Source organism: Rhipicephalus sanguineus, chromosome 5, assembly GCF_013339695.2.
Source record: "Rhipicephalus sanguineus isolate Rsan-2018 chromosome 5, BIME_Rsan_1.4, whole genome shotgun sequence".
Classification (NCBI taxonomy): domain Eukaryota; kingdom Metazoa; phylum Arthropoda; class Arachnida; order Ixodida; family Ixodidae; genus Rhipicephalus; species Rhipicephalus sanguineus.
The window spans coordinates 43,520,446-43,808,803 of record NC_051180.1 but is presented as its reverse complement, the minus strand read 5'-3'; the positions used below and the strand labels follow the sequence as shown (position 1 = coordinate 43,808,803).

The 288,358-nt window shown below is 45.6% G+C and overlaps 3 protein-coding genes and 2 long non-coding RNA genes across 11 annotated transcripts; 4 read left to right on the top strand and 1 right to left on the bottom strand.

Annotated features, from left to right (window-relative positions):
• Window positions 1-56,452: 56,452 nt before the first annotated feature.
• Window positions 56,453-68,187, top strand: LOC125758541 (uncharacterized). Its single transcript, XR_007416200.1, has 4 exons — window positions 56,453-56,559; window positions 56,722-56,832; window positions 67,831-67,920; window positions 68,104-68,187. It is a non-coding gene; the product is annotated as an uncharacterized LOC125758541 (long non-coding RNA).
• Window positions 68,188-72,483: 4,296 nt separating this feature from the next.
• LOC125758542 (uncharacterized) lies at window positions 72,484-73,126 on the top strand. Its single transcript, XR_007416201.1, has 3 exons — window positions 72,484-72,585; window positions 72,749-72,859; window positions 73,022-73,126. It is a non-coding gene; the product is annotated as an uncharacterized LOC125758542 (long non-coding RNA).
• Window positions 73,127-101,830: 28,704 nt separating this feature from the next.
• LOC119393564 (uncharacterized) lies at window positions 101,831-222,146 on the top strand. Its single transcript, XM_037660665.2, has 13 exons — window positions 101,831-101,917; window positions 174,393-174,491; window positions 188,692-188,820; window positions 191,745-191,851; window positions 199,859-199,905; window positions 205,363-205,490; window positions 211,087-211,251; window positions 213,828-213,938; window positions 215,677-215,758; window positions 216,936-216,991; window positions 218,199-218,286; window positions 219,908-219,947; window positions 221,534-222,146. The coding sequence occupies exons 2-13, from the start codon at window positions 174,452-174,454 to the stop codon at window positions 221,627-221,629; spliced, it is 1,089 nt and encodes a 362-aa protein (XP_037516593.2). The 5' UTR covers window positions 101,831-101,917; window positions 174,393-174,451; the 3' UTR covers window positions 221,630-222,146.
• An 8,850-nt stretch (window positions 222,147-230,996) lies between these two features.
• On the bottom strand, window positions 230,997-250,807 carry LOC119393563 (max-like protein X). Of its 3 annotated transcripts, none has more exons than XM_037660663.2 (7): window positions 250,659-250,807; window positions 250,262-250,325; window positions 250,036-250,155; window positions 246,491-246,682; window positions 244,204-244,303; window positions 244,020-244,104; window positions 230,997-234,232 (listed from the first exon to the last, which is right to left on the bottom strand). In XM_037660663.2, the coding sequence occupies exons 2-7, from the start codon at window positions 250,299-250,301 to the stop codon at window positions 234,047-234,049; spliced, it is 723 nt and encodes a 240-aa protein (XP_037516591.1). In that variant the 5' UTR covers window positions 250,302-250,325; window positions 250,659-250,807; the 3' UTR covers window positions 230,997-234,046. The 3 variants fall into 3 exon arrangements, with proteins under 3 accessions (XP_037516591.1, XP_049272237.1, XP_049272236.1); XM_049416280.1 differs by having other exon boundaries at window positions 250,676-250,802; XM_049416279.1 differs by lacking the exon at window positions 250,659-250,807 and adding an exon at window positions 250,572-250,590.
• Window positions 250,808-251,207: 400 nt separating this feature from the next.
• Window positions 251,208-279,181, top strand: LOC119393562 (abl interactor 2). Of its 5 annotated transcripts, none has more exons than XM_037660660.1 (10): window positions 251,470-251,491; window positions 251,904-252,043; window positions 256,605-256,767; window positions 263,073-263,311; window positions 266,013-266,199; window positions 268,251-268,397; window positions 269,977-270,393; window positions 273,827-273,889; window positions 275,479-275,619; window positions 277,976-279,181. In XM_037660660.1, the coding sequence occupies exons 1-9, from the start codon at window positions 251,485-251,487 to the stop codon at window positions 275,616-275,618; spliced, it is 1,503 nt and encodes a 500-aa protein (XP_037516588.1). In that variant the 5' UTR covers window positions 251,470-251,484; the 3' UTR covers window position 275,619; window positions 277,976-279,181. The 5 variants fall into 5 exon arrangements, with proteins under 5 accessions (XP_037516583.1, XP_037516588.1, XP_037516585.1 ...); XM_037660657.1 differs by having other exon boundaries at window positions 273,752-273,889; XM_037660655.2 differs by lacking the exons at window positions 251,470-251,491; window positions 275,479-275,619 and adding an exon at window positions 251,208-251,400 and having other exon boundaries at window positions 273,752-273,889.
• Window positions 279,182-288,358: the final 9,177 nt, after the last annotated feature.

Sequence of the window (288,358 nt, the reverse complement as noted above, 5' to 3'; positions counted from 1 at the left end):
AGTCGTCTGTACAACATCAGTCGTCCGTACAACTATAGGGACATCAACATTACAACAAAAGTTAGTGGCATATTACCGCTATTTACACTATTTCCTACACTACACGAAACCATGATCCAACAAAGATGCGAACGTTTACAGCGTATTAAAGAAATATTACGATTTCTCATATCTCTCTTACAGCGAAAGCTGTTATGAGATCACAACAAGGGCCGTTTTTGGCGCCGTGGTTGCTCGCTATAGCCGCCGGTGTCCTTAATCGCTATCGCGCTAAATAACAAAAAAAAACGAAATCAGAAAAAAAAAGATATCCAGGACAGAACGGGGTTCAAAACTGGGCCATCTGCGTGGGAGCCCAGAATTCTACCACAGAGCCCTGCCGGTGCTTGCACCTCCGTTGCAAAAAGACCCTATACAGGCTTCATGTCGTGAAAGAACGACATTACCGTGTGTAATATCGCGCGGTAGATGAGCAAAACAACAACCAGACGTCACACAACGCGTACTCTGTAACCAGGCGTCACGAGTTGGTCGTTGAATACTTCCAACCCATTACAAAGGGCTCAGCCATAATTCTTCATCATCATCATCAGGCACATAATCAACAAAGTCCACATAATGCCTTACAGATGTGTAGCGGGTACCACGGTTCTCCGCACAATGACGACAAATGGCATAGCGGCTGCTTCCCTACTTCCAAAAATTATGATTTATAGTGTAATGGGTGCCTTGCAAGTGTACTTGTATTAGTAGCCCCAAGAGAGAGAGAGAGAGTTTATTTTATTAAAGGTCCTGAAGGGGCGTGGGCACAACGGGCTCCAGAAATGCCATTCTTCTAGCTTTTGCTGTGACTGTGCTGCGCTTTCCCCGCAGGCCTGGCATTTTCCTCTGTGCAAATAAGTTCTGCGGAATCCCGCAAGGTTACGGAAGCTAGAAGCTTTCTTTTTTGAGAAATCCGTACGGATTTTCTTGAGGATTTGACTACAAATCGGTGGTTGTTAATTATCCCTTTCATAATTTTTTATCTGTACTGCATAAAGAATTCACAAAGTCTCTTATGCATCCGCCTCAGTCGACTCAAAGGCGAAACCCATCTCCTTTTTGTTCGAACTAGGTGTATTCAACCTCCCGCACACCCCTCCGAAAGCTTTCTGCGACATTTTAGAATAACAGAGAGCTGAGCTAGTTGGTAAGTATTCATTCTAAAAAGACAGGGCGTGCAAACAAGGACACAAGAAAGAAGTCAGGACACCACAAACGCCGACTAACAACTGAGGAGACTCACAACGGCTGAAAAGAAAGAAGGCACGAAAACTTATCTGCGCATGACCATGCAACAGGCGAACCTATCAATCCTGCACGCGTGGCGGTCTACGTTGAAGATAACTGTTAAGGCATTTGATTTCATCTTTATGCAAGTTAATCGACGGTTGGCTCACGCATGCGTTACCACTATTCTCGATATGCCATGCTTCTATCATCAGGCGCGTTTCTTCATTTCTATGACGGTACAACACTGCGCATTCATCGAATTTTGGCGTGCACTTACAATCTCGGCAATGTAAAGATAGATTAGAAGGTGAGCCTCCTGTTAGCGATCTCTTATGTTCCAACAATCTCTGGTTTATGCACCGGCCCGTTTGTCCTACGTAGAAGCGACCGCAGCTGAAAGGGATCTTATACACCACACTCGTACGGCAATCAGTGAATTTGTTGGTGTGTTTTACGAAACAAATATCGGTCCGCTTCTTGTCTTTTACTCGCTCATTCTTCCTCTGCACAGCGGCGCAAATCTTACCTAGCTTATTGGCAGCCGTGAAAACAACATTAACGCCGTATCTACTTCCTACTTTCTTTAGCCTGTGAGACACGCAATGAATGTACGGTATACCTACGACACGTTTCTTCTTATCGCTTTCTGCAACCATGCTCGGACTTAACACAATAGACTTCTTTAAACGTTCAGCGACCGTGGCCACTGCATCACGAGGATACCCTACATCTAAAAGACGCGTAACCTGTGCGTTAAAGCTATCACTCATTTTGTGCTCACACGACTTGGTGAGGGCTGATTTAAGGCAAGACATGGCGATACCGTTTTTTACAACCTTCGAGTGCTTCGACGAAAAATTTAACAGCGGTTTCGAAGATCTAGGAGAATACTGCCAGCACACGTGGTTCTTCTGGAACGTTAAGGAAATGTCTAGAAATTGTATTCCATTATTCTGTGGCACCTCTTTAGTAAAGCTCAGCCCACCTCCATTAATTTCAAATTTTTCGCTCACGGAAGTTACCACCTTTTCAAAGTCCTCACCACTACAAAAGATCAAGTAATCGTCAACATAACGAAAAACCTTAATAACCGAATTACCTAAGGCGCCCTCCAAAAGATTGTCAATCTTGCTAAGGTATAAATCACTAAGAACCGGAGCAACCTTAGAACCAATACATATCCCTGATTTCTGCACATAAACGCCTTCCTTCCAACCTACAAGCGTCGACTTTAAATACATGGAAAGGATTTCTAGAAATGCCCCGGTAGGTTGGAAGGAAGGCGTTTATGTGCAGAAATCAGGGATATGTATTGGTTCTAAGGTTGCTCCGGTTCTTAGTGATTTATACCTTAGCAAGATTGACAATCTTTTGGAGGGCGCCTTAGGTAATTCGGTTATTAAGGTTTTTCGTTATGTTGACGATTACTTGATCTTTTGTAGTGGTGAGGACTTTGAAAAGGTGGTAACTTCCGTGAGCGAAAAATTTGAAATTAATGGAGGTGGGCTGAGCTTTACTAAAGAGGTGCCACAGAATAATGGAATACAATTTCTAGACATTTCCTTAACGTTCCAGAAGAACCACGTGTGCTGGCAGTATTCTCCTAGATCTTCGAAACCGCTGTTAAATTTTTCGTCGAAGCACTCGAAGGTTGTAAAAAACGGTATCGCCATGTCTTGCCTTAAATCAGCCCTCACCAAGTCGTGTGAGCACAAAATGAGTGACAGCTTTAACGCACAGGTTACGCGTCTTTTAGATGTAGGGTATCCTCGTGATGCAGTGGCCATGGTCGCTGAACGTTTAAAGAAGTCTATTGTGTTAAGTCCGAGCATGGTTGCAGAAAGCGATAAGAAGAAACGTGTCGTAGGTATACCGTACATTCATTGCGTGTCTCACAGGCTAAAGAAAGTAGGAAGTAGATACGGCGTTAAATGTTGTTTTCACGGCTGCCAATAAGCTAGGTAAGATTTGCGCCGCTGTGCAGAGGAAGAATGAGCGAGTAAAAGACAAGAAGCGGACCGATATTTGTTTCGTAAAACACACCAACAAATTCACTGATTGCCGTACGAGTGTGGTGTATAAGATCCCTTTCAGCTGCGGTCGCTTCTACGTAGGACAAACGGGCCGGTGCATAAACCAGAGATTGTTGGAACATAAGAGATCGCTAACAGGAGGCTCACCTTCTAATCTATCTTTACATTGCCGAGATTGTAAGTGCACGCCAAAATTCGATGAATGCGCAGTGTTGTACCGTCATAGAAATGAAGAAACGCGCCTGATGATAGAAGCATGGCATATCGAGAATAGTGGTAACGCATGCGTGAGCCAACCGTCGATTAACTTGCATAAAGATGAAATCAAATGCCTTATCAGTTATCTTCAACGTAGACCGCCACGCGTGCAGGATTGATAGGTTCGCCTGTTGCATGGGCATGCGCAGATAAGTTTTCGTGCCTTCTTTCTTTTCAGCCGTTGTGCGTCTCCTCAGTTGTTAGTCGGCGTTTGTGGTGTCCTGACTTCTTTCTTGTGTCCTTGTTTGCACGCCCTGTCTTTTTAGAATTTCTGCGACAAACGCGGTTTTGCCATGCCCCCGGGATCGGTCCACCTTTGACCAAGCAATGATGTCAGTGATGTCATGTGAAGCAATGATGCTACGTCACCATGTGATGTCCTGTTAGGCGATGACATAGTGACGTCATGATCACGCAATGATGACGGCACACACTTTGGCGATCTGTGATGTCATGACGACGTCAGATGATGGCGTCATCACGTGATGATGATTTCTCGCATCACTCGTGCTGACGGCGCCGACATGGGACGTCGACGCGGGACGCCGGTCAATTTTCGCGTTTTAAAATATGGTTATGAAATTCATAGTTTTCACTAAGCTTTTTCGATGATGTGCAACATATATCTAAAGCATTCTATAGCAATGGCTACATCGGCTTCTATCAATTTCAAGCAAGGTACATAATGCAACCTATCTTGATTTTATCAATAAATAACTATAAAAGCTGCGTCAACATGCTGATCTTCATACATTCTATTCAAGTACTTCAATTTTTAGCACAAGAACAGTAATGTTTGAGTTTTTATGCCCCATATTTGAAGCTACTCAGTGAGAAACGTTTGCTTCAATTTCTACGTCACCAACGAAACAAAAACGTTTTCTTGCTTTATTCCAGAAGATGTGATTTTATTTCTACTGGGGTGAATACAGGCTATGGCTATGTCAATGACAGCTGCAACGACACATTTTACTGAACTTTATTTCAGATAAACTGAATGAACTTATATCTGATAAATCAGTGCTGCGCGATTAGCACACAACTTTTTCTTTCTGAGATCGAGTTGATCTTACTCAGTTCGATCAAAAAATTTCTTCTGCTTTGCGAAAAAAGTAATTCACATCATTTTTACGAGTTTCTTCGCGGCTGTCTTTTCCTTTACATTCACTGCAATAGTGTTCTACTGTAAGAGCGTCCTTGCAAAGCTTTCTTTATTTTTTCGGCAGAGAGCCTGTCCAGATGAAATATTTTCCAGGGTTATCATTTGTGGCTTGAGTTCATATCTTCCGCTGCATCCTTAACACCGTATCTTACAATACCTGCACACGTACTCTTTTTGAAGTTCGTACATCATGATTTCTTGAATTTATGCACTTGAGCTAATTGCGCTTTGCATTGCGTTCTCCCGAGGAAAATAAGAGGGAGATTTACAGGCTTTCTCCTTGTGCTAAGTCCGCTGTCCATACATACGCAGCATATCGATTGCATACCGTAGTGTAACTGACCTTAGGATGAACGTCACATTTGCCTTATCACCTGTGTTTGCCTGTTGGAGCCCATCCCATGCTTCAGATAAGCCGACTACATGCTTTCTGGCGCCAGGTATCATGCACGCCTGTATTTTTCTCAGGGTTATCTCTCTTTTATTCAAAAACTGCGCAGTACATGCATATTCGTCACTGTAGAGTGGTTCCGTTTTTTTTTTTCATATTGGTCCACAAGGCTTTAACTTTCCGCTTGAGAAATCGTCCTTCATTCGCCGTCGTTATTCTGTACAATTATATAGGTTTGTAATATCCATGTACACCATGACTCATCCAAAATGTACGCATCCGATCGTACATTTGCCTGTTCCACAGTTTATGGAGCGCCAAATAATTGCATCAGCCCGAATCGCACATAACTTTGCGGACATGTTTTAGACTCCACAGTCTTGCACATGACATAAAAATCACAGTTTCGCCTAAGGGCAAAGCAATGAGTACGATCGCAACAAATTGTAATTTCATATGAAGCAAGGCTAGCAACTAACTCTTCTATAGCCGATCACGCGTGACTTTACAAAACGCTTGTGTAAGGGAATACGGCCGCTCCAGGGAGAGAATAGGATTTCGTGCAGCCCGTAGTCTTAACCCGAAGCGGTGGGAGCACAGCAAAAGAAGGCTATACGAGCCGTTTGTGGATGTCTGCCAAAACAGCGCGCGCCAGCGATCGTAGCCGCACCCTTATGTTCAAAGTCCGAAAAAAAAACTAGCAACGACTCACCTTTTTCATAGCATCACATTTTTGTCGCCTTAAGGCTTGAAGCTGTGTCGGTGTCCGCTTTTCTCAGGGCGAAATTAGCTGGCATACTGTGATGCAATGCTTAATAATCTCGACACAACGCTCCAACTGAGTCAGAGCCAAGTTCTGTTCAAATACAATTCTCCCAACATTTTAAATATCATTGTTTAGCACATTCACCAATGGAAAAACGTAATACAACAGCTTCTTCTTAGTTATGCACTTCGTACTCTACGGTAAAATTCTATCCTCCAAAATGCACGAACCACCTGTGCAAGTATATATCGTTTAGCTAACATCGCATTTATGCTGAATTAATGGTTGATCTATATTTTTCTAATATTATGCGTGAAACCGACATGTCGAAGTGATATTCGAAGTTCGCGCGTTCCTAAATTCACAGACGCCAGACCTGCGCGGAACGCGCAGCAATTACAGCGAAACCTAGAAGAGAGGCCTTTCTGGAGCCATTTCCAAACAATCTAGGGCCAACTAATACAAGTACACATGCAAGGTATCCAATACGCCGTAAATACTCATTTTTGTGAAGTAGGGAAGCACCCACTAAACAATTATTCGTCTTTCTGCGGATAAGCGAGGTACCCGCTAGACATTTGTAAGGCATTATGTGCATTTTGTGTGTGGTATGGCTGATGACGATGAAGAATTATGGCTCGGCACTTTGTAGTGGGTGGGGAGCTTTAAACGACACACTTTAGCAGTTAGCATTACGTGATTATGTTATGTGAGCATCATGTGATCATTATGCTATTTTACTCTTCTGCCACGCTACATTACTTGTGTTAACGCGATTTTTTGCCTGACGCTTGTATAGCGTCTTTTTGGAACGGAGTTTCAAGCACCAGCGTGGCTCTGTCGGCACACATCTACTGTGCCTACATGTTTCTGGTGTCTTGTAACATAATTCTGTTGTCCCCGTTTGTGTGATGTACAACCGAAAATAAAAAAAATCACAGCATATCCACGGAGTGAATGATGATGAGTGGGCGAAGCTGCGGAGGTTCATCGGTAAACCGTGAATCTTCCGTGAATTCTGTCCAGTACATCATCACCGACGTGAGATAGGGCGCGTTTATACTAAAGGTTCGATGAGAGTTATGACGACTTGCAGCTCACTTTAATTTTACATGTACGCTGTGAATTTTCAGTGTTTAGAAAACCATTGCTTTAGAAAACATCTGGCGTCTTTCGTTAAGCAGCTGGCGTCTTTTCGTTTTGCTTTTAGAAAACATCTGGCGTCTTTCGTTGGTTTATTTCATCAATGAACGGCATTCTGAACAAAATTGTTATTGTTTAATCACGCACTGGAGAAATCTCACCAGGCACTACCTTGGAGGTAAACAATGGCTACTAATGGGAATGAGAGACAGAAGAAGTCGACTTTTAGCTAACACTTACACTTCTACTTCTACTAAGGTTTCCTCCTGGAACATGCCAATGGCTGCTAATGGGGAATGAGAGACAGAAAAATTCGGCTTTTAGTTAACGCGCACGCTGAGAATTTTTTATTGTTCAACAACGCACAGGAGAAATCTCCCACCGGCACCACCTCGGAGGTCAAGATCTGGTACTAGCGTTAAGACTGGTTACGCACTACGAGGGACGAACGGGTGCCGCCTTAAGGAGCTTCGCCCCTAAATCCAGCGTGGCTCTGTGGTAGAAAGCTCAACTGCCACGCAGATGTGCCGCGTTCAAATCCCACCCGATTATGGATATTTTGCTCATTTCATTTTTCTTATTTCGCGCGATCGCGTTCACAGACACCGGCGGCTTCGGACAAGTACAGCGCTGTTCTGCTCTCATAACAGCTTTTGCTGTAAAACAAGCTGGCGTCATGCTGCTATTGGTTAAATGTTTTGCAATTTTCTGTGCCGGACAAGACATTAACAGCACGAAAATGTCTGTGTCCCCTCACTTTGTTCTTCGCTGAATGTCACGTGATGAAGTCATCACATGATTATTTTTTGCATGACTCGTCCCCGACGCCGCGGGACGCCGACGCCACCCACGCGGAACATCGACGCCGACGGTCACATTTTGCGTTTGAAGCATGTAAGGCTATCGCCTTAATATATGTGCTCTAGACAGCAAATGTTGGTTTCTCTTGTCGCTAACCACGGCCCACATGCTGTTCATCCAACAAAAATGTCCATGACCACGAATGCGAGCAGCGGCATGAAAGGTCCGTGACTATGTGTACTCCCTCTGTGATGTATCTGTCCTGTCTTCTTTGCTTTATTAAGCGCCAATCAACCTTAGACATTGCAGTTCGTTGATGTAAAAAATGTAAAAAAAAGTAACAATAACAGCACGCACGCACGTATTGTTTTGCGCTGTTCCACTAATAAGGAACAAAGCTGTTTTCAAAACCATTCTTGGTGTTTGGGCGAAGAATTGGGATAACGTGAAATGGAATGACAACATTTATCACTGTGGCTGCCACTGTCAGAGGATAAGCTTATTTATAGAAAGTGCTATCATGGTCCCTCAGTACTTTTACTGGTTATGAAACTCCCTCGTAACTCAATGGGAGATCTTCAGGTACCGCCCGCACTTTCCGTGGCGCGGCGCTGGCGTAGCTAGAAGGGTGATGAGGAAGCCGGCTGCTGCTGGCCGCCATTAGCGGAGTGTGGGCACGGAGTGGTATTTGTGCTGGTTGCACCCCTTATTTCTTAACACCTTCTGTGTGTCGAGCTGTCGCTAGGGATACAAGGGCACCGTCGAAAAAGTGTCCCTGTTCTGTTTACCAGCCGACGCAGAAAACGCGACAGGTGGAAACGTGCAATCCCGCGACAGGACACTATCGGATCTTCGTTCGACTCCAAGTACGTTCGCGTGTGCGAAAACATTTCGATGGAAGTGACATTGCACGTGCCGACGTATGCACAGTGAATGGAAACATCGTTTCACTGCCTCGAGATCGACCAAGACTTGTGGAAGACGCCGTGCCTAGAATTGTGTGTGTAGTGTGTGTGAGTGCTTGGAGTTTTATGTGAAGTGCGGTGTTCGGAGTGTGTGCGTTTGCTTTCTGTATAATGACAGAAACAAAAATGTAATACTCTGGGCCAAAATGCAATATTTTGTTTTACTTTGATAGTGCTGTTTGCTGGTGCTGTCGCTGAATCGAGAAAATATCTAGAAAGGTTCAAAGATAGTAATGCAGGTTTATGTATAATTGATCAGTTTAAGCTAAATAACTGCATGGGTTGATGGAAGCACCGGGTTGATTTCGATTCGCGCTGGTGTTTACATAGAAGGAACAGGGTGGCTAACTGGAACGCCACCTTAGAACTCGTGGTCATTGCGATAGTATATAGGAATGGATAAAAAGAAAAGAGCCGCGTATATTGGAACTCGGCAGTGTTATGAAAACTGCATGCGTGAAATCAAAACCTTTCTCTTGAAAATCACACATAGTGCCTGTATTGTCACGGGGTCGTGACGTCGACGAAGGCAGCAGTCAGTATCCGAGACGAAACTCTAATTGGCCGAACTTGTGGCCGGCAAACTGAAAGTTAATTTACAGCAATACACACGGTATGCACTGATAGCGGCGGACAGAGCGTCGACCGTCGAAACACTGGTAAGCGGTGAAGCGCGTCGGCATTTATACACGTGCCGTCGAATATTCCAGCGTTATCGCTGGTTGTCGCGCAAACTCTGGAATAAGCTCGAGTGTTCGCGTCTTACGCGAAATCTTAACAAAACGATCTACAATAATCGCGAAGCTTCTCGAACAATAAGGCGCGGCCCGCGCCGAGTGCTGCTGACAGTCCCTGTGGGCGAAAACCGAATGCAGCAAGAGTGATGATAAGAAAGGCACGTGACAATATCTAGCAAAAGCAGCTCACAGCAGTCCCCCCCCCCCCACTTCATTATTTTTTTAAATCTCCAAAATCAAAAGCGCAAATTATGACACCAGAGAAAAAAAAATAGAAAACAACACGAGCATCCCTCTTCGTTTTGTGGTATCTCAATCTGCGCTTTTGATTTTTAAAGCTATGTTTCACTAACGATATCCCTCAAGAGGTACTTCAAAGCTATTAATGCCAAATTAGCCTGATATACAGGCTTGTTTATTGGTACGCGAACTTCTATTTGCAGCTTCGTGATGCCCTGTAAAATAAAGGGACAATTAGTCCGAAATTAAGCGTTACGTGCAGCCAGAGCACGGCTACTCCGCAACCTCTAGCGCAAAATATGTTAACCTGCCAGTCATCTGGAACCAGTCACAGTGTACGGTTTAAGCCCGAAAGCGACTATGCAGGAATCGAGAAATGTAGGAACGTCACGAACACACGCGTCCCTTGACAGACACCCTCAGTCAGAACATTGCCAGCAGTCAATGACTTAGGCAATTTGACAACGCGCATCATGTACCCTATTGACAATACTAATCACTGCTATGATTTGCTAGCGAGAACACGGAGAAGGAAAATATCTGAAGAAGTGTACTCGTATTTGACGGAAAACGCTTCCGCAAACGCGCAACTGCCCTACCAAGCGCGGCAGATCAATGCCCTTCTGCTTACAGTGGCGCCTCTGGTGGCCACTTTTGTCTCTATATGAAACTTTCGCGGGAGTTTCATGACCAGTAAAAAGTATTAAGGGACCATGGTGTTATCAACTTATATTCGGGCATCTTGGCATGTACAACAGAGCAATAGATTAAGAAAGGTGGCAATGCGGACACTACTTTATGCTCACAAAGGCGCTAGTTCTGTACGCTTTAGGTTCCAGCAGCAATTGCCACTTCTAACTAAATCCTGCTACAGAATGTGGATTGAAGTGACCTAAGAATGCATCGTCTTCAAAGGCAGTTACGACTCCGGAACAAGAAAATGTTCTCGCCAGTTTGATTACTGCCTTACTATAGCAATTCGTTATTTCTCCCCGTGTAATCAGCAATGCATAGGGTCGCCTTAATACTACTGTCAGCCGTTACATACTAATGCGAATAACACAATTCAACAGACACATTTCGTCAAATGTTCAACAGAAGCTTGATTAGGCAAACGTCACCGATATAAAATGTGCTTTGGAATGACAGTTCTCCTTAACCTTAACACGTTATAAGAGTGGCAGTAGCGTGAAGTTGCTATTCGCCGCAGTAAATGGTAATTTTTATTGAGATCTCGTCACACAGATGGCGCTACATATCAAGCATAAAGCGCTGATCAATAACCAAGCTTTAAAGGTGTACCTTTAGGGAAGCTGCCACTCCTACGCTTACTTTGAGCCTTTGAGCTTATTTGCTTTTAACTTATCTGATAATGCCAACAAGTGCAACGGACGAAGGACACGTATCACAAACGAAGCCTTAGCACTGCTTCCGCTTCGCCGAACAAAGGCAACGTTTCAAATGCAAAAAAAAAGTGCTGACATATATGACGAGCAAACGTGTGGGCGTGCGCGTGTGCTTCCTCTTCTCGGAAAGCAACGCCGCGAACACCCACCTACCGGCTGTCCTACATTCCCGGAGATAGCGCCACAGGCCTCGTCAAAATCCAGGTCTCCACGATATCTTTATCTTGAAGCCGCACACTCAAGAAATTGACCTTTGAGTGCAACTGCGCCTGACAAAAGGGCTTCGAGACACATACCATATCGATAGCGTCATCATGAGCTCGTACTGCACTCTGAAAACCGTGCGTGATACGCATACGTGCGAGGTACGCAGTCTTACTTGCACGGTGAAGTTGGCACGCGCAATATTGCACTTTTAAGGAGAAGCATTCTACGTACCCGCACATTAGCGGCAGCCATTATAGGAATGATGGCAACGCGCAATTATGTTGATTTATCAGGTGACTTTGGAAAAGAAGCTTTGGCACATGTCCCACTTTAACCACTTAATGCTAAAATATATGGCGCACACTCCACGCTGATTCGTTTCCGTTATGGACATTAAGGTCGACAACAGGGCCGGTGAAGATCCCAACATATTCTGACCGGAATCATCTGATTTTAGAAAATACACGCCTAGCTCACGTTATTCGCATAATGTGGCCGATTGTTCTCAACAAACTAGTCCTTCATCCTGTCCAACAGTATAGACTGATCTTAAATACAAGAAATATGCAGTTAGTGTGATCGACCTCTTCATTTTTTATAAATGCGCTCGATCATTTCCTATAAGATGATAGTACGTTTCAATGTAAATTACGGCAGCGTCATATGTCAACGCGCACACATGAGGGGAATCTTACATACTACAACATAGGTGCATTAAACAAAGTGCTTTCTGTGTTTGTGCTCACTGCTTTCTTTCTCGTTGCCCTCCTGGCTCACCTTGAGGCACAGCGCTGAGAGCTTGTTTCTTGCGCTAAACAAAACGCGTCTACTGCTGTTTGTTCGCGTCTTAATTATGCACCAACCAGACCACTTAGGTGCATTCCTGCAGTAAGACTGCACCAATTCATTACTCTCTTTCTTCCCGGTTCCCCTCCCTCGGTGTAGTGTAGCAGGCTAGAGCATACTATCGCTCAGGTCGACCTTTCTGCCTTTCTGTGAACGAACCTTTCTCTCTTGCTCTTTCCACTAACTGATTATATTTTGAGCCTCTAATAACTTATACTTCTTTGAACATGTGTTTTTGCTCATTGTACCCGCACTCTTTATTACACCTTTCCGGACTCTGACGGTAGTGTAAATAAATAGATAAATACATAAATAAATAAACAAAAGTTGAAGCACCTTTTTCAGAGGTCATCTTACTACGTTTTCCTCCTGAGAAGTGGAGTTGGTTGTAGCCAAACGACAGTGACCACCAGTTAGCTGGCTAACTGGTGGTCAGATACAAAAACCAAGCATCCTCTGGACGCCAGGACACCAGTCTCTCGGAGAGAACAAGGCGGCGACCGCCACGGCTCGAGAACATCCGCGCCCATGAAGAGTAAGTAAGCGCGACTAGACAGGGACGAAAAAAGAAAACAGACAGCGCTGTGTCCTTGTCTCTTTTCTTTCTTCGTCCCTGTCTAGTCGCGCTTACTCACTCTTCATGGATGCTAACCAACTGGCCCACCAAAGTGTTTTAGCCAAATCCACGCCCAGCCACCTCCGACATGTAGTAAACACGTACCAACGGCTGTCACGAAGATGATTAGCGGATACACAATAAGTAGTCGCATATCTTGGCACGCTACGGGAAGCAGAGGAGCGGCAGGAGACTTAGGAGAAAACTGGTGGTTACCTGGAGAAGACCAAGCTGGAGCTCAGCAGCAAGGAACACTGCTGCGATCTACGTTGCTGGAAATTTGTGGGTGAAAATAAATATACGTGGTGCTGGGGTGTACAAACAACCTGAACGCACCACCGTCATCACTACCACCAGGCGACAAGAGCAGAAAGAAGGGGAGCCAGAGGAAGAATCAGAAGACCAGTGTGAGGCTCTGCTGGTGACGCGAGGCCCTGAAATCACCGTCAGTGAACGAAGCTCGAATGTGGCCGCGATCCACAGTTACCTTGACCGAGGCAACCACCCACTTTTATGCTCAAGTCGAGAAAGCTTGATCAGTTGTTGAAGTCTGCTCGTTTTAGATGGCTGGCGCTTTCCATTTCGAGGCTGCTTGCTAAGAATCTCGTCGGTAGAGTGCCATGATTAGGCATGAACTGATCCATTTTTTTTTTGCTCCTTCGCACCTTGCTGGTTCCTACCGGCTCCCCTTCTTGCATGCAACAATTACGGCACATTCTTTCAGGATTCTTCAGAAGGACGCTGTTATACTCCTGGTTGATTCCAAATGCCTCTCTACAGTAGCGAGCAGGTTTATACTCCGGCTACATATGTAATCGTAGCCAGCGTGCTGTAACCGCTTTTGCAGAGCACAGCAACTAATAGTAAATTTAACAGACTTAGCTTACACAACTCGCGACGTCATCGCTTATTCACACCTTATAATTCGTACCTACGTTGCAAGGTTTCGCCATGCACAAATCGCAATACTGAATCGTCACCGCGACGGGGTGCGACGACAGAAGACACCGGCAGCCCGAGCGCATAAGGTACTTTACACCTAAAACAGCGTACTCATGTACCTTTAAAAAATAACGAAGTTAAACAGCAGATCAGCATTTGCATGTGCTCGTATTCGACGAAGGCTATATGTCAGCATCGATTATAACGTACGCTTCCCGCAAAGATAGAACCACAAGTGTCTAATAAATCTGTAAATCAATGAAAATGAAAACTATTTGAAAACTTATTATTTACATTGGCAGTATTATTCATAATAAAATATTCTTGCTCACATTGTTCAATAAACTCACGAGTTTGTTGAACGCGATGTTCGTCTAAATTTGTAATCCCATTATAGTTTACCTAATCGGGACGTGCAACCTCTAGTCTTAAGTATTCAACCGGTGACCTATAAGCGGTGAACCATTAAAGCTATTCTGCAAGGGCCAGCGCAGCGCCATTCCTAAATGACGTCAAGCACTGGGTCACATGAGTGTGCATGACTCGCGTTTGTGGAAAAAGAAACGAATGCGAAGTGTATTTGCACAGCTCTTTGATAGTCCTATTCGAAAGCCATTTGTCCTTGGCAATGAGTACATGTTTGATAACGCCAACGCGTTATCAAACGGTTGAACAAATAACAACCGTATTTTTTGTTCGGCCTCTTGTAGATTACGTTCTTCCAGGAAGCCATCGCTGCGCAACTAATATTAAACACGGATGAATGGCGTAAAAACATAGCAGCAGATTTCTGCAATTCCTCCAGAATTATAACCCTATTGCCGGTAAGGCACTTTCATTTAAATACTTGGATTGAAAAGGTCAGGGTCGTTATCACCGTATATGGGCGAACAAGGCTCAGTATGGCCTTTGCACAAAAATGTTATTTCTGTACGTGTCTCAAATCGCAACTACGATTGAAAACTGCTGCTTCTAAGCTCCTCCTACTGAAAGGAATCGCGGCTTCAATGCCTACAGTCTATAAGGTAGATTGTAAGACACTCTTACTCGGGTATTCTAAATGTTCTCTACACTCAGCATTCAACCTCCACTTAAAGAAAATGAGAAGCAGTGCGCCCTCTACACAATCCGTCGTTGTGCGAAAAAAATAAGAAAGATCAATTCTCGAGTTTCACGCGCTGACATCACGAAATGCTCATGAGGCGCGCTGTAGCGGGTGACTACGGGCTGTTTTTAACCACCTCGGGGTCTTTAACGTGCGTCGAAGTCCAGACACACTGAGGTATTTGCATTTCACCCTCATTGAAATGCTGCCACCGAGCTCGAAAAGGTCGCTGGAGCTTCACAGCGTAACAGCTAAACCATTATGCAACCACGGCGGGTCGTCACCGCGCTCTTACAGATCTTATGCAAGGGTACCAATGCACAAGGCTAGAGAAATTTTACCGTCTTCTTCAGTCGAGGGATGGTGCCGATTTCAACACAGAAATGAAGGAACGCCATATGGGTTTTACACTGAAATGGCATATTTCAATACGGCAAATCTTCCTCCAATAGGTGACGTGCATACGCATACAATTTATGCAAGCTCGTCGGAGGGAAATGCATTGTTATCTGTCTACGACAAGGTTCGAAACCTTTCCCATGAAGAGGAAACCGCCGATGGAAGGCGGCATATGGACGAGCAGATAAAAGCCCCTATAGATATGATCCCGGCGCTCGGCAGGTACGCTGACGGAGATCATTGCTTCTCGTCGTTGAAAGAGCCGGTTACTTGAGTTCATGAGGACACGCTGGAATGCAGTTCGTAGACGCTCCGGGATTGTGGGTGCTCTCCGGCGTCCAGTGAACATTCTTTGTACGGAATGAGAGCATGTGTTTTCATACCCAAGTCTTACGTTTGAACCCGTAATTTCATTCAAGGTAATGTTTCTTATTAGATTCTTAACCGTTAACCGTAGCATACCGACCCGTAATAGATAAAGAGTATCAGTGAACACCCTTGCAATTTTTCGATAATATCGTGCGAGTTCGAAGGCGCTACCAAAATCACACCTCGTGCGTCATCAATGGTAGATGAGAAGAGTAACACACATAACGGGCATGTGGTAGCACCAACAAATTAATTTCTAAATGGTATTACATCAGTGCGTGAGCATCTGGTCCTGTCGCAGCTAATACGAGCGCATTTAGCCCATCAATAAATTTCGTTCTGTGCAATCACTTAAGACTGGGTTGTACAGGAATGATTTATACAAAGCGAATTCAATAAATATTTGCCTTAGTGGACACGACTGAATGCAGAGTAATCACCAGACTTGGTCATGCCAAGTCAGGCGCTTACTTTTAGTGGCTTTGCTTCCTTCATTTACACAATAAGGAAAGACATAACTTCCGCCAATAAGGAAGCATATTCCGAGACATAAGTCCGTCGGAATTCCTCGCGCAGATGCTGCCTGTATATTAGCTGTGCTAGCGGCGTTGGTACTAAGCGAACAGCAACAGTAAGCAAGAGCTTGTAACAAGTGATATTCAGGTTTCCAAAAATAAAAAAGCGTCATCTTACCTTGACATGCTCTCGAAATTCAGTCGTTTGTGCACGGTCACAGGATTTGCGTGCACACGTCCTCAACAACCACGGGAAGTGGGAGTAAACGACGCCCACCACATTTCTTGATTCAAACGGCAGTAAAAAAAAATGCGTTTTGGGACACGGTCAAGCCACACGTTTCGAGAGTGCAGTAAACACTGGCTCAAATCTGGACTCGCCTTGTCTCCGCTTGCAAGCGCCGCTTTCTATGGCTTCATATTAATAAAAGCAGTAATCCTCGGCTGCATTTCTTTGATATTTTCAAAAACTTTGAGCAACAGAAACATTGTAAGACTTGTCGTAAGTAGCAACACTGAATTGTTTTCGCGTCGCCTTGAAACGGGGCGACGACAAGTAGTCACCAAACCTGTTTGAAGTAATCAGGCCTTGTTGCATCTATCACTGTCAAGAATATTGGCTCTTCATTCTATATGTTTTGTTTCTTCAGGCATGAGAAGACAGGAAAAGGAAAACTTCTGTTCCTATACATGTATTGTATATTCGCGAAAACAGAAGCTTGTGTTTTCATGCTAGTTCATTACTTTACTGGTTCAGAGCACCGTCGGCAACAATATTTTGCCTGGTATGCAATTGTGACACGAAAAGCGAACGTCATGGAGTCCCAAGCTTTACCTTTTATTCAGCTACATGTTCTCGGCAAGAGGCAACTGGAGTGATTATACAGAAAACGAGAGTGGCAGCAATTTACATGTGCACTCTCTGCAACACTTGAAGGGTAAAGCCCGCGGCACACTTCGTAATGCATTAAGTTATATAATCGGAGTCGAGACTTTCTGCAAAACACAATGACCCACAGTGTAAGAAACACCCAATAAAATTGACGTTCTCAATCGATTCCAAGGTTCCTGTTCCCTCCACTGTAGCTCTATTCACTTCACGCGGTGTTGTACTGCCTCCGAGATCGGCCCACCCTTGACCGATCGACGGTGTCATTCGGTGACGCAGTAACGTTTCAGTAATGCTTTCATTTGGGCCAGTTGGTGCAAATTTGTAACTTGATTCATGGCTGCGGTAAAAACACGGACAACAGAAGAGACGTACACAGGACGGGCGTTTGGTTGTTAATTGTTTGACCATATCATGATCATGCTTCAAAGAAAGATAGCCCCAGGGGGGTGTGTTGCTAATCTGTCACGAAGGGGCGTAACAGAGAGCACGTGATGAGATTCGTGCATATATATAGGTTTACTTTGGCGTTCGTAATAATAAAGTTGGTAGTTTTCGCCCGTCCTGTGCACGTCTCTTCTGTTGTCCGTGTTTTTAGCGCAGCCATGAATCAAGTTACAAGTAACGTTTCGTTTGGGCTAGTTGGTGTATACTTGTAACATAATGCATGGCTGCGCCATCTTCCTTATCCGTGTTTTTTAGAGCAGCCATGCATTATGCTCATTTGATGACGTCATCATGTGACGTCATGCAGAAATTTCATCGTGTTACGTAAGGATGCCTTCATGATGGCGTCGCAAATTTCAGCAATCTGTGACACCATGTTGACGTCACGTGACAACGTACGATGTGACGTCATGGTGCGCTCGGAGAGGGCCACGTGGATTACTGAACAAAGGCTTTGAGATCTTGCGAGACATGACGAGACTGTAAGGTCTCGCAATGAGGAACTTGTGAGGAACGACGAAAGAAAACAGCAGTTGTCCTATCTACTGGTGCAAACAAAGCCACGAGTAGAGGAAATGGGTCATAAAAAAAGCATGCGCGCTGGTTCGCTTTAGATACGCTATAGACAAGCACTATCAGCATGCACGTCATCGTTTATCAAGGTAAAGCGTGCATGGCCAACACACAATTCTTACTCACATGAGTGAGTAACCCGACAGAAAGGTAGCAACCCACCCGTTGCTACCTTTCTGCCGAACTGTCTGCCGCCCGGCACATCCGCACAAAAAAAAAGAAGCAAGAAAGCGATAAACCATGAGCATTGCACTGCGCTGGCTCGGTCTCCATGGTGTTCCACTGTTAAACACAAAATTTCACGTGTCAGATATCTCGTAGTGGTGTCAATAGATCAGAATGCGGAAAATCCAGTTCGCCTAGATTTCTGCGTACTCTAACAGTCTGAACCTGACTACATTGGCCCAAGATAATTCACTACAGTGTCTATCGTGGCTACTGTAATGTCTTGAGACGCAGAACGCCTGAACTATTCAATCAAATAAATTTACCGCTCAAGACTCCGGAATCCATCACGCGTTATTGAGAACGCGTTACATCGTCTTGGTGCCGTTATGGTTGTTTGTACTATGATCTACAAGGAGGAAGCAAGGTTTCGAAGGATGTAGTCGCGTGAGCAGCGTGTTGTTCTCGACGTGATGATTAATTATGTACTGGATATTTCGTAATACAGGATGAGAATAATAAAATCCCCTCTGTTTTTCGAAGTGACCAATCTTACGGCACTCAGAGGAGCCTAAAGTCGTTTTTCTTCTTAGACTTTAGTGCAGATATCCCAAGTGGTCATCGGGATTTCATACAGTATACATAAGCAAGCCAATATAATGTCCGTCGCTTTTGGCAGGTTTAACAAAGTTCGTTCCCCGCTTCCTTCTTAACCTTCGCGTTTCATGTCTGTCATGCAGCGTAAGATCAATGTTGTTGATACTCGATCGCATTCACAATAATCCTTTAGCATCATGGGTTTCGTTCTTGAGTGAAAAGGCAGGTCGCCATTTCAACTCCCGGTCGGCAACATGCTGCAGGGTGCTTAAGAGGACTGCTGTGAGACTGCGGTGCATGTTGAATAAACATTTGCTGTTCATTAACAAAAGCATCTACACTGCATGCTGTGTGGGACACTTTCAATTACTATAATTGTCAAATAAATATGCAAAGCCTTTTCGTTGCATGTGTAAGGCAGGTCGTGATTAGCACTACTTCACTGTTCACGATATTGTGCTGATACACAATTACGAGGTCGCTGGTTCGATTGCAGGCTGCAGCTCGAGCGCCTCGATAGCGCCGAGGAATGCAAGAGCGCTTGTGTCTGGTGCCCTAGGTGCGTGTTAAAGAACCGTAAGCGGTTGAAATAGATCCACAATCCATCGAGGTATCTTTCTGAATCCTCATAGCATTAGGATCCTCAGCTTATTATTGCAGCGAAAGCTGTTGTGAGATCCCAACAAGAGCCGATTTTGGTGCCGTAGTTGCCGCCGTCGCCGCCGCCGGTGACCGTAACAGCCATCGCGCTAAATAATAAAAAAATGAAATCAGAAAAAAAATGCCCATGATAGGATCGCATTTGCATACCCAGGAATTTGGGACATCGCTTTTAGTTCACCTTTTTTCACACCACGTGGCGTACGGACCTTCAACGTTCAAAATTCGCGCGATGACGCTTGCCGTAGTCGCGCGAATCGAGAAAACCACAATACATAAAAAAAAAGCACGACGACGATATCCGCTACAAGCAGCGAGCGCCAACCTAAATCGACGACTGATAACCGCAGCGCATGCAACGAGCGGCCGGTTGGGCTGCTCGACCGTGAATCAGCAGTTCTGTTGCAATGAAAGGACGCTTACATGTGGCTTGGCTGCGCTTGATAAAGACGAACTCTCGAAAGAGCGTGCTGCCCTTCTTCGCATCCCCTGCCTCTTCAATATATTTCGTCCGATTATATTGTTGTTGGCTCCCACGGGTTTCTTAAAAGTTCTAAAGCAAGAACGTCCTTTAGCACTGCTGTTTTTGTAGTGTGAAAAAACCTAACTTCCAGAAAATAATACAAGCTTGTGAGGCGGTGACGGCGATCGCGGGTTTCAAAATGTGTAGGCAGACGCTTGCCGTCCCTAATTTCAGTTGGTCTCAGCTTTTACAAGACGTCTTGCCGTGTTATATTCGCTGCCCACAGACATTTTCTTTAAAGCTCAATTACCAGCAGAGGTAAAGCAACAATACCTTTGCAAGCACAATATTGTTCAATGATCTTCTTAAAAAGAATCATTTTAATAAAGTCACCTTAGTTTCAACAGCGCCCCTAACAAGCCCTCGCGGCTATGCGCCCGTGTGTCTGAGAAAAACAATAAGGCCGCCTCTGACATACAGCATGTAAAACCGTATTGCCCATGCGTAGTTGGGGTGGTTTACGAAATACCCCTCAGCTGTGGTAGGACATACATCGGCCACACTGGTCGATGTTTAAATATCCCATTAATGGAACATGAAGCCTCCCTTAGCAATGTATCTGGTTTACACTTGCCTTCGCACTGCAAGTCCTGCGCATGCGCGCCCCAGTTTTTCGAAACCAGGGTGCTTAGGAAAATTCGAAACCAGGTGGCCAGAGAATTGCTGGAGGCTTTTTGCATAAATAAGAAGGGTGTCCAATGTGTTAGTGTGCCTTCCTTGAATTTATATCGCAACGAATTGCACTTTTTAGACAAGTCTTGATAACTCAAAGTAGGTTGTCATTCTGTTAGCGTGATTCTCAATGTGACTCGCCCATGCGCGTGAAGCTACCTGGAATGCAATGTTCTTTCCAATAAAACAGTTTTTAGTTTGGCACCAGTCCTGTCATTTCTTGTCCTCGTTCCTTTGTGCCTCCAAATTTTTGTCAGACGATGCACCAACTAGCCCAAGAACGCGTTTTAGTCGATAACTAAAGACGCCGGAAATCACCGACTTAATTATGCTCATGACATGCTACCCAGGCCGCGTTTTCCTCTCCGCTAAGGGTTGGTGAAAGAGGGATGAAACAGATTAGACTGATATAAAGTATATCGTGAAACCCGCCTTCTTGTTTGCCTATGCTGATCTGCAACCCTTCAGGGTGGTCTAGTGAGTAAGGTCTAGTGACTGCTGACCCGCAGGTCGCGGGATCGAATACCGGCCGCGGCGGTCATATTTTCGATGGAGACGAAAACGCTAGAGGCCCGTGTACTTAGATTTAGGTGTATGTTAAAGAACCCCAGGTTGTCGAAATTTCCGGAGCCCTCCACTACGGCGTCTCTCATAATCATATCGGGGTTTTGGGACACTAAACCCCAACAATTATTATTATTATATTATGCTGATCCGTAGAATTGCAGGAGGTCGCGGCTTGAAACCCGGTTCTTGCGGCCAGTTTTATTCTGGACAAAATAGCTTGTTTCTATTTTTACATGGTAAAGTTCGTTAAAAAGTCTCTCGTCAGGACACATTTAATATTTTCATTACGAGTTGAAATCTTTTGCTTATGTTAGCAAGTGACGTGGAAGGTTCTCGAAAAGCCATTTTATGTTTATTCTCTGTGTCGTGCCTTTTTTTACCGATAGACAACGCAGGCGTTGTTTCTCAAATAGTGGATTACACTGAAAGTTGTTAAAGGCAAGCTGAGCAACCTTCCACGAATATCTTTTTTTTAGTCAATTAGTTCACTGTTGAGCGTGAAAAAGCGCGCCGAGAGGGGACAGAAAACGAAAAGAAGCACACATACACATCGCTAGTGTGTGTGCAACTCTTACAATAGCGGGGTGTACCCACTATTATAACAGTTGCAAGGCATTGAACTGCCCTGTTACCGTGCTGCCAGAAGGTAAGCGTTGCTGTCAACGCAGGCCTTGTCCGCCTCGGTGGAGCAGTATATATGGTGCTCGGCTGCTAACCGGAAGGTCGCGAGTTCGATCCTGGCCGCGGCGGTCGCATTTTGATGAGTGCGAAATGCTAGGGGCCTGTGTATTGTGCGATGTTAGTGCACGTTAAAGAACACCGAATGGTCAAGTATTCCGGAGCACTCCACTACGGCGTCTCTCATAATCATATCGTGGTTTTGGGACGTTAAATCCCGGATATTATTAACGCAGGCCTTACCTATACCACTGCGATGGTCTGCAAGTCTGCAAGCGGAGTTCTTTCCCTGCATTTCGTTACGTACCGTGGGCAATGTACATACTCTGTTTTTCTTACGTGATGAGCCCCACTTTTTTTCTGTGTTGGTTCGTGGCGCTTCTAGAGTGGCCGCATTGAGCTTCTCGCAATGGGAGCTTAACTGAAGCCACGTGCTGCAGTCAATGACGCTGAAATCAGTGTGTTGCAGTGCGCGACTCACATCTCGCAGAAAGTGTGACCCCCTTCTTAAAGACATGGCCTACTTTTTGGTTATTTTCATACTTAGACACGATATTCGCCTGCTAAGTGACGGACCGAATTTGTCAGAAATCTTATATGATGAAATTCTTCGGTTTCCTCGCACCACTCATTACCATCGTCTCAATCGTACAGTAACGCCAATAAACACTAGAGGGTGCTAAGTAATATCATTAATTAAGAGGGCAGTGTTGTATGGCTTGTGATTTTCAAAGCTCCTAGTGACCCGGTGAGCTTGGAAGCGTGGGCTCGTGCCATGCCAAGGAAAGATCGAAAGCGCACGCCTCGTGACTACGTTTGCGAGAAGAACTTCTCGTAGACTAAGGCCTATCATTCGTATAAAAAAAAAACGCACTGGGCCCCTTATGCATTAGACTAAGACGACTCGAAGGTGAAAGTTTTCTTCTTGCCGTCATTCGATGTGTCTGTTCTGCCCCACCCTCGTGCAAAAGCTTTCTGCAACGTGGTTTTGCACTGCCTCTGTAATTGGCCAACCGATTACAGACCCAGTGCAATGCGACAAGGTCCTGTGATGAAGTCACGTTATGTGACGTCATCATGCCGTCATAATTACGTGATCTTCGGAATGTGTGACGTCATAATAACGTCCCATCGTGATGTCATCACCTGATGATTTTTGTTGACGCCGCCAACGCCGTGGAAGCAATTGGCTGATAAAGTGTGACGCTGCTGAGTAGCGAGGTCGCGTGTTCTATTCCCTGCCACGGCGGTCGTATTCCGGCGGGGACGAAATGCAACAGCACATACTTACTTAGGTCTGCTAGATGCACGTTCTAGACCCCCGGGTGTTTAAACCTATCACAGAATCTCCCACTGCGGCTTGGCGATAATGACAATGGGGTTATGGCACATAAAGACCCTTAAAGTATTATTGTTTACGTAGGCCGCTTGGGGGCAACAAAAATAATGCATGAAAAACAACCTCGTACACACGCGTCATCATTAATGCGGGAGTGTCACGCACAGAGTTCTGCCTAAATTAATATTTTGCATGTCCCATCACAAGCGTCTGCTTATCAATAATTCGGAAGTATCCATGTGAATGCGCACATGGATACTTCGGAATTACGCATGTTCTTGCCGCAGGATAAAAAAAAATCGAGATATAAAGGTCTTGCTTGCTTTATTCGCTAGGCCATCTTCTGGGGCTGCTGTCGCATCCCAAAAGCTACAGCGCAGTGTGTCCGTATTTTGGCGGTGTCTGTATTTTGGCGGTGTAGAAGTAAAGAAATGGCTCCACCAGGTCTCTGTATATATATATATATTTTTGCAGTGAGATTACAAGTTGTGATATCCACAACCCGACTAGACGCTTAATACGAGTGCGGTTTAAACCGATGCACCATGGAGAAAACAATAAAACAGGTTGAATATAAATGCTTCAAGCTTTCATTTCTGGTAATTCAATTTACATAAACCAACACTCTACCAGTTTCACGCCTTAGTAACACTACTACTACTACTACTAATAATAATAATAATAACCAATCAATCAATCAATCAATCAATCAATCAATCAATCAATCAATGATTTATTTAACGTGCCCAGGAACAACCGTAAGGTCTTTGTGCTGGCGCAAGCAAAAAAAAACAATAAAAATAAACAATACAATACAGACAGTTTTCAGAAATAAAAAGAGCAAAAACACGTAGACAAGGAGAAATGAACACAAAAGGGGAGGAGTAAAATAAGACAACACGAGAAATATTGACGGGGCATAAAAAATTAGATTGCATATATACAACTATGTGGAAAGACTGAGGAGGGAAGACTTTGTACATTGTGCCACACTATGTCAAAACAGTGCAAAGCTCGGATAAAAACAATGATTGTGGGCTATGAAAAACGTCAAGATCAAGAAAATTAACATTATAGAGACTTTGTATTCTGTGAACGGTAGAGTGTGGGAAGAAGCAGGCGGGTACATTAAACGGTCTGTTCTCTCTGGTTAACTTACGCGGAATTCGAAAATTTACACAATTGAGAAGTACAGGGCAGGATATGATACCATGGACTAGCTTGTAAAGAAATAAGAGATCAGAGCGATTTCGTCGGCAGTGAAGTGATGGCAGTCATAATAATTCAGCAGTATTTGAACGAGATCCAGAGTCATTTTTAGCGAAGCGATGGTTATATATGCTGAGGAATTTTTTCTGGACTCGTTCAATGGTGTTACCGCTGGATTGAGCAATGCCATTCCATATCACGGACGCATACTCAAGTTGCGGAAGACATATTGCTGTGTACAGTTTGTGTAGGGCCATGGGAGACTGAATTCTCGAGATATTCTACAAACACATCCGAGAGAACGAAGGCCCCGCATAGCAGCACGCTTAACGTGAGAAGAAAAGTTTAACGCGCTGTCAACAACACCAAGATCACTGATCTCATAAACCTTGCATAGGGACACAGAATTGACAGAGTATTGAAATGACACGCTAGATGTTTTGCGAGTGATAGACATGAATTTTGTCTTCGAGGTATTCAGAGAAAGGTTATTACCGTTGCACCATTCGGAAAAAGAGCGCAAGTCTGACTGCAGCAAGCGACAGTCGTTAACTGAATGAATTTCCTTAAAAATCTTGATGTCATCGGCATACATGAGGAAAGAAGAATTACGAATGGCTAAAGAAACATCATTAATGTAAATTAAAAATAGGAGTGGGCCTCATACCGACCCTTGAGGGACCCCACTAATCACTTTATACAAAGAAGACGTTTGGCCATTTACGGCTACATAACAATATCTATTGAGCAGATAGCTCTGCAGGAGATTCACAACTGACAGGTCAACATCAAAGTGCGCAAGTTTAACCATAATCAGTGTGTGGCTGACTACGTCAAAAGCCTTGCTCAGGTCACAGTAAATTACGTCAACCTGTCCTCTCTGAGAAGTAGGTGTGGAGATCTGCGTCATGAAACTAGCAAGATTTGTGGTAGTTGAGCGGCCAGCGAGAAAACCATGTTGATTAGGAATCAATGAGTTTTTCACACTAAAAGACAATATGTTGTGAAGAGCCAGCTCGAAGATCTTTGATGTGGCACATAGTAGAGAAATCGGGCGATAATTAGAAGCATCTGTTTTAGAGCCCGACTTAAATACTGGAAAAACACGAGCAGTTTTCCACATGCTAGGAAATGTGGAAGTGTCCAGGCAGTTATTAAATATCGTAGTCAGTACTGGGACAAATATACTACCATAAGCTTTTAGTATGGCGGAGGGGATGCCATCTGGCCCACATGATAAGGATGGTTTTAAGCGCTTAATGCATTCGCAGATAAGATTTTCATCCAGCGACAAAGCACTGGATGAGCTAACCGCCTTGGGCTGTTGTCTGATATCAGTGCTAGAGTCTGAGGCCTTATAAACGGATGAGAAATGCGTGGCAAAACAGTCAGCGATGGCATGCACTTCTACAAAGTTAGAAATTGGGCTAGTTGGTTGTGCATGTTGGGAGGGAATTGCGCTACAGTTAACTGGGACTTAACAAAGCTAGAGGACGGACGAACGGAATGTCCATTCCGTTCGTCCGTCCTCTAGCTTTGTTAAGTCCCAGTTAACTGTAGCGCAATTCCCTCCCAACATGCACTTCTACCCCATTTGAGTCCAGTAGTCTGAAGGACTCTCCGCTTTTGCTAGACCGTTTACGTACATACTTCCAAAACTCAGCCGGCCTGTCAGAGGCGCTTTTTTCTAAGAATTCAATATACGAACTATGATCCCGTTTATATAGGCGTTAAGAGAGAGTTCGAAGGAAGCTGAACTCTTCCTTCCAGTCGCTGGATGGAGAACATTTAGATTTCCTGTGTGCGTGATCTTTGTGCTTGAGTGCACTGATAAGTTCAAATGAGAACCAGTGGGGATATTTACGTTGTTTAGGTGTATATTGGGGAATAAAGTTACGCATGCTGCTCAGTACAAGCTCCGTAAACCGATCAACCTGGTCATCAACATTTGGTTTGTCAGTAACCTGTGACCACTCAACGGTGGACAAGTGATGATAGAGGCCCGTGTAATCACCTCGCTTGAAGGCAAATCTTGGAGATTTGTTTACGTAACTGCTGAAGCTCGTTGTTTCGGCTGATGCGGATAATCTTACGTTAAGTGGTGGGTGGAATTTGTCCGGACGTACAAGAGAGATGTCGGAGCGGGAAACTTCAAGGGGTTGATCGTCTGACACACACAGGTCTAAGACGTTGCCACTGTAATTGACGACTGAGTTATGTTGCAGTAATAATAATGTTGCAGTATGTTGCAGTAATAATAATAATCAATCATTTATTTATTTAACGTGCCCAGGAACAACCGTGAGGTCTTTGTGCAGGCGCACGCAAAAAAAAAATCAATAAAAATAAACAATACAATACAGACAGTCTTCAGAAATAAAAAGAGCAAAAACACGTAGACAAAGAGAAATGAACACAAAAGGGGAGGAGTAAAATTAGACAATATGAGAAATATTGAAGGGGAATAAAAAATTAGATTGCACATATACAACTATGCGGAAAGACGGAGAAGGGAAGACTTTGTACATTGTGCCATACTATGTCAAAACAGTGCAAAGCTCGGATAAAAACAATGATTGTGGACTATGAAAAACGTCAAGATCAAGAAAGTTAATATTATAAAGACTTTGTATTCTGTGAATGGTAGAGTGTTGGAAGAAGCAGGCGGGTACATGAAACGGTCTGTTCTCTCTGGTTAACTTACGCGGTATTCGAAAATTAACACAATTGAGAAGTACAGGGCAGGATATGATACCGTGGACTATCTTGTAGAGAAATAAGAGATCAGAACGATTTCGTCGGCAGTGAAGTGATGGCAGTGATAATGATTCAGCAGTACTCGAACGAGATCCAGAGTCATTTTTAGCAAAGCGATGGTTATATATGCTGAGGAATTTTTTCTGGACTCGTTCAATGGTGTTACCGCTGGATTGAGCAATGCCATTCCATATCACGGACGCATACTCAAGTTGCGGAAGACATATTGCCGTGTACAATTTGTGTAGGGCCATGGGAGACCTGAATTCTCGAGATATTCTACAAACACATCCGAGAGAACGAAGGCCCCGCATAGCAGCACGCTTAACGTGAGAAGAAAAGTTTAACGCGCTGTCAACAACAAGACCAAGATCACTGATTTCATAAACCTTGCATAACGGCACAGAATTGACAAAGTATTGAAATGACACGCTAGATGTTTTGCGAGTGATAGACATGAATTTTGTCTTTGAGGTATTTAGAGAAAGGTTATTGCCGTTGCACCATTCGGAAAAAGAACACAAATCTGACTGCAGCAAGCGACAGTCGTTAACTGAATGAATTTCCTTAAATATCTTGATGTCATCGGCATACAAGAGGAAAGAAGAATTACGAATGGCAAAAGAAACATCATTAACGTAAATTAAAAATAGGAGTGGGCCTAATACCGACCCTTGAGGGACCCCACTAGTCACTTTATACAAAGAAGAGGTTTGGCCATTTACGGCAACATAACAAGATCTATTGAGCAGATAGCTGTGCAAGAGATTCACAATCGACAAGTCAACGTCAAAGTTCGCAAGTTTAACCATAATCAGTGTGTGGCTGACTACGTCAAAAGCCTTGCTCAGGTCACAGTAGATTACGTCAACCTGTCCTCTCTGAGAAATAGGTGTGGAGATCTGCGTCATGAAACTAGCAAGATTTGTGGTAGTTGAGCGGCCAGCAAGAAAACCATGTTGATTTGGAATCAATGAGTTTTTCACACTAAAAGACAATATTTTGTGAAGAGCCAGTTCGAAGATCTTTGATGTGGCACACAGTAGAGAAATCGGGCGATAATTAGAAACATCTGTCTTAGAGCCCGACTTAAATACTGGGAAAACACGAGCAGTTTTCCACATCGTAGGAAATGTGGAAGTGTCCAGGCAGTTATTAAATATCGTAGTCAGTACTGGGACAAATATAGTACCATATGCTTTTAGTATGGCGGAGGGGATGCCATCTGGGCCACATGATAAGGATGGTTTTAAGCGCTTAATGCATTCGCTGATCAGATTTTCATCCAGCGACAAAGCACTGGATGAGCTAACTGCCTTGGGCTGTTGTCTGATATCAGTGCTGGAGTCTGAGGCCTTATAAACGGATGAGAAATGTGTGGCAAAACAGTCAGCGACGGCATGCACTTCTACCCCATTTGAGTCTAGTAGTCTGAAGGACTCTCCGCTTTTGCTAGACCGTTTACGTACATACTTCCAAAACTCAGCCGGCCTGTCAGAGGCGCTTTTTCTAAGAATTCAATGTACGAACTATGATCCCGTTTATATAGGCGTTTAGAGAGAGTTCGAAAAAAGCTGAACTCTTCCTTCCACTCGCTGGATGGAGAACATTTAGATTTCCTGTGTGCGTGATCTTTATGCTTCAGTGCACTGATAAGTTCAGATGAGAACCAGTGGGGATATTTACGTTGTTTAGGTGTATACTGGGGAATAAAATTAAGCATGCTGCTCAGTACAAGCTCCGTAAACCGATCAATTTGGTCATCAACATTAGGTTTGTCAGTAACCTGTGACCACTCAACGGTGGACAAGTGATGATAGAGGCCCGTGTAATCACCTCGCTTGAACGCAAATCTTGGAGATTTGTTTAAGTAACTGCTGTAGCTCGTTGTTTCGGCTGATGCAGATAATCTTACGTTAAGTGGTGGGTGGAATTTGTCCGGACGTACAAGAGAGATGTTGGAGCGGGAAACTTGAAGGGGTTGATCGTTTGACACACACAGGTCTAAGACGTTGCCACTGGAATTGACGACTGAATTATGTTGCACTAGGGAATTAAACGCCAGAAAGTCCAAAAGCAGGCTGCACTTTTTCTCTGTGAAATGAATAATAATAATAATAATAATAATAATAATAATAATAATAATAATAATAATAATAATAATATAATAATAATAATAATAATAATAATAATAATCAATCAATGATTTATTTAACGTGCCCAGGAACAACCGTAAGGTCTTTATGCTAGCGCACGCAAAAAAAAACAATAAAAATACAATAATACAATAAAATACAAAATACAAAATACAATAAAAAATAATACAATACAGACAGTTTTCAGAAATAAAAAGAGCAAAAACACGTAGACAAAGAGAAATGAACACAAAAGGGGAGGAGTAAAATGAGACAACACGAGAAATATTGACGGGGCATAAAAAATTAGATTGCATATATACAACTATGTGGAAAGACTGAGAAGGGAAGACTTTGTACATTGTGCCACACTATGTCAAAACAGTGCAAAGCTCGGATAAAAACAATGATTGTGGGCTATGAAAAACGTCAAGATAAACGTCAAGGTAATAATAATAATAATAATAATAATAATAATAATAATAATAATAATAATAATAATAATAATAATAATAATAATAATAATAATAATAATAATCATAATAATAATAATAATTGTTGAGCTTTAACGTCCCGAAACCACGATATGATTATGAGGGACGCCGTCGTGGAGGGCTCCAGAATTATTGACCACCTGAGGCTCTTTAACGTGCGCCTAAACCTAAGGTTTATTTCAGTATTTTTAAATATGGTTCGTCGACGCCCTGATTCCGTAGCGCCTGCGTAACTGCTGATACTAGAGCGAATCAAATGCCTTCTCGTAATCTATGAAGGCTATATATAGGGGTTGGTTATATTCCGCGCATTTCTCTATCGCCTGATTGAAAATGTCAATGTGGTCTATGGTCGAGTAGCCTGTACGGAATCCTGCTTGGTCCTTTGGTTGACTGAATTCTAACGTTCTCCTAATTGTATTAGCTACTATCTTTGTACGTAGCTTGTAGACAACGGACAGTAAGCTGATCGGTCTGCAATTTTTCATGTTCTTGACGTCCCCTTTTTTATGGATTAAGATGATCTTAGTATTCTTCCAAGACTCGGGTACCCTCACCGTTAAGAGACATTTTGTATACAGGGTGGCTAGTTTTATAACACAGTCTGTCCACTCTTTCAACAGATCTGATGTTACATGATCCTCACCAGGGGCTTTGTCTCTTTTTCCCTCCAAGGCATTCTTTATTTTCCATGTCGTTACCGGTGGGATGTCCAATTCCTCTGGGCTACTACTACTTCTTACATTATCTTCCTGGTTGCTCCGGCTAGTGTACAGATCTCCGTAAAACTTCTCAGCTATTTAAGCTATCCTACCCTTGTGTTAGTGCCTTTGGCTTCCTTGCCCCTTAGTACATACATCTGGTTTTTGCCTGTGCCCAGTTTTCTCTTCACCGCTTTGAGGCTTCGTCCGTTCTAGAGATGACTAATAGAAACATGGGAAGAAGTTAGTCACGTGCGAGCCGGGCCGTGTCCCCTGCCCCTAGAGCATAAATTACATAAAGCAATACAATTGGGCTTCCTAGATGAAGTTCAGAAGCGGTCTATGCGATCGACACTGTCGACCCGCTCAAAGTGAGGTTATGATATTCAAAGAGTACTTCAGAGAGTATAGTCGGCGTTTACTAAAATGAAGTATTCATTGAAGTATAATGTATACTGAAATAAAGTATAGACAGACCGCGTGTGCGTCGCTTGCACCATATATGCATCAAACGATAAGCGTTTAGCACCCTTCGTTCATACTAACTACAGTTGTTGGATTTTAGAAACGCTGGTTGTGCTTTCGCGTATTGGCTAGCAGGTGAATGTATACCGCAGATATGTATAGTCGTGAGCAAGGTGACCTGCAACTCTGAAATTACCTTTGAAATAGGCCATAGCGGCTAAACGCAGCGAGCAAGCGCAAAGGTGTTCACGACACCAAATGCTCAAACGGAAATGTGTCTGTGGCGATTCAGTGCGTTACATTTACATTAGTACATTACAAGTATTCGTACATCAAACATTAATTCGGTGTTCGGCTCATATTGATGACAACAGAACGTCTTGGCGGCATATATATATATCTATAGGCACGCGGTGACACACATGCCGTTTAAGTGCTACGTCCGATATACAAACATACGCTCGGTAATACCTACACTGACTGCGTTATTCCTTTCACATTTCATGCGTAGAGACACATGGAGATGCGTTCGGATATGGGAATTGTTTTACGATGTAAGAATATTCAACGTGTTCTTTTCGTTTCGCGCTCCCACGGCGACAACGAGCAGCGGGCGACCGAACGGCTGGCTCGCTCGATGTACACACTTTTTCCATAGTGCTTCACGCTCCCGCGGGGCGTTCTGGGATTGCTTGAAAAAGGTTTATTAGCAAGAATCTCCCAATGCATTCACCCTCTGTCTTTAGGCTATCATCTGATGCTTTGCAATCATATCCCTCAATTAATTTTTCCTATATATCTGCACTTAATTGTTACTTGCCTGTAGCTATCAATTTAATTATTTACTCCTTTAAATTGCAGAAGGGTCTCTTGAAGGGCCAGTTGGTATACCTGTTACTGCGTTGAAAACAGCGCGAACACGGGACGGAGGGTAACAAACAACACAAGCGCTGTTGTTATGTTTTCTTATCATTCGGGCCTTTTTCGCTCTGTTTTCAACGCAGTAACATGTAGCAACTGGCCCTTCAACACAGCGCAATTTGTTTCTCTTGTATCAGGCTCTTTCGCACCCAGTGCTTTGTATAACTCATCAATGTACCAGCAATTGTATTGTTTTAAATGCGAAGCATTTCTTAGCGAACACTTGACGCTTTGGGCATATCTATCTGTCTATCCGCCTACGTCTGGGTGCTCTCTTGATCGCCTCCTTAACTTGGTGTAGACCGAAATTGGCAGGGAAGGGTAAGAAGATTTGACGAATATGACTGTCGGGCATTGACGTGAATAACGTGAAAATCCTGTCGCGTACGTCGTCAAACACTTTCCTCCAGACACGTGTGGCACATACCCGTGTACTACAGGCCATGCGCCACAGGTGATAGATAGTTTATATCTACCCATGAACGGCGAAACAGACATTGAAGGAAAGCTATGATTTTTCAAGGGCTCGTTTATCTTTGTTAGACACAATATTAATGAGAACTAACAGACAATAACGCCAAGGAAAGTACAGGGGGTGTTATCTGTAGTATTTAGAATGTAAATGTGAAGAAAGTAAAGTGGACGAAAAGACGACTTGCCGCCGGCAGGGAAGGTCGCAGGTTCGGTCCCTGCCGGCGGCAAGTCATCTTTTCGTCCACTTTACTTTCTTCACATTTACAAACAGACATTGGTAATTTAAATGAGAGAGCGTTAAGAGAAACCGATATCGGCGCCGTTGACCTGACAAATGGAGAGAATAAAGAATAGGAACCCAGCAGAAGTCGAACCCAAGCACAATTCTGCGTGGCAGTCAGGCACTCTACCACAGAGCCACGCCAAGACTACGAACTGGTTTGGAAAAACGGACTATGCAGGCGTAATGTCGGTGCAGCATCCATTGTGGTTTTGGTGCTGGGTATTAATTTTACAAGAAAGCAATAAACACTACATATGCATCCCTACGATAGAGGCGTCATATCGGATTAATTTATGTGGTTTCATTGTTGGCTCCACTTTTATAGCAGTCTAATAAACCTTACATTTGTATTCCTATGATTCAGTAAGCTATATTGAAGCATTTCTTGACCCCGGCGGAACACATTAACGAAAGTTACGTATGATATTCACATGAATACAGCATAAAGTGCACTTAGTTTCGATAATACTGACTTATGTGCTCGTGTGCTCTAACGTGAGGGCTGACGTTACGTCGCACCATAAGTTACCCTTTAAACGCTAGTATTGCCTACGTGCCTGGTAAGCCCACAATGTGCACACAGCTACTACACTTACAAAAGCACGTCGATCCACCTCGTAACGCTTGGCTCAAAGCCATAAAATACAGCATAAAAGTACTCGATGACTGTGAAACCGATTCCCACAATGCGTGAGATCTGCCGAATTTTTTTCCTTAGCCTTTGTCCAGTTTTCGCGCTGTTTTCAAAGCAGTGCTCCTTTAAATCGTGATCTCTCGTAAATGTTTCTTGTGGCACATGTCAGTGATTAATTTCACCTATATTAGACGAATAATTATAATTCGTCTAATATAGGTATTAGACGAATTATAATGATATTTATCGCTGCTAATAATTAACAATATTCTATTTATTTTCCGCCATCGTACTATAACTGCATAGATTCATACTGCCACGAGCGTTCCTTATCACTTTTGCTGTATTCGGTTTTCGCCCACAAAGACTGTCAGCAACGCTCAGCGCAAACCGCGCCTCATTGTTCGAGAAACTTCGCGATTATTGTAGATCGTTTTGTTAAGATTGCGCGCAAGTCGCGAACACTCGAGCTTATTCTAGAGCTTGCGCGAAAGCCAGCAATAACGCTGGAATATTCAACGGCACATGTATAAATACCGACGCGCTTGTCAGTTGATCGAGGGTCGACGCTCTGTTCGCCGCAATCAGTGTATACCGTGTGTATTGCTGTAAATTACGTTCCGTTTCTCAGCCTCAAGTACGGGCAAATAAAAAGTTTCATCTTGGACACGTCGCCTGCGGTTGTCGTCGACGTCACGACTACGTGACAATATACTATCTATCTTAATTATGTCCTACACTGACAGCTTTCACCCCTACATTTAAAATATGTTGAATTCATCGTCGCCATTCATTAGCTTTTAGCCCCGGAGGACGTTTCTAATCTGTAACTAGAAGAATAAAATGTTGAAGTATAATGTAGATCAACATTATAGTAAGTCATTCCTAATGTGAATTCTGGGCTAACCTAATTTTGAAAATTCCCGCAGCTTGCACTCAGTCGCGTAAGGCTGGGCTAGAGGGGAGCTGGTCAACACTTGGCTGGTCCTGGCTTGACCAGCCAAGTGTCGACACGTGCATTCACACGCCGATGCACGACGTGTTCACAGGATCACATTGTAAATCACGAGTATAGACTAGGTGTTGATAGGGTTCGATTGGGTATCGCTTGGCAATCGCAACACCAAGTCGGTCACAACACCAGTAAATCAAAACACCAAATTAATCACAAGTACCAATCACAAGTAAATCACAGCACCAAATGAATCTGCTTAAGCAGATTGATTATAATAATTAGTTTAATAGCATTGTAACGGAAAAACAGCGCGAGAAGACAGGGACGAAAGGGGCATACACACAACGCTCGTGTGTGTACCCCTTCCGTCCCTGTATTCATCCGCTGTTTTTTCGTTACAATGCTACCAAACCAACGAGCCCACCCAACTGCAATAGCTTAATAGGTCTTAGTGGCACATTGGAGAATTGGTCTCGATTAACTTGCATCCCAAGTCAGACTCGCCTTAATTATAACTTAATTAGTTTAATTAACCTTTTTTAGTTTAATTAGTTTAATTAGTCGAGGCTCCGCCTCGACTAACTTGCATTCGAAGTCAATATAAGCCTAATGAACTAATTAGCATAATGAACGCTATTTAGCCCAGTATTATTTAGTCTTAATTAGCATTTGCCGAGCGTGGCATGACTATGCAACAAGAATCTCAACTCGTGCTAATTATGGTTAATTAGCATTTGAGTAATTATGCCTGGCTAATTAGACTTTGCCCTGCTCAACTAGGCTTAATTAGCATTGGCTATGATTCACTTGGCTTAACTAGGCACATTTATGCTGACCACGCCGACATGATGATGATTGTTTGTGTACATTGCGAGTCAGAGGGTCGGATAACAGCTCTGCTGTAAAAATAAATATTTTAATTTTGCTGCAGAGTGCTTAATTGCCAATTAGCAAAACATTCTAAATGTATTTAGCCTCTCCCTCTATGATTTCATTTGATTCATTACAATGATATCGTCCTATTAATTTATTGACCATCTACCCACACTTGATAATTGCCTACAATGATCACAAATAAACGATAAAATATGTTTCCCTTGCATAAAATTTCATTTGTCACCTTTAATCACTCGGTTCCATAGATTTCCCCCAAAATCATCCCTGACTACTAACCGTCGATCACTACCACTGAAGATAATTGCCTGCTATTATCTATCCCTGATTGTAATTTCATACATTGAATACCGTATACATTTCATGTACGTATGCTTCTATACTGAAAGCCTTCTATTGTGAGCTTAAAATTGATGATTTCATCGTTACAAGTGATGACTTATATGGTCAGGGTGCAAATGTGCATAATGTTGCCGAGTAAACCTTAGTCAGTGTGAATACTTGCGGGTACGTCATTGTCAATTGTGTTAATTATCCATAATAATTAGGCTAAAAGACCCCTAATGACGAATTAGCAACTTGAGATTCTTACATCTAATTAAGCTAAAATACTCTTAATCACTAACTAGCAACTTAAGATTCTTATATCTTTCATCCTCTTCGTCTCCCCTCCATGTGATACATCACAACGCGATCCTCCGATTAGTTGATTTTTATTTACCCCTTTCCTATTTAACACTAAGTGTAAGTATTAATAATTCCAGAGTACGATTACCATCTCTTTTATATCTTTTATTAGTAATTAGCTATAACAGTAGCTACTGCTAGTTACAAGCGATAGTCATCTAGTATCAATGGTGTACGTTGCAATACCACCTATACATATATATATGATACATGTCCTTCTGTACTGACCGCTTTCACCAATGAGCTTTAAATAAATTGGTAAATTCATTAGTACCTTTGATTACATATACTCAATAGAGGAAAATTCGCATGCGTATTAATGTCTCTTGTTAATTATTACTTGCTTTGAATTACGAGGAACTATTATCGCTTTTGATCATCTGCTCTAATTAACCTACGATTGATTATCAACGGAGCTAATTATCAACGGAAGAACGCCACAGTATTCATACCCTAGATATCTTGAGCAGCTTCAAGAAAAACAAACTTGTATAAAAACACTGACATTTTCCCGTGTTTTCGGGCCACCGAAAACACTATGAAGCGCATGCACCCCTATAAGGTGGTTTCGCTGCAATGCACCTTTTTACAAAAGTTCCCGTCGAACCTCGGAAACTTCGCCAACATCAGGCAAACTTCGCAGGTACGAAGACTGAATCGTCTAGATTGGATCACTTTAGTGATTTAAGCAGGTGAGGGCGCATTGTTTTTATATAATTTTTTTAATTCTCTCCTATGGAGTTTCACATAGCACATAAAAAATGGTTCTCGAACCCAGGAAGTTTATGGGAATAAAACAAAACTTCTCACACTGTGAGATGATGACTCCCAGATTATATGGACGAAGTGATTTAAGCTTATATTGAGGCGTTGCACTACAATAAATGTTTAAAGGTCGTTTCCCATTCAGTGACGCTTCCACTCAGCAGCCAACGCAACAGATGGCGCTAGTTGTCGATGTCCCGAATTCCTGGACATGAACCCGTCCCCTCTGCGTGGCAGTCGAGTATTTTAACACAGAACCACGCCGGTGCTTGGAATGCGTTCGCAAAAAGACCCTATAGAGGCGTCATGTCAGGCAAGGAATTGAGTTAACACATGTAATATAGCGTGGTAGAAAAGTAAAATAGCATCCCGGCGTCACACAATGCGAATTGCGCAACGAGCGGGTGATTGAAGAGACAGAGGAAATAGAGAATGAAAGGCAGGGAGGTTAACCAGTTTAGGACAACCGGCTTGCTACCCTACACATGGGAACAGGGTGGGGGAGATTTAAAGATGGAGAGAAAAGAGAAAGAGAGAAAGACAGTACATGATACAGCACACACAGTCAGTCACAGTTGGTCACTCTTGCGTGGTACGCGACATTACTGTCACAGCCGTTTGTACAAGTCCGTTTCTTTTAAAAACCTCAGAAGTGCCTTCGTCGTCTTCAGCTGCGATGTCTTCTGTCGACGACATGCAAGAATAATTTCAACAGACATTTGTCTACTCTCAAGGTGCGCTGAATGCTTCCAACCCATTACAAAGGGCTCAGTCATAATTCTTCATCGTCATCAGTCAGAGCACAATGTGCACACAATGCCTTAGAGATGTGTAGCGGGTACCACGCTTCTCCGCATAATAAGGAATAACGGCGTAGTGGGTGCTCCCCTACTTCACAAAAATTATTGTGATTTATGGCGTAGTGTGACCTTGCAAGTGTGCTTATACGTATTAGTTGTCTCAAGAGTGTTTGCAACGGGCACTAGAAAGGCCGCTCTTCGAGTTTCGCTGTCGGCTGCGTGTTCCGCGCCGGCCTGGTCATTTTTCTTTCTTTTTCACTTCCGCAAACCGCGAGTTCCAGCCAGCTGTATGCAGAACTGAGTAGTGCTCTGCATATCCCGAGTGCATATTCCAAGCCCTTGAGTGTCGAAGAGCAGCTAAAGCATCTCTGGATATTGAGACGTCTTCAATCGTTCTCACTGCCGGATTCCTTGTTCTGCTTTTTTTTCGGCCTGTCGGTGCAGCCCTGTCACCATAGATAAATACGCCATTTACTCCTACATACCAATGAAGTTACATGCACCTTGCTTTGCTGCATGAGTATGAAAACCTTAGTTACCTACGACGCAGAAGACAAATAGATGTATGCGCGACAAATGCGCCGACTTGATAGAATTGTCTGCTGTTATCGGTGATGCCTGATGCACTGCGGTTAGCTTGTCGTTCGCTATCTCTAGACACTACTTGAGGACGTCGGGCCCGAGGTCAGGGCAAAAAAGCTTCGAAACACTTGACAACGGGCACGCTTGCTTGCGTGCCTTGAGAACTAGCATTGTATCCCTGGCGCGGCAGTATCCTATAGAGGGAGAGAGAGAGAATTTATTTACAGAAAGGCAGAGAGGTCGGCATAAACGACTGAATATTCTCAATAGACCAATACTGTATAATTAAATAGTTCGATACTGCCCAATGACAGGAAAGAAGTATTAGTGACCCGATGCTACGCCCCGCTTGAATTCTCAAGTCAAACACCCATTTTCCCAATAATCGCAGATCTTAAAAATTCAGCGCAAGATTGCACGATTTCAGCCTGGAATCGGGTGTCTTTCCTGAAAATAACCGCGCGCTGTTGTCGAGCGACATTAGTCTTGATGTTCATTTTAAGACGTCAACGTCAGTTTTTTCATGTATAATTGTAAACGCAAATGTAAAGAAACATATAAATTCCAGAAGGTCAGAATTCTCTCGTGTACAAGAAACGCACGAGCATTTGCTAATCTCGGTCAAAGGATTCCTGCAGTAGCTTCATCGACTGAAACCTGCACAAGTTGAGCCATTTTTCGCGCATTCACCTACATGCAGGTACTCAGACATTGGATTCGTGGCAACTACCGCTTAACCCACGGAGTTGTACGGCATTGGCGAGCCAGTGATTATCATTACCAAAGAACTTCAGCCACCTTTCGCAAACGTTCGAGCTCTCTTGATATGAAGTTAATGTGATGAAAAGGGATTTCTGTCCATAGGCGTTGAAAGAGCACATCGGAATGAGTGCCACGCTTCAGTTGGCATCCATCCAGACAGCTCGTGGCGTCAACCCTTTCTCAGCCATACCAGTTCTTTATGCATGCAGCGTTATCGCAGTGGAGAAGGATGGCGCTCTGCCAAGAAATACGGAGAACTCGCTATATCACGAGCGTTGTTCCGACCTTTTTCCTCGCAGCTGCAGCTTCTTTTCTAACCCATCATCAACTGGAAACATTACTACTTGAGCTAGAAAATTCGGGTATATGGTGTAGGGCGTAATCGAGTCGCAGTAGGCTGCGCCCGTCCTTCTCCAACCTGCCCAAGTTCTGTTCTCTGCGCTGCGGTAAGACTCGCGGGCAAAATATCAGCGTCGTTATCGGCACAGCCGCTACAGAGAATGTCTCGTAGGCCGCGATCGGATACCGGCGAGAGGCGTCACCCAGGATCCCTTATCTCAACGTTGCGTTCGAGGGCTCTTTACGGCGGCCGCGTCCTTTGCACTGGCGATCCTCCATCTCGACCACTTACGCAGCCGCAGCTAAAAGCATCACCCGTAAGCCTGATGGAAATTGTGGCATTACAAACATACAACACCTGGATCATGTAACGAAGAGTCGTTTGAACTGAAAATGCGGACAGTTTCCACTACATTTCAACTGTCTAAGGTAAACACAGCGGCCCGTGCGAATAAATGAGCGAGCTTCATATGACCCTTCATTTATTAGTCCTACGTTAAAACATTGATTGCCTTTCTCTCGCGCCATTGTCAAGCCGATGGGAACACGCTAATTAAGGCCTAGTTAACACAGAATCCCACATCGCACTACACTTCTGTTTTCACCATGGGGAACCTTCTAGAGAGTTAAATCTAAGAATGCCTGGCCCGCTGACTGTCCCGCTGATTTTTGATTATTGTAGTGCAACCCACACGTGCGCGTCAGCGCATTTATTGCTAGTTTCCTTCTTCGCTTTCCTCCTCTCTTTCCCATCTTTATATTTCCCTTTTCCATTCCCCCAGCGCAAGGTATACAACCGGACACGTTTCCGGTTAACTTCCCTGCCTGCTGCCTTTCTGTTTCCTTCCTGAAAGTACCCGGAAGAAATACGTGGTCGGAATTCGACGGTACCTTAGTTCTTCTGCAATTCGAAAATTGAGGGCACCTTTGCGTGCTTTGAGCCAGAGAGTCATGTGCCGATTGAACCAGACGAATGCGCTGCAAACCCTCCCCCCTTCGACCGGCCGAACTTGAATTGCACTGTCAGATTCCTCCAGAGAGCTCGACAGCGACCAGTCGAATGTACCATGTTTAGTAATCTAAAAATGTTGTCGGCTTTAACTCAAGTGACTGATTTCTTTTTCTCTCTCTCTCTCTTTCTCTTTCTCTCTCTTTAGTGGCACGCCATTCGTCCACGTAGTATCATTTTTTTTTTTGAAGTAGACCCACTAAACCACTAGAATGTCCTTCCCTATCTCTTGCAGCAGACCCGTTTTAGAGCGCCTATCACACCAAACATCCTTCCCTCATTATTTACACAAACAATTAAATAACTATCGTGGTATTGCTCCCTTTCATTCGAGATCTTACGCAACAAAGATCCCGCGCACGAGTCGTTAATACGTCAGAGATATCGCCGCATGTTTTTCACTTCGCAAATAGTTCACTTCATTTCACGCATTCGATTATTTGTACATAGCAAGGTGATGAAAATTCCATAACATTTTCAAGAAAAAAAAAAAGAACAAGAATAGTATAGTAGGCAAATCAATAGAAAATCACTGTGACCAGCTGGTGCTTCTTACGCAAGGATTACGAAGGGAATGTGTCGATTTTCTGGTGATTCGGGGCACGTATATTTACCAGATATCAATATACGATAGAAAGCATTATAGATCGGTCGATGTCCGATATTCTTACCCGAGAAAACGCGATATACAACAAGCTCTCTCGTGGAAATCATGCATTGGGCCAGCTTGACAGAGATGCGTTGAAATTCAGAGGGCAAAAGAGTCAGTGCAGATTAAGCAGCAAATTCGAGAGGAATGTGTTAGCATTCGGTTGGGGTATGTAGCACCGGAGGGTTCGAGAATTGCTAGATTATAATAGGAATGACAGACAGTGGTGCCAGTGCTGGCGCAGGCCGCACACTACTATCCTTATGCACAAGACGAGAGTGACGGCAAATCGTCAGCATTGTGCAAGCGGCTAGGCGCATCATCAGGATGGCTTGCAACAGGCACATTTTTAAATGTTCTCTATTTCCCCATACGAGGCACACTACTGTGGCGCAGTGGTTAGTGCATCGGGGTTTGGTACTGAAGGCCCAGAACAGGAAGCCAGCTGTCGGAATTCCTTTACTAATGTTTATTAAAGGGTCCTGCAGCACTCTTCCGAGTAACCACTGAATGGTTTCATTAACGGAGCTTATTGCCTCACGAATCGACCACCGCTATTTTTTTAGAATCCGCCAAGTACGAGCAGAGCTACAGAGATATGTCGCAAGCTTAGCTGGAAGCTAAGCAGGGAGGGACGGCGCAGGGGAGAAAGAAGTTACGTAACGGGTGCGTTGTGACCTTGAGCACTTTTTTATTCTTTTTTTCTTCGAACACTCGGCTTACTTTCAATTGATCGTGAGCGCGCACGCGGGCACGTGGCGGCCTCCCGTGTTATCCTATGGCCGTGAAATTCTGGTATAAGGCGCAGTCACTTGGGTTCATTTGCAGAAAGAATAGGGTACGATTCCTAGGTGAATTTGAGAATTAATTCTAAAGTGCTGCGCTATCATGTTCGGTTCGCTTGTTTTCAGGAGCCTCGAATACCGATCGCCAGCGTTTTCTGACCATGGTTAAAAAGTGTTTCAGGACGCCTTTAAGGCGAAAAACTTGCCTGCCTCATCAAACGCGGAAATTTACCGTCGGCTTCTCGCGGCGTCGGCGTCAAAACGATTGATGCAAAAAATCATCACGCTATACGTCACCATGTCACGTCACTGATCACCAAAATTCGTAACGCTATCATGGCATAACTATGGCGTATCATGGCCGTCATAACGTCATTTAACGGGACGTAACATGACGACTTCATCAAATGACATCGTCGCTTGGTCAAAAGTGGATAGATCACGGAGGCAGTGCAGAACCAGGTGATGTGCCGAAATCTAGTAATACCTCCGACCCTGGAGGCAGTGCAAACAAACGTTAGGTCCAGAAAGCTTTCATAGGGGGGACGGGGCAGGATCAATACATCGAGTGAGAAGAAAAAAAAAGATGGCTTTCGCCTTCGAGTTGTAAAAACTAGGGTCGTAAAAAACTCACAGGGACGCTGTGAGTATTTTATCCACTACCAGCCTTTCCGCCATGCCTCATTCGCAGCTGTGCACACGCTGTTGGCTTCAGATCGACTCAACGGACAGTTTTTTTTTACAAACTGACATACCTAACCTAACGCAATAAGGTATCCGCGTTGTTCTCCAACTTCGTGCCGCATTTCCGGCTCGGCATGCGGCTCGCCTTATATCAGGTTAGGTTATGGTGTACGTGGTGGTTGATGATGGCGATCCATTGGATCAACAGTAATAATAACAATTAATAGTAATAAATAATAATAATAATAATAATAATAATAATAATAATAATAATAATAATAATAATAATAATAATAATAATAATAATAATAAATTTTACTTCCTTCGCGTCCCAGTGAGCGCTCCAACGACACAGCTAGAGCTGAGACGAACTTTATAAAAGGGCATATTCTTGGCCATGTTGGTAATACAAAACAACTTTTCAGCCCACAAAAAAGTTATCACTTCATGGGTTTACCACGTGCCTAATGCTTCATCTCACTGCGCACACATCGTTCAAAGGGAACGTTATGTTGTCCGGACAACTCCACGGAATTACCATGAGTTTGAACTTTTTGTAGAAAAGAATTACTATTACCCAATACGGTACGTTTGCTTCGGAGGTCTCTGCGAGAAACTGAGCGTAGAAAAAAAAGAGAAACACGAAACATTATGCGGACACTATGAGACGTGACGCAGGTGCGAAGGTGGAGCCTAATCATTGATACGAAAACCTTTTTTTTTTATGACGTTGTGAGCTGTGGACACGTAAAACACCGGCCTGATAAGGCTCTCTCGCTGATATCCCGTCGCCATCGAGTGCACGTTCGCACAGCAGCGGGCAGTCGCTCGTTCGAAGTTCCAGCCATGGGGCCACGTTTCAAGCGTGTGCTACTTTGTGCGTTCGTGCTGCTAGCTATCGTGGAAAACTTCAATGGTGCAACTGCCGAAGGTGGTCATGGCAAGAATCCTGGTAGGTTTCTCTCTACAGTCATGTATTTTCCATTACACCTCGAGCCAGTTCACGAACGTGTATATAAATAATGATTTTTATCGATGCAGCGCGTAAAGGCATCATCTTTCTTTAAAACCTAATGAGAGAAAAAGGACGAAGAAGAAAACCGCCGTTTGCAATTACAGCAACTGAGCTAGGCATCCGCTTGTCGAAGCGTTACTACAGTAGGCACTTATCGAAAAAAGGAAAAAAGAAACTCATATACTGCTAGGTACTTGCTTAGACTACTGGTTGCAATTCGACATATTATAAGAAATATCGAGTGGAACATTTATCTCCTGAGGCCTGCAACGTCCCCGCCTATCTTACATTGAAAGTATTTCTCGCACAGGAACAGCTGCCAGCCCCGCCACGGTGGTCTAGTGGTTATGGCGCTCGACTGCTGACCCGAAGGTTGCGGGATTGAATCCCGGCCGCGGCGGCTGCATTTTCGATGGAGGCGAAAATGTTTGAGGCCCGTGTACTTAGATTTAGGTGCACGTTAAAGAACCCCAGGTGGTCTAAATTTCCGGAGCCCTCCACTACGGCGTCTCTCACAATCATATGGTGGTTTTGGGACGTTAAACCCCAGATATTATTATTAGGAACAGCTGCAATTTCTATGCTAATATTTGCCGCAGCCGTTAGAAAAATTATTTATGCTTTGCAGAACAAGCGCGTACCGCTCGATGTAAAACAGCTCAAGTGGAACGTTCTCTCTCTCTCTTTATCTCTCAATCTTTCTTTACAAACTATTAATGCCCGAAACTCAAGACATCACATTGTGCAGCCATTGATTCATGCTACCTCACTGGCTTTCAAATGTGGTCATTTTATACGAGAGCAGACTGACCGAAACCTCTTGAGCTACACCAATATATCTCAATGCGCGTAAATACATCCGGGATGATAGAATAAAACTTATATTGATTGAATTTTAATTTTAAATTGATTCGAACACATGACTATTGCTATCTTATAACCTGTAACTCATTACGCCGAGAAAGTTACACACAATATTATCATTAAATCTGAATCCCCTTGCTTTCAGCAGGCGCAGTCTTTTGTCGCCCGGACACTTTTCGTTACCTCAATCGGCACTATAATTCAGCCAAAATCATTTACGAGCAACACGCTCGCAAACGCAATTTTACCTTCTACGTTTACTTGTGGCCGAATGTTACGGTGATCTGTTAGAAATAATTCACTCTTTCTCATTCTGTAAGTAGCGGTTGTGATCAGAATAATGAGACAATAGTAGTTTAAGCATATCTAGCAGAGGTCCTCTTTCCCCCTCGCAATTCTACAGTTGCATAATGATCAGCCATGAAGTGGATCCAACCTTTAAGAAATTTAACCTGTGGCTCTGACAATTTTGCCTCCACACGTGACTAAATTCCACGTCACTGTTAAAACGCGCTTTCGACGTCGTGGAGTGCTTGCGTAAGCAATTGATTCCTAAAAATGTAATTAAGCTACACACTTTTATCTTTTATCCCTCTTTTTTTTTCAATGCGTCTAAGGCGCGTCATTTGTCTGCAAGGACATCAGGGGATGTATATACCGCAAGTTTTTGGAAGTGTGAAGAAAACGAGTATTCAGTAATCACTTCGGAATATAGCAGCTTAGTCTGAGAGGTATGCACTTCCATTTACATTACACTTAAGTTTGCCTTAATTTGTACAGATGTAATCGAGAGAGAGAGAGAGAACACAACTTTATTGTCAGAATTTATGGAGGCAGGTGATCCGCCAGGCTGAATCGAAAGAGTTGTGGCACAGTGTTATCTCGGTACATTAGAAAATGTTCCAGAAAGAGCCTTTATATAAATTCTTCAAGAACGCGTTGAAGAGGTTTTCAGAAGACTGTACATATATTCGCACATGTTCCCTTTCACAAGCAATTCAGCGATATTATTTGTTCGTCCATTTTAACTAAACTTGATATTAGTCAATGTATTTGTTCTTATATAACAGCGGGCTATATTGTGTGTCATTTGTAAAGCACAACTATAACGCTGCGGTATCATTGAATGCATAAGTTATTGCAAACGCGAAATTAACGCGCAAACTTTAAACCTCGACTACCCGTAATCAGTGAAATGACACATAATGCCACTGCATATGAACAAATTACGTTGTTTATTTCACCTAGAACACCGGTAAAGCCTATTTCATGCCTCGTAGACGCATAGAGATATGTTTTAAGAACTGTATTTTAAAAAGTTGGCAACTAATTCAGAAACATTAAATCTTCTAAGCGAATCCTTCCAAACACTGCCGTTAGATCAACTTAATGTGAATTCATTGCAACTTAAAAGCCTTTGCGGGAGCTTTGGCAAACAAGGTGAATAACAGCGACGCAATGTTTTAGAGCACTTCATTAAGAAAGTTTGGAAAGCCTGTAATTACCGGACGTTCTTTTTAACAGCGTATGAATAACATATGCTCTTACCGCACATGATCCATGTCAGTATGTTCTAAGTCAATCGTTCACTGGCGGTGGGTCCACATGGTTTACTGTGGCGTGCTTGCTAACATAACGTATGATATCCTCGTACCCGATGCTTTTCTGATGTGGATGCGTCCATACCCAAAGCCGGGCACAAGTAAAGACAGATGACGACGATATGTCTCACCATTAACCCTTTGCGGCACGGCGTCCTCGTTTGAGGACGCGAACTTCGGAGGCGCGTCCCATGCCGCGTGTTTCTTCAAATGGCCTGAAACTCAGTGTGCACATTCGTACGCGCTTCCTGATTGGACAACTAGCAGTCATTTAACTACAGTGCCCTGCGTATTGCTGCAGAGGATCACTTTGCTGGAGACACTACCATTTTAGACGATCGTTCGACGTGCCGCGTTCCAGGACCAACGTCAAGAGTATTTTTTTTCTCCGCTCGAAACAAATACAACCAAAAAAGAAGGTGTACATGCTTTTCGGGCCAAATAGTTGATTCTTTTTATGCAAGTACTGAAGCTGACTGATGGCAGAATAATTAGATAATTAGTAACACGCTAATAACGATTAATTACTGAAACTCACAAAAAACAACACATTTCTTCGTTTTCTTTCTTGATATGTAATACTGAGTCTCTTCGAATCATGCCATGCGTTTTTGACGCATTTGCAGACAGTGCATCATAATGCGTGTCTGAAGGGGTTAACTTGATTGTTTTTAGGGGCGAAGCTCCTTAAAGCGGCACCTGTTCGTCCCTCGTAGTAGTGCGTAACCAATCGTAACGCTAGTACCAGATCTTGACCTCCAAGGTGGTGCCGGTGGGAGATTTTTCTGTGCGTTGTTGAACAATAAAAAATTCGCAGCGTGCGCGTTAACTAAAAGCCGAATTCTTCTGTCTCTCATTCCCCATTAGCAGCCATTGGCATGTTCCAGTAGGAAACGTTAGTAGAAGTAGAAGTGTAAGTGTTAGCTAAAAGCCGACTTCTTCTGTCTCTCATTCCCATTAGCAGCCATTGTTTACCTCCAAGGTAGTGCCTGGTGAGATTTCTCCTGTGCGTGATTAAACAATAAAAATTTTGTTCAAAACGCCGTTGATTGATGAAATAAACCAACGAAAGACGCCAGATGTTTTCTAAAAGCAAAACGAAAGAACGCCAGATGTTTCTAAAGCAAAACGAAAAGACGCCAGCTGCTTAACGAAAGACGCCAGATGTTTTCTAAAGCAATGGTTTTCTAAACAATGAAAATTCACAGCGTACATGTAAAATTAAAGTGAGCTGCAAGTCGTCATAACTCTCATCGAACCTTTAGTAAAACGCGCCCGATCTCACGTCGGTGATGATGTACTGGGCAGAATTCACGGAAGATTCACGGTTTACCGATGAACCTCCGCAGCTTCGCCCACTCATCATCATTCACTCCGTGGATATGCTGTGATTTTTTTTTTCTGTAAAGAAGCGCTTCTACTCGGTTACAATTAAGAATAAATACAATGTCCACGCCAAAACTGCGCCGCGCCTGTCACTCGTCTGTGCAAGAGAGTTGCGCTACGTGGTTTGCGTTCTCAACTTATGTACGTTTTCGCTGCTAATGTAAATATCACGCATATTATGAATAAAAAGTTCGTCATCCTGTGTTAACATGTTATGTTTAGCTGAGCGGTGAAGTCGGCATCTGTGCTGAAATTTGCCAGGAAGTTCAAGCTTTCGACGGAAAACTAGGACAAAACTTAGAGGTGATAGGAAAGGCAAAATGTACCAATCATAGTCTAATGAGGACAGCACAATCGCGCTCAACCTCAGAAGAATAATAGCAAAGATCGCCAATAAAAAAATTGGCCGCGTATGTGCGTGCTTCGCTGCAAATGTCGTCTAAAGACGATAGAAGAGGCGCTGCGTGATATATGGATGCCATATGGCAATACGTCGGGAAACATGAGTGCTGTGTTGCGGGCTGGTAGTCCCGGCGCAGCAGCAGGCGGAGACCGGCGGTGACCAACGCCACCGGCAGGGACGCCAGCCAGCCCGAACACGCGGTTTGGCGCGAAGCGCTGAAGCAGAAGAAACGTCCGCACTCTACGAGTACTCTCCACACACTCTTTTATTTACACGTCGCTCGGGTAAAACAGGAATGCCAGAGCGGCGCCCCATGGCATTCGTACAGTGCAATACAGAACCTAAACCGAAACACAACAATGAGCTCGTGCAGAGGGCACGGAGTAAGGCAAGTTTCAGCGCAGTCGCATTTTCAGCGCATCTTAAGAAACTAGGGTCTTTAGAATTACGTATGTATGCATTTTCTATTAAAGGAACACACCACCTAATACTTACCTAGTGATCTTGCGCCTCAGATATGCGTGATATTTACTTTTTGATCGACAACGTTCACAAGTATGAACAGCCGTACCAGTTCAAGATGACTGGCCCTTGGGCAAGTGGTTCAACTTTGGCCGAGTGGCTGAATCGAGTGACGTGCCGACAAACAGAAAGACAGACAGACCAAAATTTCTCCGTTTAAGTATCCCAAGAAAGCCTATCGTCTTTAAAAGAATAGCGCAACCTTGATATAGTCAAAGTAAGGAAACTCCACGCCTGTGCGAAGCCAGCAGCACACTCACAGCGCAAGCTGGACGACCGACTTTCCAAGGCCCGGTTTAAGCACTCTTTGGACATTTACTGCAAGTACAAAGTATAGAGTAAGGTATCCCGTGATCAAAGACGTACAGTGCTCGGCGATTGAGACGCGATCCTCGAAGTTCATGACTGCTTGCATTGAGGTGACGGCAAGGATGAGAGCATTCGTAGCATCCCGTAGACAGCCGTAGAGCATCCCGTAGACAGCCGTTCAGTCTGGGGTTCTTCGTGGCGCCGGCAGAGCGCTGCGCGCCATAGCTTCAAAACACTGCGGCGCGCCCGCTTGCCGAGCATCTAGAAGCGGCTGGAGCTAGCGGGTGCCCGTTACGAAGTATTGCAGCGCTCCGCAGGCACAACCAAGAACTACAGACTGAAAGTCTGTCTGCCGGATGCAGTCAGCATGCGTCACGAACGCTCTCACTTTCACCGTCACTCTCACACCCAGCAGCCACGCGCTCCGAGCGTGCGCGTCGGCACGGGGGCTCTTGCCCCCCTGAAGCAACACCAGCAGTTGCCCAGTACCCAAGCTACGACAGCGCCATCACCGTCTTCCCCCAGCCACGATGCAACACGGGTTTGCACCCTGTTACGACCAGGGGTTAGCGGCATCCCAACGCTTTTATCAGACTGGTGCGACTCGGTTCCGGCGGGTCACATCAATGGTAGCTGGCCATCGCGCCGGAGTGCCCGTTAGACCATCTTTTGCAGAGAGGAAGGCGCGTTCGTACTTGAGAGAACAGAGGTTTATTTAAGGAGGCATGATGAGAGGTATCAAGAGAGAGAGATTTTTACACCAAGTCTCCGGCTTATATACCCCCAGGCCGACAGCCGTGAGGCACTCAAAACCGGTGTCCGTAGCTCCCACCAATACGGCGACTTGCCATCCCGGTGTCCGGCCTCCAGAACGGAGGCAATGAGTCACACAATACACACGCCACGCCCCAACGACCACAAGGCGAGGATGAGAGTCCGAAAGGGTAGAAGGGGGGGGGGGAGTGTCGCTGCCCTCGAGGACGGGAGACAGACGGCTTCCCTGAACTAGCACACTCCCTCATGTTCGCGATAGCGAAAGGAATCCAGAGGTTTGGTTGGAAACTCGAGGTAGGCGCTGTCCCATGCCTACTACACCCGGTAGAAAGAGTTGTCCAAGGCCTCCCCTTTGTTCCAGTGAGAACCCGTCTGCGGCTGCATTCTATGCTTGCCTGCCCCCACGGGCATAAGTTCCCGAAAAATGCCGCGCTCCGCGCCTTCCTTCAAGCGCCGGCCTCAGGGGAAACCTTATGAGTGACAAGCGGTGACTGACATCAGCGCGCATCATGGCGCCGGCCAAGTCACACCCCAAAGCCGATCGTAACGACCCCCAAGAAGTATCCTGCCGAAGCCCATGGCTCCGAGTATCGCGCTTCACTCACCAAGCTTTGTAAAGTACGTTGCGAAGTACCGACTACGCCATAACTCGTCCTCGTTTTGTACGGTGTGGCTTATGCTGAGCTGCTGATAATGATGGTATGATCATAATGATTAATTTTGACTAAGCCCATTGTGATTGTGAGAAAGCTTCGTTCTTCCTCCTTCCTTCAAACTATCCACTCCTTCGTGCGACGCCTGGTGCGATTTTACGCTTCTACGGTGCAAAAATTACGTAGCTGCTAACTGGGCTCCTCGCACGACAAGACGCCTCTATAGCACTTTTTCTAAGCAGTTTCAAAATTTCACTTGCTTCGATGCTTGTTACTTGGTTAATGACGTGAACCCACGGCGGCGGGCGGGCGAAGAAGCCGATGGTTTATGTAAAAGGGAAACTTAAAAAAATAAAAATATCTTTTAAAGGGGCCCTGCAACACCTTTCTTAGTTATATTGGAATAGTCTCATTATTGACGTATGACTCTTCACGAGTCATATGCCGCAAAAATTTTTCGAATCCGTCAAGTCTAAGTGGTGTTACCAAATTATAGAGATCACGTTCCGCAGCTTTCTCCCTCAACTCAACGCCGCGAGCGCGCGGAAAGCTAGGCAGCGAGTCGACGGAGGGAGCGCAGAGGAGCGAGGCTCCGCCCAAGAGCGCCGGCGGTTTTTTTTTTTTTCTTCATTTTTTTCTCTCTGACGTCTGGGCGCAACCACGTGGTCTGTGCCGCCACTTCCGGTCGGCTTGCGTCGTTCTCGTCGAGCGGAGTCGATCGCACTGTGTATCGCGCATGCTTGAAACCTGCGCGTCGGTTTGGTAATGTTGGGTGTGCACCTCGAACGCCGTAGTGTTTTCATCGCTCTGCCAACCATGGAAGCAAACCTGCGCGCTCGTTTGGAACGAATGACAGCTGAGATCGGTTTCGGCCCATACTCCGATACACCGCCTCGTAAGACGGCACTGGCAGACGACCCCGAAGCGCCGCCATTACCGGACGCCAGCATTGTTATCGGAGACATGCTGCACGGCTGCCTCGGTCGGTCGTGAGAACGTGCCGACGATGCAGTTCCCAGCTGACGAGGCAACACTCGAACGGCTGCCACTCTCAACGGCAACCGGCGATGGTCAAAAGCACAGAAATATTCACGTTTTCGGCACTGCGCATGGCGAAGAAAACGGAACCACGCAACTACGAGCAGACGAGCTGTCGGTGAGACCGGAAGTGCTAATATTAATGTTTGTTCGGTGTTTTTAACGCGATAACATAATATAAACATACATATTATCTACTTATTGAACTCAAAATTAAGAACGAAAGTAATAATGAGGGTGTTATTGTGATTATAACATCAGCCAATAGTGGAACTGCCGACAATCGCGTCATATTTTGCGAACTAATACATCATTTGTCGAGAGAAGAGGGAGCGATTTTCAGCTGACTGAGAATTTATTGTAAATTCCAGGCCGTGCGCACCGCTATAATATTTGGCTCGCGTGTTCTCGGGAGCCTCGACTACCGATCGGCAGCGCTTTTTGAGCATGCTCGAAAAGTGTTGCAGGGCCCCTTTAAGGAAAAAGAAAAAAATGTCCGCATGCTTTTGTGGCTCAGTGCTGGAATATTTGACTATTGAGGAGAATACCGGATTAGATCGCTTCTCCAAGTCTTTTTCTTCTTTTGTTTCTGTTTTTTTCTGTGTAATATATATATACACATATATATATATATATATATATATATATATATATATATATATATATATATATATATATATATATATATATATATATATATATATGTGTGTGTGTGTGTGTGTGTGTGTGTGTGTGTGTGTGTGTGTGTGTGTGTGTGTGTGTGTGTAAGCTGTTTATTGAAGACAATGCGCTATGGCTACAGTCAAGGCCAAAAGCACGGGCTCCGAGCGCGAGCGGCGTTCAGAAGAGGACGACACACACTACGAGCCGCTGGAGAGCGCAACCGTTAAACAATGGCATAGCGAGGGTAGCAAAAGACTTCTACAAGGAGAAGATTTTTAACATTGCTACTCCATTACATTGTGATAATTATATCCTACACACAACAAGCTTATTTAGCTATCATCTTGCAATTTTTGTCATACATTACTAACTAAACGCCTCTCATACGAATTCAGTTATTCTAACACATTAATAGAAATATTAGCAGACTTGCACACAACTCTAATCCGCATTTGTCCAATGTTCATTCTAATTTTGATAAAATGACATTGATATTCACACTTATGAGAATATTGAATGGTTAGCCCCACACTATCAAATTTTTACCATCATGTTATGCAACAAAACATGCCCTTATGCTTCGTTACTAATATTACTAAACTTACCAGGCTCATTGAACTGTCTCATATTTGTTATTTGTTCATGTTTATAATTATTACACGACTTCATTGGTTAACCTTATTTCTTTGCTAAGTTTATCATTTATCAAAGAGTACCTGAAGCTTATATAAATACGTTATTCAACATCCACGAAGTCTCCCTGCTTACCTGGTTTTTCCGCAAAAAAAAAAAAAAACAATAGCATGCCGATACGGAAGGAGAGGAGCACGGCAAGCAGATTTGCTCTCTGAAATACTCTTGACAACAATCTTCCCAGTAGTATTTAAATGAACGGATTCGGAAAAATTGGAAATAAGGACTAACTGAATATTGTCTAGCATAAGAGTACATTTGTACGACGCGTAACACCATGTGAACTGCGTACCGGCTGAGTGATGAAAACCTTCCCAGCCATTACAAATGATCCATTCATCATTCATCCACATCAACCAAAGCAACAACAACGTGTGATGCTTCGCAGGCACTCACGCGTAATCTCTACTTCGCTAATGTTTTTTGTAACACGATATTAGTGGGGGAAACGTGCCAAGAAATCGAAGAGAAGTGCAACGTGCAGAATAGCTGTTTCTGCGATGACAAACAAGGAAAACTGGCTGTAAAACGTGTATTACATAGCAAAAAATATTCGGCTTATTGTTGGTAATCTCGTCACTAGCCAATTATATAAAACTGGGAATATCAGTATTCCTGAAGATGCTCAAATAATACATTTACACATCGCAGTGAACTCCACCTGATTTTTAGCTTTTTTGTGATTTCTCTTTATTTATACAACACCACTAGTGCCGAAATCCTGTGACGACATAAAGGACAAGTGCAAAAAGGTGGATGGCTGTTTCTGCAATGACAAACCAAGAAAACTCGTTGTCAAAGGTGAGTATTTTTTCGCAAAAATGTTTGGTAGCGCGTTGCTATTCTCGTCATCACCAGAAGATATAACGAGTATTCCATCTAAAAACAACCAAGATATTTGAGGAAAAAACAAGCAGCACTGGAAGAGCTTTACCAACTGCGTTGTAGCGGTACCTACATACAGTATTCTTTTTCGCCGCTATGTATGAAATATATTTCATTTGACCAATTTGTTAATGACTTTTTAGATCTCTCACATGCCACTCATAATCATGTACGCCGCCGCAAGTAAGCTTGGCATCAAACATTTATTTGATGCTGAAATACACGTTTTTCAAGCAATACCAGAACGCCCCTCGGGCGCGCGGAACACTATGTGAAAAGTGTGTATGCTGAGTGAGCCGGCTGTTCGGTCGCCTGCTGCTCGTTGGTGCCGTGATATCGGTGGGACCACGAAATGGAAAGAACACGTCGCTGCTTCTTCACTATTCTTATATCGTTAATACTGCACACATCCGGACAAATGTGCATGTATCTCTACGCATGAAATGCGAAATGATTAACACAGTGCAGTGTCGGTATTACCGAGCGGATATGTATCGGATATAGCAGTTAAGCAGCAGGCGTATTCTTACATGCTGATAACATGAAGATGTATCAAATATGAGCTGGAACACCGTATTCATTCTGAAAGACAGGGCGCACAGACATGAACACAAAGAAGAAGTCAAGGCACCACAGACGCCGACTTACAACTGAAGGCGCACAACGGAGAAAAAAAAAGGCACGAAAAAGTATCTGCGCATGTCCGTGCAATAGGCGAACCTATCGATCCGGCACGCGTGGGGGTCTACGTGACAGATAACTCACGCATGCTCTATCACTATTACCGATATGACATGCCTCAATCGTTGAGCGCGTATATTCATTCCTATGCTTGTACAAAACTGCGCATTCATCGCACTTCGACGTGCACTTACACTCTCGGCAATGTAAAGAAAGATTTGCAGGTGAGCCTCCAGTTAGCGATCCCTTATGTTCCAATAATCTCTAACACACCGGCCCGTCTGTCCTATGTGGAAGCGGCCGCAGCTGAAAGGAACCTTCTACACCACACTTGTGCGGCAATCAGTGAAATTGTTGGTGTGTTTTGCGAAACAAATGTCGGTCCGCTGTTTGCCTATTACTCGATAATTCTTTCGCTGCACAGCGGCACTAACCTTACCTACCCTGTGAGATACGCAATGAATGTAAGGAATACTTATAAAACACGTTTATTCCTATCGCTTCCTGCGAGACGCATCGTATTGCCAGAGATAGTTTTCCGCTTGAACATTGATGAACACTCATGAGCTTGCCAACTGCACATGGCCGCTATGCCCTAATCTCGTGTTGGTCCCGAGTACGACTACACATATCCAGAGAGCGGTCACCTGTGATGCGGCATGCGAAAACACAACCGGCGTTTGTAAAATATAACATTTGCACTTAGATTTAGGTGCACGTTAAAGAACCCCGGGTGGTCGAAATTTCCGGAGCCCTCCACTACGGCGTCCCTCATAATCATATCGTGGTTTTGGGACGTTAAACCCCAGATATTATCATTATTAAAATATAACATTTGCCGTAAGTGTCAACGAATGGCGACAAACGCGTATCTTTTGTTACCTGCGGTGCGAGCGACGCGCACGCTGTCTAATCAATGTATCGTGCTTTGCTAAATACATAATATATCGGGCAATCTTTAAATATTAGAGCCTGACCATGTGCTCGTCAACAGTGTCGGTGGGCGTCGATTTCGAATGGATCCACGTTCACGAATTGTAATGACCGCTCGAGAAATTCGGTCAAGAAACCGAGTTGTATATTTTTGCTTAATTTAGGCCCTACGGCATGCATTAGCCAAAAAAATAATAATAATGGCGCTTCGCAACCGCTTAGGTGATCCCACAGTGGCCCGCGGTAACACTAGGCAGATGGAAATGGTAGAGAGGCCTTGGCAGCTAAACACAGAAGTTCACGACTGATTTACGCAGTAATATGTTACACCTTGTCGCATTCACTTTACCTTGCAAATGCTGGCACGACGTAAGCGGAACGCCAAAGCGTGGGGCCTCCGCGCTCGGCGCGCCGACTGCTGCGGCGTACACACTTTTCCCATGAGCGCTTGCGCACCTGTCGGTGGTGCTCGTGCACTTGAAAAAGGTCTATTTTCTTAGTAAACGTTCTTCGATAAAAGAGCCAAATCCCACGAAATACGTGAGATATGAAATAGATCAGCGCTCGCACGCCGCTCCTCAATCGCTACCAAGCGAACTGTCACCGATGATAGTGAAATGCAAAATAGCACACCTTTGCTTTGATCTTGCTGCACGTTAAAGAACTCCAGGTGGTCCAAATTTATCCGTTGACCCCACTTCAACGCGCCTCACAAGCACAGCGATGTTTTGGAACCTTGAACATCACCAACAATTATTATTACTAATGGGGAAAAACATTCCAGGCACTCCTATCTACAAAACTAGAGGAGTGTTCCAAATACTAGTCCTAACTGAGCCGTCAAATTATCCCTGTTTAGAAACTTACAAGATTACAAGATTAAAAGACCCCAACCCACCTCCTCACCCTACTGTGACACGTTTGTAAATGTGTCAGAGGCGTCTTCTCATGCCGCGACCATTGAAAACAGTGAAGCCCTGTACCGAGCCATCTTGGCTAATAAACAGACCCAGCCGTGAATCCATCACGGTTCACTTGGAAGCTCATGAGTAGCGGTGCGCGAGAGCGTATCTAATTATTTATTCGCGTGCATTGTCGCACTTTTATTTTTCTCGTGACAAACAACATGATAATCAACAGCACGAGATAATTGCTTGATTCCGTGGTTACTTCAGGCGGCCCACAAATAACAGCTCATATATTAGCGATTAACCTATATTTGAAAACTTCGCCTAACATAGAAAATGATGTATTCATATATAGTGACAGGAAACTAACACTGGTTCCAATTACACACCACTACCGCTAATATGCAGTTGGTATCATTTTTTCAAGAGATCTCGATGTTCTTCAATCATGGTTCAAGGTAGCTAGCCCAACCAGCACAACTCACAATTTCACCATTCCTCCAACTCACCCAAATAATATTTGTTTTGTCCTCGCGATGAAATGGCACTGACATACATTTCTTTCATCCTTTCCAATAACTCCTATAGCAATAAAGGAGAGAGGAACCTGTCCTCAGGAGATAATCCAGGATTGCAAGGAAGAGGAAGGCTGTTTCTGCGACGATAAACAAAGAAAACTCACTCTAACAGGTGTGTATTTCTTTGTTACATTGATTTCGTAGCTCGTTGGTATCCTCGTAATTTAGGGACGCTGGATGAATAAAAATTTTGCGATTCCTGAAAATACCCAAATGATATAAATAATCATCACGATAACCTTTCACTAACACTTACTTTTTTTCATTCTTTCTAGTTATCCGTAACACTACCCTAGACGACGAGCACTGTGAAAACCTACAGGAGGAGTGCAAAGAGGAGAATGGCTGTTTCTGCGACGACACACAAGCAAAGGCCATTAGAACAGGTACGCACTTCTTTGTGAAAAGCATTCGGTAGCTTGTTCATATGCTCCTAATCATGAGAAATTACGTTCATGAGAATTTCATAATTACTGAAAATCCCCGAATAATGTGTTACGGCATTGCCATGAAGTTGAACTTGTAATTATGTCTTTCGTTCTTTCTAGAATATTATAATATAACAATAGATGGAAAGAACTCTGAGGACATCGAGAGCAAGTGCAAAATGGAGGACGGCTGTTTTTTCGACGACAAAAAAACTGAATTCGTAATAACAGGTACGTATTCATTCGGCGCACACTGATTTGCTTCTGAATTATTCTCTGCGAGGCCGCTTTGCTGACTAGCACCGCCTCGTCGAGACGCGCAGTAAGCCATTCGAAAGTATATCAGTATTTAAAACGAGAGAAGGCCAGTGACCTATACGAGTGGTTTTCGCTAGGTTTTCGCGAATGCCTCTCACAATCAGACGGGCATACCTGGCGGAATCACGTGCACAAACAGCACAGGCAGCTTCGACAAGCAAGCATAGCCTTCCTACCAATGCATGTCGGCTGAACAGTGTGTCATTCATTTCATACCAAAGTGAGAATTACGACAGCTTCACTAGTTGATGACGTGTCAACATCGATCCCTCCAAAGCCACCTACTCTCGGCTTGAGCGTAGCGCTGTAGCAGAAATTTTGAGCGACCATTAATTTGATCATTTTTTTTTCTCTAAAGAAGCAACCTCTAGTCGGTTACAGTCTAAAAATACATACAATGTCCACGCCACAACTGCGGCGCGCCTGTCATTTGTTTGTGCAAGAGAGTTGCGCTACGTGGTTTCTGTTCTAAACATAAGTTCGTTTTCGCTGCTAATGTACATACCACGCATATTATGAATAAAAAGTTCATCATCCGTGTTAACATGTTAAGTTAACTGAGCGGTGAAGTCGGAATCTGCGCTGAAATTTGCCAGGAAGTCCAAGCTTTGGATGGAAAACTAGAACAGGACTTAGAAGTGAGAGGATAGGCAAAATGTAGCAATCATAGCCTAATGAGGACAACAATCGCGCTCAACCTCAGAAGAATAATAGCCCAACGTTGATATAGTCAAAGTAATGAAACTGCACGCCTGTGCGGAGCCAGCAGCCCACTCACAGCACAAGCTGGGGGATCGACCTTCCAAGGGCCTGTTTTGAACACTTCTTGGACATTTACTGCAAGTACAAAGTACAGAGTGAGGTATCCCAATATGCAAAGTCGTATTCAATGCTTCGTGATCCCAGGCGTACAGTTCTCGGCGATTCAGACACGATCCTCGAAGTTCGTGGCCCCTGGTATTGAGGTGATGGCAAAGATGAGAGCGTTCGTGACACACGCCGACTCCGTCCGGTAGACAGCCGTTCAGACTGGGGTTCTTGGTGGCGCCGGCACAGCGCTGAGCGCCATGGCTTAAAAACACTGCGCCGCGCCCGCTTGCCGAGCCTCGAGAAGCGGCTTGAGCTGGCGGGCGCACGTTACAAACTATTGCAGCGCTTGTCAGGCGCAACCAGGAACCACAGACTGAAAATCTGTCTGCCGGATGCAATCAGCATGTGTCACGAGCGCTCTCACTTTCACCATCACCTTCACCCCCAGCAGCCACAAGCTCCGAGCATGCGCGTCGGCAGGGGGGCACTTACCCCCTTAAGCAACACCAGCAGTTGCCCAGTACCCATTAAACGACAGCGCCCTCACCCTCTTCCCCGAGCTACGATGCAACACGGGTTTGTACCCCTAAGAAATATCCTGCCGAAGCCCATGGCTCTGAGTATCGCGCTTCACACACCAAGCATTGTATGTTGCAAAGCGCCGACTCCGCCATAACTCGTCCTCTCTTTTTTTTTATTATTGACATAATGTAAAAGGAGTTGTTGGCGCTCAAATAAAGCGTCGACTACTCCTTAGCCCCTCAGTGTAGCTCCAGCATGCAACATAAAAATAGCATACAAACAGCAGTACATGTTAAGTTTTGTACGGTGTGGCTTATGCTGAGTTGCTGGTAATGATCGTATGATCATAATAACGAATTATGACTGAGCCCATTGTGATTGTGGGAGAGCTTTAAACTACCCACTCCTTCGTGTGACGCAAGGCGCGATTTTACGCTTCTACGATGCAATAACTACATAGCTGCTAACTGGACTCCTCGCACGACAAGACGCCTCTATACCGCTTTTTCGAACCAGTTTCAAAATTTCGCTTACTTCGCCGCTTCTTTCTCGGTTAATAAAGCGAACCCAAGGTGGCAGGCTGGCTAAGAAGCCAGTGGTTAATGTGAATGGGAAACATTAAATAAAAATAAAAAGACCATTTAAGAAAAACAAATAAATATCCGAACTATTTTGTGGCTCTGCGCTGGAATATTTGACTATTAAGAAGAATGCCAGATTAAATTCCTTCTGGAACTCTGTTTCTTCTTTTGTTTAATTTTCTTGTTATATATATATATATATATATATATATATATATATATATATATATATATATATATATATGTAGTGCGTGATAAATACAACAGGCGACGGCGTGCAACAACGCCATCAAAATCCGCTTTTGAATTGACCTTATAACAGCTTACGCTCTAAACAAAAGTCTTTAGGATGGCCCTTACGAAAAAAATCGGCAGATCCCACGTACCGTGGGAGTCGATGTTATGCGAAGCATGCGGCGGGTAGGTGACTGTGGCGTAACTTTTTTGCTGAGCGGCACGGTACAAAATGGCGCTAAAGATTTGTATAAATTTTATACGCACACTTATATATGTTGAAGAGCCGCATATGTGTTATATAACCAGTTGTTTACGGTCGGGTAACGCTGCCAATGGCAACGTGGGTATTACCAACACCAGAAGCGGTAACCTGATATGTAGAGTACGTGTCCCGAGAACGCACGCACGTTTCACGAACCCGTGTGCATGTGGGCAAGACGTTCTTGACAGTTCTTGAACAAGGGCATCATCACCGTGATCAGTGAGCACAAGCAGCTGGCCATGACTTGTTATCGGATCCCGTCGTGATCGCGGAGACGAGGGGTTCATGTGCAGTGAAGTATGAGGTATAGTACAGCTGTTGGAAATGGTGGATGCCTAGGTCACTTCGTCGACAAATCGTCTGTCGATAGAGCCGGCGACATGTCGGAACCTGAAGTCACCCTTCGCGTTGGTGAGGTATAGGCCGTCGAGGCTGGTAGGCCTGGATACTGCTACGTAGACCAACATCAGTGGATGGAGTTTGTCGTATTCGTATACTACCTGGGCGTATGTGCCCTACGTAGCCTAGTCTACAAAGCGGCTGTCAATCAATCTGGCATCATCCTCGGTCAGCATGAGGCCATCGCCCAGCCTCGTAAGAAATGAAGAGGACACTGCGTCGTTCTGGTGGACGAAGTGCACTGTACGGTGCGGTTATTAGGATATCATATGTAACTTTCGTTAATGTATTCCTCCGGGGTCGAGCAATGTTTGAATATAGCTTGCTGAATCATAGGGATACAAATGTAATGTTTATTAAACTGCTATAAAGTCGGAGCCAACACAGGAACTACAGATGTTAATCTGATATGACGCCTGTATCGTAGGAGTAGACATCGTAGGAGTATCATGCAGTGTTTATTGCTTTCTTGTAAAATTAGATAGCCAGCACCACAACCACAATTGACGTTGCACTGTTATTACGCCTGCGTAGGCTGTTTTTACAAACCAATTTATGGACCTGGCGTGGCTCAGTGGTAGAATAGCTGATTGCCACGCAGAATGCTTGGGTTCGACTCCTGCTGGGATCCTAATTTTCATTCTTTCCATTCGTTGAGTCAACGCTGCCGATGTTGGTTTTCCGTAACGCTCTAGCATTTAAGTTAACAATGTCTGTTCTCGCCGTTCCTGGGTAGATATAAACTGTCAATCACCTGTGGCGCATACCCGTACACCGCGGCCCGTGGTAAACGGGTATGTGCCACACGTGTCTAGTGGAAAGGGTTTGACGACGTACGCGACAAGATTTTAACGTTATTCATGTCATGACCGGGCAGTCATATTCGTGAAATCCTGTTACCCTCCCATGCAAATTTTGGTCTACACCAAGTTAAGGAGGTGATCATGAGAGCACCCAGACGTAGGCGGCTAGATAGATAGATAGATAGATAGATAGATAGATAGATAGATAGATAGATACGTAGATAGAAACGCTCAAAGTGCCAGAGGTTCGCTAAGAAATGCTTCGCATTTAAAATGCGATACTTTAAGACAAGAAGAACATAACAACATAGAAAAGATGAACGAAACTGCAACTAGACCAATTTTCTAAGCACCAATTGACATTTGAAGCAAAGCAGCAAGGAAAGATTGTAAGCATATTTCTCAGACCACGGAGGGCGTAATAAAGAGGTTACAAGGGACAAATGTGATTAACTCATGATTTAAAATAGAATTTACTGAGCTAAGTGAGCTTGTCAGCAAAAAATTTTGACGTCAAGGAAATACAGGCATCAGTAAAAAAAGGAGGCAGCATTGACCAAACTAAAAGAAAACCTTTAAGAAGCGCCACAATTCACACACAGCATAAGAGGACAATATTATTAGCCACATCAGCGGCATATCGAAGGTGGCTGAAGACTTCTACAAGGAGAAGTTTTTTAACATTCCTACTCCACTACATTGCGATAACAACATTCTACACACACAAGCTTATTTAGCTATCATTTTGCAATTTTTTCATACATTACTCACTAAACGCCTCTCATACGAATTCAGCTATTCTAATTAACTCGTTAATAGAAGTATTAGCAGACTTGCACAGAACTCTATATCTCATTTGTCCAATGTTCATTCTACGTTTGATGAAATGACGTTGACATTCACACTTATGACAATATAGAATGGTTAGTTGCACACTATCAAATCTTTACCATGATGTCATGCAATAAAATATGCCCTAAGCTTCGTTACTAATATCACTAAGCTTACCAGGTTCATTTAACTGTCTCAGATTTCTTTATTTTTCATGTTTATAATTATTACACGACTAAATTGGTAAACTTTATTCCTTTGCTATGTTTATCATTTGGATTCGTACATTTCCGCCGTTTTTCTCTATGCACTGCAATATGGGCTGTTCATAAGTGTACTTCATTTCTCTAGAACTTCTTCGGTGTATTTTGACCGGTTGTGTTTTTTTAAACTCATGTTCCATATGTTTATTTTTTCATATGCCTCCAAGAGTACCCTTACTAAGCCATGGTCCCACTGCAGTTTTTCACTATGGGACCCTCGACTGTATATTCCCACCAGCTAACTCAATGTATTCAAACAAGACTAGCACTCAAAAAAACTATCCATTTAGCACATCAGTAACCCCATCTTCGAGTGAATTGAATGTCGAACAATGCGAGTGAAACTCCATATATAACTTCAGATCAGGTTACAAAGGACAGACGAGATGTACCGCGCCGAAAAGCGGCCACAGAAAACAGCACAAGCGTCAACTTGATCAGATATGGAGCAGGTTATATTTCAAAAACTTGCGACCTCCTACACTCAATGACTCATAAAGAGAGAGAGAAAGATAAAAGGAAGACAGGGAGGTTAACCTGAGAATGTCTCCCGTTTGCTACCCTGTACTTGAGAAAGAGAAAAGGGGGTGTAAAAGAATGAAGGAGAAGACCAGGAGCCGCCACTAGGCCAGCTGGACAACCGCCTACTCAGAGAGGACAAAATCCTTAGGCACTGGCCTACCCGGTCATCAACGCGAGCCGCTCTGTGGGCGTTGTTACGGTTTCTTCGAGAAACCGGACTGCATGACAAATTATCACTGTTCATAGATGATGCAGGCGTGTAGTATGCGGACGGTGCTATCGTCAAAGTTTACAAACTTTGAATGTACCAGCCAGCTTAGAAAATGTCAGGATTATAACCGTACAAAACAAGGCAAATTAAAAATACAAAACTATCTAGAACCATCAGCTTATATTCGGTATTATACAAAACATTTACTCATCTCAAATAGGATAACAGAAACACCTGACTTCCACTAAGCTAGAGAGAGAGCCGCCTTTAGGATGGGGTAATCTGGACTGCACTATAGCGGCATTATCAATCACGTAATTGGTAAATCACTAAAGTACAACTAACCTTTTCTTAGAATAACAGAGAGCTGAGCTAGTTGGTAAGCATTCATTCTAAAAAAACACACAGGGCGTGCAAACACGGACACAAGAAAGAAGTCAGGACACCACAAACGCCCACTAACAACTGAGGAGACGGACAACGGCGGAAAACAAAGAAGGCACGAAAACTTATCTGCGCATGCCCATGCAACAGGCGAACCTATCAATCCGGCACGCGTTGTGGTCTACGTGGAAGATAACTGTTAAGGCATTTGATTTCATCTATATGCAAGTTAACCGACGGTTGGCTCACGCCGGATATATAGGTTCGCCTGTTGCATGGGCATACGCAGATATGTTGTCGTGCCTACGTTCTTTTCCGCCCTTGTGCGTCTATTGAGTTGTTAGTCAACGTTTGTAGGGTCCTGACCTTTCTTGTATCCCTGTTTGCACGCCCTGTGTGTTTTTTTAGAATGAACCTTTTCTACCAGACAACGAAAGAGCATTCGACTCCGTGAGCGATATCAACAGTTTTGAAACAATTCCACAAGCAAAGAGTACCTGAGCATACAGGGCGTTTCACTTCATGCAGAACACCGGCCTAACGGCGCATATTTAACACAAATATACACAACAAATATTATGCCTTAGGGCAAGTCTATGTCGCAAAAAAAAAGTATTAAAAAATTAAACATAGGTGCTACACATCTCCAATTAGTGCAGTATTGTTCTGAGCCATATAGAGCACGTCAGCATATTTTTTTCCAATCTACCAAGCTCGGTAATTAACAAAGATTGCTTAATGAACTTTTTTAATAGTAACTCTAGAGAAAAGTTTTCACTACAAATGTTGTAGCGCTTGTTCAGAAACATCGAATCTATGCTAAGGTAACTCCCCTGCTTAATTTGTTTCCGGCCTTTCTTTAAAGCGCGCGAATTTTAAAAAATAGCACGTGACTGCCGCCTAACGCGCGGCGCTTTTAATGCCCTCAAATGTAAGTTGAACGAAGTATCAAAGGCTGCTCCGCGCACGGAGGTCGATTGAGCAGGCTGCCGGTGACTGCGATGGACGGTAAATGATGATAGAGGCGTACCACCCAAAAACGATCTACGAAAGAGCAGCCGTCACGTGTGAGTGCACCTTTTATCTCAGTTCTGCACCACGCTTTCATCCTCGCCCCTTCCAATGTGTTTCTTCTGTGGTGCGAAAAAAAGAAAAAAAATGCCTACCCTACATAAAATTCTACCTACGGTCTCATGTAGCATTTGCTCCGTGGCTGCCGCTTACTTGTTGAAGAATTTTTATTTCTTGTTGAAACGGTATGCTCATTTTGTCGCCTAACGTCTATCGCAGTCACCGATAAACCGTTACACCGATCTTCGTGCACAAAGCAGCCTTTGATAATTCGTTCAACTTACATTTGAGGGCACTAAAAGCACCGCGCGTTAGGCGGCAGTCACGTGCTATTTTTTAAAATTCGCGCGCTTTAAAGAAAGGCCGGAAACAAATTAATCAGGGGAGTTACCTTAGCATAGATTCGATGTTTCTGAACAAGCGCTACAACTTTTGTAGTGAAAACTTTTCTCTAGAGTTACTATTGAAAAAGTTCATTAAGCAATCTTTCTTAATTACCGAGCTTGGCGGATTGAAAAAAAATATTCTGACGTGCTCTATATGGCTCAGAACAATATTGCGCGAATTGCAGACGCGTAGCGCCTATGCTTAATTTTTGATTACTTGGTGCTTTTTAGCTGAAACACCCTGCATATAAATACGTTATCCAACATCTATTCTCCCTGCTTACCCGAGTTTCCGAAAAAAAAGAAAAAGAAAAGAATAGCATGGCGATACGAAAAGAGAGCAGCACGGCAAGCAGATTTTATCTCCCAAATGCTATTGGCATCAATCTTACAAGAAGTATTCAAATGAACGGATTGGAAAAATTGGAAATAAGGACCAATGGAAACAACAGCCTGCCAATTGCGGATTACCTAGTGCCCTTCACACAAATGAAGCCGACGAATTGCATGAGACTGTTGAAGATCTAAACCAAGAAAGCGTCAAAGCAGGGCTACATACGTATATGCTGAAGGCAAAGGTAACGCTCAATAGCCTGCCAACAACCTGTGATGAATGCACAAATCTACGAAAAAGTTTGCGACTAATTCCCAAAAACAGAGCGTACCCATGAAAAAGTCATAGTTTCGCCGCAAGGGCGAAGCAATGAATGCGATAGCAAGAAATCGAAATGTCATACGAAAAACCAGAAGCAGCTCGATACTTGCAGCGTGCCGCTGAAGCACGAAGAAAGACGCCCTAAATGAACGCACAGGCCTGCACAGGGCAAGCGTGAACTAACAACTGTCGCAGTTGTTACGCCTATGTGCTTAAGGAGGACGCTGCAAGTTTCGACAATGGACAATCAGACGCTTGCTTGCTTGCTTGCTTGCTTGCTTGCTTGACCCTTAATTCTTGGCTCTGACCCACTACAAGGGATTGGCCATGGAACCTGCGGTTAATATAAGTGGGGAAATTTAGAATTCATACTCTTAGATATTTCTTATTCTTTTAAACTGCGGCGCGTGGAGTGACCCTCTGCGTCTCCTACCACAGGGGGCGTCTGATGCAAGGTGTGCCCGGTGTTCTTTGTCTTTTTTTTCGTTCCACATCCCGAGTGGGTACAGCAAATTGCCACTTTGTCGTGCGTATTCGAAATGAAAGAAAATTAGGAGCGCTGCTTCTGCAAGTGTCGACAATGGAGAATCAGACGCTCTTAGATATTTCTTTTTCTTTTATACTGCGGCGCGTGGAGTGAGCTTCTGCGTCGCCAGCCACACGAGTGCGTCTGATGCAAGGTGTTCCCGGTGTTCTGTTTTTTTTCCTTCCGTATCACCAGTGGGTACAGAAAAGGGCCACTTTGTCGTGTGCGACTCAAGGGCAGTTTTCAAAGTGAAAGAAAATTAGGAGCGTTGCGTGATAGATTACACGCTCACGCTCGTCCGAGATTTGCTTACCACCAGCGGTACATGGTGCATATAAATAGCTCGCCGTTATTTCGCCGGCGCACACATGGCGTGTGGCTGAGTTGTCCAACGCAGCGCGCTGGGGAGCGAGGGATTGCTTGTTCGAATCCGCGGTCCGGTACTTCAGAATTTTATTCTTCTGCTATATTTTTCTTTGTGCCTTTTATATATATATACATATACATATCCGGGACATGACGGCGTCGACAGACGGCGACGGCGACGGCAAAAATTAGCCGAGAGTGTCCATATAATTGCTATCGCAATAAAAGAAATTCACCGACAAATAACGATTGCCTGGAATGCATCAGGCAGGCATTCCCAAATAATGACCGTTAATTTTCCCGTGACCCTAAAAAATATGCAATCATTCCGTACTACCAGTTCCAATAAATGGGGCAGAAACTTGGAGGATAAAATAAAACCTCTAAAAATCTTAAAAGACCACGCAGATTGCAATCACAATGGAAATTATAGGCTTAAAAGCATGTGATCGAAACACAGCAGAACAACCCTACTGAAACGTTCCGTAAGCCATTCCAATAATTCCATATGTTTTCATACAGAATCCATATGTTCTCCGTATATGTTCCATGTATTTTCCATTTCCGTAAAGTTCTTACGGAAACATACGGAATTATTGGAATGGCATACGGAACGTGTCAGTAGGGAAGTTAGAGAATTAAACAGAAGTAGCCGATATTCTACTTCTTATTAAACGAAATAAGTGTGTCTCTACAGGCCAAGTAACGCCTATACGAAAGACAACCGGTGGTCAGTTCGGCCAAAGGAATGCATAGCAAGGGATCTGAAATGCAGCCTAACACGGCATGCGATTTAAATGGAGTGAGAAAATTAACAAGTTCACAGCGAGCAAGCGAACTCAACGGTCACGAAATGGAGTACATTGGCGAGTATTCGTATAACACTTCGTCCCTAATACGGCAATCTATACGTAAAAATATACTGATCATGAGGGATGATGATAATTTTTTTTTAATATGCGTTGCGTAGCTCGATGGTGTTTCCGTACCCAACGGAAGATACATATCGCGGAATCATTCGTGATCTTCCCCAAATAATATATCTAGGCACCACCCCAAGGTTACAGCGACAATTATTAAAGCTAAGGCCTGTGGGGTCCGCCGTCTACTCCAAGGAATGGGCGCTCAGCGGGAATAACTAAAAAACATTTATTAGTAGCAAGAAGGCAATAAATAAAACGTTACAGCGGCAAGGGCAAACATAAAACAAACAAGACCAAGCTCGATGCAAAACTTCCGCGCCGGGCCAGCTAACCCTGGCCCCGGCGGACAGCACGCCGCGCACACGCGCACACTTGACGACAGTTCGCCGGCAACTCCCGTTTGGCCGCTCGCCGTGCTTGGTTATAAAGAATGACTACATCCGGGAGCATGCGCAGTGGTCCCCGTTGTCGCTTGGTATCAGCGATGGTGTGGAGGAGGGGGAGGTTTATCAGCAGTCCCCACAGGCCTTAAGTGTCTCATCAGACGCTGAGCTTGAAAAATTCGGCGCGCGGTACAGAAACTCACGACACCTCTTAAGCATGCCCTTGAAGCACGGAGTTCGATCCGTCATCCAACCGAGGCATTCTTCGCGGCAGTCAAATGTTCTAGCACAGATCAACAGCACTGCTTGAAACCGCTTTGAGGAACCACCCTTTAGGGACGTCGTTTGTGGTGGGGAGCCACATTAACAGATGTAATATTGCGTAGCATACGAGTAGAATTGTATGACGCGTAACACTATGTGCACTGCGTACCGGCTGAATGATGAAAACCTTCCCAGCCATTACAAATGATTCATTCATCATTCATCCGCATCAACCAGAGCAACAACAACGTGTGATACTTGGCAGGAACTTACGCGTAATGTCTACTTCGCTAATGTCAGTACACCATTGAAAAAGTCACGCAAATACAAGACTCCTCGCATGAGGCGCTCAAAGGGCTCATTTCATTTAAATTTCACAAATTAAATGGTCATGCAAGTTGTGTTTCACTTGGCTTACATGAGTGGAGCCAGGTTTTTGCCATCCTGTGTAACAACAGTCCAACATCTAATTTTTTTATTTTCCTTGTCGTTTTTTTATAACACGATATTAGTGGGGAAAACGTGCCAAGAAATCGAAGAGAAGTGCAACGTACAGAATGGCTGTTTCTGCGATGTCAAACAAGGAAAACTGGCTGTAAAACGTAAGTATTACATAGCGAAAAATATTCGGCTTATTTTTGGCAAACTCGTCACTAGCCAATTATATAAAACTGGAAATATCAGTATTCCTGAAGATGCTCAAATAATACATTTACACATCGCAGTGAACTCCACATGATTTTTAGCTTTTTCGTGATTTCTCTTTATTTATACAACACCACTAGTGGCGAAATCCTGTGAGGACATAAAGGACAAGTGCAAGAAGGTGGATGGCTGTTTCTGCAATGACAAACCAAGAAAACTCGTTGTCAAAGGTGAGTATTTTTTAGAGGCGAAGCTCCTTAAAGCGGCACCCGTTCGTCCCTCGTAGTCGTAGTGCGTAACCAGTCGTAACGCTAGTACCAGATCTTGACCTCCAAGGTGGTGCCGGTGGGAGATTTTTCCTGTGCGTTGTTGAACAATAAAAAATTCGCAGCGTGCGCGTTAACTAAAAGCCGAATTCTTCTGCATCTCATTCCCCATTAGCAGCCATTGGCATGTTCCAGTAGGAAACGTTAGTAGAAGTAGAAGTGTAAGTGTTAGCTAAAAGCCGACTTCTGTCTCTCATTCCCATTAGCAGCCATTTACCTCCAAGGTAGTGCCTGGTGAGATTTCTCCTGTGCGTGAATAAACAATAAAAATTTTGTTCAAAACGCCGTTGATTGATGAAATAAACCAACGAAAGACGCCAGATGTTTTCTAAAAGCAAAACGAAAGAACGCCAGATGTTTCTAAAGCAAAACGAAACGACGCCAGCTGCTTAACGAAAGACGCCAAATGTTTTCTAAAGCCATGGTTTTCTAAACAATAAAAAGTCACAGCGTACACGCAAAATTAAAGTGAGCTGCAAGTCGTCATAACTCTCATCGCACCTTTAGTATAAACGCGCCCGATCTCACGTCGGTGATGATGTACTGGGCAGAATTCACGGAAGATTCACGGTTTACCGATGAACCTCCGCAGCTTCGCCCACTCATCATCATTCACTCCGTGGATATGCTGTGACTTTTTTCGCAAAAATGTTTGGTAGCGCGTTGCTATTCTCGTCATCACCAAAAGATATACCGAGTATTCCAGCTAAAAGGAACGAAGATATTTAAGGAAAAAAACGAGGAGCACTGGAAAAGCTTTACCAACTGCGTTATAGCGGTACCTACATACAGTATTCTTTTTCACCGCTATGTATGAAATATATTTCATTTGACCAATTTGTTAATGGCTTTTTAGATCTCTCACATGCCACTCATAATCCTGTACGCCGCCGCAAGTAAGCTTGGCATCAAACATTTATTTGATGCTGAAATACACGTTTTTCAAGCAATACCAGAACGCCCCTCGGGCGCGCGGAACACCATGTGAAAAGTGTGTAGGCTGAGTGAGCCGGCTGTTCGGTCGCCTGCTGCTCGTTGGTGCCGTGATATCGGTGGGACCACGAAACGAAAAGAACACGTCGCTGCTTCTTCACTATTCTTATATCGTTAATACTGCACACATCCGGACAAATGTGCATGTATCTCTGCGTATGAAATGCGAAATGATTAACACAGTGCAGTGTCGGTATTACCGAGCGGATATGCATCCGATATAGCAGTTGAGCAGCAGGCGTATTCTCACATGCTAATAACATGAAGATGAATCAAATATGAGTTGGAACACCGTATTCATTCTGAAAGACAGGGCGCACAGACACGGACACAAGGAAGAAGTCAAGGCACCACAGACGCCGACTTACAACTGAAGGCGCACAACGGAGAAAAAAAAAGGCACGAAAAAGTATCTGCGCATGTCCGTGCAATAGGCGAACCTATCGATCCGGCACGCGTGGGGGTCTACGTGACAGATAACTCACGCATGCTCTATCACTATTAGCGATATGACATGCCTCAATCGTTGAGCGCGTATATTCATTCCTATGCTTGTACAAAACTGCGCATTCATCGTACTTCGACGTGCACTTACACTCTCGGCAATGTAAAGAAAGATTTGCAGGTGAGCCTCCAGTTAGCGATCCCTTATGTTCCAATAATCTCTAACACACCGGCCCGTCTGTCCTATGTGGAAGCGGCCGCAGCTAAAACGAACCTTCTACACCACAGTTGTACGGCAATCAGTGAATTTGTTGGTGTGTTTTACGAAACAAATGTCGGTCCGCTCTTTGCCTATCACTCGATAATTCTTTCTCTGCACAGAGGCACTAACCTTACCTACCCTGTGAGATACGCAATGAATGTAAGGAATACTTATAGGACACGTTTATTCTAATACTTTTCTGCGAGACGCATCGTATTACCAGAGATAACTTTCCGCTTGAGCATTTATGAATACTCTGGCGCTTGTCAACTGCACTTAGCCGCTATGGCGTTAAAAAGTTAATCTCGCATTGCTCCCGAGAACCACTACTCGTATCCACATGGTCACATGTAATGCAGCACGCGGAAACACAACAGGCTTTTGTAAAGTATAACATTTGTCGTAAGTGCCAACGAATGTTGGTTAAAGATGTATCTTTTGTTACCTGCGGTGCGAGGAACGCGCACTCTATCTAATCAGTGTATCTTGCTTTGCTAAATGCATACTCTCTCGCGCAATCTTTAAATATTAGAGTCTGAGCATGTGCTCGTCAACAGTGTCGGTGGGCGTTGATTTCGAATGGATCCACGATTCACGAATTGTAATGACCGCTCGCGGAATTCGTCCAGAAAACCGAGTTGTAAATTTTTGTTTAATTTATGCCGTACAGTATGCTTGCGCCAATAATAATAATAATAATAATAATAATAATAATAATAATAATAATAATAATAATAATAATAATAATAATAATAATAATAATAATAATAATAACAATAATAATAATAATAATAATAATAATAATAATAATGACGTTTCGCAACCGCTCAGGTGGTCCAACAGTGGCACGCGGGCACACTAGGCAGATGGAAATCGTATAGAGGCCGTCGTAGCTAAACACAGAAGAAGTTCACGACTGATTTACGCAGTAATATCTTACACCTTGTCATATTCACTTGATCTGACAAATGCTGGCATGACGTAAGCGGAAAGCTAAAGCGTGAGTCCCGCGCGCTCGGCTCGGCGACTGCTGCGGCGTACACACTTTTCCCATGAGCGCTTGCGCGCCTGTTGGTGGCGCTCGTGGGCTTGAAAAAGCTCTATTTGCTTGGTAAACGTTTTTCGAGAAAAGAGCCAAATCCCACGAAATACGCGAGATATGAAATAGATCAGCGCTCGCACGCCGCTGCTCAATCGCTTCCAAGCGAACTGTCATGAATAAACGGCTGCATTCATTTATAGCCGCCTTGTAGAGCTGCGCTATCTGGGCTCACTCAACAGCTTCCGCGATCTACACTGTGGTGAGATAAGCGAGAGCTTCTGCTGATGCAACAGTGTTGTCTCACCAGGCACTCAGCTTGGCTGAGTGCCACATTCGACGTCGGATGGGTAAACTGCATCATTCATAGCCGACAACAGCATGCGCTGGTCGTATGCGCTGCATGCTCTGAACGCCAAAACGCATGGAAGGGGCGCATGCGCTCGCGCAAAGTTGCAGTCTCTATTCAGAACAGGAACCCGCAGTGATAGGTTAGTAAGTGTGGTGTCACGCTGCTAAGTTCCAGGGTGCGGGTTCGACTCCACGCCACGGCGGCGAATTTCGATGATAGTGAAATGCAAAATAGCACCCCTTTGCTTTGATTTTGCTGCACGTTAAAGAACTCCAGGTGGTCCAAATTTATCCGTTGTCCCCCACTTCAACGCGCCTCATAATCACAGCGAGGTTTTGGAACCTTGAACATCACCAACAATTATTATTTCTAATGGGGAAAAACATTCCAGGCACTCCTATCTACAAAACTAGAGGAGCGTTCCAAATACTAGTCCGAACTGAGCCGTCAAATTATCCCTGTTTAGAAACATACAAGATTACAAGATTAAAAGACCCCAACCCACCTCCTCACCCTACTGCGACACGTTTGTAAATGTGCCAGAGGAGTCTTCTCATGCCGCGACCATTCAAAACAGTGAAGCCCTGTACCGAGCCATCTTGGCTAATAAACAGACCCAGCCGTGAATCCATCACGGTTCACTTGGAAGCTCGTGAGTAGCGGTGCGCGAGAGCGTATCTAATTATTTATTCGCGTGCATTGTCACACTTTTATTTTTTCTCGTAAGAAGCAACATGATAATTAACAGCACGACATAATTGCTTCATTCCGTGGTTACTTCAGGCGGCCCACAAATAACAACTCATATATTAGCGATTGACCTATATTTGAAAACTTCGCCTAACAAAGAAAATGATGTATTCATATATAGTGACAGGAAACTAAACACTGGCTCCAATTACACACCACTACCGCTAATATGCAGTTGGTACGATTTTTTTCAGGAGATCTCGATGTTCTTCAAATTGTTCAACGTAGCTAGCCCAACCAGCCCAACTCACAATTTCACCATTCCTCCAACTCATCCAAATAATATTTGTTTAGTCCTCGCGATGAAATGGCACTGACATACATTTCTTTCATCCTTTCCAATAACTCCTATAGCAACAAAGGATAGAGGAACCTGTCCTGAGGAGATAAACCAGGATTGCAAGGAAGAGGAAGGCTGTTTCTGCGACGATAAACAAAGAAAACTCACTCTAACAGGTCTGTATTTCTTTGTTACATCGATTTCGTAGCTCGTTGGTATCCTCGTAATTTAGGGACGCTGGATGAATAAAAATTTTGCGATTCCTGAAAATACCCAAATGATATAAATAATCATCACGATAACCTTTCACTAACACGTACTTTTTTTCATTCTTTCTAGTTATCCGTAACACTACCCTAGACGACGAGCACTGTGAAAACCTACAGGAGGAGTGCAAAGAGGAGAATGGCTGTTTCTGCGACGACACACAAGCAAAGGCCATTAGAACAGGTACGCACTTCTTTGTGAAAAGCATTCGGTAGCTTGTTCATATGCTCCTAATCATGAGAAATTACGTTCATGAGAATTTCATAATTACTGAAAATCCCCGAATAATATGTTACGGCATTGCCATGAAGTTGAACTTGTAATTATGTCTTTCGTTCTTTCTAGAATATTATAATATAACAATAGATGGAAAGAACTCTGAGGACATCGAGAGCAAGTGCAAAATGGAGGACGGCTGTTTTTTCGACGACAAAAAAACAGAATTCGTAATAACAGGTACGTATTCCTTCGGCGCACACTGATTTGCTTCTGAATTATTCTCTGCGAGGCCGCTTTGCTGACTAGCACCGCCTCGTCCAGACGCGCAGTAAGCCATTCGAAAGTATATCAGTATTTAAAACGAGAGAAGGCCAGTGACCTATACGAGTGGTTTTCGCTAGATTTTCGCGAATGCCTCTCACAATCAGACGGGCATACCTGGCGGAATCACGTGCACAAACAGCACAGGCAGCTTCGACAAGCAAGCATAGCCTTCCTACCAATGCATGTCGGCTGAACAGTGTGTCATTCATTTCATACCAAAGTGAGAATTCCGACAGCTTCACTAGTTGATGACGTGTCAACATCGATCCCTCCAAAGCCACCTACTCTCGGCTTGAGCGTAGCGCTGTAGCAGAAATTTTGAGCGACCATTAATTTGATCATTTTTTTTTCTCTAAAGAAGCAACCTCTAGTCGGTTACAGTCTAAAAATACATACAATGTCCACGCCAAAACTGCGGCGCGCCTGTCATTTGTTTGTGCAAGAGAGTTGCGCTACGTGGTTTCTGTTCTAAACATAAGTTCGTTTTCGCTGCTAATGTACATACCACGCATATTATGAATAAAAAGTTCGTCATCCTGTGTTAACATGTTAAGTTTAGCTGAGCGGTGAAGTCGGAATCTGTGCTGAAATTTGCCAAGGATTTTAAGCTTTCAATGAAAAACTAGGTCAGAACATAGAAGTGATAGGAAAGGCAAAATGTAGCAATCATAGCCTAATGAGGACAAGAATGGCGCTCCACCTCAGAAGAATAATAGCAAAGAACGCCAGTAAAAAAGAATAGCCCAACCTTGATATAGTCAACGTAATGAAACTCCACGCCTGTGCGAAGCCAGCAGCACACTCGGCTGGAGGACCAACTTTCCAGGGGCCTGTTTTAAACACTCTTTTGACATTTACTGCAAGTAAAAAGTATAGAGCAAGGTATCCCAATATGCAAACTCGTATTTAATGCTTCGTGATCCCAGACGTATAGTGCTCGGCAATTGAGACGCGATCCTCGAAGTTCGTCGCTGTTGGTATTGAGGTGACGGCAAGGATGACAGCGTTGGTGACACACGCCGACTCCATCCGATAGACAGCCGTTCAGTCTGGGGTTCTTGGGGGCGCCGGCAGAGCGCTGCGCGCCATCGCCTCAAAACACTGCGCCACGCCCTCTTGCCGAGCCTCGAGAAGCGGCTGGAGCTAGCGGGCGCAGGTTATTATTTCACCGCTCCGCAGGCGCAACCAAGAACCACAGATTGAAAGTCTGTCTGCCGAATGCAGTAAACATGTTTCAGTAACGCTCTCACTTTCACCGTCACCTTCACCCTCAGCAGCCACGCGCTCCGAGCATGCGCTTCGGCAGGGGGGCACTTACCCCCTTGAGCAACACCAGCAGTTGCCCAGTACCCTAGCCACGACAGCGCCCTCACCCTCTTCCCCGAGCTACGATGCAACACGGGTTTGTACCCCTAAGAAATATCCTGCCGAAGCCCATGGTTCTGAGTATCGCGCTTCACACACCAAGCATTGTATGTTGCAAAGCGCCGACTCCGCCATAACTCGTCCTCTCTTTTTTTTTTATTATTGACATAATGTAAAAGGAGTTGTTGGCGCTCAAATAAAGCGTCGACTACTCCTTAGCCTCTCAGTGTAGCTCCAGCATGCAACATAAAAATAGCATACAAACAGCAGTACACGTTAAGTTTCCAAGCTACGCCAGCGCCCTCACCCTCTTCCCCCAGCCATGATGCAACAAAGGATTGCACCTCCCAAAAATATCTTGCTGAAACCCATGGATTTGAGTATCGCGCTTCAATCACCGAGCATTGTACAGTACGTTGCAAAGTACCGACTACGCCATAACTCGTCCTTATTTTGTACGGCGTGGCTTATGCTGAGTTGCTGATAATAATGGTATGATCATAATGATGAATTATGACTGAGCCCATTGCAACTGAGCCCATTACAACTAGACCCATACCCAACTGCAACTAGACCCATATTCGAAGCGTCAATTGACGTTTGAAGTAAAGCACCAAGGAAAGGAGTAAGCATATTTCTCAGGCAATGAAGGATATAATAAAGACGTTACAAGGAACAAATGTGATTAACTAATAATTTAAAATAGAATTGACTGAGCTAAGTGAGCCTATCATCAAGAAACATCAAGGTCAAGGAAACACAGGCATCACTAAAAATTGAAAAGGAAGATCTTCAGGAAGTGCCGCAATTAACGCACAGTATAAGAGGACAATATTGTTAGCGACATCAGTGGCATAGCGAGGGTAGCAGAAGACTTCTACAAGTCAGTCAGTCAAGAACTTTATTCATCGGTCCTGAGGATTTTAGGCCGCCGGGGAATCCAGGGGGGACACCCTAGCAGCCGCTACCGTAGGCGACGCCTGAGTCGGGGCGGGAACGTGATGGCGTTCCGCCAGTTCATGGCCATTACATTGTGATAAAAACACTCTACACACAACAAGCATATTTAGCTATCATATTGCAATTATTTCATACAATACTCACTAGACGCCTCTTATACGAATTCAGCTATTCTATTAACTCGTTGATAAAAATATTAGCATACTTGCACACAACTCTAATTCTCATTTGTCCAATGCTCATTCTAATTTTGCTGAAATGATATTGACATTTATGGCAATATAGAACGGTTAGCCCCACACTATCAAATATTTACTGTGATGTTATGCAGTAAAACATGGCGCTAAGCTTCGTCACTAATATTACTAAGTTTACCACGCTCATTGAACAGTCTCAGATTTCTTGATTTTTCATGTTTATAATTATTACACGACTAAATCGGTTAACTTTCTTCCTTTGCTAAGTTTATCATTTGTATTCGGATATTTTCGCTGTTTTTCTGTGTGCTGCAACATGGGCTCTTGATAAGTACACTTCATTGTTCTAGAACTTCTTCGGTATGATTTTTTTCAAACTCATGTTGCATGTTTTTCATGCGCCTTCAAGGGTAACATTAATAACCCAAGTTCCCACTGGAGTTTTTGACTATGGGACCCTCGACTGTATATTCCCTCCATCTAACTCAATGTATTCAAAAAACACTAGCACACAAAAAACTATACATTTAGGACATCAGTAACTCATCTTCGAGTGAATTCAATGTCGAACAATAGTGAAACTCCATATATAACTTCAGATAAGGTTACAAAGGACGCAAGACATATACCGCGCGGAAAAGCGGCCAGAGAAAACAGCACAAGCGTCAACTTGATCAAATATGGAGAAGGTTATATTTCAAAACCTTGCGACGTCCTACACTCAATGCCTAATAAAGAGATAAAGAAAGATAAAAGGAAGACAGGGATGTTAACCTGAGAAAGCCTCCCGTTTACTACCCTGTACTTGGGAAGGGAAAATTGGAATGTAAAAGAATGAAGGAGAAGACAAGGAGCCGCCGCTAGGCCAGCTGGACAACAGCCTACTCAGAGAGGACAAAATCCTAAGGCACTGGCCTACCCGGTCATCTACCCGAGCCGCTCTGTGGGCGTTGTCGTGGTTTCTTCGAGAAACCGGAGAATCACAAATTTACACTGTTCACAGACAATCCAGGCGTGTAGTACATGGACGGTGCTATCGTCAATGCCTACAGCTTTACAATGTTCCAGCCAGCTGAGATAATGTCAAGATTATATCCGTACACAATAAGGCAAATATAAAATACAAAAATATCTAGAACCATCAGCTCATACTTGTTATTAAATGCGAAGCATTTCTTAGCGAACTTCTGCGACTCTGAGCGTATCTATCTATCTATCTATCTAGCCGCCTACGACTTCGTGCTCTCCTGGCCGTTTCGTTAATCGGATGTATACCAAAGTTGGTATGGGATAACATGACCGTATTACGAACATAAATGACAGGTCATAACATGAAAATCATGATATGCATGTCATGAACAGCATGATTTACATTCCACGGCCTTGGGGTTCTTACGGCCGGTCCCTTAATTTCATATACACCAAAACTAGTATGGCGTGACAAGAGTTAATGACGAACATAATGACAGGTCCTAAAGTGCAAATCATGACACGCATGTCATGTGCAGCATGATTTAAAAGACATGGCCTCGGGGCGCTTACGACCGTTTAAATGAATGGATGTTTACGAAAACTGGTATACCGAGACATTTTTGTATGACGAACATAACTGACACGTGGTAACATGAAAATTATGACATGCATGTCATCTACAAGATGATTTACATGCCACGCTCATGGCGCACTCGCGGCCGTTTCGCTAGATCGATATACACTAAAACTGGTATTGCGCGATGTGACTGTATAAAGAACATGAATAACAGGTGGTAACATGAAAGCCATGACATGCATGTCATGTGTGTCATGCTTTATATGCCACGCTCATCGTGCATTCGCGGCCGTTTCGCTAGCTTGACATACACCAAAATAGATATTGTGCGACGCGACTGTATGACGAATGTAAACGAGAGTTGGTAACATGAAAATTATCACACGCAAGTCATGCACGACATGGTCTGCTCATGGTGCATTCGCGGCCGTATTGCTAGTTTGATGTACACAAAAATTGGTATTGCGCGACGCGACTGTATCACGAACGTAAATGAGAGGTGGTAACATGAAAATCATGATATGCAAGTCATGTACGACATGAACTGCTCATGGTGCGCTCGCGGCCGTTTCGCTAGACTGATATGCACCAAAATTGGTATTGCGCGATGTTACTGTATGAAGAACATGAATAACAGTTGGTAACATGAAAACCATGATATGCTTGTCGTGTATGTCATGATTTACATGCCACGCTCATGGTGCATTCGCGGCCGTTTCGCTAGCTTGATATACACCAAAATTGGTATTGCGTGACGTGACTGCATGACGAACGTAAACGAGAGGTTGTAACATTAAAATATTGACACGCAAGTCATGTACGACACGATTTGCTCATGGTGCATTCGCGGCCGTTTCGCTAGCATCATATACACCAAAATTGGTATTGCGCGGCCGACTGTATGACAAACACAAATGCCAGGTGGAAACGTGGAAATCATGATATGCATCTCATTTACGGCATGATTTACATGCCACACTCATCGTCCGATCGCGGCTGTTTCGCTAGATTGATATACACCAAAATTTGTATTGCGCGACGCGACTGTATGACGAATATAAGTCACAGGTGGTAATATGAAAACCATGATATAAATGTCATGTATGGCATGATTTACATGCCATACTCATGGTGCACTCGCAGCCATTTGGCTCGTTTGATATACACCAAAATTGGTATTGCGCGATGTGACTGTATGACGAACATAAATGACAGGTTCTAACATGCGAATCATGTTATGCATGTCATGTACGGGTGTGATTTACAGGATACTGTCATGGTGCGCTTCCAGCCGTTTTGTTAAATGGATATATACGACAACTGGTATGGCATGACACGAGTGCGTGATGAACATAACGACAGGTCATGCATTGTACATACCGAATATACGTCTCATTAGCATGGCATAAATCAGATTGTGGATGCATGCGTGCATGGCAAACATGCGATATACGGTGAACTAGATGCCATGGCATGAATGATTTCATTTGGTTCAAAGTCAAACAAGGCGATGTATGCAGCTCTTTGCTGGCTGCTTCGCATTGCATCGATTCCCACAGTGCGTGGGATCTGCCGGATTTTTATACAAAACGGTTATTCATATCAAATACGATAAGAGAAACACTTGACATCAACTAAGCTAGAGAAATAGACGCCTTAGGATAGGTTACTCTGCAGTGCCTACTAGCGCCATGAGCAATCTCGTAATTGGTGATTGCTGTTTCTGCGATGACAAACAAGGAAAACTGGCTGTAAAACGTAAGTATCGCATAGCGAAACATATTCGACATATCGTTGGTAATCTAGTCGTAACCCAGTTCTATAAAACTGGGAATATCAGTATTCCAGAAAATGCTCAAATTCTATATTTACTCATCCCGGTGAACTTAACCCGATCTTTAGTTTTTTTTGTATTTCTTTTTATTTATACAACACCACTAGTGGCAAAATCCTGTGAAGACATAAAGGATGAGTGCAAAAAGGAGGATGGCTGTTTCTGCGATGACAAACAACGAAAACTGGCTGTAAAACGTAAGTATTGCACAGCAAAACATATTCGGCATATCGTTGGTAACCTCGTCGCTAGCCAGTTATATAAAAATTCGGAATATCAGTATTCATGACAGTTCACAATTTATACATTTACTCGTCGCGGTGAACTTAACCTGATCATTAGTTTTTCGGAATTTCTCCTTATTTATACAACACCACTAGGGGCAAAATCCTGTGAAGACATAAAGGACGAGTGCAAAAAGGAGGATGGCTGTTTCTGCGATGACAAACAAGGAAAAGTGGCTGTAAAACGTGAGTATGCATAGCGAAACGCATTCGTCATATCGTTGGTAATCTCGTCGTTAGCCAATTATATAAAACTGGGAATATCAGTATTCCTGAAAATGCTCAAATTATACATTTACTCATCGCGGTGAACTTAACCTGATCTTTAGTTTTTCGGTATTTCTCCTTATTTATACAACACCACTAGTGGCAAAATCCTGTGAAGACATAAAGGACGAGTGCAAAAAGGAGGATGGCTGTTTCTGCGATGACAAACAAGGAAAAGTGGCTGTAAAACGTGAGTATGCATAGCGATACGCATTCGTCATATCGTTGGTAATCTCGTCGTTAGCCAATTATATAAAACTGGGAATATCAGTGTTCATGAGAGTGTAGAAATTATACATTTACTCATCGCGGTGAACTTAACCTGATCTTTAGTTTTTCGGTATTTCTCCTTATTTATACAACACCACTAGAGGCAAAATCCTGTGAAGACATAAAGGACGAGTGCAAAAAGGAGGATGGCTGTTTCTGCGATGACAAACAAGGAAAAGTGGCTGTAAAACGTGAGTATACATAGCGAAACACATTCGTCATATCGCTGGTAATCTCGTCGTTAGCCAATTATATAAAACTGGGAATATCAGTATTCCTGAAAATGCTCAAATTATACATATACTCATCGCGGTGAACTTAACCTGATCTTTAGTTTTTCGGTATTTCTCCTTATTTATACAACACCACTAGTGGCAAAATCCTGTGAAGACATAAAGGACGAGTGCAAAAAAGAGGACGGCTGTTTCTGCGATGACAAACAAGGAAAACTGGCTGTAAAATGTTAGCATTGCACAGCGAAATATATTCGGCATATCGTTGGTAACCTCGTCGCTAGCCAGTTATATAAAACTGGGAATATCAGTATTCATGAGAGTGTAGAAATTATACATTTACTCATCGCGGTGAACTTAACCTGATCTTTAGTTTTTCGGCATTTCTCCTTATTTATACAACACCACTAGTGGCAAAATCCTGTGAAGACATAAAGGACGAGTGCAAAAAGGAGGATGGCTGTTTCTGCGATGACAAACAAGGAAAAGTGGCTGTAAAACGTGAGTATGCATAGCGATACGCATTCGCCATATCGTTGGTAATCTCGTCGTTAGCCAATTATATAAATCCGGGAATATCAGTATTCATGAGAGCGTAGAAATTATACATTTACTCATCGCGGTGAACTTAACCTGATCTTTAGTTTTTCGGTATTTCTCCTTATTTATACAACACCACTAGTGGCAAAATCCTGTGAAGACATAAAGGACGAGTGCAAAAAGGAGGATGGCTGTTTCTGCGATGACAAACAAGGAAAAGTGGCTGTAAAACGTGAGTATACATAGCGAAACGCATTCGTCATATCGCTGGTAATCTCGTCGTTAGCCAATTATATAAAACTGGGAATATCAGTATTCCTGAAAATGCTCAAATTATACATTTACTCATCGCGGTGAACTTAACCTGATCTTTAGTTTTTCGGTATTTCTCCTTATTTATACAACACCACTAGTGGCAACATCCTGTGAAGACATAAAGGACGAGTGCAAAAAGGAGGATGGCTGTTTCTGCAATGACAAACAAGGAAAAGTGGCTGTAAAACGTGAGTATGCATAGCTATACGCATTCGTCATATCGTTGGTAATCTCGTCGTTAGCCAATTATATAAAACTGGGAATATCAGTATTCATGAGAGTGTAGAAATTATACATTTACTCATCGCGGTGAACTTAACCTGATCTTTAGTTTTTCGGCATTTCTCCTTATTTATACAACACCACTAGTGGCAAAATCCTGTGAAGACATAAAGGACGAGTGTAAAAAGGAGGATGGCTGTTTCTGCGATGACAAACAAGGAAAAGTGGCTGTAAAACGTGAGTATGCATAGCGATACGCATTCGCCATATCGTTGGTAATCTCGTCGTTAGCCAATTATATAAATCCGGGAATATCAGTATTCATGAGAGCGTAGAAATTATACATTTACTCATCGCGGTCAACTTAACCTGATCTTTAGTTTTTCGGTATTTCTCCTTATTTATACAACACCACTAGTGGCAAAATCCTGTGAAGACATAAAGGACGAGTGCAAAAAGGAGGATGGCTGTTTCTGCGATGACAAACAAGGAAAAGTGGCTGTAAAACGTGAGTATACATAGCGAAACGCATTCGTAGTATCGCTGGTAATCTCGTCGTTAGCCAATTATATAAAACTGGGAATATCAGTATTCCTGAAAATGCTCAAATTATACATTTACTCATCGCGGTGAACTTAACCTGATCTTTAGTTTTTCGGTATTTCTCCTTATTTATACAACACCACTAGTGGCAACATCCTGTGAAGACATAAAGGACGAGTGCAAAAAGGAGGATGGCTGTTTCTGCAATGACAAACAAGGAAAAGTGGCTGTAAAACGTGAGTATGCATAGCGATACGCATTCGTCATATCGTTGGTAATCTCGTCGTTAGCCAATTATATAAAACTGGGAATATCAGTATTCATGAGAGTGTAGAAATTATACATTTACTCATCGCGGTGAACTTAACCTGATCTTTAGTTTTTCGGTATTTCTCCTTATTTATACAACACCACTAGAGGCAAAATCCTGTGAAGACATAAAGGACGAGTGCAAAAAGGAGGATGGCTGTTTCTGCGATGACAAACAAGGAAAAGTGGCTGTAAAACGTGACTATACATAGCGAAACGCATTCGTCATATCGTTGGTAATCTCGTCGTTAGCCAATTATATAAAACTGGGAATATCAGTATTCATGAGAGTGTAGAAATTATACATTTACTCATCGCGGTGAACATAACCTGATCTTTAGTTTTTCGGTATTTCTCCTTATTTATACAACACCACTAGTGGCAAAATCCTGTGAAGACATAAAGGACGAGTGCAAAAAAGAGGATGGCTGTTTCTGCGATGACAAACAAGGAAAACTGGCTGTAAAATGTTAGTATTGCACAGCGAAATATATTCGGCATATCATTGGTAACCTCGTCGCTAGCCAGTTATATAAAACTGGGAATATCAGTATTCATGAGAGTGTAGAAATTATACATTTACTCATCGCGGTGAACTTAACCTGATATTTAGTTTTTCGGCATTTCTCCTTATTTATACAACACCACTAGTGGCAAAATCCTGTGAAGACATAAAGGACGAGTGCAAAAAGGAGGATGGCTGTTTCTGCGATGACAAACAAGGAAAAGTGGCTGTAAAACGTGAGTATGCATAGCGATACGCATTCGCCATATCGTTGGTAATCTCGTCGTTAGCCAATTATATAAATCCGGGAATATCAGTATTCATGAGAGCGTAGAAATTATACATTTACTCATCGCGGTGAACTTAACCTGATCTTTAGTTTTTCGGTATTTCTCCTTATTTATACAACACCACTAGTGGCAAAATCCTGTGAAGACACAAAGGACGAGTGCAAAAAGGAGGATGGCTGTTTCTGCGATGACAAACAAGGAAAAGTGGCTGTAAAACGTGAGTATAAGTAGCGAAACGCATTCGTCATATCGCTGGTAATCTCGTCGTTAGCCAATTATATAAAACTGGGAATATCAGTATTCCTGAAAATGCTCAAATTATACATTTACTCATCGCGGTGAACTTAACCTGATCTTTAGTTTTTCGGTATTTCTCCTTATTTATACAACACCACTAGTGGCAACATCCTGTGAAGACATAAAGGACGAGTGCAAAAAGGAGGATGGCTGTTTCTGCGATGACAAACAAGGAAAAGTGGCTGTAAAACGTGAGTATACATAGCGAAACGCATTCGTCATATCGTTGGTAATCTCGTCGTTAGCCAATTATATAAAACTGGGAATATCAGTATTCATGAGAGTGTAGAAATTATACATTTACTGATCGCGGTGAACTTAACCTGATCTTTAGTTTTTCGGTATCTCTCCTTATTTATACAACACCACTAGTGGCAAAATCCTGTGAAGACATAAAGGACGAGTGCAAAAAGGAGGATGGCTGTTTCTGCGATGACAAACAAGGAAAAGTGGCTGTAAAACGTGAGTATGCATAGCGATACGCATTCGTCATATCGTTGGTAATCTCGTCGTTAGCCAATTATATAAAAATGGGAATATCAGTATCCATGAGAGTGTAGAAATTATACATTTACTCATCGCGGTGAACTTAACCTGATCTTTAGTTTTTCGGTATTTCTCCTTATTTATACAACACCACTAGTGGCAAAATCCTGTGAAGACATAAAGGACGAGTGCAAAAAGGAGGATGGCTGTTTCTGCGATGACAAACAAGGAAAAGTGGCTGTAAAACGTGAGTATGCATAGCGAAACGCATTCGTCATATTGTTGGTAATCTCGTCGTTAGCCAATTATATAAAACTGGGAATATCAGTATTCCTGAAAATGCTCAAATTATACATTTACTCATCGCGGTGAACTTAACCTGATCTTTAGTTTTTCGGCATTTCTCCTTATTTATACAACACCACTAGTGGCAAAATCCTGTGAAGACATAAAGGACGAGTGCAAAAAGGAGGATGGCTGTTTCTGCGATGACAAACAAGGAAAAGTGGCTGTAAAACGTGAGTATGCATAGCGATACGCATTCGTCATATCGTTGGTAATCTCGTCGTTAGCCAATTATATAAAACTGGCAATATCAGTATTCATGAGAGTGCAGAAATTATACATTTACTCATCGCGGTGAACTTAACTTGATCTTTAGTTTTTCGGTATTTCTCCTTATTTATACAACACCACTAGTGGCAACATCCTGTGAAGACATAAAGGACAAGTGCAATAAGGAGGATGGCTGTTTCTGCGATGACAAACAAGGAAAACTGGCCGTAAAACGTAAGTATTGCATAGCGAAACATATTCGGCATATCGTTGGTAACCTCGTCGCTAGACAGTTATATAAAACTGGGAATATCAGTATTCATGACAGTGCACAAATTATACATTTACTCATCGCCGTGAACTTAACCTGATCTTTAGTTTTTCGGTATTTCTGCTTATTTATACAACACCACTAGTGGCTAAATCCTATGAAGACATAAAGGACGAGTGCAAAAAAGAGGATGGCTGTTTCTGCGATGACAAACAAGGAAAACTGGCTGTAAAATGTTAGTATTGCACAGCGAAATATATTCGGCATATCGTTGGTAACCTCGTCGCTATCCAGTTATATAAAACTGGGAATATCAGTATTCATGAGAGTGTAGAAATCATACATTTACTCATCGCGGTGAACTTAACCTGATCTTTAGTTTTTCGGTATTTCTCCTTATTTATACAACACCACTAGTGGCAAAATCCTGTGAAGACATAAAGGACGAGTGCAAAAAGGAGGATGGCTGTTTCTGCGATGACAAACAAGGAAAAGTGGCTGTAAAACGTGAGTATGCATAGCGAAACGCATTCGTCATATCGTTGGTAATCTCGTCGTTAGCCAATTATATAAAATGACAATATCAGTATTCCTGAAAATGCTCAAATCATACATTTACTCATCGCGGTGAACTTAACCTGATCTTTAGTTTCTCGGTATTTCTCCTTATTTATACAACACCACTAGTGGCAACATCCTGTGAAGACATAAAGGACAAGTGCAAAAAGGAGGATGGCTGTTTCTGCGATGACAAACGAGGAAAACTGGCTGTAAAACGCAAGTATTCCACAGCGAAACATATTCGGCATCTCGTTGATAACCTCGTCGCTAGCCAGTTATATAAAACTGGAAATATCAGTATTCATGAGAGTGAAGAAATAAAACATTTACTCATCGCGGTGAACTTAACCTGATCTTTAGTTTTTCGGTATTTCTCCTTATTTATACAACACCACTAGTGGCAAAATCCTGTGAAGACATAAAGGACGAGTGTAAAAAGGAGGATGGCTGTTTCTGCGATGACAAACAAGGAAAACTGGCTGTAAAACGTAACTATTGCACAGCGAAACATATTCGGCATATCGTTGGTAACCTCGTCGCTAGCCAGTTATATAAAACTGGAAATATCAGTATTCATGAGAGTGAAGAAATACATTTACTCATCGCGGTGAACTTAACCTGATCTTTAGTTTTTCGGTATTTCTCCTTATTTATACAACATCACTAGTGGCAACATCCTGTGAAGACATAAAGGACGAGTGCAAAAAGGAGGATGGCTGTTTCTGCGATGACAAACAAGGAAAAGTGGCTGTAAAACGTGAGTATTCATAGCGAAACGCATTCTTCATATCGTTGGTAATCTCGTCGTTAGCCAATTATATAAAACTGGGAACATCAGTATTCATGAGGGTGTAGAAATTATACATGTACTCATCGCGGTGAACTTAACCTGATCTTTAGTTTTTCGGTATTTCTCCTTATTTATACAACACCACTAGTGGCAAAATCCTGTGAAGACATAAAGGACGAGTGCAAAAAGGAGGATGGCTGTTTCTGCGATGACAAACAAGGAAAAGTGGCTGTAAAACGTGAGTATGCATAGCGATACGCATTCGTCATATCGTTGGTAATCTCGTCGTTAGCCAATTATATAAATCTGGGAATATCAGTATTCCTGAAAGTGCGCAAACTATACATTTACTCATCGCGGTGAACTTAACCTGATCTTTAGTTTTTCGGTATTTCTCCTTATTTATACAACACCACTAGTGGCAACATCCTGTGAAGACATAAAAGATAAGTGCAAAAAGGAGGATGGCTGTTTCTGCGATGACAAACAAGGAAAACTGGCTGTAAAACGTGAGTATACATAGCGAAACGCATTTGTCACATCGTTGGTAATCTCGTCGTTAGCCAATTATATAAAACTGGGAATATCAGTATTCCTGAAAGTGCGCTAATTATACATTTACTCATCGCGGTGAACTTAACCTGATCTTTAGTTTTTCGGTATTTCTCCTTATTTATACAACACCACTAGTGGCGACATCCTGTGAAGACATAAAGGATAAGTGCAAAAAGGAGGACGGCTGTTTCTGCGATGACAAACAAGGAAAACTGGCTGTAAAACGTAAGTATTGCACAGCGAAACATATTCGGCATATCGTTGATAACCTCGTCGCTAGCCAGTTATATAACACTGGAAATATCAGTATTCATGAGAGTGTAGAAATTATACATTTACTCATCGCGGTGAACTTAACCTGATCTTTAGTTTTTCGGTATTTCTCCTTATTTATACAACACCACTAGTGGCAAAATCCTGTGAAGACATAAAGGACGAGTGCAAAAAGGAGGATGGCTGTTTCTGCGATGACAAACAAGGAAAAGTGGCTGTAAAACGTGAGTATACATAGCGAAACGCATTCGTCACATCGTTGGTAATCTCGTCGTTAGCCAATTATATAAAACTGGGAATATCAGTATTCCTGAAAATGCTCAAATTATACATTTACTCATCGCGGTGAACTTAACCTGATCTTTAGTTTTTCGGTATTTCTCCTTACTTATACAACACCACTAGTGGCAACATCCTGTGAAGACATAAAGGACAAGTGCAAAAAGGAGGATGGCTGTTTCTGCGATGACAAACAAGGAAAACTGGCTGTAAAACGTAAGTATTGCATAGCGAAACATATTCGGCATATCGTTGGTAACCTCGTCGCTAGACAGTTATATAAAGCTGGGAATATCAGTATTCATGACAGTGCACAAATTATACATTTACTCATCGCGGTGAACTTAACCTGATCTTTAGTTTTTCGGTATTTCTCCTTATTTATACAACACTAGTGGCAAAATCCTGTGAAGACATAAAGGACGAGTGTAAAAAGGAGGATGGCTGTTTCTGCGATGACAAAAAAGGAAAATTGGTTGTAAAACGTGAGTATGCATAGCGAAACGCATTCGTCATATCGCTGGTAATCTCGTCGTTAGCCAATTATATAAAACTGGGAATATCAGTATTCCTGAAGATGCTCAAATTATACATTTACCCATCGCGGTGAACTTAACCTGATCTTTAGTTTTTCGGTATTTCTCCTTATTTACACAACACCACTAGTGGCAACATCCTGTGAAGACATAAAGGACGAGTGCAAAAAGGAGGATGGCTGTTTCTGCGATGACAAACAAGGAAAAGTGGCTGTAAAACGTGAGTATACATAGCGAAACGCATTCGTCATATCGTTGGTAATCTCGTCGTTAGCCAATTATATAAAACTGGGAATATCAGTATTCATGAGAGTGTAGAAATTACACATTTACTCATCGCGGTGAACTTAACCTGATCTTTAGTTTTTCGGTATTTCTCCTTATTTATACAACACCACTAGTGGCAAAATCCTGTGAAGACATAAAGGACGAGTGCAAAAAGGAGGATGGTTGTTTCTGCGATGACAAACAAGGAAAAGTGACTGTAAAACGTGAGTATGCATAGCGATACGCATTCGTCATATCGTTGGTAATCTCGTCGTTAGCCAATTATATAAAACTGGGAATATCAGTATTCATGAGAGTGTAGAAATTATACATTTACTCATCGCGGTGAACTTAACCTGATCTTTAATTTTTCGGTATTTCTCCTTATTTATACAACACCATTAGTGGCAAAATCCTGTGAAGACATAAAAGACGAGTGCAAAAAGGAGGATGGCTGTTTCTGCGATGACAAACAAGGAAAAGTGGCTGTAAAACGTGAGTATACATAGCGAAACGCATTCGTCATATCGTTGGTAATCTCGTCGTTAGCCAATTATATAAAACTGGGAATATCAGTATTCCTGAAAGTGCTCACATTATACATTTACTCATCGCGGTGAACTTAACCTGATCTTTAGTTTTTCGGTATTTCTCCTTATTTATACAACACCACTAGTGGCAACATCCTGTGAAGACATAAAGGACAAGTGCAAAAAGGAGGATGGCTGTTTCTGCGATGACAAACAAGGAAAACTGGCTGTAAAACGTAAGTATTGCACAGCAAAACATATTCGTCACATCGTTGGTAATCTAGTCGTTAGCCAATTATATAAAACTGGGAATATCAGTATTCCTGAAAATGCCCAAATTCTACATTTACTCATCGCGGTGAACTTAACCTGATCTTTAGTTTTTCGGTATTTCTCCTTATTTATACAACACCACTAGTGGCAACATCCTGTGAAGACATAAAGGACGAGTGCAAAAAGGAGGATGGCTGTTTCTGCGATGACAAACAAGGAAAAGTGGCTGTAAAACGTGAGTATACATAGCGAAACGCATTCGTCATATCGTTGGTAATCTCGTCGTTAGCCAATTATATAAAACTGGGAATATCAGTATTCATGAGAGTGTAGAAATTATACATTTACTCATCGCGGTGAACTTAACCTGATCTTTAGTTTTTCGGTATTTCTCCTTATTTATACAACACCACTAGTGGCAAAATCCTGTGAAGACATAAAGGACGAGTGTAAAAAGGAGGATGGCTGTTTCTGCGATGACAAACACGGAAAACTGGCTGTAAAATGTAAGTATTGCACAGCGAAACATATTCGGCATATCGTTGGTAACCTCGTCGTTAGCCAATTATATAAAACTGGGAATATCAGTATTCCTGAAAGACGCCAGATGTTTAACGAAAGACGCCAGATGTTTTCCAAAGCAATGGTTTTCTAAACAATGAAAATTCACAGCGTACATGTAAAATTAAAGTGATCTGCAAGTCGTCATAACTCATCGAACCTTTAGTATAAACGCGCCCGATCTCACGTCGGTGATGATGTACTGGGCAGAATTCACGGAAGATTCACGGTTTACCGATGAACCTCCGCAGCTTCGCCCACTCATCATCATTCACTCCGTGGATATGCTGTGAAGTTTTTGTGTGTATGTGTGTGTTTGCGGTGCGAGGAGGAGAGCCCAGCGGAGTCGGGAGAGTGCCTGCGAACCATTTGAGCTGCGTGGTCAATTCCTATTTTGGTGCATCAGTCGGTCAACACTGCACAAAAACGTGCTGCTGTCGACGCTGCAGCCGCCGTCGTATGTTCGTACACTGCAACGTCGCGTCTGCTGTACGTTTTTCTGACGTGACGCTGACGCGACGGGAGGATTGACGGCTGTGTGAACGAGCACTTACGCGTGCCCCATTCGGAGCGTTTTCAACAGAAGTTCAATTTTGTCAATGCCTTAACACACCGCGAGGTGGCGAACTTTGCCCAAGCGTCGTAAAAGCGTCGGCCTCGCTCAGCATCACGCTAATACAAAGCAAAAAAAATTCGGCAGATCCCACGTACCGTGGGAATCGATGTTATGCGAAGCATGCGCGAGATGGTGACTGTGGCGTAATTTTTTCATATTGAGCGAAACATTACGGAATGATGCCAGAGAAATATGGAAGTGGTATACGCACGCTCATCTGTTGAGTCGCATATGTATCATATAACCAGTTGTTTACAGTTGCCTAACGATGGCAAGAGCAACATGGGTGTTACCAACACCAGATGCGGTAAGCTGATATGTAGTGCTTAAATTCTTCAATACTGGACAGCGGTAATCCGAACATGACAAAGAAGGAACACAGATGCACAGGACAGGCGTTATTTGAAACTAAGCTTCATTCAGGAAAGCTTCCCTGGATGAATGCACGCCCGAGTGGCACGCGCAGGCGCACTGCTCGTACGTTACAGTCGCAGTTACAGTTGTTACGCTTATATTTTTTCCTTTATGGACGGAGAACGCACGCACGTTTCACGAACCCGTGTGTATGTGTATAGAAGGGGTTCTTGACAGTTCTTGAACAAGGTCATCATCACCGTGATCAGTCAGCACCAGCAGCTAGACGGGACTTGTTAATCGGATCCGTTCGTGATCGCGGTTACGAGGGATCTAAATGTACTGGAGTGCGAGGTATAGTGTAGCTGGTGGAGATCCTGGATGCCTCTTACGATGAAATTATCTGTGATGCCTCCTGTCGTGGACGTAGCAGCGAGGTCTATTGATGCCTTCTCCACATCCAATCCGTGTTTCACGCAGTACAAAGACCAGGCGTTGTTGGGTCTTGATAAATCATTGTTGAAGTCACCGGTAATGATGAGAGGCCTAGTTCTCTCCGCATATTTGTTGTAGGAAGCATTGACGCCGGTTTTTGCGTAATTCATATGGTGCACGTTGCGGACCACGTGGACGAGTGGATGGTAGTTGAGCGTCTTCTGGGGGTGTTCTGTCTTCAGTTTCCTCACTTTTCTTGCTTGCGCCGCGGTGGTGTAGCGGTTAAGGTGCTCGGCTGCTGACCCGAATGTCGCGGGTTCGATCCCGGCCGCGGCAGTCGCAATTCGATGGAGGCAAAATGCTGAATGCCCGTGTTCGGTGCGATCTCGGTACACGTTAAAGAATACCCGATGGTCAAAATTTGCCGAGCCCTTCGCTACGGCGTCTCTAATACCATATCGCCGTTTTCGAACATAAAACCCCAACAATTATTATTATTATCACTTTCCTTGCATGTCAATGTGTCTGTTCGCCGTTACTGTGTTGGCTGAGACTCTGTATCACCTGTGGCACGTACCCACATAATATTAACTCTGGTTTACGGGTATGTGCCACACGTGACTGAGAGAAAGGGTTTCATGACGTACGCGACATGTATTTTGCGTTATTCGTGTCACGACCAGTGAATCGTGTTCGTCATACACTGATCTCCTGCTATGCCAATTTTGGTATATTACAAGTTATGGAGACGACCAGGAGAGCGCCCAGACGTAGGCGGCTAGATAGATAGATAGATAGATAGATAGATAGATAGATAGATAGATAGATAGATAGATAGATAGATAGATAGATAGATAGATAGATAGATAGATAGATAGATAGATAGATAGATAGATAGATAGATAGATAGATAGATAGATAGATAGATAGATAGAAACGGCCAAAGTGCCTGAGGTTCGCTAAGAAATGCTTCGCATTTAATAGCTCTGCGAAGCGCGCCTGCCTCACCTGGCTGTAACACCGCGTTCCATGCTCACGCACCTGCCCCGAGAAAAATCGCGGCCGGGCTACCGGGGCGGCACGACGCGTTTTGCGTTTCCCTCTATTCCGACCGTGGTGTTCAATCACGAGATGGCCACCAATTTCTGCGTCCAATATGCGACGCTCTTCTGGCTATCAGACCTAGTTCTCTGATTACGCTTTCACAGCTAACTACTACAGGTACCACAAGGGTTTGTTTTATCATTCAGCAGGCACGTTAGTCATCGGGATGGAGATGCACCACCAATCACCAAAGTGGGTGCATACACGTTAAATGGCGCCATTAGCTGCCAGACATCAATATACATTGTGCAAACTTTCTTATATCAATGTGCAGTAAGCATTCAGTTACTTCTGTAAGGGCACGCTTTACTTACGTGTTATTCCGATTCCTATGACGGAGGGATCAATCGTGTTTTTGCCAATTTCTTATTTATTTTACAGCGAAAGCTGTTATGAGATCATTTCACCGGCCGTTTTTGGCGCCGTAGTTGTCCGCCGCCGCCGCCGCCGCCGCCGCCGCCGGTGTCCGTAACCAGTATCGCTGGAAATAAGAAAAAAAAACTAAATAAGAAAAAAATTCCAGGATAGAACGAGGTTCGAACCTGGGCCCTCTGCGTGGGAGCCCAGTATTCAACCTCTGAGCAATGCCGGTGCTTGAAACTGCTTCGCTAAAAGGTCCTATACAGGCTTCATGTCGGGAAGGAACCCCATTAGCATAATAATAATATCTGGGGTTTAACGTCCCAAAACCACGACATGGTTATGAGAGACGCCGTAGTGGAGGGCTCCGGAAATTTCGACCACCTGGGGTTCTTTAACGTGCACCTAAATCTAAGTACACGGGCCTCAGACATTTTCGCCTTCATCGAAAATGCAGCCGCCGCGGCCGGGAATCGATCCCGCGACCTTCGGGTCAGCAGTCGAGCGCCATAACCACTAGACCACCGTGGCGGGGCAACCACATTAGCATATGCAATATATATAGCGTGGTAGAAGAGTAAAATAAGCACCAAGCGTCGCACAACGCGAATTCTGTAACCAGGCGTCACACAATGCGAATTGCGCAACGAGTAGGTTGTTGAATGCTTCCAACCCATTACAAAGGACCCTGCCATAATTCTTCATCGTCATCAGGCACAGCATCAACAAAGTGCGCATAATGCCTTACATGGGTTTAGCAGGTACCAACGCTCTCCGTAGAATGACGAAAAATGGCAGAGTGCCTGCTGCCCTACTTCTCAAAAATTACAATTATTTATAATGTAGTGGGTTCCTCGCAAGTGCACTTGGATTGGTTGCCAAGGAAGCCCATAAGCGCATGATCCACTTCCTCTGGGTCTCAGTAAAGTTACAATGATTTATAGCGTAGTGGGTTCCTCGCAAGGGCACTTGTATTGGTTACCAAGGAAGCCCATAAGCGCATGATCCATTTCCTCGGGGTCTCAGTAAAGTTCTTCGCTCCCCCCCCCGTCTCTTTCCCACGTCAACGTATGTTATACAGCATGACGGGAGAGGGAAATAGCGACCGGTCGTCCCCCAATGCAAATTACATAACTGGTGGGCCGTTTAAAGATTCCAACCCATTACAAAGGGCTGAGCCATAATTCTTCATCGTCATCAGTCGTCGCGTGAACAAAGTGCACATAATGCCTTACAGACGTGTAGCTGGTGCCTCGCTTCTCCGCAGAATGACGAATAATGGCTTAGTAGGTGCTTCCAAACTTCACAAAAATTGTGATTTATGGCGTAGTGGGTACCTTTCCAGTGTACTTGTATTGTAGCCCCCAGAGAGCTTAACGGGCCCTAGAAACGCCGCTCTTGCAGCTTTCGCTGTGACTGTGCTGCGGTTTTAGCGCAGGCCTGGCGTTTTTTTTTTTTTAGATCTCTAACATGCCACTCATAATGCCCTGGGTCGCCGCAAGTAAGCTCCGCATTAAATATTTATTTGATGCTGAAATACACGTTTTTCATGCAATCCCAGAACTCCTCGCGGTCGCCCGGAGCACTATGGTAAAAGTGTGTACGCTGAGCGAGCCGGCTGTTCGGTCGCCTGCTGTTCTTTGGCGTCGTGATATCGGTGGGACCACGAAACGAAAATCACACGTCACTACTTCTTGACTATTCTTATAGCGTAAATACTGCACACATCCGGACACATCTGCATGTATCTATACGCATGAAATGCGAAATCATTAACACAGTGCAGTGTCGGTATTACCGAGCGGATATGCATCGGATGTAGCAGTTAAGCAGCATGCGTATTATCGCGTGCTGATATCATAAAGATGTATCATATATGAGCTCGAAAACCGAATTCATACTGAAAGGCAGGGCATACAAACACGGACACAAGGAAGAAGTCAAGACGCCACAAACGCCGACTAACAACTGAAGGCGCACACCGGCGACAAAAAAGGAACGAAAACGTATCTGCGCATGTCCGTGCGATAGGCGAACTGATCAATCCGGCACGCTTGAGGGTCTGCGTGACAGACAACTTGGAAGAATTGACTGTTAGGCGAGTTGGTAACTCATGATGAAAGAAAATAGCGCGAAAAAACGTAAGACAAGACGAAGAAGGCTACAGCACAAGCGCATTTATTTTCTGTCATCATGACATATACCTCACGCATGCGTTATCACTATTATCGATATGACATGCCCAATCATTCACCGCGTTTATGCATTCCTGTTCCGCTTCAAAACTGCGCATTCATCGAACTTGGACGTGCCCTTACATTCTCGGCAATGTAAAGAAAGATTAGGAGGTGAGCCTCCGATTAGCGATCCATTAGGTTCGAATAATCTATGTGGAAGCGGCCGCAGCTTCATGTTCGAATCGTATGTGTGGGAGCGGCCGCTGCAGAAAGGAACCTTATCCAACACACTTGTAGGGCAATCAGTGAATTTGTTGGTGCGTTTTACGAAACAAATCTCGGTCCGCTTCTTGTGTATTACTCGCTCATACTTTGTTTGCACAGTGGTACAATTCTTACCTACTCTGTGAGATACGCATTGAATGTAAGGAATACTTATACGATTCGTCTTTTGCCAGCGCTTTCTGCGAGACGCATCGTATTGCCATATATATTTTTGCGCTTGAGCTTTTATGAACCCTCTTGTGCTTGCCAACTGCACTTTACCGCTATGGGCTTAAAAAGGTAATCTCGTATTGGTCCCGAGTACGACTATACGTATTCACAGTGTGGTCACATGTGATGTAGCACGCGGAAACACAACCGGCCTTTGTAAAATATAACATCTGCCGTAAATGTCAACGAATGGTGATAAAAGGGTATATTTTGCTACCTGTGGTACGAGCGACGTGCACGCTGTCTAATCAATGTATCTTGCTTTAAAAGAGTGGTAAGTTGGGCTAGTTGGTAATGATCCATACTTAATGTAACTGCGCAAAAAACGGACGGAAACACGAAGGGCGAGAAAAGGACAAACAAGCGCAGACTATCAACTGAAGTTTTATTGCACGAACGAGGCAATATAAAGGGCAGAAAAATGCGAGAGAGGGCAAAAAAAGAAGGAGACAAAAGGCACGAGGGACCAAATCAACAAAAAACATTGGCCACATCAGGCAAGGCACGCCCGTCATACAAAACCAAGATAACTTAACTCTTTATCATGTATGACGACAGATGGAACGCTAACGCAGGACTCAGAATTCTTATGAATATGCGCAGCCTCAATTAGTTCCCGCGCTCTTTGGTTCTTATGCCGGAACAACACAGAGGTATCACCAAAGAGCGGAGTGCAGCCGCATTTCTTACAGTGGGCTGCTAGATGAAGACCGGAGTGGCCTTTCAGAGAATTAAAATGTTCTCGAAGTCTAACATTAAGGCAGCGACCTGTTTGTCCCACGTAAACACGTTTGCATGTCAAGGGTATGGAATAAACAATGATGAACTTGCCTTCATAGGTTTAAGTGGCATGTCTGTTGATTCCTTCACAGAACTTTTGTTCTTTTACCTGGGGTCTTTATTTGTTTCTTTCCATGGTGAGGTGTACCTGCAAAAGAAAGGTGTCTCTATTGGGTCTAGGGTGGCACCGGTTCTATCTGATATTTTTCTTAGTAGAGTTGACCGGGAGCTCCAACAGGTTTTACAGGCATCCATAATCAGAGTTTTTCGTTACGTCGACGACTACATTGTTTTTTCCGTAAGGGCACTGAAGATATCTCGGCAGGCATCCTAAGGAGTTTTGAGCAGTGTGGTCTTGGCCTGAAGTTTACTTCGGAATACTTAAAGGACCAATGTATCCAATTTTTGGATCTGCAGCTGCAGTTCTCGTCTAAGCATGTGTGTTGGTGCTACGCCCCTAGGTCTGTGAAACCTCTGCTAAACTATAAATCAGGTCACACAAAACTGGTAAAAAATGCCATTGCACTCTCATGTTTTACCTCTGCACTGAAGAAAACCTGCACGCATTTGGTTGAAAGCAGTTTTTCTGCGCAGGTGAAAAAACTGCGACAGGCAGGCTTTCCACGGGACGTATTAATAAAGGTCTGCGAAAAGTTGATTAAGAAAATAAAGAGAGGTCCTGGTGATGGTTGTGACTTGGTTGAGAAGGCGCAGCATAAGAAATTTGCTGTTCTGCCATATGTTCACGGTTTTACCCACCGCCTAAAAAAGGTTGCGTCAAGATATGACGTCCAAGTTGTTATATCTGCCAGGAACAAGTTGTCCACTTTATGCGCCAAAGTAGACAGACGAATCGCAAATCACCAAAATGTTCGGCAAGGTACATGTAATGTTAGTCATGTTAATAATTATGTATCTTGTATCACTGGTGTCGTTTATTCCATACCCTTGACATGCAAACGTGTTTACGTAGGACAAACAGGTCGCTGCCTTAATGTTAGACTTCGAGAACATTTTAATTCTCTGAAAGGCCACTCCGGTCTTCATCTAGCAGCCCACTGTAAGAAATGCGGCTGCACTCCGCTCTTTGGTGATACCTCTGTGTTGTTCCGGCATAAGAACCAAAGAGCGCGGGAACTAATTGAGGCTGCGCATATTCATAAGAATTCTGAGTCCTGCGTTAGCGTTCCATCTGTCGTCATACATGATAAAGAGTTAAGTTATCTTGGTTTTGTATGACGGGCGTGCCTTGCCTGATGTGGCCAATGTTTTTTGTTGATTTGGTCCCTCGTGCCTTTTGTCTCCTTCTTTTTTTGCCCTCTCTCGCATTTTTCTGCCCTTTATATTGCCTCGTTCGTGCAATAAAACTTCAGTTGATAGTCTGCGCTTGTTTGTCCTTTTCTCGCCCTTCGTGTTTCCGTCCGTTTTTTGCGCAGTTACATTAAGTATGTATCTTGCTTTGCTAAATGCATACTCTCTCGCGCAATCTTTAAATATTAGAGCCTAACCATGTGCTCGTCAACAGTGTCGGTGGGCGCTGATTTCGAATGAATCCACGATTCACGAATTGTAATGACCACTCACGGAATTCGTCAGGGAAACACAGTTGTACATTTTTGTTTAATTTATGCCGTGGGGCAGGCTTGCGCCAAAAAAAATAATAATAATAATGACGTTTCGCAACCGCTCAGGTAGTCCGACAGTGGCACGCGGGAACACTAGGAAGATGGAAATAGTAGAGAGGCCGTCGTAGCTAAAGAAAGAAGTTCACGACTGATTTACGCAGTAATATGTTACACCTTGTCACATTCACTTGATCTCACAAATGTTGACACGACGTAACCGGAAAGTTAAAGCATGAGGCCCGCGCGCTCGGCGCGGCGACTGCTACAGCGTGCACCCTATTCCCATAAGCGCTTACGCACCCGTTGGTGGCGCTCGTGTGCTTGAAAAAGGTCTATTTGCTTGGTAAACGTTCTTCAAGAAAAGAGTCAAATCCCACGAAAAACGCGAGATATGAAATAGATCAGAGCTCGCACGCCGCTGCTCAAGCGCTTCCAAGCGAACTGTCATCAATAAACGGCTGCATTCAGCCGACAACAGCATACGCTGGCCGTATGCGCTGCATGCTCTGGACTCCAAAACGCATGGAAAGGGCATTCGTTGATATCCTGCCTTAAGTTAGCCCTCACCAAGTCGTGTGAGCACAAAATTATACATTTACTCATCACGGTGAACTTAACCTGATCTTTAGTTTTTCGGTATTTCTCCTTATTTAAATAACACCACTAGTGGCAAAATCCTGTGAAGACATAAAGGACGAGTGCAAAAAGGAGTATGGCTGTTTCTGCGATGACAAACAAGGAAAAGTGGCTGTAAAACGTGAGTGTGCATAGCGAAACGCATTCGTCATATTGTTGGTAATCTCGTCGTTAGCCAATTATATAAAACTGGGCATATCAGTATTCATGAGAGTGTAGAAATTATACATTTACTGATCGCGGTGAACTTAACCTGATCATTAGTATTTCGGTATTTCTCCTTATTTATACAACACCACTAGTGGCAAATTCCTGTGAAGACATAAAGCACGAGTGCAAAAAGGAGGATGGCTGTTTCTGCGATGACAAACAAGGAAAAGTGGCTGTAAAACGTGAGTATGCATAGCGAAACGCATTCGTCATACCGTTGGTAATCTCGTCGTTAGCCAATTATATAAAACTGGGAATATCAGTATTCCTGAAAATGCTCAAATTATACATTTACTCATCGCGGTGAACTTAAACAGATCTTTAGTTTTTCGGTATTTTTCCTTATTTATACAACACCACTAGTGGCAAAATCCTGTGAAGACATAAAGGACGAGTGCAAAAAGGAGGATGGCTGTTTCTGCGATGATAAACGAGGCAAACTGGCCGTAAAACGTAAGTATTCCAGAGCGCAACATATTCGGCATATCGTTGCTAACCTCGTCGCTAGCCAGTTATATAAAACTGGGAATGTCAGTATTCATGACAGTGCACAAATTATACATTTACTCATCGCGGTGAACTTAACCTGATCTTTAGTTTTTCGGTATTTCTCCTTATTTATACAACACCACTAGTGGCTAAATCCTGTGAAGACATAAAGGACGAGTGCAAAAAGGAGGATGGCTGTTTCTGCGATGACAAACAAGGAAAACTGGCTGTAAAACGTATGTGTTGCATAGCGAAGCATATTCGGCATATCGTTGGTAATCTCGTCGTTAGCCAAATATATAAAACTGGGAATATCAGCATTCCTGAAAATGTTCAAATTATACGTTTACTCATCAAGGTGAACTTAACCTGATCTTTAGTTTTTCAGTATTCCTCCTTATTTATACAACACCACTAGTGGCAAAATCTTGTGAAGGCATAAAGGACGAGAGCAAAAAGGAGGATGGCTGTTTCTGCGATGACAAACAAGGAAAACTGCCTCTAAAACCTAAGTTTTGCACAGCGAAACATAGTCGGCATATCGTTGGTAACCTCGTCGCTAGCCAGTTATATAAAACTGGGAATATCAGTATTCATGACCGTGCACAAATTATACATTTACTCATCACGGTGAACTTAACCTGATCTTTAGTTTTCCGGTATTTTTCCTTATTTATACAACACCACTAGTGGCAAAATCCTGTGAAGACATAAAGGACGAGTGCAAAAAGGAGGACGGCTGTTTCTGCGATGACAAACAAGGAAAAGTGGCTGTAAAACGTGAGTATGCATAGCGAAACGTATTCGTCATATCGTTGGTAATCTCGTCGTTAGCCAATTATATAAAACTGGGAATATCAGTATTCCTGAAAATGCTCAAATTATACATTTACTCGGCGCGGTGAACATAATCTGATCTTTAGTTTTTCGGGATTTCTCCTTATTTATACAACACCACTAGGGGCAAAATCCTGTGAAGACATAAAGGACGAGTGCAAAAAGGAGGATGGCTGTTTCTGCGATGACAAACAAGGAAAACTGGCTGTAAAACGTAAGTATTGCACAGCGAAACATATTCGGCATATCGTTGGTATCCTCGTCGCTAGCCAGTTATATAAAACTGGGAATATCAGTATTCATGACCGTGCACAAATTATACATTTACTCGTCGCGGTGAACTAGACCTGATCTTTAGTTTTTTGGAATTTCTCCTTATTTATACAACACCACTAGTGGCAAAATCCTGTGAAGACATAAAGGACGAGTGCAAAAAGGAGGATGGCTGTTTCTGCGATGACAAACAAGGAAAAGTTGCTGTAAAACGTAAGTATTGCACAGCGAAACATATTCGGCATATCGTTGGTAACCTCGTCCCTAGCCAGTTATATAAAACTGGGAATATCAGTATTCATGACAGTGCACAAATTATACATTTACTCGTCGCGGTGAACTTAATCTGATCTTTAGTTTTTCGGGATTTCTCCTTATTTATACAACACCACTAGGGGCAAACTCCTGTGAAGACATAAAGGACGAGTGCAAAAAGGAGGATGGCTGTTTCTGCGATGACAAACAAGGAAAACTGGCTGTAAAACGTAAGTATTGCACAGCGAAACGTATTCGGCATATCGTTGGTATCCTCGTCGCTAGCCAGTTATATAAAACTGGGAATATCAGTATTCATGACAGTGCGCAAATTATACATTTACTCATCACGGTGAACTTAACCTGATTTTTAGTTTTTCGGTATTTTTCCTTATTTATACAACACCATTAGTGGCAAAATCCTGTGAAGACATAAAGGACGAGTGCAAAAAGGAGGATGGCTGTTTCTGCGATGACAAACAAGGAAAACTGGCTGTAAAACGTAAGTATTGCACAGCGAAACATATTCGGCATATCGTTGATAACCTCGTCGCTAGCCAGTTATATAAAAATTGGGAATATCAGTATTCCTGACAGTGCACAAATTATACATTTACTCGTCGCGGTGAACTTAACCTGATCTGTAGTTTTTCGGTATTTCTCCTTATTTATGCAACACCACTAGGGGCAAAATCCTGTGAAGACATAAAGGACAAGTGCAAAAAAGAGGATGGCTGTTTCTGCGATGACAAACAAGGAAAACTGGCTGTAAAACGTAAGTTTTGCACAGCGAAACATAGTCGGCATATCGTTGGTAACGTCGTCGCTAGCCAGTTATATAAAACTGGGAATATCAGTATTCATGACCGTGAACAAATTATACATTTACTCATCACAGTGAACTTAACCTGATCTTTAGTTTTCCGGTATTTTTCCTTATTTATACAACACCACTAGTGGCAAAATCCTGTGAAGACATAAAGGACGAATGCAAAAAGGAGGACGGCTGTTTCTGCGATGACAAAGAAGGAAAAGTGGCTGTAAAACGTGAGTATGCATAGCGAAACGTATTCGTCATATCGTTGGTAATCTCGTCGTTAGCCAGTTATATAAAACTGGGAATATCAGTATTCATGACAGTGCACAAATTATACATTTACTCATCGCGGTGAACTTAACCTGATCTTTAGTTCTTCGGTATTTCTCCTTATTTATACAACACCACTAGTGGCTAAATCCTGTGAAGACATAAAGGACGAGTGCAAAAAGGAGGATGGCTGTTTCTGCGATGACAAACAAGGAAAACTGGCTGTAAAACGTAAGCATTGCACAGCGAAACATATTCGGCATATCGTTGGTAACCTCGTCGCTAGCCAGTTATATAAAACAGGGACTATCAGTAGTCCTGACAGTGCACAAATTACACATTTACTCATCGCGGTGAACTTAACCTGATCTTTAGTTTTTCGGTATTTCTCCTTATTTATACAACACCACTAGTGGCTAAATCCTGTGAAGACATAAAGGACGAGTGCAAAAAGGAGGATGGCCGTTTCTGCGATGACAAACAAGGAAAACTGGCTGTAAAACATAAGTATTGCACAGCGAAACATATTCGGCATATCGTTGGTAACCTCGTCGCTAGCCACTCATACAAAACTGGGAATATCAGTATTCATGACAGTGCACAAATTATACATTTGCTCATCGCGGTGAACTTAACCTGATCATTAGTTTTTCGGTATTCCTCCTTATTTATACAACACCACTAGGGGCAAAATCCTGTGAAGACATAAAGGACGAGTGCAAAAAGGAGGATGGCTGTTTCTGCGATGACAAACGAGGAAAACTGGCTGTAAAACGTAAATATTGCACAGCGAAACATATTCGGCATATCGTTGGTAACCTCGTCGCTAGCCAGTTATATAAAACTGGGAATATCAGTAGTCCTGACAGTGCACAAATTACACATTTACTCATCGCGGTGAACTTGACCTGATCTTTAGTTTTTTCGGTATTTCTCTTTATTTATACAACACCACAAGTGGCAAAATCCTGTGAAGACATAAAGGACGAGTGCAAAAAGGAGGATGGCTGTTTCTGCGATGACAAACAAGGAAAACTCGTTGTCGAAGGTGAGCACTATTTCGCAAAAATGTTTGGTAGCGCGTTGGTATTCTCGTCATCAGCAGAAGATATAACAGAGTATTCCAGCTTACTCTAACCAAGATATTTAAGGAACAAACAAGGAGCACTGGAAGAGCTTCCCCAACTGCGTTATAAGCGGTACCTGTGTGCCTAAATAGAGTTTTTCCCCCGCTATGTATGAAATATTTTTAACACGAAAGTGTTTTATGCCGGAGTCCACCAAGACTTCAGTGACGTATTTCCGTCACGGAAATGACGTCGAAAAAATATACACAATCAGATGGCAAAGAAGAAAAAGGTACTGTCAACGGGCATCGAACCTACGACCGCTCAGTCCGCAACAGGATATCCCGGGCATGCTATCTACTGCGCCACGGTCACAGACTGGAGGCTTTACGAACGCGCCTTTTAGATGTGAAGCATCTTATAGCGGAGTTCAATCCGGTGGTGGTGGTGTGCGGCGTGACCACCCTTACTGCGCATGCTCAAACCTTCTCCACTTCCCCTCTCCACTCCCCCTCTCCACATCACCTCTCCCCTTTCCTTTCCCTTTCCCATCCCCATCTCCCTTTTCCTTTCCCATCCCCCTCTCCCTTTCCACCTCCACTCCTCATCTCCCCTCCCCTTTCTCTCCCCTCCCCCTTTCTCCTCCCCTCCCCCTTTCCCCTTCCCTTTCCATTCTCCCTTTTCCCCCTCACCAATCCACCTCTGAAACGCGGGCTCTACATGCCGAAACACTGCTTCGCATCGCCTCATGGTCCCCTTTAGCGGGAGATGGTGTGATTTTTATATCTACCACTCTACCGGTCGGCTATGTGGTGTTGACCTACGCGAGTGGTAAGGTAAAGTAATTCGTCATTGCTATGGCCTCCGCGACTAGCACCTGCAACGCGTTAGGGCTCGTTCACACAGCCGTCAAACGCTCCGTCACGTCACCGTCACGGCACAGATTTCCGTCAGGGGAGAGGATTTCCGAGACGTTTTCTCCTGTAAAAACAGTTGACGCCGACGTAGAGCAGTGCTCTACGTTTCCGTCGCCGGCATGGGGACCCGCCCCTAGAAAACGGACAAATCAGAAGTTTGCGTTTGGAGTTCCGAGTTCTGAGAAGAGCCACACGTCTAGCATACGGCCCCCGGGTCCGTGGCCTTGGAACACTGAACGCGCGCCTGACTGAATGGGCCATAAAACGGGGGGACAAGTGGTTGTTTTAGCGGCGAAGCTCCTTAAGGCGGCACCCGTTCGTCCCTCGTAGTCGTAGTCGTAGTCGTAGTAGTCGTAGTGCGTAACCAGTCTTACGCTTTGACCTCCAAGGTGGTGCCGGTGGGAGATTTTTCCTGTGCGTTGTTGAACAATAAAAAATTCGCAGCGTGCGCGTTAACTAAAAGCCGAATTCTTCTGTCTCTCATTCCCCATTAGCAGCCATTGGCATGTTCCAGTAGGAAACGTTAGTAGAAGTAGAAGTGTAAGTGTTAGCTAAAAGCCGACTTCTTCTGTCTCTCATTCCCATTAGCAGCCATTGTTTACCTCCAAGGTAGTGCCTGGTGAGATTTCTCCTGTGCGTGATTAAACAATAAAAATTTTGTTCAAAACGCCGTTGATTGATGAAATAAACCAACGAAAGACGCCAGATGTTTTGTAAAAGCAAAACGAAAGAACGCCAGATGTTTCTAAAGCAAAACAAAAAGACGCCAGATGTTTAACGAAAGACGCCAGATGTTTTCTAAAGCAATGGTTTTCTAAACAATGAAAATTCACAGCGTACATGTAAAATTAAAGTGAGCTGCAAGTCGTCATAACTCATCGAACCTTTAGTATAAACGCGCCCGATCTCACGTCGGTGATGATGTACTGGGCAGAATTCACGGAAGATTCACGGTTTACCGATGAACCTCCGCAGCTTCGCCCACTCATCATCATTCACTCCGTGGATATGCTGTGAAGTTTTTTAAGTGCGAATGCACTTTATAAGCGACCCTGAATCCGCCGTCCCATAGCAACGGCGCGAGGAGCGGAGAGGAGCGCCTGTAGCAACGGCGTAGCGACGTCACGCCCCACGTGACTGCGCGCGCTCCGCCCTCCGCTCCGTGGCTGCGCGCGCCCCGCGCATTGCCTGTGGTGATGAAGGCCGGCGGCAAGACGCCGAACGAAAGCGTGCGAAGCGAGCCGAGCACCCCGAAGCCGATCTGGCGCGGGGACGCGCGATGCGTGAGCGAGCGCGGGCCCTCGAATTCGATCGGCCGGACGCGCGCTTCAAGCGAGACTTCCTGGACCGCAGCTTCGGATATTGGCCTCGAGGAGTTACGGAGTCGCCCTCTATCGGACGCACCTCGATTGCGTGCTAGGCAGGATGCCGCCGGCGCGCTCCTCATAGGTTTTGCTGTCGGCGCTCTAGAAAAACACCTCGCGGAAGCCCTCCAGGGCATTTCTGTAAGTACTTTCGAAAGGAACTGTGTTCTTTACTGTCAAGATAATCATTTTCGACGAACTGAAAGCACAAGATAGTCTACAGTCGCTGTCTCTTTGCAGAAAACCGAGCACCCGCTTCACGCTGTCACCGCGTTGGAGGCCCCTGAACCAGCTTCTTACGTGAAAGGTAGTCACTCGCTGAGTGCAAACTATGTGAAATATCTCGTTAGAGTAGACTCTTGTATAACCAAAAGGAGCATAACAGAAAGAAGCCTCAAGCCAGCGATCGCACGGGTTCGCGACGACTGACGGTGCCTCTGCATGTATGAGCGTCTGCATGTATGTTCGTACTGATGGTTTCGCTTTTGCTACGAGCGCGTTCTGGCACCGCGCTGTGAACTTTAGGCCGCAAAACATGAGAATTTGTGAGTAAACAAACAAGTATGCTGTTGCGCGGACGCTATCAGAACAGTTCAAAAACAATTTCCTTACAACTGCGGCTTCGGTGCGCATGGCAACTTTGTGATCTGCCGTCCCGACGATTCAGTGTTTTTTTTTTCTTTTTCGGTCTAAATTCGGGTACGTTTCAATGTCATTTGACAAGTTGTCTCGTACTGCGTATTGATCGGCCTTCTCAACGGGCAAATGCCGCTGCTTCTGTTTCTTTATTCAGCGCATTCGTTTCGTTTGGTGCTCACACAAAACGTGAGCGCATGCGACGCCTTTTTTTAATGCCCCTTAATTATCGTTCCGTTTGCATTCCAGTGAACTTGCCGCTCTCTGTCATCAACAAATTCATAGACCAAAGCTTCACCACTTCTGGTGGAAGGAGAACCAGTCTACGAGATCGAGCATGTAGTAGCATGAGACGCCAAGGAAAAGAAAGAAAATACAGTAACGCGGGAGAATCAGTACATCGACTGACAAGAAGATGGCTTTCGCCTTCTAGTCATCTTTAACGAATGCATAAGGGACCCTGTGCGTTTTTTATTTCAACGTATCTAAACAATGACTTGTGCATCTGCAGCCGATTTTGTGGACGCTGAGCACGGGGCCGACGATCAAGAGGTCGCACTGGAGGGTTTTGAGATGGCATCGCACGTGGTAAAATGTAGCGCTTTTACCATCCTGTGGCAGATAAGCATCATTTGCCGGCGGGAAGCGCGCGCGAGCCATCGCCTCAGTGCGCGCTGTCTGCTACTCACCGAACATCGCAGGCCCGACGCAGTAACAAAAGTCTTCGTCGCGGAAGTGCTTGTTGCACACAAGACTCGTAGCGGATGGCTACTTGCCGGTTCTTAGCTTTACAACCCATGCTTCACGATGTTTCTTGTCCCGCGGTTACCAGTGCAGGCTGACACTGGTCTCCTTTGCGTAAGCGCGGCGCTGCAGCACCGAGCGGTAGAGCCCCATGTTCGTCGCCTTCGGAGGCAGCCACTCTATTAAAATGGTTTCAATTGAGTTGAAAATGAGAGAAAACTTCCGAATTTGAACAGACCGGAGCGCATGTGGGACTTGAAACTCGTTTTCAAAGCACGCGGCAGTGCGCCACAAGCAGCCGACGCGGCCGCGGAGACCACGTGATCCTGCCAAGTACGTCACGCCGACGGTGGCGCCGGCGTTTCCAGTGGTGGGCCTCGAGGCCAATAACTGCGCGATGTGCGATCGTCTGTGGTTCGACAACAACCTGAGCCCCATCTCGGGCGTGCGCAACGCCGCCAACAAGTTGAACGCGTTGCGGGTTCTTTGGAACGAGTTCGAAAGACAGATCATCATCATCAGTAAAAGTGCTTTGCACTTAAAAACGGCCAGACCTCCGTGGGTCGGCTGGCGCGTGCTCTCTCGCTGCCGTCTCCTTCGCTCGGCTCTGCAGTTTAGTCGCGCGCGCCCCCTCATAACATCACCCCGTGCTTCGCACTTCCTCATACTCCCCTTAGGGGAAATGCGGGCTTTTTTTGTGTGTATGTGTGTGTTTGCGGTGCGAGGAGGAGAGCCCAGCGGAGTCGGGAGAGCGCCTGCGAACCATTTGAGCTGCGTGGTCAATTCCTATTTTGGTGCATCAGTCGGTCAACACTGCACAAAAACGTGCTGCTGTCGACGCTGCAGCCGCCGTCGCATGTTCGTACGCTGCTACGTCGCGTCTGCTGTACGTTTTTCTGACGTGACGCTGACGCGACGGGAGGATTGACAGCTGTGTGAACGAGCACTTACGCGTCCGCCCCATTCGGATCGTTTTCAACAGAAGTTCATTTTTGTCAATGCCTTAACACACCGCGAGGTGGCGAACTTTGCCCAAGCGTCGTAAAAGCGTCGGCCTCGCTCAGCATCACGCTAATACAAAGCAAAAAAAATTCGGCAGATCCCACGTACCCTGGGAATCGATGTTATGCGAAGCATGCGCGAGATGGTGACTGTGGCGTAATTTTTCATATTGAGCGAAACATTACGGAATGATGCTAGAGAAATATGGAAGTGGTATACGCACGCTCATCTGTTGAGGAGTCGCATATGTATCATATAACCAGTTGTTTACAGTTGCCTAACGATGGCAAGAGCAACATGGGTGTTACCAACACCAGATGCGGCAAGCTGATATGTAGTGCTTATATTCTTCAATACTGGACAGCGGTAATCCGAACATGACAAAGAAGGAACACAGATGCACAGGACAGGCGTTATTTGCAACTAAGCTTCATTCAGGAAAGCTTCCCTGGATGAATACACGCCCGAGTGGCACGCGCAGGCGCACTGCTCGTACGTTACAGTCGCAGTTACAGTTGTTACGCTTATATTTTTTTCTTTATGGACGGAGAACGCACGCACGTTTCACGAACCCGTGTGTATGTGTATAGAAGGGGTTCTTGACAGTTCTTGAACAAGGTCATCATCACCGTGATCAGTCAGCACCAGCAGCTGGACGGGACTTGTTAATCGGATCCGTTCGTGATCGCGGTTACGAGGGGTCTAAATGTACTGGAGTGCGAGGTATAGTGTAGCTGGTGGAGATCCTGGATGCCTCTTACGATGAAATTATCTCTGATGCCTCCTGTCGTGGACGTAGCAGCGAGGTCTATTGATGCCTTCTCCACATCCAATCCGTGTTTCACGCAGTACAAAGACCAAGCGTTGTTGGGTCTTGATAAATCAATGTTGAAGTCACCAGTAATGATGAGAGGCCTAGTTCTCTCCGCATATTTGTTGTAGGAAGCATTGACGCCGGTTTTTGCGTAATTCACATGGTGCACGTTGCGGACCACGTGGACGAGTGGATGGTAGTTGAGCGTCTTCTGGGGGTGTTCTGTCTTCAGTTTCCTCACTTTTCTTGCTTGCGCCGCGGTGGTGTAGCGGTTAAGGTGCTCGGCTGCTGACCCGAATGTCGCGGGTTCGATCCCGGCCGCGGCAGTCGCAATTCGATGGAGGCAAAATGCTGAATGCCCGTGTTCGGTGCGATCTCGGTACACGTTAAAGAATACCCGATGGTCAAAATTTGCCGAGCCCTTCGCTACGGCGTCTCTAATACCATATCGCCGTTTTCGAACATAAAACCCCAACAATTATTATTATTATCACTTTCCTTGCATGTCAATGTGTCTGTTCGCCGTTACTGTGTTGGCTGAGACTCTGTATCACCTGTGGCACATACCCACATAATATTAACTCTGGTTTACGGGTATGTGCCACACGTGACTGAGAGAAAGGGTTTCATGACGTACGCGACATGTATTTTGCGTTATTCGTGTCACGACCAGTGAATCGTGTTCGTCATACACTGATCTCCTGCTATGCCAATTTTGGTATATTACAAGTTATGGAGACGACCAGGAGAGCGCCCAGACGTAGGCGGCTAGATAGATAGATAGATAGATAGATAGATAGATAGATAGATAGATAGATAGATAGATAGATAGATAGATAGATAGATAGATAGATAGATAGATAGATAGATAGATAGATAGATAGATAGATAGATAGATAGAAACGGCCAAAGTGCCGGAGGTTCGCTAAGAAATGCTTCGCATTTAATAGCTCTGCGAAGCGCGCCTGCCTCACCTGGCTGTAACACCGCGTTCCATGCTCACGCACCTGCCCCGAGAAAAATCGCGGCCGGGCTACCGGGGCGGCACGACGCGCTTTGCGTTTCCCTCTATTCCGGCCGTGGTGTTCAATCACATTTTAACATGCCACGAGATGGCCACCAATTTCTGCGTCCAATATGCGACGCTCTTCTGGCTATCAGACCTAGTTCTCTGATTACGCTTTCACAGCTAACTACTACAGGTACCACAAGGGTTTGTTTTATCATTCAGCAGGCACGTTAGTCATCGGGATGGAGATGTACCACCAATCACCAAAGTGGGTGCATACACGTTAAATGGCGCCATTAGCTGCCAGACATCAATATACATTGTGCAAACTTTCTTATATCAATGTGCAGTAAGCATTCAGTTACTTCTGTAAGGGCACGCTTTACTTACGTGTTATTCCGATTCCTATGACGGAGGGATCAATCGTGTTTTTGCCAATTTCTTATTTATTTTACAGCGAAAGCTGTTATGAGATCATTTCACCGGCCGTTTTTGGCGCCGTAGTTGTCCGCCGCCGCCGCCGCCGGTGTCCGTAACCAGTATCGCTCGAAATAAGAAAAAAAACTAAATAAGAAAAAAATTCCAGGATAGAACGAGGTTCGAACCTGGGCTCTCTGCGTGGGAGCCCAGTATTCAACCTCTGAGCAATGCCGGTGCTTGAAACTGCTTCGCTAAAAGGTCCTATACAGGCTTCATGTCAGGAAGGAACCACATTAGCATAATAATAATATCTGGGGTTTAACGTCCCAAAACCACGATATGATTATGAGAGACGCCGTAGTGGAGGGCTCCGGAAATTTCGACCACCTGGGGTTCTTTAACGTGCACCTAAATCTAAGTACACAGGCGTCAGACATTTTCGCCTTCATCGAAAATGCAGCCGCCGCGGCCGGGAATCGATCCCGCGACCTTCGGGTCAGCAGTCGAGCGCCATAACCACTAGACCACCGTGGCGGGGCAACCACATTAGCATATGCAATATATATAGCGTGGTAGAAGAGTAAAATAAGCACCAAGCGTCGCACAACGCGAATTCTGTAACCAGGCGTCACACAATGCGAATTGCGCAACGAGTAGGTTGTTGAATACTTCCAACCCATTACAAAGGACCCTGCCGTAATTCTTCATCGTCATCAGGCACAGCATCAACAAAGTGGGCATAATGCCTTACATGGGTTTAGCAGGTACCAACGCTCTCCGTAGAATGACGAAAAATGGCAGAGTGCCTGCTGCCCTACTTCTCAAAAATTACAATTATTTATAATGTAGTGGGTTCCTCGCAAGTGCACTTGGATTGGTTGCCAAGGAAGCCCATAAGCGCATGATCCACTTCCTCTGGGTCTCAGTAAAGTTACAATGATTTATAGCGTAGTGGGTTCCTCGCAAGGGCACTTGTATTGGTTACCAAGGAAGCCCATAAGCGCATGATCCATTTCCTCGGGGTCTCAGTAAAGTTCTTCGCTCCCCCCCCCGTCTCTTTCCCACGTCAACGTATGTTATACAGCATGACGGGAGAGGGAAATAGCGACCGGTCGTCACCCAATGCAAATTACATAACTGGTGGTCCGTTTAAGGATTCCAACCCATTACAAAGGGCTGAGCCATAATTCTTCATCGTCATCAGTCGTCGCGTGAACAAAGTGCACATAATGCCTTACAGACGTGTAGCTGGTGCCTCGCTTCTCCGCAGAATGACGAATAATGGCTTAGTAGGTGCTTCCAAACTTCACAAAAATTGTGATTTATGGCGTAGTGGGTACCTTTCCAGTGTAACCCCGCCACGGTGGTCTAGTGGTTATGGCGCTCGACTGCTGACCCGAAGGTCGCGGGATCGAATCCCGGCCGCGGCGGCTGCATTTTCGATGGAGGCGAAAATGTTTGAGGCCCGTGTACTTAGATTTAGGTGCACGTTAAAGAACCCCAGGTGGTCAAAATTTCCGGAGCCCTCCACTACGGCGTCTCTCATAATCATATCGTGGTTTTGGGACGTTAAACCCCAGATATTATTATTACCTTTCCAGTGTACTCGTATTGTAGCCCCAAGAGAGCTTAACGGGCTCTAGAAACGCCGCTCTTCCAGCTTTCGCTGTGACTGTGCTGCGGTTTCAGCGCAGGCCTGGCGTTTTTTTTTTAGATCTCTAACATGCCACTCATAATGCCCTGGGTCGCCGCAAGTAAGCTCAGCATTAAATATTTATTTGATGCTGAAATACACGTTTTTCAAGCAATCCCAGAACTCCTCGCGGTCGCCCGGAGCACTATGGTAAAAGTGTGTACGCTGAGCGAGCCGGCTGTTCGGTCGCCTGCTGTTCTTTGGCGTCGTGATATCGGTGGGACCACGAAACGAAAATCACACGTCACTACTTCTTGACTATTCTTATAGCGTAAATACTGCACACATCCGGACACATCTGCATGTATCTATACGCATGAAATGCGAAATCATTAACACAGTGCAGTGTCGGTATTACCGAGCGGATATGCATCGGATGTAGCAGTTAAGCAGCATGCGTATTATCGCGTGCTGATATCATAAAAATGTATCATATATGAGCTCGAAAACCGAATTCATACTGAAAGGCAGGGCATACAAACACGGACACAAGGAAGAAGTCAAGACGCCACAAACGCCGACTAACAACTGAAGGCGCACACCGGCGACAAAAAAAAAGGAACGAAAACGTATCTGCGCATGTCCGTGCAATAGGCGAACTAATCAATCCGGCACGCTTGGGGGTCTGCGTGACAGACAACTTGGAAGAATTGACTGTTAGGCGAGTTGGTAACTCATGATGAAAGAAAATAGCGCGAAAAAACGTAAGACAAGACGAAGAAGGCTACAGCACAAGCGCATTTATTTTCTGTCATCATGACATATACCTCACGCATGCGTTATCACTATTATCGATATGACATGCCCAATCATTCACCGCGTTTATGCATTCCTCTTCCGCTTCAAAACTGCGCATTCATCGAACTTGGACGTGCCCTTACATTCTCGGCAATGTAAAGAAAGATTAGGAGGTGAGCCTCCGATTAGCGATCCATTAGGTTCGAATAATCTATGTGGAAGCGGCCGCAGCTTCATGTTCGAATCGTATGTGTGGGAGCGGCCGCAGCAGAAAGGAACCTTATCCAACACACTTGTATGGCAATCAGTGAATTTGTTGGTGTGTTTTACGAAACAAATCTCGGTTCGCTTCATGTGTATTACTCGCTCATACTTTGTTTGCACAGTGGTACAATTCTTACCTACTCTGTGAGATACGCATTGAATGTAAGGAATACTTATACGATTCGTCTTTTGCCAGCGCTTTCTGCGAGACGCATCGTATTGCCATATATATTTTTGCGCTTGAGCTTTTATGAACCCTCTTGTGCTTGCCAACTGCACTTTACCGCTATGGCCTTAAAAAGGTAATCTCGTATTGGTCCCGAGTACGACTATACGTATTCACAGTGTGGTCACATGTGATGTAGCACGCGGAAACACAACCGGCCTTTGTAAAATATAACATTTGCCGTAAATGTCAACGAATGGTGATAAAAGGGTATATTTTGCTACCTGTGGTACGAGCGACGTGCACGCTGTCTAATCAATGTATCTTGCTTTGCTAAATGCATACTCTCTCGCGCAATCTTTAAATATTAGAGCCTGACCATGTGCTCGTCAACAGTGTCGGTGGGCGCTGATTTCGAATGAATCCACGATTCACGAATTGTAATGACCACTCACGGAATTCGTCAGGGAAACACAGTTGTACATTTTTGTTTAATTTATGCCGTGGGGCAGGCTTGCGCCAAAAAAAAATAATAATAATGACGTTTCGCAACCGCTCAGGTAGTCCGACAGTGGCACGCGGGAACACTAGGAAGATGGAAATCGTAGAGAGGCCGTCGTAGCTAAAGAAAGAAGTTCACGACTGATTTTCGCAGTAATATGTTACACCTTGTCACATTCACTTGATCTCACAAATGTTGACACGACGTAACCGGAAAGTTAAAGCGTGAGGCCCGCGCGCTCGGCGCGGCGACTGCTACAGCGTGCACCCTATTCCCATAAGCGCTTACGCACCCGTTGGTGGCGCTCGTGTGCTTGAAAAAGGTCTATTTGCTTGGTAAACGTTCTTCAAGAAAAGAGTCAAATCCCACGAAAAACGCGAGATATGAAATAGATCAGAGCTCGCACGCCGCTGCTCAAGCGCTTCCAAGCGAACTGTCATGAATAAACGGCTGCATTCAGCCGACAACAGCATACGCTGGCCGTATGCGCTGCATGCTCTGGACTCCAAAACGCATGGAAAGGGCATTCGTTGATATCCTGCCTTAAGTTAGCCCTCACCAAGTCGTGTGAGCACAAAATGAGTGATAGCTTTAATGCACAGGTTACACGTCTTTTAGATGTAGGGTATCCTCGTGATGCAGTGGCCACGGTCGCTGAACGTTTAAAGAAGTCTATTGTGTTAAGTCCGAGCATGGTTGCAGAAAGCGATAGGAAGAAACGTGTCGTAGGTATACCGTAAATTCATCGCGTATCTCACAGGCTAAAGAAAGTAGGAACTAGATACGGCGTTAATGTTGTTTTCACGGCTGCCAATAAACTAGGTAAGATTTGTGCCGCTGTGCAGAGGAAGAATGAGCGAGTAAAAGACAAGAAGCGGACCGATATTTGTTTCGTAAAACACACCAACAAATTCACTGATTGCCGTACGAGTGTGGTGTATAAGGTCCCTTTCAGCTGCGGCAGCTTCTACGTAGGACAGACGGGCCGATGCCACAACCAGAGATTGTTGGAGCATAAGAGATCGCTAACAGTAGGCTCACCTTCTAATCTATCTTTACATTGTCGAGATTGTAAGTGCACGCCAAAATTCAATGAATGCGTAATGTTTCACCGGCATAGAAATGAAGAAACGCGCCTGATGATTGAAGCATGGCATATCGAGAATGGTGGTAGCGCATGCGTGAGCCAACCGTCGATTAACTTGCATAAAGATGAAATCAAATGCCTTAACAGTTATCTTCCACGTAGGCCGCCACGCGTGCCGAATTGATAGGTTCGCCTGTTGCATGGGTATGCGCACATAAGTTTTCGTGCCTTCGTTCTTTTCAGCCGTTGTGCGTCTCTTCAGTTGTTAGTCGGCGTTTGTGGTGTCCTGACTTCTCTCTTGTGTCCATATTTGCACGCCCTGTCTTTTTAGAATGAATGCTTGAGGCCCCTGTACTAAGATTTAGGTGCACGTTAAAGAACCCCAGGTGGTCATATTTTCCAGAGATTTTCACTATGGCGTCTATCATAATAACATCTTGGTATTGGGACGTTAAACCCCAAAAGCAATTATTATTATTATATATTTTTCAAAGGGTGCTAGGGTGTAAGTTTGCTTAAACTCTCCATTTCACTTTTGCCATAAAGGTGTAGTTTTACTTTATACTTCACGGATTTATACCCTCGAAACTTGATGCATAAAGGGTGTAAGTCCGTGAAGTATGCCCATGAGAAGGGTGTAATCCTGCTGTGACGCCCTTTCCTTGGGATGTATTGGTGTGAGTTATAGACACCAAAAAACACCTACATGCGTGTAATATGGTTTACAGTGTAGCTGATAGGTGTGATCACACTTAATTGACTAAACTATCTAAAATTAGGAATTCTGCAATTTTTTACGTTGCTTATATAATGCATTTACACGCTACGTCTAACTTGCATTTACCTTTTCTTATTTTTTGCTTGTTATTCCATACACTCAAAGAAAAAACGAGTATTTGGGGAGTATTTCTGCCACACAACAATAATCGTCATCCGCCTCGGGTGCATTCCTCGCCATTCCTCGCGTTATCACCACGGTCCCGGCACTTGCCGGTCACGAACGGCACGCGCGTTATCAGCGTGACATAGCATTCTTGATAGGAAAGAAGCTAGAGCCGGGCTTTCAAGAATGGAAACGCGAGCAAGCCAGATGACGATTGTTGTTGTGTGGCAGAAACACTCCCCAAATACTCGATTTTTTCTTACAGTGTAAAGACAGACTAGGGAAACTCGCTGTGTTTTGTATGTATTTCATCGTAAAATATTGTCACGTGGTCGTGACGTCGACGAACGCAGCATTCGGCGTGTTCAAGACGAAACTCTTTATGTAGGCGACTTGTAACCTGGAAACGAAAACTCAAACAAGCAATACACGCTGTACACTGACAACGGCGGAAAGAGCGTCGGCCGTCGATAATCTGATCTGCGGTAAGGCGCGTCGGCATTTATACATGCGGCATCGAGCATTCGAGCCTTATCGCTGGTTGCTGCGTTAGTTGCAGAAAAAACGCAACTGTTAGTGTTTGCCCGCTCAAGCCTATCAGAAGATTCTGAAATAATCTGGAAGGTTCCCAGACATTCGGGTGCGTTTTGAGGAAGGCAGTGGTTATGCGTGTAACGGAAAGAAGAGCGGGGGGCATTGCCCCCCTCCGAAAAAGCATCGTACCGATGCTTGTAACATAAATGGAAAAGGAAAAAGCCCATACAAAAATCAAGCACAGTACCATAATAATGCAAAAAGTAGAGTCCTGAGGTTCGCTAACAACATGGATAACTTCAGGTCGTGCGCGGCGCAGCTGTGGGTGCGTAACGCCGTCAGGGATGTCCTCGTTGTCTAGAGCGCCGAGACGCCGACGCACCGAAGAAGTTTTCCGCGGTGTCCACGTTGGCGTATCGGCGTCCCGACTCAAGCACCGTCGCCGGGCAGATGTTCTACTTGGCGTCGTCGAAGGTTGTAAAGGCGGCTGTCGGTTTTTTCCTGGCTGTTGGTGCGCAGACGGGCGAGTTGTCCGGCTTCTTGGGTGCGCTGAAGGTAGACAGTTACGTGGAGGTTTTTTTCGTTGGTGACGTTGAGCAGTATTGCGTCGAGCATCGTTGCCGGGTTCCTTCCGTAGACCAACTTGTATGACGTCAACTGCGTCGTTTCTTGCACGGCCGTGTTGTATGCGAAGGTCATGTAATGTTATGATCGGATTTCATGGCTTGGTGCCGCTGGATCGTGGAAATGATTTGGCAGCATCTGCCCTGCTTTCTGCACCGTCAACGTTCCCCGAAACGCATCTCATGCGGCGACAACAGGGCCGTCGTGCACTGAACCCTTCCAAGCTGTCAGTTCCCCTCGCCAATCGCCTTGGACACACCCGGCCGAGTTTGACAGTTTCATGGCCTGGATGTGAGCTGTTTGCCGTCAAGGCTGCTCGGAAGAGGCGGTCACCTGTGCACTGCTTTGTCCAACGTTCTGCGAGATGCACCGGACAATTAGCCGAGTGCCTGAGATCCCTCATCAGAAACCTTTCTCACACTTCGTGGTGCCTTTAAGGCTTAGTGACTCGGCCAGCATCTTGCTGTCAGCAGAGCCCGCGCCGCTATCGAGGAGAGTTTTCAGGAACTTGCGCCGCCGCGATCCCTTCACTATGTGTATGGTGCCCTATTGTGTCTTCCGTTCACCTACCGGGCGCCGTCCGTCGAGCCAGGCGCGCCGCTTCCCTCTTTTCGGGTGGGAAGGAGGCGGTGCCTGACCTTTCCCCTTTGGAGGCGGAAATGAAGACAAGTTGATTGGACTGTCCTGGACTCAATGGTTTTCGCCAACAGGGAATCTGAGGAAGACCCATGCTTTATAACACGAGCGTCGAGACGCTCCGAAAACACTCCAACAAATCCTCATGTAAATAAACATTCGTGTTATCAGCTCCGGCTCCCGAGCTCTACCTCTTCCTGAGGCCTGGCTGGGTCCGGTCCTATAGGCAGACCCCCGACCACATCAGTATGAAAGAATGGCGTCCCACGTCTTGTGTTCGACGTCCATGAACATGGCCACCAGTCGGCGATGGTCTTATTTAGACTCTCGGTAAGGCCGTTGGTCTGTGGGTGGTTTCTCTGGCTGTATCGGAAGATCGCCTGAGTCCGGTGGGCAGTGAAGGTCGTACCTCTGTCGGTAATGAGAACCTCTGGGGCTCCATGACGAAGGACGATGTTCTCGACGAAGTTCTTGGCTACCTCAGCGGCAGTGCCTTTGGGCAGGGCCCTTGTCTCGGCGTAGCGTGTGAGGTAGTCGGTAGCTACGATGATCCATTTGTTTCCGGAAGTCGACGTCGGGAACGGCCCCAGTAATTCCATCCTGATTTGCTGGAACGGCCGGCGAGGGGGCTCGACAGGCGGCAAAACTCCGGCTGGCCTAGTCGGCGGTCTTCCGTCTCTGACAATCTCGGCAAGTCTTTACGTAACGAGCGACGTCGGTGGCAAGGCGCGGCTAGTAGTACTTTTCCTCCATTCTTGCAAGCGTGCGGCAAAAACCCAGGTGTCCTGCCGTGGGGTCGTCGTGCAGGGCCTGGAAAACTTCCGGTCACAATGCAGAAGGCACCACTAGAAGGTACTTGGCTCGAAGTAGTGAGTTCTTTTGGAGAACGCCGCTGCGTAAGAAAAACGACTCCAGTGCTCGCTTGAACACTTTCGGAACGACGGTGGTCTTGCCCTTGAGGTATTCCATAAGGCCTCTGTGTTCCGGGTCAGATCGCTGTTGTTCAGCGAAGTCAGCGGCACTTATGGTTCCCAAGAAGCAGTAATCATCCTCGTCGTCTTGCGGCGGCCGGTGCACGGAGGCACGAGACAGGCAGTCGGCGTCAGAGTGTTTTCTACCAGGCTTGTACACGACGGTAATGTCGAATTCTTGAAGTCTCAAGCTCCATCGTGCGAGAGGACCTGAAGGGTCCTTCAAGTTAGCTAGCCAACACAGGGCATGATGGTCGTTCATAACTTTGAAAGGCCTGCCGTAAAGGTAGGAGCGAAACTTTGATGTGGCCCAGATTATGGCAAGGTACTCCTTTTTTGTTGTAGAATAGCTGGCTTCCGCCTTTGATAGCGACCGGCTAGCACAGCTGATTACCCTTTCCACTCCGTCAGTCCTCTGCACAAGAACAGCGCCTATTCCTACACTGTTTGTGTCGGTGTGTACTTCTGTTTGGGCGTATTCGTCGAAATGCGCGAGTAACGGAGGCGTCTGCAGGTGTCGTTTTAGTTCTTGAAATGCATCCTCCTACGGCGTTTCCAACTTCAACTCGACGTCGGTCCTGGTAAGGTGAGTAAGTGGCTCGGCGATGCGGGCAAAGTTTTTGACGAACCACCTGTAATAGGCGCACAGGCCTAGAAAGCGACGCACGGCCTTCTTGTCGGTAGCTGGCAGAAAAGAAGCGATGTCGACTGTCTTCTGCGGGTCAGGGCGTACTCCCAACTTGCTTATCACGTGTCCCAAGAACAAAAGCTCCTCGTACGCAAAGCTACACTTCTCTGGCTTCAGGGTGAGTCCGGAGCTATTGTTTGCTTGAAGTACAGCTTCAAGCCACCGTAGGTGTTCATCAAAGTTTGAGCCAAACACAACGACGTCGTCCAAGTACACGAGGCAAGTCTGCCACTTCAAGCCGGCCAGCACTGTATCCATGACACGTTGGAAAGACGCAGGTGCTGAGCAAAGACCAAACGGCATGACCTTGAACTCGAACAGGCCGTCTGGTGTTATGAAGGCAGTCTTTTCTTGGTATCTCTCGTCGACTTCGATTTGCCAGTAGCCGGTCTTGAGGTCCATCGATGAAAAGTACTTGGCGTTGTGGAGTCGATCTAGGGTGTCGTCTATTCGTGGGAGAGGGTATACGTCCTTCTTCGTGACCTTGTTCAGCCGACGATAGCCGAGGCAAAAACGTAGGGTTCCATCTTTCTTCCTCACTAACACCACAGGGGACGCCCATGGACTCTTGGACGGCTGGATGATGTTGTCGTGTAGCATTTCGTCGACCTGTTTCTTCGTCGACACTGACTCAGGTTCATTACCGCGCATGAAACGGCTTAAGAGGCACGACATGGACGACTTCGGGTCGTGCAAGGCGTTGCTGGGAGTTCGTAATGCCGTCTGGGATGACCTCGTAGTCAAGAGCCCGAGTCGTCGAAGCACCTTGTATGGACTGAAGAATCGCCGAAGAAGGTTTTCACTGAGTCCACGTCGGTGTATCGGCGTCCAGACTCAAACATGGTCGCCGGGTTGATATTCCACAAAGCGTCGTCGAAGATTGTAGCGGCGGCTGTCGGTCATCTGCTGATTGTTGATGCCTTGGCGGGCGAGTTGTCGGGCTTCATCGGCGTTCTGAAGGTAAAAAGTGACGTCGAGGTTTTCTTCGTCCTGGATGTTGGGTAAATGGCGTCGAGCGTCGTTGCCGGGCTCCTTCCCTAGACTAACTTTTAGGGCGTCATCTGCGTCGTTTCTTGCAGGGCCGTGTTGTATGCGAAGGTCACGTACGGAAGGATGGCATCCCAGGTCTTGTGTTCGACGTCGACGTACATGGCCAGCATGTCAGGGATTGTCTTCTTTAGATGCTCAGCCAGGCCATTTGTCTGTGGGTAGTAGGCGGTGACTTGTCTGGCTGTATCTCAGAATCGCCTGAGTTAGGTCCGCAGTAAAGGCGGTACCTCTGTCTGTCATGAGGACCTCTGAGGCGCCATGACGTAGGACGATGTTCTCAACGAGGAACTCCGCTACTTTGGCGGCACTACCTTTGGGCAGGGCCCTTGTCACGGCGTAGCGGGAGAGGTAGTCGGTAGCTACAAAGATCCATTTGTTTCCGGAAGTCGACGTCGGGAACGGCCCCAGTAAGTCCATCCAGATTTCCTGGAACGGCCGGCAAGGTGGCTCCATCAGCTGATGTCCGGCTGGCCTTGTCGGTGGTGTCTTCCGTCTCTGACAATCTCGGCAAGTCTTTACGTATTCGGTGACGTTGGCAGTGAGGCGAGGTCAGTAGTACTTTTCTTGTATTCTCGCGAGCCTGCGGGAAACACCGAGGTGTCCAGCCATCGGGTTGTCGTGTAAAGCTTCCCGAACCTCTGGACGTAATGCTGAAGTTATTACGAGGAGGTAGTTGTCCCGGAGTGGCGAGAAGCTTTTCTTTAGGAGTACGCCACCATTCCGCAAAAAAACGACGCCAGTCCTCGCTTGAATACCTTTGGAACAACAGTGGCTTTGCCCTCGAGGTATTCCACAAGACCCTTGAGTTCCGGGTCGGCTCGCTGTCGTTCAGCGAAGTCGTCGGCACATATTGTTCCCAAGAAGCAGTCATCATCCTCGTCGTCCTGCGGCGGTGGGTCGACGAGGGCACGAGACAGGCAGTCGGCGTCGGAGTGTTTTCTTCCGGACTTGTAAACGACGGTAATCTTGAATTCTTGAAGCCGTAGGCTCCAACATGCTAGGCGACCTCAATGGTCCTTCAAGTTAGCTCGCCAACACAATGCGTGGTGGTCGCTCACAACATTGAAATGCCGGCCGTAGAGGTAGGAGCGAAACTTGGATGTAACCCAGATGATCGCAAGGCGCTCCTTTTCTTTTGTGAAATAGTTGGCTTCCGCCTTGGATAACGACCGGCTAGCATAACTCATAACCCTTTCCAGTCCGTCAGTCCTCTGCACAAGGACGGCGCCGAGTGCTGTGCTACTTGCGTCGATGTGAATTTTCGTATCGCCGTATTATTCGACATGCGCAAGCATCAGAGGCATCCGGAGGGGTCGTTTCACTTCTTGAAATTCTTCGATTTTCGCCGTTTCCCACTTGAATTCCACGGCGGTCTTCGTGAGGTGCGTTAGCGGCTCAGTGATCCGTGAAAATTCATTGACGAAGCGCCTTTAATAGGCGCACAAGCCGATAAATTCATGGGTGGCGGAAAGGAACGATCCCAGCTGTTTTCCGCGGATTTGGGCGAACACCATCATTGCTAATGACGTGGGCCAAGAATAAGAGTTCCGCGTAAGCGAAGCGGCACTTTTCTGGCTTCAAGGTGAGTCTGGGCTCTGGTGGGTTTGAGTGCTTTAAGTACAGCTTCAAGGCGCCGGAGGTGTTCGTCTAATTTTGAGGAAAACACAACGACGTTGTCCAAGTACCTGAGTTAAGTCTGCCACTTAAAGCCAGCCAGTACTGTACCCATATCGATGTTTTCAATGATGAAGTCGCACAGGGGGTTATTCACGCACAGGGCGGTAACTCTCCCACTGAAATAAGGGGTCTCAACCTCAATCTTGGCTTTAGGAAGCATTCGAAACCAATTATCAATCAAGCGAACCGGGTTGGTATTGCCTGTGAACTCACTGTCTCGGACCAATTCTTTTCGCACGATAACAGTGGTGTATCCACTATCTCTTAGTACCATTACTTCCTTTCCACCAACTTTCCCCTTTAGTGTCGGCATTCCTTTCGTTACGCCTGTTGGCCGTGTTTCCATCACAGCACCTGTAGCGAAGCGTTGGAAGCCTGTAATGGGTCGCCCTCTCGAGCGCTTACTAGTGGGTCGTCCTCTTCCGCTCTTCTCGGACAGCACGCTCCTCGCGCTCAGAGTCGGCACCCCGCCTTGACTCTCGCAGTCGTTTATCGTCGCCGAGTGCCCGCTAATAAACGTCTTTATAATTTGGTGGAGAGTGCTGGGCTTTCACAAGAACTTCGGCCCTCATTCGATGCCCCTGGCTCTTCGATCCCGTACCCTGCCGCCTACGATGCCTCAAGACGCCTCCCAGGAAACGGCCCCGCCTACACCGACCTCATGCCCAGGTGTGCCTCGTATCCGCGACCCTCCGGTCTTCACAGGCGCAGATGGCACCGACGAGGAGGACTGGCTCGCGATTTACGAGCGCGTGAGTGTCCCCAATAAATGGAACGAGGCAGGAAAACTGACTAACCTGGTTTTCTACGTCGCGGGTGTGGCGGGCTTGTGGTACAACAACCACGCATCAGATTTTACAACGTGGTCCGACTTCAAGACCGCCATTATCAATGTGTTTGGCCGCCCTGCCGTTCGTAAGCTGCAGGCCGAACAGCGCTTACGTGAACGCGCTCAGCAGGCCGGTGAATCATTCACCAGTAACATTGAAGACGTCCTCGATTTCTGTAAGAAAGCCGACGCCACCATGTCCGAATCTGACAAGATCCGGCACATCATGAAAGGCATCGACGACGACGCCTTCACCATGCTGCCCGCCAAGAACCCCAGCACGGTGGCTGAGGTCATAACGCTCTGCCAAAGCTATGAGGAGCTGCGCCGGCAGCGATCGATGACCCGTCGCTCTCCATCACGCGACGCCGAGCTCGCTGACTTGTCGACCATATCCGACCACTCCGCGCTGCTCGCAGAGATGAAGACATTCGTGCGCGAGGAAATCGCGCGCCAATTCTCTCTGCTGGACTTTGCTCGCCCGCAGTACGTTCAACAGCCGTCGACCACACTTCTGCCTCCGCTCCGTCGAGCAATTAAGCAAGAAATCGCAGAGGTCATGCCCGAGTACCACCAGCACCATACGGTTCCTGCACCCTTGAGTTACGCCCAAGTGGTCGCAAGAACGCCCCCAGCAATCCCTACGGCTGCCCCACACATTTACGCCGAAGCCTCCGCTCGACCTCATTCTTTCGAAGCGGATGTACCGGTAACCTGCGCCGACGTCACGCACAGGCCACGAATGCAGCCCACCGTCCAGTCCTATCAGTTGCCGCCCCGTCAATCCCGTCCTGCACCATGGGCGGCCCCTGCCCCAGCGAACCGATGGCGCACACCTGACAACCGCCCCATATGCTTCGCATGCGGTTACGCCGGCCACGTGGAGCGCTATTGCAATCGCGCGCAGCCGCCTAGAGTCGCGTCGCCCAGCACCAGCCCGGCGAACCGCCCATATTACGACCCACCTACGCCTCTGTCGCCGACGTCTCGCCCCGCTCCATCTACCCGCCGTTCACCGTCACCACGACGCCGCTCGCTGTCACCGATGCGGCCACGTCTGGTCCCACGAGACCAGGAAAACTAGTCGTCGCAGTCCACGAGGCAAGGGCTGCGATGCTGTCGAACTGCGAAAGCCCTCAGCGAAGCCCATCGAACGTGATAGACGTGTTTGTGGACGGTGTTCGTGCATCTGCCCTTATCGACACTGGAGCCGCCGTATCCGTTATGGACGCAAAGCTTAGCCGAATACTGCGAAAAGTGACAACGCCACTTTCCGGGCTCTCCCTCCGTACAGCCAGCGCCCAAAGCATTCACCCTACAGCGGTATGCACAGCCCGCGTCATGATTAAGGACGCTATGTACGCCGTCGAATTGATCATAATTCCTGCATGCTCTCACGACGTCATCCTCGGATGGGATTTTCTCTCCCGCCATGACGCCGTAATTCATTGCGCACCCGCCGAAATAGAGCTCTCACCATTCTCTAATTTGACGCCGGCAGATAGTCCATCGGCTGCGAGCAAGGTACTCGTCAAAGACGACATAAAAGTGCCTGCAAACTCGTCAACGGCGGTGTCAGTCTACTGCGCCAGCCTATCCGACACCGTTGCACTCCTCTCGCCATATGACCGTGTTTGCACGAGGAAAGGCTTGCTGGTGCCTTTCGCGGCCATTCAAGTCACCCAGGGCAGCACCTCTATTTTTGTAATCAACCCCTCCCCGTACAGTGTTACGTTGGTGCGAGGGGAATGTCTGGGCAGCGTAGAACCCCTCGAAGACGCACAAGTTATGGACGAGCCCGATGATTCGCACGGCCGAAGTTCGAGTACGCTCAGTGCTGTTTCGACGTCTGGTTCATCACACGCTGACGTGTTTGGTTCCTCCATAGCTGACAACCTTACGCAGGTCCAGCGTTCCCAGCTTTTGGACCTGTTGGAAGAATTTCGCCCTTCTTTCGATGTCGCTCAAACTTCTCTCGGCCGCACGTCGGCCGTTACGCATGGCATCGACACTGGCGACCACCTGCCACTGCGGCAACGTCCATATCGCGTATCTCCCGCCGAACGCCGTGTAATCACCGAGCAAGTCGATGACATGCTTCGACGTGATGTCATTCGACCCTCTAACAGCCCCTGGGCGTCTCCTGTCGTTCTTGTTGCGAAGAAGGACGGTTCTGTGCGGTTCTGTGTGGCCTACAGACGACTCAACAAGATCACCCGTAAGGACGTGTATCCACTGCCGCGAATAGACGACGCGATTGACAGCCTGCAAGGCGCCGAATTCTTTTCATCTCTGGATTTGCGCTCAGGGTACTGGCAAGTACCTATGGCTGATGACGCTCGACCGAAGACCGCCTTTGTCACACCCGACGACCTGTACGAATTCAACGTCATGCCGTTTGGGCTGTGTAATGCGCCCGCCACCTTTGAGCGCATGATGGATACCGTTCTGCGCAACCTGAAATGGCACACGTGCTTGTGCTACCTCGACGACGTCGTCGTGTTTGCTCCGGACTTCTCCACGCATCTTCAACGCCTACGGCATGTTTTGACGCGTTTGAGCGACGCCGGTCTGCAACTGAATCTAAAGAAGTGCCGATTTGCAGCACGGCAGCTGACAATCCTCGGCTACGTCGTGTCCAAGGACGGAATTCTTCCTGATCCCGCCAAGCTTCGGGCCGTGACCGAGTTCCCCAAACCTACGTCCGTCAAAGAACTGCGCAGTTTCGTAGGACTGTGTTCCTACTTTCGGCGCTTCATTCGAAATTTCGCGACTATCATATCGCCACTGACGAACCTTCTCGGAAGTAACGGGCCCCTCCATTCGTGGTCATCGGAGTGCGACGACGCTTTCGCAAAGCTCCGTCGTTTGTTGACGTCGCCTCCCATACTACGCCACTACGACCCTGCGGCCCCTACAGAGGTACACACAGACGCTAGCGGTGTTGGCCTTGGCGCTGTCCTTGCGCAGCGCAAACCAGGGTTCCCTGAATATGTCGTGGCATATGCAAGTCGTACGCTTACTAAAGCCGAGACCAATTACACTGTCACCGAAAAGGAATGCCTGGCGATCATCTGGGCCCTTACGAAATTCCGACCATATTTGTATGGTCGCCCATTTGATGTCATCACCGACCATCATGCACTATGCTGGTTGTCGTCATTGAAGGATCCCTCAGGCCGCCTCGCCCGCTGGGCACTTCGCCTACAGGACTACGATATCCGCGTGCTGTACCGCAACGGACGCCAGCATGCTGACGCCGACGCACTCTCGCGCTCCCCCTTGCCTGACGACAATACTTCCAGCTCAGTGTTTCACAATGCCGTTGCGTCTATCGACATTCAAACCATCGCCACTGAACAGCGCAAGGATCACTGGATTGCCTCACTGATTGCCTTGCTGAGTGATCCATCGGCGACACCATCTACTCGCGCATTGCGTCGTCAAGCGCACTATTTCGCCGTTCGCGACGACCTACTCCACCGACGCAATTACGGCGACGGCCGCCAGTGGCTACTCGTAATACCCCGCAGTCTGCGTTCTGACATATGCGAGTCGTTCCAGTCTGACCCGCAGTGTGCACACTCTGGGGTATCGAAAACCTACCACCGCATTCGCCAACGGTACTTTTGGCGAGGGATGTACCGCTACGTGCAGAAGTTCGTTCGCTCCTGCATCGATTGTCAGCGCCGCAAAACTTCAACGCACCTGTCGCCGGCAGGTCTGCAACCTCTACCTTGCCCTGACCGGCCGTTTGGGCGCGTTGGCATCGATTTGTATGGACCACTTCCTCTAACGTCGGCTGGTAACCACTGGGCCATCGTCGCTGTTGACCACCTTACGCGATACGCCGAAACTGCCGCCCTCCCAGCGGCTACAGCGCGCGATGTTGCCTCCTTCCTGCTGCACCGATTCATGCTGCGCCACGGTCCACCCCAGGAGCTGCTCAGCGATCTAGGTCGTGTCTTCTTGTCCGAAGTCATCGAAGCCATTCTCAAAGAGTGCAACGTTGTTCACCGAAAAACTACTGCTTACCACCCGCAGACGAATGGCCTCACCGAACGCTTTAACCGCACGCTCGGCGACATGCTCTCGATGTACGTCGCCGCCGATCACACAAATTGGGATGCCATTCTGCCTTTTGTCACCTACGCCTATAATACCGCCCCGCAGAGCACTACTGGTTTCTCGCCCTTTTTCTTATTGTACGGCAGGCACCCGTCGCACACAATCGACACAATCCTTCCATACAAGCCGGACCCGTCTGAGTGCGCGCCTATTTCTGCCACAGCAAGACTTGCTGAGGAGTGTCGGGAGCTTGCCAAGACATTTACTACGAATGACCAAGAGCGGCAGAAGAGCATTCGCGGTGACACCACCACTTCTGCGCCCACGTTCCTCCCTGGAGCACTCGTATGGCTCTCGGTCCCTACCACTGCACCTGGCCTCTCTTCAAAACTACTGCCGAAATACGACGGCCCCTACCGTGTCATCGAACGCACGTCCGCGGTCAACTACGTGATCGAACCCCTTGAACCATCTTCGGACATGCGCCGTCGAGGGCGCGACATTGTCAACGTGGAGCGCCTGAAACCCTACCATGACCCGCTCATAGTGACAAGCAGTTAGGTCGCCAGGCGGCTCCCTTTTCGTACACGGGGTAATTGTAGCGAAGCGTTGGAAGCCTGTAATGGGTCGCCCTCTCGAGCGCTTACTAGTGGGTCGTCCTCTTCCGTTCTTCTCGGACAGCACGCTCCTCGCGCTCAGAGTCGGCACCCCGCCTTGACTGTCGCAGTCGTTTATCGTAGCCGAGTGCCCGCTAATAAACGTCTTTATACACCAATGAAATGAATCTTCTTCCCGCTCTTCAGCTCGGTCAATTAATCATTGATCGCTTCTGCTTGCTCTTTTGGCGGGGCATAGACACAAGCTGCCCGGTGTACTTTACTCGCCTCGTTCCGACATGCGTCTACTTTGTGCCCATTTTGTCCACATTTAAAGCGTTTCATCACACTGGGACGTGAAAAGTTGGTCCGACAACTGTTAGCGCGATCACCCACTCGGTTACACAAAAAGCATCGCGGACCACTCTCCTGTGTATGCTTTTCTTCAGGTGCCGATTTCTTCAAGTCCTCGTGACTCTCCTTTTTCATTTTGGCCAAATTCGTGCCACCTTGCGCTTCCAAGAATCGATCAGCCATTTCAAGCACATCCTCGAGCGATTTAGCTCTCCTCTCTTTCCGATACAGCGACAGGCTCGGGTGGCAACAGGTGAGAAATTGTTCTCTGATAAAAAGCTCTCTAAGCTCACCGTACTCCTGTGCCGTCTCTGAAAGTTCTATCCACCTGTCAAAATAATGGCTGAGTCGCGCGGCATACTGCGTTGCCGTCTCGCCATCCGCTGGCTTTCCAGTACAGAACCGATCTCGGAAGCCTTCCACCGTGAATCTAATTCGCTTCAGCAAAGCAGCTTTCACCCTTGCGTAATTAGCTGCATCAGTAGGCGTCAGCCTACCGTACACACTGAGCGCTTCGCCACTCAAACAAGTGCTCAAAGCGGAGCCCATTGCTGCTCCGGCCAATTCTGGCTTTTAGCAATCGTCTCCAACCTGTGCAGGTACGCATCAAGGTCATCCTTCCTCTCATCAAACGCCACAAGCAGTTTGCTCGGGTTCAAACGGCTGCTATGATCTTCCCTTTCACTGCTCTCGACTCTAGCATGTACGGGAGTTTCTATACGCTGTTGCAAACGGAGCCGTTCGAGGTCTATCTCGTGCTGCCGTTGCCTTTCTCTCTCGGCCATTTCAGCCTGCATCTGTCTCTCTTGCGCCTCTCTTTCTTCTTTCTCCCTCTCAGCTGCCAGTCTTTCCCTCTCCAGCTCTAGTTTCTATTGTTGTTCTCTTTCTTCCTTCATCTGTCGTTCTTTAGCTTCTCTTTCTTCCTTCATCTGTTGCTCTTTAGCCTCTCTTTCTTCCTTGGCTCTTTCAGCTGCCAAACTCTATTTTTCAAGTTCCGCTTCTTCCTGTCTGTTGGCCCTTTCAACCGCCAACTTCTCTCTTTCAAGCTCCGCTGCTTTTTCTTCCTTAGCTCTTTATCTTTCTTGTTTCTCCTTTTGGCTAACCCACGTTCGTAGTTCGGCCCAAGAAAGACCCATCTTCTCACCAAGGGCGACTAATTTCTCGAGATCCATGATCCGAGGGACCTAAATAAAGTTTATTCATCCATCCATCCATGATGCCCGTCAAACAAACCTAGCCACGAGCACAAAATCTGTGCCTAACTTCGAATACCAAAACACACTCAGCACATAGGTTAGCGAGAACGCGATGCAACATTCAAAAACGTTCGCAAGCACTATCAACGTGTCGAGACTCTTTCTCCCTACTTTGGAGACACTTTGCACCAACAAGGTCATGTCGCGTACGCCAGAATAATTGTCACTGATCCAGTTTATGGGGATTGCAATCGCCGGGCGGATTCCAAGGGCTGGCGTCTCGGCCCTGCGAAAACGCACCACGAAAGCGCGGACAATTTAAAGTTGGTCCTTTTAGTGCGCCAGCGAACGCCGGTTGTGGTCCAAAGACCGAGTCAGAGCCGAGAGTCGATAATACAAACGAAATATATCCTCAGTTAAGGCAGTACAAACATCACAAACACGTGCACACTCGGCTGGTACCAGTTACAACTTCAATATATTTCAGATGGTGTTAACACAACGAGAACTAAACGAACAGATCACACGCTACAAATGCAATCGCATGCATTACAACTATTCGAGAACAGTTAAAGTCTTGAATATTCAAAAGCTTATCCAGTCCACAAATCTTGGACGGTACTTGAATGCTTCTCTCCCAGGAAACACTCACGCTAACTCCAGCGTTGATCGGCGTTATGTTCCTCCCGTTGTCGCTGGTCAGGTACCGAATGTTTCTCTTCCAGGAAACACTTCCGTAACTTATCAATGCTTGCACGGCGTCGTCCGATTTTTCCAGATCGACGATCGACTGACCGCATAACATCATAAACACGTCTTCTTTGGCTGACGGAGTCACAATCCGCATAAGTTCACCATCTCCGGACCGACTGACTCTCTGACTGGTCGTCCATGCACGCTTTTATCTTCTCTCCCCCGGGTTCCAGAATCGTCGGGAGGGTTCTTCGGCGTGCAGTACAGCCAAGGCTACGGAAAGTGCGAGACGTTTCTCGATCATTCTAATCGCAGTGGCGTCACTCGGCGTCGCGTCATGCTTTTCCCCGAGATGGTTCCAGGCTTTTCCGGGCGTTTGATCTAAGACTGCTAGTGGGCGAGGAAGGTGCGGCGCGTCGGCGTCTTTTGATGCTTTGTTTTTCGTTGTTCCCGCTTCTTGCGCAAGCGGCTGGCGTCGTGCTATCCCGCTGCCGTTTGAAAGCGGCCGCACGCACGCTTTATTGACGCGCTCGTTTGTGACAGGTCATGACATGAATAACGCGAAAATCCTGTCGCGTACGTCGTCAAACCCTTTACTTCAGACGCGTGTGGCACATAGCGTATACCACTGGCTTCGGTATGCGGGTATGCGCCACAGGGGATTGACAGTTTACATGTACCAAGGAACAGCGAGAACAGGTATTGGTACTTAAAATGCGAGAACGTGAAGAAAAACCGACATCGGCAGCGTTGACCCGAAGAATGCAGAGAATAAAAATCAGGATCCCAGCAGGAATCGAGCCCAAGCGCTCGCGTGGCAGTCAGGTATTCTACCACAGAGCGACGCCAGGTCTTTAAACTGCTTTGGAAAAAGACCCTGTGCAGGAGTAATGTCGGTGCAACGTCAATTTTGGTTGCAGTCCTGGCCATATAGCTTTATAACCACACAATAAACATTGCATATGTACTCCTATAATAGGGCGTCATGTCGGCTTAACGTCAATTGTGGCTCGTGCGTTGGCTCCTCTTTTACAGCGAAAGCTGTTATGAGATCATTTCACCGGCCGTTTTTGGTGCCGTAGTTGTCCGCCGCCGCCGCCGCCGGTGTCCGTAACCAGTATCGCTCGAAATAAGAAAAAAAACGAAATAAGAAAAAAATTCCAGGATGGAACGAGGTTTGAACCTGGGCCCTCTGCGTGGGAGCCCAGTATTCAACCTCTGAGCCATGCCGGTGCTTGGAACTGCTTTGCAAAAAGGTCCTATGCAGGCTTCATGTCGGGAAGGAACCACATTAGCACATGCAATTTAGCGTGGTAGAAGAGTAAAATAAGCACCAAGTGTCGCACAACGCGAATTCTGTAACCAGGCGTCACACAATGCGAATTGCGCAACGAGTAGGTTGTTGAATGCTTCCAACCCATTACAAAGGACTCTGCCATAATTCTTCATCGTCATCAGGCACAGCATCAACAAAGTGCGCATAATGCCTTACATGGGTTTAGCAAGAACCAACGCTCTCCCTATAATGACGAAAAATGGCGCAGTGCGTGCTGCCCTACTTCTCAAAAATTACAATGATTTATAGCGTAGTGGGTTCCTCGCAAGTGCACTTGTATTGGTTGCCAAGGAAGCCCATAAGCGCATGATCCATTTCCTCGGGGTCTCAGGAAAGTTCTTCGCCCCCCCCCCCTGTCTCTCTCCCACGCCAACGTATGTTATACAGCATGACGGGAGAGGGAAATAGCGACAGGGCGTCACCTAATGCAAATTACATAACTGGTGGGCCGTTTAAAGATTCCAACCCATTACAAAGGGCTGAGCCATAATTCTTCATCGTCATCAGTCGTCGCGTCAACAAAGTGCACAGAATGCCTTACAGACGTGCAGCTGGTGCCTCGCTTCTCCGCAGAATGACGAATAATGGCTTAGTAGGCGCTTCCCAACTTCACAAAAATTGTGATTTATGGCGTAGTGGGTACCTTTCTAGTGTACTTGTACTGTAGCCCCAAGAGAGCTTAACCGGCTCTAGAAGCGCCGCTCTTCCAGCTTTCGCTGTGACTGTGCTGCGGTTTCAGCGCAGGCCTGGCGTTTTTTAGCAAACACACATACATTTGCGCTCATATGATTCAAAACTGCTAGCCGGCCTAGTTGGAACGAATTCATTGTAGTACTTGCGCGAGAACAAACGGGGACGCTTCTCCGTGTGTCTCCTTTCTTCGTCCCCGTTTGTCCTCGCGCAAGTACTACAATGCATATGATTCAGCAAGCTATATTCAAGCGTTGCTCGACCCCGGAGGATTGCGCTAAAGAAAGTTATGTATGATATTCACATCAGAGCACCGTAAAGTAAACTTCGTTTAGATAATACCGACGTATTCGCTCTAACGTGAGTGCTGACGTTACGTCAGATTATAAGTTACCCTCTAAACGCCAGTGTAGTCGACGTAGCTGCTAAGCCCATAATGTGCACAGAACTACTACACTTCGATCCGCCTCATAACGCTAGGCTCAAAGCAAAAAAGAAAACGCCGCATACGCTATTACACGCCGACAACTTCGCATGAAACCGATTCCAACAAGGCATGGAATCTGCCGAATTTTCGTTCAATGTTTTACAATGAAAAGGCGGCCAAAATTTGTCTTTTTCCATTATTTGTTAATATACCTAAAACACTATTAAAAATAAGAATCTGTAAACAACAAATTACACCATTTCCCGCTAAAGGGGAATATGAGGCGATGCGAAGCCGGATGACTTGCGCGATCGCGTTTCGTTGGCGTCCGTTGGGCATGCTACCGACCTCGCGTCGTGGAACGCGAAGAGGAACGCTACGCGCGTCTTGTCTTCCCTCTAACTGGCCGTTAATTCTCACAGGGCGAGCGGGGAGCGCGGTCGACAGACGTGCGAGAGGGGGGCAGCGTAGGAGAGGAGAGAGAGGGGGAGGGACGCGCATGCGCTGGTGCTCATCGCGGCGTTGCGCAGGAGAGAATTTCGGCATGTCTAGCCCGCGTTTCAGAGGAAGAGCGGAAAGGGGGAGGGGAAAGAGGAGGGGAGAGGGAAAGTAGAAAGGAGGAAAGGGGAGAGGGAAGGGGGAGAGGGAAGGGGAAAGGATGAGTGGAGAGGGTATGCGCATGCGCAGTAAGGGTGGTCACGCCGCAGACCACCACCACCACCGGATTGAACTCCGCCATAAGATACTTCGCATGTAAAAACTTGGAGCAGCTTCGCACTGGCGGTGCGGAGCCTGAAGGACCAGCGGAGCTGGGCAACCTTCTTTACTGTACTAGCCAAGCTGTCACTAGTCCCGTTAATAGGGAGCCAATCGCTGGACAGGTTCCAAGGGCTGGCATCTCGGCCCTCCGAAAATGCACCACGAAAGCGCGGACAATTTAGGGTTGGTCCATTCAGTGCGCCAGCCAACGCCGGTTGTGGTGCAAAGACCGTCTGAGCCAAGTTGATAACACAAACAAAATATATTCTCATGTTAAGGCATACAAGCATCACATAAGCGTGCACACTCGGCTGGTACCAGTTACAGCTCACAATATAACTTAGATGGTGTTTACACTGGAACTAAATAAGCAGACCACGCGCTACAAATGCTGTCTCATGCATTACAACTATTCAAGAACATTAAAGTCCTGAATATTCAACAGCGTATCCAGTACGCAATTCTTGGACGGAACTTGAATGCTTCAATTCCAGGAAACACTCACGCAAACTCCAGCGTTGATCGCCGTGGTTTCCTTCGTCGGTCCCGAATGTTTCTCTTCCAGGAAACACTCTACGTAACATTTCACTGCTCCCACGGCGTCATCACTCGATTCTTCCAGATCGACGACTGACTGACCGCACTACATCACAAAACACGTCTTCTTTGCCCGACAGAGCCACACTCAATATAACATCTTCGTCTCCGGACCGACTGATTGACTCCCTGCTGGTCGGCAGTGCACGCTTTTATCTCCTCTTCCCCGGGTTCCAGAAGCGTCGGGAGTGTTCTTGGGCGTGCAGCACAGCCAAAGCTAGGGAAAAGGCGAGATGTGTCTCGATAGTTCCAATCGCAGTGGCATCACTCGGCGTCGCATCATGCTTTCCCTCGCGATCTTTCGAGACCTTGCCGGGCGTTCGTTCGGAGACTGTTGGTTACCGGCGGTGGCCGTTCGAGAGGGGGAGAAGGATGCGGCGCGCCGGCGTCTTTTAATGCTTGTTTTTCATTGCGCACGCTCGTTCGGCGCCTGGCTCGCGCCGGGCTTTCCCGCTGCCGCCTGAAGCGGCCGCGCGCGCGCTTTATTGACGAACTCGTTTGCGACAAGCCAAGCCTAGAGATAGCCACTTAAGTCTAGATAGAGCCACATGATTATAGAGAGGGGCAGTTAAAGGTGCCCTGCAACACTTCCAAAAAGCCATGGAGTGGCTCCCCTAAAGGAACTTTTTGCCTCATGAATCGACCGCCGCAAAAATGTTTAGAATCCGTTTAGAAAGATTTCTCGCACGCTGTAATTGCTTTCTCTCTTCTCTCGAACGTTGAAAGCTACGCCGGAAGGGTGGGGGGGGGGGTCGACGACACGGGGGGAGAAGGTACGTCACGCGCACCTCGTGACCTTCAACACATTTTCTCTTTTTTTTGCTTCGAATTTGTTGCGTACTTTCAGTGCGATCGCGCGCGCGCGGGCAAGTGGCGGTCTTTCGCGGCGACCGTAGTAACTACCGAGCGCGCCATGTTCAAATCAGCCAATGGCGTGGAACCTGCCTGTGACGCCGTAAGCGTCCTTTTTTTTTCGAGAGAAGAGGAAGCGCTTTTTAGCTGACTGTGCGTATTTATTGTAAATCCCAGGCCACGTGCTGCGCTATAATGTTTGGCTCGCGTATTCTCGGGAGCCTCGACTACTGATCGGCAGCGTTTTCTGACCATGCTGAAAAAGTGTTGCAGGGCCCCTTTAAGCCTGGAAAAGCCCAGTTGAGCTTAGAAAAGCTAAGCTCAAGCTCTCTTTCTTTATCTCTCTCTCTGTATATATTTCTTTTTTTTTCTTTCTCTCTTTCTTTCTGTCTCTATCTTTCTCTCTCTGACTATTTCTTTCTCTTCCTCTACTTCTCTATCCTTCTCTGTGTTTCTCTCTTGCGGTCTTTATCTCTATCTTTATCTCGTCACTCTCACCCATAGCAGTGCAATCATATCGTTCACATAAATGCTTGTTTTGCTAGCGTGCCTGGATGGCCGAGTGGTTACTACTCTAGCCTTCGCAACATGGGTACCTCTGTTCGAATCCTGTCTCACCAAGAAATTTCATTTCGTTTTATCTATTCCTTCTCTTCCTCCTCCTCTCCACTTCTCTTCTCCTCATTTCCTTCCAACGCATTGCTAGGCGATGCATTGTGGCGTCCTCGCTCAGCGATGTTTTCCTGCGAACACCTGACTGCCTAACCTCCTGCTTAAACAGCTTTGCTGGTAACAAAATAGAAGCACAAAGCTGAGCAGGGCTCTATTTATGAGTAAAAGACAGAAGTTCAAGAAAGTGTGCTAATGCAAACTTGTTGGCACTTACTGAAACTTCATCCTGTATATTCATGGAGTGTCCCATCGAATGAAAAAAGTTGCCGCTCAAGTCGGAGTCTCAGTTGTTTTTCGTGTACTCAACAAATTATGTGGATTGTGTGGAAGAGTCAATGTGGAAAAACCTGCAGCAAAATCTTGCTCTAAAAAGCACGCGTGACATTTCGTTCAATGCCAATCGGAGGTAGTGTATCACCTACCGATATCTTGTGGGAAGTCATACACTGCGCAAGCAGGCCGTTGTCTTAACGACCGACTGCAAGAGCTTGCATCTACCATGAAGAATGGAACAGCCAGTAATCTTGTTTGCACAAAAGTTTTGAAAAGATACAAGATCAATGCGCCAGATAGATACACGAAGCCCACGTAATTCACACGCGTCATTCAGTAAGCATGGTTTCCATAGAGTTAATCAAAGAGATACATGAATATCCCGATGCCCGACTGTAATCTTCGCGCATGTGCCATAATAGAATGCTGTCTTCGAAATACATTTTTTTCGAGGATGTATATTCCCCTACGGCGAAATACACTATTTGTTGTTAGTCATCATTATGTTGTGTCACTTCTGTTCACTGTGTCCCGTCCTAGTGCTGTTTTAACGCGATAGCGTTAAAGAGTTCGTTTCGCTGAAGTTCCGGTGTCGGCGTAGTCGTTGGCGTCGGTGACGGTGTCATTGGTTGTGAGCGAAAAATCATCTTGTCAGTGACCGAAATATCAAGAAAGATGCAAATAAAATAAATCAGTCAGAATCGAACCCAGGCTATCTGCTTGGCAAGCAGGTGTTCTACGACAGAGCCACGCCATCGCTTGAAGCTGCTTCGGAAAAAAACACTATATCTATGTCATGTAGTGGAAGGAGTCTCCCTAACGCATGTAATATTGCGTGGCAGAAGCGTGTAATCGCGCCAGGCGTCAAAAAATCTGAATTGCGCAACGAGTGGGTGTTTTAAACGCCCAACCATTACAAAGCGCTCGGACATATCTTCATCAACAAAAGCATCAACAAAGAGAACGGCTGCGTCGGGTTCGCGTGTTGCCTCGCGGACGCGTAGTGGCTCCTTCGCTGATTCGCAAAAGGAATAATTATGGCGTAGTGGCTGCTCAACAACTGTACTTCCAGTAGGCATTCTAGGATACTTTGAAACCACCAATCTTACGCACACAGTCGTTCGTTTCCTTAAGTCACGGTTGAGGCATGCACCCAGAACCGAAGCCAGACTAGCAATTGAGAAGGCGATCGCGCACGGAGCCCGATTACACTATCGCGTTCTACTCTTGAAGGCGAAGCCTAAGCGTCCTCCAAGTTTCTCAAGTTTAAGACAGATATGCCTGGATATTTCATCAGTAGTTCTTCGTTGTGCGTGTTCACCAACTATTTTGCATACTTGTGATTAAACTGACACCTCATTTTCAAGACTCCTCAGGTTTATCGAGCTTGAAAGATTACGACACCCGCATGCGTGTTCTTTTTTCTTCACATAGTGTTTATTCCTGAGAACTTTCGGAGAGATAAAGAGATAATTCGCGAAGGCTGGTCCTATAAAATGTACTCCGCTGTTTAATATACAATTTCGCGCACATATGGCAAATAGTAAATATTTTTATTGCAATAGCAATTATATGGACAGTCTCGGCTGGATTTTGCCGTCGCCGTCATGCACCGTATATGTATAAGTATGTATATATATATAAAAGCAACAAAGAACAATAATTCAGAAAAATGCTTCCGAAGCGCGGAATCGAACCAGGAACCTCTTGCTCCGCAGCGAGTGGCGCTAACCACTACGCCATGAAACACAGATCCTCCGCGTAGCTAACGGCGAGCTTTATATACACACCCTTTACCACTGAACGGACTCAGAGATGGCAGGCGCTTATAATTTCTCCATTACCAGCGAGATGGCGCTAGGAGCGCGACGGGCGCATTTAAAAGTCGTCGGCGAGCTCGCTCGCGTCGTCTTACATTTGCGCAGGGAGAACCTTGCCCTTCCGCTGTCTGCTCGCACGGTTTTCTCGTGGTGAGGGGAAGAGGGATGTTTCGATCTTTCACCGTGATGTCCGCGCTCATGTTACGTAGCGTACCAAAGTCACTAGAGCTCAAGGGACGCCGCTAAACGAACAAACAGAAGATGAGCGCGAACTATCAAGTGTCACAGCTCGACACTTGAAGCACGCTAGTTTCCTTCGCTGCTTCGGCCACCTTTGCAACAGGAGCGCTGTTCAAACTGAGAGTATCCATTGGCGAGCCTCACTTCGTATAGCATTAGTTTCTTGCTATCGCATTCATTGCTTCGCCCTCGCGGCGAAACTGTGAGTTTTTATTTTGCACCGTTAGTCATACTGCATGTTATTTTTTTACATTTCTTACACACCTTTGAATTTTTATGCGGTACGAAACTTTGCTGCAGTTGGCTTTTAACGACAACCCCCCCCCCCCGTCTTTATTTCCAACTTTATGTACCATACGTAGCGTTATATACATTAATGTACGCTACTCTGGGGAAATAGCAGAAACCGGCCGTATGATACCTTCCAACACTTCTTTTACCCTACTTTTGGAAGGTGCTGTTTTCAAAATACACATATAGTTTCGGCCACAGATTTACCAGGGCACTGACCCATTTTTAAAACACTTCGTTCACCTAAAAACACAATATTCAGGACAAAAATTGAGAAAAAGAAGAGCTATTGAGTAAAGTAGGACTGTTTAATCGGCATTCGCAACCTTAAGTCAGGTGAAGCTGCGCATATTGTGAAAGCAAACTCTAACGGGAAGCCATTACGAAATCGATGAGGCCCCTTGAACCGGAGTACCGGCATTTTCCTATATATGTTAATGCTGGTTAATAATTGTGGCTAACTGCTAGTCTGTGATCGCTGGTGTTGAAAATACTCTCTAATGTTTGCTATGGTTGCGTAAAGTTGGTTAGTGTGGTTAGGGTGGAACTATCCGCGACAAGGAAGTGACGAAATTTGAATGAAGGCTCGTCATGGCGGTATCTTTTCGTGAAAAGCGGCAAGCAAATCATCTCGCTTTCGCCATCCGATCGCCTTTCCTTTCCATCTGGCGTTTGGTCCTTATCTGTTTCTTTCGAGCTGTGCGCAAGAAAAACGCAATATCGGTCTTTTCTTTTACTTTCTCTTATTCTGTAAGTAGTGGCTGCGATCAAAGTAATTAGAGAGCGGCAGTTTAATATTTAGCAAGCGTACTCTTTCACCCTCGCAATTTCGCATTTGCATGGTGATCAGCCACAAAGTTCATCCAATATTCAGCAATTTTTTTTATGTCCCTCTGACAATTCTGAATCTAGAGGTGGCTAAATTCCAGATATTTTCAAATTAAAACGCACTTAAAACGCTAAAGAGTGCTTGCGTAGACAATTGATTCCAAAAACAAAAACATAATTAAGCTACAAACTTTCAACTTTTATCCCCCCCTCCCCACTTCTTAAATATATGTATAGCATATAGTTTTTCAAACAGCACTGAAACGGGGCACCGACAATAGACCACACAGCACAGGCGCTGTGCTGTGTGGTCCATTCTCGGTGTCCCGTTTTTGCGCTGTTTGAAAAACTGTGTGTACTTACCAACAATCCCACTTAACCACCATTTTTATGTATAGCGTGTCATTTTGTTTATTTTTTTTATTTTTATTTATTGAACACTGCAAACCAAGAATCGGTCTACGCCGAACAGGTACAAGAGGCAGGATATAAGCAAATACACAAGACATGACATGGGAAAATATTAGAAAAAATGGAAACAAAACCCCTATTAACAGTTGTCATCAAGGCTAACATAGCAAAGTTTGTACATAAAATGGAAACATAACAAAAATTAACAGTACATATTGAAGCTCTAAGTTGGCTAAGGTCAGTTAGACGGTTCCACTCTAGTACAGTACGCGGGAAAAGGAAAAAGTGAAATGCGCTAGTTTTAGCAAAATACGGGGTTAAAGTGTGGGCATGATGAAGTCATGTATGCCCATGGAGAGAGGAGATACATATGCACGCGGGTCAAAGACTTATGATTAACAAGATACAGAAAGTTCAGACGGTTCCTTTTTCGTCGTAGTTAAAATTTTTCCATGTTGTTAGCAGTCAAGAGTTCAGTTGGTGAGTCTGTAATTTAAAACTAAGAATAAGCAAACCTTAACAGCGTTTCTTTGTACTGCTTCACGATTTTTAATGTTAGTTTTAGTTAAGGTAAGGTCACAACAAAAGAGTATTCTAGTTTTGATCTTATATACGCAAAGTAACTGAGAAGTTTAATGCTAGAAGGAGAATTGCTAAGCCTTTATTTTAGAAAATGCAACTTACGGAAGGCAGCGGAACATACGGTGTCTATGTGTAGGTTCGAAGATAGGTCATTAGTTATCGTTACGCCAAGATATTTGCAGTTGTGTACCTGTTGTAGTGATGATGTTATAAGCAAAACGAAGAGGTGTTTTTTAACGAGTTACAGTCAGATAAACAGTTTTTTGTGCGTTGAGTGCCTCAGGAAGTGTCTGTGCTACATATTTTGAATGTGTTAAAGGGACAGACAACTCTACATATTTTGAATGTGTTAAAGGGACAACATGAAATGAGATGACTCCACTGATGGAAAGATTGTCCGTCGCATTGACTCAAACCAACCCTGTTCTTTTCGTGAGAGGTGGATTTATATTTTTATTTCTTAATTGAAAGTCGCGAAAAATGACCTGTCGCGCCTCTGGCGGCAGAACCATGAACGATCCGGTGAACCCGGCCACGTGACCGTTGATTGCAGTACGCGGTCGACGATTTTTTTGTTAGTATTGAAATATTCTTCGTTTCTTTATATTAAAAGGTATTCATAAAAATTCACATATAGGCGTGCGTTAGTAGAATCCATTAAAATGGCACTGCCTTCGCGTGACGTAATGATACCATGCTCATCAGCGCGTCTTGAGCGACTTTTCAGCGTGCTCATGCACCCGTGCACGCAGTTTCCAGGTCACTGAGATATTGGAGCGACATAGTTTTTGCTACGTACACTTCGTCTCAGAAATGACGCGCGCTGCTACTCGGCGCGGCCTCGCACATGCGTATTGACGCTTTCAATTACTTGGCTTGGCTCGTGCACCGAGAGAGTAAGGACGCTGGGACATGCCACCCATGACACAGGCGCAGGCAACCTTGGACGTATGCGCACACAACGCGGTACAAATGCAGGGAAGGTGTATAATGCCACATCATCTCATTGAAACAGCTTGTTATTTTCAAAAATAGTTGGAATGCTATAAATAAAGGTGGTTAAGCATAGTTACAGAAACTCCTGCGAAAGCAGAACAACGATAGTTTTCACAAAGCGAAAGAAGGGCTGGCGGCATCGCTATCAATTCTCAGTGTTGCTGGAGGAAAGGTGCATCCGTGTTTAGAGCCTTTCAGATGGAAAAATACTGCTTGTAAAATAACTACGTGCTTTTGGGATTGACTACTGCAGCTGCAAACACTGCGAAGGGTGAGCTTTCTGTCGCGCCGTAAAAAAATGGGTCGAGAAAAATTAGTTGTCGGTCTCTTTAACGAAACGAATCCTGAGTGACAATTTCCCAATATAACAGTTCAGTCTGAAATCCAAAAAAGGCAGAAGTTCAGAGGAAGATAGAAACTTGAAGAATGAAAAATTTGTGAACATATGCAATAGGTGATATGCATATGCATGATATGATATGTATGGCATGATATGGATCATGCCATACATATTATATAAAGGGTGTTTTTTTTACAATACAGATCTTTTATAAATATCCGATGAGAGTAAGACTCCTGTCGTTTTCGCACACGAACTCTACATCGAGACGCAGATGCTTTGTCCCAGCTGAAATGACACTGTTGCGGCTAATTAAAAACGCCAGGCCTGCGCGGAAACGCAGCACAGTCACAGCGTAAGCTTGAGGAGCGGCGTTCTTAGAGACCATTATAAACGTTTGGGCGAACTAGTGCAAGTACCGATGGTAGGTACCCACTGCACCATAACTGTAATCGTTTCGTAAAGTGGGGCAGTGCCCACTACGCCATAAAGACTACAGTATTGTAGCGTGGAAACTTGCATTCACATCTGACTCCTGGAAATATTCAATTATGTTGGTGCTGGGGCTGCTCGTGGCGTTGATTTTCGGCACACCCATTTTTATTGATTATGAAGTGTTTAAGGAGGTTGTTATCAACAAGCATTTATTCCAAAACGGTTAGGTGTGCTTTGTGATCGGAGAAGTACATCGCGAAGGATATGCACCCTAACAATATGGGCCCTTTGTTGTTCGTAAAGACAAAGTCCAAACAAAAGCCGGTGATCGATGAGCTGCCATTTGCATTCGATGCAAAGGTCATGGCGAGGTCGACTTGCACGCAGTGTGTGAACCAGGCGTTGTGGGGATCCTTTGTGTTCACGTTGAAATCCCCCGTAACAATCAGAGGCACATGCTGTTCAAGAGCGAAGGTTTGTATTAAGAAGTGTGCTATCTGGCTGTGTTGTGCGCCTGGCGACACGTACACGGAGGCCACCACAATACCTTCGGAATTTATTACTGCGCAAACGTCGACGAAGTCGACGTCCGGTGCACCGACGAGTGCGAATGTCACGCACTCATTTCCTCGCTCGTAAATGGCCACACCCGATGCCCGGTGCTTACGTCTGTTTGCTGATGCTACACACCTGTAGCCGTCAATTTCCTCTGAACGACCCCAGGTCTCAGAAAAGCAAAGCACGGGCACTCGCATTAGGATGTGGTGGTGCATGACGTCATGCCTGTGTGCAGCGAGTGAACGCACGTTGAGCGAGCAGATGGCAAGTCGGTGAGGCTGATCGAGTACTGCAAAACAACGTTGAACGATGGTGTCAAGCCGATGGTTTTTCAATCTATTCAATTCGTCACGCAGCGCTTGATCCGGATTTGCGGCACCGTGATAAAATGTGAAATCGTCGTCAGCGTTGGTGATGTAAAGGCCATCGATAGACGTGGCTCGACTCAATGCCACGTACACAGGTTTCTGGAGATGACGCTTGTGGTAGTCATAAACCACCCCAGTATACGTGCCGCCCTGGGACTTGTGTATTGTTATGGAGCTGGCTTGAACGACCGGAAATTGTGTGCGCCGACATGTAATGTCTATCCTACGACCCAATGTTGTTGTCACAGTGGGCTTTTCAATAGGCACCCAGTCGGGACTGACAGCGCTTCCGAGTACAGTGCGCAACGGTGCCGCCTTCAGTCGCGCAAGTCTTCCCTTAGGGAGTTTCGGCACATTCAAGGATCTGTCTTATCTCCTCTCGTTTTCAATCTCGCCATGATGCCGCTGGCTCGAACACTGAGATCCATCCCAGATCTCAAATTTTCACTTTATGCTGATGATATTACCCTCTGGATGACAGGAAGCTCTGACGGTCACATCCAGGAGACCCTGCAGACTGCCGCTGACAAGGTGGTGGTCTGTGCGGGTATCATGAATCTCGTTTGTTCACCTACTAAATCCGAACTGCTCCTCCTCCCTGCCCATCGGGGCTCTGAAAAGCACATCTCAGATATACAAATAACACTAAACAAGACACCCGTACCCAAAGTAGAGAGGCTCGGGGTGCTTGGACTACACATACAACAAAATACACTCAATGCACACACCATAAAAGCACTTCAGACAACTGTGGACCACACTCTACGCCTTATAGGCAGGATATCTAATAAGCACGGCGGGCTACGAGAGGCAGAGCTCATCCGCCTAATCCAAGCCTTCGTCCTGAATAAGGTCACTTATTCTCTCCCTTATCTGTACCTCCTGAAAAGAGAAGAGAACGAAGTAAACACCCTCTTACGCAAAATCTACAAATTCGCTCTCGGTGTACCCGTTCGAACGTCCACCGACAGGCTCATAAAGACAGGCACATTCAACACCTTAAATGAACTCATTGAAGCTCACTTAACCTCACAATATACCCGTCTCTCCAACACACAAACCTGAAGATGCATACTCGAAACTCTCAGTATAAGGCCAACTCCAACCACTAAAACTAAACACACTATTCCTCACCAAATACACATGAATCTACACATCCCGCCGCTCCCTAAAAACATGCACCCTGTGCACCACGAGCAACGGCGACGAAAGCGTGCAAAAACTCTTGCAAAGCGATTTTATACTTCTAAAGAAGTGCTTTACGTCGATGCTGCCGAATACAGTACCGGTCCCTTTTTTGCCCTCTCAGTTGTCAACTCTGAAGGCCAGATAGCTACTGCTGCCTCCATTTGTGCTTCTTCCTCAGAGGAGGCGGAGGAGGCAGCTATTGCTCTAGCACTTACCATTCCAAATTATTCACTTATCATCAGTGACTCTAAAACTGTCATCTACAATTTTGGAGCGGGTAGGGTGTCCAAAACAGCCCTCTCCCTCCCCCTGGCCCATCCGCCGCAACAAGATACCGCTTTAATATGGACTCCCGCGCACGCGGGCCTTGCCGGTAACGAAGCGGCTCACGCCAGCGCCCGAGGATTTACGGTCCGGGCGCAGGCATTAGAAGAGTGAAGCTCCGTTTCGACAACGGCTCCGTTTGCTGCGCGGGATCGCCTTCTAACATTTCACGACATCTGCAGCCACTACCGCCTCGGCCGTTTAACCTTTCCGCCGCTAATAGCTAAATCCCCGCGCAGGCGCGAAGTTCTGTGGCGACAACTGCAGACTCGCACCTTTCCCTCTCCTCACCTTCTTCACATCATGTACCCCTGTCTCTACCCGTCCTCTTCTTGTAAATATTGCTCCGCAACGAAAGCCAATCTCAGTCATATCATGTGGGGCTGCCCTAAGCACCCCCCTCCCCCGTCCCTCCGAAACATATTAAATAATGAGGAGCAGTGGGAGGCTGCCTTGCGCAGCTCGAAACCCGACGTCCAGGAGGCCATCCTGGGTTGGGCAGAGAAGGTTGCGGAGGACTACCGTGTGTAGCAATCTCCCCCTTTTTACCTACCTACCTTCCGTGGCACCACATTCGAAATTCATCCACAATCTTTTGATGAAGCCTGATTCGTCCACTTCAGTATGGGCAAGGTTACCAACCACTCCGTTGACCAGGTCGTCCACTACGTCTATGTTAACTGTGATCATGTAAGGCTTCCCAATGCACTACATGATTTTAGATGGTAAGTTGCCCATTTCGGTAAGCGACATTTTGGCGATTTTCTCGATCACGTTGTCACGCTCTTCAGGAGTTCGGTTACCAGAAATGGTGTCCCTGGCATGGACGGTCTGCACATGGGATATGCCTTCTACGGCCTCTTGACTGTTGTAAGCCTCGACATCCTGGTTCGCGTAGAAAGGACGGACGCTTTGTGGACACCTTCGAGATGCCTCTGCTTTAGTTACAAGGCGAGAGTGCAACATGGTCAACTCATCGTCGGTGAGGGCTTCTCCGTCTCCAATCTTGGTGAGAGCAGCAGAGAACGTTGCTTGCTTTTGTCTCACCACCTGGAGTAGCGGGAAGTATGCCAGGTGGTGCCACGTGACCTCGGTGGTGAAGATGCTTTGTCGGCTTTTGCTGCGTCGAAATACTTCACTTGCCCTAACAGGTGATAATTGACGCAAATCACCACACATGATCACGTCAAGTCCTCCAAAGGGATCGTTGTATTGGGCAGTTATTTGCCGTAGGCGGTCGTCAATTCTGGCTAGTATGTCAGCACTCATCACGATAACCTCGTCCACGATAACACATTTAACGCTCCTGAATGCTAGTCTGAACGAATTGAGATCGCTGTCTCGCAGACCACCTTCGCCTGTGGCGCTCAATTTGAAGGCTGCGTGCACAGTTACACCACCAATCGCAACCGCTGCCTTGCCTGTTGTAGCACAAGCGACGTAAGCATTGCGATCGCTTTCCGATGAAGTGTTGCAGTAGCGATTATAAATGGCCATTATTAGACGAAATACAAACGTCTTCCCGCAGCCGGCGACCCCCGTGAAGAAGGTCCTCAGAGGCTGCGAGTCGGGGGTGGTGAGTCTGTGAACTATCTCAGTTAAAATTTCGTGCTGTTCAGCGTTTGTTAGGCGTATCATTTCGTAAAAAGCTTGGGTGTGCATGATGTCTTTTCTCTTCATTACTGCGGCGCAGCGACCCATTAACCTTGCTTCGCGTTCTACCTCTCCAGCAATGAGTAGATCAGCGTCTTCAACGTCGGTTTTTCGTTCGTTTGCGTTGATGATTGGAGGCTGGTGATGTGACTCACGTGTGATTTCACAGCACAAATTTAGCAGTCGTTCCATGTCGATCTTGCCGTCATACTCTTTCTTCTTGGAGCAGATCGCTTCAAGTTGTGATCGGTAAATCTCTTCGAATGTGTTACCGTCAAGAAGTGCGCTTTCTCGGCGGAAAGGGAGAAAAAGCATGACGTGCTCACGCTTATAATTCCAAGCATCGTCGATGGCATACGAACGGTACCGTATGACAGCTGGTTGCTTCCGAGGTCGGTAAGTGTGGACGTTGTACCATGACGCGAAGTCGGCGAGACACGTGCTCTCCAGTGCATCGCGTCTGTCTTCGTAGTGTTTAATGATATCCTTTTTCCATACGTCATGAGAATTTGGTGGCAAGTGTTCAAGTTCAATTTCCGCACATGCAGGATCTCTCCTCAGGCAAACAAGTAGGTACGTAAACCACAGCCCTACTGCATTGAGACATGCCCTGCCTTAAGACAAACCAAGCGGCTTCTTGCGAGGACATCTCGACTGCCTTTATCATTCGTACCCCGAGCCTACGAAGAGTGTCAGCGTACCTGAAGTCAGGGTTATCTTTTAGCATATCTGCAACTTGCATGTACAACTTTGAGCTGCCTCTGTTTGCCTTATTGACGTAGTCAACTACGTAGCGGGCACACGAGTAGCAATGTAAGATGACTTGCAAGTCGCTATTGGAATCGAGTGTATGTCCGATCCCGGCGTTGAACACATTCACCCATTTTATTGCTGGATTTTGCCGTCGCCGTCATGCACTGTATATGTATAAGTATGTATATATATCCAAGTCCGAAAGAAAAAGAATTCAGAAAAATGCTTCCGAAGCGCGGAATCGAACCAGCGACCTATCGTTCCGCAGCGCGTGGCGCTAACCACTACGCCAGAAAGCGCAGATCCTTCAGGTAGCTAACGGCGAGCGTTATATACACACCCTTTACCGATGGCAGGACTCAGAAACGGCAGGCGCTTATAAGCGTTTCTTCATTACCAGCGAGATGGCGTAAGCAGCGCGTCGGCGAGCTCGCTCGCTTCTTCTTTATTTGCGCAGGGAGAACCTTGCCCTTCCGCTGTCTGCTCGCGCGGTTTTCTCGCGGTGAGGGGATGAGGGATGTTTCAAGCTTTCACCGTGATGTCCGCGCTCATGTTACGGAGCGTACGAAAGTCACCCGAGCTCAAGAGACGCCGATAAACGAACAAACAGAAGATGGGCGCGAACTATCAAGTGTCACAGCTCGACACTTGAAGCACGCTAGTTCCCTTTGCTGCTGCGGCCGCCTTTGCAACAGGAGCGCTGTTCAAACTGAGAGTATCCATTGGCGAACCTCACTTCGTATAGCATTAGTTTCTTGCTATCGCATTCATTGCTTCACCCTTGCGGCAAAACTGTGACTTTTAGATGCGAAGTATCTTATGGCGGAGTTCAAACCGGTGGTGGTGGTGGTGTGCGGCATGACCACCCTTACTGCGCATGCGCATACCCTCTCCACTTCCCCTCCCCTCTCCCTCTCCACTTCACCTCTCCCCCTAACCCTCTCCCCATCTCTCATTTCCCCTCCCCATCCCTCTCCACTTCCCCTCTCCCCTCCCCCTTTCCACTCTTCCTCTGAAACGCGGGTTAGACATGCATTTCTCTCCTGCACAACGCCGCGATGAGCACCAGCGCATGCGCGTCCCCTCCCCTTCTCTCTCCTCTCCTACGCTGCCCCCCTCTCGAACGCCTGCCGACTGCGTTCCCCGCTCGCCCTGTGAGAATTAACGGCCAGGCTAGAGGGAAGACAAGACGCGCGTAGCGTTCCTCTTCGCGTTCCACGACGCGAGGTCGGTAGCGTGCCCAAAGAACGCCAACGGAACGCGATCGTGCAAGTGCTCCGGCTTCGCATCGCCTCATGGTCCCCTTTAGCGGGAAATGGTGTAATCTTTTTTGTTGCACCGTTCGCGTGAGCAAGTAAGTTGGTCTAGTCAAGCCCGCCTGCAGTATGTCGCGGTATTCCTGCTCGGAGTGCACGTCATGCTGTTGCCAGAATTGCTGCATGTTATCATAGTTCGTTGCTTCCAGTGCTTGGTCTATAGTCAGAAACTTCTCTTTCAATCTCTCTCGGCACGCCAGTTCTTCTTTGTTGTCTTGCGGAGGAGGTTGAAGGAAATAATTATCACGGGACGGTCACTCGGCCAGAAGGGAGCTCCGAAGCGGCAGCGAGTAATGTTCTTCATGTAGCATGTGTGGGTATGTTGATGCTCTTGCGTGCGTTCCCGCTTGAGTATCGTCGTGTCCAGGTCATTAGTTTTGTGGCTATGCGTATCGTTTCGGGCATGTGAGCACTGAGATCCTCATTAGGAGCGCCCTCCAGCCACAGGAGAATGTGCGCGTGTGCACTTCCCCTGTGTTGAAATTCTATTCGTTAAAGAAATCGACGACTCTCTATGGCAGGAACGGGGAAAACTTGCGATGCTGTAATATTGAAAGGAGTACGCAAACTAGCCTGTTAAAGTAAACTGCGCACACGACCGGGTCGTTATTCACCAGGTTGGCACGATACAGTACATGCATATCAGCAGGATCGATTTCAAGGTCAGGGTTATTTTTCTGTAGGCGTTGAAGCAGCGGAAGGAGATGAGGTGAGAAAGAGTGAGAAAGACGGTCAGCTGACCAAGCTGACGGATCATAGCAAATACATCACGTTTCCGCTGCTGCCAATAATTGACTGTGTTGGGAACGCCCTTCTTGAAGGCCAGGTCGTTTTCCACAGCACTCTCAAGGAACGACGGTTGTTCTAGCATTTCACGGGTGATATGGTCTGCTTCTGGAGTTGCACGAAACGCTACGGACGGGCCATGACTCATTCGGAAATGGAGAACTCGCATTGCCATATAAAAGACGTGTTCGGGCACGACTCCTCGGTGGTCGCTGCGTCGGATTTCACTCGTGGCATATGTGAATGGAGTCGGCTGTGCAACGGGATCAACTCGTCGAGGCTCTCCGAGGTAAATCTGAGGAAATGAGAGTTCTTCAGCGTGTTCATCAAACAATATGCTCAAGGGTTGTTTCCTTCACCCGGAGCAATTGCTAGGATGTACTCATTATCCCAGACTAGTGTGTGCTGATATGACGACAGTGCCAGCGAAGAATCAATGGGGTCGTCCAATGTAAATCTCACTGGAGGTGTTCGACAACGTCGTCTGGTATGTCCTCCTCAATTTCATTTTGTACTTCAACGGCATTTACCTTAATGTTGTAGTACTTGTAGAGAGTACTGTTGCATAGAAATGCCAGCTACTGATACACCTCAGACTTTTTAACGGCACCCGAGACGTAGGTTGTTTTGTTGAGTAGGCGTCTCTTCAAGTGAACATTCACGCAGTAGTCTTCATCGACATTCCGGGGTAGTGACTTGACCATGGTTTTAACGTCCACGGGAACGTTAACCACGGGCCCCACGATTCCGTACTGACCGCCTCCGCGCATCAGTCGGCGTAGAGACATGAACGGTATGCGTGGTGATATCAGCCGTTCACTCACTTCGTTGTGTTTGGGAAGTGCGTGCGGCTTCGAAGGATACGTGTATGCATAGCTGCGACACAATGATGGCAGCTTATTATTTATCAACGATGCCCGACATGTAGCACAGACGTGAAAGTTCTCAATGACCTCACCTGGAAAAGCAGTCGTAAGGAGAGGCACGTGTACGTTTCGCACAGGCTTCACATCACTTTGAAACCACAAGCGGTCCCATACATCGCACACAGCACCAAATGCATTGTCCAGGAATCTGCGCTTGAACTCTGCGTTAGCATGGTGAATGTGGATGGGTGTGTGGAAGCGTTTGTTTCCTGCACTAGGCTGCCTTGTCGGGTACGTTGTCGGGAATGTGCTTGACGTGCTTGCCCATCGTTTTCTTGTCGCCTAATTTGTCGGGCAACGTTCTCAGCAGCGCGTGCCTGTGGGTCTGCTCGGCGAAGTCTCGCTGCTTGGTTTTCTAGTTCACGCACATTAGGATGGCGTCGGCGAAGTTGGCTGGACAAGTTTTCACGTGCCCGTGCTTCATTCAGGTTCTCTGCGGCGAAGTTGACGTGCGTGATGTTCGACAGCGCGAATTTCAGGGTCTGCCCGGCGAAGCTGTCGTGCCTCATTTTCGGCTGCACGCACTTCGTGGTTCGCGCGTTGCAGCTCTCGGGCCTCAGCTTCCGCTGCACGCACCTGAGGGTCCGAACGGCGAAGCTGTCGAGCCTCATTTTCGGAAGCACGCACCAGGGGGTCCGAACGGCGAAGTTTCCGGGCCACATTTTCAGCTGCGCGCACCACAGGGTTGGCACGTCGAAGTTCAATAAAGCCGACTGGTGGGCTGGTGGGTTCATGCCTTCGTTTGGCCATGGAAGGAGAGTGACCAAGATATTGAAGTCAGAGTAGCGCCTTGTCCTTGTCCCTTCTTGCTCGTGTTTGTGTCTCCTTGCGCTGAAACATAAGAAATGCAGTACCAACTAGCCCACCAGTCGGTTTTATTGAACTTCGTCTCTAGTTCTTCGGGCTCTTTTAACTGTGTCAATGTTGACCCAAGCATCCTCATCTCCCTGGCGGCCGCCACTATATGCCGCTCCCGGGCGCTATCCTTCTGTAACCGCCACGGTCTACTCTCGCGTGATGTGCTCATGCTTTTTGGCGGGTTCATGCCTTCGTTTGGCCATGGAAGAAGAGTGACCAAGATTTTGAAGTCAGAGTAGCGCCGTGTCCTCGTCCCTTCTTGCTCGTGTCTGTGTCTCCTTGCGCTGAAACATAAGAAATGCAGTACCAACTAGCCCACCAGTCGGTTTTATTGAACTTCGTCTCTAGTTCTTCGGGCTCTTTTAACTGTGTCAATGTTGACCCAAGCATCCTCATCTCCCTGGCGGCCGCCACTATATGCCGCTCCCGGGCGCTATCCTTCTGTAACCGCCACGGTCTACTCTCGCGTGATGTGCTCATGCTTTTTGGCGGGTTCATGCCTTCGTTTGGCCATGGAAGAAGAGTGACCAAGATTTTGAAGTCAGAGTAGCGCCGTGTCCTCGTCTCTTCTTGCTCGTGTTTGTGTCTCCTTGCGCTGAAACATAAGAAACGTCGAAGTTCCCTGGCTTCGTTTTCGGCGGCACGTACCAGAGGGTTTGCGCGGCGAAGTTGTCGGGCCTCGTTTTCTGCGGCTCGCACCGCAGGGTCTGCGCGTCGGAGCTCTCGGGCCTCGTTTTCGATGGCGCGCACTTCAGTGTCCCAGCGTCGGAACTCTCGGGCATCAGCTTCCGCTCTACGCACTTGAGGGTCTAAACGGAGAAGCTGCCGAGCCTCATACCCGGCTGCGCGCACCGTGGAGTTACCACGGCGAAGTTCTCGGGCCTTATTCTCCGCTGCACGAACCTCCGGGTCTGCGCGACAATGGTCCCGGGCCTCGTTCTCCGCTGCACGAACCTCCGGGTCTGCGCGGCGATGGTCCCGGGCCTCGTTCTCCGCTGCACGAACCTCCGGGTCGGCGCGGCGAAGTTCTCGGGCCTCGTTCTTCGCTGCACGAACCCCCGGGTCGGCGCGGCGATGTTCCCGGGCCTCGTTCTCCGCTGCACGAACCTCCGGGTCGGCGCGGCGAAGTTCCCGGCCCTCGTTCTCCGCTACACGAACCTCCGGGTCGGCGCGGCGAAGTTGTCGGGCCTCGTTCTCCGCTGCACGAACCTCCGGGTCGGCGCGGCGAAGTTGTCGGGCCTCGTTCTCCGCTGCACGAACCTCCGGGTCGGCGCGGCGAAGTTGTCGGGCCTCGTTCTCCGCTGCACGAACCTCCGGGTCTGCGCGGCGAAGTTCTCGGGCCTCGTTCTCCGCTACACAAACTTCCGGGTCGGCGCGGCGAAGTTGACGGGCCTCGTTCTCCGCTACACGAACCTCCAGGTCGGCGCGGCGAAGTTCCCGGGCCTCGTTCTCCGCTACACAAACCTCCGGGTCGGCGCGGCGAAGTTGTCGGGCCTCGTTCTCCGCTACACAAACCTCCGGGTCGGCGCGGCGAAGTTGTCGGGCCTCGTTCTCCGCTACACGAACTTCCGGGTCGGCGCGGCGAAGTTCTCGGGCCTCGTTCTCCACCGCACGCACCTCCGTGTCTGCGCGGCGATGGCCTCGGGCCGCATTTTCGGCAGCACGCGCCTGAGGTACTGCGCGGTGAAGCTGCCTAGCCAAATTCGTGGCAGCACGGACCTGAGGGTCTGCGCGGCGAAGCTGGCGGGCCACGTTTTCAACGGCACGGTTTTCGGGGTTTTCGCGGCGAAGTCTCTTGGCGTCGTTTTCTCGAGAACGAACCGAACTGTCCGCCCGGCGTCGACGGCGACCAGCGGTTTCGGCTTCTCTCTGTGCAGGGGTCTGTTGTGCTCGACGAAGCCTGGCCGCAGCCGCGCGCGTAGCTCTGCGATTCGCTTCTTCAGCAGCGGTCCGCACCTTGCGAGGAGGCGCCATCAAGCATATCGAAGAGCCAATTCAGGCTGCTGTCGGGGCTGCGCGGCGCAGGTAGTCTATAGCTTGACGTTGGCACGAAGCGATGAAACTGCTGTACAAGGCTGCGCTTCATAAGGATGATGACGAAATTGATAAAGAAGAATTTTTCATAATGATGGCTCTGACAACGACGCAAGCGTTTATGATGATTTCTAAGAAGGACGCTTCTGAAGCTTGCGCTAGGACTGTGCTGCGTTTCTACACAGCACACAGTATTTGCATGTGCATTTCCGTATGCTGTCATCGTATGTTGTCACACAGGTTTGCACCTTGCAATTATGGCGTAGTGGCCACTGCCCTACTTTACGGAATGATTACAATATGGTGCGGTGCGTACCTACCACCGGTACTTGCACTAGTTGGCCCAAGCGTTTATAATGGTCTCTAAGAAGACCGCTCCTCAAGCTTGCGCTGTGAATGTGCTGCGTTTCCGCGCAGGCCTGACAATTTTTTCATTATGATTATGCAGTGAATGACAATGAAGATTAATTGTGCATAACGCCTCTGTAATGGGTGCACAGCTCTAATTTATGCACCTATGTTCTTTAAATTAGCATGCACCTGTGCTATTTGAAATTACTCCTCACACTCATTAGGCAATCCACTTTGTGTGACCCGTAGGGGTATTTTACTGTTGTACCACGTATTATAACATATGTTAATGCGATTCCTCCGCTGACTTTGTACCTGTAAGGCATTTTTACGAAGAACTTTCAAGCAAAGGCGTGACTTAGTGGTAGAATACTTGACTGCCACTCAGATGGCCTGGGTTCGAATCCACGCGGATGACGTGGGTGCGAATCCTGCTCGGCTCTGTTTATTTTTTTCCAAATTTGCGTGATAGTGGTTAGGGACACCGGCGGCGGCGGCGACGGCGGCAGACAACTACGGCGCCAAAAACGGCCCTTGTTGTGATCTCATAACAGCCTACGCTGTAAAAATTAAGGCAGCTTTGCACTAGTGATGCCAAGCTTGAAGGAAGTGCGGAGCTGGACGGCCTTCTTTATTTCTCTTTATTTCAACGCGATAGCGTTAAAGAGCTCGTTTCGCAGAAATTTCGCCGTCGGCGTCGGTGTCGGCGTCATTGGTTGTGAGCGAAAAATCATCATCTTGTCCGTGACCGAAAAATCAAGAAAGCTGCAAATAAAATAAATAATAAAAATGTTGGGCCTGAGTGAGAATCGGACCCAGGCCGTCTGCGTGGCAAGCAGGTGTTCTACCACACAGCCACGCCTCTTCTTGGAACTGCACAGAAAGTACTTTCATGCTTCACAAACATACGCGTCCCTAATACAGGTGTGACGGTAAATGTAATATCGCAGTAATATTGCGTGGTACAAGCGTACATTGCCATCGGGCGTTACACCACGTGATTATCATAACGACTTCGTGGTTTAAATCCAGCCACCCATTATAAAAGGCACACACATTACTGCACGTGTTCCCTTAAGACCACGTAGTGGGTGCATCGCAACTTCGTAAATGTTTCTCGCGCATAATTGCTCCTCGTTTAAAGCATGCTACCCATTACATAAGGCACACACCTTAGCGCGCTCATTCTGTTGAGTGTCAAATGACGCACGACAACGAGGGCGGCCACGCAAGACGGAGGCAGAGAAGGCAGACACCAAAGCTCGGCGTGCTGCGACCACTTTGTACTTTGTCAATTACATTGCAGTAATGCACAATCTGAACTTCGAGTAAAAACATACAATAAGAAGCATACACCAAGTGGTCGAAGTACGCGCAGGGGCAGGATATCGCTATCGCGTTCAACTCTTAAAGGCGAAGCTTAAGCGTCCCCCAGTTTCTTACTTTCTTTCTCCCAGTCTTCATTTCTTTTCCTCTTTGTTTTTCTATGTGCTTTTCGTCTCTGTTTATTTGTATTTCTTTCTTCATCTTTCTCTCTCTCTATTTCTCGCTTCCACTTGTTTTCTTTTTCTGTCTTTCTTCCCTTTCTTTCTCTCTCCCTCTTTCTTTCTCGTTTCCTTTCGTTTCTCTCTATTACTCTCTTTCTCTTTCTTTCTACGCCATGCTTTAGTCCCTCCTCCTGTCCCTCCTGCTCACCCTCACTTCCATATCCCCCCTCTTTGCCATACTATACAACACAAGGCTACGCAATGCGCTGCTAGCGTGCCTGGATAGCCGAGTGGTTACGACGCCCGGCCTCAGATCGTTGGTACGCGGGTTCGAATTCCGCCTCTCCAAAAAGTTCTTTCTCCTTTTGTCTCTCTCTGTACTCGTTCTCTCGCCCATCAGAGTTATTGCATCCAACGCCAAACAAATCGCCGCACGTGTTCTGGCATCGAAGGATAAAAGGTCGAAGAGAGCACTTGCCGGTAAAAATTGGCGCATGTCTTTTGGGAACGAAGAAGACGATTTAGAGGACGGAGAGAGCGCGTGCTGGTCACTGTTTCTTGATGACCGTCCTATCCCTCAAGTATCTTGACTCCGTATTTTAGGCCTCCACATTCAGTCTGATGACAGGGCGTACCTCGTACACTACAGACCTTCTGTCTCAGCAGATTGAAGAACAAGAGGAAGAGGGCTTCTATTTGGCGCGAGCGCGCGCTCAATAGGCTACAGTTGGCTATGTTATATGTTGTTTTGCCTGTGTTAATATCATCATCAAGGCGCTCGAACAACAAGAGGAAGAATACTTCTCTTTGGCGCGAGCGTGCGCTCAATAGGCTACAGTTGGCTATGTTATATGTGGTTTTGCCTATGTTAATATCATCATCAAGGCGCTCGAACAACAAGAGGAAGAATACTTCTCTTTGGCGCGAGTGCGCGCTCAATAGGCTACAGTTGGCTATGTTATATGTTGTTTTGTCTGTGTTAATATCATCATCAAGGCGCTCGAACAACAGGAGGAAGAATACTTCTCTTTGGCGCGAGCGCGCGCTCAATAGGCTACAGATGGCTATGTTATATGTTGTTTTGCCTGTGTTAATATCATCATCAAGGCGCTCGAACGACAAGAGGAAGACTACTTCTCTTTGGCGCGAGCGCTGTGTCGTCAGTTCTTTCTTCTGTGCTCTTGTGTGTGCACTGTGTTAAGATGAAGATTTACCAACTTGTCCAAATAGCCACCTTAATTAAGTTTATTTCTTTTACATCGGGCCCTTTCCCGTGTGGTAACTTTCCTGTAAAAAAAACAGCGCGCGTGTCGTCGGTTCTTTCTTCTGTGTTCGTGTGTGTGCGCTGTGTTAAGATGAAGACTTACCAACTTGCCCAAATCGCCACATCACTGAAGAATACTTCTCCTTGGCGCGAGCGCGCGCTCAATAGGCTACAGTTGGCTGTGCTATATGTGGTTTTTCCTGCGTTAATATCATCATCAAGGCGATTGAAGAACAAGAGGAAGAAGACTTCTCTTTGGCGCGAGCGCGCGCTCAGATGGCTATGTTGTATGTGGTTTTGCCAGCGTTACGCCAGATACGACGACAGCATACGATCACAGCCTACGACAGCCCGGCCCCCTAAAGTGCACCGCACTTAGAAACAAACAATTCGGAACGGACCCAGACACAATTTACACAGACGCAGCCCGCTGCGGCACGCATGGCTTTTCACTGGCCGCTGTTGGCTCGGTACGAAGCCCGGGTTTATTCACCTGCGCTTCAGCCAAGACGAGCTCAGCGAACACGGCGGAAGCCCTGGCGGTAGCTCTCGCCATCAAAACCAAAGACGTTATGGGGCAGCGATCTTATATCCTCACGGACTCGCTAATAACGTGTCGTTATTTCACTAACGACCGTGTACCTGCGTGCGTCGCCCGCCTCTTAGGTGCAACACTAGGCCAGGAACATTGCATCATATGGTGCCCCGGACATATAGCAGAAACGGGTAACGATAGAGCGGACGGTGCAGCTCGAGCTATTACTCACCGAGCGACTGTCCCTCGTCCCGATACCCGTCTGCTTCTCCAGGCTACCCACACTCCTCGGGATATCCTAGAACACCAGCGTCGACAACGACGGCGATACTCCCCGCCCCACTCTCGGCTAGGTGTTAAAGAAGTGCACGAGTGGCGCCGCCTGCAGACAAATACATACCCGCATCTGCGTTTAAAACATGCCATTCACCCAACCGCATACGCGGGTGCTTGCCCGTGGTGTGGAGGACAGCCAACTCTTTCTCACATTACGTGGGAATGTGAATTAAGGCCCCCAAAAATTAACTCGCCTCAGATTCCGGCGCAAAAATTCAGGACGGAGCAGTGGGAGACCCTGCTCGCCAGCGAGGAAAAGGAGGCCCAAGTGGCTCTCCTGGAGCAGGCGCGGCGGGCAAACAAACAAACAAACAAACAAGCGGCGGGCTGCTGAGGCCAGTGGAGCCCTGGACTAGGGGCCCCACCCACCTGCTTCTCAAACCCCTCTTCTTTTATAATAAACGTTTTTCAATTCAATTCGTTGATTAACTTTTTAATTATTTACTTGAGGGCTGTCGTTTTTATTAGAAAGTTGTGCAATTAATGGCATATCTATTTTTAAGCACAAAACTTGCACCTATTTCGATGTATTCATCATGGGATCTTAAGGGCAATATCAAAACTGATCGCGCCCGGCGCGCAAGAAAAGCGACTACTCTGCTACGTAAGACTGGAAATACCCGTGACAAGGAAGTGACGAAATTTGAATGAAGGCGCGTCGTGGCTGTATCTTTTCGTGAAAAGCGACCAGTTATTTCACTTTCGCCAGCCGATCGCCTTACCTTTCCGTGCGGTGTTTGGTCCTCATCTGTTTCTTTCGAGCTGTGCGAAAGAACAACGCGATATCAGCCCTTTCTTTTTGTGTGAAGCGTAATACTGACAAGCAGCCACTGCGCTGTGTCTTCTTGCCAGACACGCGAAGTAAATTTTCGCGCTTGTTTGTAGTTTATGAAAAAACAGATAGGCATCACACATCGCACTGAAGGAATAGGCTGTCTACTATAGTGTATTTCAGAATGCTTGCCGATTTTTCTGATCAGACTCTGCTTTGGCGCGCATTGATTCAAGTTTCGTCACTACCTCAGGTCAGGTCTTACGTAATCCATAGGCCGCGTTGCATGTGCGCCGGGCGCCGTCAGTTTCGTTATGGCCCTTAAAATTCAATGATGAATGTGTTGAATTAGGTGCAATTTCCGCGATTTTCAAGAAATGGGTATGCCATAAATTGCCCAACTGGCCAAATAAAGAAATAGCCCCGCCCATGCACTCGGCAATGTTCTCCGAAGGTGGCATGACCAGCCCTCCAGCTCATGACACCAGTCTGGAGTGGAAAATTCTCGATGTGTCCAATCCTCCAAGTCAACTTTACATCTCCTGCACAGGAATTGTACTACTATGGAAATCAGCATGACCTTCATAGAAATTAAGTGTTCTGCTTTTACATTTGTTTTGCACCGTGGTTACAACGCATTCATATGGCTCAAATATATAGCACAGGTGTGTCGCACAGCTGTTAAGACTCTCACCTTCGGAGCGTCTAGGCCCGTGTTCAAACCCGTTTCAAACCGGGATCAAGCCGCTTTCAAAGCCAGCGCCGTGACAAACATTCGTTTGCTTTGAACCCTTAGTTGGTCAGCGGGACATATATGTCCCACTTCTTATTCCTCGTTTTCAGTTCTTTAGCTCCTTAGGAGAGCTCGCATTCTAAGCCACTAAATCTATCTAATGAGCATACTACAACATTATTTACACAGTTTCGTGACATTTTCGTTAGGTGGAAACACGCAACAAGTCGAGGAGCACTTTCTTTTTTCGTGTCCGCGTTTCAGTTTTTGTGTGTTTTTGTGGCCTAATTTACACCAAGACAAAGATCTTGGGTGAATAGATGTTGTCTGTCTTGCACTACAGTAACCACTTAGCAAAAACTGTCGGCTGTTTTTTGTGATGTTTAAGCATAAATAGATAAACTGTACTTGTTTTACGAAAAGCAGTGTGATTCACATGCTTGTCACGAATCTCCGGACAACAGTCGGCCAGAAAGAACGGACGAGACGAGAGCGTTACACACACCTATTTTAATTACACACGAAAGAAAACAAACCTTAACCCGAAAACAACTGCAAACATATAAAACATACTGACACTAAATAAAGCTATCACAAAAAGAACAAGAGAAGGAAACAAGCATGTATACAGTACGAAGCGTTCTTCGCTCAAACAACTCACGGCGTCACGGCGTTCTGTGCCGATGCGAGAGGTGTCGAGGCGTTGCGTTGGGCACTGGAGTCAACGCTGGCGTACAAGTCGATAACGCATGCTTGCCCTGTTGTGCAACGCGAGCTTGCTTTGTGGTCGAAGCTGGGAGGCTCGGAGTTCACTGACCTTACCGTCTACTTGCGCTGGTCAGCGTTTCCCGGGAACAGGACTGGCTCAGGCGAGGCCTACGGAGCGATGCAGTAGGACGAAGCGCTCAGGACACAAGCCGAAGACGCTCCCTGGCCGCTGCGGGTGTTCGTGACGGCCACCCAGTTCCTAGGACATGTTCTTGAACGGCCGGTGACTACGGTGCAATGCCGTAGAACGATGGAGCACGAGACTACGGTGCGAAGCCATAGAACAAAGGGAGCATGAGCGCCCGGAGCAAAAGCCGGAGACGCTCTTGCCCACCTCACGCGCTCACGTTCGAACACCCCCGGGCCCCTCTGCCCACGTCATCTTCCTCTTTTATATCTTCGACCTCGTTTTTCTTTTCTTCTAGCCTTGATGCCATGCTCGACGTCTTCATTTCTCATATTTTCACTGTACCTCTGAATTGTGACCATGCTCCATGTTAGGCTTCGCGTGCATAGCGATAGGGTGGTGGCTGTTTGGTCCGTACTGATTGCGCCGGTCTACAGCGGAGCTATTCAGCTTTTCGCCATATCATGTGGCGACACCAGAAACTATCAGCATCATGAACGCGCTCTCTTCGTCCTCTTCCAGGACACGTGCGCCGATTATTTCCATGTGGGATGCAGTAACTCCGATAGGAGGGGCGAAAGAACGAGTACAGAGTGAGAGAAAGAAAGAAAGCGAGAAATAGAGAGAAAAATATAGCAAGAGAAAGAGAGAGAAAAGATAGAGAGACAGAGAAAGAAATATACAGACAGAGCAAAAAAAATTACAGCATATCCACGGGTGAATGATGAAGAGCTTGGGCGAAGCTCCTGAAGCAATCATGGTCGTGGGATCCGCCTGGCTGCCGCCAAGCGATCGCCCGCCGCTGCGCATCGTCCATGCTCCACCAACGATCCGACACGTACGGCGACGATCCAGGAGAATGAGAGAGGCGCTCGCTCCTCGCGCATCCCCGCGCAGCCCGCGCAGCAGCCAATCGGAGAGCAGCGGCACTTCCAGCGCCATCTAGTGTCGATTCACAAAAGCGGCATATTGCACACAATTCTATTGGACCAACGCCATTTAGGAAATGAGACGAGAAATGGTGATGACACAGATTGCGTACAGCGCCATCTAGAATATCGTCCCTGAACTGCAGTTTGTATGTACTTCTATGAGACAGCGCCATCTATTGCATTATACGGGAGGTACTGCCGTTTACGCCGGGCAACAGAGTCGTGACAAGGTTAGACTAAGAGGAGCTACGCCCCTAAAATAGAAAGAAACAGACACAAAAAAGAGACAGAAAAAATGAGAGAGTAAGCATAGCCGTGTATAGTATAGCAAAGCAAGGCGTGTTGCGGACTAACGTGTTGCACGAGGGCAAGGAGTTTACCGAATGCGTCATGACTACGCGCAAAAGGTGCTGATGGTGCTCGAAAACTTCGCAGAAGAAACGCACAAAGCTTATTTGTAGAACCTGACATGTACCTCTTTGCGTTGCATGCTTTCAGTCCTTTCATGTGCAGCTATAATGTCACTCACAAACTGACAAGCTGAATCCCTATATGGGCAGAGGAACAGCGTGTGTCCCACCTTGGCTGATGGCCTCAAGTGGTCTGTGGGACAGGTGTTGTCCCACTCGTTTTAAATGCGGAGCATTTCTTAGTCGCACCTGCGGTGTCGGCCGCCGCCCACACCCCCACTGCGCATGCTCGGCTCGTCTCGTGCGGGCAGCAGGCCTCTCATCTCCCTCTCCATCTCCCTCGCTCGTGCTGCACAACCGTTCAACGCAGGCAGCGTCTGCTAGCAAGTTTCTTGATTGAAAAAAATTGGCCGCGTATCTGCGTGCTTCGCTGCAAATGTCGTGTAAAGACGATAGAAGAGGCGCTGTGTGAGATATGGACGCCATCTGGCAATACGACGGGAAACATGAGTGCTGTGTTGCGTGCTGGTAGTCCCGGCGCAGCAGCAGGCGAAGACCTTTGCAGAGAAAGGTCCGCACTCAACGAGTACTCTCCACACACTCTTTTATTTACACGTCGCCTGGGTAAAACAGGAACGCCAGAGCGGCGCCCACAACCGGCAGCCTGAAGGCCGCCCACAACGCAGCTTTTTCATTTTTTAAATATTTTTTTTCACCTTCTTGGCCTTCTCAAAACTAAAGTTTTTCAACACCAACCCATGGTAATCGTACAGTGCAATACAGAACCGAAACCGAAACACAACAATGAGCTCGTACGAAGGGCACGGAGGAAGGCAAATTTCAGCGCAGTCGCATTTTCAGCTTTGTTGAAACAGCGCTCACTAGACGACGACGCAGGTGTCGGCACAGGACAGGCGCTGCCTGTCCGACGAAGTAAAAGAAGGCACAGGACAGGCGCTGCCTGTCCTGTGCCTTCTTTTACTTCGTCGTCGTCTAGTGAGCGCTGTTTCAACAAAGATGAACGCATACCAACTCGCTCAAGCTTCCATTCTTATGCATTTTCAGCGCAGCTTAAGAAACTAGGGTCCTTAAAATTACGTATGTATGCATTTTCTATTAAAGGAACACGCCACCTAATACTTACCTAGTGATGTTGCACCTCAGATATGCATGATATTTACTTTTTGATCGACAACGTTCACAAGTATGAACAGCCGTACCAGTTCAAGACGGCTGGCCCTTGGGCAAGTGGTTCAACTTTGGCCGAGTGGCTGAATCGAGGGACGTGCCGACAAACAGAAAGACAGACAGACAGAAAGACAGACCAAAATTTCTGCGTTTAAGTTCCCCAAGAAAGACTATCGTCTTTAAAAATCACAGCATATCCACGGAGTGAGTGATGGTGAGTGGGCGAAGCTGCGGAGGTTCATCGGTAAACCGTGAATCTTCCGTGAATCCTGCCCAGTACATCATCACCGACGTGAGATCGGGCGCGTTTATACTGAAGGTTCGATGAGTTATGACGACTTGCAGCTCACTTTAATTTTACATGTACGCTGTGAATTTTCATTGTTTAGAAAACCATTGCTTTAGAAAACATCTGGCGTCTTTCGTTAAGCAGCTGGCGTCTTTTTGTTTTGCTTTAGAAACATCTGGCGTTCTTTCGTTTTGCTTTTACAAAACATCTGGCGTCTTTCGTTGGTTTATTTCATCAATCAACGGCGTTTTGAACAAAATTTTTATTGTTTAATCACGCACAGGAGAAATCTCACCAGGCACTACCTTGGAGGTAAACAATGGCTGCTAATGGGAATGAGAGACAGAAGAAGTCGGCTTTTAGCTAACACTTACACTTCTACTAACGTTTCCTACTGGAACATGCCAATGGCTGCTAATGGGGAATGAGAGACAGAAGAATTCGGCTTTTAGTTAACGCGCACGCTGCGAATTTTTTATTGTTCAACAACGCACAGGACAAATCTCCCACCAGCACCACATTGGAGGTCAAAGCGTAAGACTGGTTACGCACTACGACTACTACGACTACGAGGGACGAACGGGTGCCGCCCTAAGGAGCTTCGCCCCTAAAAACCGACCGCTTGCGTTGCACAACCGTTCACCGACCCCCCCGTATATATAGACATTGGATTTTGACCTCCAAGGTAGTTCCTGTGTGCGATTTCTCCTGTGCGTGAATAAACAATGAAAATTCACAGCGTACATGTAAAATTAAAGTGAGCTGCAAGTCGCCATGACTCTCATCGACCCTTTAGTATAAACGCGCCCGATCTCACGTCGTTGATGATGATGACGCAATACCCCCACCACTCTGCGACGCATTCACTCGAGTTCCCCCCGTGGGAAGATGCGGGCGGCTTTTTCAAATAACATTATTTTGCAAGATTAATAATTGTTTGGCGGGCTCCCACATGTGGTAGACCTTCTTTGGGAAAAAGTAGAACAGAAGCCATCGCTAGATTTTTCGCGCCTGATAAAGGGTTAACACGAAAGTGTTTTATGCCGGGGTCCACCACGGCTACACTGCCGTATTTCCGTCACGGGTATAACGTTCTAAAATACAAAGACTAACAGATAGCGAAGAAAAAGCTAGAAGAAAAGTTCCGTCACCGGGAGTAGAACTTACGACCCCTCGGTCCGCAGCGCGCGGCGTGAAACAACTCGGCCATAGGCTGCTCGTTCTTCACCAAACTAACGGCGAGCTATTTATATACACCATTTGCCGGTAACGGTACTCGGAGATCGGTGGCACTTAAGCGTGTTTTCGTTATCACTAGCGAGATGGCGCGAAGAGATCGAAGGGCGCGCTTTAAAGGTCGTCGTATCACGCGTTGCGATTAGAAGGGCGCGCTTTAAAGTTCGTCGCCCCACGCGTTGCGATGAGCGCGCGCCTTTAGAAGGCGTGGTCGCTCGCGCGCGCGCTTATCTCACGATGGCGGTGGTTTGTACGTCTTGTGCTCTCACCGCAAGATTGCGTTGAAGTTACAGAGAGCACGAAGGTCACTTCGCTCACTGCAGCGGCCGCTTTTGCGAAAGGAGCGCGCTGCTAACACACAAATAAGTTACAACTGTGACAGTTCGCGCTCATTCAGTGTATACTTGTGCGTTCGTTTCATGCGTCCTCCTTTGTGTTTGAGCAGCGCGCTTTAGCTGTCGAGCTGTGACAGTTGTTAATTCGTGCTCATTATGTGTATGTTCTTTCCGTGCGTCCTTTCTGCTTGAGCAGCGCGCCCCAAGTTTCGAGCTGCTCGCCGTTCTTCCCGTGATATTAGAATTTCTTACTATAGCATTCATTCCTTCGCCTTGCGGTGAAACAATGCACAACAAACACTCAACTACGTATGTGAAGACACGTTTCACTTTCGTGTTATACCGGTTCCTATGACAGAGGGATCAGCTATGTGTTTTATTCATTGTTTTTTATGGCGATGACAAACAAACGGACAGTTCTCTCGGTGAGTCGGCGTATACATGCTAATAGGCAGCTAACAAAACACACAAACATCGTCAATCTGGAACCACCACACTGTAGACTGCTTGTATATAAGCGCCAAAAAAGGGGAGGAAACACTGATGCAATAGAAGAGAATATGCACGAAAATTGGCAGTCAATATGGACATGTGTCTTAACACACTCGACTGCACTGGCGAAGCAAGGCATCAGAAAAATTCGGCAGATCCCACGCATCGTGGCAATCAATTTCATGGCATCGCCTGCAAAGAAACACTTTCCCACATTTACACAGGTCACACAGAATGCACCCTCACAGATATACACCAACAAATGTCCGTGGTGCGAAGCAACACCGACATTGCAGCACCTCACATAACAGTGTACACTATGCCCGGAGGCTGGCATCGCGTCTCTGCTGGACAACACTCTCCAGAGCTAGTCCTGGGAGACGCAGCTCATGGAACTGAAAATGGGAAGCCAAATGGTGACCCTTGACCAGGCCCGCGGCGACACCCACCAAACCACCAAAACTCTAAACAAACTAAATCTCAACAAACATTTCATATATGTATATATATATATATATATATATATATATATATATATATATATATATATATATATATATATATATATATATATATATATATATATATATATATTGTGGGAATCGAGCGCGCCCTTCCCTTTGGCTCCTCGTTCCCCAGCTAGCGCGCGTGTTGGCCCCGCGCGGCTCGAGCGCCGGGAACCGCCGTTAATCGGCAGTATGGCGACCACGGCGGCAGCGCCAGGCCTCTTTGTCTGGTGCGAGCCATGCGTCAGCTTCCCGGCGCGCGGGCGCGCGTACGAGCATGCCTGGGCATGCTCACATGCTCACGCCACCAAGCTAGCTTACGTCACTGCGCAACGCCTGTCCTCATTGGCCGCCAGTGACAACCCCCTTCCCTCTTGTGCTCGCTTCTGTCGGGCCCTGGCTTGCCCGCGGGAGATGCACTCAGGCCGGCACGAGAGGTTTACGCGCTGCTCTGGCAGGCGGCTTCTCGTCCGTGCGCTCGACTGCTGCCCTTTGTGTGGTAGTCTTAGCGCCGTTGGCAAGCGTACTCGATCGGTCTTGCGGAGTTCCCTTTTACGGCCTGCAAGCCCGTGACTGTCGTACTGTGCTGCATCTTGGGTTAATAAACCCGTGCTGTTTGTTCACATCCTGCTTCGAGTGCCTTTTCTGCGCCGTGCCGGAGTCGACGACCCGGCCGTAGCGTCTTTGTTCGCTGCGGCAGTGGAGAACGTCGCGTCCCTTGCCGGTCACCTCGTAGGGCAAGCGTCGCGCAAACCTATCTCCACAATATATATATATATATATATATATATATATATATATATATATATATATATCCGCGAGGCAGTCATCGAGCAAGAGCCTATGCCGATTTTTAGCTTTGAGATGGACTGACACCTTCGTGTAAAGTGAGTGGGCGCATATCATGGTCTTGTCAGACACGTAGACTACACTGGCATAAAGGGTAGCTCATGGTCCGACGTTACGAACTCACGTTAGAGCAGAGACGTTGCTTTTATCGAAACGAAATGCAAGCTACGGTATAATAACGCGCATATCATAAGTAGCGGTCGTCGCCGTATTGGAGCAACACTCGACCATAGCTTGCAAAATCATAGGTGTGCATATATAATGTTCATTGCGTTGTGATAAAAGCGGATATCGTAAGAGATTTCATAAAAGGCAAAAAAGATAAAAACATGGTTGATCCCTCCGTCATAGGAATCGGAATAACACGAAAGTAAAACGTGCCCATATAGAAGTGACTGAATGTTTACTGTACATTGATATAAGAGAGTTTGCACAATGTATATTGATGTCTGGCAGCTATAGCGCCGTTTAACATGGATGCTCCCAATTTGATGCTTGGTGGTACATCTCCATGCCGATGACTAACGTCCATGTTCAATGATTAAACAAACCCTTGTGGTAGCTGTAGTAGTTAAAGGCCAACTCCGGCGATTTTTCGAGGTCGATGGATCTCAGTAAAATTCGCTGGGTACGTTCCTTTGCACGTTTCCGTCATTTATGCCAAATTACAGGCTTGAGACATGCGCAGATTGTTTGCAAATGAATTTTAGAGATTGTCTGCAAACGCCCTCTTGGCTTCCCACAATTATTGGCAACATTGCGTCTGTGACGTCAGTGTTGGCAAGGCGGCGGAAGTGACGCAGCCGAGGGCACCGCTAACTTCGGCGCTTAGGCCGCTACAGCGAGCGTCTGCTGTGCACAAGGCGACAGACAGCGTTGGTTTGGCCGGCGCTTCGCTGGTCGTCCCGGCTGTCACAGTTTTCATACTCCGCGCCGGCGTGACCGGCATGCCTTGCACGACTTCCGGTTCGCTCGTAACAACGTCTACGTCATACGTAGACAGTACACTCGGTTGGGTTTCGGTTTCGGTGTTGCGCTTTTTTGCTTATTTAAAATTATTCTCCAATTTGCCGAGTATTTCTGCTATCGGGCCCGTAACAGGAGCGTCTCAGGAACATAAAAGCACCATTACTTTGACATGGCCAAAAAATCGCCGGAGTTGGCCTTTAACGGTGAAAGCATAATCAGAGAACGAGTTGAGATAGCCAGAAGAGCGTCGCATATTGGACGCAGAACTTGGTCGCCATCCCACGGCATGTTAAAATGTGATTGAACACCACGGCCGCACTAGAGGGAAACGCAAAGCGCGTCGTGCCGCCGCAGTAGCTCCGGCCGCAATTTTTCTCGGGGCGAGCGCGTTGGCGGGGAACGCGAGGCGCGCGTCGCAGAGCTATTTTAAAGACGATAGTCTTTCTTGGGGAACTTAAACGCAGAAATTTTGGTCTGTCTTTCTGTCTCAAAGGAAAGTTTATTGAACCTGTACACGCAAGCGCATGAGACGTCTATAAACTAAATACTTATAAATTGCGTCAATGTAACTTACACAAACGCTAGACGCAATCTTATACAGACTGGGTTAATACACTGTACGCTACCAAGCGACTATACAACAACAAACATATTAACTGAGCATCTTATACTTCACAAGGTGATAGGGGAAAATAAAACAGAGAAAAGGGGGGGGGAGAAAGGGAAAGGGGGAGGGGGGAATTGTAGCACGGGGAGTCAGATAACTTGTTTCTTTTTCCGAACTCAGTATGGCGCTGCTGAAAATTCAAGTTTCTCGCCACGTAATGCGAAAAACCGAGTGTGCCATCGCCTCAAGAAGGCATCAACTCCACTCGCTTCCAGCTCGTCAACTAGGTATCCGAAAACAATTCGATAAATACGGTGCATGGCTGGGAACGCTGCACGCTGTGGTTGCCGACGAGCTTCTGCCTGGCACCGACGTCTCCAGATCACGTACATTGTCACCAATAGTATCAATTGGGCAAACTTGCCGTTATTCTTTCGGGACAGCAATGTAGCTCCAACTCCAAAGGTGCGCCAAACAAGGTGCCATACACCCTTTGTAGCCACGCATTCGAATAACGCATGCTTAGTGGTCTCGGATTGCCCACAGTTCACGCATCTATCATTTGGTGTCACGTGGAATCTGGCGAGACGTTGACGCGTCGGCAACACGCTCCATCTTCTCAGCCAGTCAAATTCGCGAACCACTTCAGGGACTTTGCTTTTCTTCCAAGTCTTCCATCGGTTTGGGTTCGTTTTTCTTTTATCTTCGTCTACTAGTGTCTCTTCCGTCAGCAAGTAACTTAATTCTATTGGCGCTAGTTCTTCAAACCCTTTCCCCTCCGTTTTTTGATCTACTGTGCGCCTAAAGTCGCACACACTCTTGTAAAACTCGAGCGGTTTCTCAGCTTGCGGTCCACTGTATCTCTCCGTTGTAAACGTAGCCTTTAGAGTACTTGTCCAGTACATTAGAAGGCTCTTTCCTGGATAGTCCGGATCAGCAAACAACCTAGAGATTGTTTTTGCTGCCAATGCTCTAGAGAAGATCTTAAAGGGCCCCTCACCAGGTGACCTAGCGAATTTTAGTTAGACATTGCAAGTTGTTGCGAGCCCAATAAAGAGCATTATGCCACAAGAATTTTTCTAATCGGACCGTTAGAAGCTGAGAAAAACAATAATTTGTAGCGGCGCGAAACCATAATGCGAGGAGGCGAGCTGCAAACCCTTGCCGCTCGCCCCGCGTAGCCTTCGCAAGCCAAATCCCTTCCCTGCCCTCTTCGCCACGCGAGCGGAAGGATCACATAACGCATACGCATGATCACGTCATGCGCACAAAATGTCACGAGCGCATGACGCGCCCGAACCAGCCCGAGCCCCCGAGACGCGAGCGGTGTTGTGGCGGCGTTCTTTGCGCTTCATCTCTGCAAGTTATGCCGAATGCGCCCTCGCCGATCACTTGGCTTTCAACCTATTACTGAGCACGAAAGCTGCAACATTTGTACGGACGCGAGACTAGCGGTGTGCCGCATGAACATCTAGTTAGACGCGGGAGGATAAATGAGCCTAATGAGCGCTGGAACGCGGTAGAATATTAGTTTCGTTGTAAAGGGTGGCGTCTGCACGATGCGCAAAGCGCGAGAACGCGAACGCGTGCGAAACGGAGGCAGATTAGTCTCGAATCTCGCTGCGATTCGCAGTAAAAATTCAAAAAGAAAACGCACACATTCCGTTTGTGTGTTTTATTATTGCTCTCAAGTTTTATTCATCCATTCAAGCAAGAAATTACAAAAACTACGCGTCGTGTCAAATAATTATCGCAGTGTCACGTGCTACTGTTGGCGACGTCAGAGCACAGTCGTCTACGTAGAGGAGCGACGTCACAGCACTACTACCTACGCAGGGCCATTTTCTCATGTACGTCATCCCCTCATTCTCTAAAGCGCGCGCCCGCGAGAGGAAGGGCAAGCAGCGTTCAGCTTGAAATTTGACCCATTTACGCGGCGCGTAGCGTTGCAAATTTTGGCAGAGGTAATCGTGAACGCCTAGTGCATGCATTGCGCTCGTCGGCTCAAAATTGTCAAACCTGGTGAGGGGCCCTTTAATATCCGGTAGACCCAGACCGCCGCGCTCTGCGGGCAGACTGAGACATCTAGTCTTAAAGGGACACTAAAGGCAAATATTAAGTCGAAGTTGATTGTTGAAATAGCAGTCCAGAAACCTCGTAGCGCTGTTTTTGTGCCAAGGAAGTGCTTATTTTGAAATAAAATCACGTTTTTAGTGGTCCGCATCGCGTTAGCGCGCTTCAAATCTCCCGCCTGAAAATACGACTCTCATACGTCACTGCTGCCGTGCCCAACGTTGCCCGCTTTTACTGCGCGGCCGCCGACACTAGTAGCAGTCAAGCGGATGTAGCGGAACCCACAGTAGCAACAACGGCGCTGCGGCAAAGACTTGCTCGGATGGGCACATTCAAAGCCGTCACCAAGTTGCGGTTGGGCTCGTAATCCTCAGTACAAAAGTGCAGCGAGCACACACGCAGAGGTTTTGACTGTTTAGCACACTGGCGCATTGGCATGACACTAAGCCACTTCGAGCGTAAGGGTTCATTCCGCGGCACCCAGTGAAAAGACACACCGGTTTCCTTGCTGCAGCGCTGGCGTTGTGCACCATTCGGGCATCCGGCAGTATCACACGCATGCGGCATTTTGTCGAACTTCCTGTCAGAGCGACTTTCACGAGCGCGCAAAACACGCACGGCAGTACGCGATCCCGAAACTACCACTGAGACGGGCGAGGCGCAGTTCGGCGAAAACGGAACCTTTGAACCACGCGCGCCGTTCCCCATGGCAACGCCACGGAGGTTTTGTTTTCCATGAATCAAGCGGAAACGAACAAACAGCATTTTATTACGTCTTTTGATGCTCAGAATGTTCTTTTTTTACTGCTGCTAGTTTGATTACTAGTGATTTATTGTAGGCCGACTTCCCTACGTCATCGGGATCACTTCGAAAATGTCCCACTCGTGGCGCTCATCATGTGATACATTTAGCTTAATTTCTCGGTAAGTAGGGCACTGCTGTTGATAATATTGCCGTTTTAGAAGTTGTCATACATTGGGCTTTCACTCTGACATAACTTGTTATTTGCCTTTAGTGTCCCTTTAACCTTGGCAGGTTTATGTTCCCATATAAATGCCCCGGTAAGTGTCCTGAGGCGCTGTGCGAAATTGCGAGGCAACAGCGCAACGTGTGCGATGTAGTGAGCATACGCACACGCCTGCGTCTTGACCACACCTGCCCTCGCTGCGAGTGACAGCTTGTATTCCGATGTCCTGTTTATCACGTCCCTCGTTTTGGCTATTGCGTCTTCCCATGTTCTATTTGCGATGCTCGCTTCTTCAAAGATAACTCCGAGAACTCTCACCGCGTCCACGAATTGAACTCCACCTGGGAGATCATCGGCGAAGTCTCCAAAGCGCATCGCCTTGCTTTTGTCGGTATTCAAGTACGCGCCAGAGAGAGCGGAGTACTCCTCAAAGAGCTCCAAAACTATGGCAAAACCAAACCTGTTTCTTACAAATATCGAAATATCGTCCGCGTAGGCTGTAACTTTTATTTCATCAGTGCCTGGCATGGGGAATCCTCTAATTCTAGGACAGATCGCGACTTTTCTGATGAGGGGATCTAGCGACAATACGAATAAAACTGGTGCGGCTGGACATCCCTGTCTAACACCCCTTTCTACAGCGAAGCTCTCAGTCATATCACCGTTTAAGTAAAGGTGACTATTGGTGCCCTCATAGAGCAGCTCAAAGCACTTAACGAACTCGTCCGGCAAGCCATAATTCCTCAGTACTGCGAACAAGTAACGCCGCTCGACCCTGTCGAACGCCTTCGCTTGATCGAGGGCTACAAAGGTTCCTGAAGTTTCTTTTGCTTTGGCATAATAAAAGAGATCTCTGATCAGCGTTAGCGTTGCGAAAGCAGAGCGGCCAGGGACAGCACATGACTGGAGGGGTGACACTAACTCGTTCAGCAGGGGTCTCAGCCGCAGTACGAACAGTGTTGCCACGAGTTTATAGTCCGTGTTGAGGAGAGTGATCGGTCTCCACGACTTGGGGTTGGACCGATCCATACCCTCCTTCAACAACAGAACCACTCTACCATCTCTGAACGATAGCGGCTTTTTTCCTTCGGTGATAAAGATATTCACCACATCCGTCAGGAGATCCCAAAGAATTTCGAAAAAACGAACGTAAAAGGCCGTGAGGATGCCATCAGGGCCAGGTGCCGATCTGGCATTCATGGCCTTAAGGGCTTGCGAGACCTCATCTTTCGTTGCTGGGGAGTGCAATCCCTCGGTATCCTCGGCCTTCAACTTGGGTAGTCCATCACAGAACGAAAGAAATCTGGGCTCGAAATCATGGTCGTCTAACTGCGGTTCTTGTGCAAAAAGACGCTCAAAATGAGTTTTGAACGTATTCCGTACTTCGACTGGCTCGGTCGTTATGCTGCCGTCCTCTCTTTTTGCCGTCAAAATCCGCTGTGGTTGATTTCGCCGGGTTCCGACCCTCACTGCAAACGCGAGATTCCCGAGTTCGTCATTCGGCAGCTGCAACTCGTCTGCTATTCTAGACGCTTGCGCTCTCTTATGCAACAGGTTAGAATACACCTTTCTTTGGGCGTCCACATAATCACGCATCGCCTGTGTAGACGTGCCTCCTCTCTCCACTATCTGAATGCGTCGGAGAGTCTCATTCATGCGACTCGTAATGCGCGCATGCCTCTCCTTTCCCGCCTCTTCGGAAATCAACCTCCATCGCTTTTTGAGCCTGTCCCACGTAGCTGGATCTAACACGTCCACCTCAGCAATGGATGCCGCTACTTCTGTTCCCATGTACTTGATACATTCCTCATCGTGCAATATGGTGGGATCCATGCGCCAGAAGCGGGGAGATCGCCCACCATTGCACACTTGCATGCTGAACAGCAGCGGCTTGTGATCACTGACATTCAAGCAGTATGAAGGCACTTGCACGACTTCACATCTCACGAGCGCTGCGCGAAACACTTCCGGTACGTATACCCTATCCAAGCGGCTCCCGTGAATTCCACTCGCTCTGGTGGCAGCAAATGCGTCGCCATGCAGAGTGACCCATGCATCTATCAACTGCCAATCTGCCACAATATTGCCAAGTTCTCGTGCCTGATAGTTACAGCCACCTTGTCCCGGGCCTCTGATATTGCGCGAAGTGTCAAGGACACAGTTTAAATCTCCCAGCAAGATGTACTGGAGTGGTTCGAGCATGAACGACCGCATTCCTCTGTAAAACTCTTTACTAAGAGTTCTCGTTACAGGTGCGTAGACGTTCAGAATTCTTGTTCGCTTGCCATCCAGTGACAGGTCAAGCGCGATCACCCTGCCGTCCGTATCAAATCTACAATGCGCCCCTCTTCGAAGCCTGTTGTTCATAAAAATGACACCAACTCCGCGTGACGTAGCGTGCGTCAGAGAGAAAAAGGCGTCTACCTGCCACATATATCGGAAAGCGACTACGTCCCAGCGCGTACGAAAATTTGTCTCTTGCACAAACAAAACATCAACATGCATGTCGCGAGCCATTTGAATGATTGCCTGCTGCTTGGCAGGACTGCGAAAACCTCGGACATTAAATGTCATGAAAACAATTGTCTCCATTGTTAGCAAAGGCGAAAAGTGAGACTAAAATGTAAAAGGAGGGGGAGGGGTGGGGTGAAAAAAAAAGGACCTAATACATTTCGTCATCACTCACTTTCGGTGGGGCCCCATCCGTTTGCGAGGCGACGCGTGGTTTTTTGAAAGTCACATTGCAGTTTTCATCACTGTTGCCACTGGAACTACTTGGCTTTGGCCGCCGCTGGCTGCTGGGGAGTTCCTTGGACGCCTCGTCAGGCAGCGAAAGGAAACCTCGAGTGTATGGGTCCTCCTCACTGTCCGAAATAAGGCTACAGTCTAGTTTGCGTTGCGCTGATCTGCTCCTGGATCTGTTTCTTGCAGAAGAACGCTGTGCTTGGCCTTCTTCACGCGTAACTCTGCTGCCGCTTCTCTTTCCTGTCGTTGCCTTTGTCGCGGGGTGCGAAGCTCGAACGGCTTCCGTTCCTGAACAAGGCGCCGACGCTCCGTCCTCCGCGGCAGTCATTGGAGACGCTGGTTTGTCATTTGTAGACGCTGACGTGGAATCTGAGTCCAACTGCGACGACAGGTGGTCGCTGGACGCTTCCACTGCGTTGCTGGTTGTCGCGACGCTCTCCGCGTTGCTCGAGCTTTCGCCTGCGATCATTTCAGACTCGGAGGTCAAGGTTTCGGGCTTCGCTTCGCGGGAGCGTTGCTCGCATGCGGAGTCACTGTCCATGCTGCCTGGAGGTGTGTGTCGCACAACTCTCTTCGTGGGCTTTAGTATTTGAAGCCTGGGTGTCGCATCGGGAGTTCGCGTGCGCACGGCCAAAGCTTCGCTTAGTGACGGAAAATCTTCCTGAGAGGCCACTGTGCTCTGCGTAACTGCAGCATAAGATTTTCTTCGGAAGCATTCTCTCGCAGAGTGATCCCCGCCGCACTTTCTGCACGCAACGGTGCACGTCTCCGTGACGTGGCCAAATGCACTGCACCTCTGGCAAAAAGGCTTGGTACACGTAGCGGCCATGTGACCATCACCACTGCATCGAGCGCACACTCGACGCATGCCTCGGTATTCGAGCATGGCGCGATGCCCGAGTACAGTAACAAAGTTGGGGGCTGGCCTTGTCATCTCCATTTTGACGACTCGCGTTCCTGAGTAGGTCGTTTGGCGCTTCTGCACTGTTGTGTATTGCAGGTCACGCACCTTGCCATAAGGCTGAAGAGCCGCGACGAGTGAGTCGTTGGAGACGTACGGTGGCAGCCTGTAGACGTTGACATGAACGATCGGGGGTCCTACAGCGTCGACGGACACTTTCTCTTTCCTGATGCAGAAACCTTCGTTGACTAGGAGACTTGTAGCTTGGTCTGCTGTTCTGGTCGCTACCAGGAACTTTGACGATCCGAGGTGCTGCAAGAACAGCACCCCTTCATCGCCGACGGTTTCCTCAATACTGTCGATGATCTCGTCGATTGACACAGTGTCTTCGGGCACGTTGAACGTGAAGCAGTGCTCCTTCGGTGCAGTCGGTGGCAGAGGCCTCGACGCCATCCCCGCAGGTCCCCGGAAGGGCCGACGACGATGGAAAGGACCTCACGCCCTGCCAGCCGGCAGGCTCGCTGTCTTGGAAGAGACGCCGATGAAACGCCGCTGGGACGCTGGCCGCGTTTGTCCACAAAAGCGGAGGGTCACGATCTAAAACCGAGAGACGCTACCACAATTTAGTCTGTCTTTCTGTTTGTCGGCACGTCCCTCGATTCAGCCACTCGGCCAAATTTGAACCACTTGCCCCAGGGCCAGCCGTCTTGAACTGGTACGGCTGTTCATACTTGTGAACGCTGTCGATCAAAAAGTAAATATCATGCATATCTGAGGTGCAACATCACTAGGTAAGTATTAGGTGGCGTGTTCCTTTAATAGAAAATGCATACATACGTAATTTTAAGGACCCTAGTTTCTTAAGCTGCGCTGAAAATGCATAAGAATGGAAGCTTGAGCGAGTTGGTATGCGTTCATCTTTGTTGAAACAGCGCTCACTAGACGACGACGAAGTAAAAGAAGGCACAGGACAGGCGCTGCCTGTCCTGTGCCTTCTTTTACTTCCTCGTCGTCTAGTGAGCGCTGTTTCAACAAAGCTGAAAATGCGACTGCGCTGAAATTTGCCTTCCTCCGTGCCCTTCGCACGAGCTCATTGTTGTGTTTCGGTTTCGGTTCTGTATTGCACTGTACGAATGCCATGGGTTGGTGTTGAAAAACATTAGTTTTGAGAAGGCCAAGAAGGTGAAAAAAAATATTTAAAAAATGAAAAAGCAGCGTTGTGGGCGGCCTTCAGGCTGCCGGTTGTGGGCGCCGCTCCGGCGTTCCTGTTTTACCCAGGCGACGTGTAAATAAAAGAGTCTGTGGAGAGTACTCGTTGAGTGCGGACGTTTCTCTGCAAAGGTCTTCGCCTGCTGCTGCGCCGGGACTACCAGCACGCAACACAGCACTCATGTTTCCCGACGTATTGCCAGATGGCGTCCATATCTCACACAGCGCCTCTTCTATCGTCTTTACACGACATTTGCAGCGAAGCACGCAGATACGCGGCCAATTTTTTTGGTTTGATTAGCGTGATGCTATGAGCGAGGCCGACGCTTTTACGACGCTTGCGTTAAGGTCTCCACCTCGCGGTGTGTTAAGGCATTGACAAAATTGCACTTCTGTTGAAAACACGCCGAATGGGACGAACGTGTAACACGTTGCAGGTACTAATCGCGGAAACCACATTGATGACGAATTATTCTACTTTGCCGCTCTCAGAGGGACACACCACCCCGCCGACCGGGAGAGTGGTAGATATAAAAGGCGTGTTTGTAAAGCCTCCAGAGTCTGTGACCGTGGCGCAGTGGATAGCGCGCCCGGCATCTGTTGTTTCGGACCAAGCGGTCGTGGGTTCGATGCCCGCTGACGGAACTTTTTTTTCTTTGCCATCTGATCGTGTACATTTTTTCGACGTCATTTCCGTGACGGAAATACGTAACTCAAGTCTTGGTGGACCCCGGCATAAAACACTTTCGTGTTAAAAAGAGAAAAGGTTGTTATCAAAGCGGCTCTTTCCCTATTTCTCTTTCTGTCTTCCTTTCTCTCTAATTCTCTCCTTCTCATTTCTTATATAACATCCTTTACTCTCTCCCCTCCTCCTCACTCCTACATATCTCCTCCTAAAACCCACTTCCCTTCCCCACCTCCTTACTATACTATACAAAACTATACTATACTATACAAGGCTGACATATGCTCTGCTAGAGTGGCTGGATAGCCGATTAGATACGACGCTCGCCTTCGGATCGTGGATTTGAATCCAGCCTCGCCAAGAATTTCTGTTTTTCTTTCTTTCTCTCTGCTTCCTTCTTTTTCTCTTTCTCTGTCTCTCTCTTACTTCTTTTCTCTCTCTCTCTCTCACTTTCTCTTACTTCCTCTCTCTCTCTCTCTCTCTGCACTCGTTTTCTCGTCCATCAGAGTTATTGCATCCCAAACCGGAAAAATCGGCGCACGTGTTCTGACAGCGAAGCAAAAGGTGAAGACGAGGACAAAGAGAACGCGTGCCAGTTCATGATGATGAACATTTCTGCTCCCCCGTCACGGACCAAAGCTCGAGTTAAACAGTTCCGCTGTTAAAAACAGAGGACAGAGAAAAAAAGAAAGGAAAATAGCAAGAAGAACAAAAAGAAAAATAAACAGAAACAAAGCAGGCCGCCCAGAGAAAGCTTTGAAAATTTGCAAAACAACAAAACAGCAACAGCCATGGCTACCAAGGTTATCCATCAGCTCCGCTGTCTTTTTAGCATTGCGTCTCCATAGTGTAACTAGGCTAATTTTTATTCTTCGGGGGGGGGGGGGGGGGGAGAAGATGATGGTTTTCGCGTTCCAGTCGTCTTAGGCAAATGCATAGGGGGCCGTGTGACTTCTTTGTATGATCGCCCTACTGCACACAGGAACCGAACGCTTGTAAACAGCTCGAGTGCGAAAAACAAGGCGAGACATGCGAGATGCAAGATGGGAAACCAGTGTGTGTAGGTAGGTATCTTAATATGAATCGTGCACCGCGAAGAAACGCTGTTATTTCGTTACCTTTAAGGCGCATAAGTTCAAGTTCAGTTACGCTTAGATTCAGTGATATTGGCAGCTGATCCCTGCATGTGCTATATGTATTTTCCTTTACATCCGAATGCAGAAACATCGCCAGAAGCTACCACTTGTGAACAGAAAAAGGTCGAGTGCGAGAAAGACGGTATGGAATGCAAGATGCAAGGCGGGCGACCAGTATGCTCAGGTAGGCCATGTTAAGTAGTCACTGTGTTCAGTATAGCTGATATTGTGATGGTATTCACATAAAGAGTAGTAACTTCAACACATTTGTAAAGAAATGAGACTGATGCCATGGCTGCCCCGTCTTCTTCCCCTTTAAAGGGCCCCTCACCAGGTTTGACAATTTTGAGCTGACGAGCGCAATGCACGCACTGGGCGTTCACGATCACGTCTGCCAAAATTTGCAACGCTACGCGCCGCGGAAATGGGTCAAATTTCAAGGTGAACGCTGCTTGCCCTTCCCCTCGCGGGCGCGCGCTTTAGAGAATGAGGGGATGACGTACATGAGAAAATGGCCCTACGTAGATGGTAGTACTGTGACGTCGCCCCTCTACGTAGACGACTGTGCTCTGACGTCGCCAACAGTAACACGTGACACTGCGATAATTATTTGACACGACGTGTAGTTTGTGAAATTTGTTGCTTGAATGAATGAATAAAACTTCAGAGCAATAATAAACCACACAAACAGAATGTGTGCGTTTTCTTTTTTAATTTTTACTGCGAAGTGCAGCGAGATTCGAGTCTAATCTCCCTCTGTTTCGCACGCGTTCGTGTTCTCGCGCTTTGCGCATCGTGCAGACGCCACCCTTTACAACGAAACTAATTTTCTAGTGCGTTCCAGCGCTCATTAGGCTCATTTATCCTCCCGCGTCTAACTAGATTTTCATGCGGCACACCCAAGGAGGTTAGGCACACCGCTAGTCTCGCGTCCGTACAAATGTTGCAGCTTTCTTGCTCAGTAATAGGGTGAAAGCCAAGTGATCGGCGAGGGCGCATTCGGCATAACTTGCATAGATGAAGCGCAACGAACGCCGCCACAACACCGCTCGCGTCTCGGGGGCTCGGGATGGTTCGGGCACGTCATGCGCTCGTGACATCTTGTGCGCATGACGTGTTCATGCGTATGCGTTATGTGATCCTCCTGCTCGCGTGCCGAAGAGGGCCAGGAAGGGATTTGGCTTGCGAAGGCTACACGGGGCGAGCGGCAAGGGTTTGAAACTCGCCTCCTCGCATGATGGTTTCGCGCCGCTACAAATTATTGTTTTTCTCAGCTTCTAACGGACCGATTAGAAAAAATCTTGTAGCATAATGCTCTTTATTGGTCTCGCAACAACTTCCTATGTCTAACTAAAATTCGTTATGTCACCTGGTGAGCGGCCCTTTAATGGAACACTCTAATCCCATGATGATGATACGTATGCCCCAGATGCGGCGGCCGTTTTCTTCTGTTTTCAACAACATTTTCATTTATGCTGGTAAACCTTGTACTATTAAATGCGAAGCATTTCTTAGCGAACCTCAGGCACTTTGAGCGTTTCTATCTACGTATCTATCTATCTATCTATCTAGCCGCCTACGTCTGGGTGCTCTCATGATCGCCTCCTTAACTTGGTGTAGACCAAAATTTGCATGGGAGGGTAAGAGGATTTGACGAATATGAGTGCCGGGTCATGACATGAATAACATTAAAGTCCTGTCGTGTACGTCGTCAAACCCTTTCCACTAGACACGTGTGGCATATACCCGTTTACCACGGGCCGCTGTGTACGGGTATGCGCCACAGGTGATTGACAGTTTATATCTACCCAGTAACGGCGAGAACAGACATTGGTAACTTAAATTCTTGAGCATTAGGGAAAACCAACAGCGGCAGCGTTGACTGAACGAATGGAAAGAATGAAAAACGGGATCCCAGCAGGAATCGAACCCAATCATTCTGCGTGGCAATCGGTTATTCTACCACTGAGCCACGCCAGGTGCATAAACTGGTTTGGAAAAACAGCCTACGCAGGCGTAATATCGGTGCAACGTCAATTGTGGTTGTGGTGCTGGCTATCTAATTTTACAAGAAAGCAATAAACACTACATGATATTCTTACGATGTGTACTCCTACGATACAGGCGTCATATCAGATTACCGTCTGTAGTTCCAATGTTGGCTCCGCTTTTATAGCAGTCTAATACACATTACGTTTGTATTTCTATGATTCAGCAAGCTATATTAAAGCATTGCTCGACCCCGGAGGAATACATTAACGAAAGTTAAATATGATATCCACATCACCGCATCGTAAAGTGCACTTCGTCCACCAGAACGACGCAGTGTCCTATTCATTTCTTACGAGTCTGGGCGATGGCCCCATGCTGACCGAGGATGATGCCAGATTGATTTACAGCCGCTTTGTAGACCAGGCTACGTAGGCCACATGCGCCCAGGTAGTGTACAAATACGACAAACACCATCCACTTTTGTTTGTCTACGTAGCACTATCCAGGCCTACCAGCCTCGATGGCCTATACCTCACCAACGCGAAGGGTGGCTTCAGGTCAATAATAATAATAATATCTGGGGTTTAACGTCCCAAAACCACGATATGATTATGAGAGACGCCGTAGTGGAGGGCTCCGGAAATTTCGAGCACTTGGGGTTCTTTAACGTGCACCTAAATCTAAGGCTTCAGGTTCCGACATGTCGCCGGCTCTGTCGACAGACAATTTGTCGACGAAATGACCAAGGCATCCACGAATCCCAACAGCTCTACTAAACCACATACTTCACTACACATAGGCCTCTCGTCACCATGATCACGACCAGATCCTATAACAAGTCATGAACAGCTGCTGGTGCTCACTGATCACGGTGATGATGCCCTTGTTCAAGAACTGTCAAGAACTTCTTCCACACATGCACACGGGTTCGTGAAACGTGCGTGCGTTCTCGGGACACGTATTAGCACTACATATCAGCTTACTGCTTCTGGTGTTGGTAATAACCACGTTGCGATTGGCAGCTTTACCTAACCGTAAGCAACTGGTTATATAACACATATGCGGCTCTTCAACATGTATGTGTGCGCATAAAATTTATACAAATATTTAGCGTCATTTTGTAACGTGTCGTTCAGTAAAAAAAGCTACGCCACAGTCACCTTCCCGCCGCCTGCTTCGCATAACATCGACTCCCACGGTATGTGGGATCTGCCGAATTTTTTCTCTGTGTATATTCTACCGATAGTTTCTTAGCGTTATCTTTTCTTGCACAATGCAGAGAAAACACCTCCGAGAGCACTATCTTGTGAAGATAAAAAGGATGCGGCAAAAAAAAAGTGCGCAGCTTGCACTAGTGGCGCAAGGCATGAACCATCAGCGGAGCTGGTGTTCGACCTAGCTAAGTTTTGTTACAAATGTCAAGTTTTAGATGGAGAAGCTGTTTTTGCTAGTAGTACTAAGTATGGCTAGACTTGGCTAGACAAGTCACGTGACTACTTGTTACCTGATGTTGTGAGGTTTTAGTAACGTGACTAGCTACGTGCTTTTTTTTTTTTGCGGGAACATCTCATGTTACTAGCTGTTACGCGCTTTATGGCGGCAACATTTCACGTGACGAGCTGTTACGCGATGCTGTGTGATTTTAGTCTCGTGACTAAATGTTACGTGATTTTTGTCACGTGACTAGATGTTGCATGCTGTTACGTAATATTTAGTCATGCGAGTAGTTACGTGACGTTACATGATCCTAGTCACGTGACTGGTAGCGAGATGTCATGCAATTTTTAGTCAGGTGAGCATTACGCAATTTTTAGTCACGTGACTAGTTACTACGTGATGTGACGTAATTTTAGTCACGTGACTATATTACGTGATGTCACGGGATTTTTAGTCACATGACAAGTTGTTACATGATGTTACGAGATTTCTGTCCCGTGACTAGTTGTTACGTGATGCTACGTGTTAACAGACTCGCCCATCATAGTTTTTGTATTCTACACCACACAAATCGGCGCACGTGTTGTGGAAGCGAAGCAGATGTTGAAGAGGTCGAAGCGAGCATGTACCGGTTCATGATGATGATCACTACTGTTCGCCCTGCCCGGCGCCACGAAAAGCTTAAAGGGACACTGAAGGCAAATAACAATTTATGTGAGAGTGAAAGCTCAATGTATGACAACTTCTAAAACGGCAATATTATCAACAGCAGTGCCCTACTTACCGCGAAATTAACCTAAATGTATCACACGATGAGCGCCACGAGTGGGACATTTTCGAAGTGATCCCGATGACGTATGAGAGTCTGCCTACAATAAATCACTAGTAATCAAACTAGTATCAATAAAAAAAGAACCTTGCATGCATCAAAAGACGTAATAAAATGCTGTTTGTTCGTTTCGGTTTGATTCATGGAAAAAAGAACCTCTGTGGCGTTGCCATGAGGAACGGCGCGCCTGGTTCAAAGGTTCCGTTTTCGCCGAACTGCGCTTCGCCAGGCGCCCTGCTTCGCTCACGCGGTCGCGTCTCGGTGGTAGTTTCGGGATCGCGTACTGCCACGTGTGTTTTGTGCGCTCATGAAAGTCGCTCTGACAGAAAGTTCGACAAAATGCCGCATGCAACGATGCCGGCACTACGAGCCCTCAGCAGCATACCGCGTTCATCGGGGCTCAAGTCGCTGAATTGGAGCCCAGCGTCGCGAGCCAATGTCTCGTTGTCAAGTTCTCCGTCCACATCCATTGCTGCGATTGCGGCAAGCTTCGGTGGCCGTTATTGCTGCTGTGGGTCCCCCTACTTTCGCTCTGCTGCTACTAGCGTCGGCGGCCGCGCAGTAAAGGCGGGCAACGTTGGGCACGGCAGCAGTGACGTATCAAAGTCGGATTTCAGGCGGGTGATTTGAAGTGCGCTAACGCGATGCGGACCACTAAAACGTGATTTTATTTCAAAATAAGCACTTTCTTGGCATAAAAGTAGCACTACGAGGTTTCTGGACCGCTATTTCAACAATCAACGTCGACTTAATATTTGCCTTTAGTGTCCCTTTAAAGAGCTCCGCTCTTAAAAGACGGCAAAATGCGCAAGATGCAAGACGGGAACCCAGTATACTCGGGTTGACAGCTTCATTTTGATGTAGTAAAAGTATACCAAGTGGTACATAAGACTAGAAGTGATAAACAAAGCAGCCGGTGAATGAATTGTGAATTACGGTGTAATAAATGGTATCAGCGGCGAATCAAGGTAAAATAACTGTGTACCACATGCCTAGCTGCCAACCGAGAAACTTCGAAAATGGGTGGGGAACCTGAGGACAGACTTGTACTTTTTGCTTCTTAGGGCCACAGGAACGTCATTCACAGCTCTGAATAGACACCAGCGATCATACTGGTGCTCGTAATTATAACACGCATGTGTAATTATTACACGAACGCAGGGCACAATGTGCTATTACTCGAGAAATGTAATAACACCTTCCCAGACTTTGCACATTTCACCGCATAAGAATGTTCGACGGCAAAGCTAACTTGCGTGCGCTAAAGTGCCATGGTTACGCGAGTTCCTCGTCGCGATGGTGGCAGTTTGCACGTCCTCACCTTTCACCGGAATGCGTTGAGGTTACAGAAAGCACGAAGGTCAGTTCGCTCGCTGCAGCGGCCCCGTTTGCGAAAGGAGCGCGCTGTTCAGACACAGCGAAGCAACAACCGTGACAGTTAGTTCGCGCTCGTCCTGTGTATACCTGTGCGTACGTTTCGTGCGTTGTTTGTGTTTCAGCAGCGCGCTTTAAGTGTCGAACTCTGAACGTTCTTAGTTCGCACTCGCCCTGTGTGTGTCATCTTTCTGCGTCCTTTTTGCTTGAGCAGCGCACTGCACATTTCGAGCTGGTTGCCGTTCTTCACGTGACATTCCAATTTGTTGCTATCGCATTCATTGCATCGCCCTTGCTGCAAAACTGTTATTTATTCATTCATTCATTCATTCATTCATTCATTCATTCATTCATTCATTCATTCATTCATTCATTCATTCATTCATTATTACACCCTCAGGGCCCTTAGGGTGTTACAGAGGTGGTGGGTACAATATAAGTACAGGAAAATAACAATAATATCAACAGTGAAGCAAATACAATGATTAGCAATACTTAAAGAAATGAGAGAGAAAAAACGGGAGTTTGCAGTTACATCATAAAGTGTTCCGAAACTGCGGACTTGAACAGCGCTTGGTCCTTAGTGGCAGCAAGGAAGGGGGAAGGCGCTTCCAGTCTCTGTTTGTGCTCGGAAGGAAAGAATGCAAAAAGAGGTTGGTGCGGCAAAAAAGAATGGCTACTTTATTCGGGGGGGTCAACACGTGATGAAAAGTAAGCAGTTTCTGAAATTGATTCCTCTCGAAGTACTTGATTATGGAAGGAAATTTTATTAAAGAGTGACAGACGGAAAATTGTTCTTCTAATAACCAGACCTGGGAGATGAAGAGTAGATTTCATTAAGGTGACGCTGGCAGTACGAGCATAATTGTTAAGGATGAAGCGGGCTGAGCGGTTTTGGACAGCTTCTAAAGTTTCTATTAACGCTGATTGAGCTGGGTCTCTTATGGCAGAAGCGTACTCAAGTTTTGAAGGGACAAATGTTTGGTATAGCATTAGTTTAAGGTGTATTGGTGCGTGGCAAGTTTCTGCGAAGGTAACCAAGAGAACGGTTAGCATTGTTAATAATGTACCTAATGTGAGAATTCCATGATAGATCATTTGTTATTTAAACACCAAAGTATTTGTAACTACTGACCTGCTCTAATTTACTTCTATTTAATGTGTAGTTAAAAAAATTGGCCGCGTATCTGCGTGCTTCGCTGCAAATGTCGTGTAAAGACGATAGAAGAGGCGCTGTGTGAGATATGGACGCCATCTGGCAATACGTCGGGAAACATGAGTGCTGTGTTGCGTGCTGGTAGTCCCGGCGCAGCAGCAGGCGAAGACCGGCGGTGACCAACGCGACCGGCGGGGACGCCAGCCAGCCCGAAAACGTGGTTTGGCGCGAAGTGCTGAAGCAGAGAAACGTCCGCACTCAACGAGTACTCTCCACACACTCTTTTATTTACACGTCGCCTGGGTAAAACAGGAACGCCAGAGCGGCGCCCACAACCGGCAGCCTAAAGGCCGCCCACAACGCTGCTTTTTCATTTCTTAAATTTTTTTTTCACCTTCTTGGCCTTCTCAAAACTAAAGTTTTTCAACACCAACCCATGGCATTCGTACAGTGCAATACAGAACCGCAACCGAAACACAACAATGAGCTCGTGCGAAGGGCACGGAGGAAGGCGAATTTCAGCGCAGTCGCATTTTCAGCTTTGTTGAAACAGCGCTCACTAGACGACGACGAAGTAAAAGAAGGCACAGGACAAGCAGCGCCTGTCCTGTGCCTTCTTTTACTTGGTCGTCGTCTAGTGAGCGCTGTTTCAACAAAGATGAACGCATACCAACTCGCTCAAGCTTCCATTCTTATGCATTTTCAGCGCAGCTTAAGAAACTAGGGTCCTTAAAATTACGTATGTATGCATTTTCTATTAAAGGAACACGCCACCTAATACTTACCTAGTGATGTTGCACCTCAGATATGCATGATATTTACTTTTTGATCGACAACGTTCACAAGTATGAACAGCCGTACCAGTTCAAGACGGCTGGCCCTTGGGCAAGTGGTTCAACTTTGGCCGAGTGGCTGAATCGAGGGACGTGCCGACAAACAGAAAGACAGACAGACAGACAGAAAGACAGACCAAAATTTTTGCGTTTAAGTTCCCCAAGAAAGACTATCGTCTTTAAAAGTTTCGGAGTGTTAGAAAAAGGTGTGATCGTCATCCTTTTACGTTTAGTTACGTTGAGAGTCATAAGCCACCTACTACACCAGTCAGAGACGCGATTAAAATCAGCTTGACGAAGTAAGTTGTCGTCTTCGCTGGTTATTCTACGGTACAGGACACAGTCGTCTGCAAACAGATTTATGGATGACTTAATGTTACTTGGTAGATCATTGATATAAACTAAAAAGAGTAAAGGATTTAAAACGGAACCTTGCGGAACGCCAGATCTAACTGCACAGGAATTTGAGGAACAAATATTAGCGGCAACATACTGAGTGCGCTTAGTTAGAAAGCATTCAATCCATTTCAGAATGTTAGGGTCGATAGTCAGTGTGCTAAGCTTAAGTAGTAGTTGGCGTGAAATTTTATCAAAGGCTTTCGCGAAGTCTAAAAAAATGCAGTCAACCAGTATTTTCTTATCTAGGGCTAAGATGACGTCATGCGCAAAAGATAGAATTTGCGTTTCGCACGAACGGTGCTTACGAAAGCTATGTTAGAACTTGCTGAAAAAGGCGTTGGTTTCAAGAAATGCCATGAGGTTAGGAATAGATCATGTGCTGAAGCATCTTACAGGAAATACTTGTTAAAGAAATTGGTCGGTAGTTCAGGGGACAGTGTTGGTTTCCGGATTCAAAGACGGGAATAACCTTCCCCACCTTCCAGTCAGCCGGCAAAGTGGCGCGCTGGAGAGCCTGCTGAGAAATGCGCGACAATACAATAGAACAGTACTCTTCAGTGTTGTTCAGAAATTTCGCATTTATCTCATCAGTGCCGCACGCAGAAGACAGCATAAGTCGCCGGATTAAATGACTAATTCCTTCAAATTCTATAGTTAGGTAATCCATTGGGAAAACCGCTGTCATATACCTGACAATTTCGTAAATATAGGTTCAATAAACTTTTACATAAATGCCAATAACTTTAAAGGAAGACGTGTGCGACATCTATTTACAAATGAAAACAAGGAATCTTATTGTTTAAGCTGGTACACAGGCACCAAAGTTGCACGTAGCCGTGCAACTTTCCAGAACGCACGCTTTGCAGAACACATTCTGTAGCATGGTGAGTCGTCAAATGTCCACTGTCGAATCAACGCACACCTTTGTGCCTTTCTTTTTAGCATGACTGACAAGGGTAGAGCAGGATCAGACATCCATATCGCTAAAAGACCAGAAGGAGGGGATTCTTCCTATTGGCCGGGTCGGATCGCGTAGAATCAGTTTCTCCCCTGGCGGTGAACACCTTATCCCTTTCCCTAGCGAGATTTTCGGCCAAAAACGACACAAAAATGCGCATTTTGTTTCTTCGCCGATTTGATTGTACGTGTCTTGGAACAACTAAAAAACTATTTAAAGGCGCTTTATTCGCAAGGTACAAGCATTATAAGTTTTTTGAAAATATGCAGAGAATTGGCTTCACTGCACTGAACCACGGAAAATGCCCTAGCCTCTCCTATTTTCGGTGCAGGAAATGTTTCTGTAAAATTTTAAAAATAATTCGCAGGGACAAGAGACCCCGTGAAAAAAAATTGGCCGCGTATCTGCGTGCTTCGCTGCAAATGTCGTGTAAAGACGATAGAAGAGGCGCTGTGTGAGATATGGACGCCATCTGGCAATACGTCGGGAAACATGAGTGCTGTGTTGCGTGCTGGTAGTCCCGGAGCAGCAGCAGGCGAAGACCGGCGGTGACCAACGCGACCGGCGGGGTCGCCAGCCAGCCCGAAAACGCGGTTTGGCGCGAAGCGCTGAAGCAGAGAAACGTCCGCACTCAACGAGTACTCTCCACACACTCTTTTATTTACACGTCGCCTGAGTAAAACAGGAACGCCAGAGCGGCGCCCACAACCGGCAGCCTGAAGGCCGCCCACAACGCTGCTTTTTCATTTTTTAAATATTTTTTTTCACCTTCTTGGCCTTCTCAAAACTAAAGTTTTTCAACACCAACCCATGGCATTCGTACAGTGCAATACAGAACCGAAACCGAAACACAACAATGAGCTCGTGCGAAGGGCACGGAGGAAGGCAAATTTCAGCGCAGTCGCATTTTCAGCTTTGTTGAAACAGCGCTCACTAGACGACGACGAAGTAAAAGAAAGCACAGGACAGGCAGCGCCTGTCCTGTGCCTTCTTTTACTTCGTCGTCGTCTAGTGAGCGCTGTTTCAACAAAGATGAACGCATACCAACTCGCTCAAGCTTCCATTCTTATGCATTTTCAGCGCAGCTTAAGAAACTAGGGTCCTTAAAATTACGTATGTATGCATTTTCTATTAAAGGAACACGCCACCTAATACTTACTTAGTGATGTTGCACCTCAGATATGCATGATATTTACTTTTTGATCGGCAACGTTCACAAGTATGAACAGCCGTACCAGTTCAAGACGGCTGGCCCTTGGGCAAGTGGTTCAACTTTGGCCGAGTGGCTGAATCGAGGGACGTGCCGACAAACAGAAAGACAGACAGAAAGACAGACCAAAATTTCTGCGTTTAAGTTCCCCAAGAAAGACTATCGTCTTTAAAAACACCTTTGCACGCGTCGGTGGGGGTTTGTTTACACCTATCGGCGTCTACTGCCGAAGCGTTGGGACGCGGTCTTCGTCCGAATCTGATGATTTAGAAAAAAAATATGCTGCTCTGTGCAATCGCTGCTTCACTTGTAGAAGAACTGAAATTATTCATTCCACAAAACCTTGGCGAACAAGCGTTTTCTTATTTTTTTCTGAAAAAAGCTGCTGCCGGCACGCGCGGCCCAGAGGAAGGCGCCATTTTCTAATTCTGGTTACCAGAATCCAGTGCTTTCTCGACCAAAATGCATGCTTTGAGCACGTTTTCAAATTTTTTACTGCACTATCTGTTCAAGCCAAAGAGAATTCAACAGAATGAATTAGGGTAGCTTAATTTCGCTGCCCGCAAATGCTCCTTTCAGCATGGACGAGCCCAGCTCATCTTCGGTAGGAGCGGTACAAACTTTCTGGAGGAGCTTAGCTCGTCTTCGGTATGGAAAGGGTTAAAAGTAAATTACAAACTAAACCAAAGCCGCGTGCACATCATTTTTCTTTCTTCTTTTGCTCTTCACTCTCCCCTGATGGCTCTCCGCAATTTTGCATTCGCCAACCGCTCGCGTCGTGTCAGCGCGGCGGCGTATGCTCGCCGGTGCGTCCCATTTCACTGCTGCTAGCGGTTGTTTCCGGGCGTTGGTTGAACTACAGGACTATGTTGAACCCCATAGTTTCTAACAGTCAATGTTGAGCGGCAACATGAATAACGGGTTCCAACTGCACCGGAAATCGAAACTTAAGGTTACATAGTGTTGACAGGCGCCAGTTTGTTGATAGGCGCCAAATGCATATAAATATGCATTTATAGGCCCTTCTGGGCCCTTATAGGCACGAATGCCAAAAATATGAATTTATAGGGACTATAAAAACACTATAAAAGCCCTCCTTAGCCTCTAATTCATGCTCATATATCAAAATAGCGCGACAGGAGCGTAAGGAACAAAATAGGAATTTGCCTAAAATTCGTTCTCTAGTGATCAATATTGCTTTCAACGGCAGAATGTTACATACATCACAATATAATTTGTGAGGTTTTACGTGTCAAAAAGACGATATGATTACGGGAGACGCTGTAGTAGAAGGCTGCGAAAATTTGGGCCATCTGGTGTCCTTTAACGCACACTGTCATCGCACAGTACACTGTCCTCTAGCATTCGCCTCCATAGAAATGCGACCGCTGGGGCAGTGATCGGACCCGCGACTTTAGGGTCAGCAGCTAAACACCGTAACCACTATATTACAGCGGCGGACATAACTACATCACCCTCGATCGCTTTTATCGATTGCTGATGGTACAAACAGTCGATCTGAGCAGTGTCCAAAAATTCGTGATAAAATATTGATGCTTTGGCACGTAAGGCCCCGGAATTTAAAATGGTGGTGCAGTTTTATGTCACGCGCTGTCGTTCGAAGGTATATCAGTGGCTGTTTTTACTAATAAAGTTTAGTTAGCGTAGTTAGCGGTAGTTAGCGCTGTCTCTTCATTTTTGTTGTCTCCTTACTTTCTCTACTCGATATCTTTACTTACAACGGCTTTGCAACAAGCACAGAACGCCACAATAGAGAATGTCTCCGAAAGTGCGCGACGGTGTGCTTCCGCCAGCCGGAGCGAGGCCTCTCCTGGCTTCGATGAAAGAAGACTTGTCGTCAGTGCCGTTCGACACGTCGACGAGGCAGTCCTTCACATTTGCAGTCCCATGGGTTCTCGGAAAATGAGCGGCTTCCTTGTTGCCGAGCACATTGCTGTTTCCCTTGAGATATACAGCGTGTTTCAGCTAACTTGCGCCAAGTATTAAAAAAAATCACATCATATCCACGGGGTGAATGATGATGAGTGAGGCGAAGATCCGGAGAGAATCATCGGTAAAGCGTGAAACTCTTCCGTGAAATTCGCCCAGTACATCATATAAAGAGTGTGAGACACCGTGTATATATTAAACATCAAACTTTTATTGTACTGTTGGTTTACGTGGTCCCTTCATTATCACCGCTTTGTGATTGGTGAAATGCAGGGAAAGTGTCCGCTCCCGAGCGAAAGAGAAAGCGCGCCAAGAGCGAGCGCGACTCCGAGCGAAAGAGACAGCGCGCCAAGAACGACGGCGTTCCCTACTCGCCCTGTGAGAATTAACGGCAAGGCTAGAAGGAAGACACGACGCGCGTAGCGTTCCTGCGTTCCACGACGCGAGGTCGGTAGCATGCCCAACGAAAGCCAACGGAACGCGATCGTGGAAGTGCTCCGGCTTCGAGAACAATGCACGGCGTTTACTGCACATAAAGCGTCCCAAAACCAAACATCTTGCTCAAGGCGTGCATTGCGTTTTTGGTAGAAATAATTTCTTTATCATGTACATTAAGATGAAAAGTTGAAAGCTCACTAGAGTATATCGCCCGCAAAGTATGTCTTTTGATGTGATTAAATCATGGAACACTACGATGTCTTGTAAATTATGATATCTAGTGAATTGCTCATCTAGTGAGCAATTCATTAAACTAGAGCTGGCTACATACTACTACTACTACTACTACTACTACTACTACTACTACTACTCCTACTACCACTACAGAGGAGGGAATGACCCACACCCTAAGGAGCTTCGCCCCTAAAAGAGAACATATGCGCTACACGTGTCGAATTGGCCCGGTATTCTGAGCCGTGCGCAGCTCGTCAGGACATTTTTTCCATTCCGCCATGCTGGATAATTAAAAAAGATTGCTTGAATAATTTTTATTGCGATAGCAATTATATGGACACTATCGGCTGGTTTTTGCCGTCGCCGTTGTCCGTCGCCATCATGTCACGTATATGTATATGTATGTATATATAGAAAAGCCACAAACAAAAATAATTCAGAATTTTTTTTTCCGGAGTGCGGAATCGAATGGGCGACCTCTCGCTCCGTAGCGCACGGCGTTAGACGGCTAGGCCACGAGGCGTACGTCTTTCAGCGTGCTAAAAGCGAGCTATTTATATACACAATTTACTTCAGCGTGCTTTCTTGGTCACCAGCGAGATGTCGTGAAGGGCGCGAGAGGCGCGCTTTAAAAGTCGTCGCCCCACTCGTTGCGATGCGCGCGCCCCTCCTGCCACGTCATGTGCACTTTGCCCTACAGGGCGTGGTTGCCTGCGCGCGCGCTTATCTCATGAGGTGGGTGGTTTGTATGTCTTCTGTATTCACCGCGATGTCCGCGCTGAAGTTACAGAGCGTACGAACGTCACTTCGCTCGCTGCAGCGGTCGCGCTTGCGAAAGGAGCGCGCTGTTCAAACAGAAAGAAATAACAACTGTGACATTTGTTAGTTCGCGCTCGTCCTGTGTATACCTGTGCGTTCGTTTCGTGCGTCCTTCTCTATGTTTGAGCAGCGCGTTTTAAGTGTCGAGCTGTGACACTCGCTAGTTCGCGCCCGTCCTGTGTGTGTTCTTTTCGTGCGTCCTTTGCGCTTAAGCGACGAGCTGAAAATTTCGAGCTGCTTTCTGTTCTTCGCGTTACATTCCAATATGTTGCTATCGCATTGCTTGTTTCGCCGTCGCGGCGAAACTGTCACTTTCTTCATTAATAACTCGAGCGATATATATTCCATGCAAGAGTTGTAGCCGCTGCTCTGAAACGTCGGAATATTTTATCCGTGCTATGATAACTACCAATCCGATCGACTGGGTCATTAACAGAGATCGCTTATTTAACCTTTGAAATGGTCAGTCTAACGAAAAATATTCCATAGAAATGTTTTAACGTTTATTCAGAAACGTTGGTTTATAAGATAACTGTCCTGTTTATTTTTTTTTAGTTCTTCTTTAGAGTTCGCGTATTTAGAAAAATGTATACTTGGAGCAACTTAGGTGATACACCCTGTATATCCCGACAGAAACAACAAATGTCGTCAAACGAATTGAGTTAATTACTTTTATCCTTCCTCAATATCAGCTCAGTCAATGACGTTTCACAATATCTGAAACAATATAGTGTCTTTCGACTTTCTTTTTTTAGATACATGCTCAGCCAACAAGACCGAAGAGTGCGAGAGCGTTCCGTACAGGTTGTGCCGAGTTCGTAACGGGAAAGCTGAGTGTTACTGCAAAGAAGGACTGAGGAACATTAGCGGCAGGTGCGAGATTGGTAAGTATGGGTCGACCAAATCTTGGAGGAAGTGTAGTGATCCGTACGCATTTTCTGGCTAGTTAAACAAAAAAAAAGGTAAAGCCTAGTAACTAAACGCAGTGAATTTTAGATTTCTGCCATAACTTTTTTGATGAAGTCATCAAAACTGCTAACTTCATCAAAGGACACGTTTCCCCTTTCTGAATCCGAGCTCAATTTTCAGTGAACCATCTTTTTAGAATAGTTGAAGTAGAAAATTTATTTGCCTGTTATTAAACCACAGATTTTCATAGATCATCTGCACATACCTTTTCTCTATTTGAAATATTGCCATGCATAACATTTTCAAGAACTTGCTAAGTAATATTTATGGAGACGTTCACGCACAGTTTGTGTTGCGAGAACTGTGACTACAAAGTTCTCACTTTTGCTTAATATAAGCTTGGTCGCTTCTGTAGTTTTCCATGGGTGACGGGCTGAAGGTTTAGCATTTAATGCCCGCCTATAATGATACAAATCGATTACATATGCAATGTAACGACAAGGCCCTAAATAAGCGCAGACACTGTGAACTTCACCTATCTATCAACCAATACATGACCGTAAAATAAACATAAAAGTGTCGGTTGTTTATTCACCAAAGATAGCAAGCAATCCCACTTCGACCTTACAAAAAAAACACAGGCAGAAAATTAAGGTTAGCTCATTATTTTCAAAGCTTCTTTATAGGCCAGAAAACTAAAAATTTCCGATACACTTAACATGCCCGTCACTAGCCATCATATGCAAAACTGAATGTTCCCTTGCGTTCTGTTGGTAAAACAACATAATACTTTCGATTTGGAATACTTGCTTAAGAATTTTTTGCTAAACCTTCATTTTATCGACACGCACGTAAGTTCAGCCACAGATTTACCTTGTCATCACTCACTTTCGGTAAATATTATTTTGGTGTCCTTTGACGTTTTTTTCCTGTGCGATAGGGGCCAATTCCGCGCCACTTGAAAACGTATCACGTGTACTACATGTACCGGTATGCGCCGCTCCACAAAAACACATACTTCAGAGCGCAGCTCCCAGGCGCCCATTCCTGCGTTGAGCGGCGTCACCGTTGCTGGCTTGTGTCGGCGCCACCGATAGAGCTCTAACCTCGTTTTCTTCTTCCGGGCTCGTACGCATGCAGGGCTGGCACGCGCACTGCGGCCGGCTTCGCTTGTCCTAACGGGGCTGTCAGCGTTTCGCTTGGTACGCGACCGCTGCAACGCACAGAGTGGTGCGCGTAGCACTCGAGCGCTGGCAGTTCCTGTGGCAATATGTAACAAATGTTACATTGCTACAACTGCAGATAGCCAAAACTTCAAACACAGTTGGCGTTGCGTCAATACGAAGCTGCGCTCAGAATTCGCATCAGACGGTATCGTAATCATCGGTGAAATTTTTTTTAATCGGATTGTTGCAAAACCCTCTTAAGCATTGAAAGAAATTTACAATGGCAACTCAGATACCGTTAAAAAACTGCGATGTCTGCTTTCTGCTAAAATTTCCGAATTTGCAAACTTCATAATTTTAAATTTTTTTTAAGCTTGCCGATCTACCACATGCTAGGTTTTGTTGTTTTTATTTTGGGAATGGAGCCCCTGAATTAAAATTTTAATTCCTGGCGTGTCAATACACCGGCAGGCGCGTATTCCTGCTGACCCGAAAGGCGCAGGCTCGATCCGGATGCGGCAGCATAATTTATATGGATGTGAAAGCTGTGGGAACATAAACTGTGTGACGTCAGTGAACGTTAAGAAGCCGTCCACTACAGCGTATCTCATAGCCCGAGTTCCTTTGGAGCGTTAAAATAGCAACCGCAATAATAGTGAGCAGATAAGTCTGACACACATGGTGTCTTTATTCTTTAAGTCTTGAAGGAAACTTGGAATAATGAGTAATTCCGACTTCTTTGCACAAAGCGAAACAATTCATAACAAATATAAGCAAGAGTAAACTACAGGTGAACATCGGAACGTCACTAGCTCATATAATTTACAGTATGTTCAAGGTTGCAAAGTGCGCATCGAAGCGGGCGCATTTTTAGAAAACGAAAGCGCCAAATTATAAATAAATTTTGAAGAAAAATCTCTGTCGGAAGTTCACAGTTCACATTTATTTCAAACAAGTTTTATCATGTAAGACGGACAGGAGAGCCCGCTGCCCGAACAAGGCTCTCTAACTTTCTAAGCAGCGCTCTTTAATATTCATACACAATCTTGCCATTTTTGGCCGAACTTGTGGCCGAACTTGTGGCCGGGAAACTGAAAATCAAACTACAGCAATACACTGATAGCGGCGAACAGAGCGTCGATCGTCGATCAAGTGACAAGCAGTCAAGCTCGTCGGCTTTTATACAGGCGCTATCGAACTTTCCAGCGATATCGCTGGTGGCGGCGTTATCTCTCGACAAAGCTGGAACATTCGCGTGCGGCGCGCAATCTTAACGGGACGTTCTAAAACAATCGCGAAGCTTCTTACACATCGCGGCACGGGCTGCGCAGCGCGTTGCCCACAGGATTTGTGGGTGAAGCTTCAACTAATGAATCGCGCGGCAATATCCGAATTTTGAGCGTCAATCATATTTAGGTTTCTTCTTCTTATATTCATTCATAATTTCTAGCCCTGAGTACGAAACACAATGAAGTCACGTACTAAACTTCACGGATGTGGTATGACTGTGGTGCAAAAAAATCTACGTGCGTGAATTCTCACAATGCGCTCCAACAAATTTTAATTCTTGACACTGCATTGCAAAAGTATCTACTTCATTGTGCAACTGAGTGGAAATAAGAAGTCTCTTTTTTTGCTGTTCTTGCTGTGCAGCGTCGCCGACATGCTGTATAAAGTTTTAGAACATGACTAGACTTTCATTCAGATTTGTTTTGCCTTGTTTGTCTCCACAGCAAAAAAGGTTGTCGTTAAATTCAAGATTACGAAGAATGCAGCACGCCGTAGGCGAGACACTAGAGAGAAAAACTGCAACGTTGACAGAGAGGAACTTGTTAAGATGGTGAGATTGCATTCCTTTTTTTTCTGTGTGTGTCGTAAAACGTATTGTCAGCATTTCTAGTACGTGTTCCTAACTACAACACTTGCATTAACCCCTTCAGTCTCAAACAGGTGATATAACTTATCTCAAATGCCAAGCTCGGCCTCCTGTCTTGGCTACAGTGGTGCATGTAGTCAGTACTTCCTATAAAAACTTATCATGCATTGTAGTCAGGCATCATGAGTGCTCAAAATTAAACTGTGTAGCAAACAATTAGGACGCGCTATAGAGGTTGTCAGTTCCCACCTGTGCGTTGGATAAACAATGAGAAAATAGTTCGCGTCGTTTCCGCATTTAAAATTGGTGAGCCTTGTAAGACATCTAATTAAAAACTCATATCTGGCGTTTGCACAGCTACCTGACCCAGCCCCTTTGTATTCAATTTATATTACTCACACAAATAGCTGTCCCTGCTTCACATATGCGCTTGTGACTGCATGATCTATAGAAAAACCATTACCATCGTCCGGTGGACACCAACAAATTACAGTATCATACACACAATATTTGCTCTTAAATTGTGTTGTGGGTGGCATATTGAAATCAGCTTCACTAAAACACTATCCATTACGTGTACCTAACAGCTAGCTTAGTGTTACGTCTCTGCACATTATGTAACGTGCATGTAACTTCAGTGCCCACTGTAAAGTATCTGGGTGATAATTACCATTTAACCTGTCATGGAGCACTCAGACGGACATGAAAGTCATCAAGACATCTAAAACACTGTGATTTGTAAGGCGGAATCTTTATTTTAAATGCGAAGCATTTCTTAGCGAACTTCTGCGACTTTGAGCGTATCTATCTATCTATCTATCTATCTATCTATCTATCTATCTATCTATCTATCTATCTATCTATCTATCTATCTATCTATCTATCTATCTATCTATCTATCTATATAGCCGCCCACGACTTTGTGCTCTCCTGGTCTCTTGGTTAATCTAATGTACACCAAAATTGGTATAGCGTAACATGACTGTATGACGAACATAAATGACAACTCATAACATGAAAGTCATGACACGCATGTCATGTACAGCACGATTTACATGCCACGCTCACGGTGCGCTGGCGGCCGTTTCGCTAGCTTGATATACACCAAAATTGGTATCCTGCGACGTGACTGTGTGACGAACATAAATGACACGAGTTAACATGAAAATCACGACACGCATGTCATGTACAGCATGACTTACGTGCCACGCTCATGGTGCGCTGGCGGCCGTTTCGCTAGCTTTATATACACCAAAAATGGTGTCTTGCGACGTGACTGTGTAACGAACATAAATGACACGAGTTAACATGAAAATCACGACACGCGTGTCATGTACAGCATGACTTACGTGCCACGCTCATGGTGCGCTGGCGGCCGTTTCGCTAGCTTGATCTACCCCGAAATTGGTATTGCGTGACGTGACTGTGTGACGCACATAAATAAGACACGAGTTAACATGAAAATCATCACACGCATGTCATGGACGAACATTAAAACACGAGTTAACATGAAAATCGTGACACGCATGTCATGTACAGCATGACTTACGTGCCACGCTCATGGGGTGCTGGCGGCCGTTTCGCTAGCTTGATCTATCCTGAGATTGGTATCTTCCGACGTGACTGTGTGACGAACATAAATAACACGAGTTAACATGAAAATCATGACACGCATGTCATGTACAGCATGACTTACGTGCCACGCTCATGGTGCGCTGGCGGCCGTTTCGCTAGCTTTATATACACCAAAATTCATATCTTGCGACGTGACTGTGTAACGAACATAAATGACACGAGTTAACATGAAAATCACGACACGCGTGTCATGTACAGCATGACTTACGTGCCACGCTCATGGTGCGTTGGCGGCCGTTTCGCTAGTTTTATATACACCAAAATTGGTGTCTTGCGACGTGACTGTGTAACGAACATAAATAACACGAGTTAACATGGAAATCACGACACGCGTGTCATGTACAGCATGACTTACGTGCCACGCTCATGGTGCGCTGGCGGCCGTTTCGCTATTTTTATATACACCAAAATTGGTGTCTTGCGACGTGACTGTGTAACGAACATAAATAACACGAGTTAACATGAAAATCATGACACGCATGTCATGTACAGCATGACTTACGTGCCACGCTCATGGTGCGCTGGCGGCCGTTTCGCTAGCTTGATCTACCCCGTAATTGGTGCTGCGTGACGTTACTGTGTAACGAACATAAATAACACAAGTTAATATGAAAATCCTGACACGCATGTCATGTACAGCATGACTTACGTGCCACGCTCATGGTGCACTGGCGGCCATTTCGCTAGCTTAATCTACCCCGGAATTGGTATTGCGTGACGTGACTGTGTGACGAACATAAATAACACGAGTTAACATGAAAATGATGACACGCATGTCATGTACAGCATGACTTACGTGCCACGCTCATGGTGCGCTGGCGGCCGTTTCGCTAGCTTGATCTACCCCGAAGTTGTAATTGCGCGACGTTACTGTGTGACGAACATAAATAATAGGAGTTAACATGAAAACCATGGCACGCATTTTCCTCAATGACATACAAGATGATGTATGAAGCTCTTTGCTGGCTGCTTCGCATTACATCGATTCCCACAATGCGTGGGATCTGCCAGCTTTTTTTTTTATTGCGCTAACTTTCGAACTGAACATCTTCCTTGTACCACGTCTGTACGCTCTAATATTGAATAGAAAACCAAGATTTAAAAAAAAAATCACAGCATATCCACGGAGTGAATGATGATGAGTGGGCGAAGCTGCGGAGGTTCATCGGTAAACCGTGAATCTTCCGTGAATTCTGCCCAGTACATCATCGCCGACGTGAGATCGGGCGCGTTTATACTAAAGGTTCGATGAGTTATGACGACTTGCAGCTCACTTTAATTTTACATGTACGCTCTGAATTTTCATTGTTTAGAAAACCATTGCTTCAGAAAACATCTGGCGTCTTTCGTTAAGCAGCTGGCGGCTTTTCGTTTTGCTTTAGAAACATCTGGCGTTCTTTCGTTTTGCTTTTAGAAAACATCTGGCGTCTTTCGTTGGTTTATTTCATCAATCAACGGCGTTTTGAACAAAATTTTTATTGTTTAATCACGCACAGGAGAAATCTCACCAGGCACTACCTTGGAGGTAAACAATGGCTGCTAATGGGAATGAGAGACAGAAGAAGTCGGCTTTTAGCTAACACTTACACTTCTACTTCTACTAACGTTTCCTACTGGAACATGCCAATGGCTGCTAATGGGGAATGAGAGACAGAAGAATTCGGCTTTTAGTTAACGCGCACGCTGCGAATTTTTTATTGTTCAACAACGCACAGGAAATATCTCCCACCGGCACCACCTTGGAGGTCAAGATCTGGTACTAGCGTTACGACTGGTTACGCACTACTACGACTACGAGGGACGAACGGGTGCCGCCTTAAGGAGCTTCGCCCCTAAAACTGCCCGCGATCACGTCTTCCGGGCTATCCCCTCCCACTCTCCAGACGCCGGGACTGCGTCCGCGGAGGCTCAGTCCGTACCCATCACATACTCTGCAATACTGCAACATCAAAGGCTAGAACGCCGAGAGTACCCCCCACCACATTCAAAGCTCAACAATGAGGACAGCGCCATACTCAGAAGACTGCAGAGCAAGACTTACAACCACGGTATTCGCAATGCCCACGAACTATAGGTGGCGCGCCGTGCTTTTCAAGATGGCGCCAGGAGGAGGGTCAACCCGTTTTTAGCATAGGAACAAATAGGACGTGCGGATGTACGGCCCGTGCCACTTTCACCGGATGAAGTCATGAGCTGCGCTGAAATGAATATGAAACTAAAATACTTTCCCAAACCATGGAAAGTGCTAAGTACTCGTCACCTAATTATTTGCTGCCGTGTGAAAGGTTATATTTCAGCTCCGCGGTTACCGTGCATAACGATGCTTTGCGAAATCCTGTGCGTGCTACATAAAACTGCATGAACTAGAATTGACGTATGAGCTGAACGGCACTCCGAAATAGTACGTAACGAGCCTGCCTGACGGATTTGCGGCAGTGGTAGGCCGCCAGCGAGTAGCGCCATCGCTACTACACGCGACCACACGTTTAAAGTGGTGATGGCTTGCAAACATAATACGCCGTCGTCATTACTTGCGCAGTCGGGAACGCGGAGTTACGTCTTCAATGGAACACAAGCATTTAACATCCCATTCAGTAGCGCTTATGTCACAGCCATGCTGAGACTCTAGCCGTGTGCAATTCACTTCACTCGCATGTTCCAGGTTCGATCAGAACGATCGAAACATGAATATCGGAAAAGAATGCACACGTATGCTTTTCGCATCGTCGAAGACGTTAGCCGAGAAGCGTGGATTGCGGCCGCGACTGCACGTTCCATCGCTCTAACAATTTCGCTTCGCTGACCGAACTCGAGCGTGTTGGCGGCATGCTGCGCTCCATAATATCCACAATAACTGTGATACATGCAATGCACAAGAGGAACTATGCTTTTATTTTGATCTCGCTCAAGGATATTATACATTAAATACAATCAAAGTGACTTACGAGCGTGAAAGAACATTAACGCACGAGGGGACGTGAAGTGGAACTGATGTTAGCAGCTTGTGAGTTAGCAGCTCGTGAGTTAGCAGCTGATGGTTCATCGTCGCTGTCACTCTCGGTGCTTTCACAGTCTTCTACGTCCAGTGAAAAATCCTCGTCGTCAAGATGGTTTCTTTGAACATCACTGCTGAAAGCAATCTGAAGAATTTCCTCCGCCGAACGACTTCGACCACTCCGCGTCACCACGTTAACAATTAGAGCTGGGCGCGGAGAACATATTCTCTCAGACCGGTCAACAAGCAAATCGCTTTCAGTGTGCTGCCACCTATCAACAAACGTAGAAAAACAAGCGACGCAGCGGTGGCTATGAAACACAACACACTGGCGTGGAAAGCGTTCGCTCCACTACGGTCCCACGAAAGGCGTCGAGCAGACGCGTCCTCGAATGGTTGAAACGTCGCTCGCACGATTCGTAACAACGCTTTGCTGACAAATGATTGAGGCCCTATTTTAATGTATCGCCAACTTGCGATCGCTCAGTTATACAAGAGCACATCGCGAGCCCGCGCGACCTCCCGCGTACAGTGTTATGGGACTCATGCACTACAGGAAACACTGACCAATGCTATATGCAAGTAAAACAGGGTGAACTTCAACTGAATATGTCAGACGATAACATTTAACTAACCTGCGTGGCTACAGAAAGCCTCGCGAAGCTGATAGTATGTGTACGCTCTGGGCTAGCATTGAAAGCGCGAGTTGCCTCGTATTTTCACGAAAACTTCGCGTCTCGCAAGAACGAATCAGATTTCTCGTGCTCGTGTCACGGAGGACCCGGTTTGTTCACGGATGCAGGGAACATGCAAAGTCGTAGTGTTCCTTTCTTGCCAACGCGTTAACACTGAGGCTAGCACAGCCGAACAAGAGAGCGACTGCGTAGTGCTGCCATTTTGTCGTCTACTCACCCTCCTCGAGAGGACGCTTCTGAATTCCGCTTGGTGGCGCCACAGTCTATGAGCATTGCGAATACTGATGCACAGAGTGTACCCAACGTTGCATGACTACCTCTGCCCAATTTGAGGCGTACCTGACGCCTTGGCCCACATGATCCTCGCGTGCCCATGCAGTATACAGACACAACGCCTTCGCCGAATGCCTGTAACGCCGCTCAAGAAAACGAGGACCTTCTCGAAACGTGGGAGGCCAAGCTCGCCTCAGAGGACCTGGACCAACAACGACGTCTTGTCGCCAGGGCCAAAGAGGCAGCGAAGGCCAGAGACCTGGAATGAGGAGACCTCCCACCTAGGGTAGACGCGGGACTAGCACCGCGACACCGTTTCGAGCAATGAACGTTTATTCCTCCTCCTCCTTCCCTACCCAAAAAAAATTTTAGGGTTACCAAAAAAAAAAAACACACGAGCACAGGGAAACTGTTAGAACTAGGGTTGCACATCGCATTCGGCGAAATAACAAAAACGCGCGACATGGCACAATACAAAACGACTCTCAGAGACGAAAACGGGTAGGTGCATCCTCGGAAAATTAGGCATAGGCTATCACATGGCAGCACGGAGAAAAAGCGGACACACCCACGACGGTGACAGAGAATTGTAGTTCCGCCGTTGTCCAAAAACATGTACTCGGAACATCACGCCGGTAGAAGAAAAAACTCACAGGGTGCCTTATGCCTCACAGGGTGCCTAAGACGTCTCGAAAGTGAAAGTATCTTCTTTTTCTTATCGGTCGACTCGTTGATCCTGCCGCGCCTCCCTCCGAAAGCTCTCTATCCAACGTCGTTTTCCACTGCCTCCAGGATCGGAGGCATTGCAAGCTTTCAGCACCTCACGTCGCTTTGCACTGCCTCCGTGATCGGCACACCTTTGACCAAGCGACGGTGTCATGTGATGACGTCATCATGTGACGTCACGTTATGTGATGTCACAATGATTTTGCATTGACGTCATAATGACGTCATTCGTTCTGGCATCTGTGACGTCAGGATGACGTCATATGATGGCGTAATCACGTGATCGTGATTGTTGGCATCAATCGTGTTGACGCCGCTGACCCTGACGGTCAACCTTCGCGTTTGATGAGGCATCTGAGGCTTTCGCCTTAATAAGAGGGCGGAGGGCGCAGGACTTACGGAGGAAATTCGGCAATTGCAAGGAAGCGGTATTCGTGGACGCGGCTCAATACGCGCGCAGGCGTGACTACGTAGTCATGGTGGTCGACCGTGACGGCAAGACGAGCATTACGGTAAAAACAGCACACGCCGAGACGGCCGAGGAGGTGGCCATCGCTCTCGCAGTGGCCACCACCGAGGTCGGAGTAGTAATCAGCGACTCGCAAGCGGCGACACGTAACTATGCGAACGGTCGGGTCTGCCGGGATGCGCTGCGATTCCTAACGAATGACGTGGACGAAATCCTAAACAAAAATGACTTGAGACTTGAAACGGCGGATGAAGGAAAAAGAACACGAGGACACTGCTAACAATTGACGTGTATTTCGAACCCTCCGCACAAATACAGGATGTTTCAGTTAACTTGCGCTAAGTACACTTTTTTAATCTCGCGCACTCTAAAGAAAAGCTGGGAAAAAGAATAAACAGGACAGCCGTCTTAGCATAGATGAAACAATCCGACATTGCTGAACAAACGTTACCACTTTTCTGTTAAACATTTTTCGCAAAAGTAACTATTTCGAATGTTAATTAAGCAATGTTTGTTAATCACCCAGCTTATCGATTTGGCAGTTAGCATGGAGGAAATATTTCGACGTTTCCGAAGAAGCGCTACGACGTCTGCATTGAAAATATTTGGCTAGGGTAACGATTTAAAATTTTATTAAGCAATCATTATTCATTGCCCAGCTTGGCAGAGTGGAAAAAAAATATTGTGACGTGCTGCGTACAGCTCGGGACAATACTGGGCCAATCCGACACGCATAGCGCATGTGTTTGATTTTTGTAAAACTAGGCGCAATTTAGCTGAAACACCCTAAATATAGGTGCAACGTTGCGTTGTTCAACATCAGCTGGTCAAAACCAAGAAAAGGTTAAAAACTTAGAAACAAAGATTTGAACGCTTGTCATGAAGGTATTGCATTTCTTTTCGATATAGTGCAAATGAAGTTGTGCTGATGCAATCCTTTCCCTTCTCTGCGGCGATAACAAGCGCGTCCGTGTCTTTTCTCTTTGTTATAACTTCGGCGCTGTCAGCTGCAGCCACTCAACATGCAAGATCACGAACTAACCCATGTGCAAGCCATTCTACGGCTACTGGATGTTTCAAACCATTTTATGCAGTCATTGCGCAGTTAGCCTTGATTAAGACAATGAATGTAACGAAAGAACTTCTCATTTGGTTTGCTGTTCAAATCTATGTTTCAGATAAAGGCGAAGGTACCTGACGTTGTTGAAGATTCTATTAAGTGCACGTAAGTGACAATTTCCATTTTTCACGTTGACTATAAAAATGTCGATGTTTCTGAAGCCTTACGATTTGTATATTTTCTTTATATTCTTTTATCACTTTGTTTTCAATTTCCGAAGTTGGTTTCTCTTGCACTACTCGATTACAAGAAGCTTATGAACTTTTCATTGAAAATAATTATTATTCTTCCTATGAGTAGCAGGAATTGCACAAACACAAATAATGAGCAGCTCTTTGTTCACTTCATTTCATTACACGGCCGATGATATCTGCGTCTGTAGCAAATCAAGTGCGCCCTTCTTCAAATTTTCTAAAATTGAATGAAAACATTCCGTTGAGATAACGTCGAGTCCAGATTCTTGAGAACTGACGGCAAGCCCTGTTAATTATTTTTATGTGCCTATAGCGTGTTCCTCGTGGTAGCATATAGCAGGTTGTGTTCGGTGCCTCCCTAGACGCACTGAAGAACTTCATACTATCTTTAGATATTAAGTTGTCAACCTAAAAAGCGCCAGAAATTAGGCAAAAGCACTATAAGGAGTAAAAAGAGTCTTGATTCTTTTTCGTGAGTTCTGGCTTGCCACGTGTATGACTCTTTAAAGCGACACGTGAACTCTTTTAGGACGTCATTGTACTCTAGTCGGAGAGTCGTGGGACATAACAAAAGAGTTAACGTGTCTCTTTAAAGACAGTCGTATACGGGGAAGTCAGGACCCATGAAAAAGAGTAACATATACTCTCTCTCTCTCTCTCTCTCTCTCTCTCTCTATATATATATATATATATATATATATATATATATATTTCATTTATAGTGAGGTAGGAACTACTGTCCTACCGGTGTCTCTTTACGCCACTGCTGCCTTCTTCTCTCCAATTCTTTCACAATGGCTCCATCTTCACCAGCTCGTGCGACACGAGTCTTCGGCATTTCTATTTTAGCGCGACAGCGTTAAAGAGCTCTTTTCGCAGAAGTTCTGATGTCGGCGTCGGCTTCGCTGGTTACGAGGGAAAAATCAGCGTTGTCCGTGAGCAAAAATTCGAAATAGATGCAAATGAAGAAATAATGAAAATATTCGGTTCGAGCAGGAATCGAACCCAGGACATCTGCGTGGCAAGCAGGCGTTCTACCACAGAGCCACGCCCGTGCCCGAAATGGTTGCGGGGACAAGAAACTATATGAATGTCAGGTAGTGCGAGAAGTGTCCTTAACGCATGCGATATTGCCTGGCAGAAACGTAGAATTCCACCCGGCGTCAACACATGTGAATGGCGCAACGTGTGGTTCGTTTAAAGGCCCACACATTTCAAAGCGCACAAGCATAATTAATGATCATTATCAACAACATCAGCAACGTGTGCAGCTAGCTGCGCGTGTTGCCTTAAGGAGCCGTAGTTAGTACTTCGCTAACTCACAAAAGAAAAAATTATGTCGTAGTGGGCACTTCGCAGCTGTACTCGCGGTAGGCATTCTTTGATAGTTTGAAAGACCCGATTCACAGGCGCACAAGCGTTCCTTTCCTTGCGGTTTTGGTGTCCACCGAGAAGAGAAGTGAGGCTAGCGATTGAGAAGGTGGTGCGAACAGGGTCCGATTACGCTATCGCGTTCTACACTCTAAGACAAAAGAAGAGTCATTTGACTCTTTCTGAGGAGTTCTGGCTTGCCGCGTATATGACTGTCTTTAAAGAGGCGCGTCGACTCTCTCTGGGGGCCCTAACGTGCGGATCACGTTAGGGGCCCGGCAGATCCACGTATGACAATAGAAAAAAAAAGGAAGCAAGCGAGAAAAAGAAAGAGAGAGAAAGACAGGGAAGAAATAGGAAAAAATAGAAAGAGCAAGAAAGCGAAAGAAGTATATAAAGAGAGAGGAAGAAATAAATAGAAATAAAGAGAGAAAAAAGACAGAAGACACGGAAAAAGAGAACAAGAAAGAGAGGAGCAACGAGAGAAAACCGAGGAGAAACAAAGAAGGCCGCCCAGCTCTGCACTTCCTTCAGGCTTGGCACCCCTAGCGCGAAGCTGCCTTAACTTTTTGTTCTACACCTCCCACACAAGAATACCAGCAGAAGAAACCGAATCATGCAGTACCCTTAACCTGCCACGAATTGCTGCGACACTATCGGCTTGAACGGAGGTTCTACCCTTCCTCCCATCCCAAACTTTCAAGAGACGAAGGCACGGACTACAGACGACTTCAAAGTAACACATTTACGCACGGCATTCTAATGCATCACCAAAACCAACGTCATACGATTACATGTGCCCACACTGTAATGTGTTAGACACCCTCGCACACCTTCTGCTGCAATGCAAAAGCAGCAACCCAGCCATACAAGCAGCAGAAACAGATGCAGACCCAAACCTCCTTAGTGAAGCGTGGGAGGCTGCGATCTCTAAGCCGGACCTGGTCGACCAGCGCCAACTCGTCGCGCGGGCCCGGCAGGTGGCCCAAGTCAGAAGGTTCCTGGAATAAGGGACCCTCCCACATTCACTTACTGGCCACCTAATAAACGTTTTCCTATCTCCTCTCAGAAACAGCCAAATCCAAAACATGCGAGTGCCTTAAACACTAGGCCACGCGCCCATGCGTGCCCAATGTGAACTGAACTGAAGCATATGAATGTGTTCTACCGACGATGCAAAAAGCAATACACTTGCTGTGGGAGCTTCATTTCATTATTTCGTGTTGACGGACTAAAAGCGATCTGCTGGACAACGCGCAAAGTCGATATCAGGAATTGCACATTTCAGGAAAATTTCGACTTCGAGAGAGAGAGAGAGGAAAAAAAGCTTTATTTTTAAAATCAGTCAATGACGTCAGGCGTTGCCCGTCGCCCCTAGCCGTCGGCCGGAATCCCTTGAGGCACGGCAGAAGCAAGGGCTTGACTGATGAGGTCCCGCTGAACGTTGGGGTCTGTGTTGCGGAGCAGGGCCTCCCAGGATTCTAGAGTTTGAGAACCATCGTTCTGACTCGGACATGTCCACACCATGTGAACCAAATTCGCTGCCACATCACAAAATTTGCACTGGGACCGGAAAACTTCTGGGTGCCACTTGCTGCAAAGTACGGGCTGCAACTTTCGCCACATAACCTCGTCTTTCTTACTGAGCAATATGTCCGCACCTGTGTATACTTGCCGATTCAGCCTTTAGTGTGTCACAATTTCATGATATGCGAGCAGAAAATTGAATTCCTAAACCACGTTTCCATGATCGCGTGAATGTCATTTCGTTAGGCCGTTCTACAGGCTGATGGACGCTGGAAAGAACTTGAAAGACGCCACGCCAATTCCGCCCGCCGAAAACAGTGTTTCGAAAACGGCTGCTGCCTAGAAAGAAAGAAAGAAAGAAAGAAAGAAAGAAAGAAAGAAAGAAAGAAAGAAAGAAAGAAAGAAAGAAAGAAAGAAAGAAAGAAAGAAAGAAAGAAAGAAAGAAAGAAAGAAAGAAAGAAAAGCAGTACGTCAGGCACTCCCACGCCAAGCTTCGCTTGCCCCCATTTCGCTGACCGGGGAAGGGCTCCTCAATTTTTTTGTGGGTGAGGAGGGGTTTCTGGAACACGACCAGTTACACAGATCAGTCAGTACATGTTTCGCTCGAAAGCACTTAAGTTATATTGCTCCTTATACTCTTATTAACAACTTACGAGGCGCCTCTTGACCCACGCTGTCAAAGAAAAATTCCTTGTATTTAAAGCTATTCTCACTGCACAACATTTGGTCATGTGCGCAAGAACAGGCAGCAGAGACCCCATTAGAACTGTGACACATGGTGAACAATAAGCTTATAAGAATTATTCAAATTTCACTTCGATAGCAATTATGGAGACCCCAGGCGCATTTGTTGCCGCGGTCGCCGGCGCCGTCATGTTCCGTACAAAGTTCAAATCGATAACATCGCACCGCGCGTCGTATGTTGTACGTGCGAGTGAAAGCGCGCAAGCTCTGCCGATGAACCCCGCTATATATGCATACCTTTCGCATTCTGCGATCCTGCTATTTCTCTTCCATTTTGTTTAAACAATTCATTAAAAATACCGCATGTCTAACTGCAAAAAACGTTTTGTTAAGAACAAGAAGCAGTGACGTTTGGTTTGTTCCGAGGTTTCGAAATAATTACAAATCACAAACATTGCAATACAATCTACCAACCATTCTCAATAAATACAGTCAGGTAAACAGCTTCTCATTAAAAGAACTGCGATCCTTTTTTGTAAATATGGGCTAAAGTTCTGACGTTGTGAAATGTGTTGTTTTTGTACGATTTCATTTTTCTTTCAGTGTGTGCATCCATATTGTACCGAGTAGGTTATATGATGGAAAACATATAGCAATTACAGCGTCTCTGTATAATTTTCTTTGTCTGACATCTGATGTACATTGTATGATGCAGGTCATACACAAGGTGCAATTTTGTATATATTTCTTCCCTGATATTTCGTCATTATTTTTTAAAAATTTTTTGGCGATATTGGTGTTATGGTTGTTGGGTTTTTCCTTCGTATTTCTTTCTTTTTTTATTTTTTTGTTTTTGCTCGCGTCTATGTAACTATCTTCTGTGCTATGTTTGGTATCGGGACGTTTTTTGTAGTAATATATATATATATATATATATATATATATATATATATATATATATATATATATATATATATATATATATATATATATATATATATATATATATATATGTGTGTGTGTGTGTGTGTGTGTGTGTGTGTGTGTGTGTGTGTGTGTGTGTGTGTGTGTGTGTGTGTGTGTGTGTGTGTGTTTTTCTTCACCGTATTTGGTATTGCAATGTTAGCTTATGGTCAATTTATCGTTGTTACATATCTCTGTCATTGTCCCAACTGCCTTGTATAGGGTTCACTGGCCTCGTCAAGCTGTCCATAAACAGCTTTTAGCCAGTGAACCTCTCCAGAACCTGTTTCTTTCTGGGAAATAAAATGATTTGATTTGATTTGATTAAGCAGAGATAAAACGAGCCGGCCGACACTGTCGCGCGGATCCAGAAGGAAATGCGTACTTTGACCGGGCGGGGTCGGCCGCGGTCGCACGCGCCGTGTCCCGTATCTTTAGAAGGCGATCTGTAGATGGCTCATAGCTTTGTACGTGTTGTGCTCCCATCGCAAAGATGCGTCGAAGCCATAGACTGCACGAAGGTCACTTCGCTAGCTGCAGCGGTTGCGTTTCCAAAATGAGTGAGCTGCTAGCCTTACTTTGTACAACATTCCCATTTGTAGCTATCGCGTTCATTGCTTCGCTTTTGCGGCGAGACTGACGCCTTGCTTTTTAAATGTAAAAAACCGCATGATGTGCTTCCTTTTCTATGTTGTAATATCAAAGCGAAATTCGCGCCTAACCAGCTAGATATTTTTGTCTACACACCTCCCTGCCTTTCATTCCTTTCCTTCCATTGTCCACACAATTTTTGTATAACCCTATTCGTTCTCGCTTCTTCCAGAGGTGACGACGTTGCATTTGAGGTGTTTGCAGAAAATGCTCAAAAGGTAGATACCTACGTTAAAGATGCGTTGAAGAACTGCGGCCCAAATTGCCCTCTCGGCAGTGTATCCTTCAGCGGCGTACAAAGTAAGTTACGACTGCTTCCTGTCCATGTGGTGCTGAAAGAAGTGTAACTAACAAAAACATAGCAAGTGTGACTGATCTATAGTCGGATACAATTTAAGTCCAGAGAGGCCCCGCCCAGACTACCGAAGCGTGGGCCTCAGCGGCTGAAGAACTAGTCCCGCTCATGCACTCCGCGATGTTCTCCGAAGACGGGGTCGGCGGCCGTCCGGCTCTTGACGTCAGTCTGGAGCCTGCGCCAATTGGTGCAGGCTTGTGTACATCCGTCTTTCGAGAAGGAAATGCCGCGGGCTTCTAAAGTTGTATCCGACTATAGTCATCATTTCACTGAGTGTCAGAATATATGTCCCATCAATATATATCTCAATAAAATTTCGCAGAGGGAAACTGCAGCTTTCTTCCGCCTTCGAGTTACTTACGTACTTGAAACCACATCTTTCTTTTCCTTTTTGCTCTCTCCTTTCGTCTTTTTTTTTTCGTTTTAAAGCTGCCTAATAACAATTCATATGAAATAAATCGGTGTATTCATGTGGGAACACGTGCTATTCACCGCGTGTTTACAGGGGGTTTTCAGGGCCCTAGATTGGGAAGAATTAGGGATAAGAGTTAATGGAGAGTATCTCAGTAACCTGCGATTCGCTGATGACATTGCATTGATGAGTAACGCGGGAGACGAAATACAGCTCATGATTACTGAACTGGATACGGAAAGTAGAAGAGTAGGTCTGAAAATTAATATGCACAAAACTAAAGTAATGTGGAACAATCTTGGCAGAGAACAGCACTTTGCGATAGGTGGCGAGACGCTGGAAGTTGTAAAGGAGTACGTCTACTTAGGACAGGTAGTAAACGCGGAGCCGAACCATGAGAGTGAAATAACTAGAAGAATAAGAATGGGATGGGGCTCATTCGGCAAGCATTATCAAATCATGAATGGTAGTCTACCACTATCTCTCAAGAGGAAGGTATATAACAGCTGCATCTTACCGGTACTTACCTACGGAGCAGAGACCTGGAGACTTACAAAGAGGGTTCAACTTAAATTGAGGACGACGCAGCGAGCGATGGAAAGGAAAATGATAGGTGTAACCTTAAGAGACAGGAAGAGAGCAGAGTGGGTCAGGGAACAAACGGGGGTTAAGGATATCATAGTTGAAATTAAGAAGAAGAAATGGATATGGGCCGGGCACGTAGCACGTCGGCAGGATAACCGGTGGTCATTAAGGGTAACTGACTGGATTCCAAGAGAGGGCAAACGCGTGAGGGGAAGACAGAAAATTAGGTGGGTAGATGAGATTAAGAAGTTTGTAGGCGGAACGTGGCAACAGAAAGCACAGGACCGGGTTGATTGGCGGAACATGGGAGAGGCCTTTGCCCTGCAGTGGGCGTAGACAGGCTGATGATGATGATGAAATAAATCGTCGTCACCATCAGCTGTATAAAATAACAGAGAGCTGAGCTAGTTGGTAAGTATTCATTCTAAAAATACAGGGCGTGCAAACACGGACACAAGAAAGAAGTCAGGACACCACAAACGCCGACGTTTGTGGTGTCCTGACTTCTTTCTTGTGTCCGTGTTTGCACGCCCTGCCTTTTAAAATGAATACAGCTGTATAATAACGAACGTCTTTACGTTGTGTTAATGCAAAAATGAAATAAGGTACACGAAAGTGCTCACTGCCGACAATGTCGAACATGCAAGCATCTGCTCCCAGCAATAGATACTGCCGGCATAGATACAAAAAAAAAATAGAATCAAGAAAGCGAAAGCCTTAAAGGCATATTTGGGTCAAATGTAGTGAGTATGGTGTTCACAATGTTTCATGAGATAATATAACAGCAGAGCTGAGATGAACTAAATTATGTGATTCGGGTGCGTAGGAGTGAAGTACTGTTGAAAACCCGATAAAGCAAAATAGGCAAACTGTCCAAGGAAATTGTTTGCGCATTACTGCAAATGTTTTCCTCAGCAGCTATTGTATTATTTTGGGCATAGGAAGTATTTTTTTTACCTGATCACTGGCTACTGAACTTGTTGCTTCCCATCCTGAACAAAGCTCGAGCCTTTTTTTATCCATGGTTGATAAAATTCAGCTTTATTTAATAAAATTAATCATTGCGCATTTTGCCCAGCTGCAAAATGTGGTAGGTAAGTGACAAGCCTGGAACAAAGGCTTTGAACCAATTAATTAGTACTGATTTTGAATATAGCGATTTGCCATCTAGAGAGAGAGAAGTAAAGGAAAGGCAGGGAGGTTCGCCAGGCTGTACCCGGTTTGTTACCCTACACGGGGGAAGGGAGAAAAAGAATATAGGAAGAGAGGAGGAAATAGAGAACAAGTAATAGGCGCACACACGTATCAGCGTTCACCGCGCACACTTAGTCACAACCGAGAAATGTTTGAGACCCGTTCCTCTGCGGTTGTCAAAAAGTAGACTAGAATCCGAGATGTTAAAAAACATGGTTGATCACTCCGTCATAGGAATCGGTATAACACGAAAGTAAAGCGTGCCCTTACAGAAGTAACTGAATGTTTACTGTACATTGATATAAGTGAGTTTGCACAATCTATATCGATGTCTGGCAGCTATAGCACCGTTTAACGTGGATGTATCCACTTTGATGATCGGTGGTACATCTCCATCCTGACGACTAACGTCCATGCTAAATGATTAAACAAACCCTTGCGGTAGCTGTATTAGTTAACGGTGAAAGCGGAATCAGAGAACGAGGCGTGATAGCCAGAAGAGCGTCACATATTGGACGCAGAACTTGGACGCCATCCCGGGGCATGTTAAAATATGATTGAGCACCAAGGTCGGACTAGAGGGAAACGCAAAGCACGTCGTGCCGCCCCAGTAGCCCGGCCGCGATATTTCTCGGGGCGAGCGCGTGAGCGGGGAACGCGGTGTTACAGCCAGGTGAGGCAGGCGCGCGTCACAGAGCTATTTTTGGTTTGGATTAGCGTGATTCTATGAGCGAGGCCGACGCTTTTACGACGCTTGGGCTAAGGTCGCCACCTCGCGGTGTGTTAAGGCATTGACAAAATTGAACTTCTATTGAAAACGCGCCGAATGGGATGGACATGTCACGTGTTGCAGGTGCTAATCGCGGAGGCCAGAGTAATGACGAATTTACCGCTCCCAGAGGGCAACACCACCACGCCGACCGGGAAAGTGGTAGATATAAAAGGCGCGTTTGTAAAGGCTCTGTAGTCTGTGACAGTGGCGGAGTGGACAGCGTGCCCGGCATCTGTTGTTGCGGACCGAGCAGTCGTGGGTTCGATGCCCGTTGACGGAACTTTTTTCTTTGACATCTGATCGTGCAAATTTTTTCGACGTCACTTCCGTGACGGAAATTCGTCACTGAAATCTTGGTGGACCCCGGCATAAAACACTTTCGTGTTAAAAAGGCTTGCAAGGACTGGCTCCAAGGAATCCAAAACTTGCAGTGCACATTGAGCTTATGGAGTTGTCATCCCGTTGAGGAGAGTGCGCATCGTGGTCATGAGAGACCTCAACACAGCGAGGACTAGTCGGTTTTCGTCGTGGAAACACAGCCACCAAGCTCCTGCAAACTCCACTCACATGACCCGTATTTTTACATTTACGGCACTGGAGTGGTCTTGGTGTAAATGGACGAACCACGTGACGAAAGTGTCCCACCTTCACGTGGTATGGCAATATGTCACCTTTGAAGACAATCTTTATGCAACGCGAGTTGCCCAGACGTGAGGCTTGGACGATGTTGCTATGGTCATTAACCTCCTTGATGGACATTGGAAGGTCGCCACAAAGCATGGAGATGTCGACATCGTATATTACACCTAGCTCCATGTTTTGGTTAAGTGGAATGTGAGCTCGTACCTTGATACCGTCGAAGTCTGTGACCCTGGTCGGAGCAAGCAGAGATGCCTGGTGTATAACGTCGAAAAGTCCGCGAGCGCAGCCCAAGGGCAGCCCGTACATGTGAGGCACCGCGTGTGATTGTGTGAGCAGGCTGAGCTGGAAAGTTGCGAGGAGATGATCAGTGTCCTCTGTCGCATAATCCATGAAATAACGAAAGCAGTCATCGTAGAGCTCCTGTAGGAGCATTTACAATGACACAAAACCACCGCCGATTCCAACGCCATCTGGCAAGTAAGAACGCTACAAATTGCTGACTCCATTGTTAGGTGCATGGGCGCGGCTTGCAGCTTCTTCAAAATATAGCTGGGGTCGTGATTAGGGCAGCTAGATGTTTTAACGAGATAGTTAAGTTAGAGCCCCTGCATGCTCGAAGAAAAACCCTTCTGTGTCAAAATTAGAAAGAAATCACCCCTCTTTCACTCATTTTCAGGAGAACCTTCGTTAAATCGGGTTTGGAGCCAAGCTAGTTGCATTAATTCCAGTTGATGACAACATTTAAGGTGGGGTGAGACTTTGAAAGTGAGTTTCAAAGTTTGGCTTTACAGCAGCGGTAAGCTATGGCTATAAAATTTGCAGGGTATTTTAAAAGTATGCGCAGCTAGGTTGCATTATAGCTCAAAATTGGTTTCAAATTGCGTTTAGTATTTTTTTTTCGTCATATATGTACCTTTCTGACAAAATCTGCTATCTGCGGAGTATTGAAATTTTGCAAAAAAGTAGCTACAAACGGTTTACCGAAGTGGAAATAAAATTGTGAGCGCACAACGAAAACTCGATTTTTTTACGTTTGTCGATGTATGAAAATTGCCACTTATGAATGTTTTTTAACTAAAAAATACAAGGGCAACTAGGCTACTGATTCTAATGCCAGTTATGTAAATGCCACTAATTATTATATGTGGAAAATTTTGTTTGCTGTCGCCCGCTAGTTCTCGACAAAAAGGTACACAAATTCCAAAAATTTTGTTTTGAGAAAAACGCAGAAATAACGTAGGGGTACGCGCATTTCCTGTCAAAGTGTCAAAGAAAAGGGACCAATTGTTTTTGAAACCGCGAGTGCCCAAGTGTGATATATTTTCTGAAAGAGAAAGAAATTCTCTATCAGGTGGTTGCAAAACCCAAATTGAATTTTTTGACCAAAGGAAGTCTCACCCCACCTTAACCCTATGGGCACCATCCAAGAACGTCGTAAAATCGGGTGTCGTTAGGCTGAGTTCTAACTGTATTTGTGTAACTGTTTTCAACACGCATTTCAGTTGTTTTGCTCAGATGTTCTTGCCGCAGATTATGTTTCTCATTGAACTGTAAACCAAACTGACGTGCTATTACTCCTCCATGGACTTAACTGTTAAAGCTTAGTCAAGCTACAGATCTACCGCCCTTATTCTCTTGCACCTTTCTTTTGTAATGTATTGTGTTGCTTATGTAAAATAAATTTTGTGTTCGATTGTTGAATTCATTGGTGAGTTGTCTTTACTTGCACGTGTATACAATACAGTGAGAAAGTAAAAGGATTCAGCCAAGTTTTGTTCGTTCTACAAACCTTATCTTACCTGACTTAAAGACACAAATAAACGGAGGCGTAGTGCTACATTTTAGAGATTCGTGTGGAAGATTCAAGACATGTACTCCACTTATCTATTGATTTCAATTTGAGCGATTCTGAAGCAATTCATTTACATTATTTCAGCCGAGCGTGCAAAGCAATGCAAAGATCTCAAGGCCATTGCCGATGACTTCGGCATGAAATGCGCAGAGAACGAAACAACCGATGCCACATTTTCCTGTGACACTACGAAAGCGGAGCCTATCGGAGAGACAAAATTACGTGGAATACCATTCCAAGTTTGCAAGCGTAAGTATAGTTTGGGTAAATAGATTGCAAACTTGCAAGTCTCAATTCAAACGAAATGCCGTCATTAATGGAACCAGGTCCTTCACGCATCCATTGCAGATACAGGTGTCTTTCTGATTATGGTAATCACCATCATTATTACTTTTACTGCTACTGTTGTAAGGGTGTGCGATCATAAAGATTTCTGCCAAATCAAATACAAATTGAATCGTGCTATACGCGAATCAAAGTGTATACCCAATATTTTCACAACTGTTGCCACGCAATTGAAGGCCATTTTGGCAGACGACGTTCCCGTCCTGGTATTCATAATATCAGCTCGTCTATGTTGCAAAGATTGACGTATGGGCAGCCCACTTCGCGTGTCTTCCTCGTCGTGCGTTTATTCGGGAGGAATGCAGCATTAAGCGGCCAACAGCTCGCGCCACTAGCCTAGCCGCGAATTTGAACGTGCACTGCAATTTACACAAAGCGACGTGAGATGCGCGGCTCTGTGATGGCTGATTATAACAGTGACGACGATGACGCTACTCTGCCATTAAACTCCACGTTATACAGAGTTCCTTTTAAAAAATAGGCATGTGCGGAACACGTAGCACAGTTACGGTGTAAGATGGAGGAACGGTCTTAGAGCCCATGACAAACATGAGGGCGCATGGCACCCGCACAGTCGTCATTATGCGATGTTGTGAAGTGCCCGCTACGCGTCTGTAATGCAACGTGTGCGCCTACGTAGCTGCAGACATTGTTGAGGCTGTGGCTAATGATGATGAATCATGGCTGAACCCTTTGGGTGGGCAGCTTTAAGCCACCAACTCGTTATGCGACTGGCATGGAGTGAAGCCTCGTGCGATTATGCGCTATACTGCCACGAAATATTACATCTGTTAACGTGACCTCTCGTCCAATGTACATGACGCTGGTGTAGCATCTTTCTGCGAGGTAGTTTTAAGCACTGGCCTGTCTCTGTTGTAGAATGCTTGACTGCAACGCAGAACGCATGGTGTTCGATTCCGGATCGCACCCTTCTTTTTTTCTCTCTCTCTCTTTTCGTCTTCGTGAGCGGTAGATGCGACGGACAGCTGCGGCGTACTACATCGCCACCAAAATCTGATGCGAGTTCAACAGCTTACGCTACAAAAATCCAAATGTGACGTTATAATTTAAAGAAAAAGCGCTTTCTATGTATGCAAGGAATCCGCGAAAATTGACAAATAAGCATTGTACAGCAGCCAAATCCTGGTTCTCTCAGTGGTTAAGCCAGCTCTACATTTACGTTCCGAGGTTTTATAGCTATATGCAATGCGCGGGAATAAAATTTATCGTAATATCATCTAGCTGATATTTATCGCACAATGTTGATCCTTTGAAATATTAGAGTCGAAAAATATTCCGTTATGTAAATATTACAAATATTATTCCACTTACAAGTATTATGTGTTTGACGAAATTAAACTCGACTTGTTATTCCGGTTTCGAATATACGCGCACCCCTAGTTGCTATCATTAGCTGCCACTACGTCAGCACAGGGTAGCCAGCTGGTCTGAGAACTGGCTAGCCACCCTGTCCTTCCGTCTTCCACTTCCTCCTCCTCCTCCTGCAACGTCTGTGCGAAAGGTGCCAAAATACATATTCCTCCCTGTTGTGATCTACCTTTTTGAGAAGGCCAGCCCGGGAAAGCCGACTTGAATTTTTTCGTCACGCGTGTTCACTTTTGTTGACTGCCCAGAACCGCTTAATGGCATTAAACTTAAGAATACACAAGAGTTCGTTAGATATATGTAGGCTTTTTCGCACCACATGAGAAAGGTCCACTAGAAAATCAATAAAAATCAATAAAGATGCACAATGGTACCCAATCTGAGCATTTTTATATTAACATTGATTGATTGATTGATTGATTGATTGATTGATTGATTGATTGATTGATTGATTGATTGATTGATTGATTGATTGATTGATTGATTGATTGATTGATTGATTGATTGATTGATTGATTGAAACTTTTTACAGCTCTAACAGACAGATACCCACAGCACACAGAAATAAAAAAGGCAAAAAGTTTCTTTTGTTTTTTTTATGTCTACAAAGCGAGCTGCAAAAGAGTGCTCGAAGAGTTATGCCACGAAGAGACCTAGTTGTGCAGCGAAATACATCTATTTTGAAAACTAATTTAACTTTACGCACAGGGCTCAAAGCATGCAGTGCGAATAAGTAGCGCAACGAAGTCTCTGACATCTCCATGTAATTCTACACCTAACAAAGTGCAACGATACAGAAACAACCAGATGGGTGTTAACGACTTCATGGGCATAAACTATCAGAAGCAAGAAGTCGTGGCTCACACCTGCGACAAAAGACAACCATCTTCCCGATGACCAATTCTAAACTTTTTAAAAAGTCATACAAATCAAATATGTCCATTTGTGTTTGACTATTCGTTTCTTGGCCAATCACGTAGGAGTTCAAGATCAAAAAGTATTGTCGAAGGCTCGAATATGCAGACAGAATAGCATTTATCGAAAGTAAACGTAAAATCATCGCGCGTTCATCAAGGTATTTTACACTGTTACAGCACTACCCTGCAACAAGACCTGCACAAGTTCAGATCGAAAACACTGTGTCGGCGAATCATGCGTGTGCAAACCGCAGTACAAGCATGACTCGGCCACGAACGAGTGCATAAGTAAGTACTGCTTTATTATAAAATATAGTACTGTATTCCCCATTATTATCTTAGACTCTACAATATACAGACGACGACTGTTGTTCACCGCAGATACACGGCATCATTCACCACCTTCTTGTCATGCATTTTACCTTTACCTGTTATGTACTATTACGTCGTGCATTATTTGTACGCTTCGTTGGTTTCACTGACACTTATGTCTGGCGACGATCACCCAACACAGTACAACCCCACTGATACATATTTTAGGGGAGCGCGGAAATGGGGCCACATGACCAAAAGAACGATGCCCGACAAGGTTTGTGGTCACACTAATTAGACAAATATGGCAAGTCAGTTCTACGGAATCCCGCAAGGAGTACCTATCCCGCAAGGCGCAAGGTGTGAACATCTAGTAACAAGATCGTTCACCTTGCAGAATTCCGCAGGAGTGATCGGTTCATGCGCGACGAGGGTCGATCGATTCCCCCTCGCGTTTCGACTTGCTGGCCTCTTGGATACCTCAGATGAAATAGCGACCACCCCGGAAAGGTGCTGGGCCCGGGTTCGAATCCCCGACCACGACTAATTTTGCGTCAACTAGGAAGATTTGTTTCTGGGAAATCCATGCGGATTTCTTTTGTTGAATTGTGCTATTACAAACGCCTGCGGACGGCAATGTTCACCTTTCGTAATTCTAGAGAAAGCTGTAATCATATGAAATATAATTTTGCGGTTGAATAGGATGCCTACAAAATAATGAAAACACACATAGTAAAGCTCAATTTTACTGACTGGTGGTTAGAATGAATATGCCTCAGTATTGCTTATTAAATTCATGGCATTTCTTCCAATCCAAATCCAATACCACCGCTGCGGTAACGTAGTGGATATGCCGTTGAACTCCTGAGCTTCAGATCATCCAAGGTGATAGGTGCAGAATTTCGAATGAAAATTTCGAAAAAGAAAGCTATGAAATATAGTTAGCTATGGCTGCACGTCAAATAAGCGCGCTTTGCCGAAACAAATCAGAAGTCTCACACTGTGTTGCGTCTCACAAATTCATGATCATATTCACCTATAACCAAAGAGTTTGAGTTCATTTTTATTCTCACTGGAGCAGGATCCGCATAGCATTGATAAATTACCATGAAAGAGTGTCGCACTGATATGCGCTCTAACTTATTTATTATAAAACAACGTTTTTTTTTTTATTGTTACGATAACCTAGCTGCAATCCCATCCTGTAGTGGGCAACATTCCGAGTAAAAAAATATACCGCATTTATTGTATGTCAATCTAACAAGAACATCGTAAGGGTTAAGAGCGTAAGCAGCGCTATCACTGCCATGGAGCGTCAAACAGGTCGCGATATACAGGCGAAGACAACCACGACACAGGAATTAAAAAAAAAAAGCACGTTGCGTAAAAGCTGAAATCTGCACAATTGAGCCTTGTCATTCTGGATCACAGCAGCAACTAAATAGCTACGCTATATGTTCAGCAACATTTCCCGTGAACTCATCTCTTTCGCTAGTCAGTGAACCTAAAATTAACTTTTAGATCCTATCAGTTTAGTTTTGGCTTCCTACAGTTCGCAAGCTTAACATATTTTCTTACTGTATGTGTCTTGCCCCTGATACTCAGACCTGCTAAGTTGCTGATAATTGCCATGTCAGCAACAATCACCTTCATAGCGTGCAGTTTTACGTTTTGGTTTTCTGAAATAGAATTACTATAATTAAATTTCGTGCAGGCATCTGTGACTCCAAGCCAAGTCCATGCTACGGCGAAGCAGTGTGCGAACCTGGTATAGATTACCAAAGCTTCTACTGCAGGTAAGTAAAATATTGCTTCTCTGGCTCGTTCAAAATTTGAAGGTAATCGTTTATTCAACCAATTTGCGACAGCATGTGAGATATATCGGGTGTCGAGTAACTCTAGGATTCCAGAGTCGCTGGCCACCACTTCGACGGAAACGCTTGCTATGTCTGTCACTATTACAACTAATCACCCACGCTAAACATCTCCGCTTCCTTAGCTAGCTATCGCTTTAGTTTTTTTTTACGCCTGATACGTTTCCTTGAACGTGGAAACAACAAGCGATGTAAATACTGCGAAAGGAAATCTGTAAATATGTCAAGTACAAATCCACTTCAAAAGAATTTGCCTTTGGGCTATTTGATACAAAGTATTTAGAATAAAAATATCATGAGAAATGAAACACTGTAAACGAACGCACACCTAGATCACTTGAAAATGAAGTTTACTTTAGCACCGTAAAATGTATTCATGGCAATGGTGTTAGTGCAGGGATGTGCGTAAAACAAAACGTTATCTGGAAACTCATAGCTGTGTCTCTTTCTCATTTTTTTTTCATTATTATGTGTATTCTTGACAAACACAACACTAGCTTATGGCTTCCATAGTTTACCCGCCGTAAGCGGTGCCTATGCACTGTTTCAAGATTTCACAAAAACTCGCAAGCTTCGTTCGCGACGTAATTTTTATGAACTTGCGAATAAGCAGAAACTTGGAACTAGCACAAACTTCCGTGCGCTTACCGCACAAAGCCTATTTTTAGGTTTCCTCAATTATATAGGGGCTTCATCTAATAGAAAACGCACGATAACAAAAACTCTAAAATTGTCTGGCTCCTACTACTTTATTATCATGCCACGTATCGAGGTGCCTCCTCTTGATTTATTGCTGTGGGTTACCTAGGTTTCATCAGCTGAACTCAAGAGAAGCTAGCACCATTAGGAGCAACCTTGTGGCCTCCCCACACTGCAAGTCGGAACACTCAGAAAGTTGAAGCTGTCATTAAGGCCAATCGTTCATCACTAGAAACACGTCATATACGACAAATATTTCATAGCGTAAATCTCTCTGCTAAACATGGTCTCAGTTCTAATTTTGCCCAGTGCACCTGTTCATAAATTACATTCAGTATTCTTCGCGCCTGTATTGCTTTCCATTTTTCATAATGTCAGTCTATACACTTAATACTTGCAGATGCCCTCCCAAGCGTACAGGTCCACTGTGCCAACGTGACAACAAGTCCTTCCTGTGTAAGTCTCCAATTCCTCTAAGGAAATATTTCCCTTTGAGATGAACTTTGAACTTCCTTCACGAGGCCTTATATTTAATCTAGAAAGTAATTTCAGATTCGTATTGCGAATTCATTCTTCAAAGTTTATGTCCCAGTTATGTAACTCTTCCTGAAGAAGGAAAAAAAAGTACATGGCTGTTATATAGTTAAAACTAGCCTAATGCCGCCAACTTTTACCAGCAACCATTCATCCTTGTCTTTATCTTGTGCTGTGTGCTTGAAAGGCGTGGCACATGGCTTAGATTGCAACTCTTAATCATTTAACACCTTTAGCACCACACTTTTGTGAGTCAGCCGAGATTTTCGCCTTCATTACTCCGAATGGGCAGAGCAGCGTCTATGGCCTGCAACGTAGGTATCCAGATGAGGCATGCACGCTTGCATGATTATACAGCAACTGCCCGATTTCACCTTAACAATAAAAAAAAGTTGTCCATCTGCTTTACTTTTTAAAAATATCCTTGAAGCAGGGGCGTAGCCAGAAATTTTTTTCGGGGTTGGGGCACCTCCTTGATCTCGTGTTTGGGGTGGGGTGGGGGAAGTCTCGTGTTTTTGTTCCTGGCTTGTGTCAACGTATCTTTTGCGCTACCTGCTCTATGATGCACCTCCTTGATCTGAAGTGGGGGTCGGGCAGGCAGATGTGATTGAGTGTCATTTTGAGCTCTGTATGTCACAGCAAAATAAAATTTCGGGGGGGGGGGGAGGCACAGGCCCGGTGTGCCCCCCACCCCTGAGTAGCACTGACAATTGGGTGAGTTGGTACAGATGCATGGCTTCAGAACGGCGCAACAAGGAAGACGAAAAGACGTGTGATCTTTCGTCGTCTTCCTTGTTGCGCCGTTCTGAAGCCATGCCCCCCCCCCCCCCCCCGGCTAAGCCACTGGCTTGGAGTAAACACTGAATGATTTGAAAAAAAGAGACGTTCAGAGCTAGAGCCACGTACGCTAGCTATACAGTTACTCAATCTTGCACTATAGACCCTCCACAGAAACAGCGAAATGTAGCTCGATACACGTTTCACGTATAGCATGGTGGGGGCTGTACATGTGACAGGCACCAACAGCAGCAACTAAAACTATCCATAACCATGCACATTAGTGGTTTTGTTGTCCACAAGGTCACTTTTTAATTCTACGCTGTTTGAAATGTCTGACATTCTCTTTCAGCCGCCCAGCTGAACATCGTCATTGTTGGTGTCGTTCTTTCATCCTTGTTACTGATGTGCTTCGTCGTCTCTGCAAGCATCATATCCAGGTAAAAAGAAAAGATTCACGCTGTATGAAAAACCTGTATTTTCACAATGCTCACAGGCCCGCAAAAATAACACCTCATTAGCAACAACACTGATGCTGTTTGCAAGTGAAATAAAGGCATGAAACAACTAGCAAGAAGAAAGAAAAGTGTGAAAAGTAATTATTGCATTTTAATAAATCTTCATGTTTTGCAGAGCACTGCCAGACAGCAGGGACTACCAAAACTATCGTGTTTACCAATGAATAAGCGGTGATCAAATTGTTTTTCCCACTTGAATTCAGCAAAAATGCTGCTTAATTCAAACATTTAGGATAATCTCTCCAAAATTACTGCTGTTTTGAACTGCAGTTGAATTCAGTTTAACAAAGTGATGACCACCGTCGAATTATTTCGTTCAATGGGGAACTTCGTAAAATCAGGTTTCGTTAGATCCAGTTTTAACTGTATATACATGCTGCAGAGACCTTGCAATGAGATACTGTGCCAGACCTCGTCATTCGCGGTATAGTCAGAAAGGTTTCGTTAATCATACTATGCCGAGCCTGGTGCGTCCGAACTCCATTTACAAATAAATTTGCTTTTACAAAAAATGTCTCAGCGCTCTCCGTAAAAGATCGATTTTCTTCAGGTAAAGAGCATGTATGAAGACTCTGTATAGATGAGTCATAAAAAGTTAACTCTCTTTGTAGCATAAATCGGACCATAAGCTCTTAGACGAGTCCTTTGTACATAACATTAGCCGAGAAAATGTGTAAGATTTATAGATTTAACATATATATTTGTGTAAATAAATGTTTATTTATAGTTCCTGTAATAAGTAATCATCATGGTTCATATAAAGCATATAAGTGTGTTTAAAGAACACAATATTACTACACCGCAGTCGATGGGCAGGAAGGAAATATTTGACGACAAAGAGAACCTTACAATAGGCGAGTGACTTTCTTTCATTGTTTTTTTCTCTCGAGGTAAGCAGGGGGGTTTTAGGGGGCGCAGCGTCTTCATTGTACGATTCTGGCAGTAATGTGCAAAAGTGTCTCATCTCTTCTTTTTTTAAATATTTTTCAAAAAATTTTGGCGCGCGTACGCACATAACTGACGGGACAGCGATTCTTTCTCCGCTACATGCAAGCATTTACTCGTTCGAAACCTTGAATGTATTGCTTTTTTGCTCTGTTTTTCACCTACTGTAAGAGAGGAATCAAGTTTGTAGTCACTAAAAAGTGGTAACCACCTCATTCACTCATAGCAATTACAAGAAAGCACAGAGGGAGGTCAGCTACAACTTCGATTGCTTACCAATAAAATTAATGCGCCACATGTCATTCGGACAGCAAGGTAATTTTGATCTGTCTCATATTAAACATTATACGTATGCCTCAGAACACTTTCAGCTAATGACTAATTGCGCTGAAGTGCTGTGTTATTTTGGCGTATTAATAGAGTAATTCTTCTTAGGTGATTTCAGACACATTCTAACGCGCTGTGTTGTTGTGCTCTTCACGTCATTGTACAGTGTTTACTACTGTGCGCGACTATCGGCATAAGCTTCTTTGAGTACTCATCATTATCACGATTTGCATGCACACTTATGACAACTATGCCGTTTTTCCTCTCTCAGGCTCAAGAAGAAACTTGAAGGCCCCAGCTTCAAGAAGGATGTAAGTGCAGGTCTTATTTATGTTTGCAAGAATAATAGCCTTCTAGAGTTCATTTCTATGCTGTCCATTACTTCGAGCTGTTCCATCTACTGTTATTAAGCGCCTTTCTTGCCACTATTCATGCTAATCTGATCGTGACGCTCCAACACTCAGTCTATATTCCTTTGACAATAAATCGATTTCAGCATATCAGAGATAGTACTCTCAGTTGGTTATATTTGTTAGTTATATTGTTCTAATTCGTCACTAAATCATATCCAGTACGCCCTAGAACAATACACTTCTTCCCTCCTTATCTCTAATGTATGCGGACGTGTGTGCAATTACTGAACCTTCCATAATTAAACTGATAGCAAATTACTGCGCACTTAGACATTAATGAAATGAACTGTAGTGATAACCAATTATAGCCCAATCCAGGCCCGAAGCCAGGAATTCTTTTCCGGGGGGGGGGGGGGGGGGGGGGAGTCTTGCTGAAGGCCTTCACTATTTTAGAAAAATACCTCTTTTCATTATTTATGTTCGATAAACACCTCATCAGAATTTCGGAAGGGGAAGGAGGGTCCCTACTCCCCCCTCCCCCATTCCCTGTCTACGGGCCTGGTCTAATCTAAATCTAAATGTACGTACAGTAAATAAGATATTATGCAGTTAATAAACATAGAGTAAACAATTTATTGCCGGCGCTATATGTGTCTGCTGCCATACTGTAGCAACCCAATTAGGCTTACAGTGCTGAAACAAATACATATTAGTCTCTGGTAGTAGAGGTATCATATACCTGGCAAGAAAACTCCTGGCATGGGATTAACAGAACTGAAAAACGTACCTTTCTGTACTGTAGCGCGACAACTCAGCTGAGGAGATAGAGTCGCACCTGGATATACACATGTGCGATTGATGGCCGTTGCGCAATACGAATGATAGCCTTTGCGCAAGAACGCCGGTTCATGGGTAAATTCATGACGAAGATTGCTGTTCAGCAATATCCAGTCAATCAAGAAGGATGGCTCGCTTTTCATCAGCATATGAACGAATTTATTTTGTTCATTATTTGGCTAGTGGAACCGTGTCTTCGTATATTCGGTGCCGGGTGCAGTACTTTATTAGAACACTTGGTTCCTTCTGCAAGCTCTACACTGCCCACGCACCTTGTAACACGCTTTTCCCTCGTTTCTATTAATACTGTCACGGTTGCCAGGCGCCAGATAATGCAACTGAGCAGCCATCATTTAAACTCGTCATTTTTTCTGACATCTCGTTGTGAACATAATCATATTTGACGTGTAAGGCGCGACGACGACAACGGACAAAAGGAGGAGTACACACACACGGAGCGCCCGTGTAAACATAATCACATGTGCACACATTAGTTCAACTATGTCTCCTTCCTTCTCAAGGCTCCACGCAAGTTTTCTGCTTGATTCAGACACGAGAAAAGACAATGAATTTTTATAGGATTTCGAAGCTTGTTTTTCTCGAACATTCGTACTTGATTCCACAAGGAAATTTCTCTCTTGAAGAATAATTACTTACAAGACGCGACCTTGAAAACCGTACTTATAATGGCATCTCTTACTGCGCAGCCTGAACGACCTACCCAACGGGAGCTTCGTGGCTACGACGGCCCATTCAGAGCTTCGGACCCAGCCTCACTACAGAGGGACTACACGTCACTATGAGAGCACTCACTCAATAACTATCATCTCTTTCGTCCACAAACGTTTTTTTTTTTTACATCTCTCATCGCGACGATGGAATATGGGCTAGTCATTTCACCACCTGAAGAGTGCTGCCTGGACTTCACTGTTTTCGTACCACCAAATGTCAGTGTGAGCTGCTTGGCTAAGCCACGTGACACGGGCTTTGAAATTCCTCACGAACTATCGAAATGAACGACACCGCGGTGAAGCCATGCGCAGCATACGTATGGAATGAATGTAAAAGCTAGTACCATTCAGTGGCGGGGAACTTTTCTTTTTTGTTTTGTATTTCTGACAAAAAGCACCGACTGTAACATTAGTTATTGCTTTTGTACAGTGTTTGTCTGTGATTGTCAAAACTGGGACCCATTAATGATGGCCAACTTTTTGTGCTTAATTTCTTTCTGACAAAAATCACTGTAACGTTGGACCATGTTTGTAATGCAGAGGCTGTGTATATTGGCTACGGGAAAAAAATAAAGGCGATCCAATAATATCCTTCTGTGCTTCGATTTCATTAGTACGTCTAGAGTATGGTGCGTGGGTGACTTTATACCACTAGTGCCCTCTCATCCATAATATCACATATATCTCTAGCCAGTTAAGCTTTTTCATGCAACGCCACTTCAGACCTGTAAAACTAGTAGCACTTTTTAATATTCATAGGGGCAACTGTTCAAGGAATAGCTTCAAACTGCCGACTATTCAATGAAATGCCACTCTGAAATATAAACAGTAGCGACACCAGTAAAAGCATTCAATAACAGATGATTCGGCCTTGCTCACAACAGCTATTTTGTGGGGCAGCTAAAACGCATTTCAATGCGATAGCGGCGCCGTCATGCACCGTATATGTATAAGTATATATATATATATATATATAAAAGCCCCAAAGAAAATAATTCAGAAAAATGCTTCCGAAGCGCGGAATCGAACCAGGGACCTCTTGTTCCGCAGCGAGTGGCGCTAACCACTACGCCACGAAACGCAGATACTCCACGTAGCTAACGGTGAGCATTATATACACACCCTTTACCGCTGGACAGACTCACAGATGGCAGGCTCTTATAAGCGTTTCTTCATTACCAGCGAGATGGCGCTAGGATCGCGACGGGCGCATTTAAAAGTCGTCGACGAGATCGCTCGCTTCTTCTTCTATATGCGCAGGGAGAGGCTTGCCCTTCCGCTGTCTGCTCGCGCGGTTTTCTCGTGGTGAGGGGAAGAGGGATGTTTCAAGCTTTCACCGTGATGTTCACGCTCATGTTACGGAGCGTACCAAAGTCACTCGAGCTCAAGGGACGCCGCTAAACGAACAAGCAGAAGATGAGCGCGAACTATCAAGTGTCACAGCTCAACACTTGAAGCACGCTAGTTTCCTTCGCTGTTTCGGCCGCCTTTGCAACAGGAGCGCTGTTCAAACTGAGAGTATCCATTGGCGAGGCTCACTTCGTATAGCATTAGTTTCTTGCTATCGCTTTCATTGCTTCGCCCTTGCGGCGAAACTGTGACTTTTTTTTTATGTTCGCTTTGTTTTGCTTCATTTACTGCAATAGTTCTTGACCAGACATATATGTTCTACTTTTGATTTCAAATGCCAGCGTCTGACATGCCAATCTTTGGTCAAGTGTGCCGTGTGGGAGCGCTGTTCCGTCAAATATGTGATACCAGTGAACATATGATATTATAGTCGGATACGACTATAGAAGTCTGCGGCATTTCCTCCTCAAAGGCGCATGCAGCCTGCACTAAAGGGCGTGATACCCTGCACAAAAGGGCGTGCACTCGAGACTAACGCCATGAGCCGGACGGCCGGTGTCCGCCTTCGGAGTACACTGACAAGTGGATGAGCGGGACTATTTCTTTAGTCGCGGACGCGATCGGTGGTCGTGCTTCGGTTGTCTGGGCGGTGCCCATCTGGACTTCTTAGGTTGTATCTAGGCCTAGTGCGATGCAGTTTTGACTGAACAAGTGGCGCCGCCCGCTGCGCGGCGCGTTTTAATCAGTCGCGGCTGAGAGCGGGTGCGTACGGGCGGAACCATAGCAGCTCGAAAGGACGAAGCTAATTCGTGGTCAAACAGGAGTGTAACTACGTATTGTGGCGTGTATGGCTGTCGCAACAGCTAAAGAAACATTGTCGGTAAGCTGCCAAAAATAAAATTATATGGATTTACATGGAAGGCTCACGAGAACGAGCGATGACAGCGTCGGATAAGGGCGGTGCGACGTGCGAGATAAATAGACGTTCTTAATTTTTTAATGCTTTCCTTGCTATTACTGCGCATATTTGCTCGTTGTGGTAATAAACTCTGCCTTCTTTTAGCCCCGATGGAGGTCTTAGGCAGCTTGTGAAGCACTGAAGTGCCCACTTCTTGCGCAATGACGAGAGAAGCTCTAAAGCCCTGCATTCTGCCTGTGTGTTCCGACTCGTTTTCCTCCATGGGCGCTATCGGAAAGGTGACAGTGCGACCCTGCGACGAAGCGTTAAACATCTTCCTATCTAGAAGGGGACGCGGAGATGGCCAGAGCCAGGCGCATGATAGGTCTGTGCAGGATGTGTGCTCGCACTTGTTGACAAACATAGACAAGGCGGCGACGAGCTTACACCATCCTCGGCGTCCACCCTTGCATGTGCACCTTGCTCCCACAATGTGCAATTAGTTCTATAGACAGCTGGGAAAATGTGCAGAAATCATCGAAAAGTCCGAAGGAACGAGCCAGCGTAAAAAAAAGCGAGAGGAACGAACGTTTTTTCTCTTGCTTAGCGAAAACACCAACTAACACACGCAGTCTGATTAATAGCGAGTACCCCTGCTGAATAGCGAGAACGGATGCAAAAGTCAAAGGGAGCTCTTCGCGTAATAGATGAGGGAAGAAAAAGCACGAGCCGAGCGTGGCGAGCGTTGGCGATGCTGCTGGATGGAGGCGCATCTTCGTCACAATGCTTTTAATTTAATAGAAGACCTTGATAAAAGTTTGATAACCTGAAGGCGGACGTCCTAGTCAACGCTCTTCACACACTTGCAGCGCACTTGCAACTGACTTCGAAGGGCCCCTTTGCTGACACAGTTTCCCCCCTGACGCCGCAAACATGATTAGTGGCGTAAAGATCACTGCCGTGAAGAAGATTGCTTTTATTTTAAATATCTTTCTACGTATTCAGTACCGTGGGATCCACACAATCACACGCGCTGCTCGTTCCGCAATGCAATTGCTCTGCTCACAAAGAGCGGCATTCGCAGCATGCCACGACGGGATCACGCGCGCGGCCGCTACTCGCGGCGCTGACTGTCCTAGCGCCGCAGCGCCACCATACCAGCTGTCGAGGCCTGCGACATCGGGAGTACAGCAGGAAATTTTCGGCAATAGCAATCACCTAAATGTATCGCGAACGGACGGAAGGCTTGGTACTGACATCACTGAGTGCTGTTAGTCACTGTAATTGCTCAACCATTAGTCAAGTGTCCCGAAAAATTTACAGAGCACTTAGAGCTACTTCGTTACAACCTAAGCGAAAAATGCCAGGGCCGCCCACAGAACCGTGGCGCGTCTGCCCGTCACCTGTGAAAGGCAGCCATGCTAGCTGATTTTCGCTCGAACCGTAAGTACTTTTAGAGCGCAGCCCGCGCCCGTTCCGTGCGTTGAGCGGCGTCGTCGTAACTAGCAGAGCGAACGAGGACGAAAGAGAGCAAACGCGGAGAGCAGCGGAGGATGAAAGACGGCGATAGCGAGGAGGAGGGAACGACGGTGGAGGGACAACAGGTTCCGCGGCGGCCACCCGCGGCACCACAGTAGTGCGCGCCGTCGTGCGGTAGCCGATGACGCATTCACTAAGGTATGCGGTGAGGCGGTCCGCCGATACCATATATGGAAATAAAGCGCTGCATGAACGGAGGCCTGTCTGCGGCGGCTGTTGTGGAACACGCTGCCTTCAGCGGTTTCCCGGTTAGCGAGGCAGTCGCACTACGCTCCGTCTGCGGCGTTTGATGTGAAACAAGGAGGTTAAAATGAAATTGGGCTGCACAAATTTGTTCGCGCCAGTCACACTACTCACGGCGTTCGCTTAGTGTAAACCGTGTACCCATATGCATATTCACATTCACGGCGAGAAGTTACGGAGTCGCCCTCTATCGGGCGCACCTCGATTGCGTGCTAGATAGGATACCGCCGGCGCGCTCCCCATAGGTTTTGCTGTCGGCGCTCTACAAAAACACCTCGCGGAAGCCCTCCAGGGCATTTCTGTAAGTACTTTCGAAAGGAACTGTGTTCTTTACTGTCAAAATAATCATTTTCGACGAACTGAATGCACAAGATAATCTACAGTCGCCGTCTCTTTGCAGAAATGCGAGCACCCGCTTCACGCGATCACCGCGTTTGAGACCCCTGAACCGGCTTCTTGCGTGAAAGGTAGTCACTCGCTGAGTGCAAAATATGTGAAATATCTCGTTAGAGTAGACTGCCTGTATAGCCAAACGGAGCATAACAGAAAGAAGCCTCAAGCCAGCGATCGCACGAGTTCGCGACGACTGACGGTGCCTCTGCATGTATGAGCGTCTGCAGTATGCTCGTATACTGATGGTTTCGCTTTTGCTACGACCGCGTTTTGGCACCGCGCTGTGAACTTTAGGCCGCAAAATATGAGAATTTGTGAGTACACAAACAACTACTGTTGCGCGGACGCTATCAGACCAGTTCAAAAACAATTTCGTTACAACTGCGGCTTCGGTGCGCGTGGCAACTCTGTGATGCTGCCGTCCCGACGATTCAGTGTTGTTTTCTTTTTTTTTTTCGATCTAAATTCGTGTACGTTTCAATGTCATTTGACAAGCTGTCTCGCACTGCGTATTGATCGGCCTTTTCAACAGGCAAATGCCGCTGCTTCTATTTCTTTATTCAGTGCATTCTTTTCGTTTGATGCTCACACAAAACGTGAGCTAATGCGAAGGCATTTTTTTTTTAATGCTCCTTAATTATCGTTCCATTTGCATTCCAGTGAACTTGCCGCTCTCTGTCATCAACAAATTCATAAACCAAATCTTCACTACTTCGAGATTGCTGGTGGAAGGAGAGTAGTCTACGAGACCGAGCATGTAGTAGCATGCAACGCCAAAGAAAAGAAAGAAAATACAGTAACGTTCGCCGGACTTGTTCTGCAAACGTCGGCTCTGAACTAGGATCCACGTGAACTTGAAATAGCGGTGAATAAAATAGAAGTTATTGCAGCAACCAGCAGCCGCAAGACAGGATAGCAAATATTTGACGAGTACCCCAGCAATTTTGGCAGCACTGTCGTGTCTAACGCCAACAGGGTGGCATCTTTCCCACGTAAATAAATGAGGCTCCAAGCAAATACATGGGGTTGGAGAGGAGAGGCGCAACGTCAGTTTGAGAGTGGCACAAATAAATTTGGGCTTTTTAGCACGTAGTGTTTGCGTCAGAGGAACGCAAGCTTGACTGAAAAAATGTTCTTGCCAATATAAATGCAGCACGCAGCCGCAGCATTTGACTCTCTCGCTATGTACGTCCACCAGCAAACGTCGCGTAGCTTATGAAGGCGAAAGCTAGATGCCGCTTCAAACGGGAAGATTGACCATCGCGGCGTCAAGACGACTGACGCAAAAAATAATCGTCGCGTGATATGACGTCATCATGACGTCACAGATCTCCTAAATTTGTAACTTCATTATGACATCACCATGACGTGACATAACGTGATGTCACATGATGACGTATTCACACGACATGGTCCCTTTGCATTGCCTCCGTGATCGGTGGGCCGATCACGGAGGCAATGCAAAACGTCGAAAGCCCTAGATGCCTCATCAAACGGGAAGATTGCCCGTCGGCGTCCCGCGTCGGCGGCGTCAACACGAGTGATGCAAAAAATAATCGTCACGTGATGGCGTTATCATATGACGTCATCATGACGTCACAGATCGCCCAAATATGTAGCGTAATTATGACGTCACATAACGTGACGTCCCATGATGACGTATTCAACATCATGGTCGCTTTGCATTGCCTCCGTAATCGGTCACGGAGGCCGTGCAAAACCGCGTTAGGTGCAGAACGCTTTTGGAGGGTGCGCGGGAGGATCAATACATCGACTGACAAGAAAAAGAAGATGGCTTTCGCCTTCCAGTCATCTTTGAGAAGTGCATAAGGGACCCTGTGAGTTTTTTCATTCAACGTATCTAAACAATGACTTGCGCATCTGCAGCCGATTTTGTGGACGCTGAGCACGGGGCCGACTATCAAGAGGTCGCACGGGAGGGTTCTGAGATCGTATCGCACGTGGTAAAACGTAGCGCCTTTTCCATCCTGTGACAGATAAGCATCATTTGCCGGCGGGAAGCGCGCGAAAGCCATCGTCTCAGTGCGCGCTGCCTGCTACTCACCGAACATCGCAGGCCAGACGCAGTAGCGAAAGTCTTCGTCGCGGAAGTGCTTGCTGCACAAAAGACTCGTAGCCGATGGCTACTTGGCGGTTCTTAGCTTTACAACCCATGCTTCACGCAGCCCCTTCTTATAATATGGAGCCCCCCCCCCCCCCTGACTTTAAGCCCTGCACGCGACTATTCAAACTACACAAAGACGCCGATACTCCTCGACTTGGCTACAATTAAGGGCGGCGTAACCGATCCTTACTGACTGCGCTTCACATGACATCTATTCCCACAATAAGTGGGATCAAATTGGCTTGTACCTACTCGCGGAACGCGGATGTAAAACACATACTGTATACGAAAGCTGCGCAATAAAGCTTGGTGAAAAATAAAGCGCTTCTGTAGTATGGGCGTGCGGGAGATAGGGCTGAAACGAGCGCGAGTGTAATGCGTGGACCATGCGTATTTCTCGGTGCTGACAGTGAAATATCGACAACTACCGCGAACTTAGCATAACATGTACAGTAAGGTAGTGAGCAGTAACCGCAACTTACGAACTTGGACCTCCTTAGGTGCACCACCGCTAAAAAAATAAATGCGGTGCCATAGTAAATATTTGCTAAAGGTTTCCACCACGATTCCCCTCCTTTACTTTCATTTTACTAAAGCGCGGAAGAAATTCCGGCTCCCTAGCAAGTCCATGAGATCGCGCGCAATGGCGGAACCTAGGTTAATTTTGACACAATGCGCACACAGCGCTAAAATGGCGGCAGAGCGGACGGACGACTCGTCAGGCTTAACCCGATGCACGTGTCCCGCGCACCTGTACAGCGATCTGCTATGAGCGAAAACCGGGGCCGTTTAAACAAAGTAGTACCAACTCGCCCAACAATCTATTCTTCTAAGGCAGTACACAGGCGTCCACTGTTAAAGGGAACATCGGAGCGTGTGGCTAAGGTACGTGTGGCGGCAGCTCGGCACCACCGCCGGCCAGTGGCTGCAACGAGTTTCGCGCAGGCGCAGTGCGCGCTGTGAGTCGTGCTCTTTCGTCGTCTTACGGTCCCTAGAATAGTCGTCTGCTGCCGTCTGCTTCCGCGCTGCGAATCGTCGCGAAGCGAACCGCTGACGCGACGAAAGAGCACTGGGCACGGTGCTCACTGCGTCTGCGCGAATCTCGTTGCAGCCGGCGGCCGGCGGTGGCGCCGAGCTGCCGCCACACGCTCCGATGTTCCCTTTAACAGCGGACGCCTGTGTACATACCTGCTACCGCATGGCGCGATCCTCTAGTTGCGCGAAGCACGTCGCCTGCTCACGCCGTCAGTGCCGGGGCGCTTGCTGCACTGTCATCGCGCGTTTGCTGTTAAACAGGTCTCGTCCCGCTCCTCTCCTGCCCGTGCACGGACCCCACGGAAGTGTCCAGCGTCCTTTTTGGTCAACGCGGCGAGGGCAAACTGCTTTCGCTTCTGCAACCAACGCGCACGTGCAGTGCGGTCTCACGCAAGGAAGGAGTCGGCAGCCAATGACGGCGCTATTCATTTAGATCGTCGTTGTTTAAAACCCCTGCTCTATGTAGTCCCGGTTGGGGATTCGTCGCAACTGCGTTTTAACCGCAGCAGGCTTAAAACGGGCGCGTATTTAGCAATGTAGGCGAACCGCCCTTCTCAGCGAGGCCCCCGAAGACCAGGAGTGGGCCGTCCAGCGGGCCAGGGCCGTCGCTGAGGACCTCGAAAGATGTTCCTCGAATGGCGGATCCCTGGCAGCCTAGCCCCGGGCACAATATCAACCGTTGGGCAAATAAAGTTTATTCAACTCAACTCAACTCACTTTAAAAATAAGAATGCACAACATTCTTCGTGAGTTGTTAATTTTTCGCATATTCGGATTGGTCGGCCATGGTTGATTATTTGGGAAAATCTGATGGTGCATATTTCGAATCGTGTTTCGAGCAGGGAGAATATTCGATTCCTAATCGAAACTTCGAATATTCGCACATTCAATACAGTGGCGTAGGCAGACATTTTTTTTTCGGGGGTGCACGCCCTAGATCCGACATGGGGTGCGGGCAGGTAAGTGTGGTCGAGTGTCATTTTGTGCTCTGATCCCACGGTAGAAAAAAATTTCGGGGAGTGGGGGGCGTAGCCCAGTATGCCACCCCTGGCTACGCCACTGAATGTTCCATACAAATTGTGAGAGAAAGTGAAACAATCGTAAATGTAAGGAGACAGTGGATGCTTTATTGCGCTCATAAAAACAGGACATAATAAAGTGACAGCGGGAGCCTAATTCTTCACCCCTAATCAAGATGACATCAGCATCAATCGAATGAAGGTCATGATTCCCACACTTGCTTAGAGTGCACATGACTATTTCGCCCTCCCCCGTTTCAGAAATTAAGCACATGTGATAGCCAAACTACCTCCCAGACTACTCCTACAGTACACATCTACGAGAGGCACTGCCTACGTGCAAAGGTGCTACATAGCAATATGTTCTATTCCAAAGAGAGCCTGAAGTTGGTGTCAAACCATCTACTAAATCAATGCAATGGTGTCGCATGTATAAGCATACCCCTTCAGTTTCACTTCATAAAAGGAGATATCATTCCTCTCCGATTCACCACAACATCGCTTCTGTGCTTGTTGGCTTTTAGTTTTTGTTTATCTTGCAAAAGTAGTCTAGTATACATGCTGCCTGAAATAAGCACCCGGTTGTTGGACAGCACCATGGTCTGTGTCCCTTTTTTTTTTAGTCCAGTCTTTCAGTGCCTTTTCTGCTCCTAATGCACCTATTCAAGTATGCTATAACAGCTCATAATAAAAATGTGCCTGATGCACATCTTACAAGCTTGCTACAATATTCAACAGACATGAACTAGTTTGCAGGAGACAGCTTACAGTACCAAAGTGCAGCCCATCAGTAGAAAGTAATTTACATGGTGCACAAAGAACAAAAGGACAAGGAAGGAGGCAAGAGTCAATTTGTACTTTAATACACTGACATTGTATGGGCACCGTGCTCTGAGAGCACCCATGTATAACGTGCACTTTACAATGTGCAAAAAATAGGATCACAGCAGCATTGTGTGTCCTGAATATGACAATATAACATGCACACCAAAGAGACATGACAGAGTGCAGACTGAGCATCGTCAACTACATCAAACGTACTGAAAACAAAATACTTGTCCAGCTGAATCAAAACTGTAGCAACACAGGCAAATAAACACTGCTTTCTCTCTCTTGAACTTCATCCTTTAAGTTAACATTTGACAGAGGAATGCAGTAATAACAGAATTTCATGCAGCTTTAACAGCAACAGTGGCAAACTCAATACCGATAGAGATCACACGTACACCTGCCTTCTAACAAACATATAAAATATCTATAGAGCAAGAAATAATAATATATTGTTATAGCCATATTATAATTCAGTGACACTATCACACAGTGCCAAACACATTGAGCTAGCATGAACATGCTAAGATAATCAACCAAGCAGAATGGTCTATATAAGATTTCTTTCGTGATCATCACTATGTCAAGGTTCATAAGTGCAGCAGTCTTGAACATGTTTCCCCATAATTGCTTCTTCACTGAGTCCTCTGAGCCCCCCCAAAATTTTTTCACCTGCACCTATGAATTAAACAAGCTCCCTAATCCCACTCATACCTAATTTCTCAGGATTGCACCAAGCAATACACATTCCAAGATTCAGCAACAAAAACGTGAGAGGTGCATTGTCCTGTACATTTTTTTTTTGCATAATTATGACACGCAAGCCAAAGGCTTGACAAATATTGCCAGAGTCAAAGCGCCCCCCAAAATCTACTATAGTATATTTAAAGCTGTCGCAGGGGAACACAACCTCGTACAGTTTGTGGTAGCATCCAGTTGTAATTAAAGCCACGCATACAATGCAAATACATGCACTACACTGAACAAACTGGTTCTACAATCGAACCCTCAGTACTATGCCATATTTTCCCGACTATAGTCAGCAAACCACACACCTAAAAGTTGGAATTTCACAGGGTGCAGTACTGTCAGAGATCAGAAATGCGCTTGAAGAGAAGGCAAACTAGATGCACTAGCGCTTCTGGGGGCTAAATTACTAAGCAAAAACAACTTAACGATGGCAACTGCTGTGCATAAGCAATAATTCACTGACAAATGTGCAATGAATATATGTTTAACTTTTTATTTGTACGAAAGGAGTTGTCAAGCTGCCAAAAAGAAAGTCTTTCATGACCTATTTCAACCAAGTGCAGTTCAGCACGTGCAAGAGCTAAAAATTCTGAAGACGAAAATGCTGAACAGCTGTTCATCAAGCCTGACATGCTTTGTTCAGGCAGCTCTGAGGATATTAATTAGGCAGATTTTAGAATTGACTCCGACATGCACATTAATAAAATATCTAACTTTTCTGATCTGTAAAATAAAATTTTTAGCTTCTGAACTACTTAATGGTTGCAAACGAGCTGAAAAGCCAATTTCCAAAGTTCGCCCCTTCAACCTATACAGAGGATGCAGACTATGGTCCGGAAAATACATTACAAAGATCCAATAAAGTATTGCATGTAACTATTGGCCAATTCCATTGAGAGAACAGGAGTAGAGGCGTGGTGCAGTCAGGAGTAGGGGGGCAGAGAATTGAGAGCAGGGCCACACGATCTCACATTGGAATGCGGCACTCATTCGGAGAGCAGGTGAAAGGGTGACCAGTGAGGAGGAATATAACCCGTGATCAAAACATTCGAAGCCCCGGCATTCTCTGCGGGACAGCAGCAAAATACGCCTACAATCTGTCCAGTCGCAAGTGCGCCATTATCCTCATTTGCAATTATGTACATTTGTGTAATGACTTATCTAGCAAACATATGGCTGCGGACACTCCGTAGTCATCATCGTTGCTACTCATACAAATAGTGGAAATATGGCCAATATCAGGGGTGTCAAACTTTGCATGTTTCCTGTCATTGCCACCGCGCTCGCCGGCTGAAGCACAATGAAAACAAATAAGGAGAATGTGACGTTTCAAAGTCGCGTGACTCTCTTTGTACTTCGCCTACTCCGCTTTTCAGGCGAAAGCACTTCAAACTGCTTCTGACTGCTCTTGGCGCAGCAAAAGCGCTCTCGCTCTACCCTTGGATGACAGAGCTCCTACTCCTGTTCGACCACTGAAACACGCCGGCTGTGAAGAGCACACTTTTCAGTGCTTTTGAGTGCTCCTGTTCTCCCAATGGAGTTCACCATATGTAAATCTAAAACTTGGGTGCTCCTGCTTTATTTTCATGAATGCTCTACTGCTATAACAAAACTGCTTAGCCAAGATCCAAGACAGTATCACTTACAGGGGAGTGAACATCTGCTGACTCGGAAACTCAAGATATGCATTCTGACAGCGCAAGTGTCGAGCACTCGGCAGGAGCAGCTCAAGTTGCACAGTCTAAACAAAAGTGCGCATTTCAGCCAATGGCTTGACTTTTCTGGCAGCAGCCAATATGCAGATTTGGCTGATCACACCAACTGCATGGTTGCACATTAAAGATGGTGCAAAATGCATTTACATATTAACACTGTAAGCAGCTGAGCGGCCATTAAAATCGAAAGAGGTGTGTTGGAGGCATCATATGGGCTGCTTATTTTTCATATAGACTTGTTTTCACTTTTTCTCTTCTATTAATGCACGTAAGCTAATAATTAATGTCAGATATAAAGAAGGTATTGTAATGTAGTGTACGAGCAAGTTGCAAGGCTCCACTGTACTTGCAACAAAGTCATCTAAGCAGCTCCCCCAACCAGAACAAAATGATATTTGCCTGCTGCATGAAACAAGCCGTTCAAATCACTCAGGACTAAAGCACTGTTTTACACTCGCAACGATGACAACCACACATTGAAAGGACCGGGACAAATTTTTTTTTGCAAAGCCCCAATTTAAATCTTCCCTTGGATAAGAAGACACATAAGATTATGCTACATGTCGAGACCCAACTCCATACTGACAGCAAATGCTAAGATTGCTGTGACCCCATTGTCTGGTTCAGCTGGGACAGTATCTGAACCACCACATCCTTGAGCGTTTGGGGCTTGCAGTACTCTTCGAGCCAGCTGAACACACATGCAGACAGTTCAGCAAAACTGGAAACTGATATTGACGAGTTGAATGTCTGGAACAAGGAGTCTCCAATCGCCTGGAACTGAATAAAGCAAAACAAAATTAATCTTAATGAAGAATCTTGAAAGCTTCAAAGTGAACAGAAATAAGAAAGGAAGGCTTTTTAAATTGGCATCACATTTGAGCCATGGAACTGCAAATAGGTATTTGTATTGAAGCAGTGTAATAACTCATTTTAAATGTGCACACAACATATGTGTGAAATATTTGGCATACTTGAACAAAACTGCAGATTCACAACCCAATACCCAAAGAAGCTGTTAATAAACTAGCATCCTTATGTGCAGAACTGGAAGCTCATATTTTATGTTATTTTAATCCTTAGGTGTCTTGCAAAAGGAAAATCAATAGTGTGCCCCTGCCTACCACATGATCTCTAGGAAGCACTGCAGTAAAGCCAAGCATGCTATGCATGAAGTACTTTTCCAACTTTTAAAGACGATAGTCTTTCTTGGAGAACTTAAACGCAGAAATTTTGGTCGGTCTGTCACCCGTTTCAGCCACCCGGCAAAAGTTGAACCACTTGCCCAAGGGCCAGCCATCTTGAACTGGTTTGTAGGTTCATACTTTTGTACATTGTCGATAAAAAAGCAAACATTACGCATAACTGAGGCGCAACATCACTACGTAAGTATTAGGTAGTGTGCTCCTTTACCAGAAAATACATTAGATACGTAATTCTAAAGACCCTAGTTTCTTAAGCTGTGCTTAAATGGCGGCTGCGCTGAAAACACGGCTGCATTGAATATGCAAGACGGCGAAGAACGCCCTCTGCCACCGAAGAAGGAAACCCTCTGTACAAGCTCATGTTTCCCGACGTATGCCAGACGGCGCTGATATCTCATGCAGCGCTGGTCTATCGTCTTTCGGCGGGATTTGCAGCGTAGCATGCAGATACGCGGCCAATTTTTTGTATGGTCTCCAAGATACTCTTGGTTGAGCACTTCCCAGATGCTGAAATCATTGTAGAATGTTGTCTAGGGCTCTGCCAACTATTTCAAAAGAAAGCTTTTGCAAAAGAAGCAAATTCTTTCTGTTCTTTGTACTGTTGTTGCTCACTGTGCTTCAGTGTTGACTGGACAGATTGTCGATGCGTGTGCACATAAATAGAACCATGTAAAAACTGATTTTACCAATTCTTCAGTCAACGACATTGTTGCTGCTTTTGTGCCTGGCCATGCTGATGATGTTGAGCAATCATGATGACATGAACGGCATCAAAATCAATTATTTAGATCCAACTCAGACAGGAGGCACAGGTGCCATGTGGCTCTTATGAGGGCATTCACCGAGGAAAAGGGCTCCATTAAGAGTCTGGCCCAACTCCTCATGGAAGTTGAGGATGTGCTTGCTGCAAGGCTGCACGGCAGCAACTAAAGGTGACCTTCTCATGGCTTTCTCTTCTCTTTTGCTGATTGAAGTAATGGCAAATTTACGGCTATGCATGAACATCAACTAGCTCAACTCTCCTTATTAGTAGGGGTGTGCGAATATTCGAAATTTCGAATACTTTTCGAATAGTGTTTGCTATTCGATTCGATTCACATTGGAATTTTACTATTCGAACTTCCCAAAGACAAACACAGTCAACGTCCGATTGAAAATGACCCCTTCAGATTTTCAATATGCTTCACCTAATTACACAATCGTACTGCGGCAAAGCTGCCTTTCAAGTTCCGTTACGGTCGAACTTGGCCAAGACACGGTCAACGTTCCATTAGAAGTGGGCCCTAAGTTTTCAATATGCTTCACCTCATCACAACCCCGTATTACGGCAAAGCTGCCTTTCAAGCTCCGTTACGGTCGCAAATGTATTAACTAAAAAAAATGCTGGTTCCAACATGGAGATGAAAGATGTGGCAGAGTTGGGGGCTTTATTAATGCTGTTTTGGACCTGAAATTTGGGCAGAAAGTCCGAAAAATCGGACGCCGAAGCTTTTCAGCATCCAAAATTTCAGATGTTCTTATATATCGACGTTTACAAGGCAGATTTGGAACTCCGGACTTGAAGGAAGCACACCCTTGTCCACCACATTAGTTGGGCTTCCACAGAAGTTGAAAGAAGAGGAGAAGCTGATGAAATGACATCTTTGCCTATCACGTGTAAAGTGTTGTCGGCAACACTTTGGTTGCACTAGATCATGTACATAAATACAATTCGGCCTCTACATTGCCTCATTCTTGATAAGACAACTATGAAACACCACCCCACCAGCACTTCATCAACCTAGCGAAAAGAAACACTTCATGTTGCTAAACTTTTTTTCTGCAATTTCGCTTCGAAGTATTCGAGAAATATTTTAGAAATATTCGAGAAATATTCGAGAAATATTCGAAAAATATTCAATACGATTACTCGCACTTCAATATTCGAATTCGCTTCGCACCCGAAATTTTGCTATTCGCACAACTCTACTAGGGGTGTGCGAATATTCGACATTTCGAATATTTTTCTAATAGTGTTTGCTATTCGATTCTATTCGCACTGGAATTTCACTATTCGAACTTTCCAAAAACAAATACAGACAACGTACGATTAACTGTAGAAACAGCGCTAAAAGACGGGACGAACGAGGAAAGGACACAAACAACAGCGCCGTTGTTTGTGTCCTTTCCTCATTCGTCCCGTCTTTTAGCGCTGTTTCTACAGTTAATCATGAACCAACCAGCCCAAATGCGTACCTTATTGCAACGTACGATTGAAAGTGACCCCTTCAGATTTTCAATATGCTTCATCTCATTACACTCTCGTATTGCGGCAAAGCTGCCTTTAAAGCTCCGTTACGGGTGAACTTTGCCAAGACACAGTCAACAACAGGGCTTGTTGCTGAGCTAGTTGGTTCATAACTTGAGGACAAACTGCAATGACGCAAAGAAGACGGGGACGTGTTCGTGTCTTCGCTTCGTCCCCGTCTTCTTTGCGTCATTGCAGTTTTTACACAGTCAACGTCCGATTGGAAGTGGTCCCTAGATTTTCAATATGCTTCACCTCATCACACCCCGGTATTGCGGCAAAGCTGCCTTTCAAGCTCTGCTACGGTCGCAAATGTACGAACTTAAGAAAACACTGGTTCCAACATGGAGAAGAAAGATGTAGCAGAGGTGGCGCCTCAATTAATGTTGTTTTGGACCTGAAATTTGGGCAGGAAGTCCGAAAAATTGGAAGCCGAAGCTTTTTAGCATCCAAAATTTCAGATGTTCTTGTATATCGACGTCTACGAGGCAGATTTTTAACTCCGGACTCGAAGGGAGCGCGCCCTTGTCCGCCACATCTGTTGGGCTTCCACAGAAGTTGAGGGAGGAGGAAAGGCTGAGGAAATGACATCTTTGCCTATCACGTGTAAAGTGTTGTCGGCAACACTTTGGTTGCACCAAATCATGTACATAAATAGAATTCGGCCTCTACATTGTCTCATTCTTGATAACACAACTATGAAACACCACCCCGCCAGTGCTTCATCAACCTAGCGAAAAGAAACACTTTCATCTTGCTATCTCATAAGAATATGCTTAGGAATCCTTTCTAACTTCTTTTTCTGCAATTTCGCTTCGAAGCATTCGAAAAATATTCTAGAAATTTTCAAGAAATATTAGAAAAATATTCAATTCGATTCGCACTCACACTTCAATATTCGAATTCGCTTCGTACCCAAAATTTTGCTATTCGCACAGCTCTAGAAATAACAAAATTAAACGAATGAGAAAGATATCAAGATGAACAGCTCGTGGCAAATCATGGCCGGACTGCGTTTGTGATCACTACGAGAAACGTGTAGGGGCGTTAGTACATATATATATCCTTCAGTTTTTCAAAATTTTCTCGCTTGTTAAAGCTCAGTGTACAGTAATAATGGCACGAATGTGATCGTAATAGGATAATTTGCCATTGCAGTTCTACTTCCTGTATCTCTTTGGTGCTACTGTGCCCGAGGCCCACCACTGGAGACACGGGCGCTGCAGTCGACATGCTACATCACTATTACGTGATGTCACCTTGCTTCACGAAACCTTGCTCTAAAGACGGGAAGCCAGCGGCCCGAGCGCATTTTTTCTTTGAGTTTCCTCCTTCAATCAGCCTTGTTTCACAACCAAGTCAGGTGCACTGGCATCTAGAAATACCAAGAGCTTGGAAAGCGTGAGCAATGTTTTCACTGATGCTGTGTGACACAATCAGTGCACCACGCATGCAAAAAGAGCAGGGTGTAATTTCACATTTGCGGTTTTACTTCAAGGATAACGAACATCCTGACGCATGGCTGATAAAGCTAGCTTAGAAGGGGCAATGAGCCGAAGTCCCGCGCACGTGTTTGCAGCAAGCACTTCCGAGAAGGCAACTTTGCAGACTAGGAGCGCAAATGTCAATTTGGTGAGCGACAGTGAGTTCACACGTGACACCTCCCTCTTCACGTGATGACGCCCACACCACGAAGTCTTCTCATTTTCTCAAAAATTACTTCGGGGACGTCATTCCTCATAGTCAACCCCATCCTATGCACTGTTGGGACTCCGGGTCCTGCGGGTCTCATCATTGGTAGCTGGCCCCCGTCATCGGACCCTTCGTCCCGCCAAGTCAGAGAGAAGACACGCTCGTACGAACGACAGAAATTTATTTACATGGTAGAAATGATCAAGTGATCAAGAGACAAGTGACAAGTGACGAGAGGCAAGGGACCAGTGGCAAGTGACGAGTACAGAATGTCTTCGGCCTTTTATAGCGCTGCGTCGTCAACCCTGGGCGCACTGTCCGCTTCTTCAGCCAATACAGTGGTCTCGGCACCTCGCCCACGAGGGAGAGAAAGACACCACACATGGAGAGGGCACAAACTAACACGATGCCCAAATATGGTCACGAAACCTAAAACAATGCCCAAATATGGTCACGAATCACAGCCCCAAGGCCTTGCACACGGTGGATTCCAGAATTCTCCTGGCGAGGGGAAAGAGCCTGAATGGGGAGATGGGGGAGGAGTTGACTACTCGGTCCTCTCCGCGCAAGACCGGTCCGTTGACCTTTGCTCTCGCTTGGCTGTGAGGTCGTCACAGGTGCATGCTACCCCTGGAATGCGTCGACGATCTCCTTGTCGGGTTCGCAGACGTTGAAAGAATTCCAATGCTGGGGACGGTCGTAACAGTCGATCTCCTTGTCGGGTTCGCAAATGTTGAAAGAATTCCAATGCTGGGGACGGCCGTAACAGTCTCTCGCGCAGTGGGGGTGAACATCTCGATGGGCTGAGATTTGCAGCCACAGTCTGGAGAGATCAGCGCCGCCATCCGGTTTGGTGAAGATTTTCTTTGATGACCACCTGCTTCATTGTGGGCTCAACAGACATCACATACGCACATGAAAACACAACTACTCAGCCGGTGAGCGCCGAACAATTCCGCCAAACTTCACCAGGCAATTTTCCCCCTTTACTTTGCTTTCACTCGGCACTCCAGTCCTGCCGCCCTCCGTCTAGGAACACCTCGCATGGTTGTCCCGGCAAAGCTGTGCCTGTCGAAGGCACGCTCCGTCGTGGAGATGCGCATTGTTCTCCACCACTTCCCCCTTTTCGCCACTTGCACCTGACTGTACGCCACGAAGGACGTTTTCTCGAACAGACCGATGACCTGTCCTTTTCCTTTTTGCGCCGCGGCGGTCGCTTGCACCAGACTGTAGGCCTCAACGGACGTTTTCTGAAACTGCCCGATCGCCTGCCCTTCTGTCTTTCGCGCTGCGGTGCGCCACCTGTCTCAAACCTTCGCGGCGCCGCACAAGTCCGCTTCTTTCTTTTGCGGCGACGTTTGCGAGCAACTTTTCCCCGATTACGGTGGACTTCACTCTGGGTTGCGACATCGACATTTTCACCGCTCAAGGGTGCTTGTGCGCCACTTTTTCTCTTGCCTAAGTCATTGGACTTCTCCACTCCGTTGCACTGTCAGGCCAATTGATTTGTGATCTCATTTGCAAAAACTACAGCTGGGCCCTTCTCGACCCTATGGCTCTTTACCCTCTCACACTCTGGGGCATTTCCTCCGCTATCAATAGGAACCTGTTTAGAGAGGCCCTTTTCGATAGTACTGTCGTCTTTCAGGAGCGCCGAATCATCGCTAATTCTAGGACTAGCTTTATCCTCTTCTCCCTCGACTTCCGGAAGGCCATTCACGTGTTGGGGTGCGAGCGAAGTCTCCAGCTCCTCAATGACCCTATTAGGGCGGCTAGAACTAGCCTCGGTCCCATACGGAATGCCTTTCGGAATCCTTTCAGTCTCCCTACCAGCCGCGGTCTCGTCTTCTATTTGCTCTGCCTTCGCACAATCGGAGAAACGCATACATTTATCAGGCGCGATTTCACTATGCGCGACCTGTCTCTCGTTTTTCTCCACAGAAGGCTCCGTGCACATGTCGCACTCGTAGAGACGCGTACATTTCCCTGGTGGTGTCTCACAAGGAGCGGCTTTCTCTGTGGTTCTGAAGTGCACTCGCCACTTCGCACCTTTCGTGCGCAACCTCTGCGGTCGTCTGACCACTCGCCCGCATTGCACTACGTTTAAGAATCCTTTCGACCACGTTGGCTAAACGCTTACGAATCCTTTCCATCGCCTCGTCTGATGCTCGCATTTTAGCCTCCTCTCTTTCGGCCTCTGCCTTTCTTTCGGCTTATGCGGCTTCCCTCTCCTGAATGCCCATGACACTGTCACACTCGTAGACATGCGTACATTTCCCTGGTGGTATCTCACAAGGAGTAGCTTTCTCTGTGGTTTTAAAGTGCACCACACTCGCCACTTCTTCGCACCTTTCGTGCACAACCTCTGCAGGTGTCTGACCTCTCGGCTGTATTGCATTACGTTTACGAATCCTTTCTATCTCTTCGTCTAATGCTCGCATTTCAGCCTCGTGTCTACGTATTTCTTCTGCCCTGATTTCTGCCGCCTTTCTTTCGGCTTCTGCCTCTGCATTTCTTTCGGCTTCTGCCACCTTTCTTTCGGCTTCTGCCGCCTTTCTTTCGGCCTCTGCCTTTCTTTCGGCTTCTGCCGCTTTTCTCTCCTCAATCTCCTCCACGCACTCTGAAAGCTCGTCATCCTCCGCTCCCAACGCGAGAATCACCTCTATCAGTTCTGGCTTTCTTAGGGAGTCTGACACGTCTAGATTCAACTTCCTTGCAAGTAGCAACAACATTGGCTTTCGCAGGGATTTCAAATATATGGCTGCTTCGATTACTGCTTTCTCTGTTATACAAAGATTCCCTCCTTGTAACTAGTTAATCCTTACGACAACGACAGCTAAGCTTTACAAAGCTACCACACAGATTTCTGTCTTGTTGCAAGTTACCCTTTTACCAAGTCTACAACGACCCCACCAGCCTTTACTTATCACAGAGTAAATGCTGGCTACTTCCAGCACCGCTTTCTCTGTTCCACAAAGATTCCCGCTTTGTAACTAATTAACCTTGACGGCAACGACAGCTAAGCTTTACAAAGCTACCACACAGATTTCTGTCTTGTCGCAAGTTACCCGTTAACTTAGTCTACAAATAAAGCTTCAAAAAGCTCTTACACGGAATCTTGTCCCGTCACCGTTAACCTTGACGTCACCGACAGAAAGAGCTTAACCAAGCTATCACACAATTTTCTGCCTGACGCAAGTTACCTGTTAACCCAATGACCAAGACAGACACTCTCTACCAGCTTTTACGTAACACATAGAGTAAATGCCTGGTAAAGTTTAACAGAGAAAGCCGACACTCACCCAGCTTGCAGTCATGCCTCCACTGGAGCGTCGTGCATCTCAGATGTGCCGTTCCGTTGCCTCTCGAAGTTGATGAGCTCGTGTTATCCTTCTGCTTTCGTCCAGTTGTTGGAACTCGGGCTAACTCCGTCCAACCGCTTCCGTCCAGTGGTCGGTACTCGGGGTCAGCTATAAAAGGATGCCCAAATATGGTCACGAATCACAGCCCCAAAGCCTTGCACACGGCGGATTCCAGAATTCTTCCGGCGAGGGGAAAGAGCCTGAATGGGGAGATGGGGGAGGAGTTGACTACTCGGTCCTCTCCGCGCAAGACCGGTCCGTTGACCTTTGCTCTCGCTTGGCTGTGAGGTCGTCACAGGTGCATGCTACCCCTGGAATGCGTTGACGATCTCCTTGTCGGGTTCGCAGACATTGAAAGAATTCCAATGCTGGGGACGGTCGTAACAGCACGCTGATGATGCACACGTGGGGAAGGTACCAATACACAGAGAAAAATGAGGAGGGGTGACGCGATTTGATGGCAGAAAGCAGTCTGAACGAATTTCTGATTTGAAAAAGACGAGAAAGAAACGTCGCACGAAAGCCCATACTTGTTTTTTTTGTTTTTTTCAGTTCGTTATTTCATCCCCACGTCTGCCCATGAAAGCTCGTCGTAAGCTTGGAGACTGACATGTCTGATGAGTTGGTAAAGAGCTGCTCGATCGCGACCCTTAAGCAACAAGACCGTGGGCAGTGCTTTCCCTTTCCGATTTTCACTACAGTTATTACGTGTGGAAGAACCAAGGTGGTTTGGGACAAACCAGACTGAAAACTAACATTTCAAGCGATAAGTAAGGAGGTTTGGGAGGTTCAACCTCTCACCTCCCTCTCATATTATTACATTTTGTATATGTATATGCACACACATACAAAAACTTGCTAGATCACACATAAAGGGAAGTCAGACCCTCAGAAAAAGGTTTTGATCTACGACCCTGGATAGGTACGTTCATGGTTAAAATCATGCTTATGTGGCAACGGGCTTACACCGACCTTTTTATCTTATTGCTTTTTATGGGCTTGGATATGAGCAATAAAAAAAAGGGAGAGAACGAGAGGGATTCCAAAGTCGTAGCGCAGAGACATGCTCATGCAAGGGCTACAGAATATAGCGCAAGCCTTCATCTCCTCGAGAACAATTTCAAGACAGAAGATACGCTGGACCAGACAAAAAAAAAGGCAGTACTGCTTACGCAGACAAAGCGCCGACAAATTCAACGTCGGGAGCCACAGGCTTCCAGAAGATTGTGTTTCGTTTGTTGAAGGAAAGGAGCACCATTTAACTAGTCAAAGGAGTCTCTAGCCTCACGGGTGGTACCAGGGAGAAGAAGACGAGGAAGGGAGTGGGGGTATGCCCCCACTGGTTTCGAACCTGTAGGGGCGACCTTTCGTTCGTGTCCTCAGGAAGTCTCCGAGCGCATGTCAGGTGGAGTCGCCTCGGCACCACCTCCCAAGTGGCACCCGGGACACTTGTACCCCCTGACCCCCCCCCCCCCTCACCCTAGTTACGCCACTGGGGCTGCTAGGGCACCTCCTTGATCTGAAGTGGGGGCCGGGCAGGCAGATGTTTTCAAGTGTCGTTTTGTGCTCTGTATGCCATGGCAAAAAAAAATTTGGGGGGGGCACGGACCCAGTGTGCCATACCCTGCTATGCCACAGCGTTGAAGCGTGCTCTCAGTTGTTCACTGTTCAGCAAACCGGTTCTCATTAAAGGATTAATTAATAATTAATACTGAGGAAGTTGATAACTCAAACAATTGTTTTTCTGGAAACTGACTCTTTGTATCGAAGTTAAGATTGTTTTCCCCTCAGACTGCACTTGCCCATTTACAAGGTTATCTGGATTTTTGGTAAGATGGAAGTTCTTACAACTCGGTATTCCTTGAATAAAAGCGTCATGCAGAAGGAAACAGCGTAATTTAGGTAATGCAAAAGTGGAAAAGTACCAAGTCATTGAAAAATATTCCTGCTTGCTCAAAGGTAATAGCCACCCCATAGATAAAAGCCATGAAAGAGGTAAGCTCCACAAAGTTCACACGTACCACTTGAAACTTCACTTCATCACTGATATGATTGTTGTTTTGACCAGGTTGACTTTGGTGTACTTTGACAATTTGCTCGTAGTTACTGTTGATGGAAAAGAAAAAAAGATTTAGTACAAACCAACTGTCTTTAGTGGCAAGATAACGCTTTTCATAGTGATTGAACATTAGAGAAAAGTCTTACACTTTCATAATTTGCAGAGCAACAACTTCCTTCCTCAGTGCCGAGAGTTCCTCTTCATGCTTTTTTTTCTGTTGTAGCAAAAACGTTATGTAATCTATGGCTGTGGAAGAAAAAGAATTCACATGAGTGCAAAAGCAATTCATGATGGTCTTACGTCTGTACAGAAATGATGCCCAAGTCATAAGCACGGAGGGCACACTAACCAGTGAAGACGGCAAAGCACTGAATAGACAGAAAAGGCAACCACTGAGGCGAACTAAAGGATTAAATTTCAAGGCATTCCAAACACCAAATTGATGAAGAACACAGTTCCCATAAGTACAAAAATGACGTAAACGTTGAATTTCACTAACACCACCAGTGTGAAAGTACGTCATTGGCCACTTTAAAGGGGCACTAATGAGAAAAACGATTTTTCTAAAGTACGTAAATTACTCTTTCACAACACCGAAAGCACCACTCTTACCGCGAGAAGGTGCTTAGTAAGCGAGAAAACGCGCAAAAGGAAAATACAGGTGGCGCCGCCGCCTTGAAGTTCCTGCATCAGCTCGACGTGACGCCATAGATTTTCATGGCGTCTGCTGAGGCCTACATGATTGTTTGCTGCTAATTATTATTTCCATTGCGTTCTAAGCTTAACATAGCAAGTTTCAGAAAATTTCACTGAACGAATGTGGCCAAAGCATGCCAAGAAGACTGAAATTCATGACATCACATTGACATTAACATGCTGAAGTTTCGGCACGAAATCCCAACATAAAGCTGTGTCCTGCACTTCTTCTAATGAATTATTACCGCACGATTTTCAAGTTAATGACAGTATAGTTCTGTAAGAATAATTTATTTGTGTAAACTGATTTAATGTTTCACTTAAGTGTCCCTTTAACATAAATGAACGAAAGAAGGAGAATTTTAAGGGCTTGTTTTTCTTTGTTAGACACAACCTTATTAAAGGGACCGACAACTGATTTTTCTCGACCCAGTTCTTTACGGCGCGACAGGAAGCTTGCCCTTCGTAGCGTTTGTAGCTGCAGTGGTTTATCCTAAAAGCATGTAGTTATTTTATAAGCGATGTTTTTCGATCTGAAAGGCTCCAAACACGCATGAAGGCTTGCTCCAGCAACGCTGAGAATTGATAGCGATGCCACTAGCCCTTGTGAAAGCTGTCGTTGTTCTGCTTTCGCAGGAGTTACTGTAACTATGCTTAACCACCTTTATTTTGAGCTTTTCAACCATTTTTGAAAATAGCAAGCTGTTACAATGAGATGATGTGGCTTTATACACCTTCTCGGTATTTGTACAGCGTTGTGTGCGCCTGCGCCCAAGGTTGCCTGCGCCTGTGTCAAGGCTGCCTACGCCAAGCGAAGGCAGCGCCCTTTGTTGCATACAACTAACGCAGGCCTATATGTACATTTTTATGGAGTGATATCTTTTAATATAAAGAAATGAACAATATTTCAGTACTAACAGAAATGTCATCGAACGCGTACACCAATCAGCGGTCACATGACCGGCTTCATCGGATCATTTATGATTTTGCCGCCAGAGGCGCCACAAGTCATTTTTCGCGACTTTCAATGAAGAAATAAAAATATAAATCCACCTCTCACGAGATAAACAGGGTTGGTTTGAGTCAATGCGACGGGCAATCTTTTCATCAGTGCAGTCATCTCATTTCATGTTCTGGGCAGTTGTCAGTCCCTTTAAGGACCAATAGACAATCAAGCCAAGGAGAGTACAGGGGACATTATTTGTAGAATTATGCTATAAATGTGAAGAAATAAAAGGGGACGAAAAGACAACTTGCCGCCGGCAGGGATCGAACCTGCAATCTTCGAGTAATGCGTCCGATGCTATACCAATTGAGCTAATGCGGTGGTCGTCCTTCCGTATGCTTTATCAGGTATACCCGGTAAAGTGTACGACCGCCGCCATAGCTTGGACGCATTGTTTGAAGGTTGTAGGTTCGGTGCCTGCCAGCGGCAAGTTGTCTTTTCGCCCACATTAATTTCTTCACATTTATAACATAATTACTACAAATAACGTCCCCTATACTTTCCTTAGCTTGATGGCCTGTTGATTCTCATCAAGGCTTTCAAGATAAAAGCACATATGGCAAGCGCAGTTCAAGTGCTGCCAAGTCATTCTGCCACGGCTCATTCTTTACCCCACAACTTTTGGGCCCCCTGAACTAGTTAGGTTATGAAGCTAGTCAAGTAAACAGGGGTAAACTGCTCTGACATTGTAACTACGGGTCAATGAGGCTGTGTGCAACGTGGACACTCACATTTCTGAAGCACTGTTGCTTTGCTCATTTTGAACGAGTTTGTGCTGTCTTGTTGGCATGTGGGCACCAGCATCTGTAGGTCATCATAACCCTTTTTGATGGCGTCCCTGCGTTTCTGCTCAGCTTGTGTGTGGGCTTCCCTTCTGCGTTCCTTGTAGCTAATGGTGGACTTGTGGTCGCTATCCTCATCATCTGCAAATATAGGAAAGCTCACGTGACTCCCTGCCATAAAACAAGCTTGCACTTATCTCGCATCCATGTCAACAACAAGAGTTCTACAGCTAAAAATTTCATCTCGTGAAGCTGTTACGGTGGCTACTAGGGAGATTGTAGTTCCCCAAGCATAGAAGAGAACAATCAGGTGAGGATAAAGAATAACTTACACACACTGAGTGGATTTAGTTGACACTGGGCATAGTAATTGGCCTGGACAGTTCTTGGAGCGACATTTGTCTCATAAAAAACTTAAAAGTGTGCCAACGATAATGAAATCACAGACAGCTTTAAATAATGTTTGTTACCTGATGTTTTTTTTTAAAATCGGGCACCTCTGCGGGATGTTATGGTATGTATGAATTAGGGCATTTAGTTTTACGCAAGTGAACATCCACATAAACATGATGGATAGATGTGGCTCTACCCTTTTGATCGGGCGGTGACTCACGCCACATAGCCATAACTTGCAATGAAGTTGTAACTCTATGAAGAGAAAGACTAAATTTCCCTCCTGCCTTGATTTTAGCAATCCATCAGGTAACCTCTCCTTGGTTATTCCTACCTTCTTCAAGTCTATTTTGCCTTCACTGTCCCTAAAACACCAATGCTTTGAAAAATTCAGCCCCATTGCTTTGTACTGTAAGGTGAAGCCCTTTACAGAAAACTTCAAAAGTGTCAGGTGTTCAGCCGTTCCCTCCTCCTCCCCCCATGCACCACAAAGCGTCTCTATACCTTCGTACTTGGCTCGGTACGTCTTAGTCCACCATACTCCCATCCTGGTTTCAAACAAGAGAGAGCTACCCTGAGAGTTATGATAGATCTTTGGCAATTTTCAGCTTTAAAGTTCTACACATTTTCAGCGCCGATTTCTTAGGCATAGTTATTTTCCATGGGCCCCTCTGTTTTTAGACCTTTTCCTTAACCGACGATTCTTTTTCAATGACATTACCAAACACATCACCACCTAGTGGCTTGGTCTAGAAGTGCCCTAGCCAAGACGATTCATCAGCAACTATCCTGAACTTTCTAAGTAAATGCATCTTATCAAGCTAACAGACACTGGCATTGCCGAACAATCTCAGAAATGGGCAACCTATGCAGCCCTAACCGATGTTTAAGGTGAATTCAGAGGAACCAAAAGTGAATTTCAACAGATACTAGTGATTAAAGGGGTCATGAACCACTTTTCTAAGCAATGATCTAATGACCTCAGTATCGGAGTTTACTGCCTCCCGAATCGACTGCCGCAAAAATTTCTCGAATCCGTCAAGAATGAGCGGAGTTACGGGGGTTTGGCGCACACTCTCAGAGCTTTCTCTCTTTTTTCCTGCCGACGAGCGCACTGGAAGCTATACAGGGAGGGATGGCACCGGGGAAAGAAGTGACGTCAGCGTACGTCATGAAATGTGATTGCTCAACCGCTGTGATTTGCATGCGCGAGTGCGGCTACCGTGTAAAGTTAGCAGACTGAGGAGTGCGGCGCCGGCAAGTGGCGGCACCTCGTGGCAAGAAGTGCATCTGATCCGAACGCCGCTCTCGATTTATGTCGGCTATCGGCCAATGAGGATGCTATGTCTTTTGCAATGCGGAGATGCAGATACGCGACGTCAACTGGCAGACGACCTGCCCACCGACGAGAGTGAGAACCAGCCTCTGTTTGAAAAGAGGGCGCCTGAGAAAACAGCAACTTCGCGCTCTGCTTGTAGCCTTTACGCGGCTCGCATGACTGCAATATTTCGCTGAGCAGTTCATAGCCGTGTCAGCTTTCCTGAGGATGTGTTTTTTCAACAAGCCCAAGGGGTGCTTTATGACTGCTTTAAAGGTGTACTGTCAAAAAATTTCGAAGGAAAGATAACTTATGAAATAGATGTGTGGACACACACACCCACCGTCTACAAAGTATCAAAAGCTAATACAGTTTAGAACATACTTAAAATCAATTTTAAAGTGTGTGCAATGCAGCTGCATGCAAAACGCAGCACCTTGAAACACCGTCAATTTGGTTCGAGTACGAACAACCAACTGCCAGATATGCACAAACTTGTGTTGGCTGCCTTGCTCCTTGCATGCACTCTCTCTCACAGTTGTCAACATCAATGCAGTGCTCCTATGCACATGATGCAGCGTGTGGCACTTGTCCAGTATGTCACTTTCATGTGCTCGCGTGGCAGCTTTGCTTACAAAAAAAAAAAAGCCCCACTGGGTTCCACTTCTCTTGGTGCACTCTAAAAACTCAAATTGCGACAGGGCACTATAAAAATGCTTCCAAATAATCGACCGTTGTTCACTCGAGCAAACAAGGCTTCCAGCCATGATAAGTGATTTAGCTACATATTGCAAGAAAAATTTTTGTGTCCATACTCCTTTCAGTAGTGGCACTGTAACAATCACGAGAATTCATACCGAAGTCCATGGTGCCACCATGTTCCTCAAGATTATTTTTCGGCTTGTTTAACCCACTGTGGTTCGTCGTCAGGCCCTGCCTAACAAAGCAACACAGCGGTCCGTGGTTGGGTACTGCTGGACAAGTTCTTTCAAAGTTGATATCCAAGTGCGTTTTCTCACTACATTATGCTCCATCTGCAATACCCAGCACCTCCACCAAATGTCACGTGGTTTGTTCACGTACAAACACGATGGAATGACGAGGGACGTCAAGAGGCCAAAATCCAAGCAAGCGCAAGCTGGGGTCGTATGGCTACCACTAACGCTGTGGCTTGCTTTGTTGGCTGCTTCATCGTTGTCTCATATTGTTCACTACAAAGTAATTAAATTTCTCTTACTTGAGCTTTGAATATTTTAGTTTTGGACCAGAACAGACAGAAGGTGGGAAAAGGCTTTGTCCATTAAATTCTGCAACACACTCATAACCGAAGATACGCTGAACAATCTGCTTGTCATCAAACAGAGAGTAAGCCACGTCAGAAACATGTTTTGTACAAAGGCTTCGCTTGCAAGTGTATTTGGCAGCAGCACACTGCCCCATCTTTTCGTTTGAATTTATGACAGTGTTCCGTCCACCTACATATCTTGTTGCCTACCAGCGTAGACGCCTGGGCAAGTTGGTTGTAGTAGGGAATTGCAGTTCACAAAATGCAAATTTAACTTAAGAAAATAACCTTTCCTGCATTTTTTCCAAACTCGATTTTGAGCTGCATATGCAAAGGGTACAGCCACACATCATCGAATGATCGCCGAGTTATCGAACCTATAAAGTGGGCTGCCAATGCTCCTGAAAAAAAGATATAAAAACGAATAGCAGGCGTTATCGTTCGACCTGCCTGCTGATCTCCAAGCGCAAAAATTGTTCTGGTTTCCTGGGACAGCACCTGTATTATGAGCCGAAGATGACGTCAGGATATTGTCTATGGATCCTGTAGACGAGGTGCGCGAGAAGGAAAACTTGTCCGGTAACGTTGGACTCGGGAGGCCCGCCTTTGGGTCCCAATCTGCAACGGTAAAAGCCATAGTACTATACATAAGCAAAAGGTGCTTACCCAGGCAGCGATAAGCGTACGAATGCACAACATGCGGCAGAGCAAGGAATCAGCTCACCAGAATCGTGCTTCGAGTCGTTGCTCATGGCTTCAGCCATTTATGGGGTGCATTCCAGATTTTTCTGCAAAAGACGGGCCATCACGTTACGCTGATGGCAATTCCACAATTTGTGCGACAACGCTTGCTACGATGATCGGCACTTTCATTTGCAACAAACAGCGCCAGAAGAGCCGATAGATGTACGCTTAATTAACAGTGCAGCAATGTAACGCAAAACAAAACTCCACTACGCGGACGGTGTGCACGCGAAAAGCTAACAGAGGCGATAAAACGTACGCATCACACGTTATCGCACGAGGTAAAACACCTGTAAACAACCACATAGCTGCGGTGTCGTGCCGGTACTTTATACTTGAGAGCCAACGAATCGAGTGCCAGCGGACGTAACACTTGCCAAGTGAAAGAACGAACGTAGCCGAGCCTTGGCAGATACCGCACGAAGGAAAGGCCTGCTGCACAGCTGCAGGAACCAACAAAAATCGCACTCGAAGCCACTATTACTACGCCATATCTTGGACACGTTTCGTGGTAGACGTAAATTTCCATACCTTTCTAAGGGGGCGTACAAATACGTATACTTTCACATACCTTCAAGTATTAGTGTGGTAGACAGCGCCAATGGTGTCTAAAACATAGCAGTGATGACAAATATTTGGCCTTCGAAACCAACGTTTTAAAACAAAGTTGTTGGCTTTTGTAGTGAACAAAAAGAAAGCCTTTGAGATCAGCAAATACCTGAGGAAAATTGTCAATTATGGTAGCTTTACGTTCGCAAATGCAAGAAATTGCTTTACAGAAGGTAATAAGGTATGTAAATTATGAAAAAAATTAATTTTATTTCAGAATAACGCGTAGACACTATGTGGTACATGTGTGGCCAAACTCATCAGCTTTTCACATATTTCGAATTACGAACATTTTAAGTAGTTGCAATCAAAATTTAGAACGGCCGTGGAAGCAAATATAACTAAATTAGTTTCACCGATCGTTTACCGTCGAAGGGATTTGAGTGGTTTCGAGTGAGCGAGTGCGTTGGGAAAGGACGCTACCAGCGTCTGATGTTGGACAGGGCGTACCCAACTAAACTAAAGTGTACTGGAGAGAGTTGCATATCTGGGCTACCATCTGCTCAGCTGGTAAGTTCGTTACGAAGAGACGCCCGTCGTGGTAAAGATTCACATAACTAGGCGATCGTGCTGCGTTATTTGCTGGTCTGTTTGATGCGCTGTAAGCCTAACTCGCAGTTTTTGCAGGGGACGTGACGCTTTCATTTCAGTTCCTTTTCTTGTTGACTCGTCATAGTGTTCCTTGCTTTCTGATGCATCGTGTCGTTTCGGGCGTTGCCAACGCTTAAACACTTGGATGATAAATGGATCAAATGAAAGCGGCGTGTACCGGTCTTCGTTAACGGTGTGGCCAATCGAGCCCTTGGAACATGACGCGATATGAATGCACACTTGCCGGTAGTGTGCGTAGATCGGGGCTAAAGCGCATCGTCTAAAACTTTCCAAAACTGCAATCACTAGCTTATCGATGTCGTCAGGTCCCGAAATTGTCCAGCCCTGGGTGTTACTCGTTTGTGTAGCATCGCGTATTTTGTAGCATCGCGTATTTATTGTTTCTGTTTTTTCCTGTTCAGCCGGCCTCAAAATGCCTTCGGTCATGGCGGATCTTATGACACTCATCCAACACGAAATTCCTGATGGACGGCAAAACATCCACGACAGCCACACCAATCTTGAAAAGGTTGCGGAGTACTGCGAGGCCAACTACTTTCAGGTATTTTAGGTTTCAACTACTTTCAGTACCCGCTGCTTGAATCGCCGATCTGGAATGCACATTTAACGGTTGCTCTAAAAGCGGTGTGCGTGGTCAAGTGTATAGACGTATCACGCGTAATCAAGCAACAGATAACGAAGCGCGGGCACAGAGAATGGACGAAAACGGAAATGATTGTTTACTGCTTTGACACCCGTACACATGGTGCCCGATTCGTCAGTGCGTTACTGCGACGTCAGATTTGGGTGTCAACATCCGTATGGTGTGCGAGATCTGCAGGACATAACAAAAAGAAAACAGTTTTGCCGTTTCACGGCTGTGATGCTTTGGTATCTTTCAATCACTGGAAGATCGGAAGTTGCTGCCAATATGCTGGAGCAAGCTTTCGGACTGCATCAAACCAAACCTGTCTGTGGTAGGTGAGAATCAGCCATGCGAGATCTTGCTGGAAGTTGTTAATGGGCACGTCACACAAACCTGTTCTGGAAAGTATGCCTGAATACCACTTTGTATGCTACCAAAGTTGCTGGATGTAAAGGACTTATGTTTTCCCTTCTCTTTCCGCTGAAATCCATACCTCGGCGGCAATACAAGTATGATCGATTCAGAACGACCAGTTTAACAACCCCCGATCTACCAATGTGAAACGGATTCACCATACTAAAAAGTCAGGGCATGCAAACACGTACACAAGAAAGAAGTCAGGACACCACAAACGCCGACTAACAACTGAAGAGACGCACAATGGCTGAAAAGAAAGAAGGCACGAAAACTTATCTGTGCATGCCCATGCAACAGGCGAACCTATCAATCCGGCATGCGTGGCGGTCTACGTGGAAGATAACTGTTAAGGCATTTGATTTCATCTTTATGCAAGTTAATCGACGGTTGGCTCATGCATGCGCTACCACTATTCTCAGTATGCCATGCTTCAATCATCAGGCGCGTTTCTTCATTTCTATGCTGGTACAGCACTGCGCATTCATCGAATTTTGCCGTGCACTTACAATCTCGACAATGTAAAGATAGATTAGAAGGTGAGCCTCCTGTTAGCGATCTCCTATGTTCAAACAATCTCTGGTTGATGCATCGGCCCGTCTGTCCTACGTATAAGCGGCCGCAGCTCAAAGGGACCTTATACACCACACTCGTATGGCAATCAGTGAATTTGTTGGTGTGTTTTATGAGACAAATATCGGTCCGCTTCTTGTCTTTTACTCGCTTGTTCTTCCTCTGTACAGCGGCACAAATCTCACCTAGCTTATTGGCTGCCGTGAAAACAACATTAACGCCATATCTAGTTCCTACTTTCTTTAGCCTGTGAAATTGCGCGGTGAATGTTCGGTATACCTACGACACGTTTCTTCCTATCGCTTTCTGCAACCATGCTCGGACTTAACACAATAGACTTCTATAAACATTCAGCGACCGTGGCCACTGCATCACGAGGATACCCTACATCTAAAAGACGTGTAACCTGTGCGTTAAAGCTATCGCTTATTTTGTGCTCACATGACTTGGTGAGGGCTGACTTAAAGGAGTACTGACATGAATTTTAAAATTTTTCGGGTTGTTACTCTAAATGAAAGCACGGGTATCGAGAACACTAAAAAGAGTGTCGTGGTGCCTGGGGATGCATTGCATATATTTTTAATACCGCTTCTTTCAACCAGCAGTTTCGGTTTCGGTTTCGAGAGGGTGGCTTCATAGTGACGTGTCAAGTCTGCCCGTGACGTCACGGGCAGGCTGCAACTCACGAAATATGCACCTGCTGTCCTTTGCTGTCAGTCGAACGTGGTTCATGATGAGTGAACTGTCGTCCAGTGCCTCCGACAGTAATTTCTGGGATTTAGGCTGCATGCAGAACCCAGATTTCGCAAACCAAGTGAGCTGACTTGAAACGTCATAGGGCTCTCCATGCGGTGAAGCTGCCTTGCAGATGCTGGGAGATGAAAACTTTAAAATCAAACTTAAATATTTATACGTGTTTCCCGGATGCGGTGTGGGGAGAGCGTTAACACTACATGCCAAGGAAACCCAAAACGTCCGTTTTGCTGCACCTTAAAATCGTGTCAGTACTACTCCTTTAAGGCAAGACATGGCGATGCCGTTTTTTACAACCTTCGAGTGCTTCGACGAAAAATTTAACAGCGGTTTAGAAGATCTAGGAGAATACTGCCAGCACACATGGTTCTTCTGGAACGTTAAAGGGACCGACAACTGCCCAGAACATGAAATGAGATGATTGCACTGATGGAAAGATTGTCCGTCGCATTGACTCAAACCAACCCTGTTAATCTCGTGAGAGGCGGATTTATATTTTTATTTCTTCATTGAAAGTCGCGAAAAATGACCTTTGGCACCTCTGGCGGCAAAATCATACACGGTTCGATGAAGCCGGTCACGTGACCATTGATTGGTGTATGCGTTCGATGACTTTTCTGTTAGTACTGAAATATTGTTCATTTATTTATATTAAAAGATATTACTCCATAAAAATGTACATATAGGCCTGCTTAAGTTGTATGCTACAAAGTGGCGCTGCCTTCGCTTGGCGTAATGATCCCATGCCGCGAAAAGCCATCCATGACACAGGCGCAGGCAACCTTGGTCGCAGGCGCGCAACGCTGTACAAATACCGAGAAGGTGTATAAAGCCACATCATCTCATTGTAACAGCTTGCTATTTTCAAAAATGGCTGGAAAGCTCAAAATAAAGGTGGTGAAGCATAGCTACAGTAACTCCTGCGAAAGCAGAACAACGATAGCTTTCACAAGGGCTAGCGGCATCGCTATCAATTCTCAGCGTTGCTAAAGCAAGCCTTCATGCGTGTTTGGAGCCTTTCAGATCGAAAAATACTGCTTATAAAATAACTACTTGCTTTTAGGATAAACCACTGCAGCTACAAACGCTACGAAGGGTAAGCTTCCTGTCGCGCCGTAAAAAGCTGGGTCGAGAAAAATCAGTTGTCGGTCCCTTTAAGGAAATGTCTAGAAATTGTATACCATTATTCTGAGGCACCTCTTTAGTATGGGCATGCGCAGATAAGTTTTCGTGCCTTCTTTCTTTTCAGCCGTTGTGCGTCTCTTCAGCTGTTAGTCGGCGTTTGTGGTGTCCTGACTTCTTTCTTGTGTCCGTGTTTACACGCCCTGTCTTTTTAGAATGAATACTTAGCAACTAGCTCAGCTCTCTGTTATTCTACGATTCAACATAGCAGAGCAAACAACCCTGCTCCAGATTGACCAGTGAAAAATGTCCTAAAGTCTTAAAGGGACACTAAAGTTATATAATGAGTTGGTTTAGAGTGATAAATTGTACCCTGAAAACTCTTAAAGACATTAATTTCACCATCATAGGTTTATTAATACAGGATAAAATCAAGGGCAAACATTCATTTTTAGGTTTCGCGCCAAAATATCCACACATGATGTCACAAATTTCAAAGTGTATCTTAAGTCTATGGCCCTCTCAGAGCACAAAATACTTTTTTACCGATTAAAGGACCCCTGACACCAAAATTGAAACCTCGAGATGTTTTTGTTGTTTGACTTTCCCGTATACGGGGGCACATCTAACTGATTATTAGTGACGAACGTTGCCTTTAAGATATCTTAATTTGGTTTTAAAAGTAAGCGTGAGTGCTCATTTGAGTTGGCTGCACCTCGCGACATCCTGGCATGACGTAGATAGAGGCCCCGTGTGACGTTCGACAAGTAAAGCAAGTATTGTGGACGTCATGGAAGGTTTGCGGGGTGCACGTGCACAATACCCCTCTCGCTTTGTTATCGGGCTGCTCTCGAGGTAGTTTTCGTGAGGGGACACGCGCTTAACAGGTTTAACCCCTACCGAGGCACCCACATACTTTCAATCTCTACCGCGCGCAGGGCCCCGATTTGAAAGCCGACCGCGCTTTCAACGTCACCACAGCTTGAGTGCATGTGGTCTCCGACGCTCCCCCGCATGGGGCGCTAGTTTCTTGTGGTTTTTAGGCGGGCGTTTTGAAGTGACGCTAAAATGGTCACAATTAACTACGCTAGAATTAGTTATACGATACGCTAGAGCATTTACGATTTAACTTAGGGATTACCAGACACAAAGCTACAAATTACAGTAAAAAAGTCACCAACAAAAATTTTGCTGTCAGGGGCCCTTTAAGAACTATGTAGCCCCTCATAGACGCTGTCAAGATCTATGAGGTCACGGTAATTGGTGCGGGCATTTCAAAGTGGCATCACCAGCTGATTGAACGTTGGTGTACTCGCCATGGTGGTCTAGCGGTTATGGTGCTCGACTGCTGACCCGAAGGTTGCGGGATCGAATCCCGGCCGCGGTGGCCGCATTTTCAGTGGAGGTGAAAATGCTTGAGGCCCGTGTACTTAGATTTAGATGCTTGTTAAAGAACCCCAGGTGGTCGAGATTTTCGGAGCCCTCCACTGCGACGCCCCTCATAATCATATCATGGTTTTGGGACGTTAAACGCCAATAATTACATTATGAATGTCGGGGTGAAGGCGCCCACCTGATGCGAATACTGCAGGCTGTCCTGTCTCTTGCTTTTCAGTCTGAGAACAAGCATGCAGCGCTGGAGGAGACCAAGAAGTTTGCGACACAGTCTCTGGCCAGCGTTGCTTACCAGATCAACACGCTCGCGTACAATCTGTTGCACTTATTGGACCTACAGACAGCCCAGCTGTCGGAAATGGAATCACACATCAACCACATAGGTGGGTTTTTTCGAGTGTTGTTTTTACCTTCATTTTGTGGAACTATTGTACATAACTAAATTCCTCATCTGCAATATCTATTATGTGTTATGTTAATTGAATATCATTAATCTATAAAACAGGTTTCTCGCCGATTAATTAACTCTTTAATTGATTCACATTGTTGGGACCCATCGCGGTGGTCAACTGGTTATGGTGCTTGACTGCTGACCCAGAGGTCACGGGATCGAAGCCCAACTGCAGCAGCCGCATTTCACTGGAGGCGAAATGCTAGAAGCCTGTGTGCTTAGGTTTAGGTGCGCGTTAAAGAACCCCAGGTGGTCGAAATTTTCAGAGCCCTCCACTACGACGTCTCTCATAATGATATTGCGGTTTTGGGATCTAAAACCCAATGATTATTACGATTCAATTTGTTGGGTCTTTCAGTAACACCTCCAAAATATTTATTTCGCATCAATTAATTCACCCGGCCTTTGTTCAACAATATGGTGCATTAAAAGCTTTTTTGTACACCTATTCATGGTAAACATATTTGCCCGTCTTCATGTGGAACTGCAGATAAACTGGACAAAGCGAGAAGGCATATGCAAGACACTAGCGCCAGTGTCTTGTGCATGTGTGTGTTCTTTTTTTCTCACTTTGTATATCTCTTGTTTTGAGTAAAGAAGGTTCAATACATTTAACTATCTAGCCCTCTGCCTGTTTTTTTATATTAAACATTCTAGAATTAAATCACAAATATTAAAGCTCATTGGGCATACCAGTTCATGGTCATAATGATAGAAGGAGGGCTGATACATACTTCTTGCCCTGACTGTAACCAGCTTAACTTTAATGCGCTCTTCAACACTCTTGCTCTATCACTGCACCTACTCAGTTTAAACCCTTATTCTAATACAGTAGACTCTCGTTAAACGGAACCTGAAGGGACCAAGAAAATGTGTTCCATTTAACAGGAGTTCTGTTTACTGAGAGATGAACAGGAGTGCAGAACCCAAGTATGAAACCAATTATATTAGATGCAGTTGTTCCGTTTAAGCAGCAGTTCCGTTTAACAGATTTCCGTTTACTGAGAGTCTACTTATTTGGGGTAGATTTTTTACACTTGTTAGTGCGAGCACGAAGTGATGTAAGAATTCTGTTCCAATTTTCTTCCTTGCACTTGGTAAGCAATCTGAAAAATTACACTATATATATCCATAACTGATGGGTCAAGAGTGGTAGGTAATAAAAAAAAATCAGACAAAACGAATGATGACGACGGACTGGGCAAGAATGCACCATGTGTGTAGGTGATACCTGGTCTGCCATCACTGCCTGCAACTTCTGCATGTGTTGCACCGCAAAGGTAATTTATTTATTTGTTTGTTTGAACATACTGTTAACTGACATGTGTGGGTCATTCCAGGGAGGGAATACATAAAATAACAATTGATATATATATATAAAGAACACTCAAGTAACATCAAATGTCAACAACAATAACAAAAAAAATCTTAAATATTGAAATCATTAACAAGTGGCATGACAAGGAAAGTAGAATATCAAGATGCCATCCAATGAATTTCAAGGAACATAGCTGTCGAGCAAATTTTCAAAGGCCTTTACGTCAGTGCACTCTGCAATATGTGCAGGTGGTCCATTCCATTTTTCAATAACATCAGAAAAAAAACGAATACCTAAAGACATTTGTGTGGGTGGCGTAAGGTCTAATGGTTGCACTATGATTTATTCTTTTGCTTAGTCTACAGTGAAACTTCATTTGAACGAACATCAAGGGACCCCAGGAAAAAGTTCGTTAAAGTGAAAGTTCACTGAACTGAACTAGCTATGCTGCAACTAGTTATGAGAAGCTGAAGAAAACAACAGGTGTTGAAATGAAACTTGAACCCTTTTGTTTACAATGCTGCTTATTTGGACGTAAATTTCTGCTTATTTAGCATGTTTCGAAATATATGGTAATGTTTTGCAGCACTTGTGCCACTTAGGACTGCAGTTGTCATGAATTGAGTCACTGTGTCCACGCTGTCATAAACCTTCTCTGGTACAAGGGCAGCTGGGCAGTGCAGAATCTCACTTTTCTCAAGTATATCGGTGCTTGTTTAGCTGAAATTCTTGGTGGGGGTGTCTGAATAGTGAAATTTCATCTCGAATCGAATAGTGCCAAATAGTTGCCAAAAATATCGAATATTGAGTTGAATATCGAATGCCAAAGATTTTATTGAAAATTGAAAGAAAGAACAACGTTAATGTTGTGCTTCATTGGGGTGAAAGCTCCAGACCGAAAAATCTTCGGCCGCCCATTCACAGCAACATTTTAACTGCACGCTGCAACGATGGGAGTTCTAACGAGTGGTGTGGTGCGGTAGAGACACAGCGTGAACAAATTTTTCCATGTGAAGCCAATCGCCGAGGGTTTCGGGGGCCAAAGTCGGGACGTTTTACGGCGCTTGCAGCATACGCGACCGAACTACGCAAGAAGTCCGTGCTTTCGATTCGGAACTGAAGTTGTGAAGGGCTTGAAACTTTTCTCGTGTGTGTTTTTTAAAGACTATAGTCTTTCGTGGGGAACTTAAACGCAGAAATTTTAGTCTGTCTGTCTTTCTGTCTTTCTGTTTGTCTGTCTGTTACCCGATTCAGCCACCCGGCCAAAGTTTAACCACTTGCTGAACGCTCAGCCATCTTGAACTGGTAGCGCCGTTCATACTTGTGAACATTTAACAGAACTGCAAATTGGGCTAGATAGTGAGGATTCATTGTGGGCGAAGCGCAAAAAAACAGACGAAAAAGAGGAGAACGACACAAGACAGGCGCTATACTTCAACTGGTTTTTAATGGCAGAAATCACACGCAGGAAAACTAACAAACAAAGCAACCACGGCAAAACCCAGTCTGATAACAAAAGAACGAGCAACACATTCAACTGTTTTAATATGAGAGGAACGTGCACCACCAGGGTGATGTGTCCCTTTGCAAGCAGCCTTGCTGCACCACGCGCATGCCTACCCCTTTTCCAATAAGTGTATTTCATTATGTGATAGTGCCACATTGTCGTGAACATTGTCGATCAAAAAGCAAATGTTACGCATATCTGAGGCGCAACATCAATACATAAGTATTAGGTGGTGTGTTCCTTTACTAGAAAATACACAGATACGTTATTCTAAAGACCCTAGTGTTTCTTAGGCCGAGCAAAAAATGCTAGTGTTTTTTGGGCTGCACTGCAAATGCGATGCTATGAGCCAGATGCTGCGATTCAACATGGAGGAGGACTCATGTAGTACGGCCGGCAGAAGACTATCGTCTTTCGACGACATTTGCAGCAAAGCACGCAGATACGCAGCCAATTTTTACATGTGCAAAATGACATAATCTCCTTTACAATAAACATGCGCGCTCGCCTTTGAACGAGGATATCGGTGAAAGTTTTAACAAAAGGCCGACTGTAACGATGTTGACGTTACATTTAGCCACCTTACACTAACCAAGTTGCATTTTACGTATTTGTCCTGTCAGATTATTCGAAACATTGATTACTAGCTATTCAAAAGTCAAATCAAATTATTCGATTTGATATTATTCATTTCGAATTCGAAACTCAAATATTCGCACACCTCTAATTCTTGGTGCTTCCTCTACAAGGGCTACTTCTTCCTCCTCTTCTTCTTCCCAAGGCAGGACGTTTGCTACAATCTCTTCTGTAGACAGAGTGGCGGATGCCTCAACGTGTGAGTCGCAGGTGGCATAGTCCTCAAAACGCCAAGCGCTCTCTGTACCCAGTCTTTCAGACAATTTTTTATCAAATGACGTGGGAGCCTTTGGATGGTGCCACAAAAATATGTTTGTAGAACTGAAATGCGCTCTGCACTAATTTCGCTATACTGAAACGCGTTTGAATTGGGTTCAATGGCGCTTCGGCGGGGGATTTAAAAAAAGTTCATACAACTGAATACAGTCGAAACTCGCGATAACGAAATCCCGAGGGAACGAAATTCTCACCGCAACGAAATATTTTCGGAGCACCGGCGAACGCCCATAGGAGTCAATGCATTTCGTAACTCGCGACTACGAAAGATATTCATACCGCAGTCCCTCATTAACGAAATTTTTGAAACACGAGTGCGCAAATAATCTACTCTCGCCACATTAACTACATTCGAAAACTCCTGAAATGCATTCATGCTACAATTAAATTGTGCAAAACTATCGCTACAGCGCACTTGAGAAGCAGCCGCCATCATTGTTTACACAAAAACATAAAGCTGGCGACAATGATGATGATGATGATGATGGCTTGCCGAAACATCTGCTCGTTATCGCGGACTACGTAGCCAAATCCACATTCCTCGTGGAGTTTCGTTCGTTGGCTTGGTTGCCTTCGCTCTGTGCTTGGCTTTGTCGGCTTTGCGCGCACATGGTCGCGTGTGTGGAGCCATTTGTGGAGCGTTTGCTTGGTCGCTTGGTGCAACGTGAACTGTGTGTTGCGATTGCTTCGTCCGATTTCACTGCCTGCGAAGATGCCGCCTCCAACGAAAAAGCGGAAGTTCATCGCGCTGGAAGATAAGACTGCAATCTTCAGTAAGGTGCAAAAGGGCAGGGGAAAAATGGACATCGCCGAAGAATTCGGCGTTGCGTGCAGCTCGCTGTCCACGATTCTGCACTGATCCAGCGGAGCCGGAAGAAGGTTCGCCTGCAGGCGCACTTGATGACGGTACTGGTGACAGCGCAGTGCCGCCGTCACTGACCGGTACATGGGGCGAACTTTGTGCCGGGGCAAACGAGATTCCCGATCGAGAAGCATGAAAATGCTGCATGGTAACGCCCGCCAAAGCAAACTTACTGACTTCTGGAAATAAAATGTGTTTTTTGTAGATTCCGTGTTTTTTCTGTCGAATTCTCGCGCCAACGAAATTCCCGCAAGAGCGAAATTTTGCGCTTTCCCCGCTGATTTCGTTATTGCGGGTTTCAACTGTAGTTCGTTTAACTGACGTTTGTTCAAGTGGTACTTTACTGTACCAGGTTTTCGTATGTATATACTTTTGTCAATATTTGTGGGGCCCTTGAGAATCTGAAATAATAATTTTACGCTGTTCCTCTTTCTCCTAATTTCAAGCAATTCCAGTTTACACCAACTTAGCATCTCGCTAACTGAGTCTGATTTTTTTGTACTGACAACATGTGAATCTGGCTGCAAGTCTTTGGATTCTTTCTAGTTCAACGACTAGGCCTTTTTGATGGAGACTCCGAACTATGGCAGCATGTTCTGGAGCAGGGCGAATAAAGTGGCATGATTTTGATTTTGTGGAAGGAACAGATGATAGGCATGCACCACTAGTGCAAATATGCCTGCCAATTTCTCGCACGCAACTTTTAGAGAGCACTTTCGTGATTACTTTGAAGAAAAACAACCTAAACCAGTTAAGCAAGCAGCAGATTTCAGTTGTATTCTAGCCTTATTTGGGCAACTTGGCTCAACCATTGTGGCTACTTTCGTCCAATTGGATGCAACATTATAATTTGAAAACTAGCATTGATGAATCATGGTTGTATGTTTCTGGACTTACTGTTCTTTCCGTCTTGGCCACAAGTCATTGGCTTTAAGCAATTTGTGCTAATTCTGTTAGCCTCTTATGCAGTTGTTCATGACTTGCACATGAGCAGTAACAGTTAGGTAGAGAGGTGGGCAAGTTTGAAATTATGCATACTTTGAAATTCGGCGACTGTGTCCTTCTCGTCTTGTGTCTCCGTCGTGTTCGCGCTGATTTTCCAAGTATGAGAAATAGGCACATTATGTACAAATGTTAATGCTTATGCATTGTATTCAAGGAACTGTAGTATTTTTTCTAATCATATATCTTGGATTAAAGAGGAACAGAAATTCTGGCTAGTTGGACTTGCAAAGCAGTTGAATAACAATGCATCAGAAAAAAAAAGATTAATGTTTCTTGATTCGGTGGTTGACTTCTGTCTCATGCGCCGTTAATCACCTGTAATCCATTAAAATTTAGTACAGATGCAGCAGACAAAAGTAAATGCAGTTATTGAACAGTGTTATCGGGTAAACACAGTCACGATGCCAACTGATCTCAGCTGTTAAAATTTCAGAACGGCTCAATCCGAGAACTATATTTTATTGAATGTCTGGTACGATGCGACAAGCTCGATTTTGTTTCTAATAGTCCTCTGCTCTGACCACTGAAATATCTCGGAGGGAATAAGAATTTAAATTTATACTAATGGTTACATTATTGCAAGCCTCTTGAATGCTGAACTCTGCCAACTTTAACCATCTTGCACGGGTCTAGGTCAGACAGTAATGATTCACAAGGAGAAAGTGGCCCGGCGTGAGATCGGCGTGCTGACAGCCAACAAGAGCACACTTCGCCAGCACAAGATCTTGGCCCCTGCCAGCCAAGAGCGCCCCGTCAAGTACATTCGTCGCCCCATCGACTACACGGTGCTGGATGAAGTGGGACACGGGCTGCGCACGTCTTCAGCAGGCAACGGCGGTGCCAACAAAGCTCGCCGCATCCCATCTTCTCAGGTCAGTGCTCTTAATGTAGGGTATTTTGGTCTAAGACAGCAGAGTTGCTTATTTCATCACCTATGGCTATATACCAGTAACTTAACGGTGGCTATGGTGAGAAGCATAACACTGCAAAGCTGGCCACACATCAATGTAGTCGAAGTGTGATAACACTTGTAGACTTACATGAAAATTAAGTGCAGTCAGAGCTATCTAAAGCCATCCACTACATCTCTGATAGCCTCCAGTGTTGGTTTGAAACACCCATCATCTGATCAAATCACAGCACCTCATACATTCATCAGGGGTGCAACAACTGTGTCAATTGCGCCAATTTGATACAATTCCTTATTTTTGCGCCAAGCTGAGCCAAAACTGTGAAATTTGTTGAAATTGCGTCATGCTGTGCCAAAATGCCCAACCAGACTCAAAATATTCTCAGTTGCGCTAATTTTAGCAAGAAGTGCAGGCCGCCTTGGCCACCTGCAGTTTGGGCATCATCATCCAGTCTAATCCAGAAGCGCAGACCCTAACCCCACCGTGAAAGGAAAGAAAAAAAGGACCACGGTTGTAAAACTTCCTGGCCTTGTTCTAGTGTGCGCAGAATGCTTTTTAAGCCACTCTTGCCGCAGCACACCTGTCTCTTGTGGAAAAGCATACCAAGATTTAGAAGGGTCTATTAGTACTAGCTGTCATGGGACACATGACATTTTGTTCCTTAATTACTCATGCATGCACGCCCCCTTGGGATTACAAGTATGATCGCTGACATCTAGAAAAGTTACTGGCAGTCATTCAGAGCTGTGTATGTGTTTCTGCGGCCCTGTGAAACAATAAACAAAAATGTATGCCAGTTTTCATTTTTCTTTGCAGCAACTGTCAAATGATTTGACAGGCGCTGCAAACGGTAATGTCTACTTCATCATTGTTTGCACTGCGGGGTCGTTGCATAGGTCAGCAAAATATCGAAATTCACTCCGACTGACTCAGGAAATATATTTTGCTCTGAGAGCTCACTGGTACTCAGACTCACCGAAATTTTCCTCAACCACACTCACTCAGACTCGGACCTCACTAAACCTTTTCTCAACCGGACTCACTCGGACTCAAACTCGCCAACATATTGCTCAGCCGACTCACTCAGACTCACGGCTTGACCTGAGCCTGAGTGAGTCGACTCGTGAGTCCGCTGGCGTGAAATTAGCTTTTTTGATCACGGTGTAAATGCTCTTTAACGCCACTATCTCACATAATCAATGCTCTGCGATACACCTTTTGATCTTACACCTTCAGATAGGATTTATGAGTGGTTGTAGTCCAGTAAGGACGTTTTTGTGAAATGTGCGACTCACACGAGATATTTCTATCGAGAACTTCCTGTGCAAAAGTTTGCGGGGGGAGGTCATGGAACCCCCCGGCACCCCCCCAACTCACACCTCTTATCAGTAAACATTGTGGTGGCGCAGAATGCTAGTGCATTGAGGCACGTGTGAATAGATTTGAGTATAAAAGTAAACCAATATAAGGCTGATAGTAATGCCGATAGGTGAGTAGATAAGACCATTCATCGGCATTGAAGGGTGGAGCTCACTCAGACTCACTCAGTAAATATATTTTGCGCTTAGGGCTCACTCGGACTCAGACTCACCAATATTTTCCTCAACCGGACTCACTTGGACTCAGACTCGCTAAAATTTCCCTCAACCGAACTCACTTAGACTCACACTCACCAAGATATTAATCACCTGGACTCACTCAGACTTACGGCTCGATCTGAGTCTGAGTGAGTCTACTCATGAATGAGTTTGTCGACCTCTGGGTTAAACACACTGCTTTTAAAGAAATAGCCGTGCTCGTGCGCACTGTGTACAGGTTGGCCGATGAATTGTTTGAAAATATTTTTGGTTTCATTTCTAAAAGTAAGCCTTCTTTCTTATATAAATTGCTCCAAATTTGGGATTTCATGCTGCAAAAGCAATATTTTGCTGCTCCAAAAATTGCTCCAAATCCTTATTCGCTGTTGCACCCCTGATTCGTGCAAATGCTAACAATATCGGCCTTCGTTGGCAGTCGCCCAGCCTTTTCCTACCTGTGCCTTTTACACATTCTCTCCTTCACTGTTCCTAAATTTTGAAGCTTGGTTGATGTTTGTGTTGGGAATTGACACACAACCCTTAGTATAACAGCACCACGCCGTACCAGCTTTGTGCTATGGTATCCATGTAGATGGCAGAGTCGGTGACATGTCAGCTTCTGTCTCTTACATTCAGCTGACCACATTGTGAAATATGTGCAGTGTAGGCTTTCTGTGAGGCATGTCCAGTGCTTTGCTATAAAATCGTATCAGACTCCCTTCTCTCGACGAACAACAGTGCTAGCAGCACAACTAATGGCTTGGTCTCGTTTCACTGTTGGAAGTACAATTTTGTAATGCTTAAACCTTGGCAAAGTTGTCTTCAGAGTGATATGGCTTTCTTTGCACAAGAAGTTCTAAACAGTGAAATGCTTCATTGCATAGCCAGTTCTTTATATCAAAGTTCGTGATACTGAAGTTTATATGTTCATTCTACTGCCAGCTACCACTCTTGTTGTGGCTACTTGTTACCTGCACACTCTATTTTCTTTTGTCAAAAGCAGGCAGCAATTAACTAAGCATATTGGACATCAGTGCTGCACATGTTTGTGACATTCTTCAATGGTGTACATGTTGTTGTGGCAGGCACTGATGAATGCCGGACCGGCACCAACAACCAAGCCGCCGACACCACCACAAGCAAACCGAGGGGTCACCATGGGGTCCCTGACACGTGGCTCTCGAGAGTACCGCACTCCCGCACCCCCGATCGCCCCACCTCAGGTGCCTAGCAACTACGCTGCCAACTATCCCCTCGGCCACCCTCGCAGAGGTTGGTATACTTACTACACCGGAGCATCCGATTCTCATATCCACCCTGGAATGTCTCATCTACTGTGCAACATCTGCTGACCTACAGAGGCAGAGAGCAGAGGTGGAGCCATGCATTTGTTGCTGAGCAATGTCTAATAACTTTTCTGTTCAGCTGTAAGGTTGCTCATTCTTCAAAGGTATACTGCGCTAAAAGGAACAAGGACACAGAAAAGGGGGGGACAACACATGCGCAGACTCACAACTGAAATTTTATTATTTTACAAAAGAAAATGGCCCGTTTATGTGCGCGTGTAATGAGTAAAATTGACAAAACACGTAGCAATAGTCCATTTGTTTGTCACGTTGACCACAGGAATAAGTACGTTCCCTGTGCTTGTGAAGTAGTATATGAATTCCCTTTCACCTGTGGTCATGTCTATATCAGGCAAACGGGCCGGTGCACTAATATCCGGTTAAGAGAACATTCAAAGAATTATTCTTCTGATGTTTACTCCCACGTAGCTAAGCACTGCAGGGAATGTGAACAGGAGACGAAGAGGGCGTGCCACCCCCTTCTGGATAGGACCAAAGTCCTGTACCGTCACAAGGACCGCAATACACGTGAGCTCTACGAAGCTTATGCGATTGGAAAAACAAGGGCGTGTGTAAGCGATCCGTCAGTGCAGCTTGCTGACTGTGAAGTGCAGTATCTAGATTCTAGGTTTTGACATGATGATTGACGCGTTCACGTGACCAGTTTTTGCCGAATGAGCTCATCCTTCTTTTTTAATCTTCAGTGTATATATGTCACCCTTCACTCAATAAAATTTCAGTTGTGAGTCTGCGCATGTGTTGTCCCCCCCTTTTCTGTGTCCTTGTTCCTTTTAGAGCAGTATACCTTTGAAGAATGAACTTCAACCAACTAGCCCAACTTGCTGCTCTGTTGTAAGGTTGCTGCAGTTTTTCAGCTTTGAACTGCTTTTAGTATAAAGTATGGTTCTGAACGTATTCATTGTATGAACTACAGTCAAAACCACATATATCGAAGCAACATAGTACAAATTATTGCTTATATCGAACAGCTGTAAAACCCCCTGAATATATTTTCGATATACAAAATATTTTGTATATTGAATTACCTATATAGCCACCTCTTTTGGGATCCCCTTTCGATTTTATATATCCGGGTTCAACTGTATCTGCATAATAAAGGTAGCCCACCAACCAACTTAGGAGGAGCAGTGAAGAAAACTACGAAATCTGCTTATACTCATGAAGTATGCTTTGACGCTGTACACTTGGTTTAAGAGTATACTTCGACGCTGCATTTGGCTGCATTTGGTGTAAAAGGGCCGATTTGTAGCAGATAAATGAAAGCTGCGATAGTACTCCTTTGAATTTTAATGCTCAAACCAGTCTGAAGACATGATACTACTGACGCATACTCTAGCAGCTTCCCTGCTTGTGTGTTGTGCCCATTCAGGGCAAATATCCAATCTCTTCATCACAGCATGGTGAACATGGCACTTGAAATGCTCTGTAATGTTTGCTTGGTCAAGTAGGATTGTATTATGAAAACACTAACCCTTTTGCTGCCGTAAAAGAAGAAGAAAATTGTACCAAATTTACCAAAAAATAGATTTTTTGCTCAATCTTTAGAGCTTTTTCTCTGAATCAAACGGTACCATTCTTTCAGTTCAATGATGTTCCTTTATTTCACTAATTGCGTAAAAAAAAAGATAACTGGAAGATGGTTTCAGCGCATGGCAGTACAATGAAAGATGGCTATAAAATGAAAGCCGAGACACAAATGGCACAACATGAAAATGTGTGGCCATCTAGTGTCAAGAAGCACAACTATGACGAATGTAATCACCACTGGCTCCATGTGGGACCAACGTTTGTCGATGAAGACTGTAGTCGTCATCGGTCATTTTGGTTCAAGATCTCATGACGACTGTACTCGTCAACGGCACTAAAAGGGTTAAGATGGAATCGGACTTTAAGAGTAGACATGCAGTGCACTCGCTGAACACATTTTTCATCCCACATAATCACTGGCTCTTTCAGGGAGTGGCTACTCCACACTGCCAGCACACGGCCACCATGGGTCAAGCCACCAGAGTGCATTGCCACCATCCCAGATGACACCTCCTCCTGCTTTGGCCAGTCAACCTCAAGTGGGCATGGTGCATCCCATGAGTCAGCATACCATGGGTAAGATTGCCCCATAGCACTAGGTAGCAGACTCAGTGCAGAAATCTCTTTGCATCAGCTGTGTATTTGCATGGTCTCTCATGGTAAAGTAACACTGGTATCGACTGCTCAAATTTGCTATAAGACAACCTAGTAGGAGATTAGTGTGTGAGAACTTTGGAAGGATATCGATTTACTGTGTGTCAGCTTCGTGGAAGTAGTAGTACTGAAGTTAACTAGTATGTCTGAGCACACTTTCTGTCAGCCTTATTTCCATATCTTACATTTGCAGGCTGCATCTACAGGACTTGCGCTGTGAATGTAGTGTAGATGAATGCTTGTCACATTGAGTTGGCTGGTCTCAACATTATGGGAATCGGAAATTCATATACACTCCACCGCCAATATTTCAGACACCTGATTTTTTGGACATGCTTGAAAATTCGGATACTTTCGTTGCATTGTCACAAGCCCCATCGACATCACTGTATAAGAATGTCTGAAATTTTGGACGTGGACATTCTTTGACGTCCGATTTATCTGACTTCCTCCCAAATTTCTGGTCCGAAATGGCATTAATTAAAGCCCTCACCCCTCTGCCGTATGTATCGTCTCGTGGGATTGAAATCGGCGCCTTCATCAGTCAATCTGTTTACGGTCATAGCGGTGTCTGAAAGTCAGCTTTGCCGCAACGCTTAAGTATTATGAGGGGAAGCAGATCGAAAATCCGAAGGATCCACTATCATGGCGCAGTGCAACGATGTCTTTACGGATAAGTACTGGGAATGCATGGAGGTATGATAGTGGCAGGTGGCAGACGCATCAGTATGACTTAATCGCTGACAACCCTTTATGATAAGCATCTTCAGCTAACTGCTCGGTAGTGCATGAGGCCTAGCGCAGTTGTAAGCATACTGCACGCTTTTGATAGGCGACAACCCAAATGCATCGCACCGCCGTTCATCCTGCCTCGTTGTGCGAGACAGCTAAGTCAGCTGCACAGACATGTTGCTTTGAGGAACAAAAGCAGCTCTCCATCACCGTGCTCTTGTGCGGTCAGGAACAAAGTGGGTATCACAAACACTTTCATGACAAATGTGCACGTACACTGCAGCAAGTGTCCTGGTAGTGACAGTGTCAGTGTAGTTGGCGACGTGCTGCACACAACGAGGAACAATTGGCTGCACATGGCAGCAGATACTGCGTGTCAGTGGAGATTTTCGTACAGTAGCATATTGTTTACGTGTGCACACGCATCTTCCGCCATAGCCTATGTGTTCTACATCATCGTTTCCAAACACTCCATGCGAGAGAGCTGTAATTTTTTCCGTGTTTTGCTGGTATCGGCGGTGCTCATCATGAGATGCAAACTTGCCAAATGTACATCTTGGCATGCACACCAAAATGCCTGAAAAGTGTACTGAGAGGCATTGAAGCTATTTTAGATATGGCTGTGGCGATTTGACCACTTGAGTGCAATAAAAAAGCATGATTTCATTTTTTTTTTTTTCGTACGATTTCGTGGTCCTTAGCGAGTTTGAAAAATTGGATGTTCGCTGTAAAACCTCAATATAGCTCTCGTCTCATTTCTTCTTTTCAGGCCATCACCACCACTCCATGCCACACCATACTGTAAACCACCCGGGTCACATGGGGCAGCAGCAACAGCAGCAGGGAGTCATTCAGAACCCACCGATGCAAGCTGGCATTTCCCAGAATTCAATGGTGGTCATACCTCCAGGGAGTGTCGTTCACCCAATGTCCCAGAATCCCGCTGCTCCGGGCGCAATGTCGATGGGTGCCATGGGCCACCAAATGGCCAAGGTGCCCACATCCATGGTTCCAACTTCGATGGTGCAGAGTCAGCACTATGGCACCATGGTCTCTGCTCACCAGCCACCGCCACCAAGTGATCCTATGACCTCGAGCCTCACGGATCGGCTCCCCGAGCCGCCACCGCCTCACATAATGAGTGGAGGCATTGTGCCCACGTCAGAGTACGAACGTCATGGGAACGGTAAGTATGAAAAAACAGCATTTCATCCGTGTACAGTAAACTCTCGTTAAACGAAACCTGAAGGGACCAGGAAAATATTTAACGGGAGTTCCATTTACTGAGGGGTGAACAGGTGTGCAGAACTCAAGTACAAGGCCAATCACATTAGATGCAAGTTGTTCCGTTTAAGTGGCACTTTTGTTTAAGAGATTTCCATTTATTGGGAGTGTGCTGTACTTTGGAAATGCTTTCGGCTTTCTTAATATGTGAACGATGCAACAACTGGGATGTCCCATGCTTAGGCATATTGGAAGAAATGAAAAAGAAAAGAAAATTGAACACAACAAGCAAAAGCTACAGTAAGTTTTTAGAATGTACAGACGGGTCCACTGTTAAAGGGAACACTTGAATGCAGGGCATGTTTGATTTCTCTCTCTTGCAAAAGCATAGTGGCTTAGATTTGCATAAAACTACTGGTGGTTGACAGTCCTGCCTCTTTTTGACAGCCTCGTGCAATGCATGAAACACGTTTCCTTGTCCACTTGCTGTTAGAGGGCCAGCAAAATGAAAGGTGTTCATTGGAGTGTTCCCTTTAACAGTGGACCGTACTGTAGGTCACAATTGTATAGTACTGAACAGCCTTTGTACCAGTACATCAGGAAGAGCAGCTTTTTGGCAGCATGGTCATTTGTGGGTTCATAGTCCAACCTGCATAGCTTTGCCATCTGGTAGTTGAACCATTTCTGATCAGCTGTAGCTGAACTAAATTGCTCAGTTCTCTCATGAAGGAAAAAAAAGGCTTTTGTTTTTCAGTTCTATGTACATATGTGCATTGAATAACAGCTTGTGTAAAGACAATATCCATTTGAACCTCAGGCGTTTTACTTGCAGCCTGACACGTACTAAAATAAAATTTCTTTTGTTGGTTGCTTTTAATTTTGCATTGTAATTTGGACATATTTTTAACGTTTCATTCAATAGTACTGGTTTTTAGAACGCCGTGAGTGACTGTGTGGCAGTTGATATCTAGGGAAATGGAATTTTGCTTGCATTTCCTTTGTTCTTTTTTTTTTTTTCTTTATTGCCTGCTTCCAGACATAAACCACATCACAAACACATAGAATAAATAACATCAAATGTTGTCCGTCCTACTGGACAGACATCAATTTTAAAATTCCTTGAGCACTGTCAAGGGTTCCACTCTCGATAACCACTCAGGTACAATCTCCTGCGTTTTCTGCAATTCAACAAATTTCGACATACACTCTCGAAAGTACATTCTTGCGGGCCTTGCATCTGGATCGCGGTGAAATCCTGCCATACGAGCCCGCCATAGACAGTGGAGGCCTGTTAACATTATTAAGTCTAACGGCAATCCATTCTCATTATCTATTGGGAGAAACCTGATACCGTATTGATCTAACGGGAATTCCTTCTTGATTGTCCTCTGTAGTACATCCCAAAAGTACACGCCCTCCCAGCAATGTAAGAAAACATGGTCAATAGTTTCGGGCTTATTACAGATAAGGCAGTCTGAGCCCCAAGGTAAGAAAAAAACACGCTCCTCAAGAAATACCTTGACATGCAATGTGCCTGTGTGAAGCTTAAAGAAGAAGGACTTCGTGGAAGGCGCCACTTGCATTCTTTTAACCCTTTTTAGCACGTCCTGCCCTTGGCCTCTACTGTGCATGGCTCTGTACAGAGGGACGGGCAAAATTGCATCACACACATCTTTGTACAGCTTTTTACGTGACACTGAGAACAGATACTCATTAGAAAATCTAACAGACAAAAAGCGAATACTTAGAATCACCTCCTTGAGATACCCGCAGACTGCACCATTCATGTGATCTGTACCAACTACATATCCAGGTAGAGCCCTGATGAGCCTCAATTGGCACACCGTGCGCAGGAAAGGGTCACTCACATTACGGAAAAAGAAGAACCTGTTTATGATTTGCCGAATGAAAAGATGTGGCAGTCCCAGACCTCCTTTCTTTACTCGTCTAAACAGATTGGTTCGACTGCATCGTTCCCAACTAGAGGCCCACACGAAAATTGCGAAGACACGATGAAATTTCTGTATATTTGCCCGTGAACAATGCAATACCTGCATCACGTACCACAGTTTCGACGCGAAGAATAAATTGCAAACCGTAGCTCTTGAGAACATTGATAGGTGATTACCCTTCGACCTATTCGCTTTCAACTGAATTACTCTTGCCTGTTCTTGCCAATAGTTATCATTGTCTTTGTAGTATTCGAGCGGTACACCTAGATATTTGGCAGGTGTCGTCCCCCACTTAACATTGGCGAAAAATTCTGGCCAGAATTGTTTTTGTTATGATCTCTTCTTCTCGGCCTGTTTGCCATGGTACAGCTGTCTTTGTTTCTGTGAATTGAGCTTGTCACGCCATTGAGTGAACTATGTAAAAAGTTTATGGCTGTATGTTCTGAATTTTTTTTTTCTTAGCTTTCTTTACATTGTAAAGCTTTAGTAGTAGTTTTCTTATTTTTTGTTGTTGGATATTAGTCCCAGTGTGTAAGAGTAGTAGGCCTTTAAAGTGAACCAAATAAAGGCTGTAGCCATTGAATGCAGAAAGGACTGTGTGGAAAGACCACGATGCTGCTCTCTTTTTTATAATTTGGTATTATGTTTACCATAATTTTGTGGTGTGCATGGTAAATTCAACTCACACTCACATTAGTTGTGTTAGATGCCCCTTGGACGCCTTAATGGCATGGAGAAAATGTGCAGCATTACACAAGAGCTGATGCTGACACACTTTGGCTGTGGTGGCCGGAAGGGATGCTGATTATGCGGTTCTGCTGCCAGCCCTTAATCCATAAGAAGCCGCTAAATTTCATCATACTAATTTGTAAATAATATTGTTTGCTTGTGCACTAGAAGGCTGCCTGTAAATATTGCTGCATTTCGTTAGCCAGTACTGAACATTCTTCATGCTTGCGAGAAAAAAAGTGCTACCTTGCCTACTAAGCTTAAGATACTGAATGCAAGTGTACTAAAAGGAAGTTTGCTTTTGCAGTGTGCAGTTACTAACTTCTAAAATCCTTCCTTAAAGATGATGCATGCGTACTGCTAAACCTAGTTGTAGTAGATGTGTTGGAAAAAGCGCGCAGCTTGCCTATGAATGCAGCGCTTGAGGCATGTGACTACAATCAGCCCTTTTTGATAGTAAAACTATGTAGAAGCATTGGCCATAGTGACATTCCTGTCAGATTTGCAGTTTTGCAGTCTTCCCCACTCGTTGACCCGCATGATCTGAGGAAGGCAGTGGAGCAGTTGTGTGTGCATGCTGCCTGGACAACCTCAAGCAAGCCTGGAATGTTCCTTGTATGTGTGTGTGTGTGTGCGCAGTGTCACCTCCGCTCCCCCCTCCACCACCTCCCGAGCCCCTGTACCCCGGTAATTACGTTCAGCTTTCCCCACCAGCCTACGGGCACCAGCGGCCGGACGCCCAGCGGGACAGTGTGCCCAAGACCTACCTGGAGAAAGGTGTGTAACCCCACAGATGTGGCTCCTCTCATTTCTTAATATATATATTTTTTTGCTTTATTAACATTACTGAGTGCTTCTTGGGCACTAAGGAATACACCAAGGTACACGAATGCAGATGGGAGAGTGCTACCACCAGAAACCTAAGTCAAGGACTTTCGGTCGCCTCCAGATTTTTTGCTCTAGTACCTGTACAGAGTGCCCCATAATTACTGTCACATTGTTTGACTTGACTTCCTTTTGGTTCTGAAATTCCTCCATCTCTCTATTTCTCTCTCTCCTCATTTCTTGTATATGGACTAGGATTCTCATATTTCGGCCGGTACCTCTCGTGGCCATCAGTACCACCGTGGTAGCTTAATGGCCAAGGTGGTGTTGTATTGCTGTGAAGCAAAAGTCCAAGGCGTCAATTCCTGGCCATGGCGGTGACATTTCCATGTGGCAAAAAAGCAAAAGCAGCCTTGCACTTAGATTTTGGGTGAATGCTAAAGAAAAGTGGTCAGTTTTAAAGTGGAGTTACCCATTATGTTGTGGCTCATGATAGTGTCATGGTTGTGGCACTTATAAAACCTCAGAATAAAAATTTTCTTTTTATGTCCATCAGGGGCGCTGGCTAGCACTACAAGTGTAATCTTCTATGTTCTGACGAGAGAAATACTGCCACTCAAAGCTCAGTGGCAGAGCGTTGCACACGTGACACAGTTTTTATGTCTGGCTTCAACTTGCAGCAAGATGACTTGATCTGCACTTTCATTTCTCTTTTTGTATTATTTCCAAATTAGGATTAGAAGAGACTTAATTTTTCCTATGCTCTTTCTGACTTCATCGTTTGTTGGCTTCATATGATTGTAATTAGAAAAAGATCAGGTAGCCCTCTCTTCTCTTTCTCCCTCCATCCTCGTGCGTGTTTATAGACATTTTAGAAAGCATGGTATACCGGTCCACAAGCCTTGTTCTCAACAAAGCTGGGCGTGCCATGCACGAGACGACTGCAAGTTAAGAACCTCTCGCAACATGGCACCTTGTTCTTCCTGAACAACTAAAGGACCAACCCTGCTGTGACAGCCCCATCCCACTTGACTCTTGTCACCTTTAGATGGCTGTAGCAAAGGGACCATTGATTGAAAGTGTATGAAAACGGTCATTTTGAAGGTCACTGCGTCTGCACAGACAGGTAGAAGAGGTGGATTGAAGATGTCTTACAAGTTACAAAAAACACAAACTCTGAGACTGCTCAGCAAAAAAAAAGGAAGAAATAAAAAGGAAAGAAGGATTGAGACATTTCCAAAGGCTTCTCACTTGGGCTACAAAGTGAGAGCACACGACAACAGCATTTTCTGGCAAGACTATTTTTTGATGGTACAGGCTGACTAGAACTGTCGTACCTCTCGCATGCCTGCCCCCAATGCCAGCCACAGGTTTCCAACAAACCCAAGGCTTTCTGGAACACTTCGTATCAAATCTGTCATAGGTCAGGCTGAGGCAGCTCACATGGACCAGACTTCCACTGTTTCTTCGCAATTTGGGGGCCAATGAAATCTATTTTGCCGGGGGATGCTACAGCCTGGTTTGCTTCCCTTGTCACACAGTCCCACTTGGGCGAGCAGTCCTGGACCTATCATCAGGACGGGGCCCCTACAGACAAATCCAAGCAAAGTCGTCAGTGGTGTCGTGCTCGTACCCCTCTTCATCCGAGCTGAAGAGTGGCTGGCAAACTCCCCCAAATTGAAGTCAGTGAACTTTGCGTCTGGACCAGTCTAGAGTTGAAGTCAGATATTGCAGTAATAGGGAGGCTCCGATTCCAATGGAGAGAATGGAGGAGTTTCTTTTTCCGGCCAAGGCAAAAAGCATATTTTAAGCGTCTAAATTCCTTCATCCAAACCAATGCGACTGTATCCTTGTCAAATGTTTAAGGAAGTGCTCTTGGCCCATTTGCTGTTTACGAAAGGACATGCCTGTACAGATCAAACACTGTGAGAAACAAGAACGGCAGCACAAAGGGTGTCATAGTTTTTATCCCTCTCTCTGTTTCATCTTTGTGGGGACAGGCATGCCCTTCATTTAGCGCTTACTATTGCAGCGAAAATTCAGCATACTTGAAGCGATCAGATTCCTTTGTCCAAGTCAGTGCAACTGCATTTTTGTAAAATACAGTCTGATCATATAAAAATATTGTGTAAAAACTGGTGTGACAGTATTTATGGCATGCCCTGTATATTTGTTGTGTTGTATTGCTTTAAAAGTGTGCTGCTGCAGCGCAGCCTTCATGGTAGCTGTCACTTAGAACAGCCCACCACAATTGTGCTTGAATGGAACAGCAGTGCTGCATTGATGCTTCATTCAGTCATAGTTGTGATTTGCTGGCTTTGGTGACCACATTACGACTCCATGGTACCAGCTCTTACAGCCGCAGCCATACAGACTTCTGGACGACATCCAACATTGGGCCATTGCTATTTATTTATTTATTTATTTATTTATTTATTTATTTATTTATTTATTTATATCGTACCTGCATCACCTTTGCAGGCGTTACAGCTGGGGGGTGGGGGTAAATCTCTACACACATTTCTATTCAGTATCAACTCACAAAGTAACACTATGCATACAATATTTATAGTGTTGAAGCAAGGCTGTAAACCAGTAGACAGACCCTTAAAATTACAAAGTTGAGTTAGTTAGTAGGGATTTATAGGGGAAGAAACCAGGGCATACAAACACAGTTCTCTCATTCTCTCTCTTGTGGTCTGTGTTTTTGCATGCCCTAGTTTGTTCCTTGGTTAAAAAGGTGCTCTTTACTTTCAAAGGGCACAAGCATTTACTTTATACACTTTGTTCTTTTAGATGTATCATTTGTAAAATCGGCATACGCTGAGGGTGTCTGTAGCTGCATTATTTGCAACATTAAAGGGCCCCTGCCATCAAAATCAAAACCTCAAGATGCTTGTGTGGTTTGATTGTCCTGTGTACATGCGCACTTCTGGCTGATTATTGGTGGTGAACGTTACCTTTAAGGTATTTTAATTTGGTTTTAAAGTAAGCGTGAACGCTCATCTGAGTTGGCAGCACCTCGCAGCATCGCCACTAACATGATGTTGATGAAGGCCCAGTCTGACATTCCACAAGAAAAGTGCACATTTTCTATGTCACAGAAGATTCGCGGGGCGCACACAATACGAGGACTGGCACCCGACGAGGTTTATGGTTCCTTGCCCCTCGCTCTGTTATCGAGCTGCTCTCGAGTTGGTTTTGGCTGCTTACACCAGGAATGCTTTTCTTTTTCCTGAGGGGACACGCTCTTAACAGGCCTAACTGATATGGAAGCACCCACATTTTTTCATTCTTTACCACGCATGGTGCCCCTATTTGAAAAGTGGTCTGTCAACGTCACCAAAGCCTGAGCGCTCGTGGTCTTAGGTGCTCCCCTGCTGTGGGGCGCTAGTTTCTTACAATTTTAGGTGGGTGTTTCAAAGTGATGCTAAAATTGGTCACAATTGGTAATGCTAGCATTGATACGTTAGAGCATTTACAATTAAATTTCGGCATTACCAGACACAAGGCTACAAATTACAGTAAAAACGTCGCAAACGAAAATTGTGCTGTCAGGGGTCCTTTAAGCGCACACTTCATATTCGAAAGATTGAGCAATGAAACACATGGTAATTGAAGTCTCCGATGTAAGGGCTTGTGGCAGGCACGTAGCCAGAATTTTTTTTCGGGGGGGGCCCAAGGCCTAATTGTTCGAAAGAAAGTATTTCCATGGCAAAAATAAAACAAAAGTTGCCCGGGAATATAGAAGGCCGGACGAATTTCGGGGGGGGGGGGGGCCCCTTGCCTACGTGCCTGGCTTGTGGGGTATGTGATATACTTAGTGCTTAAAGGCTCGGACAATCAAGCGTATTCAGGAAGCTTTGTGAGCAATTAAATTAAATTAGCAAAGCAGTTAAGTGCTGCAGATGACTGCACAATCTGTGGTGTTGCAGTTAAGTGCTGCAGATGACTGCACAATCTGTGGTGTTAGTGCTAGTGTGTGCATTCGGGGTCTGTGCTGAACACTCGAATTCTTGTATCTTTGCCTCGTTACAGTGGTTGCTATATACGACTACGAAGCTGACAAGGACGACGAGCTTTCCTTTTCCGAGAACTCTGTAATCTACGTTATCAAGAAGAATGACGACGGCTGGTACGAAGGCGTCATGAATGGTGTGACAGGCCTGTTTCCAGGAAACTATGTGGAACCTTGCATGTGAACAAGTGCAGCGGGGCATTGTGTCACACGAATTTGCCTACTTCGTGTGCTGGCTCGGAAAGCTGCTTGCAACAGCTTGTTTTTGCACCTCAGGGTGAAATTGATTTTCGCTGTGCCGTATTTAGTCTCGAGAAATGCTTCCATTTTTTTGTTAACTGGCCTACTGTAACATTTTGTACTTGGTCGCTTCATTGGTACGAAGAAAAGACACAAGAGGAAGTTAGAAGTGGAATAGCACAAGCCTTTCTTGCCTGAATAGGAATGACTGATAATTTATGGTGAACAAACATGTGTAATGAATTTTATGTATATACTAAGTTATCAGTGACAAGTTACCTACTGCAATGAATTACTCTTATTTTTCCTTTGTTGTTTGGAGAGCACTATCCCCATAAAGCGTTTTGTCGATTAACCTGGATGCATGGTGGTAATTGACATCATTTTTGTTAGCTCCCCCTGTGGTTAGTGCTAATGAAATCACAAATGAGCAGTTCATAGAAATGAACACTAATGAACTGTTCGGAGTGCCAAGTTGTGACTATCTCTTTGTTTTTACAAAGTAGCCAAATGGAACGTATTTGTTTACTGTATCGCACATTTTGTGCAGTTTTTGGTGCATTGCTTTTGCAGAGAATGCAATATGTACTGCAAGGTTACGTGGGCTTTGGCCGTTTTTACTAAGTGTGAACTGCAGTTGCAAGCCTGCATTTACTAACTAGGCTGTAACTCACTGCACAGGTCTTAAATAGCGTTATCAGCATTCCATTTTTGTCTTCTGCCCGTTTTGAAAAAAGAAATTAGTATAGCTTTTTATGAGTACGCTTTGCCCATTGCCACTTTGTTTTTAAGCAAGAAATCAAATTTGTAATCCACCTATACCTTCTGCGAGTGTTGGGAACAAATGAATTGTGTGAGTAAAGAAGGGAGGATGGGGTTGCAAGAGTCTGGCTTGTACAGCCAGCTATTTATTGCACTTGCTTAACCCGATGCAAATGTAGTGTTCTATTTCTCTGTTATTACAATAAACTCGTTTTTTTGTAAAATATGGGGGCTCTGTCTTACTCGGTGCTGTGCTTAGTGTATCGGTGATGACATTAATGAAAAGTGTGCTCAGCTATGTCACTAATTCGAGATTTCTCTAATGTTACAGTACAGGAGATGAAGTACACTTTGCGTGGTCTCGGTCTTTCTACACTACAAAAAAAAAGTTATTGTACAGGCATCATTAAAAGGCACCTCAGTGGCTTAGGAACAAGAAGTGCACTGTGGTCGCACAAACATATGACCAGCCAAAATTCACTGACATTGCGACAAATAGGATTGCTTGCAGCACAAGCAAATGCATGTAATGTTAGATACTCCAAGCAGCTGGCATTGTGAAATAGCTTATTCATATCTAGTCAATTCTAATACTTAACTCTAAACGTAAACAGATGAAAGCTACAGCTGCCATGATACATCACAGAAATTTAGTTGTACAGATGGGAAAATCCCTCTTGAATCATACATACGCCACTTGCTTCCGAGTAGCTATTCACACCGTAGCACCAATGGAGCAAATGAGCAGTTCGTGGAATTCAACACTGATGAACTGCTTGGAGTGCCAAGTTGTGACTATCTCTGATGTAACTTAGCAACGTTGCTTGTTGGGCGAGTTGGAACGAGTCAGTCATAACGTAGTTCAGCGCAAAAAACAGGCAACAGACGAGTGAGAGGACAAGGACACAGCGCTGTGTCCTTGTCCTCTCACTCGTCTGTTGCCTGTTTTTTGCGCTGAACTACGTTATGACTATCTCTGATGTTTGTACGAAGTAGCCAAATGGAACATATTTGTTTACTGTATCGCACATTTTGTGCAGTTTTCACGGGGGAGCCATTGCAGTGGCAAGCCTGCATTTTCCGAGCAGGCTGACTATTGCGCTGAACATTTGTAAAAAAAAAGTGATGCACAGCATCCAGATGATGCACGGTGTTTTATGGCGCAAGGGTACACTGTCGCATAAGTTTCCTTTGGTGCTGCCCAGAGCACAGTCTCTGCTGATGCAGCAGATGTTCCATTGCTTGCTGTATTGAAGGCGCTCACTGGGAAATTGCCGGCAGAGTTTTCGTTGCATATTATGACATTTGTTGGCACTTAACGGCCTTTAAATTTCACAGTGGTGCATTCCTTCTCTCGTTTGTCCTCTGAGCGTAGTTTGGCGCGCAAGCGGAGCTCATCCGCAGTCGGCGCGGCACTCATGTAATGTGAGTGCCCGCAGCATCGAGCGGCCGCTGCTGCGGGTTTGTCAAGCGACTGATCGCAAGAGAAAGCTTGCTGAACCATGACACACACACACTGTGGAGCTTCTGATTTGTGATTATGTCACGTACAAGTATTTTTAGCAATTTATATCCGAGTTTCAGCACATAACGAACGACGCGGACGCTAGGCTGGCATGGTCACATTTGACGCACTATAACGTGTTAGCAACCAAAATAATGCAACGTTTTTTTCTGCAGAATGGTAGACGACGTCCTTGACTTCAATCAGAGGAATTTTTAAAAAAATTAAAGATGGCCGTTTTGAGAAAATCATTTTCAAAGTTCGGCGTTTTTGGTAAATCACTTACATTTCAGCCCACTTATCGAGTAAAACGGAACGCGATAAAACCACGCAAATTATTTTACAAGAAAGCGAAAGTATCAAAGTTAATATGTACCGATTTTTATCATCCTCACTTTAACTTGCTTGCTGCAATAAATTCCTGAAATACAGGTATTCTGTGCAATATGCCAAGTTTGTGATTTTTTTTCGTCAAAAGTGCTTCGACAAGCAAGGGAAATAATAGACTCATAAGATTGTATTTCACTTGTTCTTTAAGGGGAATAAATATTATGACGAAGAAGTGCACCGTTTTTTCCCTAGGTGCGCTCAAAATTCAGAAACCGCGAAATTGGCGGAAGAGCGTTTTTAGCGGCCAAAATTTGTATATTTTTTTTTTCAGGCGAAAAAAATTTTTTTCGCTAAACTAACTGCGAAACCATTGTTCTGGGTGTAATGCCTAGACCTACAGTAAATTTCATCAAAATCAGGAATGGTGACCAGGACCTCGTGTTCGATCTTATCTGCAGACACACCCAGTAAAAAAGTCACAAACAAAAATTTCGCTGTTAGGACTCCTTTAACTTTCCTTGATCTAACGTGGCAAAAATGCGTCACAATGAAGTACCTGTGTTGGAACTTCAGCGCAAAGTTAAGTTTAACCTTTGTTTCCTCTTCTAATGGTAAACAGTGCGATTGCGAAATCGACGGAAATGGACCGCCTCCCCCTTTGACTTGAGACTAGGGGTGTGCGAATATCAAATTTTTCGAATACGAATATCCACCTTCGAATATCGAATATCAAAGGGAAAATGCCTCCACAGTAACAATATTTTATTTAACATGTAGCTATTTGAAAAGAAAAAAAAAAAAAAAAACATTAACACCCTGACTGGCAACACAACATACACTGCTATCTCCAGAACACAATGTCCAGGCTAGCACAATGCACATCACAACACAAGCAAATATCACGGCACAATGAAAGTAATGACTAGATGTTATCATGAAGAAATATGAGTTGCTCTACATGATCAGGCAGCAGGTGCTTCCTTCTAACAGAGAACCCCACGCTCCCCTGCCACTGAAAAGGGGCAAAGAATTGCCAGACTGGGGTATCTGAAGGTGCCTACAGCCCGCCACCAGTCACATGGGTCACTGTCTTTCTTCAGAAGTGGTCCCGCATAGTGAACGAGTGGTAGTGCGGCACGTTACGGCCGCATAATATTGAAAATGTATGGTTACATGATCGCCAACAGCGCTGCACGTCGGAGATGCACCAGCAATAAATCATACGTATTGCGGCGCTCGTCGCAGGCAGATATCGTGCCCCCGTGTACTTACGATGTATATCGCTCCTCTCGGCAACGTTTTTAGCTATACGAACGCAGCAGAAATGTGGAATACGAGTTATTTTATGCATGATAATCGAATCACATATTCGAATTTTCGAAGTTATCGAATATCCGAAACTTTTCGAATACACGATTTTCGAATCGAATACGAATATTTCGAATGTAATATTCGACGAATATTCGCACACCCCTACTTGAGACCTAACTAACCTAACGTGAGCATTGGGAAGAACGCGATGGCGACTTTGCGTGCGACGTTAAGTGCGTTTGGACCAAATACGCCCATTGTAAGAAAAAAGACTTCAGCAAGTGTTTCAGAGTGTCATATACGGCCGTTATCACCTCTGTGCGACTCTTCAACCACATATGGGTGTGGGAGGCCTTTTCTGTATTTCCCAGGCCTACTCAGATGTTCGGAAATTCCGTATTGTTCAAGATGTCGACTATGAAATGCGCGACGGTCGTTTGCGCTCCCTCTTAGACTTCGAATTTGGAGCCATCTAACATAATGGCGCGCAGCCAACCTAGCGCCAGTCTCCGCAGCATGGCGCCATCGCGCTGGGACCATTCTATAGTGTTCGATTTGGCGCGTACTTCGACTTGCTGATGGCTGGCGCTTCAAGGCTCACGAAGTCTCAAGGTGCCTGTCGCTGGCGAGCATCGAGAAAACATTTACGGCATACGCACGGATAGCTGCAGCAACAAATAAGCTAGAAAAGCTGAATTGACGCTATAAAACGACTGTACTGGGCAATATAAAAGTCATATATGGCTCATTCCACGCGCTGCCGTTAATTACAGGGGGCGGGAGGGGGGGGGCGGTTCCTGACCCCCCTTGTGTTCAGGCTGGGGGGGGGGGACACCCCTTGCAAGTGCCCCCACTTGAGATTTATCTTTCAAACTCTTGAATCGCTTGAGAGTTAAGTATAGTTCAATCAACGCCAGTGCCGAAAGGGTTAATGCCGTTTGATTTTGTAGTGTTAGGCCTGTGTTCAACATCCCTCAGCTGCAGTGTGTGAGGCTATTGAAATCGCCACTTCCACTCGACCGCTTTCGGAGAATACTAAATATAGAACAATGCAATTACGTGAGCTGGAAACCTATGCTCGTTTTTTTTTTAAATTTTATTTCAAAGCATGATTTTAATTTTTACGTAAACAAAAATAAAAACAATATGGCCGCCGTAGCAAGATGTGCGTCCCGCCTTGTGATTTTTCTGCATTTACGCCAACTGTCCCATCCTTGACGCTTGACCCTCTGCGATTTGAATGAAAAAAATCGAGGGCTATCTATCCAAAGCAAGAAGTCTTCCGCCAAAACACTTTTGGCGCAAAAAAAAAAAAAAAATCAGTGCCGCAAACCGCATGTGAAGTTTTTCGGAAAGCTCGAAACAATGGCTCGTAAAACGCGTTTTCAAAAAATCTCTTCTGTCTAAATTACGCTCGGACAAAATTTTTCATACAGAAGATCGTAGGCTTTTCACTTCAAATAAGTTTCGCGAACGTTTACGCTTTCGTGGGTTTTTTTATGTGGCCTTAAATGTGGACAATATGGCCCATATTGGGGATTTTTTCATAGGAACGCGACATCGAGTGAAATGTAGTATTTTGTAACAACTGATCGCCAGGAAGTTTTACTGTAGCCATAAAATAGTTTGATATATATATATATATATATATATATATATATATATATATATATATATATATATATATATATATATATATATATATATATATATACAGCGTGAAATGGCGCGTACAGCTGGCGGGCGACAAAGTTGCAAAAAAGTTCATTTTCGCACATGTTTGATCGTAATTTAACATTGAAGTGGTCCTAGTAAAATTATGTTAAATAGCGCATTTACTGGCAACATTAGTTGTCTACGGACTGAGAAAGTGTCACCAAATTACTTTTTGTTCTAAGCAAGAAAAATATTTTTGAAGTTGTGTTCCGCCGGTGTATTTTGTGTTTTGTCTTCGCAGGAACGCGTCCGGCGGTAAGTACAACCTACGCGGGCGCGAGGTTCGCCACACAACAGCTAGACAACATAATCATCTTTGCCAGTGTTTATTTGAATACTTTACTAGCGAGTATCGGCCTGAGTCAACGAGAAATGCGAACCCCGCTAGAGTGAATTTAACCACATGCAGCTGTCCATTGAAGGCCGGCATAGTGTGCTTACGCAACAGCGGGAAGTGACACCGATGCGTGCAACACCCCGTTGCCTGCGCAAAGATTTAAAAATGGGAAGAAGACTACGATTAAAAAAAATGTCTGTTGCTGCTTTATTTTGCACCAATTCACGGTCACTGGTGAAATATCAACACTTACATACGATTCACTTAATATATACACATCACTTATATACGATTGTGTTGGTTCACAAGTGCAACGTATCCGCTGCGTTAAAGCAACTAATTTGTTTCTTTTCCCACTTTTAAATATTCCAACGCATCGGAGTCACTTCTAGCTGTTGCGTAAGCACACTACGCCGACCGTCAATGGACAGCTGTATGTGGTTAAATTCACTCAAGCGGGGTTCGTATTTCTCGTTGACTCAGGCCAATACTCGCCAGTAAAATATTCAAATAAGAACGGGCAAAGATGATTATGTTGTCTAAACCTCCTTGGGCGAACCTCGCGGCCGCGTAGGTTGTACTTACCGCTGGACGCGTTCCTGCGAAGACAAAACACGAGCAAGCTAGAATAGACACCGGCGGAACACAACTTAAAAATATTTTTCTTGCTTAAAACAAAAAGTAATTTGATGACACTTTCTCAGTCAGTAGACAACTAATGTTGTCAGTAAATGCGTTATTTAGTATAATTTTACTAGGACCACCTCAGTGTTAAATTTACGAGTAAACATGTACGAAAATCAACTTTATTTGCAACTTTGTCGCCAACACACTATTTCACGCCATATACGTCTCAAACTATTTTTTTTTTTTTGGCTACAGTAAAGCTTCCTGGTGATCAGTTATTACAAAATATTACATTTCACTCAATGTCGCCTTTCTATGAAAAAATCCCCAGTATGGGCTATATTGTCCATATTTAAGGCCGCATAAAAAACCCACGAAAGCGTAAGCGTTCGTGAAAGTTATTTTAAGTGAAAAGCCTACGATCTTCCTGTAGGAAAAATTTTGTCCTAGCCTAATTCAGAGAGAAGAGATTTTTTGAAAACGCGTTCTATACGAGCCACAGTTTCGAGTTTTCCGAAAAACTTCACATGTGGCTTGCGGTACTGAAAAATTTAATTTCGCCAAAAATATTTTGGCGGAAGACTTCTTGCTTTGGATAGATAGCCCTCAATTTTTTTTTTTTTTCATTCATACCGCAGTTGGTCAAGTGCCAAGGCTGGGACAGTTGGCGTGGAATGACCCATATACCGTATTTACTCGAATCTAGGCCGGCCCCGATTCTAAGCCGACCCCCGAAGTTCGCAAGGCCAGAAATGAAAAAAAGCTTAATCATTGCACTCGAATCTAAGCCGACCCCCCCACTTTCGCAAATCGTTTTTTCGAAAAAAGCATCGGCTTAGATTCGAGTAAATACGGTATCACACGTGTGGATGATCGCACTGAAAAGGGCGGAAGCAGCGGCTTGCTGGTAGTGATGCAGAACTATCGATGGTACTATCGATACTATCGATAGCTCAGTCACTATCGAACTATCGATGGTGAAAATTACTATCGATAGCGCTATCGATAGTAAAAAATTCGATGGTACTATCGATAGTATAAAATCAACAGCGCGGACTCACTGCAGAATAAACTTGGTTTTCCGCGCGCGTGGTACATAGTGGAGCCGGAGGAGCAGGCTGAAGGGCAAGAAAGTAGACATCATTGCGTTCTTCACCAGAGTGCTTTGCTGACACATGATCATAAAGTCAAACTGTTCAGCTATAGCGGAAAGGAAGCCTTTACATGTGGTAGGACTGCGCGGCTTCAAACTGATATTGCATTTTATGATTTCAAAATAAAAAAATACCAAGAAGTTAATTGTAAGGTGTAACTGGTTGATTTTGGATACGTATTGATGGACATATTCCGCCATTTTGACTGCAGAAATAATTAATTTCTCTGCCAAAAATTGCTCATAAATTAAGCGAAGCTGGTAGTAGGCTATCGCAAATATTTTGGCAATATGGCCGGCCAGCAACCGCATCATTATTCACACCACTATCGATAGTATTGTCACGTGGCTGTGACGGTGAAGAATGCTGCAGCAAGACTGGGAAATACAGAGCTCTTTATTTGGGCGAACTTGTGTCCATAAAATCAAAACTCAAAATACAAGCGATACATGCTGCGCACTGATAGCGGCGAGCGCAGTCGTCAGCCGTTGAGCAATCATCATCGGTGGAACGCGTCGTCCTTTATACATCAGTCATCAAAACTTCCAGCGTTATCGCTGGTGCTCGCGTAAGCTCTCGAATAAACTTGACTATTCACGTCCGGCGCGTAATCTTGACAGAGTGATCTCAAACAATTGTGAAGCTTCTCACACATTAGGGCGCGGTTTGTGTCAAACGTTGTTAACAGTCTTTGTGGGTGAAACCAGAATACGTCAAAACAAAGCAATAAACACGCGTGGCAGTAATATAGTAATATCGCTATAGTAGTATTAACGACTGTACTACCGATTGCACTATCGATAGTTTGTCGATAGTAGCACTATCTATAGTTTGTTTACAGTATCGATAGTTTCAAAAAAACTATCGATACTATCGATAGTCAATTTACCGATAGTTTTGCATCACTACTTGCTGGACGACTTAGACTGGAGTATGTAACTATAATAGTTGTAGTAAAAGGAGAAAGGGTTAACATGGTTATGGCCATAGGCGTGCCCATGGGGGAGGCAGGGGAAGGGGGGGGGGCGCAAAATCTGTCCCATGTTTTTGCTCAGTCGGACCAGTCCCGTTGTTTAAAGAGCAGGGTTATGAACATGCCAATTTTTTAAAAATAATGAGGACTGAAGGCCCCTGATGTTGCATTTCAAGAACTGTTCCCATCTTTGCTCCCGGAAATCCAGGGACCAATGACATGCCACTTTGAGAAGTACGTCAGCGTTTCATTTTTATTTTTTTTCTCCATTGTGCAACGTGTTGTCTTTTGGAATCGACCAACGAGGGTTGGGGGGGGGGGCAGCGATAACACTTTGCTCCCCCCCTCCTCCTCTCAATGCAGAACCCTGCGTATGCCTGTGGTCATGGCAAACATTTGGTAGCAGCTTGAATGGAGTTGCTCAAGCGTAGTGTGAAGCACATTCCTGTGGCCAAACCTACACTGAAACGTAATGCCTAAGCCCCTAAGGTCAGCAGGCCGACATTAAACTTAAAGGGACACTAAAGCGAAGCAATGAATCTGTTGAGATTGATAAATTGTGCTCTGAGAACTCTAATGTCGTCAATTTCGCCATCATAGGTTTATTAATAGAGGAGAAAATCAAGTTCAAAGTTTAATTTTTAAATTTCGCGCCGAAATCTCCCTGCGTGACGTCACAGATTTCAAAGTGTATTTATCGTATTTTGGTGCCATTGGCTCAACAAAATTACCCCAAACTTGGTGTGTTAAGTCTATGGCCCCTCAGAGGACAATGTACTTCATTTTCTACCGATAAGGAACTACGTAGTCCCTAGAAGGTGCCGTCAAAACAAGTGACATCACGGTGAATGGTGCGGAAACTTCAAGGAGGGGTCGCCACCCACATTTTGTTTTTTCGCGTTTTCTCGCTTACTAAGCGTCTTCTCGCCGCAAGCGTGGTGTTTTTGGTATCGTGAAAGAGTGTCTTACTAATATGAGAAAAATCGTTTTGCTCTTTAGTGTCCCTTTAGAGGATACTGACACGAATTTTAAATATATTCGGATTGTTGCTCTTAATAAAAAAACTGGTGTCAAGAATCCTAAAAGGAGTATTGTGGTGCCTGGGAATGCATAGAATATTAACTGGAAAAACAGCGCTAAAAGACGGGACGAAGAAAGGACACAAACCACGGCACTGCGTCCTTTCTTTGTCCCGTCTTTTAGCGCTGTTTTTCCAGTTAATCATGAACCAACCATCCCAAATGCGTACCTTATTGCATAGAATATATTTTTTAAAGGGGCTCTGCAATACTTTTAGAGCAGGGTCAAAAAGCGCTGCCAATCGGTAGTCGAGGCTCCCGAGAACACGCGAGCCAAATATTATAGCGAAGCGAGCGGCCTGGAATTTAAAATAAATTCTCAAAGTCGGCTGAAAATCGCTCGCTCTTCTCTCGACAAATGATGTATTAG

Bases quoted from the DNA above. Each gene is read 5' to 3' on its own strand.
- LOC119393564 (XM_037660665.2), top strand. From the start codon at position 174,452: ATGGAATGCAAGATGCAAGGCGGGCGACCAGTATGCTCAG. The intron at 216,992-218,198 runs GTAAGTCTCCAA...ATTCTCTTTCAG, and splicing joins TGACAACAAGTCCTTCCTGT to CCGCCCAGCTGAACATCGTC. The intron at 219,948-221,533 runs GTAAGTGCAGGT...CTTACTGCGCAG, and splicing joins GCCCCAGCTTCAAGAAGGAT to CCTGAACGACCTACCCAACG.
- LOC119393563 (XM_037660663.2), bottom strand. From the start codon at position 250,301: ATGGCTGAAGCCATGAGCAACGACTCGAAGCACGATTCTG. The intron at 244,304-246,490 runs GTGAGTGTCCAC...TTTCTTCCACAG, and splicing joins AGCAACAGTGCTTCAGAAAT to CCATAGATTACATAACGTTT. The intron at 244,105-244,203 runs GTAAGACTTTTC...TTCCATCAACAG, and splicing joins GCTCTGCAAATTATGAAAGT to TAACTACGAGCAAATTGTCA.
- LOC119393562 (XM_037660654.1), top strand. The intron at 252,044-256,604 runs GTATTTTAGGTT...CTTGCTTTTCAG, and splicing joins GCGAGGCCAACTACTTTCAG to TCTGAGAACAAGCATGCAGC. The intron at 263,312-266,012 runs GTCAGTGCTCTT...TTGTTGTGGCAG, and splicing joins GCCGCATCCCATCTTCTCAG to GCACTGATGAATGCCGGACC.